A 288,358-nucleotide genomic window follows, 5' to 3' on the forward strand; every position below is an offset into this window, starting at 1 on the left:
AAAAGAAAGTTGAAGCTGGGAATAATTCATATCATTTCCTGATTTTGGGGAAGTTTATCTTCTGTCCTGTTCTTGCTCCACTTAGTTTCCTGTGTTCTTTCACCTGTTTTCCCTGGTTCTGATGCCTATCTCCTCCCATGCTGCTGTGTTCCTGGCTTTGCTCCTAATCTCCTTCAAGATTTGCTTCAGTGCTGGGTACAATGTAGAGGAAGGGGGAAAGTATGAGAGAGGATACTTGTCCTAATCTTATTCCTGCTTCCATGGTGGTCCCAGCTGAACATTTTGTTCAGCTCTGCAGCTGCAATGCTACCTGGCCCCTGTGCATCTGGTTTGCCTGTATTTTGAGGGATGGTGCTTGTTTTGGTGCAGGTGGAATGAATCTTCAAAGAAACTGAACTCTAGCAGCTGATTTGTCTCCTTGCACAGATGGCTTCCTGAATTAAAAATAGGCCAAATTTGCAAGTTTGTTGAGACTGCAGAAGGTGTAGGGCTGACACTGGAATAACCTCCTTAGCTTTGTGTTCTTTCTCCAAGTTACAGGAGGCTCTAGAGTGCTTCGGTAAAGCTTTTATAGGAATCTTGTCATGTGCAAGCAACTTCCCAGCCATGCCCTCAAAAAAGCTGACTTGGATTGAAATTAGAAGGTTGGCTGAAGACAGGTGCAGTAAGGAAAACTTGAAGGCAAATTGCAAAAGCATTGCAGATTTAAGTGGTTTTCAGAAACTTGTGTTAAAATTTGGCTGCAGGAAACGTACAAGTGTTAGTGCTGGAGGAGGTGCTGCTGTGTGGCACACCCAGCCTTGTGTTGCCACCATGTCACATAATTACTGTGGAGCCCGAGCATTCTGTAGGTAGAGGACACCAATGCTTGTGCTGTCTCATCTAAGCAAACAGTGCAATTGTATCAAAGTTTACTTGGAGGGCTGAGTGAACTCATCCCAAAACTAGTTTGATTTTTTTTGAATGCACTTATCCGGTGAGAAACCTCCTCAGTCCTGTACTGACACTATTTAGGGGACATACTACAAATAAGTCTTAATAATAACACATCCTTTGTCCCTGACAGATTTTTGTTACCACTGAAGACAGTAGTAAATACATACCTTTAAGAAAAAGTTACATTGTTATGCTGGCTGCTGATTTGCAACTGGTGTTGAGATATTTGGAGGGGGGGGGGTAGCTAGGAGTTCATTTTTAGTTTCTGTATTAGTTGTTTGACTTTTTTTTCTTTTTCATATTTGTTTGGGGATTTTTTGTTTGTTTTGGTTTTTTTGGTGTTTTTTTAGACTTTGCTGATGATTAAGTGTGCATGAGGTGACATCAAATCAAAAAGTATGCACAGGAGAAGATTGTTGTGTCAATTTTTGTCTGTGTGATGATGACTCTAATTTTTTTTAGGTTTTTCCTACTTTAATTCTGAATGTAGGAGAAGACTCTGTGGGTTTCTAAGGGAAAACTGGAAAGAGGCAACATGAAAGAAAGACTTCTTAAGGAAAGACTGGACTTGGCACTTAGTCTAGTTGACATGGTAGTGTTGGGTCATAGGTTGGACTGGATGATCTCAGAGGTCTTTACCAATCTAATGCATTCAGTGGTTCTATGAAGATATGGTGAAGGAGTGATTAGTAAACAAAGAGGTAAATAGAAATGAACAGTTTGGAAAGTGTAAGTAGTCAGACTGGCAAGGAATTGAATTTATGTGAGTGTAAAAAGCTAGAGGAATAAAAAGCAAACAATTAGACCTGAGGTTAGATGAGGGCAGTTTCAGTTGAGCACCAAGTAAGGAGAATTTGTGTTAGTGGAAAATAACATCTGGAATTTGAGTTAAGCAAAGAAGTATGTGCAGAAAGGATGTTCAAGGGTAGGACACCGTTACTGAAACAAGTGGAAGGGCTGAGGATCAGTAGCTGGATGCTACAGCTTCTGGCAAAGGATCTTGAAGAACAGAACTCGTGTGGTGAGGAAGTTGCACCACAAGTTGCTCCTTTAATTTTTAAGAAATCTTAGTTGCACACAGCAGTTTTAAAGAAGAAACAGACCCTGAAACAACAAACTCTGAAAGGGGCTTTACAGGGCTTGTGATGAGGCTGGTTTTCACTTTCATCCTGGTGTGAAGGCAAATATTTATTTTTGACCAGATGCACAACCTGTTACACAGCACAAACAGCGAGTACTCAAAGAGAGGACTTACTTAACTCTGGTCATTGGCTTGGTAAATGGATAGGAAGCTTTTCTTGGTGTTTGTATTTTCTTGTGGATCACTAATCATACACTTTTCAAGTCATGGTTTACGTGTGTTAAATGGATGTTCTTAGCCTGTTATAGCAGGTGTAGTAAACACACAGGATTGAGACTTCCTTGGAATTAACAGAAGTTGCTTTGCAAGCGAAGAATGAAAGTCTATAGTTTTGGCAGAATCTTTTGCCTGTTCTGACAGTGATCATGACTGTATGTTTTGTCTATATATTCATTATGTTGAGCTGTTAAGAATTTGGCAGATACCATACATCTCAAATTGCTCTGAACTGAAATAGCATGTTGACCTTTTTTTTTTTTTTCCATTCTAGTAGTTTTAAGCCTTAAGTTTTCAGTGCTTTGGCAGGAAGCCCTAGGAAATGAAGATGTCTTTCCCTCCCCCTCCTTGAGTTAGAGTAGTACTTAATTTATAATGGGATGACACCTCTTCCTGGACAACATACAGGGAGCCAGATTCTTAACAGACCTGTTTTATCAAATACGGATAACATCATAAACAAACACGGGCATTTGCATGTGCCCTGTTTGGATGAACAAATGTCTGAGAAGAGGCAGACCAATGAGAGATGTCAAAGGAATTGCTCACATGGATGGATCTTCAAGTGAAATACTAAATTGAATAAATCAATTTCTGAGGAAATTCATAAGCTTCTTGGTTGCTTGAAAGCTTGAGGAAGGGTGGTGGCTCTGAGAAGTTCTCCTGAACAAGCTGATATTGAAACACTGTGTGTGGTAAAATCTGTACATAGATAAAAATGTATCTAGTGGTTTGCTGACTTTGGCTGAAATTGGTTTGTTTAGCTGCTGAACATGTATCAGAAAGGAACACTTCACTGATGTTAGTGCAGGATTAACTACGGAGCTGAAGCACGTAAATCCCTGCTGCTGTGCAGAGGGACCTGACAGACGGAGGAAATGGGCTGACAGGAAGCTCGTGGAGTTCAACAAGTAGAAGTGCAAAGTTCAGCACCTGAGGAGGAACAATCCTTTGTACCAATATGTACCGTGTGTCACCCAGCTGGAAAGCAGTGTTGTAGAAAAGGACCTGGGGGTCCTGGTGACACTGAGTTGAACATGAACAGGCACTGTGCCCTTGGGCAAAGGTGGTGAACAGTCTGCTGTGCAGTCTCCTGGGCTGTGTTAGACACAGAATTGCCAGCAGGCTGAGGGATGATATGATCCCTCTCCTTTGCATTTTAGAATGCAGAACATGAATTTAGAGTTTATAAAAAACGAGCAAACAGAAAACAGACATGAGCTTCCTAAATTAACTCTTGCTCATGCACAAAGCTGCTAACTACATTAGAACTGGAAACCTTAAAATGAGGATACTATTAATATAGTGTATACAAATGTGATTGTTATATTCACATATATTGTGGTAGCAGTTTACAACTTTGTGTGGTATATCATGTAAGGGCAACAGTTCACTGTTTGACATGTCCAGTGTCCAGTGCAGTCTGTTGTAGTAAACATGTAACTGTTTTAGTTCAAGAAATGTTAAGCTTGTGTGGAATTTCCTGGCTTTTATTTAAGAAAAACCATCTATAACCCACAAATGGTCAGGATGCTTAAAGTGTAAAAATGCAAAGCCCTCAAACAGTAGGTTACTGTGATCAGAGGAATGCTTTTAATTTTTGAAACACTCCCACTCCTGCCCCCCCAAATCGTTTAAATTGGAAAGACCTGTAAGATCAAGTCCAACCATTAACCCAGCACTGCCAAGTCCACCCCTAAACCACATACCTAAGGATCACATCTACAAGTCTTTTAAATACTGCCAGGGACTCAAGCATTCCCCCGGACAGCCTGTTCCAATGCTTGACAGCCTTTTCAGTGAAGAAATTTTTCTCAATTTCCAACCTAAACCTCCCCTGGCACAACTTGAGGTCATTTTCTCTTTGTCCTATCACTTGTTACATTGAGACTGACACTCACCTCAACTACAGTGTTGTTTCAGGTAGATAAATAGTAAATGCCAATGAAATTTTATTATTTCTCTCTATACCATAAATTAAAGGTTCAATATCAGAAGCCTGAAAACAACATCATGTAACAAAATTAGGGTGAGTTGCTTGATAGTTGTTAGAAAGCCAGAACATATTAAAATATGACCAGGGAAGAACAGGGAATGGGAGACTGACTGGTACATGGAGATGTGCTATGTTAATGGTTTCTTTCTCTGTTGTGTATTGTTGAGGTTGTTGTTGTTTACTTTACTCTTTCTTCTTTACTTTACAGTTTAATTCCGCGTATATACTGTGTGTTTTATACATGTTGAATGCTTGTTCTTTGTTCTGTTGTCCCCCAGACTTTTTTTGCCCAGTTCTCAAGGTTGGTTTCCTTTGACCAGTAATTAGCAGCTGATGAGTTGTTTAGAGTCTTGAGGCCTCTCATACCTCTCTGTTTTCAAGGCCTCTGCTGTCATGCTATGCTTGGTCTCCTCTATGCAGCTTTTTGTTCTGGGGTCATAGGTAATTAATTCCCTACAGAATAACCACTTGTCATTGATATCTACTAGGTACTACATGCACAGACACAGACTCTTCTTTTTACATCCAGTCTGTGTTTGCACGTGCTTGTATTTATGTACAGCTTTTACTTAGCTTTGGACAATTGTGTGATATAATAACAAATGGGTTTACATATATATGTTATTTATGGAATATATATATAGTAAATATTTATTTATAAGCTATGTGTATTATATATAGAAATATTTATAAAAGTAGGTGCTAGCTCACACAGTTTTCTGAAGCTGAGTAAAAACCAGGCAAGTTGGGTGAGTCACCTGGTCTATACATAATTGGTGGTAGAGTTGGACAAGCTAAAACAAAGCTCTGGGCAGGCCAGGGCAAGTAACATGAGGCCCGTGGCCTGTTAAAAGCAGTGCCAAAACCTTGTGTATAGGGTTACACCATTCCCTTAAGAAAAGGCTATTATAGGTATCCCATGTTTGACTTGTAAAGCTACAGTTATCAAAAGGTTCACACATAAGGGAATACAGAGAATAATTCTGCTCAGCTTTATTTTACTGGATTAAAATTAATTATATTAATTTATATTACTATACTAAAATTAATATTCTTTTCTGTAGGAAAGGTGCATGTGGAAATCCTGGCTTGACAATAAGATTTTTAGAACATGCACTGATCTTAAATTATCCTGATTACAAGAGTACTCTCTGTTGGATATATAGCAGAAAGTAACAGACACTGCACATACCTGTACAAATGGCAAGCAGAGGCCTTATGTCTGATTTCTGAGGAGCAGGGAAGAAATCGATCTGAAGGAATGGTGTCATGTTGCTGGTTGGAATCCTTGTCCTCAGAGGCAGATTCTGAGACAGAATTGATGTAGTCTCTTGAAGTGCCCTCAAATATACCTTAGGAAATATAAGAATTTGTTTGTTTCTGTAGTTCTGATGTTCTTTTAATTACTGTGTTTTACTTTTTAATGAAGCTTTTACTCTCTTGTGAAGTTGATTTTGGTTTCAATTTGTATTCAGCAGATAACTCTTTCTTGTTTGCTTTAAGAGTGAGAAGTTTTAGTTTCTAGTGTATCATGTTACTGGTGAACAAGCCTGTTCAGAGAACAAAACTAAGATGAGGGAAGAATATAAGAAGGGGGTGAATGATATGCCAGCAAGCTGCTTTTAGACAGGAAAAAAACCCCAGTTTGTCACCACTGTTTAGCTTTTCACAGCACTAATAGGTTAAGAAATATAGTTTTCTTTTTCATAGGAGTCCTCCTTTGCAGGACTGGTGGTCTGTCACTTGCTTTGTATAGGTTTTTATTCCTGTTGTGATCAAACATATCTCCAATTTGGCTACTTCATGTGATTTTACTTGTAAGCAGACCTAATTCCAGAATGGTTTTTTGTGTTGCCTACCATTCATCACTTTTTGTCACTTTGGCTTCCTAAAACTCTTTGCTCCTATTTTTCAAGCGTCATTCAGTTGTTCCTTTAATGTGCCCCATCTAGTTTGTGTTTTCTTTTACTGTTGTGTGATCCCTTATTTGAATTAGTTTTCTGTAGCTTAGTTTTCTGTAACTTACTTTGAGATATAATCTGTCCTGGAATTAAGATGGGAGAAAAGAGCCAGAACATAAAAACAGCACATCTAGCTTGAAGAGGGAGTCTGACCATAAATACAGCTAAAAATTAGTATTTTACTGCCTGCATTTGTAAGATTTAGGAAAATGTTAGAACTTTTCATGTGATAATGCATCCACAGATTCACATGTCTTCAGTAGATATTCAAGTGTGTTGATGTGGTGAAATATTTTTGTGAGCTGATACATAGCAGTAGACCAGAAGAATCTTTTTAGGTTGAATTTACTATGGTCTGAGTCTCTGGCTTTAAAAAGTGTGAATGTCAGCATTCATTCCTTATGGACCTAATGCATTCAGGGTTCTTAGTTGGCTTGCCTATACTTGTACATACTTAATGTTTGCGTTCTGAGTAGTAAAAATGTTAACTTTTATTTTTTTTTTAGGAAGGTAGATATTATCATATAGATACCAGGTTCCTAGAAACTTTGTGGATTTGGAGCAGGTTCAGGATAAACAGAAACTAATCCCCTTATTAAATGGTGCACATATTTCTGACATCTTTCAATAGCAAGTCTATTTTGGTGCCCTTTATAGAGACATGGAGATGATGTATGGGAAATACTCTGCTTTTTGAAACCAGTCATTCTGCAGTATGAATAAGTGGCTACCTCGGCTGGCAGGGACTTAAAAGAAGAGTAGCAGAATTGAAAATCGGTGTCCTAGATTTCTGTTGCAAAACAGTTGCACAAATAACCCCTTCCCATAAATAATGTAGTGATCTTCCTGGCTTGGTTGCTGTGGATTGCAGCTATAGAATCAACTTAAACCACTGCCTATTTTAATATACAAAGTACTCTCTACCGGGGGGAAAAAAATCTTTACTCGATGTAGTTGATTGAGGTATTAATGTTAATGCAGCTACAAGACAAATTTGCAACTGAGGGAGCTAATGTGGAAGATAGATTTAAAGGCAATTTGTATCTCTTAGGCTGCTTTGCTCCTGTATATCTAGGTCACTTAACATCTTCTGCAACCCTCCCTGCCATTTCTTCCAATCAACAGCGCTAAGAGCAAGTATAACTTTAAAAATTAATGTCAGCAGTTGATAGGAATTTGACTCTTGCTCAGAGGAGAGAGTGGAATTTGAGAATTTCAGCTTTCTGAGCTGGTAGAGAGCAGAAGTGCATCGTCTATGAAAACACGGAAGACTGGAATACCAGCAACAGTAGTTGCAACTCTCAGTTGTGTGGTCTTTCTTTTGTGGGGCAGCTCTGTAAGGAGTTGGTTATTGTGTCTCTCTTACTGAATCTGAGCAGCTGCTGAAAAGCTACAAAATTCTGCAGATTAGACTCTTCCTTATTCACAGATGGGTCTTATTTCCTTCTTTGGCTTTACTTTTTGAAGTCGGTACAATTAAAAATCAAGAATTTGCAATTCCTGTTTAGCAGATTTTTACTTTGAATAAGAGACTAAAAGCCTTACAGGATAACTTCATTTGTCTGCCCCTCTCTTAGCCTATACCTTTTCAGATTTTTTTTTTTTTTAATGTGTGTATTTATGGATGTGAATACAGTTGTGGTAGCAAGTTTCATACACTTATACTTCACAGAAACACCTTTGGTGCTTCTTTAGATCGTGCTGTTTTTGTTGGTGCTTCATGTAGTGGATAAGATGTCAATAAAAAAACTAAGGCAGCCAAATTTTTGTTTCTCACAAGTTTCCAGCTGAGTCTTCAAAGTTATGGAAAAAGCTGTTTGCTAGTTCGTAAGTAGGACTTGTAATTTGTACTGTTAAGTTTCATTCTGTTTCTGTTACTTAGACTGAAAAAGCAGATGACGACCTATGCTAATCAATCTTCCCTTTCCTAACTTCTTACAACTTCTCTCTTGCTGATTTCATCAGTGTATTTCTATTTCTGTGGTCATTTAATTGAAACACATACCACAAAATAGACCTTCTAATATTGCCCTTGAAAAATAGATTTCACATAACCAAAGGCTACGTTAGTTGAAATGATGTATACCAGAACTTGAAACATAGACACCCATCCCTTTCATTATTCCATGACCATTATTCCATATGCTTCTGCCATTCCTGCTGCATGTGGTGCCACCAGGGTTGGTGGCAGAGGCCCAAAGTGAGTGGGGACATGGGGAGATGTGGGTGTAAGAGAGTGAGTTGTGTGTTCACTGGGGGAGGTTCATGTGATCTTGGTGATACCTATGAATTTACTGATGGCAGATGAAACTGTATCCAGTTTGTTTTTCATGAGGAAGATGTACTTTAAGTCAGAATATTATAGTAGTAACTATAAAACCTAACCTCAATTTTTTTCACATCTTTAGATATTCAAGAATTTTATGAAGTGACCTTATTGGACAATCCAAAATGCATTGATCACTCTCAGCCATCTGAACCAATACAGCCTGTGAATACCTGGGACTTCTCCAGCCTTCCAAGCACAACAGTGACATCAGAAACACTGCCAAGCAGCCTTAGCCCAAGTGTAGAGGTATGATATAGAAGTCTCTGTTTTATTTTTTCTTGTTGAGACTATTAGTTCAACATTGTTCTCTACATTTCCTTCATTTTGTAAAATATTAATTTTCAAAGAGAAAGTGCATTATTAAGTAGTCATAGGGGATTTAATTATTGAAGTGTTTAATAACAGGTATGCATTTTGCGTAGTCAAAAATTTATAAACTCAAATGTCAAATGTACCGTTAAGTGACCATTAAATTGGATTTATGCTTTGATTCTGGAACCTTGCTGCCAGGTTTAGTATGTTTATACTCATCCATACTCGTGACTCTCGAGTCATTACTTCATTAGTAATATGGGAAATCTGAGGCTGTATCTTTCTAACAGTAAATTTTTCAGTCTGTTGATAAGAAGCTCCCTGCTACTTCTATGTCTGTGTTCTGGAAGGACTTGTTTTTGAAAACTGTACGCAGCCAGTTGTCACTAGTGAGTGGTGAGAAAACTGAGCAGGGAAATGCATACTCATGTACATTTTTCACTAAGTCAAGATCTCCCTGCCCCAGTTCAAGTTACAATGTTGCTTGAATTTTTTTGCATCAGACCTCTTATTTGTCCCCAAAGAGATGAGTTTCGTTCTGAGTGTGCCCTGAACGCTGACAGTGCTGAGGAGGTGTGTGAGTGTCTCCATAACCGAAGGAAGGGCTGTGCTGCTCCGTTTCCATGAACTGACCATAGAGCTCAGGAGGAGCACTGGGAGAGACCAGCCAATGGACTGGTGCTACAGCCTGGAGGGAAGCTCAGGAGCTTGTGCCACTGAGCAAGATCAAGGGGTTAGGATGCCTTAGTGAGTGAAGCTTTGTCAGAGGCTGTTTGGACTGTGTAAGAGAGTCCACTTAGCTGCAGATCAGAAGCGTGTGATGTGCTAATGAATTTGTGTAATTAAGAAAAATAAGTGCTTGTGCTTATTGTACCTTTTCTCAAATTTGTTATATTGAATCTAGTATGAAATACATCAGGAATGCTTTAAAGAGAACTACAGAGGAAATACAAGACTTGTGTTCTTTTGGAAAGTAAAAAATGGCCAGTAGATGAAAGGTCAGCCAAGCCAGGGGCAAGAGTTACATGTTGCCAAGAACAACCATTAAAATCTCCTTACATGAAAAAAACTGATCAGCCTAGGTGTGCTGTGTTTTCCAGGTTTGTAGGTAATTGAACACTGAAGAATTAAAATTCTAGTTGAACTTGCAGTGTGGGAATAGATTTTCTTTGATTTTTGAGAATCTTGATGATACACTGGAAAACTTAAATTGTATGTCTCTGTGGAATCTTAGTTACCTGAAATAGCACAGAGAAGGCCGTTGTAGTCATAGTCACCTTAATGAAAACTTTCTAAGAATTGTAATGCTAGGGTATATGAGAAACAGTATGGAAAAGACCATATTTACTTGTATGCCATCATCTAAATCTTAGGCTTAGAGCTATGGAACTTCCCTTTCTGAAGATATGGTGGGAACGGCATCTCTGAGAAGCAGGAGCAAAATGAACAATAGACAATAGGATAGACAAGAAAAGGCAAAGTTTATTTTGTCTACTGAGGTGTTTTGAAATAAGCCGGTTCTAATGTGTTTTGTGTTTGCATGTGCAGAGAACTTATTGAGGCACTTTGAGAGTCATTGCAGTTGCCCTTAGTCATGGAGGATGGATGAAGTTCCAGAAAATTGCAGATGGACAAATGCTGTCTTTTAAAAAGGGAATATATAGGAGCAAGGCAGGAGAGGAGGATCCAGGTTTAACAGGTACAAGGAATGATTCTTCAGTCTTTTGGAAGTGATAAAGGAGCCAAATAATAGGTGTCATAGTTGTTGATGACAGTTTTGTCAAACAGTTTCTTTCTAACGTGGTAATAGTTCTTGTGCTGGGAAGAAACAGTAAATGTGATAAATTCTGATTTCCATAGAACTTTTGGCATGGTTTACCAGGCTATCTTTTGAGATAATGTATCAGTTAAAGTTTCTAAGAAAATATATCCAGATTACATCCTGATTAAAATAGAAATGAAACGATGGAAAGAGAATGGTGTGTTGTTGCTTCAGCAGCTGAGACTAGAACAAAGCCTTGGGCAGTTGGAGTAATTAATGGGCAGGCTCTGGTTCAGCAGAACCAAGTGCAGTGTCCTGCACTTTGGCTGAACTAGTGGAAGTTGAGTAGTTAAGAAGTGGTTTCTCAGAAAAGGTCTAGGTCAGTTTTGAATCTCAAGGTGAGTCAACCATGTCACGTTAATAGACGAAAAGAACACGTTATTGACATAAGTGTGTTGTAAAACTGTTCTGTTCTACTTGGTCTGCATAAGGCTTTGCTGGAGATACTGTCGAATTTGAGGTACCACGGTGCAAAAAAAAATGTATAACATCAGTGCTTAGGGATTGACGTGGAGGATCTAAAGCTTGAAAAGAAGTGAGGACTGCAAAGATTTGGTGCTGATTAAAAGAATTGGACACTTAATTGGGAAGCAGAATTTTCATATATTTGTAGACAAATGTGAAAAAGGAAGGTAATATCCTGTGCAGAGCTGTACATGGGCAGACTCCCTTACTGAAGGTCTTCTGAGGCAGCATGACCATCTTAAATGGCTTTTTCCTCCCCTATAATGCACTTGGGAACAGTCTAATGGACTTGAGGATTCAGGCCCCTACCAAAACATTTTGTTATTGCTAAATATGCTCCTAATTAGCAGCTGGGACTGGGAAGCACAGATGTGTTATGATGAGATTTGTGTTATGATGTTGCAAGTGTAGCACCTTTTGTGCTTCCCCTGTTGGAGAAACTTGCTGACATCTGAAGTACAGAATAGTGGTACTGATAAATCCAGGCTTTGTGATTGTTCACTTGCCAACCCCCTCCAGAAACTGTTTCCAGTTGTATACAAGTTTATTTATTTTGTGACCAAGATGTCCATAGTAACAAAGACTTATCAGCTCAAGGGTACTGTTGTTCCCTGTATCTTTCTATATTGTACATGAGGGTGTATATAATTACTAAGTTGCATCTTTAGTTTTTATTCTCATATGTTGTTAGGCTGCTAGTAATACAAGGACTTGTCCTTCACACTGCACCAGTGACAACAGGCACATTATTGTGGCAAGGTCATCACTGATATATTGAAAGGAAGAATGGCCTGATTTGGGAAGTCTCACCAGAGACATAAGTGTTTGTTCTCAGCTGCACTGTTTGCTTCTCCAGTACAGTCTGGTGGTCATGGTATGTAGTGTTACTTAACGGAACCTGTTCTGGTGTGGGTTACTTTATTTTTTTAAATGGCCCAGATCTGAACATTTATGACAAAGCTACCTGTCTTCCTTCAGATTTTTTTTTTTGTCCTGAGTATCATGTGAAAGCCACAGTTGTTTGACCTTCAGTATATGAAGGTCAGATTTTAGATTTACTGCCAGTGTTTAAAAGCATAGTTGCACATGTTAGTGTTGATCCTCATTCATGTGAAACTGAAAGCAAGTTTTTCTCCCAGTCTCGGTCACTTACAGTAAATGTTACCTTGTATTTCATTAGTTAGAATATTGTTTCCATGTTAAGTTGTGAAGGTGAACAATTTTCAAAAGTGATAGGTTAGTTTTGGTTTCATTTTCTCTTTCTAGTATATCTGAATGTCTTAGTTTAGCTCTCAAATAGATATGAAAATTGTTACATAAACATATAATCTTGTATGTTTTATTTGCCTTAATTCTTTCTTCTTCAGTGACTTTCTTTTCTTTACATACCTGTAAGGTGATACCTCCTCCTCAATATTTTGAAATTTAATAAAAATTATGAGGATATATTCCTATATATTGACAATTTATATTCCACATACTTGCTATGTGGAGTATGTGAAATTTTCTTTTTATGCTGTAGAACTTAATGTGTTTTGGTTTCAATAGTATGCTTTTTTAAGCTACTTAGGCTTTTTTTTTTTAAGTTATTTTATAATTGGTTTTAATCAGCCCAAGGGCATAACAATTCCAGTACAGCATGTGTTTAACCTAATGATTTGTTTTGCTTGCCAAAATTTATTAGAGACTAGGGGGGACTTCACTTTAATATTTAATCTGCTTTTGTTCATAGCCATTTTTTTTAACAGACTCTCACTTTTTAGGCTTTGAATGCTGCTGTCCAGTTCTGTGTTAGTTCATTAAGCAGGTACAAGCAGATTGGCATACCAGATGCACTTGGAGATTATTTTAGCTGTATCCTGTTGCTTGCCAGGCCCGCGAGTCTGTAGGTGATAAGAATGGGACATTTTTTTCTTGCTTGGAAATTGTTAGTCTTTGAAGTAATACATTTCAACCCCATTTCTTTTACCTTGAGGATACCTTTTTGCTGTGGTTACTGTGGGCCAAGTAAGTATTCTTCCAGCTGATGGTATATGTGAGAGCTGCTTGAGACTGGGAATATAATGCTCCCCTAAAGGGATTAAGGATTGTATTACAAGAACTTTCTACACAGCTGACTTTGGGAATGACTTTTTAGCAATGTGTTCTTGTGTATATACATAGAATAGTGGTATACAAGCTTAGGTTGCCTGAGGACTTCTAATGGGACATAGCCTAATTCTGTTTTTGTCTTTCTACTTCTGAATCAAAAGCCAGGAGTTCGTAATCCCCATAGGTTGTATATTAGAGAAAGTTAGAGCTACAGACTGCAAGTTTTCCTGTTCACAGCAATCTGTTTTCTTTTCCATGCTCTATATTTCCTGGAACCTTATTTAGCTGTTTTATTTGTTTGAATCTCCAGCACAAAATGATAATGGAAAAAAAAAAAGTAAAAGACAAAAAAAGGCAGAAGGGTGACTCAAGACAGCGATAAGCAGGCAAGGAATATTAATCCTTTCAGTGCTAGGAAATAGTAAAAAAAACCCTACATGTGCAATTTGAAAAGGACAAATGGTTCATACCTTTTCCTTGTGTGCATTAAATACTGGGCTGAGGTGTGCACTGGCAAAGGTAACAGATCTGAAGCAAGATCTCAGCGCTGGGAACGGTCTGAGAACTGTGTGTGTGCGGGAGGGAGCGGCCTTGGAAGCTGTTTGCTGTGATCTGTGGTGCCATCTGTAGGTGGGACAGTTTGTGTTTGACAAATACGCTGGGAAACTTGAATTAGTGATAGAAATCTCTGACCTAATTGAGTAGTGTATTGCTAAGAAATTGTTGTCTCGTGACATTCTTTTTTTTCCTCTTTAAATCTGTAGGATATGTTTTAATATTGTGATCATTTTAAATCTGAGAAGTTAAAAAGTGTTTGCTGTTTAGCTTGAGTTAAAAGTAGCCCCCCTAAATTAATTTTAGATGTTAAAACCCCCCTACTGAACACTGTCTCAAAGGAAATGTTTTGCCTTAGGGGAGGGAACTCAATCTGGATTCTCTTACAGCTGGGCAAACACATCTCTCTGTTTAGTGAGTAATGGTGGCTGAAGGACTTTGGTCTGATCTGTGGTTTCCACATCATCTGCACATGCCCATGTGTTCAGTGTCTGGCATGTAGAGAGACTGTCTGGCTCACTCTCTTCTAAAGCCCTTTGCCAAATTCTTTTTTCATGAAAAGAAAATAGAAGAGGAAGTAAGGAAACAGCTGATCTGTCTGTAATTTCAGCTAAAATTTGTCACCAAGGCAGAGTGGAAAGGAAATTATCTAAACATCTCGGAATTATAAAATAATTCAGGATCACCTGTGAGGTCCATCAGATTGCAAAGGATTTCAGCCAGCTAAGCCTTGAAAATCTCCAAGAATGGGAAATGCAAAACTTTTCTGGTCAGTCTGTTCCAATGCTTGACTTATCCTCATGGTGAAAAAGCTTTTCCTTATTTCTGACTGAAATCTCTTTCCATTTATTTGTAGTTTCTAATGTTTTTCCATCATACAACATGAATTTGGCTCTCTCTTTTGGATAACCTCACTGTAGGTACCTGGAGGCTGTTTTAGATTCTGCCAAACTTTTTCTCAAAGCTTAAACAAGCCCTGTGCCTTCATCCTCTCTTTAAGGGTCAGGTCTTCCAACCCCTTCAACATCTTCATGGCCCTCTGCAGAAGTTGTTCCACGTTATCAAAATCCTTGTCACATTGGGGGCCCAAAATGGAATGCAGTATTCCAGATGTCCTATTACAAGTGCCAAGCAAGGGGGAATAATAGAGTTTTTTGGTATTACTGACCGTGTTTCTGTTAATGCAGCTCCTGTTTGCCTCCTTAGCTATTAAGGCATATTGCAGCCTTATGTTAGGTTTGCTCAGTACCTGTCAAAAGACAAAGAGTAGTCAACATGAATATTTTGAGAAGGTATAAAGTTAAGCTAACCTTCTTTCCACCTACAATGTGGGAATTGGCTTTCTTTACAAAGCAAGCAGTAATGTCATCTTAACCTTTGTAAGATTTTGATAGTTTTGTGTAACTTCTTAATAAGGTAAGCTTATGTAGTCTGGAGGAAAGAATTTTGGATGTATGTTTTTTAGTGAAATGAAATAATTGTGTGTGATCGGTAGCAGTGTGTATTCAGAATGAAATGGTACATGGAACAGTTAATCAAGATCTCAGAGGAAGCCTTGGAAGGAGATACCTGCATATGTAGAGCACATTATTAAAACAGCAGGATACTCTAGTTCTGTTTTTCTGTTTCTGAATTTTAACTGCAATACCTTCACCTGGCCTTTACAAAGTCAGTCGTACCTGTTGTAATAACAAACTGTTCCTGGGAAAATCCCTGACCTATTGTGCTGTGTTCAAATACCTTCTTTGCCTTAATATTTACAGAGATTCAGTACTGGCTGGCTTGGTGATATGCTGTGTCTGATTGTTGTACTCCCTGTTACCTTGCTGGTCCTTTATGCTTGTGTCTGAATGTGCATATTGCCCGTCTTTTATCTCAACTCTTCTGCAAACATGACGTGCTTGTTTTATTTGAGCACCTAATGGTGTATAGTCCTGGGTTACTCAGGAGCCTCCTTGCTTTCACTGTGTTAACTTTACAGAGGGGAAATGGTATTTGGCTTGCTCTGTATTTTGCCTTCAGTTCTTGAGATCTGTTTGTACAAAGAAAAGAATGTAAGTCTTGAACTAAAGCTGAAAAAGTCTTCCAGGGACAGGCTTCTGGTTGTGCTCAGTTCAGGATGCATAGACAAGCAATAAAAATCTGCTATTTCTAAAAATACACCCTTCTTAATTCAGAAGTAAATACAGAACTTACAAACTCACATAATTTTATTTTTTTGGTATCTAATTATTTTTTTTATAAACTTAGAATAATGACATCTTGCAGCCAGATTCAAAGGTGCCTAGATAAACTAGACTGCAGCATCTCACAATTTCAGTGCTTGCAGTGATGGTAGTGCTTGATCTTTGCTGAGTCTTTGATATGTCTCCTCAAGTGTGCTGAGGTTGGGCAATTGCCATCCCCTTGTGAAGCTGAGCTGAGCCTGCTGCTCTGGTTACACCTGTGACAGCTGTGTGTTACCTGGGTGTTCTCATAGAATCTGAGGGCAAATTAGCATTTAAGTAACCATATGTGCTTTTAGATTTGTGAAGAGATGAAGAAATTATTTATCTGCAAAATCAGTATTTTCCAAGGCATTGTTTTAATTGGCATGATTTATTTCTATGCATGGTTTATCTGTGCATAAATTTTCCTTTATTTAGTTATCTGGTGACTTTGTAGATAGAATCTCCCACACTGGAGAAAGAATAAGCCTGTGAAGGTGTAAAAAGTGACTGTCAAACATAACCTGAAAGAATTCACAGGTAATTCAAGGCAAGAAAAAACCCATCCCTTGCCTTTGTGTTTCTTACATGAGAATCATGTTTGGTTTTTAATATTAATGCCATGAATATTGGTGGATGGAAATGCACTTTTTCCTTCTGGCCAAGCTGTATAGAATAGTTGTTACTGATTGTTACTGAGATCACTTGGAGCTGATGGGACAGAAAGGTTTGGTTTTAGTAGGTATGAATGACATTGAAGAGGTTGCAATGCTTCTTACAAATTCAGTAGAATAACAGCGGTTTTAATGGCTAACAGCACTATGTGGAAACGTCTTACTCTTCAGTGCACTAAACATGTGACTTTTCATACATTTCATGATTTTGATTCAATTTCTGGTGTGTTCTTTAATCTCTCTGTTGCTTCTCACAATAGAATTTCAAGGAAAGACGGTTATAAGTTATTATTTATTATTTACAGTAATTTTTGTTCTGGATTCCTTACCTAGTTCTCATTTTGAAAAAACTATTTCTTCTGAGCTGCAAAATTTAACACATACTTACTCATTCACAGAGTTCTGTAAGTCTTCTTCAAAAACCTGTATTACTTTTTCTTATGAGAATGCTAAACTACCTGAATGTTTGAGTCCTGGTCAGTCTTTTTGAATGTTTATTTCTTCTATGCGAGGTATTTCCAGTGAAAAGTGTGCACAAACTGCTTTTGGACTAGGAAATGCTTTTTTTATATGTAGTGCTCTCTTCTTTGAGTGCTTATCTATCTGTGCCCTATGTTTTTTACTCTACTGTATAGCATGTGTAATTGCCATCTCTTTTCCTGTTTGTGGACATGGGTAGCTGAAGATGGGTCCTGAGAGAACCACATGCACAGTTACCAAAAGGACTTTTAATCCAACATTGCCGTGCAGTGATTGGTAAAGGGCTCTAATGGACCTTGGCTGTACAAGCTGTTCTGCTCTGTAATGCAGCGGATGCATTACTACTTTTCAGGAACACTTGTTATGAGGTGACTTTGTCTGTGCCCTCTGTTTTGAAGTGTTTGGTGTGCCTGTTCTTGATGAGCAGCCTGATCCACAAATCCTCAGCAAAGAAATGCCTTTTCCTCACCTCTCTGGATAGGTCTTTTTTCTACATCTTGTAGTCTTCATTGGCAGCCCGAAGGGAGTTACATCCTTACTGTGGGAAGACTAATGAGCCTTGAGTCTTGTTGGAAGGATGGTAGTGAGTGGGAAGGGGAAAAAATGGCATGATAATGATACTTAGTTCTGAAAGAGTCCCAGAGAAGGCAAGAGAACATAAAAATGAGGGGAATAGAAGTGACTGATTCTGAACATACACTGGTTGTAGACAGGATTAGTCTGCAGAAAGCTTGATCTTGAACCAACAGGGAAATTTCAGTGCTGAGAAGGTGTCCTTAATCTTTGCCCTTTATAGACTGAACATGAGGGACAAGCCAAGTTTGGGTGTGCTGTTGGGATTCCTAGGGAGATTTGTGCCAGAAACGTACGTTTGGACTGACTTCGTGTCTTGTATGGTCATTGAAGATGTTTCTGGGCTGGACACTGGATGTGTGCCAAATCACCAAAAAATGTATTTGCTTACTGTCCCTTAACTTTTTGGATACTTGCACTTTGTTAATTTCTCTGAACCTTACAGTTTTCCCAAAACAAGACTTGGTAAATGCAATGATTTCTTTGTGGGATACCTTGTGTGCATTCAACTGTGAAAATAATCACCCCCACCTTTTCTGACAGAGGAATGTTCCATCCGCTTAACTGGTGCTTTTCTGCTTTTTGAAGTTAAAACTTTTAGCCTTCTGTCTGAGTTCAGCCTTATCAGTCTGAGAGACATGTATTTTTCCCACTGATGCTTTGTAGCAGTGAGAACTTCACCTTGGTGTTCACAGTAGAAATTCTTCACAGATTTTATAGACAGCGTAAAAATAAAAAATATCTCTGACTTGACTTGGTTGCACAAGTTAAAAATCCTCTTGGTGGCTGAATAGTAGAAGATTTATCTTAAAGTTCCATTCCAGTTTGTCCTATAAAGGTAACAACTGCCTGCAAAATAAAATGTGTAATTTTGGGAAGAACAGTTTCCTTACATACCAATCTGGCCCCCTCCCTCTCCCCTCCAGCATACACAGCAGAGCCAGGGAATCAAGTGGAGCAAAGTTGCAGAAAGCTTAAAGGGAATGCTCTTGATACACATTTAGTATGTTCTAGAGTTGTTTGCCGATGCAAAATACAGTCATTGTCACTAGTTGTACATCTTGGGCTAAAAGCAAAATAATGCAGATAAGATTTAATAGCTTGAATTTACTTACTGAATTTTTTCAATATACTTCACTGTGTTTGCAGCAAAGGTGGTAGCAGGAGACCTCATAGGACAAGAGAGTGGAAACTGAGTTGACCATTTGCTTTCAGTGCCTCTTGTGGGAAATAAATGTAATAAGGTTCTTACCAATGTATGAAACTGTCAGGTTGGTGTTTCAGAGTACGCAGATGTTGTGGTTTTTTTTGTGCCCAAGTGTTAGACTTTCCCCAGCCGTGCTAATTAGACTGAGGAGACAATGCCTGCATATACAAACTTTGCCTTGTCACTGCATTACAGCCTTACAAAAGGAAATGAAATTCTAGGTTAATTCAAGGCTCAAAATAGCGTTTCTCTTGCAATATGCATTACTCTTTCCTTGCCACTTTCTTGTCTCCCTGTTCTACATGGAATATTCCATTCATTACTGCTTAGGAAATCAGTTATTTTGCAGTCTGCAAATGCTGAAATGACGTTAGAGGAGAAATACTTGTTTGCAACCAAAACTATTTTTGAACAAACGCTTCATTTTAGAAATTGTAACCAGCTAAGAAAAGCTGAATTGAGATTTTCTGCTGTAAAATAATTTTGTATTGCATTTCATCAAATGATTCCCTGTGATGCTCATGTGTTAGGTAATCCTGAAAGAGGAGTATATGAAATAGAATACGAGGAGGTACTTAACAGGGATGGAACAGGATTTGACATCTTTTGTAGGATATTTTCAAGGATACATTTAAGTTTTTCAGACATAGATAATCAAAGTGGGTTAAGAATCTTCCACGAAACTTAGAGCATTTGTATTTTAGCCTGCTGCTTTTTCTCCACACTGTTTCTACCTCTGAATGAATCCGAAGGGAAACCTGGCACTCACTCCAGTGTTTTGACTATTAAATAAGTGTGCTCTTTTTCATTCTGCTGAGATGCTGTTTAGCTGTGATTAAAAATAAACCTTTTTAAATGTTTGGAAAGATACCTGCTATGCTGAAACGATGGATTGCTTATGCATTGTAACAACAAAGGTAAGATGATAAAGCTTTTGATTAATGCCTATAATCTTTGAAGTTCTTGTTGAATCTTTTGGGTTTTGTCGAATCTTTCAGGTTTTTTTTTTCTTTAGTGAAAATGTTTTGGTGGTTTTCTAGTGTTGATTTTTTAACTTTAAACCACAGATATTGTCTAAATAAATTCTGTAGTTGTTGCTAAGAACAAACATAGATGTTAATTCTTCAAAGAGCTAATTATGCATATATTGAAAAATTCAAGTGTAGTAGAATGATTTATTATCTCGTTCTGCAGTTAGACTCTCTTCTATAAAAATTCGCTCTCTTTAAACATGCTAAAATAGTACTTTGCTTTTTATTTCAGAATGAGGAACTCCAAATAATGTTTTATGTGACCTTATGTTTAAAATAATGATCAAAGAGAAGAAGATGAATGGCAAGTCCTGTTAGGGATGGATATATTTCAAGATGCTTTATTATCTTGATATTTTGCTGCTTTAAGATGAAAATACCCAGATCACTTAGTGTCATTACTTCTGTGCTAGGATAAAGTTTTATGTATGTTCATTTTTAATACACCCCACTTGTAACTGCTAAAGAGAAAATCTGATGCATGAACAGAATGTATTAGTAGTGTGCTTGTGAAATATTGACTTGATGAGCTTGTTTTTGTGGAGGCTTTTTATTTTTCTTCAAGTGGTAAACTTGTTCTGTATTGTTCCCTTTTCCTTGGATGTTTGAATAGTTTCTGGTTTAATTTTTTTTTATACTAATTACTTTGACTTCTTCTGGATAATTTGAAAGCATGAAACTTGTTTATGCAAACATCCTTCTCAAGAAATATAATAAAATTGAACATCTTTGAGAGTATTAGGTGGATTTAATGATAGCTTTTATAAAAGAAAAGTTCAAGATACTTCCAAGTTCTGTTTGACACAAGGAAGCAAAGGCTGATTGGAATGAGTGAAGTTACCTTGTCTCTCACCAGCAAAGGAGTCTTTCTCCTGTCTGAACTGCTGGGGTTTTTTTGGAAGTGAAACATATCTTTTTAAATCACGTTTGGGTGATAACATTAATTTGTGGCATTTCTGCTTTATTTGTTTTAGAATATTCTCTTTTGTGCAATGAGATTGGGATTGGATAATAATTGCTTGACTTCAGTTATATTGATATGTACTTTAATTTTATTGTACTCATTTTAAGAGAGGGCTAGATCTGTCATTTTTATAATTTTGTGCATTTGTTTACCTTCCCATATCTACTTGTCTAAGAGCAGAGAGACAATTTATATTGGCAGGTTAAACCAACAGAAAACATATTCTGAGGAAAAAAACCCGTTGTTTTTTAATATGATGAATTTAGCTCTATAGGTATTAAGGAAGTAAGACTGCTCACAGAAATGTTGCAGGGGAGAGGGAGAGATCATCTCTGCACAACAGTCTTACATGGGCTTAGACTGCTCATGCATTTCCACCTGGAGGTATCAGCACTTAATCCTTCCTGCCTGCTTCATGTGAAGTTTTGGCCTCATTTAACTAAATGCTGCTGTAGTACCTTGTAGCTTTAACTAAAGCTGTTTATTTAAAGTTGGGCTTATAAAAAGAACTGTTTGCTTTCCTTTGTAGTGTGGTATCTGATTACTTGGAAGTTGTAGTTTTATGAAAAGTATGTTCCTTGGTTTTGTGCATAAACTTGTTTTTCAAATGTTAAGGAAAATTGATGCATGTAAGGCAATTTTGAAATCAGCATTAAGCAATGTGTGATGAGATTAGTAATAATGTTTAAGTGCTTCCCCTTTCTCCACCGTAAGTTGAGGAGTATTTGAAACAATTCATTGTTACTCTTTATTTCTGACTATGGAAGAGAAGGATTTGGCCAGCAAGTGGAATTTCCTAATGAATTTGAGAAATTTTCATAATTTGATCTTTGATAATTCTGTTTTGCTTAATTCGGAATTAAGGTCTAGTCACAATGGGTGAACAGGTCCTTAAACTAATTTCTGTCCTGTCTTCAAAGGTCTAAATGGTTTACTTTGCCCAAATCTAGTACAAAGAGTACTGATTAATACAGTATTTTTTTTCTCTTTATGTGGGCACATTTGGTTTGATGTAGGTAGGCAAATTTGCATCACTGCAACCATGGATACTATTAAGAGCAGGCACGTGGGCTGAGCTTACAGTAATGAATTTTATTTAAGTCACAGTTTTAAATGAGTTCATGGCATTTAAAAATACAGAATATGAAAAACCATTGATTTTTCTAGAAAAAAGCTATTTTTGAGCAGTCATTCTTAGCTTGTTTGTTCCATAGTATACTTCCAGTAAAACAGTTGAATTTAAAATGAAAATGATGTAAAATTGCTTTAAATAATGTTTCCACTCTGACTAGTGTGAAAGAACGATTGTTTTGTACCATTTTTATTCCAAAACACTAAGAAGTATCCTGGGCTGCACCAGAGCAGTACTGGGTAGTCCAGTACTGGGTTTTGGCTACTGTCAGAAACAAGGTATCTCTGGAGGGGAAGCAGGTATGATGTATCAACCTATTACTAAGGGAGGAAGATGAAGGGTTTTTTCCCAAGTTGTTAAACTTAAGCTGTGAATACCTCATAAATTCTGGGTTACTTCTGTTCTGGGTGAGCACCATGTTGTGGCTGTGAGGTGCCTGAGCACAGGAGCTCAGCTACAGCCGGTGTGGCTGAACTGGGAAAGGTGACACTGAATTTGTGATTCCTGCAGATTTCCTCACTTGGTTGTGCATTGCTCTGTAGTTCAAGGTCCCACTGTAGTTATTGTCGGTTTTTGGAATTTCCTTCAATTTAAGTGAGTTGTGCATAATGAAACATGCACTAGCAGTGATCTCATCCAACCATCTGCTTAAAGCAGAGGCAGCATCAACTTAGACCAGGTCATTTAGGGCTTTGATTGGGTTTTGTAAACCCCCTTGCCCTGTCTCAGCTTAAAGTAGTCTCTCTTCCTGCTGTGCACATGGGCCAAGTTTTGTTTTCTTGGAAGTCTCCTCTTAGACATTAAAAGGCTCCTGCCAAGAACCTTTCTCTGTGTTGAAGAAGACCAGTTCCCTGAACCTTTCTTCCTTGTGCTTCTGCCAAGACCATCTTGGTGGCTTTCCAGTGTACGTGATCCTATATTCCAGATGTGATCTGACAAGTGCTTGAAAAAACATAAGATGTTGCAATGCAAGTTTTAACCTTCTAAAGCTACTGTGTGCATAAAACCTGAAAGCTCCAATGTTGGTAGGAAATAAAATATGAGAGGCAATTGTGTGAAAACAGAAACAGTTAAAATCTAAGCTTTTATGTATAAACTTGATGGAGAAATTACTTGGTGGGCCTAAAGGAGGATGCTTTCTTAAGGGGAGGAACAAAATACAGAATTATGAATTTAAAATTGTGGAAGAGATGTAAATGAATTATATGGGAAATTATTACACTCAAAGCTTAAGAAATACATTGAGGGCTTAATAGTCCACAACAGCCCTTCCAAGTTGGCAGTGTGAATGATGTATCATGATGGGTTTTGGCCAAGAACTTCATTTTGCCAACATTCCATGTCCTCACTAAAAAGCAAATTGCTTTCCAAACATATTTGATTGGATAAATCATAGTTATCTGGTGAGCCAGTTGAGTAGTGCTAATAATAGATCACTTGGCTTTGGTACGCCATCTGGTTGTAGTGTTGAAGAAATGGGTGCAGAATCAGTCATAAAAGCTTTGGGAAGTGAAAAAAATGGTGCCTCACCAATGTTGGCAGCACCAGCAGATGGTATGAAATTGCTCTTGCATGTAATCTTGAAGTATAATGCAATGCCAAAGAAACAGCTGCCTACCAGATAGTTGGTGTCAAAATCAAGGATGGTTGTCTGCAGTCTGAAGGATTGGCCAACTTTCATTTGGAATAGGAGACCAAACGTGGGGAATGTGTGCTGTAAATGGGTTTAAAGGGTATTTGACAAAAATGACGAGGAATGCAAGCAGAGAATACTGACCTTGTGGTCATGGCAGGAGAAACTGTCCCAGCTGCCTGCATTTGTAGTTGTGAACAAGTCTTTAAAAAGTTTGCAGTTTTAATGCAAAGAATGGACTTTGGCAGGGGTCATGCTTCTACTCTACGTGGCAAATAAAGAAGTCCTGTGCAACATCACATAGCATGAGATTGGTTAGATCTGGAGGTTGTAGTTAAGAACTTAAGAAATGCTGTATTTTGGATTCTATGGATGGAACTGAAGGTGGTTTCTCTTGAGTTTTGAAGATGAATAGATTTGAAGGTGATAAATGATGACAGCAATAGTGATGAAGATGGCACAGAGTGAGAGTGGAGGAAATGATAAAGGGACCTGATAAACAAAATCTGAAAAGCTGTGCTGAGAAAGTGTGAGAAAATAGACTGACTTGAGGCAAATCATTAGTAGATGTTCTTACTGTGTATCGAATACAAGAATATAATAAACTTTCTGCATTTAACTTCTTTGTCAGAGGATTCTCTGAATCTGAGTTCTTTTTCTGTTAACATGTTATTTGGTATTCTCCCAACCAGCAACAGTTTAAGACTCAAGAACTTCCTGGGCCAGAGGCAATTTCTCTGTAGTATTCTTTGGTTTTCTCTTACATGGATTGTCTGTCTCACCAAAATGCACAAAGAATACAAAACAAAGGTATAAATCTGTGGCATGTGCTTCTTATACAGAGCATCTCCAGAGATATAATCTCTGTTTGATTGCTACTTCTAAATGACTGCAAGTATACAGGGGCATTTAGTTGATAACCCAAAAGTTATTAGAATTGTGTAGTTATTCAGGCAGAGACATCAGTGAAGTTTGTTGGAGTTTGTGTGCTGGAAGAAACTGGATACCATGTACCTGAGGTGTTTACATGAATCTGATGAATCTCACATGAATCTCTTTAGTTGTTCTGTGTGTTTGTACTTATTTTTCCTTCTGTTTTAAAAATAAAAGCTGCTAATGAATACTAGATATAAGAGACAAATGAGTTGTATATGGTTACTGCATCAGTTCTGGGTATGTTTGGTTAGGAACTGATTGAAGAGTAGATAAAACAAATGCCTGTTAAAGATCAGTATTTCCAGCAGTTGAGTTACACAACTTGTGGACTGACTCTGAGAATATGGTGTGGAATATGTTTAGATTGGAGATGCTGAATGCAGCAGTAAAAACAGAGAATAACTTTCTGAAATCAATCCTAGAAGTAAGACCCCTTAATAGCATTTTCACAGCTCCATTTGCCTGTCTGGAACTGTGTGGGTTTATTCAGAGGAGCTGATGATCATAACCTGGATAATTTTCCAGGTAGGATTAATGGCAGCAGAGTGGTGAAGCATTAATTCCTGATCAGTTTTGCTTTGCTGTCCTGTTTACTATGGGAGAGAATTCAATCTGTGACTTCATAAGTGACAGTGAAATCTGATTGCTGCTGCTGGGAGTGCTTCTACCTCCTTTTATTCACTGCTCACCTGCCGGGAACCTGGTAGAACTTGGTATGGTTTTGTGCTGGCTACTGAGTGAAGGCAGCTCATGGAAAAGTCAAATAAGCACTAGACCTATGAAAAGGTAGCTGTGGGATGGAGAGTTGGAAAGTGTTGAGCAGTTAAAGTGACTCAGATGCCTGTGAAAAGGCAGGTACAGTGGTAAGACTTAACAGCTCAACACTTTTGGAAGGAGAAGGTGAGAAGAGCAGTGATTATCTCTGCAACAGAATCAAAATGTTTCATCTATTTGGCTCTTGCTTATGGAACTGGACCCTCAGAGTGAACAACTTTGGCAGAGTTTCCTGTTGTAATGAAAACAGTGGGTGAATAAACGGAGGGTTGTTCGTAGTTGGGCATATGGTCTCCAACACGATTCCTTCAGTAGGCAGAGGTATTTAAATTTCTTGGTGGCAAAAACCCCAAAAGATTTCCTCCCTTATTTGAAGTGAGATTTCAAGCTGGCTGAGCTCACCGGTTGATTTTCTGGTATGCTGCTAGTCAGATCTGTTTTACTAGCCAGCACTGTGCTTGATCACTTCTTTTGTGAATGCAGTGCCTTGCACCAGGGCTTTAGTGTGAGGGATATTTTTACACTTTATTTGAGGCTTTATCATAGTCTGATGTTTTGTCACTGGGTATTACTCATACTTTCATAAGTGGGAATAACATTTCTTGAATCTCATTCCTAGGACTGGTATTTATCAGACAAAAAAAAAATAAAACATGGAAGACATGATCAGGTGGAGACCATCCTTATTGAAGTGATATTCAGCCTTGTTAGGTTTGTGGTTTTTTTGTGGTGGTGTGGTTTTTGTTGTTTTGTGGCTTGGTTTTTTTTGAGATGTTTCTTTGAAGACCATAAGCTGCCACAACTTGGGTTTGGAGGAAGCAAGGACACACTTTAATGAAATTCTAATACATACTAAAAGTGTAACTGAGAGCTGCTGTGTTAAAGGTCAGTGTGGGCAGGAATCTGAATTCATTTTCTGAATTCATCTAAATGCCCAACAGAGAATGAACAGGCCTTGGAGGGTTTTAGTGACAAATCCATATTGCCTGGAAGAATGATTCCCTCCCATCTGCTGTTAAAACATTAGAACAATAATTACTTCCTTCTGTCAGTCTTTGTGCCCTAACAGTGGGTTTACTTGCACCCACAAATGCTAAATGTTGAGGACATTTTTACTCTGAGTTTGGGGCTGAGTGTGCCAGCCACCAGTTATGGTTCTCTCAAATGTGCCATTGAGAGGGAGCACCACTGCAGGGAATTCTCCCTCCTCTGTGGCCTGTTCTCTTTGACTATTGGAAAAATTGTGCCACAGTTGCATTTAGCCACCTGCATTTAGCGTAACTTTGTTGCCTGGTGAAGACACCCCCCTGAGGATGCTTTGTTTGCATGTTGTGTGTGACACAAGATGTGCCAGTGGTGTATCCCAAGCTCCAGAGCTTTTCTCTTAAGCAAACTACAAAGGCTCTTCTGACTTGGGCTTTCCAGCTGCAGGGGTGGTGGGCTGGCCAAGCATGGTAGCAATGAATCTGGAACTGAACAGCTGCTTCTTGCATTCTTGCATTTGTATTTTATTTATCAGTATAATAGCTCTGTTGAAGTCCTTGTAGTGTTGTAATGATGGACTTAGTCCATTTTTCTTCTGTAATTAAAAGATAGTCTTTCACTTTTGTACACTCATTATTTCTTTGAAAATACATAGTAATTCAAAATTGTGCATATTTGACTTGTGGTACGTTCCTGTATCTTTTTGTAAATGTTTTACCCAGAAGGAAACTTCTTTCTTCTGCTTGCTATTTTTCTATTGAGAAAAAAGAAAAACCTCAAGCCATTCACATGTGGTAAAATTAAACTATTTATCACAAGACTGAGCCTGAAAAATCTACTTTGGTTGCTTTAGCTTTAGTTTAGAAAAGCACAATAATAGTTAATTCAGGTACAGTTCTCCTCAACCAACCTCCAAACTCAAAGTGAAGAAGAGATGTCTGTCATAACTCAGCAGTCTGAAGTGATGATGCTGTTGCAGTTCATTTATAAAAGAACAACCCCCTCTCAGATCATCTTTCTGCTGCTATTTGTAATTAAGTTCAATAATAACTTAACAGTATTCCAGAAGGCAAAAGTAGGACTATTTTATTACATGAGATCTTTCTTACCTGCTGTGTTTCCTTTTCCTTCAGGCTAAGGAAATGGCGAGGGAATACTTTAACTAGTGACTTTTCTTTTTAATTGAAGTTTGACTCGTTATATGCTCTAAAAAATCCATTTGGGATGAGGAGGAGTAGTAAACTTAGTGATCTGTTATTAATAAATGCATCTTAAAAGCTGTGTGTAGAAAATTTCCTGGAAATAAACATCACTATTATGGTGAGAAATGGATCACTTTATTTCCTAACTTCCCAATAGGTTGTTTACAGGATCTGATGTACACAGCTGGTTTTAGGCAAGGAACTATAATTCAGGTGACTGGAGAGAAGTCTGTATTTGGGCTGGAAGCAGCATGATCTTTATAACTCTGTTCCTGGTCTTATTTTGATTGATTGAAATACTCCTTGGAGACTATCAAGGTATTTTGAGGAGGTGGAAAAGTTCTGCTTTACAGTGTTATGTAAGTGCCACTGCAAACTGTACGTTCCCAGCTGGAAGTACTATTAGAGCAGCGAGGGAAATACCATCTGGGAAGGAAGAAGCTGCAAGAGCTTGTCTTGATGACACAGGGAATATGTTTCCAAAAACGAAAGATGCCAGTGACTTTTCAAATACGATGATGTTGAAGTGGGAACAATAAGAATTAAGCTAAAATAAATAAAAGCTGGAAATCAAAAGGATCCTTGCTGCTAAAGTAATTAGTTAATAAAAGGCTTTTATAACAATAATGTAGATAGCACGAGCCCATTATGATGTAGCTGGATGATTTTAAAGGTCACATTAAGTTGTTTATTATGGGTTTAGGTTGTTTGAGAGGCTTAGCAGAAAAATCTGTCTCACTTTGCATGATTTTCAATGAAAAACAGCAGCTTGGGTTGGATCCAAAAATGAGGATTTTTAGTCATCTCAAATCCTGTCAGCACTATTTGTAACATATTCTAATGTAACTCTACTGTCACAAGGATCGGAGAAGTAAATATCTGATAACATTAAACAGGAAAATTAATTTCAAAATAGGATTATTTCAACTTCCTGCCTACTAAGTGGCAATCTAAAAACCTTTACGTTTCTTACCACTAATTAAAATGTTTCTTCACCTATTTATTCAGAGAATAAAGTCAAAATGAGATTTTGTGCATTGATTCACCAGTGCACTGCAATTTAAAAACATCACATTGAAACAACTTTGGTACCAGATTGTGACTGCAATGAAGGAAATGAAAAACTTTTTGGCAGAATCAATTTGCTTCTTCTCAGGTTTTATTTTTAGATCAAATCAGATGCTTGGAAATCACAGTGAATTTTTTTTTATTTTGGTTTGTCTTTTCAATTTGTAGTGTACTTTTGTAAAAGGAAGACTTTGGAAAAAGGAATGTAATTTAATCTAGACTTTAGGGGTTTGCATCCTTATCTTTAAATAAATGCTGCTGTTGCCAACAGGGAAATGCTTTCGAGTGGCAGTGGAGAACTGCTGCCCTCTACTGTGTACAACGTGCTTTTCTTAGATTAACAAATCGGGACAATGCGGTATCTACTGCCGAGAATTTGGCAAAGCTTCCTTATCCCTCTGAGATTTGAAGTATGTGAGGACGTTCTTTTGGAAGAGAGGATCAAAAAAAAGGAGTATTAACTTACAGGATACAGAGCTGGTATTAATTTGTTGACTTGCTGATCAAGAAGCTGTAAATCTTGTTAATATTATATATATATATATATATTTATATGTTATTTTGGGAATTTCTTTACACAGTTAAAATCCATCCAGATCCACTATAAAAATATATACATGTGGTAATTTTAGTTAAAATTGGATTATCGCAGCCCTTAGCCTAATTAATGACACAAGAACTGGCAACACCAAACTATTTTTATTTTGGTGATTTTTTTCTATGGGATGTCTTAAGGGCTTTTGCAAACTCTGGCAAGTATTGTTTGTATCCCATTCCTTTCTTGATTTAAGCTTTTGTGTCCTCAACAATCCATAAACATACAAGAAATGTGAAAACTTTCTGACCTGCATTCTGTGTTGTATGGCTTTTGTACACGCTACCTGGCAATGCACTGCATTAAACCTTCTGTAATTTTCATTCCCTTTCCCGTTTCCTTTTCTGTTGTTCCTGTTTGTCATTATATCAGTGTGTCTCTAACCAGTACTAAAGATGCCCAAGGGAAGCCTGGAGTTGATCTGCTGTTCTAGTAGTAGGCAATGCAAATTGAATCCTTCAGAGCACAGGACTGCCCTAAAAATGGCGTTGGATTTGTATGTGAACCCTGTGGGTTCCTTCCAACTCAGGATATTCTGTGACTGGCAATTCATCTTAAGGCTTAGGTTAAATGGTAATAAAAGTTCTTCACTGAAAGGATGGTCAGGCATTGGAATAGGCTGCCCAGGGGAGTGGTGGAATCACATCCCCAGAAGTGTTCAAAAGGCATGTGGATGTTGCACTTGGGGATATGGTTTAGGGGTGAACACAGTCGTGTCTGGTTAATGGTTGGACTTGATGATCTTTGAGGTCTTTTCCCACCCTAGTGATTCTATTCTATGATTGTAAGTGAAGGACAAGTGCTCACTTAGTTGCTGTCCCACTCCAGCAGGCAGCATGTGAAAGATTTCCTGAGATAGTGATTACACTTACACATTTTTAATAGACCTCAATTTGTTGATTTGCTATTTTGTAGTTCCTTTTTGAACGTTTGATATCCGTGGCAATGAGTTTTGCATTTGCTTTCAAACATCTGCAGGGTAATTTAATTATCTGCTAATGCCTGTATTGTCTTAAATAGTTAGTAGTTGCATTTTGTATGCCTCTCCTCTGCCATTCATCTTTTTAAAGATTGTGTGTCATGTTTCCAACTCAACTGCTTGCTTTATAAGGTGAAGAGATTTGGCAGTTAAATCTTCTCAAATGGAAGGCACTGAACACCTCTACCCTTCCTGTTATTCCCTATACTTTTCTAATTTTTGTATCTATTTTTATCAGATGAGATGATCAGAAATGTCTCCAATAGGCAAGATTTGTGAGTATCTCAAAATTATACAGAGAAGTAATACTTTTTGGGTTTCTGTAAGTTTCTTTTTTGGAAATTGGAACTCTAACTTTGAGCTAGCAGCTTTGCTCTACTTGGTGGTTTAAAAACCCCTCTATAATTTTAGTTAAGGTACTATTTTCTAGGTGTTTTAAAGGCAACACAGGGGACAGAGAAGGGGAGAATGACCTACATTAACATGCTGTCACATTCACTCAGGTATTTGGGTCCTAACTGAAGTCATTTCAAAGCTGAACTAGGGCACTATTTTCTGTAGCAAGCTATTGCATCTTGCTAAAACTTACTAAGAAGAAATACTCTGTTTTGAACAGTTGTGCAGTTAGTTTGCCAACAGCTGCTGGTGTTTTTTAAGGACTGGTGCCTGTGTTGCCCTAGATTCCTGCTGAAGCACTGTGGTTTAGAAACATGTATTAATATGTAGAAGCTCTGGGGTTGATAAGTAGGACTGAGTCCAGGATCAATATTTTGAAGGTTTGATTCATAAACTGTGGATACAAATCTAAATCAAAGTTAAATTTGATTTAAGCTGCTAACATTTCAAGCTTAAAAAACACATAATTTTTATGCTTTAGTAGTTGTGAGGTGAGAGGTAACAAATATTTGTTACCTGTTTCTGAAGTTTTCTTGGAGCATATTTATACCTCATTGCCAGTCAAAACACTACTGCTATGTTGTTCCTTGTACCTTCTCTCAAATTATGATGTTTCAGGGGAGTGGAGGAGCAGGTTGTGAAAGCATTTGTGACCAAGGTAGACTGGAATAAGCTTATGGTCAGGGTAATTGGTAATAATCAAGTGTGTAAAGCATCACTGCTTGAATTCTTAGCAAAGTTTGGCTCTGTTTTGACAGTGATTTTTACTGTAAGAATAAGGTTTTAATTTGTGCTCACTGACATTAAGATAATTTAACCTGCTCTGAGAAAATGTGATTTGAGCTTCCTTTGTGGAGTCTCTACATTTCTTGCTTAAGCTGTTCTGTCATGATGATTAAGTTGTAACTTGTGTTTTCAGGTTTTAAAAGCTATAAGACCACCCTCACCCCCCAACCCTTTTTTTCAGCTTGTTAATTAACTTATTTCCTCCTTATTTGCAAGCTCTGAATGTGTTACTGCACTGGCTAACATATTAATGAGCACTACACAGGAGAACGAATCCGCTAACAGCAGCAAAAATACTTTGAGAAATACTTTTTTCTTTCCAGAAAAACTGGAGAGAAGTGATACTTATCAGCAGAATCGTCTCCTACCCTGAACTGCTCATGACTTTCACCCAGGCTGCTGTCCCACATGACTATTAAATGCATCTCTGTACAGCTGTTATTCCCTGTATCAGTGCATGGATTTGTTCAGTCCTTGCTGCAGAACTCAGCACAGCTCCTTGCTGAGCTGCATGAACTGCCTCCTGACCCCGTGCTCCAGGTCAGAGGTCTCTGTTAAGGTCCTGCAGTTTCTTGTATTGGCCCCTTGAGCAGTGGAGTGTGGCCTGTTGGTCTCCTTGGGGTGTGCTCTGTGTCATCGTGGCAGCAATAAGTGACAGTGTTGAGCAATGTGGGCCCCAGTACCTGACCTCAGGTAAGCTAAGATAAGAAAGCTTCAAGGGGCCCTGTCAGAAGCCTTTCAAAGCCTTGGTCTCCATCTGTCTGTTCTATGCCTTCTTGCAACTCTCCCCTTTACCTTTTAGTTTCCTGAAGGTAATAACAGCCTTCCTTACCTGTTCTCAGTTAATAACAAAGGGTAAATCACCAGCACCTGTACCATTTGGATTGAGATGGTAGTCCTTTCTTGTAAGAGAATTTGCATTTTAGGATGGAGAAAGTGATAGAGTTGCAATGAATTGAAACCGTAGGGCAGCAAATTCTTTTATCCCTTGGAGTCAAAAAGTAGCATTATGAATCTTTTCCCATTTAGAGGAAGGTGTCATCTCTGTTTTTGAAATGTTCAGATTCATTAGAATGACATAAGACACACTATTGGCATTTCTCCTTTAAGCATGGTACCAACTTTGTATGAAAAAATCTTTTTGAAAACAATTGTTTCCTTTAGAACCTAGTGACACTCCTCTGGGTACTCAGAAATGTATGGCAGGTACTGGAGTACCCACAGAACAGCACTGCTGTCTAGGTTCTGTCCTGAGCTCAGTAGACTATTTTATAATTCAAATGTGATCGGTTTTCACTGTTTTTGAAACAGCAGGACTGGAAGACTGATTTGCTTGTCTCTGAGAAGAGCCTTCTCACTGTCTGCAGAAACAGTTATTATTGTTGGAGCACTTCATCTCCACTGGCTATGAGAGGTTATTAGCCTCTACTCTTTTCTGCTCTGCTGCTTTGATGTAGCACCAAATATGTCAAATTGCAGTCTTTTCTTCATGTTGTATTAAGCAACATGAACAGCTATTGAAATGAATCTGAAGTAGTGTGAGGCTTCGCCAGATAAGACATGTATTATTAATATATTTCCTCTCACTCATTTTCAGTTGTTTTTTATCAGTGTGCCCTTATTTTTCCAGCGGAGGCACAGATGCTTGATTAATGCTTTGAGAGTTATTCAGCAGCAGATCTACTTTCCTTGGCTACTTTGCATGGACCATTTAGAAGGTATTCCCTACTGAAAACTGCACTCCTAAAGAAGCTCTTTCAAAAAGATGGGATGACTCAGATTCTGAGCAATCCTGCAAGAGCTGAAGGATCTTCATATGTTGTCCATACTGGAATAAACCTCAAAGATGTCCCTCTTTCCTCCCATCACACTCCCCATCCAGTAGTTCCTGCATGACAGCCTGAATCAAACTAGCCTTGTGTTTCAGCCCAATAGGTGCTTAAGGAAAACCTTGTTTTGGAGATGTGCTTAGCCTAGTCAGCCTGGCTCCTACAGGGAGTAATCCAGAGTGATAAATTAGATCCTTGCTCCAGCCTGGTCTTGACACTGGGGAGAACAATTCCAACTAATCACACCCTGTTGGATTCAGTTTTTCCCACTGAGTATGACCTTGACAGTCTAACCTTGCTTGGCTGATAATCTTTATCACTTCAGATTAGAGTCCACCCATTTCAAATTCAGGCTGGGTGGAAGCTTCATTGAAGGTGTAAAGAAGGGATGAGACAAGGGTGTAAAGCTTTTGGCTCTTTCAGAAGGCCTGTTACTTATTGGACTTCTATAGTTTATCAGTTTAATCTTTGGGATATGGTGTCTGGTGTTCACTAGAAATCTTTCTGAGACTTGAATAGACCTTCTAGGGCTAAATACGAATACTTTTTTCTCCTGTGTGGACAGATGCAAGCAACACATCAAAGGCAACTTTAGATTAATCACATACTTTTACTCTAAGAGTGATTTCAGCTGTATTTTTTTGAATGCAAAGGACTTTTCAGGTCAGGCTGGTACTGGGTTTGTCTGGGACGGAGTTAATTTTCTTCACAGCAGCCCATATGGTGCTGTGTTTTAGACTGTTTTAGTTAGTGCTGAATAGTGCTCACACCATGTCAGGGCCTCTTCTGTTTCTCACTCTGCTGCCCCAGTGAGAAGGCTGGGGATGGGCAGGTGGTTGTGAGGGGATACAGCTGAAGCATCTGACCCAAAATGACCCAAAAGATACTTCATATACCTTAACATCTTGCTCAGCAATAACAGTGGAAGTAGCTGTTGCTGAGGTTGGTCATTAACCTGCTGGTACCTCACTTACATGTGGCTTGCCTCACTTACATGTGTGGCTGGTTGTTTTTTTGGGTTTTTTTGGTTTTTGTTTTTTTTTTTTTTTTAATGTCCCCTTTCACTTATTTATCTTGACCTATGAGGTTTCTCCTCTTCCTTTTGCCTTTTTGATTCTCTCCTTCATCCTTCTTGGGGGGAGTGAGCGAGCAATTGGGTAGGGGCATACCTGCCATCCAGGCTCAGCCTACCACAGGCTGTTTCTAGACGTGTTAAATATGCTTGAAGCAATGGAGTAGATTTTGATTTTAGGAATTTTCTAGTTGAGTTGTATTCTAATCACAGTACAGTCTATTCAGAATACAATAACTTTTTTTTCCTCACATAAATGTTGCCAATATAACAAAATTAATTTTTTGTAGTGAATGTAACACGAGGTCAGATAGATGCCAATCTACTGCATGTACAATGTCTTTAATGGATCAAACTTCGAGTATTGCAAAAGGAACAATTTATTTTCAGTAATTTCCTAGTCTGTTTTGAAGATATTCTCCTGACTTTTCTGGCTTCCAGCTAGGAAAAAATAACACTGAATTTTGGCTTTCATACTAGTCGTACTAGCCTCTCTAATTCTCAGGAACTTCTTGTGTGGCAACTAAAGATGTAAAACATGCTCCAGTAGTACTAAAATAATTCCAAAACATCAGAAAAGGGGGAAGAGATTCCACTCCAGGCCTTTTTAATTCTGAAACATGAAATGGCCTCATACCTGCCTTAGAAAGCATGACCTTTTTGTCAAGGTGTGCTACTATTTTAATATAAGCTACTATATACCATTTTACTAGACTTTCTCCCCTCTGATATTCTTGATCTCTTTCTCATTATGTAAATTCGGCTTGTTGTTGCTGAGGCAGCCTTATCCTCTTGCTGTTCCCCCTTCCTTTGGTGGGGATTTTTTGATATTTATTCTCTTGCCTGCTACCTACGTGCACATGATTGATGTCCTCAGAGACCTCTATCCTTCCAGTCAATTTGGCTGAAGTTAACCTATAGTGGTAGAATTACTAAGAGACAGCAACTGACAGATGAATGGTATGATTAAATATCTTTGAAATCACACTTGGAATACGCAGTGGTAACTGTCAGGAAAGTTTTGTGAAGTTTTGCTTCTGAATGCTCTTCAGTCTGTCAGCTCATATTTTGAAGCCTGATTATTTTTGCATATAGAGAACATCATTATGCAGACACGTCTGGGTTTTTTTCTCCAATATGACATTATATTTTCCATCTCTGTTTTGGACTGAAAGGAACTCTAGAAGCAAGCTTATACAGATGCCCATAGTGATGGTCACTCAGCTGGGAAGGGAAACATTCTTGACTGTTTTTTGGCTTGATTTATCAAGGCTTATGAAGGACCTCATCGGAGTGATGTCCCAGATCTGTCTTATACGTAACAATGTAAGGCTTGGAATAAACTGGGAGAAAAATCACAAACACCCACTGAAAAGTTTCTATTCATAGGACCTGTTCTGGGCTTAAATGCCATTGCGGGTCAAGTTTAAAAAAACAAAGAAGGCAACTATTAATCAGATTCTTCTTTCCCAAGTAACGTGTCACCTGCTTTCTGAAGTTAATGAGGCTGTGGTATTCTTCAAGGTTTTGGAAACTTAAGACATAGACAGCTGTATTTACCATATGCTAATTGTTCCAGAAAATATTTTTCTATTGTTGGGGTCAAAACAATAGAAAGGAGTCTCAATTTTTGAGAGAGTTCAGTGATGATTATTTTGGGCACATATGGGTCAGATTGAGCAGATATGGCACTGCAAATTTTGTATATGAGAGTATTAAGCTTCTTAAGAAGGGCAGATACACATTAGCATTCTGAACTGGAGGTGCAGCAATGGCCAAGCTCACAAAAAGGTGCTCCTAAGGTATGGAATATTGTTAAAGATACCTATTAGAAGGGGAATTTTCAGCTCACAGTGTTTTCAGTAAATAAACCTATTTGCCCGAAAGAACTGTGCAAATGATTTTTCTGGTAGTTTAGGAGCATGCAGAAACAAGCAGGACATTTCTTGGCTACTCTCAGAATTGGCTTGGATGGTCACCTGATACTTCAGGGAGCAAGAACTGCAGAGCCAAAGAGCTTCCTGGGTGCTGATGGATGCAGTTTGCATCAGACATCAGTTGTTCTCAAACTAGTGTTCAAATTTCATTTGCCTTATAGAAAACGCTTATAAAATTACTACTCCTTGGGTAAGAAATGATTACAGCCATTACATTAGAGCTCTCTGTTGGTGTAAGGTAATCTTAAACTAGTCTCCAAGGTTTTTTGCAGAGCTCTTTATGATTTTGGAATTCTGTGTACTCTTTGAAGACCTTACAGACTATGATTATGCAGAGCAGAGGTTAAATGAAGTTTATTGGATTTAAATAATTCTGATAAGCTTTTTTTGTTTTTTAATTTTATTGTATTAAGTATCCCAGAAATCTACCAGGTCAGGCTTCTGGGAAAGAGGGACCTAAACTTGAGTCCTGCCAGCTTGACAGGTGCCTGCAGTGATACTTAAGGGACGTGTTCTGTCTGAAGAAATATGAAGGCTAGTATAGCCTTTTCCCCTTGGGTTTGGCACTCTGAACAGTTGGTACATTTGTCAAGTTAGACCTTCACTACTCATTTCATTACAAGCTCCAGGTCTTACCTCTTATGAGATTGCTGTTTCCTAACCTGTGTTGTATTGAGGATACAGGTGGAACTCACGGATCAATGAAACTGGTACTATGTGTGTTCAATCACAAATAGTTGGCAAGTGCTGAACTGAAGCATTAAGTTTCTGTGAAAGTCTTACAGTGTGGGTTTTTTTGATACTGCAGAGCTCTTGTTTCTCTATATCCAATATTCATAGTGCTCAGGGAGACCTGGAAATAGGAGCTTCCTTATTTTATGATAACAAAATGAGTCTTGGTTACTAATTAAAGATCATAATGATGTGGATATTTTTATTGTGCACATGGGAGCTGTACATAAAGATGGATTATTGCCAAGTAAACATTCAAACAAAATCTGAAATAAAGGCAATTCATTTTTATGTAGTGTTTTTGTAAGAATGAAACCAGTCACTCTTACTGGGAACACTTTTGAGGAAACATGGAAACAGTGGTCTCTGACAGTAGGAGCCCAAGCTTTTATGTGATAATACAAAATACAGACTGATAAATGGGGAATGAGTAATGATAGGTAGCTAGGGGGTTAAGGGCATATTCTTCTTATTAACAGATTAGTCATTGTGTTAATAAATTTTTTTGTGTGTTTTGAAATGTTAATTCAACCTTCAGTTTGAATCAGAGCAGTAGTTAAGTGGGAATATATTTCCTTAGAGTTCAAAAGTAGACTTAGAAATACTCTCTTTCATATGTTTCTCTATATGATAATATATATTCATATTTCAGTGAAACCTTCATTACAGTTAAATCTCTGGCTTTAGTCAGAAAAATATATAAGAATATGTTTTAATTTTACAAGCTTAAATATTGTATTTTTAATCTTGTGGGCAGCCAGATGTAAAAGGTTTCATTTGTACTGAGGCCAAGACAATTTTGCAGTGTAACCAATTTATTTATCTACAGCTGCAAATATAAGGCTGAAAGATTCAGATGGTTTATGTGGTCTTCATCAACAATGTAGATGTAATTGCCTGAAGTTACTTAAGCTCTTTCTTCTTTATTGTATCTTACTGATGGAATCCTTTGTAGATGTGTAGACTCTATCTTCCTCTTATTGATTCTTCTATGCCCATGGCACATTAGAGCTTATATTTTCTGCATCACAAAAAGCTATTTCTGCAACATTCAAGAAATGCTTTTGGCACTTTGACTTTATTTGTTGTCATGAAATTGCCATGTGTTTGACTCTGTATTATTTCAGTGAGAAATTATCTTATTACAATGTGATTAGAAGTATGGAAGACGGATTGTTGATCCATGGTGCGTAGAAAAGGTTGTTTTGTGGGATAGGAACATTCTTGTGTTTGGCAAGAGACAGCTTTCTGTGACTGTGTTCCCCTGGTGCAGTGTTTCCTATTTCACATGTGTTGTTTGAGTATGTGCTCGGTTGTGCTCTGCTCTGCTGCTTCAGACAGAACACTGTTTACTGTGACCCCCAGCCTGCAGAAGGAACATAAAAGGGTTTTAGTTGTTCCATCATCCTTTTTTACTTAGGGCTACTCTTGGATTTGAATGTTCTTGCAAGAAAACATAATCTAATTTAGCTAGATAAAGAAGGTGGTGGGTTTTTTTTACAGCCTTTGTTTCTTTTTCTGTGACAATCAAGTTGAGTGTTAGTATTTTTCTTTGGCCCTGCCCCTACTGCTGCACTCACATGCAGAAGATGACCTTCTGTGGGAAATGATGTCTAAGGCTATTTGGTGAAAGATTGTAGGTCACTGGAAAGAAAACTGCTTATGAATATGGAAATGCTGTCATTGGTGATCCTTGGATACTCTACCAAGAAAGAGGTCCTCATGCAAATGGAGTTTATTTTGAGGTTTACTGTGGGCTGAGTTACACATTTTTCTCCAGACATGTTGTCTTAGTTTTGGTTTCATCAATCTGCACATTTATATAAAGATGACTGTCTCAGTATAATTCATGAAGTTACTCGTTTCTGAGCTGAAAGTGTGGATGCAATTTTACACTACACTAAACTTGCTACCTCAGGGGATGCTTATCAGGTAAACCAAATAAAGTAGAAGGGAGATGACTGAAGGCTGGAAAGGCTGGTACAGGTGTAAACTTAAGTGAACAGTCATGTCCTAAAGAGGGTTTTTTACAATACCACTTCTTAAAAAATAGAAATGATGGCTAATGTTATTTCATTGAAGTTTTTTGCAAAGGCTGGTTAGCTTATGATACAAGAGCAGAGTAATTGCAAAGGACATGTTTTTGATCAAGTTCTGTGGTGCAATTTATTAAAACATATAAATAGATTAAAATCCTGCGGGGACTACTGTACTTATAAAAAAGAAAATAAAGTTTGAATCCTATAGAGCTTGGTTTAAAAAAAGAAACCCCAAACAGAACATATTAAAAATAATTTTGCATCTTAGACTTGTTAGCACACAACAAACAACAACAAATCTTAAGGAGACTAGGACAGTATTTACTTCAGTTCTAAGGAAAAAAGCTTTGTTTTTTTTCCAACTCTTTTATTTAAGTGTTCACATGTACAGTTGTTTGAAATGCTTTACCAAGAGCTCTTCATAATCTAATTGATGCATAGTCCAGATTGTTCAGATTTCATAGTGGTAACTGAGGGGAAAATAGCAGCTTCTGATTTCATTGTGTGTTGAAGTTGGAGAATATTCACGTATTTCTGTAGCTGCTTCTTTATTGCTTTTGGTAGACCATTAGGAATTTTACTCAGCAGTTAAAAACCATTTTTTTGACGTGTCAAATAACCTTGAATTTTTAATGTTTGAAAATGAGGATTAAATATCCCAGAGCCATTCATTTTGTGGTCTGCTGACACTTCCTTGAAAAAGCTAGTGTAAACTGCAGATCAGCAAATTCCCTGCTGTCAGGCTTACGACGTCCCCGGTTTTATAATTACACACAGCTGATTTTCAAATGGGTTTTCACATGCTCATTGGTGCAGTGCGAAAGCACCTTGCAGGGAGCGTTGGGCTTATCTCTGTCGGGCCGTGTAACGAGTCCCTTGCTGCAACATCTCGCCCCTCCCCTAAGCAACCAGCACACACTGAGCAGTGGCTCTGCTGGAGTTGCTCCTGTTTTCATGGAGGAGATAGCAGTCCTTGCACTGCAGCAGGTGGAGCTGCCTTGGATCTAACCCGAGGTTCTGGCTGAGAGGATCCGAGTGTTACTTTGGGCCGTGAGACAGTTGTCACTTGGAGCTGGCGCTGACATAATTAAAGATAAAGCTGACTCAAAAATTTTGAAAATGGACACAGGATTTTTTCTTTGCATTTTTTATAAGGTCTGGTTCCTAACGTGAAGCAAAATTTTTCCTGAAGGATTCAACCTATTTAATATAAAGGCTTATATTTGAACACTATGGACCTAGAATAAATGTCAAAGACAGGCAGCAAGCAGCGCTTACAGAGGCATTTTTCTGGAATCTCAGTCACGGATCGATTGAAGTGCACAGGGTCTGAAAAAATGTCTCCTAGCATAAAAAACTTGGATTGTTTTTCTCCGATGCTATGCCACTGTAAAGTAGCATGTACGAACAACACAATATCTTTAATGTTTGGATGTAAGGTGGGTCTATAAAAGGACTTTCCTGGAAATGTAAGCTGCATTTAATGGATGATTGCTTTTGTGTCTAATGTAACTGTACCTTAAATTTCTGGTAAAATAGTGTGTATTTTGTTCCATGCCTTACTCAATTATCCGAGCTCTTAGTGATGGTGACAGTGGTGATGAATTATCATGCCTACTGTTTAGAGATCCCTTTGAACAACATTTTGAATTTACTGAATGCCGCATGTAAAATGTCGTCATTCTCCGTTAATCACCATTAATCATCATGTAATCAGTTTGTTGCACTTGGCTTTCATTTTCTTCAGCTGTAGAGAATTAAATACACAGGAGACTTGCACTGAGATGCAGGGCTGGAAATGCCTCCTAACATCATATTGATGGAAGCAATTGTTAGTGGCAGGTTTGGGTTTAACAGTGCCCTCGGGCATTTAGTCATTTTAGGACTACATCAACTGTTTAGGTTGCAGAGTAATAAAACATATATAATTTGGTAATCCTCAAAATGGTAAACAAATATATTCAGTGTCACATCAAAAATGCTTTTTTCAGTAAAATTAACATGCAATGTCAAGGATATGATGAGAATGTTAACTACTGGAAAGCCCCTTTAAAATTAAAGGGATATGTGTATGAAGTTACTTTTCAGACAGAAATTTGGAAATCTTTCTCTCCAAAACTTACTTTACGTATTCAGTGTTTCCAAGTCAGTGTAGGTTATTTTAAGGAAAAAAAAATTTTGACTGGATTTTATTTTGTGAAGTGGGATCAGTTGTGTGTACACATATACACAAATATATGCATGTGTGGTACATTTATATATATATATATGTATCACGAAATGTTGATGTTGAATAAATGTCACCTAGGTTGGGAGGGAGGAGTCAAAATTTTTATGGCTATTCTGATAGTGTAAATATTACAAAACTTAGTTAAATACTTTATTTCCAGGAGGCAGACTGTGTCTTATTTTGAATCTGCTTATCCTTCCTGTGTCCAGAGCATTTTTCAATTGAAAATATGTATTTATTGATGCAATTTCGAAACTAATTGATATAACATTAAGATTTCTTTCCTTCTTTTTTTGTGGAACTGCACCCCCCTTTCCTTATTTATAAGCTCACGTTTAAACAGTGAACTTGGGAGGAAAGCCATGGAATGAAAATACTCTCGGGTTGGATTTTGCCCGCTGAGCTGCAGAGCAAGCAGGGACGCTGTTCACTTTAAGAGCAAACTAAAAATATCCAGCCAACATCCAGCATCCACTTTGGGCATGTTGTGCTGGGGCTGAGCGATGGCGGCGGTTCCCCGCGGCGCGGCCCCTCCGCACCTTCCCCAGCCCCGCACCTTCCCCAGCCCCGCACCTTCCCCAGCCCCGCACCTTCCCCCGGCGCTGGCGGGCGGGGGGCGGCCGCCCGAGAGCGCTGCGGGTGAGAGGGGGTCACACCGCCTCCGAATCCCTGCCGGCACAGTTCCTCATCACTGCCTTCATTAGTGTCCTTCGCCTGCACAGCTCCTCAGTGCGCCTGGCAGAGCAGACCCCCAGCTTCCTGAGCGCCGTTAATTCAGCAAGGTTGTGCTTGAAAATGTCTTGGACTGTTTATGCACAGGCTTTAGTTATCTCCAGGATAAACGTGTATTGCTGTTAATCCAGAGTGGGTGCTCTCTGCTACCTACATACTACCTCTATATTACCTGCATCCCAAATAAACTGAAGGATTTCTCTTTAAATAGTGACTTTCTGGTAGCGCAGAGAGATTTTGCACCAGGCACTCCTCAATTTTTGGATAAAAGTTGTAGTGCTGCATAGTACTAAAAGTAAAATGCTCTTGTCCTCTGGGAAGATACAGCTTTTGAATATTGAAACAGTCAGTATTTAAATGACAGTGTGAAATAGTAGTGCAGGGTTACCTACACCAGTCCTTCACATAAAGAAACAATCTCACATAAGTAATCACATGAAATAGTCTTCAGTTTTCCTTTTTGAGCACATGAAAAGAACATTCACAATCTGACTGTTCCTTCTTTAGTTTCTTTTCCTTGACCTTCTGGGACAAGTGAACCTCACTGCAAATTTTCCTGGAATTTTTGTAAATGTATATACTTAACTTGTTTTATTGTTTGTGGATGTCCATGATATGAGTCATTACATAAATACTTACATTTAACACAGGCTGGGCATTTTGACATATGATGGAACACTGTGACCTAAATAAGCATGTTATAAGCAGTTTTATTCAAGATACAATGTCAAACTGAAACTGTCCAAAGAGGGTGAAATCTTTATGTCTTTGTCATAGCCGTAGTTATTAAAAGAAAACTTAGTGCTTTTATTTGAGAATGAAGTTAGTTACTCAGAGTACCAAACTTGTGTTTAAATAAGCAAACCCAAAGGTCAAAAAACCCCTTCCAGTATTTCAAGTCATTCTGTTTATTGTATGTTGAAACCTCAATTGAAAATAATACTGAATGTCCTATTTTATGATCAGTGAAGAAGTTCTAAAAAGACACAAACACTATCATCCTCTTTTCTTACATTACTGAAGTTTCTTTTGTTATTCACAGGCTTTCAACTTCTCAGTTTGAATTGCTGTTCACTTGCAAAGAGATTTTATTTGGCTTGCATAGTCTGTTTTTTACAAACAAAAAGTTTTCAAGGTGACTTTAGTTCTGCAGTAGTGGAACATACCTTTAGTTTTGTGTCCATTCTTTTTTTCCCTTCATGAGGAAGGCACTGTTACTTTCCTAAGCACTTCCACTAGGCTGCAGGAAAGATTGATTGTACAAAAGGTGTTAGCATCTTAATATATTATTAATTTTGGATTAGCTTTGTTTTAGCAAGATTATGCAAAAATTGTCTGTATGGTTACTTTTGTTATTAGAGTGGTTGGAAGTTATTTTCTGCTGAGTGGTATCTGGACCTCAGTTGGTTTTGGAGAGATGTGAGGAGAACTGGAGGTATTTAGATTTTTCTACCCATTTGCTTTTGACATTGCATCCTAGTTATCTTATGCAGAAGTGGAGATGATGTTGCATGTCAAAGTGTTTCACAGTAACTTCAGTTGCTGAAATGATCTTTTAAAGTGTCCTTTCAGATTTAGTTTTGACTTGTAAAGTGAAGCAGTGACTGAACAAGGGCAAGTATTTATTTAAACTTGGAGAATTGAGTGCAAACGGTCTAAAGTCACTCTGTTTGATCAGCTGCCTGTTCATACTGCAGCAGAGAAGGTCTGGCCCTGTAAGCTTCAGTATATTTAGTGAATTCAAATGATTAGATTTACTTATTGAAGTCCTCACTTATTCTTAATCCCTTTCAAAACATGGTTGGACTTGTACAGTGAAAATTAAAACTAACCCAGGGACAGACTGTGTAAGTCAGACTGTGTGTTTCCCCAGGGTTTGTTGGTTTTGTTGTTTGAAGTGTGCAGTAACTTGGAAGTCATATGGCTGGTGGGGGGGGAGGGTTACAGTCTGGAGAAGGCAAGTGAGTTTAAGAAGTTAACTCATGAACATTTATTTTTTTTTAGTTGTCCATTCACTCTTAGATTAAGTATGTTTTAGCACTGATTTTTTTCTTTGTGTGTAGAGAAGATACATTATTGTGCTTTCAAATTTGTTTTCACATAATGTAGTGGATTGATATGTACCTCTAGTATGAATTGGATTTTGGTGCACTTCCCATTTTGAAGAGAACTGTAGTTATTGCTGCTTCACATTCTGTCATTAGATCATCTTGTAGTTAAGGATGTTCTAGCATAATTAATTTTCTGTCCATGAATGTGACATTCTGTAAGGCTTGAATCTAGAATAACTGTGTTCCATGCTGCTATGAATATGGGTTGTGAGTTTAGGACATGGGATTGTTTAAGTTTTCCCTAAATCATTTCTTTTCACTTCTATCTCAGTAAGGTTTCTCATAAGAGGATCTTTAGAAAAAATATAAACCCACAACTTAATTGTCTCTAGGGGGTAGTTTATGTATCAATCTGTTTGAAATATCTTCTTTTTAAAATACAGATAAGAGATTAGGCAGACTCAAATGAACCTTTTTCAGAATGTTTCCTAAAACTTTTCCTTGCTTTTTCTGTGAAGAGGTGATCTTTATTCTGAAAAATGGTGCTATAAAATGTCCACAAAATCCTTGTTAGTCCTGGATATTGTTGCAGATACTTTATTCATTGTTATTTCTGTTTAATTTTGCGAGGCCTGGGACCTGAAGTAGGGAGGTTGTGGACCTGAACAGGGATTTTATTGTGGTCAGTTGGGACCATCTTCTCGTCTCATGCAAACCAGCACTGGTTTATTTAAAGGGATTTTTCAGTAGTTTACATCAGTAAGTAATTTAATCTGCAGAGTTTGGTGACAGTTCAAAACTCATTGAAGGTATAATCTAGCCTCAAGATATCCTGTTAACTGTCTTCCATCAGAAGAGAAATGTTTTAAATTAATTTTGACACACCTGTGTTTTGCAACAGAATCCTTTGGGGCAGTATCTCTGTCAGAAGTCCGTGTTAAATGTTTAGTACTTGGTTGCTTTGGACTTAAAATTATGGTTATAAATTATAGAGCAGTCCATAAAGCTTCTTAAAGAGTAGCTAAATTGCTTGGCCACTACCTAACTGGTTGCTGGGAAGCTTCCAAGGTGTGCAGCTGAGGCAGTCTGGCTGCAAGTTCAGAGCTGCTTTGCCACACCTTTTTGTTTCCTTTGATGTGTCCATTGCTCAGATGGCTCTTGTAAACCGGGGTCTCCTTGGGGTCTGGGTTTGGGTGCAGGACTGGATTCTCTTGCTTGTAAGCAGAGTCATGGTCTGCTCCTGGGTTGACCCTACTCTTTACCTGCTTTTCTCCCTGTCGTGCCAGCATTGCTGCTCGTCTCAGCTTGTCATGAGCCACTTCAGGGAACTACAGAAAAATCAGTATTGCTGGAAGAGGGAAGGAACATTCTGCTGGATTAGCTTGCTGAGCTCTCTCCCCATCTGCAGTTGGATGTGAGCTCCCAACCAGGGGCAGTGGGATGAAGTTGTACAGCTCGACCAAAGCGACTGAAGGGGTTCTGCTCCTTTGGGCAGTGGCTGCCCTTGAGTGAGCTGGGCTCTGCTGTGGAATCACATCTTTAGACTCCTATGGAGGGGAACTTGCACGGGGCTTTGCTTCATATTTAGCAGCAGAAATAACTTGGCATGACTGGAACAGCTGACTGAATTCTGAGAGCAGGGGAAGGGGCAGAGTTGAGTGGTGCCTGTTTGACCAGCCAGGTCACCTGAATGCACTGCCTCACACAAGGGGCAGTGTTGCAGAGGTGATGCTCCACAGTGAAGCAGCACTAAACACTTCCACTGTGATGGAGAATTAGCTGTTACAAGATGCAGTAGTTTGCTTCACTGGAAGCACTTTGCTGAAAAGCAGTTTCTGTAAAGGGCAAGGATAGTGTGGTACCTTTTAGAATAAGTAGTGATCTGGATATTATGATTTCATGCACTTCATGTCCTTGTCTTCTATTTGCGTTTTGAAACATTATCATGTAAGTATTTAATGTAGTGTATTTTAAACATTAATTCTGTTGTTTGTAGTAGTTTTAAGTTGGGAGATATTTTGCAAATAATGGTGAAGTCAGTCTTGAATACTGCATCAAAATCCAATTAGCAGTTCACTTCTAAAATGGTTTTTTTTTAGAAGCTTGTAGACCCTGTCAGTGGTTTTTAGGGGAGAGAATTCTTTACCACAACATTTTTTTCACTTTTAATCAAAATGATAACATACTGATCTAATAAAACTTCATATGTACTATGTTATTATAAGCACTGATCCACCTTATAATGTAAACATATATTTATTAGTGAAATCTAGAGCCTGTTTGCACTCAAGCATGTTCAGATACCTGTTTCTAATGTCTCTGGTTTCAGGAAAAAAGCAAGGTAATTCTGTGCTTTGTCTAAAAGTATTGGCTGTTCTATAAAGGAAATTAGTTTAGATTGACCAAATAGTTTAGACTCTTTGGCTAATTTGTGTGGGGTTTTTTTGTGTTGATGTTTTTGCGTGTGCCCCCCCTCCCCTTCCCAAATTCCCAGTAAAAAATGCTAGGGGAATATCTTCTATTGTAAATATTCTTCAGTAAGAGGAATAACTTTGTCCAACTTTAAAATGATTATGTGTTTAGAAGGTTTTTCTGTACCATTAGTGATGTGACATACCTTCCCTGTAAACTAGTAGTAACTCTGTACGTAGTCAGGATATAGTAGTAGTGTGTGAATGTCATTAGAAAATGTCGAGTTGCAACTTCTGGACACAGTAAACCCTACTGGGGTTTAGGTAACTTCATAGTAATTCCAGGTGAGACTAAAAGGGCTGGGACATTTTTGGACAGGATCAGTCTTTAAACTAAAAATACTAATTAAAACTTTTATTTATAGATTTTATTGCCTTCAAGTCAGCAAGGTCGGAAGAATAACTATTTCTGTTTGACTTAGGTTTTCTGGATAATCTGTTCCCATTTCTGTGGTGGACTGATCTTTTTGTGTACTTTTTTTTTTTTTCAGAAATACCGCTATCAGGATGAAGACACACCTCCACAGGAGCACAGCTCTCCACACATTGCCAATGAGGTGACGGGCCCAGAGCTGGTTCATGTATCGGAGAAGAATCTGTCACAGATTGAGAATGTCCATGGATTTGTTTCCCATTCTCATATTTCACCAGTAAAGGTAGGCATTTTTACGGTTAAAAGAAGAGTGAACTCTTTGATGTGCCCTCCAGGTATTTAATTTTGTGGGGCAAAAAAAATACTTGTGATACACCTGCTTCTGTTTGTTTTTGTGGAACTGCTCATTTGTAAAATTTACTTTGTAGACATTAAAGCATTGACTTAGTTCCACACATTCTGTCTAAATGTGCATGGTAGTAAAATGCCCAGAAAGCAAATACAGGTGACTGAAGGTTCTGGGTATGGTTCTGAGGGGTACTGTAGTTCCTGCTGTCACTTACATTTTGGGTTTTCTGTCAGGACCCCATAGAATTGATTCTGAGTTTGTTTCTAATAAGGATTTTAATTGATGCCTATGTGGAAAACATAATAAGCCAAGTGTGATGTATGTTTGGAGTTTTTCAGCAGGTAGCTGAAAAACTCCATTATTCTCAAAACATCTCCAGTAACCTCAGGACAGATTTAAAGATTAAGACAACAAACTAAGTATGAGGTTATGGAGGAGTTTATAAAACAGGCATTTTTATTCACTGGGTTAGTAGGTAGATGCAGCTTAATAATTTTCTGAATAGCACAGCATTTGGTGTACTAGACTGAGTGCTGTTTTCTGGAACACCTCTGAGTGATTTGATACTGGTGACTGGGCTTTAGAGTGATGAGATGGACTCACATTGTACTAGGCCTATAACTTGATGTATTTAGCATGAATTGTTGGTGTGTGATAGTGTCCTTTGTGACTGCAAAGAACAAATGCTGTTACACTGAGAGCAGCCCTGGGGAGAAGGACTTGGGGGTGCTGGTGGATGAGAGGCTGGACATGACCTGTCCATGTGCACTGGCAGCACAGAAAGCCAAGTGTGTCCTTGGCTGCATCCCAAGCAATGTGGGCAGCAGGGCAAGGGAGGGGATTCTGCTCCTCTGTTCTGCTCTTGTGAGACCCCAACTGCAGTGCTGCATCCAGCTCTGGGGAAGTGGAGCAGCTGAAGTAGGTCCAGAGGGGTGCCATGACGATGATCAAAGGACTGGAGCATCTCTGCTGTCAAGACAGGCTGGGGGAGTTGGGGATGTTCAGTTTGGAGAAGAGAAGGCTCCAGGGAGACCTTAGAAACCTGTCCAGTACCTAAAGGTACAAAGAGAGCTGGAGAGGGAATTTTTGCAAGGACATGTAGTAGGGGATGGTTTTAAATTGAACAAGGATAGATTTAGATTAGGTAAGAGGAAGAAATTCTTTATTGTGAGAGTGATGAGACTGGAACCGGTTGCCCAGAGGAGCTGTGGATGCCCCAGCATTGAAGGCCAGGTTGGATGGGGCTTTGAGCCACCTGGCCTAGTTGTGTCCAAGCCCATGGCAGGGAGTTTGGAACTATATCATCTTCAATGTCTCTTGCACCCCAGATCATTCTGTGACTTGTATGATTCTATGATATTTTAAGAAAAAAGTTGGTTTAAACCTAGTTATATTTTCTTTTTTTTTAAATTATGAAGAAAAATCTTATTGAATGTATGAGCTCTTTATAACTGACCTGTAAGGATTCTGTAGAAGAACCAGTTATAGTGAGTGTTTTTACTACTTGTTTTCCAGGTTTTCCAAGATTTTAAAACAGTATATGATGATATTGAACACAGTTCTTTTTCCTTGTAACTCCATAATGAACTCTGTATTTTTCCATAGTCTTCAGCTACACAATCTGAATTCTTTAGGCCTTATGAATAACCATTTTGAAGTGGTCTAGACTGACCTCTGAAGAGCCTTCTAAGAATGCTAATGTGGCAAAGCTTTCATTTTTGAGAATGGACAGGACTTCGATCTTTTCTTGCTTATGAAGGTAGACACAGAGTAACACACTTTCATGTGTGTAATTCCCTGAATTTATTGATATTCAGAAAGTAATACAACACATTCTGTGTGCAACCATTAGAAATAAAAAACCAATTATCTTCCTCTGAGGGTTTAAGGTTGACTTGCTTTATTTACAAGCTTTTCCTAATTCCTAGAGCAGTTAGTCCTGCCTTTCAGAAAGCATAAAGGGATCGAAAAGGCCAAGAGGTGAGCTGTAAAATGGTCTGGAAGAAAGAAAACTATTTTGGAGATAGTTAAGCAGTGTGTAAGTATATTTACAAAATATATATTTACAAAATACCTTCTCAAAGTACTGTGTATCTTCGGTCTCTGAGGAAGATTACTATTATCTTTCTCAAATTAATAAGTGCTGGGAAATAATCACTTGATAAGAAAGACTGTGTGTAAGGGAAATACTGTGCAGCTTGTGTTACCCTTTATAGCATATATCTGATTAGTTTCAGGTGACTGCTCTCTATTAATGTCATAGCAATGTATGGTAAACTGAAATTTTTCTGGTCTTTGTTCATCTGAAAACTGGGGTGAATGCTCTGGGTTTCAGTTGTTTACCAGCATTTTGTGGAATTACAGATTCTGATGCTAGTCGACTGCTGGCTTACTTTTCTCCTGAAGAAATTTACTTTGAATATATTGTTTATAATCAGTCTGAAATCTTATGATATTTGGAGTGAGGGGTGCATCTGTAGTTTCACAGACCCTGGAAGACTTTTTGGGACCTTTAAGAGCAAAATGCCTTTGAGATCACAAAGTTTCTTTTCAGACAGGAGATAGTTTGCTGAAGTTACTGGAAAAAATGATGTTAAAACTTGAGCATGTCAGAAAAAACCCAAGGTTGCTACTGCATTATTAGTATAGCTGGTCTGCTCTTCTTTTGGCCTGATGATCTGCAAGATGTTTGTAGTTTTGGCATAGCTTGTGCTGAAGATAATTTAGCAACAACAGCTCTGAGTTAGGAGCGCTGTGTGTGATTTGTTGGGTAGGTTGGCTTGATGAACTATGCAAGGACCAGCTCTAGGCTGATACACAAGGTTTTGATCAGCTTTGTTCAATAGTTCATTGCTTAAGGAAACTAAATGTAATAGAGGACATTTTGTTTCATTACAAGAATAAAATAATAAGAGGAGTTTGTTTTTTGTTTTAAATATAAATGTTAAATGCACTTGAAATTTCAAATACAGCATCAGTAGTTTGAAGAAGTCAGTGGTTTTATGATCATATGTTGCTTTTTAAGTAGTACTGCAGAGGGCAGTACAATCAGATTTTGAGGAATACCTTCTGTTATCGCAAGTCCTCTGCAGTCTGGAGCAATAACATAAAAGAATGGAAGGGAAGGGAGATTCCTGGTTCTGACTAGTTTGCATTTTGTTCTTGAGAGAAACTTTCAAATACTGTAGGACTTAAAGCAGCTTTTACAACTTGCTTGGACCGGTGGATGCTCTTTTCTAAAAGCAGCTTTCAATGACCAAATGTGTATCCCAAATTTTTAGAGGATGAGCATGTAAGTATTGTTTATCAAAGGTTCCACAGTAAGTGCCGTAGTAACACAAGGTGGTTTATCTTCTTGACAGAGGAATGGGTTGCCTCAGATTCAGATTGGGTTAAAATATTGCATGTTTGTAATTGGCATGAAATGAAGTGATACCTGCTGTACTGATTCAAAGTTTAAATAAGACTTACAGGTTTTGTCTTGTTGGAGTGGAGCTTTGTCAGTTTAAGAAGAAATGTTTACTTCTTGTGTCTCAAGTAACAAAGGAGTAAACATGACCCAGGAGATTTCATGTCCTCTGTTCCCTATTTAATACTGTGTCAAGTGGAAGCCTAATTAATGCTGTAAAACAGCCCTTTTTTTTTTTTTCATGTTTAATGGTAGAGAATCATGAAGAGATAGAGAAAATGGTCAAACTTCAGATCCTTCACAGATATTCTGTCCCAAACATTTTAAAAAATATTTTCAGGTAGGTAGGCAGCTGGTAGCATAATTTCTTTAGTATGAGGTTTCCAAATTCTTTGTAGGAACTCGTGGTTAGAATGCGAGGTTCCTTGAGTTCTGCAACGAAGTGGGATCCCGTTGGACTGACTGTCATGGACTTGAGGCAACACGTTGCTCTGCAGGTTGGCCACAAGATGGCGATGCTACAAAAGGGTTTATTTCAATGTAACACTGAATTTAGCTGCAGTATCACACCTTCAGAGTGAGGGGCTTGGATTTAACATCTCCTTTTATTAAAAAGCTCCAATCAAGTGAATTCTGCCACAGATATGATATAATACCAAGCAATTTTTTAAACTGTGGAGTGGAAGCTGGAGTTTTCTTTCGAGGAAAAAAAGCGTTGAATAACAGATTATTACAAGGCTATAAAATAATGGATCATGGTGTAATAAGACAAAAAAAAAATCAGTAATCTTCATTTAAAGCAATTTATGCATGAAAGGGAAAACATATTTATGATGCAACATGGCAATTCAGTATTTAAGTGTAGATCCTGGTTGGGGCTTCCATATATTTCAGTATTATGCTTGTGTATTGTATGTTGATATTTTGGGCTATTGTTTCACTGGTAATACAGAAACTCTGAAGGAAACATGTAATAATTTGTAAAAACAGGAAGCTTACCTTTCCTCTTTCTTAGAAGCAGAGGTTTGTGTTTCTGTGCCCCATATCCCGTCCTCAGTGTCGTGGACACATTGTTTCAAAAAAGCTTCTACACAGTGTGTCAGTGGTACCCAAACCTTCTCCAAACAGGCTTTGTAATCCCACTGCAGTAGTGCAGCTGGCCACATGCACTGTAGTTTTTTACTCAGTGAATAAATATCTTGTGCTTACTCAGTGTATCCTTGGTTTTTTCATGTTTAGTCATCTTTGCAAAAGTATTTCCAGGACTGATTGGTATTTAAGCTTAATGGTTTTAAATTAACCCTGATTTGAAACTGCTTATCTATTAGTGCCACAGTGCTGTATAACAGTCTACTTATCCTGACTGTGGTATCACAGGAATGAAATGTGGCAAGGTGGTACTTGTTCTTAAAATAGCTCCCAGAAGGGAGAGGAGAAATTGGAACTCACTCTCATTTCTGTACTGGCAAAACACAGTGAAACTGTTCTAAAGTGCAGAATCCATGAGTATGAGAAGAAATTAGAGAAGAGAAAGCAATGAATGCATTGTAAAGAGAATTTGTGCTGCATAAATCCCTTAAAGCATGTGCATAAAGATCATGTTGATGTAGGTTTCTAGTTTTCCTAGGTGCAAACAACAGGCTTCCTCAAAATTTTTACAGAGAATGTAAGCTCTCAAAAATAAGAAAAAAAAAATTTTGGGATTTAATCGATAAAAAAACCCCAAACCAACAAAAATGCCCCACCAAAACCAAACCACCAACAAAAGGAAAATAAAAGTAAAGAAAGAAGATTGGCAATCATGATGGGTGGAGGTTACCAGAAGGATCTTGGAAGAACTTGTGTTCTCATTGCATCATCTTGACAGAATGAGAGCTCAGGATTATAACAGATCAATGGAATAATGATCTCAGTATTCAATTTACAGTCAAAAAGGCAAATGGAATACAAAGATTATCTAGAGAAGTAAATGGGCATGAAACTACATTATCTTATCACTCCAGAAATCTGCACCCTTTGTTATCTTGATTAAGAAGGCAAATTTAGAAATGGCTTCTAGAAGACTGAGTGGTCACAGGCAAAGGGCAGCTACTGTACAATGAAAGATGAATTGGTCTGACCCCTCAACTTGGAACAGAGCTGAGTCAGGAGGTACCAATGAAACTACAACCAGTAACACTGAGTCTCTAAAATGGTAGAACTGACTAGGGAAATGGTTATTCCAGAAGTTAAAAGTTATATTCAGCAATATAAATTAGCAGATGATAGTCATCTTATAACCCATAAACACACGATCAACCTCTGACTTTTAGAATAATCTTTCACCTTCTGATAGTATTTTGGTTTTTGGCTACACCAATAAAGGTATTCCAGCATACATTGCTTGTCTATTCTACCCTGTTTCTTCAACTGCAAACAAGCACCTTTATTTAGTTCCCTCCCATTAATCTGTATGGAAATAGTTGTTATATAAATGTGCATATTCACACATGCTTCCTTCAAACCAGGACAATTTCCTCTTAAACCTGAATCTTGTGCTGGTGAGCTTTATAGGTTCCCTTCTTTTTATTTCCTGGGATGTCTTCCCTGCAATCCCCTTTATTCCCTCAAGAGCTTCCTCAGAAGTCTTTTAGAGCTTGTGGAGCTTCTGTTAAAATAGCCTTCTCTGTTCTTTAGGAGAGTTTTTCTGCTCTGAGAAAGACCAATGGTCTTTATGATTTGAACTGTGCAGGGTCAAGGTCAGCCAACAGTCAAAGTAATTTTAACTTCCTCTTTGCCCTGGTACATTTTCTTGTCCTGCTTCAGTCTGAGCAGGTAGGTGAGATTACCCTGGAGATGAAGATGCTGTTTCCATTTAGAAATTAAAGATCAGTTGACATGTAATTTGCAAGATGGGTTATGACTGTGAGAAGGTTGCAATCTGTTACTTTTTTCTAAATTGAGAACTTTGTAAAGCTTTGCCATCTTCAGCAGAAAGGCAATGCTTCTGGTGTCAGGAACATACCTCGAATACTGGGAATTATAGCAAAAAGCTCGAATGTACCCTCCGACATACCCATTTTTAGACTGGTATCGTATTTTAGTGGTCACACTTGAGAGGAGTTGTTTTGCAGTCCTTAATTAAAATGCATTGCCCGAGTTCTTGATAGGTTACTACTTTTAAACTTCCTGTAATTGAAGAATGTGCAAATATATGCAAAGGTGTCAGTTTGTGTCTTATAGTAAAAAGCAGTTGACCAAATCTGCCCCTTCCTCCATATGGATCTGTTCAACAAATTCTTGTCAACAGAGACAAGAAAGAAAAACTGTAACAGATGGACTGTGGATTAATCCAAACATTAGAACAACCTAAGATACAGTAATCAACGTCGTTGTCTTAATAACTGGTTATACTGTTTTCGCCTGAGATTTTCCCTGAGCTCTTGGTGCAGTTGGGTTCATTTTGATGACTGAAGCAAACCTGAGGGAACTTACATTAAACACAAGATGTTTTTATCAGTCTGGCGTGCTAAAAAGATGGGCAGGAGATTCATGAACAGGGTGCGGAAGACCAGGCAGTTTAATCTGCACAGATTGGTAGGTTGTCTGAGTATGAATAATAAGGTAATAATATTTTATATTAAATATTTATACAAAAATGTATTGTTATAGAATAATCATGCTGGTGTTTACTTATAAGTTAGTTTCAGCAGTAAAATATGTACTTTTTGTTGACTGTGTGAATCATACTTGATCAAGAACTATCCTTCAGTTCTGTCTCAACTAAAAGCTAAGATAGCGTGTCTAGAGTATCTTAGCAAAAAGGGTTAACAATTCTTTTCCACAGTATTTGAGTCCTGAACTCCTGGGCTTTGGCTTAGAATATTGCAAATGCTTGTTAATGAGACTGAAATTTGCTATGCCAGTGCAAGTTTATTAAACCTAGAATTCTGAAAAATGTAAGAAATAAACATGAGCTTGTATCTACATTTTCAGTGTTGGTTTTGCTCCCATGACTGGAAAGTTAAGTTTGCGTATGTAAATTGAGTTCTGTACATTGCTTTTGTCTCTACTTTTTTCGTCAAAACCTAAATGATACTGAAAATAAAATAAGTTGCCATTTTTAAGGTCATTCTTGAGTTTTCTCTGTAAAGTCTATCAGTTTATACCTTAGGGTCCATGCTTATTTTAGCTGATATTCTGTTTAGCTGGATGGTAATAAAACTAGTATAAGACACTTTTCAAGTGCTTCAAGGGGGTTGTTGTTTTTTGTTTAGAAAGGGAAATTGAGATATATAACTGCTGTTTCTGTTTACAAATAGTTTTTGTTACTGTGCCTTTTTAATTTGTAGGTATGTATTCTACTTAGAGATTAAAATATGGCATTATGTCATGTTTTAGCGTGTCCCAGCAAGCTGATTAATATGAATTCACCTAGATACAAAGCCAGAGGAATTCTGGTCCAAGTATTTGATGTTGATTTTTACATTTAGTAACTGCCGTAATTACTGTATCTTGTTAATTGACCAGAGAACAAATAATGTTACTCTGCAGCCACTAGAAATGCAGGTGAATTTTGCAGTAAATTTATCAAGTTGTACAAAGGTACATGTACTGATGTAGAAATCTTTACTATGTGATGTTTTGTTTTGGGGCGGGATTCTTCATGTGTTTGATCTTTTTTTTTTTTCCCTTCCAAATCTTCACATTCTCAGTTCCTGCCTTGCAGTAAATAGTTGGAGTTTTTTGTTTGTTTAGTTTTAGCATGTGGCATTTTTTTGTTTGCTTTGTGTTTAATTTTATCACCATCAGTTCAATATCCAGAATATGAAAAAGGGATAATGGAAGCTCTCTGCTCCTTTTAGGACTTCCTGAGGTTCCCTGATGAGCCTCCTTGTTGTACCTCTTAACTCTGAAGGTGGCCACTCAGAGATGCAATTCCAGCTGCTGCATCTGTGTTGATGATTCTCCTTTTTCTGGATATTCTCTTTTCTGTCCAAATAGAACTTTGTCCAGTTTTTCCCTGTAGGTGTTTGACCCTCTGTTGAAATACTCTTTGACTGAAATGAGCCCTTGTTTTTACTGCCTCCTTTTTTTCCAACTTTACAAGTGACCAGTCTTCCAATCTGGACTCCTTTGTGTTATCCTGATATTGTGCCATCTCTAGAGCTATGCCTTGCCTTTATCTTCAGGTTGCTCTGTGAATTGTAAAAATCAGGGTTTGTCTCATCCCTGCAGGATCCTTCTACAAATAACTGTAACCGTATCTGCTTAGGCGTCAGCAACTCTTGCTCGCTATCGTTCCCATCCATATGGAGTGTAGGTGACACAGATTGCTGTCTTGCATCACCAGCAGGATTGCATAACCTCTTCCCTAAGTACTTTTCTGGATTTCTATCTCCACTGAAATTAAAGCATCATTGCTTCGTTTTCAGGAAGTTTTTCGTGCATATGATGCTTTCCTGAAGTGCTGATTTCTAAAGTCTTTTGTCAGTGATGCTGTAGTTGATCAGTGGCTGGGTGGGAATCATCCTTGAAAGAAACTACCTTAAAACACAGCAAAACTCTCCTATCTTCAAACAGGCTGATAAAATAGCAAGAAAAATATGTACTTGGTACATTGCTTGTCCATGTATTGTGGTACTGCCTTTCAGAATTTTAAACAATATTCTTCCATGTGACTCTCTGTTTGGAGCCTATGGAGAAAGAGAGAAATGAGTTCTTGAAGTTTTTTTGAAAGTTACACTAATTCTTGTGATCTAAGTTATTTAATAAAATGTATAGCAGTGTTGACATTCAAGGCCATAGTAGAAAAAGATAAAGTATTTTCACCTTGGCTCTTTATAAAAAGACGTGGAACTGAAAGCATGTAATTTGTAGCTTGTTCCAAACATCTTCAGTCATAGCCAGGGATTAATCAATTCCTCCAGTAATAAATTCATGGCACTTTTCAGACTAGGTTTTTTCTTTGTGTCTGGAAGAAGGTAGGGCTCAAGTAGGGCTGCAGTCTTCCTGTGAAAAGAATTTTCATTATAAAAAGCTTGTCCCTTTGAAAGGATCATTGTACCTACTGTGTCTCAGGCATTTCTTTGTCTCCATTATCTATCTTATGTTCATAGCTTTGAGGACACTGCACGAGTCAGACTGAGTTTCATATGACTTGCACTGATAAGCCATTGTATTTTATAAATATTAATACAGTCTGTCTGAAAGGTGTACTCAGAATATTGGCATGTGGTTTGTTATTGAGCTGTACTAGTGACTAGAAGTAAATGGTGCATTGATCTTACTATGGCACATTTCAATTAATGTACTTATTATTTCTGCTTGTAATATAAGCTCTTAAGAAAAAACTGTTACACAGAATAGGGCAGCTGTCAGAAAGAATTTGTTAAGCAGAAGATTATATTGCACCCCAAAAAGTATGTTGAGGAATTTGGTAATCTGCACTAAAATGCACGTCAGACAGAATTAGAATTTTGAGGTTATAAGTTCTGGCAGCATTTTAAGGAATTTTTCTGCCTTTGTTCATCATGTGGAGAGTTTGCTGCTTTTTTAAAATGTTTGCCCTGATGCAGTGATTATGACGACAGAAATATGCCACAAATAGTTTTGATAATTTTATGTTGGCTTTCCAGAGGTGAGCTTGTGCTGAAAGCCTTGACACCTCACTGATTTCATTAGTCCTCTCTCTGATGTGAGCTGGAGGATTTTTTTTTTAAATAGTTGGCTATAAAAATTTGTATAGTGAGTTCTGTAAGGTAACTTGAATTCCATATAGTCGTTTAGATAATTATTCTGAATTCTCTTTTACTGTGAAGAGAGCAGAGAAAATGCACAGCTCTAGCAGTAATACTTGTCATGTGCTTGGGAAAGCAAAATAATCTTACTGAAAAGTCGTTACTGAATTTTTCATTTTTGAAGTACTCTTGTACTTTTGATAAATAATGTTGGGTCTCAATAAATATGTATATTTATTGTTTTCATAATAGTAGTCACAGAAATTTGGAAATAGGGGTTACAAACAAGACACATTATTTACAGAGTAAGAACAACAGAATGTGCACTTGCAGTGTTTTATCTCAGTTTCTCTAATCTTCATGCCGATTAAGAAAACCAAACTCACAGCTGAACAACCTCACTAGACATCCTTTGATACCCAACACAAAACGACTGTAATTCCCTCCCTCTATAGTTACTTTATGCACTAAAGAAGGAGGAAAACCAAGAAGAAACCAGTGAACAGTCCGTTCTTAAATACTTGCTTTGAACATGGTGTTAAAGTCTTTTGCTCTGTGGAATGTTTTCAGAAAGACAGAATCAGTGAACAAGTGCAGTTATGCTGTGTGCTCCCTGTTTTGTTTGCTTCAGGTTCATAATTTATGCAAGCAAGGAAGTGAAAAGATGCTATTGGATCTTTCTACAGGCAGTGATTGAAACTTGGTTATTTTTGATCCGTGCTTTCTCCACCCAGTAGCTGTTATCATCCACCACCATCCTCATAGCTGTGAATTTAGAACGTTGTACAGTACCTGCTACCCAGTTTCCCTTAAATATCTGTTGTCAGCTAGGAAGAGAAAGCAAGATTTTCATCCTGTGGGTTCCGAAAAGGAAAAACAAGGAAAACCTTTGCTTTCCTTTTTTTTTAATTTCTTTTTTTCCTCCAAATTGCTCAAGATTATTCTCATTATTGTAATCACAGGTAGAGAGGGAATGTAAAGGGTGGAAAGCCTTGGAAGAAAAATACCGTCAGCCAGCAAGAATTTTGTTTTCCTGGTTAGTAAATGATGCTGCTGTAATTCTATCTGCATTTTTTTTTTTTTTTTCCTGCTCATTCACCACTCAGCAGCTGGTAGGGAATTAAGACTGCCTGGCAACCACCTGCAGAGCTGCAGAGATGAATTACATTTTCGGAAATAACACACTCCTCTATTCTCGTGCCAGTCGAGGCAACACTGGCTCAAGCCACAGCTCTGTAGGCCCCAAACAGAAGCAGTGGGCAAAGAAAGGCTCAACAGATGAGTTACGGAATGAGCCTTCCCGGTGGCAGCAGATAGTGGCATTTTTCACTCGGAGACATGGATTCATTGACTGCATTTCTGTTGCTGCCAGCTCCACCCAGGTAATGTGCCACTTGTTAAAGTGATTGTGTCTGCATGTTTTCTGCTTACTTGCTAGTCAGAAATAGCAATTATTTATATATGCGTGATTTCACGTAATCTCTTATTTATGAATGGTGTTTTCTGTCTGCTTTCATTTTCGTGTTTTACAGGGCTCTGTATAATTTCTAGCATTAAAGCATGAAAATGGAAACACTAAATGAGATCTGGTTCTTGCTTAAGTTATTTTGCAAGCGATGAACCTCCGGCAACTTTAAATATGGGATATTTTAATGAAATATTGAAATATAAAAAAATGTACTTTGCATTCTCCTGCCTGGCTCTGGAGGGGAATAGCGTAGTTAAGGAATATCAATTTATAGCTCTAGTAAGTTGTCAAATGAAATAAGGAATATGTATTTTATGGTTAAGGAATTGTATCTAAAGGATTAAATAATTTAAAACCTTAACTCTAGGTAGCATATAAAATTCTAGTCTGTAACAGCTTTCTAGGTTTTTTGGCTGCTAATAATCCATAAATGAGATGAAGGAATGCCTTCCTTACATACAGAATGTGCATTTAATAGTGCAGTCTGTAAGAAAAATATGACATTTTTCAACTTCACTGTCTCTCTGCTCTAAGTGATGTTTGTATTAATCATTAAAAGCCAGGTAAAAACAAGCAAGCTAAGTCTTAAGTGTATGACTGAGTTCTTAAGGTTGATACTGAGAGGAGTTAAAACTTATTTGCATTTGTTTCTCTGGATAATATGACAAAGAAGGATCTGTGGAACAATGCTGAGATGTCAGTATTATTTAAAAACATGAGATTAGATTTGTTTGGCTTACCGTCAGGTGAAATTCATCATTAGTCAGAATGTCATTTGACCTGAAATACTACAGAAATTTATAAAAAAAGGCAAAATTAAAAAAAAAAAAAAAGAAAATTTGTTATCCTCAGACACTGTAATTTTGTTAGATTAATTTGTATCTGTTGCCAGCTGTTTCAAAGATGATAAACTGGCACTTCCTTTGAAGTCTGTTTATTTTTACCTGTTTTTTGCTTGTTAATTTGGAGTAAACAATGAATAGGAGAATGCAGACTGGGATTTTCACTTTCTTGTTGCAAATGTACATGACGTGGAAGACAGATCCTGTACTTTCTCTAATGAGTCATTATACAACTGGAAGGGATGCATTAGGTAGACATAATAGCTTTTAAGTACTGTTAATTGTTTTTAGTAAAAATATACAGGATTAACCTCTTGAATAAATATTATAGTTGCTCTTATTTGTTTAATGCTTGAAGAAGTAATGTTAGAATCCTTGAAACTTGCAATTGGACTGACTAGTCAGGCCTAGAAATTTGCTGATAAATAAAATATAGAGTAGTCTCTGCTTTGAATGAAGATTGGGCCAGATAAAGATCCTGAGATCTCTTCAAAGTGAAGCTGTGATTCCGTGAATATCCCAGTGTTTGTTCTATTTTCCTGCTATGAAAAAGATTGTTTACCTCTGTGAAAGCCTGCCAAATATTTTCATAACTCTGACAGTTCTCCTGTTAAAAAGAACTACTTATACATGTTCATGACCAGAAGGAGGGGAAAAAACATAAAATATTTTGAAGTGGTTGTTAAAAAAACTTTAATGAGCATATTCAGAAGTAATGCACTGAAAACATAAGAGCTTAAGCCACTTCCTCTGGAAAGATGCTGTACTGTGCTCATACCTTATCCTCCCATTGCAGCTGTTTTAGCCTCAGGGGGAGAAAAAGACATTTGGAGGTTGTTCATTGTGGTGCAGTTTTGGTTTTCAGTTCTTGTCAGTTTGTGTTCTGTGTTGTAATATTCTGAAAATTCTTGATGTCTTTTATTTGTTAGTGTAAGATACATCCCCAACATTTGAATGTAATCACTTTTGCAGAGTCCAAATAAATAATTAGATGTGAGGTACTTCTCTAACCTGGTCTATTGAAATTCTGCTTGTGATCGTGGGCTTTATTTACTCATTGTTGTGACATCATGGTTTTTAACTGATACAAAATCAATTTGATGGGGTTTAAAGTCCTGGTCTCCTGCTTCCCCTGTGACTCTGCTACAAAGCCCCCAGTTTTAGCTGTCCCTTCATTTTCTTGGCTTTCTTGGATGGCATGAAATGGTCATACTTGCTTAGTTCTCTCCATTACCAGTGAAAGGGAAACAGCTCCTGGGGATGGGGCTGCACTCGCCTGTCCTTCTCTGGGACCTGCATGGGTCACCCTTGCCCAGCAAGGGGGTGTCAAAGGACTTTGGATTTTGGAGTAGGGTATTTTTTGAGTGGAGGATTTTGTACCTTTAAAGAAGCAAGGATGAAGTTGATGGTGGATATATTAGCATTGCTTTTTGCTTGGTCTGTGCCCAGAAGAATGCATGTGTGCCCAAATGCATGGTGACACCAGTCTCCTTTAGCAGTCTGGGAAGCTGATTTAATGTGCTCAGGAGTTCGAGGCCTGTATTGTTTCTTCCTTCTTCCTCCTCATTCTCTGTGATGAGGAATTACTCACTCAAGTAGAAGAATTATGGAATTTGATTAGAAGTTGGTCTTTGAATTTTTATCAGCAAATTTATTAATTTCTATAGTGAAAGCCAACCCTGTGGTATAAAATGGAAGATAAGGATAAAACCAAACAGATGACAAATTTATATTCAAAAGGGTGAATAACTATGCCATGAGCTTAGTAAATATGTGGTTATGCAAATGAAAAATACAGGGTAATTTGAAGTGCTGCTCTAATGAGAGAGATGCATTTTGCATCAATGAAGATAGCTGTATCCAGGGCACTGCTTTCCCCCAAAGTCTTTCCAAAGCTCTCAGAAGCTCTTATTTCTCAGAGTGAATGCAGCTATCATGTCTCAGAAAGCATTTTAACTGTTGGCAGTATTTTGCTCATGTTGTGCCTGAAATCCAGAAGTTGATTTGTCTGAAGCTCAGGTCGTTAAACAGGTTCCAACAGCAAGGCATTGAGATTATTCTTGGCTTGTCACTGAGTGTGGTCTGCTTCCAGCATTGGATACTGAAAAATTGTTTAACTCTTTGAATATGCTTTGCTAATCTGTACTTCTGTTTTCTAGGACATCTTTTAGGAAAGAGAAGGAGTGAGACAGAAACCCCCTTGTAACTCCACTTACCCATTTCAAAAACTTGACTTTAAATTTCAGAGCCTATCAACTGCTTTTGTGAGCTTTTTGAACCCAGTCATTTCTTGAATTTGTGTATCTTCCCTTTAAAATCTTCATGAAAGTTTTACTGTATCATTAGTCCTAATCTGTTGCTTTCAAAGTCACTTAAAATAATGGACATAGTTCTAGCATGTACAAAATGCTATGTCTAATCAGACAACAACATAGAGGTATTATAGGATACATTAAAAAGATAATGGTTAAAAAAAGTCATGTGTCTACCTTAATCCCTCTTTTATTGTACTTCTTGCAAAAACTGATTTTTTGAGTGTTATTTATAATCCTTTCTATATTTTGGTATACTTAAGTATTTATATATTGCAGCTAATATTGTGATGAGCACATGAAAAAGCAACTTGAAATAGTATGTGCTTTGGATGATTTCTACTATAAGAAAGCACTTTCGGAAATGTAAACATGAGTTTTACTGTACTACGTTTCATTTTTCTTGATTTGTAAAAGCATGAATTTATTTTGCAAATCTTAGTTCTTCCAACTGGTTGCATTTCCATAAGATGGCATTGTAGCAGAGAGAAAAATGGTATGAATTTATTCTGTAAGAGAGATGCATTCATGTGTGTTCTAATCAATAGGCTAAAAAGTAGGAAATTCTTTATAATTTAAGCTTGAGCATTAAGGAACTGTCTCTGTATCCTTTGATTCATTTTGTAAAGATTTTCTGTGTACAACAGAAAAGACTGTGAAGTTTCCTTGACGTTTTAGAGACATGCAGTTTTAAAATCATATTAATACCACTATCAATAAATCTCAAGAATATCTGACATGACTTCTGTAATGTCCTGTAGGCTTTGTTAGGATCTTGCTGGTTCCCTGCTGTAGCCAATGGTCCTCTTCTCCTGAAGTCAGGCAGTCGTCCTGTACTGGACTGGGCTGTGCTGCTTCCTTCCCCAGCCCGTGTGTGTGACTGCAGTGTTGGCATGTGCAGTTTGTTACCTCAGTTAATCACCTGCCGTGGTGATGTGGTGATAAGCACTGCACGGGTGCTCCAGCTGCCTGCAGGCTCTGCTTCCTGCCACAGGGGGTTAGGGTTCCACTTTCTCTCACCTGTTCCTTCACAGCTCTGTCTCGCTCAGAGTTGGTAACAGAATTTCTTTGTATTTCTCTGTCGTTGTAAGGCAAGAAAATTGCTTTTTCTAGAATGAGTCAGAAACCTGGTAAGCAAAGAAGAAAGAGACATAGAATTTTTTGTTTTTGGAGTACTGCTGCTACTACAGGGGCTTTCTGTCTGCACTGTGCCCAAGACACTGAATCTTCAGGCAAGGCAGACACTGGCTCCCATCTTAATCCATTGTCTTCAACTAATAACCCCCTTGGACTAACAGGGTCTTGCTGTATGAAGCCAAGTGCATGGAAGCCTGTGAAAGAGGTAGGACTCTTTAGGGCTGTTATATAACTTTGCTAATTTATTTTATATTGTGATAGTTGCCCTCTCAGTTGAGGCTTGTATTGATTGACAAAGTGTTTTGAAAGGCCAGTCTGTCTTTCACCAGCTGTCAGCTCACTGACCAGCTCCAGCACTGCTCCTGTGGGATACTATTTCTGTTTTGCTGCCAAAGCTGCTGTACGTGTTTCAGTTAATACAATTATTAACTAAATTACTGTCTGACAGAACCACTGAACATAAAGTGAAAACTATCATCTTTCTGTTCTTATCTTTTGGTCTACAACATCAAGAGCAGTCTCAATTATGATTAAGAATGCACTGGATGTTTCTTTTACTTTGAAAAATTTAATTCAAATTCTTAGATGTTTTTAGACAGAAGTCTTTTAGATGTTTTATTTGTTTTGGAATGATCTGCATCCATGTTTGGGAGCTGATATGGTATCATGTGTTGTGCAACTTAAGTCTTCTAGTTTATACCCAGCTCCTAGTGTGGCCATATGATCACATGGTGGTTTTGTCCCCTATGAAACTGTCAAGAATCCCAAAACTGGTGCAGTTCTGTCACTTGCCTTTTGAAAGACTTAAAGTTGCCTTCCATATACCAAGTTTTTGTGCGCACACACACACACACAAGGCTCAGTATGAAAAAAGCACTCTGAGGGACTGCAGCCAACGCAGAGCAAGGATTCCCTTTTGTCTATCTTGTATAATTTTAAAAAACCTTTGCCACCAACCAGAGCGCTTCTGGACTTGTTTTCCAGTTTGGTATTCCTCAGGGTGTCTCTGTGCCGTTTATTGCTATTCCATGTGACTTGTTGTCAGTATTGAATTTCATCTCACTGCCTATAACCCTCTTCTCTGATACATCAGCCTTGCTCCACAGCTTGTTTCTGATGTGCATTTGCTGCTCTTTCCTTTTTGTTGGCATTTAACTGCACATTAGGATGTAGTTGAGCTGACGTGTTCTCCAGACAGATAACAGGCATTTATGACTCATTTTGTCTCTCTTGTAAGCTGATCTTGGCATTTATGAATTTTCAGTCTTTTGCTCCATTAAACTGTTTCCTCAGTATATTCTAGTCCCTTAAAACAGTCTCTTTTTTGAAATGATACATCTAAGCAATGATTTTCATAAAACCAGATCACCTTACACATACTTTTCATAGAAGAAAGAAAAAGTCAGGACAAAGTAGTTTAAATTTTACCAGGACACTAGTAAAATAGAAGTGCATATTAATTTTTTTTTTATATCCTTGTAGTCATCTTAAGTTTGTGGGTCTTTTGTGTTTCTTGGTTTTTTTTTAAGTTGCCAGTGGTTTCTAAACTGTATAGAAATTAGTAGCATTGTTGTTATTGGAGACTTGTATCTATATACTTGTCAGTCTTCTAATAGGACTTGAGATATTTTATGGGATGCAGGTATAGTACAGGACTTTTCTTTGATGGAATCTCCAGTTTCTTCCCACTGCTTTGTGTGGTATTTACTGGGAACTGCCATACCGTGGGAAATGTTTTGGATGAGTCTTCTAGCCTCCCCTCCTTTATTCTCTTTATCAGTGCTCCTCACAGTGTGTGTATTTGCTTATTAAAATTGTTTTTTATAGCCTGGTGCCTGTAGAAGTCAGTTGAGCAGCCTGTGTTAAGTTCCTCCCAGGTGATACTGTTTGGTTTTCATAAGAGTGTAGGGAGAGGAGCAAAGATTGCTTGTGCTTCTGAAGTACAGTTCTACCTCAAAGCAAATTTAATTTAGTAAGTAAATTGTAGTTGTTTTTCTTAGGTAACTAACTGTATCTGACCACCCAGTTAGATGTAGCAGGTGAGAAGGGACTCAGCTTTTCCAGTGGAGAGAAAGGAAGCTCTGGATTCTTGTCTGTAGCATGTATGGTAACCAGTCTGAAATCATGTCCTGAGAAAGGATCTGATAAATTTGGAGTGTTTAGAAAAGGGATGATAACTGTAGATGGTATCCAGGAAGACCTGCTTATAAGGAGAAATTTGAGAACCTCTGCTTAGTTGATTCTAAGGAAAGTCAGGAGATGATATGATCACAGACTATAAATATATAGGGATAGATTTCAGAAAGTAAAAAGATTGTTTACTTACTAGAAAATGGCACCTATATTCCAAGTCAGATAGAAAACTTAATTTTAAAGAATGATATTAACATAATAAGCATTTTAAAAGCTTAGTGGGACATGATGTAATTGCCAAATCAGGTAATAAATTAGTATTTCCTCTGTATAAAGCATAATGACAAATAAAGTTTCTACTTCAGGTGCTAAATCAAGGGCTATGCAAATTGCCTGTGAAATACTGTGCTGATCGAGATGGTGATAGTACAGACCTAAGATTATATTCCCAGATAGGTGTGGAATGCCAAAGCAGATGCATATCTCCAAGCAAAAAACTAGCTGGGGCTGTCCCACCTTTGAGCTCAGAGTAGTTCCTATTACTCATTTTACTGTATTAAAAATAGTAAGATTCAGGTGCCAATAGAATTTAGATGAGTGTGTTAAGAGGCACAGGTGATCAATAGGAGATGACATTTTTTTCAGGATTTCTTAAGAAACTTGTGTTTAACATGGCTGGACTGTTATGTTATGTGTGACCTTTTTGTTTAAACTGAGTATTCCCAGAATAGAAATTGAAAAATAAAAAGGTAAATGTGATGCCCTTTCTAAAAGGAGCTAAGCTGTAGTCTCTGAGCTGTGTATTCTCTGTACAGCTGAGCAGGTCTGACTTCCTTATTTTACAAACTTCGGGAAATTCTTTATTATTAACAACGAATTAACAGGTAGATGGATAAACAGATATTCTGAAGAGAACTCAACTGTTTTTCTAAAGGGAAAATAAGGACTTGCAGATCCTCCAGATTTCTCTGAAAACAGGGAACATGTAGATCAAAATCTACATGGGAACGTTTGGTCATCAGAAGGTCGTTATAATTACAGAAGTCTTTGAAAAAAATGGTTCTTGGATCAAAGTCTGTTTATAAAATAATGGTACCATGAGATGAAGGATGTTTTGTAGATTTTTCAAGTGATTAGAACAGGTCCCTTCAACTGTGACTGGATTCCCCAAGGTCATATTTGTGAATGATAAGGGGGAAGCTCTGAGGCAGAAGCGTGTGATCGGTATTTTTCATTTTTATTAGCTATTTTTATTTTCAGGTTAACTAAACTAACTGCAGAGAATAGCAGATAAAAGTGAAAGGGCACAAAAATAGCTGGTGTGCCCTACTGAATGAGGAGCAGAGTTAGAAGGATAATCCTGCATGTGTGCATATACTAAAAATGAAGTATTTTCTTTCCAGAAAGAGGCTTTGGAGTTGTCACATATTTCTGACATGTTCTCTGAAAATGTCACCTTAGTACTGTGCAGTAATGAAAAGGGTAAATGAAATGTTGGGTATTATTAAAGAAGAAGTAGAGAATAACAGAACATTATCTGACTACATTTATTGTCTATCTGGATTTTGAATTTTGTGTGGGTCCTGTTTCCCTTGTCTTAGAAAGGATTTAGCATAAGTAAAAAGGAAAAGGGTAGCAAAGTATGAAGAGGAATAATCTAGTTATCTATAGGGTCAATGAATTTAAAAATAAACCAGAAAAAAGCAAAGCTGAGGGAGAATATGATACAGACATATAAAATAAAAATGAAATTAAGAAGGTTCTCAAATAGAAATTCTATTATAGTTCTCTAATTCTAAATCTGTCACAATTGTCCTGTAAAATTTCTTCTAAAATTGTGAAAGTCGCTGACAAAACACTCTGGACAAAATGGTCTTTTTGAAGGTTCAAACAGAGAATGAATTAAGAGTGGAGTTAAATGGATTTGCAAAGAGCAGGTGGCATGTGGCTGTTACAGAGATTGGTTTAGGAAGACCTTAACTGTCAGGTTCTGAGATGATTTCCTGGGAAAATTAGTGGGCATATGTCTAATTCTTACTTGCCCATCTGTCAGTTTTTAATGCAGGTAAGATTCTTGACTATTTGGGCCTTTGCTCTCATCCACTATGGCAACTTCTACTGTTGGTGTGGAGTGCTGTTTCTTTTAGTGGAGAGGGACATGAACTATCAGAATAATTTCTTTCTCTGTAATGCATTGTGTTATTTGATGTTTCTGAATAAATAACGTTAGGTAAAAAACCCTGAATAAATGTCTACAGGATGTTTGGAAGCTTGGCAATAGTGTAAGTTAAATGTAGGGAGTGGAATCTCAGTTTCTGGCCTTTGTGTGTCACTCAGAGACCGTGACCACCTGACCTAGAAATCTCCAAGTCTCCTAAGGAAATGCCATCTGATAAATTCATCCCCTGAGTGATACATCAGTCATGAAATGATCAGAGTGGCAGGAATTAATCTTGAAATATATCTGGAAAAGACTCGTGGTTCGATTAATAGTTTCAGAGAATGTGGTTAACAATACAAGTAAGAGGTGAATTCCCAGCTGTTGCCCTAAGGCATGACTGAGTTAGAAACATTCTTGGTTTTTTCCTTGCTGTACTGTGTTTTAAGTACAGTAGATACAATGGTGTCCATCTTGGAAACATGGAATCTTCTCATATTCCAATCCAGTTGGGAAGTGGCAGGAGCACTGGCAGGTTGGGTTTTGTCTGGTGTTAATTTTTATACCATACATTGTTGCTGTCACTTAATTTCAAGTAATGCAGGACTTGAAAAACTTAATTGACAGTTTCTAATTTGGGTTCAAGCATCAGAAACCAGCATAAAAGATGCATTTTGTTTTCTGGCTCTTGAAATTCAAATAGCATAATTCAGTGTTAATTTTTCACTTGTTTCACCTTGTGTCTTTACTTGCTCATTTTTACCAATGTTGCAGCGCTCAAGTTTTATCAATTTTCGTCCTTCAACTTCAGCGGCCATAATCAGATGAGGTAGATGTACTGTAAGATGCAATTTTCTACTTAGTTTTTTGTTCATTGGAAAAAAAAACCTGCAGAAGAAAAATATTGGGTTGTCTGTCAAGCTGGTGCCCTACTTTCAGCAGCAGCTGGAGTGGAGGGTTGTGGAAGACTCCAAACCCAGGTCAAAGAGCTGTGATGCTTCCTCTGAGGGCTTTCAGAGATTTCTGCCTGTTCCAGTGAAGAGGATTGCAAGAGCTGGAGATGACTTGTGTGTCTGATAACAGAGTCCATGACTTTTCATGGACTTGGCGGGTGTTCTTATGGTGATAAGGATTCAATAGTGAAAGAACAGCTTCTGCTCGTTTGTAGCCTAATGAGGGGGGGAGACTCGGGGTTATGGGACCTGTTTTTCTGCATTTTGTTCAAAGGTTTTTAATGCAAACCAGTGCTGGAAATAGAATTCAGGGTATTTTTTAAGGAAATAGCCTTCCCTTGCTTTGAAGAGTCAGATTTGTATACCATATTTTATGGGAGTTCATTGCTCCAAAGATGCAGAGGGCGATCAGGCCAGGTCTGTTGGAGCAGTCTGGATGAGGATCAGCTTGGGCACTGGCCTGACAATGGAAGCTTTTGAACCTCACATGTCAAAGTGAGCCTGACCCCCAGAACTTCACCCAAAGCCTCACCACTGCTAGAACTGTGTGGCTAAGGATACATTAAACTTGGTATCCTGTTATTCTGAGGATGTGAAAATGGGGAAGGTGCTTTTTGAGTAATTATGGTAGCAAGGTAAATAAATTCAGGTCATAACCTCACTTCTTTTTTCCTTTAAACTGTTTTGGATCCAAAGATTTAATTGATACCTATTAGCTTCTTAATGCTTAAGGACTTGAATCATTAGTATAAATGTGTTGTGTAGTGTTCTTTGTGGTAGAAATGATATAAAATGATTCTTCAAATTTTTCTTTAAATGGTTTGCAGTCTTGAGGGTCTGATTAATCCTATTTTGCTTTTCCTGAATCGTAAATTCAGAAATCAAACCAGTTGTCTTAGTTCTTTCTATAATTTTTTTTATGAAGAAGTGTTTCAAATATTTGGTTTCTGAAGACTACAAACATCTTATTGTAGATTAGGCATTTTAATTATCTTAACTAAATGGAAGTTGGGAAAAATGATTGTGTAAACTAATATCCTGCCACAAGTAGACCAACATTTAACACACTTAAGTCATAACTTGACAGAAGTTCCCATTGTTTCATGTATTTTTAAGTAGTCTGAGAAACTTAGGCTACTTCTTGTAATATTTATTGTTACTGTTTTTTCATGTCAGTATCGTTAATATTCCTTTTATCAAGGAAGTGCCACACAAAATGGATGTTTTGGTCAGTTTGGTGTAAGAATGAATAAAATCAGATGAGAAACCATGCTGGTAATTGTGGATGGCAATATAAAGCCATCAGACCTGCACTGAAAGGTGAAGTTACATTTGGAAAGAATTCAGCATCTGTAAAGATAAAATGCTGCAACCACTTATGAGTATGAAGCCTTTTGTAAATGAAGTAAGGAGTGGCTTCAATATGAAACCACTTTATGTGTAAATCAAGTAATTAATTTTTCTTTTTTTTCTGACATTTATGTCCTAAAAGCCAATGGATTTTAATTAATGGGTTATTACAGATGACTTTTCTGGTGTGGTTTTTTGTTTGTGGTTCGTTAATGTGATGTAAATGATGTTCTGCTCATGCTTAGTGTTTTAGGGCAAATTTGTATATTTTATAAAAATATTTTTGGACAGATTGCTCACAGAATAATACGGTTGTCAATAATATAATAAATACTTATTTTAAAATGAGAGACTCTAGCTCTGATTCACTGAATTCCTTCAGATCACTTCATTACTCCTTGTTTTAGGACTGTACCCTTAAGTACTTCGAGGGCAGTGGGGTGCTCTAAGTGAACTTGAGTGTTTCTTATCTTAAAGAACAAAGAGATCATGCTTTAGACAAGATGAGGTTCACATGCATAATTTTTGTATGTTACGAATAAAGGCTCTTGTAGATTTACTCAATTTAAGAAAATCACTAAGAAAAACCTTCTGGAGAAGAATAGTGAGATAGTTTTGACATTTAACTGATGCATTTCTAGTATTGAGATCACAGTATCAGAGCTAGATAGGAATACAATGACTTTCATATTTGAATGAATTATAAATACAAAATAGGCATTCTGTCTAGGTTTAGTTATTTCCTGAATAATTTAGAGGTGATTGCAAATTATGTGTTCTGGGAACTTTTATAAGTGTCACATCTATTAAAGCATGTAAGCAGTACCCAAACTTTATCATTGTATTTTGATTTAATAGTGCTCTTAGGAGTAACATATCTCAGTTTCCTAGCACAGCATACCCTTTCTACTGTGAATTTCAAAAACTGAAATACTGACACCCAAGAGGTGACATTATTTTTCTATAATAAAGTCTTAGAACATGTTTTTTCTTTGTCTGGACTCTTTCTGATGCTAAACCCCTGCTTGGGCTTCTTTGTGGACGTGTTGACATTATAATGAAAACTGCTATTCTTAAGGCTGATGTTATTTAAAAGGAGCTTTCTAGGTCTTGCTTTAAGTTGCAAATTAAATGCATTAAATTCATTCTCAATAGCACTTATGAACTTAATGAGGAGCCTTGTAATTCTGTTTTGAGCTTAGAGTGCTGAGTTGCCTGATGAATACAGATGACTAACCTGCTGCATAGGGTTCAGTGCTAGAGACTCACTTAAAAAAGTCACAAATTAGCTTTATTAAAACCAAGATTAACTTTGTGTACATTTTTATGTTATGGATTTGGAATATGAATGAGATTCAACCCAGTCCCTGAGAGATATGGCAGGCCAAATTGAGCTGTCTTTCTGAATATCACAAAAGTGGACAGAAAGGCAAGTCTCAAGGGTCCAGTTTTAGATCTTAGAGAGAAGAGGTTGGTCGCTGAAACCTTTGTTCTGTTGAGACTGTTATTTGTATTTGCATGAGATGCTTAGCACCTGAAAATTTTACTTATCAACCAACCAGTAGATACTGCATGCGAGCATTGGGTGATAGTTTTGTAGGTCCAGGTTCCCCATTTCTGCTTTGTGGATGTCTATCTCATACACAAAACTCTACTTTTGCTACAGATTACCTCAGAGGTAAAAGTCTGTCACTGCTTTGCTGCTTTACTTTTGCTTGGGGAACCATGGTGCAAATTGTTTCTCACTGGGTTTTTTTTGTAGATGAAGCTTGCAATAAGGAATTGAAACAGTAAATAAATTGCTTATTTGTCTTCAGATCAACTCAGGTCATTGTCACCATCTGTGATTTTACTGATATTCTGCTGTCACTGTTTTTCCCCTTCAAAGCTATTTATTTATGCTTTAAGTTCTGAGTTTTAAGTTCATGTGAGTTCATTGTAAAATGCTGTGGGGTTTGAGGAGGAAACTAGGTTAGAGAATCAATTTGTTGGCTGAGTTTAAAAAAACAACACAAACCCAAGCAACTAAATAACCCTTACAGTTTAGACATATCTATCATGATTTTGTGTCTTTAAAATAGAGTGCTCACATAGATATGATTTTCAAGAGCCACGGTTCCCTCTGAAAACGTGAGATGTAACACAAAGCCACAGCCGTTCAGACTGGTCCTTTTAATCTACAAGGGCTGGCTGGGTACGTCTTTTTCTTTCTGAAAGAAAAACTTTCATATCTTTGTTATAGTACTCTCCTGAACTGTTGTTACAGCTGCAGCATGACTTTTCTGTCCTCAAAATCTCTTTGTTAAACTATTATGTGCTAACCTACCCATCGCCATGTAGGCAGACCCTGACAGGCTTCAGACTTGGGTCTTTTGTTATTCTGCTCTCTGTCCAAACTCTTTGAAGAGACCTGGATATCATCCAGCTGAAGATCTAGGGGTTTTTATTCCTTCATCCTTGGAAGACCATGGTAATCAGTCTTTACTCCATCATGGCAAGGAACAGGAAGAGCCCTCAAAGGAGTGGGAGGGTCAGAAACACAAATCAGAAACTGAAGGTTCTGTGTCCTTATATCAATGCAGAATGTTAGGCTGAATTAATTGTAACCACCCATGGGTTGAGGACATCCTGATTAAGCTTATTATTTACCTTGGTCTGACCCTCTTAAGGTTTTGTTTGTGGTAAATCAGTGTACTACAGTATGGGATGTGCTGGCTTAGATAGGGGAATCTGAACAACACCCCAACCCCCATGAAGTACCGATGATAAAAATCTGTGATACCATTTGTATGAGTGGTTTGAAAGCTGAAAAAGTGTATTTTAAGTAATTTGGCTTTTTAGCCACTGTGTATGAAATACTCAGATATGGTGTCCATATGAAAACTGGAGAGTTCCTGTATTAACACGCTGAGCAAGGGAACAGGTGAGTTTGAGTTCATTGAGTGGGAAGCACATTTTAAAATCAAACTATATGGTCTATTGATAACATAAAAGCTTTCTTGCATGAAGGAGATTAACAAACTTGTAGAGCAGGAAAAAAATTGAGTCATGCTTGTATTAATGGTATTCTCTTTTTTGGTGGTTCTGCTTCCCTTCTGGTGTATTCAGCATATCTAGACTGGCTTATCACCAATGGCAGGACTCCTGCCTGGTCTTTGCAGTTCTCAAAATTCAGATAGATGCAGCATATCAGCCTGTCTGATTGTGTTATGTGCAGTTTTGATGTATGAAAGTTGTTTGGAATTTCAAGTCAATATTTGCCTTGAAACAAGATTGCTTATGTTCAAGCAAGTCTATATGGTTTTAACTCTTGTGAAACTTGGATTTTTTTTTTTTTTTATTTGATTTCTTTGAAACTTTGTTTGGGCAGTAGGAAAACATTTGATTAGTTTTCAAATGCCCTTGATGCTACATTTTGTTTGAAGTCCTGGATAAATATACTCAGGAAAAATATGCATGTCTTTCAGATTTATGGGTTAACAACTCAAGTCATGGATGTTGTGGTACTAAGGACCTGCCAAGGCACTGACTTAGGAAGGAATGTGGTACAGATGATGCACCAGTGTTAGTGCTCAGAGTTAGATGCTCTGGGCAGCATACAGCTGACATGGATTAGGAATGAGGATGGATGGCAGTTGTGCTTTATTCTTACCACCACTGGACTCCACAAAACAGCCTATAAATCCCTGGAGGTATTTTTAGATGAGTATTGACTTCTGTGATTTTGAGGAAGATGGATGCAAAGTTCTTAAAATAGCACACTTGACTAGTCACATGTCCTGTAGCATTCTATGATGTAGTTCAGAGGAAAGATATGAAGCTACACTGCCAGACCTTAAATTATATATCTCTGGAAAGAATATATACCTTTTAAATTCAGCTTTGTCATTGGGTATTGAAGGAAAATTGTTTCTGCCGCTTTTCAGGTTTTGTTCATTTTGGAAGATATTTTATTTCCTACTCTCAGGAAGAGATGATGAATATGGGCTTTTTTTCATCAGTCAAGTTATATTAACAGAAGCTGCTGATTTTGTAGTATCTGCTTGAAGGCAATGGAAAGGGTGAAGTGCCGAATTATTTTTGGAGTATTCTTCTAACTGTTAGAATTGCTTTTTGAAGTAATGAAAGTTGGTCATTGAAGCTTTAAAAAATAACCTTTGCAGTGGATATTGCTGGTCAAATATTAGTACTATTTTCTCTTTCTACGAGTATTGCTGTTATCCAGCTACTGAGTGGGTGGTAGAGAATGTGTAAAGAAAATGATTCTTGAAGAAAAACTACTTATAAAAGATTACTGGCACTTTAGCAGATTGCTGCAAAATGTACACTGTGCATTTTATGTAGTAATTTAAAAGAATGAAATATTGATGATTCAGCATTGTGTTAGCAACAAATTGTTCAGAGTTGGTATTTAATATGAAAGCACAACCTGATCCTGAACCCCCCCTGGTTATGAAAAATCACTTAGCACTTGATATTAGAGTAGAGTAGTTCATGCCAGTAATTAATGCAGTCTGCAGAGAACACTTGCTTTCTGCAGTCAGAGGATGATCTGCCAAACCTGGGCAGCCTTAATTACATAACTGCATTCTCTAGCTTTGGGTTGTGCACATGTCCTGCTGCTTTGCCAGAGTTGTTTGGGGTTTTTTTTGGTTGTTTTTTTTTTTCTACCAGTGTGACTGCTAGACAGGCTCTGCCTTACCTCACATGTGAATGTAATTGGACAGACTGAGCCCCATGACTCAAATAACTGATTAATCTTTTATTAACATTTTTCTTGTCTTATCTTTTTTCCTTTTTTTTTTTTTGCTCTTGTCTGCTTTCATTGTTTACACCATGATTCTTTTATATAAGCCTTCCTATGCTTTGATTATGTGTTCCTTTCCTTCTCTTCCCCTGTTTTTTTGACCAAGATGCTGTATTCACTTTCCATACTTGCACAACACGAAATTTCAATGAAGCCAGAACTTTTTCACTGGAGATTGCCCTGTCACACTGTGCAGGCCTGGATGAGTTTGGTGTTCTGCCTTTACCTCTTGTTCTTGGGCTGTGTTTGGTGCTTGGGCTGTTACTCTTGGAACTACAATTGCCTTCAAATTTTTGTTCTCTTTTAATTATTGATACCTTATGGATATCAATAGTCCTCAAGGCATGAGGACTTCCAAAAAAAACCAAAACCAAACAACTTGTGCTGTTAGCAGTTTTCTACTGCATCATCTTCATTCTTTTGCCACTGAAGTCAACATGTGGGAAAGCACACTTGGAGAGATGTGAATTCCTTTGTCTTGTCTTTTGTATTGTGTCTTCCCTTTTCGTATTTGGTGGACAATATAGAAAGCCAGACAACTGAGTTTCTAAGAATACGGTGTCCAGCATCTCTTCCCCTTGTCCTCATTTTCTTACTTAACCCTCTTAAACGTTGATTTATTTTTGTTTTAATCAAACTACTACTTGGCCAGTGTGTTTTCAACAAAATTGGTGCCTCCAGGAAGAGAAAAACCGGAAACCTCTTTGCTTATTCTTTTCTACATTTTAGTAACTAGACAATGTCATGCTAGGTACTGATAGGTAAGTAGAATGGCTGGCATGAATGCAGCTGCTAAACCTCAAGCAATCTTGAACTTCTCTGGAAAAGAAATGTTTGTGGTCTACAAAACCTGCTATTTAGCACACTGTGGCCAAAGAGGATACTGATACAGAGGCTTCAACACAAGACAGCCTCCATCCAAGTAATCCCTGCAGGCTGGAGAATGTGCCTCAGTTGCTCAGTATTCATGTATCTGTGAAAATTTCTCACAGGAGAAAAAGTTGTGATGTGCTGGTTTTGAATTATTTACCTTCATGTATATTCACAATGTGCTTATCTTCTTCTCTGCCTTTACTCTTCAGTAAAAAAATCTAGAGGTTCTTGACCTGTCTAGAATAGAAGACGGGGGTGCATCTGCCCATGTATATTAGTGGGACACAGTCCTTCAGCTTCAAAGGTGGAATACATACCTACTATTCACATGCACAAGTCCTGGAATGTTTGTATGACCAACACATTTCCAGTTTCCTGTCACTGGCCAGAAACCTTCCTGTCTTTACATGTATGAACATTGCATTAATGGTATGTTATGCAGCTCTTGATTACATCCATTCTGGGTAGAAGATGAGACATGGCAGCTCTTGGTGATTAGAGGAACATCTGTCAGTACCTATTTATCTCTTAATATTCATGCTATAAATAACTGGAAATATTTTTACTTAGATCTGTGTGTTTGTTTCTTTATTCTGTGTGTAAAAATTATGCTGACTCATAATTTAAATATTTACATTTGCTATAGGGAGGTGTAAAGTGAGAGGGAGAATAACCATGTTTTAATGCTGTGAACTGATGTGAACTCTCCGTGTTATCCAATACAGTACAGCTGACCTAATCAAGCTGTGTTTCCTATGGACTGGTGTTCTTCATTCTCATCATACTCAGCACCAGATACTCAGATCCACAGCATATTCCTGGAACAGATCCATGGGGCAAGAGACAGGTGGTGTGTGCTTTGGGTGACCCAAAGCTCAGCAAATGCTGGTTGTGTGTCCACTGTTGAGAAGACTCTGTGACCGCTGATTTGAGTCCACTTCTTCCCTCTGTAAGGCTGGGCAAAGAGGTGTCTGTATTTAGCTGTCAGTTTTCATGTAGATGATGGGAAAATAACTTTTGACCATTGCCTTTTTAAAAGAATTTTAAATTGGCTGGTAAAGTTAAATATTCAACAGCCCAGTTAAATCAAGCTGGCTCTTCTCGGTGTGCTTTCTTAGAGAGAGGGGGAAGAAGTAATTTTAGAGCTTTTTTTGTTTTGAATATTGGAATAAAAATGTAATATAGAGATCATGCATTCCTGGCATTAAAAACTAAAAACTCAGGTTCATTTAACTGTCTTAAATTTAAAAAAAATATTTTATTTTAAACAGCATGCATTTTAGAGTTCTGGTTTAACAGTGCTGCTGTATTTCATGGAAATACAGCTCTTAAAATTATTAACACAAAGTAATTCTTGTTATTATGGTACAAAGAAATTTAATTTCTTTGAAAGTCTGCCCATTCACAACTTATGTAGTTTTCATCATAAACTTCTTATTCATTAGCTGTCAGCCCCCATGAAGCATTCAGAAAAGCAGAGGAGTTTTAAAACTTTCTAGATGTAAACCTTGGAGAAGCTTTGAGGTGGCAAAATACAAAAATGTAGAAACTTATGGGAGAAATAACCTTTCTTAGCTTCCTTATAATAGTCAGATGACTTTTACCCTCTATTCAGTAATTTGTGCACTGCATTGATTATTTTTGCCCAGCAAATTGACTGTCGTGTGGTGGTTCAATGGTGCTCTTTAAATAGAGTGAGAGAGCACACAACATGCAGTACAAGCTATAGCAGCATGTAGGCTTTCTTACTTTGACCATAATCTAGGAAAAAATCATATTTTTAGCTTCCTCAGGAAGCAATTGTTTTAATTTATTTTCCCTCCATAGTTTTTTTTTTTTTTATTTTGGGGGGGGGTTTTTTGTTGTTTTTTGTTTTTTTTTTGCGAGAAGGACTATTTGTGTTGCTACTTTATTAGCTGTCATGGTGGTGGGATGGGAACGCTCAAGCTCACTGATTTAACAAGGCACCCGAGAATGGAAATACATCAAAATCCTCACGTGCAACCAAGGCCTTTCCGGCACCCGCAGCGGGCACTGGGCACTCCTGGATCCTTCAGTTCCTCCACCCTGCCAGTGTCTGCCAAACACAGAGGGAAATTTGTAAACCTACGTGATAGTGTAAAAAAGAGTCCTACAAAAAGCACAGCGAAAGTAAAAGCTGCCAGTGGTTGGCTGTCTGACGGCTCGTGTTCTAATTGCTCCTTAGGAAAGGTGGGTGCTGCACTACGTGTTGCAGATGAAGCATCTTTGATGCAAACTGTGGAAAGTATGTTACGGTTTTTTTCTCTCTGTAGTTTTGTCCCTCCTGTTTCTAGTGACTTTGTTACTTACTTTTCTTTTGTATTTTATTGTTAGAAATCAAAGTAGCAATAATTGAAATCGTACTTGCAAAGAATACTTGCTCTCAGTGTTTTCCAGTGAAGGTTGTTGCACTGTATACAATGTTGGGTTTTACAGTAATTTCTTGCAAGTGAGGAAAGTTTCATTTGCTTGATTTTTGTTTTCCAAAGTATATATTTCAGTAGTTTACAAAGAGCAGCATTATAGAATTTTCTGGACCAATTTAGATTCTCCCTCACCCTCCTTTTTTAATCACTTCACACGTTGTGCTCTTGTCCATAAATGTAAGAATACTTAAATGACATTAGTGATTACCTCTCAACATACCAAATATATCTTGTTCTTACAGCTTTCAGTAATTACAATGTTTTTCACCAACTGTTCAATTTGGGTGGATTGACTTTGAGTTAAAAAACCCTGTAGGAATACCATATGTACATTTAATAAGTGCTGCATTTTTTGGGCTGTTTCAGGTTCCTTTATTATTTCCTTTTATTCTTTAATGTGGTGTCTGCTATTGGTAAATGTTGCTTTGTATTTTAAAATATCTCAAACTTTTAGGATATGTTTATGGGGTTTTGGTACATTTTCAGGATCATTATTTTCTTTTGTAATTATGCTTCATTATATTTAAATATATATATAATATTCATTATATTTAAAGATCACAAGAATGTCTTGGAGCAACTAAGTTGCAAGAGATTCAATCTGCTGTTCAGCTTGTAATTTTGATGCTAGTTGCCAGCAGTTTATATTTCTGACAGCTTGTTGACAACCAGTATGTGAACATCTCAAAATTTTTTGAGTCAATGTTTTGCTCAAAATGCTGTTTGTAGCCTTGTTCCCTTGCAGCTTAAATGTCACTAGGTTTCCTGATTATTAGTTTTATGAAAATTCCTAAGACCAAAATTCTGCTAGTCTGCAGTTGTGTGTAAAGAACTCTGAAAGGTAGACTGGATCTATTTTAGGCACTTCCACCCAGTTGACTAAAAGGTTTTCTTTGATTTTTTTTCTCAGTTTAGAAACCTTAATGTACCTCTGATTTTTCCCCTTTATCAAAGAGTTATATTATATTAACCTTGTTCAGTGCTATCAACTTCAGCCACCATTTCCCCACCTTTTGCTCTGCTGTGTGTTGGTGAAGGGATTCTGTTGGGAGAGCAGCCCACAAAAAGTCTGTCCATTGGCATGAGCAGGTTTTTTGTTGGACTCAAAGTGTCATTGCTCTGGTGCTGCAAGGTGAGTGAGGGCCTTGGTGTGAATGAGCCCTCTGGACACGTCCAACTGCTCGGGGTTCCTCGACATTAGCACAGTTCAGGGGACTGTTTGTCTTCCTTGGAGTTATAGACTCCAAATCCATGTGCTAGTTCAGAATTTGTTTAAACTGTTAAATGTGAATCTTGTTTGTTTTAAAATGTTTTTCTAGTTTTTCATTATTTTTGACTTTTTATTGGTGATTTTTAGCCCACAGAAGCTGTTCCTTCCTCTTCTCCCATTGTCCCTGTGATCCCTGTCCCACCAGTCCCTGCTGAGACCACTGTCATCCCATCCACCATACCACAGGTTTTTATTCCTGTTTGTTTGTTTTCTTTTTGTTTTGTTACATTTGTTCAACTTTTATTTATTTAAGTTATTTTGTTGCTTCTTTGAAATTCACCTTTTGGTGCTCTCACACACAGGTTTGAGATGAACTGTGAAATAGCTGAATTAGTAATACACTATAATTTCATCCTAATTTTTGTTTGTTTTAAGGCAGCTTTTAGTCCACTTAAAATATCTATATTTTCATATGGAAGTAATTAGTAAGTTGAGAAAGACCTAAAGAAAAAACCAGCCAAAAGAATGGAAAGAAGCAATAGGATATTTTGTGTTCACGTAATAATTTTAGAGCCATGTCTTCCTTGCTAAAGTGTTACTGCTTGATTTATTTATAAAAAAAGTTCTCTCATCTCATAAATACTTAATACATGTTTTTCCTTGTTTTCACTTGCATGATTTTTCTCATGTTCTCTGGCCATTTGTTGGTATCACTGTTTTTGGGGGCATTTACAATACAAAAGGGATATTTATTCCTCCATTCCTAACATACTTGACTCCTAAAATGTGCTTCCCTTCTGGGCCTTCATCCTTTAGGCCCCATAATATCCACACACCCCCCCAAAATAAAAACCAAACCTTGTCAAAACAAGTGAAGGCAGAAAACATGAGTTAATGTTAATATCTTGCATGTAACTTGGAACATATGACCACAGCATGGCAGTATTTTTTTTCTTAAGTTTTGCTTTCAAGCTACTTGGCTAAACAGTTGGTAATTAATTTTTGCATAATCTACAATTAGCTAAAGTTTTTGCAGTTGACTGTTTTATAGTGCAATTTCTAGTGGATGTGTGTTTACACAAATCTGCCAGCTCTAGTTCTCCTAACAGGAACACCAGGGATTTGATTAGTTTGAGAAATATTCACTTCTTGGGGAGGGATTCTGCCCACATCAGGATTTGAGGGGGACAGGCTGGTGCAACCATGTCCAAACAGTACCTTTGGAATGGCTGGCACAAAGCTTTTCTTGTTCATGTTGGGGAATGATGGGAAATGGCTGCTTTGTGATGGAAAATCCAGATAAATGCAGAAGGAATGTTAGGAACAATCATTTAGCTTGAACAAGGAGTTTTGCATTGGTTGGCTGGTTTATGTCTCAAACATACTGTTCACATGGAAACTTCACCTACTAACAACAATTTGCTTTTAGCTAGTTATCCTTTTTTTTTTTTTTTTTAAATAGACAAAAGAAAAACACCTGCCTGCCTCAAAAAAAAAAATTCATGTTAAACCAGCTTGGACTGGCACTGTGTTTTTTGAATATAATTGGATATTACAGAATTCTAATATTAAATAAAAATACATTCCAAAATGGAGTGAACAGAGTGTGACTGAACTAATCGATTCTTGTTTTGTTTACAGTGAAAATATAAGAACCATAAATGTAGTTTAACTATATTTATGGTAACCATAACAAATTATAGTGATGCATAATTGATTGGGGGTTTAGTATGGGATCTTATTTTTAATTTACTCTTCTTTTAATAGAACTTGCACTTGAGTAAGAAGCAGCAATGGGAATAATAACTTAATGGCAGAAAATGGTTGTGAGGCATAGAATTGTTTTGACAGATTTTTATCATGACAGTAGTAACTAGTGTTTAATTTCTGTACTGCATGAAGTGTACCCATGCTTCTACTGAGAGAATTGCTCGGTGAGAAAGGTGTTTAATGGCATTTTGACAGTCATAATTGTCATCCTTTTTGTTTCCTTTTACTTTTAATAGTCTACTCTGTTAACTTGTGTAGATACCACCTGATTTTATTACTTATTAAATGACAGGCTTAATTTCTGACACAACAACCTGACAGCAGATTGATGACTCCTGTCTAATGATGGTAGATTATTTTGAAAGGCACTTCTGAGTCATTACTTTGTAGCATTTGGGAGCTTTTAAAAATCATTAATTCCTCAGAATTATGTTGCTGTGGTAGTAATGAAACAAAAATGCAGTATATGAATAGGTTAATGTAGTTGTCATGTTTTTGTAGGTCTTAATTTCATCTTTGAGTGAGTTTAATACTAACTTCTGTTGCAGCCTTTTAAACTATCCCTAAATTTGTTTCCATGCACACATGCATATGTAGGAGATTAAAAAAATAATGTCTTAAATTCAAAGATAATGTATTTTTATACATATAAAAAAAATCTCAGCTTTATTAAAGCAATAAGAAGATTAACTTTGTTCTGTACCACTAAACTTCATATATCAACAGTATTTGGAGTCTAGAATATATCTGTACACTTTTTTTGTTTGTTTTGTTTATATTCCTTGAGCAGGCTAGATGCTGCCTATTTTAAAGGCAGATAATTGATGCATAAATAGGAAATCTGTTTATTTGGAAATAATTTCCAAATAATTTGGAAATTATTTCCAAGAAATGCCTTCAGTTTGTATGGATTTTCTTTCAGCTGAAACTGCATTTTTTGCAGAAAAACTCTCAGTAATATGAGAGTGTTAACTTACTCTACTAGTTCCTGGCTTGCAAAAATACTAATTCTCTTTCACATTTCAGTAGCAATAATCTTTGACTGCTTATGGCTTGTTAGTAATAATTCTCTGGTGGTAGATCAATGTCTGCTATGGATTTGCTTTTGCAAGTCAGTTTTGTAGGTTCTTTCTTGCCTAAGTTGCATTTCTGCAAGGTTCCATTTTGCAATTTGTGGGTTGGGGGAAGAAATCTTCCTGATAGGAAGAAAGAGGAATCAACTCCGCCAAAAATTGGTTTTAAGATACTAACTGGTAAAGCAACCTCTGCAAATCATACCACAGGTATTAGGGTTACTGACATCATGTCAAGTGGTAGCATGACTCAGGGGTTTTTTTGAAAACCAAGATAATAAGTGACAGAACTTGGATGTAGAGTATGATCTCAGACCTCTAAGATTGTGTTTCTACGTCAGGAAAGCAATTTGTTCAGGGTAGAAATAAGTGTTTCAGAAGGTTAATTTTGAGATTCTCAGGTTGAGGCTACCTTTTAACAGAACTTTGAGAAGCCAGCAAATTAAATTTTGTAGAGTTTTCATTGATACTGCATTTTCTTACACTGTACTTTGTTCTTTATCCTTTTATTAAAGGCAAATCCCCCTCCAGTGCTGGTGAATACAGATTCTTTGGAGACCTCCACATACGTAAGCCTGCACTTTCTATCAATTACAACTTTAGATCATGTTTTATGTATGTAGTTGTGTAGATCTGTTGTTACTGTATTATAAAACCTATTTTATCCATCTGGTGGTGCTTGATTTTGTCATCTGTCCTGATGATAATTTGAAGTCCTTAAATAACTATTTCATTAAAAAAATGTTGTAGATTGCAAGTGGAAGTTTTTCTGTGAGTACCACTGATGTGACAGTTCAAAACATAATTGTTTGAGGTTCTGGAGGTTCAGTGTTCAGAGAACAATCTGTTTCTTCAACTGTGCAGGCAAAGGCTTTAATATTTAATGTGCCATTTCCGTTGCACTTCTCATAAAAACATTTCTCCATGCAGTGGCTGTACTGAAGGTTTTAGTGCTCTAAATTTTCATAAAAATGGGTTGGTTCTGTTCAAAATAATAAAGTAATAAGTGTAGTTATGTGGAGCCTAAGATTTTTATTTGTCAGGCATAATTACAGCATTTGTATAGAACACCATTCACAAAAAGCCTCTGCAGATAAAGCTCAGCTTAGTGGATCTGAGGTCCCTTTAAAACATGGAAAAGGTAGACTAGTGCAGTGACTTGTATCATTTGATATATCCTTGCTCCTCTCTCTGCTAATGTTTGATTTGGTAGATAAATAAATTCAAAGTTAATTTAAAAAAAGAGGGCAACTATTGAGCTGAGCTAAAGTGGAAGATAAAAACAATGAAGGTTTTTGTTTGCTCCTGTTTATCTAGATGATAGTATAAAAATGGATTATGGGGTTTTTTACATGGAAATAAGAGACTGCTTAAATATATTAAAATTGGCTTTGTTTTGCCTTATGACAGTGAATAGGGAAATGATTAATTGTCCTTGTTATTTATTTAATAAAAAAGAAAAAAAAAAGCAGTGCATACTGCTCAGTCATCATGAACTATTGTCCTAGTACTGTAATGCTGGATGACAGGTTCAGTTAGCACGTGTTGTCATTCCTGTAGGTAGGAGCTCAAGGACTAAACTGGCATAAAAACTCCTTGATCACAGTGGCTTCTTTTGTGGTGGTGTAGTAATAGATACAGTTTCACGTATTCAGAAGGTCAAGACCTCTTCCCTTTTTAATGGAGAAATATCATGTGTTAAAACCACAGTATCTGTTCCACTGAGCAAACTATTAAGGACATAATCATTTTTGAGGTACTGTGCAAAGAAGAAGATACTCTGTTATGTCTGGAATGGATATGGGTTCTATTGTGTTGGGGGGAGATAAAATTAGAGGATGGAGGGATAAATGAGCCTCATATTAGACAGCCTGTAAAAGTTGTGGCATCACCAGCTTTTGGAGCTTATAAATATGTTGAATAAACATGGAAGGAATTAAGTAGCTTCATCTTAATTTTGTTTATGTTGAATTAAATTCCCTTTTTTAATTCTCTACTAGAAAATTGTCAGATTTTAAAATGTTTTTTTCTGTAGGTATGTTTTATATTTTTGTAAAACCTTGAATAGTGTGTTAAAGCACAGAAGACTATCAGATACAGAATGTCTTAGAGATATTGTAAAATAATAGTATAAATGTTGTTTCTTATCTTGTTAAATATTTCATCTGAGAAGGCTATAAATAGGGAATTGCCTGTAGCTGCATGGTGTATATGCTGCTGTAGGTAACTGGAGGAAAGAATTTGAGTTCCAAGATATCTTAGTAACTGGAAAAAAGAAACCTTACTCTTACATATTAAATATGGGTAAGAATTTGATATTTAATTGATTTTGCTTAGTTTTGATTTTTTGTTGCTTCTGGTATTTGATTCCATTCTAGTTCTCTAGGCAGTAAAGAGTGTGGGTATCCTTTCTAATTTGAGGATGATAAGGCTTCTTCCTAGGATTTGGGTTTTTCATCTAGCTTTATAAAATAGTCTTATAAACTCTTCTTCTCCTTCTGGCCCTGTTTTAATTTATTGATCTTTAGTTTATATGTAGCATGCAGTAATATAAACAATCGTTAAAAGTTGCTTTAGAAGGGTTTTATCCATTTCTCATAAGAAATGGTATAAAGCATCAGTTTTTGATTTTTCTCTGCTCTGTGTGGAACAGTTGGAAAATGCTGCTCTATTCTTCCTTACAATTTCTTCTCTACCCCATATCCTCTTCCTTTTTTTCTGAGTTTCAAGTTACTGTATAGCCTGAGGAACATCTGAGGATTTCAAGAGCATATTATTCTTTCTGGCAATCAGAAGCAGAGGACCTCTGCCCTACAGTATCTGTGTAGAGCAGTCTGCTCTCTGAAATAACAACTTTTAAACTTATACAAAAAGAGTGTCTGATTCACATATACAGAGTGGTATGAAAAATCACATGTCCCCTCTGTGCTCAGTGGTCACTGTGAATCAGCTGAGATTTGGTGGGAGTGAACTGCCAGCCAAGCAAACTGTGTCATGGAAAGTGTAAAATTCTCTGTAAGTCTCACTTTTCTTTCTTTCTAGGTCAATGGCACGGATGCAGATTATGAGTATGAAGAAATTACTCTTGAAAGGGTAACATGCTAAATATCTTCCTGTACTCTGTTTGAAGTGTGGTTTATGATACTTTAATATGAAAAATTAACCTCTTGATGCTGCTAACAGCAATCCAAACCAATTCTTACTCTCTTGTTTTAATTTAGATAGATTACTTAACCTAAAGAAAAACAAAGTAAATCTAGTTGCTAGAGCAGAAATAAAAGTTTTTATTAATATTTGTGACCATTAAGAGTAAAATAGGGGAATGATCTCCCTAAGACATACTGCCTTTAATGTTATTATTAGAGAGTAATTAACACAAATTCTGATTTCATCTCCTGTATTGCTATTTATGATAAGCTTTTGCTTATACTATTAAGTTTTATATTGAGATTACAAGGGACACCTTGTCACACTCATTTCTGTGTTAGGTTTTCTATGTTGAGATCTAGCTCAGTTCTCTCGAGCTGCACTGTTAATAAAAAGACAGAAAGAAATGGTTGTATCTAATTCCTGTGCAGTTCTGGCAGTTACTGAGAGGGTGGAGAGGTCTTGCAGTTGATAGTAAAGGCAGGCAACCTCTGAAGAGAAGAATGTCAGTCTGAATCTCTGCATCTGTGAGGATACATTAGAGGTGGGACACAAGTAATTTGAGGGCAATTTAATGAGGAGCAAATATTTGTATGAATAATCTCAGATATCTAGCAAATTGGGGAGGGAAGATTTTATGTAGTTTATCGAGTTCAGTGAGAAGGCTGTGGGGTTGGAACTATACTATACTATGACTTCTGTTCTCCTTACATGTATGTAAGACATAATTATATTATTTTCATAAAAATAAGTTATATATGTACTATACTCCTTAAACTGTCTTTTAATATTTTTGTTATCAGTAAAAATTATGTAGATTTGGTTCTATAGTGAATCAAATAGATACACTAGAATATCTTTTTCCCAAAAAAGAAGTAAATTTTTTTTCCCCCTCTATCTTTAGGGAAATTCAGGACTTGGCTTTAGCATTGCAGGTGGTACAGACAACCCACATATTGGGGATGATGCAAGTATTTTCATTACAAAAATTATCGCCGGGGGTGCAGCTGCACAGGATGGAAGATTACGGTATGATGACTTTCTGTGTTGGGTTGCTAAGTGTTATTATTGTATTTTAAACAGTGGATAGAACATTTTCTGTTACTTTTAATAGTTTTATCATGCTACACTAGATGTTAAATAAGTTTTCCTTATTCAGAAGTGTTTTGTAAATAATAAGAAAAATGTTTGACTGGACCAATTACTGCCCCCAAACCAGTAAAATCTGCAGTTAAGGGAAATGAACTTTTTCTGTTCTGTGGTATAAATGTATCATGCCATATGTTCCATAGTCTTTAATTCAAGGAAAAACTTAGACATGTAGGATGGGTAACTCTTGATTATCTATGTGCAGATTTTCTGATCTGTAAGGTAGTGAAGTTTAATAACAACCCTCTTTTATGCTTGGTAGTAATTCAGTGTCTGAATTTTTCAGAGATACCCACCCACATTGGTTGTAGGACCATCATTTTTTCTCTTGTGTTGTCAAGAAGTTGCCCCATCATTTTGGGTGCAAATGACTGATGTATTACAGGTTTTAGTTCTAATAAGCTTATTTTAAGGCTTCATTTGAGTTTGTTGGCCACTGTCAGAGGTACATCTGGCAGAACGTGGTGACAGGTGGGTCAGGCACTGCACTTAGTGTAATGAGAGCTCAGTGTTACTGCAGTGACATGTTAAATGGACTGGAAGGCCAGCACTTAAACTGCTTGTGAAAAGGAGGAATCAAGATTGACTTGTCATGTCATGGCTTAAAACTAGTGTGTGCTCACTGTGTGCCTCCTACATTCTGAATTTTTAAGTTCTTTCTTATAGCCCTAAACAAAAGATAGTTTGTTCAAAACACTGTTTAAATGAAACACATTTAAGATGTTGCCCTCTTCGGCTGGTAATTAAATATTCCCGTTAAATGCTTTCTAGTGATCCTTGATTTATTTTTAAGCACTAATAATTAATTTTAGAGCATTGTCTTGAATCAGTAGAATTCTAGAGATAAATCTGTGTATTTTATTGGGTTAACAAGTGTATTAGTGTTTTATAGATAAAGTAGTAGGCTCCTGCTCTGCTATAACCCAACAGCTGAACGTGCCTGTTGCTGTCTGTAGGGTCAATGATTGTATTCTGCGAGTGAACGAGGTGGATGTCCGGGATGTGACACACAGCAAAGCCGTGGAAGCGTTGAAAGAAGCGGGATCAATTGTGCGATTGTATGTCAAAAGGAGAAAACCAGTCACAGAAAAAATAGTGGAAATCAAACTTGTAAAAGGCCCCAAGGGTACGCTGGAAGTATAAAGTTTCTGTTTCACAAGAATTACAGAGTTGTAACTGTTCTTGTAGAATGCATAGTTTTCTTTCAAATGATAAAAGTGTGTTTCTGGTGGTGTCTAGTAATTTTTAAGTACATTATAAAGCAGAGTAAAATTCTTCACTGAATTACCTAGAAAGGATCCTTGAGAGATTAAAAATAAATTGAGGAAAGTATTTGTTTCTATATGGGTAATTGTTGGACAGTTTTCTATAAATAGTGGTGATGCTACACCTCTGCTGTTGTGCATCCTTCACAAGGCATGAATTAAAGAGTTAGCTTTTGGTTTTGAGAACTTGTGTAGGTGTTATGTCCTTTCTAGAACTTTCTAGAAATTTATGGAGTTCCCTTGAAAAGTCATCCAGTATTGCTCCAGCCAGACCCTAATATTATATATATTTACATGTAATACAAGCATTATTTATGTAATAATTTGAATTTAATGAATGCAAAAAAAGGTTTCTTGAGTAATGGCTTTGTCTTCAAGCAGGTCTTGGTTTCAGTATTGCTGGTGGTGTAGGAAATCAGCATATACCTGGGGACAACAGCATTTATGTAACCAAAATCATTGAAGGTGGGGCAGCACATAAAGATGGCAAACTTCAGATTGGAGACAAACTTTTAGCTGTAAGTAAGAACTTCTTTTTTTCTCTTTTTTTAATGGTCATTCAGTTTTAGGCTCAATTGGGGCATGATTCAGTTTGTGGTTCAGCTACCTACCAGTGAAGTGTAGTTTCATAGAAATGAGTAAAAAAATGTCTTTTTACCAGGAAATCAGTGGTAAAATGAAATCTGCATCATTTGACACCATCTCATCAGGAAATCTGAAATCTCTTCTTCAGCCCAGTGTTCTGTACAAAACCTGTATTAATCAGAATGTTTATTTCTGATGCCTGCTATTATTTTTCTGGGATCTGAGTGACAGAATTGTAAACAAACATCCAGTGGGATTGTTTCTCTTATCAAAGAAGAATGGAAAGGAACTCCATGTACTGGTAGCTGGACAACCTGTAGCCAGCCTATAGTGAAACCGCTGCTTATATTGCATTTCAGTGTTTGTGATGATTTTGAATGGCTTATTTTTTTAAGCTTCAGATACTTCAAAGTTGAATTTTGCTATGCATAAAGTATAAATAACTTTCATCTTTCTTAAATCCCATCCACAAATTTAGTTGTCCAGATAGAAAAATGAGAGCCAGGAACTCCATTTAGTAAGATTCTATATGAGATAGTAATTGTTAAATGTTTGGGGTTTTTTTAATGCAAGTGCTGGTGTTTCACCTTAATAGCAATGGCTCGAGAAGTTTATTGCTTGTAGTTAAACTAAGTTGTTGTTGTTTGGCATGTAATTCACTCACATCAGGACCTTCTCCAGGTTTGACCCCTGCTTTCGACCTCTTGCAAGAATATGTTGTCCCATTATAATGTCTAGAACTTAATTATTTCATGACAAGATGATGTAGGATTTATTCTCACTAGAACACACTTTCTTCTCTGTAATGCTTGCAGTAACACACTGTCAGTGCTGTGACTGTGCACACTTAGGACATTTTGAGTGTCCTGCTTGTCTCTTTAGCTCTCCAAAGTCACATGAGCCTTCTTGATGATGTTAGTCAATACGGTTTATTATTATCTTTTAAAAGAATACTTGTCAGTCTTATATTTCACAAAGCATGTGTTATATAATTTTATATAACCACTGTGGCACACGAATCCCAATAAAGACTCTCAATTCCAGGGTTCTCCAACAGCTTTCAGTGAGTGTCTTATGAAAGTGTTACATTTTTCTCTGTTGAGAATTTGTTTTTCTCTTTAGGTGAACAGTGTCTGTTTAGAAGAAGTTACTCATGAAGAAGCAGTGACTGCCTTAAAAAACACATCTGACTTTGTTTATCTGAAAGTTGCAAAACCCACCAGCATGTTCATGAATGACAGTTATGCCCCTCCTGACATCACAAACTGTAAGTTCAGCTTATCTTTGTGATTTAATTATTTCTCCCTTTAAGGCTTTAACATCCCATTTTTAGTATTTTAACAGTTTCAAGCTTTTAAAAACCATACAGGGCAAAAATCTGATATAAGAAAGTTGATTAATTAGGAAAATTATATGCTGAACAGAACAGCATCCCACAGATTCTATACTGAAAAACAGCAGCAGCTGGAGCTCCAGGTGTGCTTCCATGGCTGGCATGGGCCAGTCCTGGAGACTCAGTGTTGCTCAGCACTGGCTGGTGAGTATGAGCACAACATGTGCCTTGTGCTCTTGGAGGCTGTGGAGAGTAACAATGCACTGCAAGGATGTTCAGTGTCCTGAGCAAAAGACAATACTGTTTCTGCTAGAGGTTAATGATGTTCTGACTTGTTTTTTCCTGTTTTCCTGCTTTTTCATGAGCTTGCACATACTTGAATAAACTAAAATGGGAGGAGGAGGAATTCTTCACTTCAATGCTTGCCTGCGAACATGTTGAGAAATTTCATGTTAACTTGAAATCTTACTTCAGTTTTGACATAATTGTTGATAATTCAAATGGAAAACCAGTGAATGCTGTATTAAAAAATAGTTATAGGAATTTCTTGTTGATGTAAGAGTACTACTGACAAGAGTGTTTTCAAAGTCAAACATGGAAATCCAGAAAGTTCAGGATTGAACTACAATGTAAAGAAATATTTTGAGTTCAATATATTGTCTCTTCAAGAGGGATATTACCATTTAGTGGTTGGAAAAAGAAATGAAAATAATATAACTGTATCTTCCCAAGACTAAATAGATTGACTTTTCTAGATGACTGATTTTACTCATCTTGTCATATAAAATGGTTCTAGGGGAGAGTTATTTTAGGTATTTTTTGTTTCCTGCTGTTAGATTTGTGTAAGCAATGATATGTAACACTGATCTGTTTAGATACTATAAAATATGAAAAAAGGAGCACTTCTGGATGAAAAGGTGTAGTTGAAAACAATATGTAAAGAAGAACAAACAAAAGTGCAGCACAACAGAGGACTGAAGGACCTTTTAAGCCCATCATTTGTTGTCAATAGCTACAGTATCTTAAAATCCATTTGTAAGCTTATTGAATTACAATTTGGAGCTAATTAGGTTTTATATTCATTGTCTTATTGGAAGGATGCTCTCGAAGGCTCCATTCCTTGACGTACAACTATTTTCAGCCTTCCCTTATTCTTCCTCAGTTTTCTATTCATATACAGGGTTACAGAACAGCCATTTTCCCTCATGGTTTGTCCAATAACCTTTCCCACTGTTTCCTCGAAAAGCAGACTTACCTTTTCTCTCTCCATAGTAACTGGCCTCTTCATATGTTTCACTTCTAATTCAGATTTTCTGGGACAGAGGAAACCTGATTTGTACACAGTGTTCCTGGTAGTGTAGTGCTAATGGAGTGACACTGCTCTGGATTGTGGTGTGACCAACATCAAAGTATCTCATCTGTTACTACTGTATCTTGACTCAATCATTGGAATATTTACTGTATGAATCTTTTGTGGGGGCAAGGGCAAAAGGTGAAGGAAGTTTGAGGGAAGGAAGGTAGTGAATGAGCTGATTCCTGATAATTTACCCGATACTAATGAGTCAATGATATTGGCAAGACGTCCATGCTGTTGGAGCTCTGTCATTCAGAGAATTAATTTCTTTCAAATGGTGGATGAGCTGGAGACTCAGTTTATTGAAGTTAATTGCATCATAACATAAAACCATGAAAGAGGTTGTCATTTCTCAGTAAACATGACAGTCTCACATCCATTACCTGGAGATAAATGACCTGTCCACACACGTAGACCCCTTTTGCCTTATTACCATCCTCCTTTCTCAATTTCTCTCCATCTCTTTGCTCTCCCTGTGTGATTTGAGAGAGACATTGGCATTCTGTCCAGGTCAATGTCCTATCCTTTGTGGGAAGTGGCTCTTCTGTCCTTTTACTGAGAAGTGAAAAGCCAGTCTCCTGACCTTGTCATGGCTCTCAAGCTCCAGCCACTGCTTATGGGAATCTTTCTCCTCCTGCTCAAACATTCTGAAAAAAATCACAGAAGTTTTCTCAAGTTCCAGCTGTCTTATGTATCTGTCTTTTGTCCTTTAGTGACCCTTAACGAGGTTTTTGGGCTAAAATGCTGCTGGTGCTTTTGAGCAGATTTTCTGAGTTCCATTTCATTTAGCTTACAGTTTCAACCTTCAAGTTCTCTGAAGACACTCTTGTTTTTCACTCTGTTTCTGGTAGACTTTTGTCAACAGTTAACCAAAGAACATTCTTCTGCAAAGTGCTGGGTCCTTTAATGAAACTTCAGTCTGTTTTTTTTCCTTACGGCAGGAAAGACCTTTGTACCCAAGGCTCCAGAAACTTGTGTGTGTCTGTTGATCAAAGTGGAGCTGGCTGTTACTGCAGCTGGTGTAGAGACTGAACCTAGTGCTGGAATTTTGTACACAAAGGAGACCTAAAGGTCCTGCCCGAAGTGTTTAATGATTTAATTCAAGAAATCAGTTTAGTCTTTTCCTCAGTCTTTCACTTATAAGAAAAAACTGTGTATGACTAAGATGCTAGATGCTATTTTTCTAATACAGGGCACAACAAAAGCTTTTTCAGCTCAAAATCTGCACGTTTACAATGGAACTGTCAAAGGGAGACACCAAGCTCAAAGGCTGTTGCTTCTTTATAACTTTGCAACTAGAAAGCCTCTGCTTTCTACAAGAAGCAGTCAATTAAATAGAACTCTTACAAAAAATGGTGGGTTTTTTATGCAGTACTTGATGCTGCATTTAGCAGAGCAGTACAGGGCTCAGGAGCTTTAGGCTGGGGACTCTGAAGACCATTTACCAGATGGCAAATATTAAAGAGGTATTTTTTAGAATCACCTGGACTGTGAGATTTGAAACAGTTACCAGTTTTTTTTCGTCACCTACTCACCTACAGCTGTTTTGAGACATGTATTTGCAATCCTCCTTCCTACTTCTGTCCATCAGAATCCTTTTATCCAGGTTCTTACGAGTTCAGGTATCCAGGTTCTTAGGAGTTCAGGCCTACCATAAAGGAGAAGTAAGATGTGCACAGAAGCTACCTATGGACATGTCTATTACAAGTGATGTTAAGGTAGAAACTCTACTACTTGAGTTTGTGTGTAAACTGCTCATGTCCAGAACCCCCTTGGGAGGGTTTTTTGTTTGCTGATTTTATTTCTGTGGTTTTTTGGAATACTCATTTTATTGGAAACATCTGAAAGCACAGTGCACAGTACTTGGTATCTGTACTGTCTGCAGAACATGCAGTAGATTGCTCACTGTGCTAACTTGTGTGACCATGGTAGTTAACACAAAAATCCACGAAACACCAAATTCAGAATTTAATTGTCTTAAAGACTTTCTCTCTGGAACTGGTCTTGTTTAGTTATAGGGCTGCCTCACTTGCCCTGGTAATGGGGATTTAAAATGCAGAGCTAAAGATACTGGAGAACTGTTTCAGAACCATTTCAGTGTCTAGGTTTTGTGCAAAATCTGTTTTCTTTTGCGACTCCTGTAGTAAGTGTACCATACCAGCCACCTTGTCAGATGGTCTGATGGCTCAAAAAAAGGGACCAAGTAAGTTAGCATCCATATAGATAATTAAATCATTTGATATTTAATATTTCTTTGGGGTTAGTGTCTTTGAACCAAGGGACACTTGATCAAGAAGTTTCTGAGATTCTGATTTATGGCAGTACTTACTGGGAAAAGTTAGAGTCATTGTGCCAACACTGTGCACCTGGGGCTGAAAATTGCCCTCTGTCATTTGATATTTATCAGAGTGAGGCTGATATTTATCAGCCTCCGGCTGCCCGGGGGGAAAGTTAATGTTGCAAATCTTGTTAAAGAAGAGTTGGGGCTGTCTGAGACCAGAGATTCAGAAGGAAATCAATGTTGAAAAAATAGCTGATGGTTATGTGCTGTAGCTCTAGAGACTGGGATGTGTATAGGCGATGAAAGCTTGGCCAGAGTCCTTGAGGGCCTGAAATAGTTGATGGCTATTCCAGTTTCTATTGCTTCGGTGAGACTTTTCTTTTAACCCTTGAGGTGTGTGGATTGCTACTGTAAACAGTTACCTTACAGTGATCTACATTTGCTGACTCAAGAAGAATGCAGTTATGAAAGATTGTTCTTTCTGAGCACACTGCCGTTTGGGTGCTGTTCTCCAGTTTAGGAGAGACTGAAAGATGAGAACTGCCATTATGGAAAACATGGAAATGCAACAGCCCCCCTGCTATGTTCATTGTATGCAGAGGAACAACAGCAGTGTAGGTGGGATGGTCCTGTGGCCCAATGCCACACAGCTGGTTGACAGCTCAGCTGATGTGTGTGTGATAATCACAGCTATTAGCTTGCTGTAGTGAGTAGGAGTGTAAATTGCCTCAGTAATCTATATATAAATGTTGGTCATTAAATGACTTCTGGAACAAATGTCCAGTAATTTGTTCATATAAATGCTTTTAAAGTTATTTCAGTTCAAATATTACTAATAAAGTGGAGAACTTGCTATTTAAAGCACCTGCACTACCTGTGCAGTGCATATAGTAGAATATCAGAGTCAGAAAAATGGCTACACGGTTTTTGAGAGAGAGGACTTGCTTCCTATACAGGCCTCCTTTGAAGATATTATTCATGATGCATTTTTGACTTCCAGTCAGTTTTAAAGTTTGTTTCCTTTGTGTGTGTGTGCATTGGTACAGTATTTCTACCTTGCATTGAGAAATAAAATACTGCAAGGTAGGGAATAATTGTTTTCCTCACTAGTCATGAATGCCTTTATAATTTCTTAGATGGCATAAGTACAGGAAGAGAAGAATATGTAATAACAGTAAATGACAATAAAGTTTTAATTTTATTTCCCATTTTAGGGATTGTACTTGTGTTTGGCGACCTCAGTTTACACATAATAGGAAAATTAATAGGAAATCTTCCATTTTTTTCTTTTTGTCTAGAACTGTGTTATGTGAAGGAGAAGGGTGGATTTGGAAATGAAATTTCTTCTTAAGAATCTGACTTTTCCTGTCAAAACAAGTTCATTTTATGAATACAATTTTCTGTTCTTTCGAAAGACAGTTCCTTTATTGGTTATGTCAGTAATAATTACCTGGAAATAGAACTTTAGACCTCATTTAGGATTCAGAAAGTGATGGATTGCTTTTTATTTCTCTCACGTTCCTTCAGTTATAGTCTCCAGCTAAAACAGTTTTAGGAAAGGTGCAGGCATGGAGTTCTTTTTTTTCCACAGGAAGTCCATGGAAGCCCCTTTATGTGTTGTGGGTTTGCTTTCATAGCACTGAGAAGAAATGTAACATCCCTCCCTGTTCAGACCTGTCAGTCAGAATGGCCTAGACTATTCTGGAGATGCTGAGGTGCTGCACATCAAAGCATTAGATAGAAAGAGGGAGGCAACTTGACAGTTTGGAAGAAGTGTAACAATAAAATGTGGTATTTTTCACTTGTGCTCTGACATAGTGATTTTAAGAAACTGAAATTCTTAATTTACTTCAGTCAAGTTAAAGACAACTTTAAAACAGATAAATCTCCGGACTGTCCTCATGGGTTTCAACTATCCACAGTTACTGTTTCTAAAAAAGTTTTATTTAAGATGAAATCAAACTGAAAAATTTGCTTACTGACTAAGTGAGAAGACTGGGAAATGTATAGACCTGACACACTATTTTAGAAATAAGATATTCTTAGTGTATCATTTGAACTGCTATAGTTTGTTTTTAGAAGAGGTCACTGCTTTGTTTCAGTTCCTCCAACTCTTGTTCCGTATTGCCCTAATGCCTTTTTTTATTTTTCCCCCTCTCTTTGAAGCTTATTCTCAGCCAGTGGATAACCATATCACTCCATCTGCCTACTTGGGACAGTCCATGCCCCCAACATCACCAGGGCGGTATTCACCAGTTCCCAAGGGAATGCTTGGAGATGATGAGATTACCAGGTAATGAATAACCAAAGCTAAGTGTCAAACTGGTTAACAAGGGAAGCTCCTGTAAGATGTGTTTGTGGCCAAAATACTAGTGAATACTATACTTTGTTTCAAGAAATAGATGTTAGTTTCTTAACACGTTTAAACATTGTTCTAAAAAGAAAACTGGATATATTTATATGGAGATATATATATATATATATACACACACATACATGATTTATCAGTTCAGGAATAGTGTTAAAATCAGAAAGTCCTGCCAATGCTGCATTAGTTGACAGAGGTTTTTAGGATGGTAATATGAGCAGACCAGAGATTATTTCTTAATTTAAAGCCAGGGATGTTTGGGTCTTCCCTGCCCCCACAGGCAAGGGTTTGTTTTGATGGATTCTAAATCCAGAAAGGCTGGAGAGCTCTTAATCCTTTCCCTTTAACAGACCCTTCATTCCTTCACTGATTCAGTAGATTGCATTAATCTTTTGTTCATCATTGCTGATAAAGGGAAGCTCTTGTAATTTTGTTGCCCTTCTGTTCTGCAAGTATAGGGATGTTGTACTGCATTTTCAGTATGTTGTTGGTGAATTCTGTGCCACACCATCATCTCATGTGGATGTCACTCAGTTTCTGAGGCAGGGTCTACCCAGGATTGAAACCTAAGTGGCCTAATAAATTGGAGAATGGAGTTTAGTGTAGTGGAAGGTAGGACATGTCTTTGTACTTATTTTTAACTTAGGATTAGGTAGACACATAAGTCAAACTGATTCTGTCCTGCTGATAGCATTATGGTTTTATTACTTTCCTTTAAAATTACTGCAAAAGACTGGTTTTAGATTTCTTCTGAAATGCAAGGGCTATTCAGAGAATGTTTAGGTGATTTTCTTTAAATCACCTTCTCATCTTCTGCTCTCTCTCTTCCAAAAAGAAGTTTATAAATTTTGAGTGTTATTTTAAAAGACACTGTATCTTTATGTTCTCTAACTTTTTAATAAAGTATTGCTGTGATCCAGAGCAATATATATCTAGATATTCAAAATGTCATTTATTTGTAATATAATGGTACTCTGAAAAAATGAATATAATAGTTGATTGGGATGAAATTTAAGAATTTGACACTAAGTTGATTTAATAGCTAGTGCAAAAATTGAGTGATTTTTAAAGATCAGACTAGATGATATTTGTTTTGGAAAAATGTACCTTCTTTGTTTATCCTGTAAATTAATAATTAATGTCTCCAAATACTTAAGGTCCATTAATTGTTCTTTAGTGCTCTCTAGTGATTTTTCAAATGCAGCACATAGTTGCTCTGCTTTATTAGAAATGTCTGTTTGTGAGACCATTTATGGTTTTCTTGCGTTGGATCAAGTAGCAGATTAGTAGACTTTTGGAAGGAGCCTTTCTGCATTAGAAGTTGACTGACCTTCTCTTGATCAGTATTTCTTCTGTCCTCATTCAATTCAGGAGGGCATCCTATAAAAAGAGTGCAAGAACTTGGTTTAGGTTTAACTTTTTTAATTGCAGTTGCTTCAAATAAATTGAAAATGTATTTGAAAGTGCCACAAATTCTGATCTTTTTTTAAAAGGGTTTATGCATACTTCTTGAATTGTTTTTTCTATATTTACTGCTTGACAAAATGGAGTGAAAATAAAGCAGTAAGGACGTATTTTTCATTAAGTTGCTTTCATTAGAGTTTGTGATTTAGGTTTCAGAAAGGGAATATAGTATTTTGCTGAACAATATGGAAAAGTGTTAAATAACGACATTTAGTGCTGAATAGGATTGTAGCATAATAGGAATTTAGCATACATTCATACTTAGAGATTTGTTCAGTTTACCTAACAACAGGGAGGGGATTTTGTGTCGCATCTAGAAGTTTTTCTAATTGTTTATATTACTTTTACTCATGTCTAGTGACCAAGATTTCCTATTTCTTTCTTTCATTCAGGGAGCCTAGAAAAGTTGTGCTGCATCGAGGATCAACAGGCCTTGGTTTCAACATTGTTGGAGGAGAAGATGGAGAAGGAATTTTCATCTCTTTCATCCTTGCAGGAGGGCCAGCTGACCTGAGTGGAGAGCTTAGGAAAGGAGATCGGATAATTTCTGTAGGACTCCTTGCTTCTTTTATTTAAACGGCAACAAAAGTACTCCCGTCCCTGGATATTAATGCCAGTTAATGATATGGAAAGAATATTTTTGAATGAGCTAAATTTGAGACAATGGAACAGATGCCATTATACTTCCAAAGTATCTTTGAGGACTTTAGTCAGCCTCAGTTTCTCATGTATAACCTGATTAAAATAGCACTTCCCTGTGTCAGAGACATTCAGTGAACACATTAACTCACCTTAGTCTGGTAGCTGAGGAGTGTATGTGTCTAAATTGAAAGAATATAGGCTTCAGAAATAAGCTTTCTAATGAGATGGAGACACTCAGCAGCAGTGTCTAAAACTGTGCTTTACTTTCTGGAGTAATTGTTAACCTTCCTGTTAGCCTTAAAAAGATTCATTTCATACCTGTCTAAGAACTTTTTCTATATTAGTATTGAAGGTCATAAAGATTTGGTTTCTTTGTGAAATGACTTAATCTATTATTTCTTTGGGCATTTACATTGTAGTTTGGAAGTTACTAAAGAGGAATTTTGTCCTCTTAACTACTGTTACTAAAATGCTGATATTAAAACACAACTTTAGTTTAGTTTGAACTGTGAAAAATGCTTTTGGTCTAAAATGTGACACACACATTTCTGCTTCAGTTTTTTTCTGATGCTATTTTTAAATCTTAAATTTTTTTCCCCAGGTCTGTGTTCTGTGGTGATAAACACCAACACTGATTTTGATAAAGAGCTTTTTTGTATTACTTGTAGGTAAATGGAGTAGATCTCAAAGCAGCAACCCATGAACAGGCAGCAGCAGCCCTGAAGAACGCAGGCCAAGCAGTGACGATTGTAGCTCAGTACCGTCCAGAAGGTAAGGGTTACCTTGTACATTCAAGTTCCCTTGATCAATTTTGCAACTTGGAGAAAGACAATCTGCAGTGTCCTCCCACCTAATCCCTCTTCTGAGGAGAGAGGAAACAAATAGTGTGATAGATGTTGTCACATACGTGTTAGCATAATTGCAAGTGACCAGAATAGAATTATCTTCAAGTGTTGGTGCCGTGGCTTGATACACTTCTTGCTTTCATCATTTCAGAATTTCAGTTTCTTCAGTAAATGTTACCACTGTCATAACATGAAAATTAATCCAGTAAATCCAGAATTTAGTAAAAATACCACATTGTTCTTTTGTATTTCCAATTTTCTTTGCCCTTTATTATAGTGGTTTTATATACCTTAGTGGTAGGAGGATAGAAGACTAATTCCTTCTTTGTTAGGTTGATTCAGACGACATAAGGAGACTGTGAGGTTTTCATTCCTCTTTTTCATACTGAGCTCACGTTTCTGTTTATCCAGCAATTTCTTCTGGTCCAGATGAGAATACAGCTCATGCTGATTAGCCATCCTTGTGTGTTCTGCATAACAGCACTTCATCAATACACACATTTGTCATCTTATATTTCTGTAGCACAATTCAAATGCCTTTGTCTATTTGAGACTTTAAAACTTTAATAGTCTAAAATTATATGCTTACCTTGAGTCTGTAAACTCACATATAGAAGACATTTTTGTTGTCTTATGAACTGTGGTATCAACAGCTTTCTCCAGTTTTACCAAATTGGAGAATGCATCACTAATGTTCCTTGCAGTGACTTCTCTGCTTAAAACTTTCCTTTAACAGTACTGTCAAGGGATGAGTGTAGGTGTTCATCAGGACTGGATGTGGAGCAGGACTGCTGCCTTCATCTCTTAGGTGCTGATAGCAGCACATTTGAATTCATTCTTCATTTCTTCTTTTTTTGTCATGTTTCTTCTATCCTGACCTCCCCAAGTGTTTGAAACTTTAGCTTTCATGTTCCTCTCCCCCTCCACCTGCATCAACATCGTCTCTCTCTCCCCTGCCCCAAGGTCTCTGTCAGTAATAAGGCCAAATAATTGGTTTGTGTCTGCTTCATGGTCAAAGCTGTGCAGCCAGCCCACGTTGTCTGTATTGTCTCAGGATGGAGTGCATCCTGGTCACATGTTCAATCTGCAGCTTGCTGTGTTCCAGGATTCATTTTCTGAGAGTGCTCTGAGGCTTCCTTTTAAAAAGAAGAGTAAGGCCAGCATTGGTTCTGGAATATTTGCCTTGGCTTTGTGTCAGAATTGTCAGTGTTGCTATTGATACACAATTGGCCTGTCCTGTGCTTGGCTCTTCAGTGTTGTAACAGGTGGCTTAAATTGTTGCAGTTTCTTGCTCCTTGGGTAGGGATCCCTCAGCTTAGTGAGAGATAAAATGTTTTTGGAGGGGGGTTTCTTGGTGTGTTTTTTGTTTGGGTTTTTTTGTTTTGTTTTGTTTTGTTTAAAGAGGGCATTTATGGTCACTGTTTCTTCTGCCAGGCAGGCATGCTAAGCTGTGTGGCTCCTAGTAGCAGAACAAATGTTTCTCTGGTAGAATATGTGTTCCCAGGACACAAACACTTTTTTCCTTGCCAAAGAATGTATGCAGACTTCATACAAAAGCAGCAGTTTTTCAGTGCTCTCTTTCTAGGATTCAGGTTTTTAAGAAGGAAAGAATCTCTTCATACTCTGAAGTCAGAACTCTTTTCCTTTTAGAAGAAAAGAACTAAGTGTTTTGAATAGTTCCTGCTCTTTCTGCAATGGAAGTAACAGCTTTCCTCATTGCCACTTGTCCAAGTAGATAACTTATTTTCTGGCAGTGTGTATTGAGGTACTTGACTGACTGCTGAGATTTTAAGTCATTGCACAGAGATTGCCCAGAGCAACATACGCTGCTTCTTAGAAATTTCTCAACAACTGTCACTTGTAGATTTCAAAGCTGGAGCTGTGCTCATTCCCTCATGGTTACTGGAGCATTCAGAACAAGACTGTGTGTGGTTGAACTGTACTGAGAAGGCAATTCTGAAAGTCTTATATGGCCCATTTCAGAGGATGCATGTGGGAGATGGTACTTGAATTATCTGACACATTAATCAAAGAAAAGATTTATTTCCCACCCCCTCCCCCACCAAGATGCTTGGTCTGTGTGACCACCCTTTCTTTCTGAAATTGTGCTTCAAATCTCCATTTGGAGTGATGAAGTTGAAAGCGTGTTAGGGCTCACTACCCTTTTGACGTATGCCGTGAAAGAAAAGTGTAACTAGGAGATTGAGATCTGTTGTACTTTGGTGGCAAAGTACGAATTGGCACATGGCCAACCTGTCTCAGAAAGCTCTAGTTTCTACTGTCTTGATATCTCTGCCTTATTCTTAATCCTTGTAAAAAAAGTTTGAGTGGAAGTCCAGCTGTCGGCTTCTTTAGGTCTGGTGTGCGAGGTAAGTTGGATCAAATACTCATTGTTCATACCTTAGAGAAGAGAACATTTCCTTAAGGGTTACTATTTGTTTGTTACCATAAAAAAGCAGTCTCTTTGAGATTTGACTTTCCAAGTAGAAAATACCATGCATGTGATTGAGTGCTCTTGATAAAAGCGCATATGTTCTTTGGTCATCTTCATATTTCCTGAATTATGGTTGCCCACAGTTTTCTTTTCCCCTCACTTGGTTCATTTAAGTTGGCAAACTTTTTTACATATGTGTGTGTTTGCATAGAATTATCTCAGCTTTTAGTTTTTGCCATTCAGAAAAAGGTTAACAAGTATTAAAATGAAGCGTTCAGAAATTTCATCATTACTGTTTTTCAAATGTCTTCATAAAGATGGAGAGCATCAGTTATAACTGCTTGTATTGCAAATGTATTTTATTTGTATTTATAAATCCAGCAGGATTTTGTACAAATGCTGACAGCTAGGACAGATCAAGGGGATTCTAGACATCCATCAGGGTTCATTATAACTGAATAAAGAGATTCAGTATGATAGAAGCATTTGTAAGACACTTGGGACCGGCTGACTTCACTCCCTGTAATCGTATATGACAGCTTGTGTGTTCATAGATCTGGTGGGGAATGCTAACTTATGTTTTTACATCCTATTACATTTCCTATTTCCCGATCAGAAATTTCCCATTTGTCTTTCTCCTCAAGTCTTTGGGAAAAGTGGATTTCTGCAAGCAGTTCTCTCATTGGAATGCTTGAGTTAGGCTGTAGAAAAATTAATCACTGGAAAAGTCTCATGCAAAGAGTTGAATTTTCCATATCTGTCTCTTCATGTCTATGGTTTATCAAACACTAGTTACTGGACTTGGGGTAGGCTAACATGGCTGAATAAAATTGATTTTTTTTTTTAATCTGGTCTCAAATTATGTAACTACTGACTTATTTTCCCTTAAATCTCCAAAATGTTCCTTGATTATAGAATTGGGTGAAAACAGATGTAATCACATTCCTAAAAATATTCTTCTTGGCATTCATTTAGTTTCCAGCAGTGCTCAGTGGATTTGAGAGAAACCTTACAGAATTTTTCTACTGCACTGAATCAAATTTCAACAACTTACCAGCACTCTTCGGGATAACTAAAAACCAAACAGGGAATGCGAATGTTCTCCTGTTTACAGAAGTGGCTCATGCACCCCTTGTGTAACACCACAGCTGCACTCAACTGACTTACACTTTATCTTTGTAGATTCCAGGCTTTATCTTGCAACATACCCAGGAGCTACTGTTGTAATCTTGTTACCTACTGGGTTGTATTGGTACATCCTTCTGTGGCACATACGTGCATGTGGATGTGGATACAGAGTCTCCCTAATTGCAGAGATCAGTGGGTTTGGACCTGTTAGGGCTGGAATCTGCAGAGGAGGGGTCCATGGTAGGACAAGAGCAGGAGTTTGTGAAGTGCAAATTATCCTGCAGAAGTGTGGTCGGAAAGTCAGGATGCTGTTCTCATTTTCCTCTTGGTTTGGAAACTTTTCCTTAGTCTCCCCCCTTACTCTCCCTGCTTGTACTACAAATTTCTATCTCATTCAAGACATCATTCATGAATTAAAGACTTTACCTTTGGAAACTAAATTCCTCTGAAAACTAAAAACCTGCAGTAGTTTCAAAATAAGTGATGTTGCTTCAGTACGCAAAAGTGTTTTGATAACCCATTTTAACTTGTAGAGGTTTTCTATCCATTTCATTTTCCTTTTGTTCCCTGGCTCTGCAGAGACCTCAGTGCCACACTGCTGTGTCACTGGGTTTTCTGCAGAGGTAGGATGGCAAGGAAAAATTGTCATGTTAGTGTGAAAGAAGGAGAGGAAACACTAGGCAGTTTGTCTCCTGGGAGCGGAGATTCAGAGGTGGTCAGAATTATGATCATGTTACATAGCAGGGATACAGGGACATGAGAGTCTTGGTGCTTGAAGGGAATGTAGTGAGGAGAGGAGCAGCAAGGGGGAAGTATAGGACTGTGCAGAGGTGTACAGCTCTTGGAGGGCTCTCCATTTCACATTGGCATCCATTGTGATGTTCATTCAAATTAAAAGGTCATCTGAGGTATTCTTATGTGTTTTCAGTATGACATAACAATAATGTTACCTCAAAATTGAGAAGTTCTGGAAGGTTAGATTTTGCCATTCCAGAAAGATATGAGGTGCCAGTAGATTGCCTTAACTGTGTTATAACTTCAATGCATTTAAGGGTTTAAAATTAAGAAAATAGATAAGGAAATATATTAAAAATATAAAAAATATTCTACTTTAATAGAAATTTAATTGGACATAATTGAGTGATTTAAATTTTTTTAATGGTTATATTCTGCTATACCAGAACTGGGCTGTATTAAGTGTATGTATAATGTTTACTACAATTACATATGAATTAACTGCTCTTGGAGGGCCTTGAAAAAGCAAGCAGGCAAAGTCTATTGGCATCAGCAGTCACTCCTTGGTCACCTCACCTTTCCCCCGAAACAACAACATTCAGATAAGTCTGTCATGGCAGAAAAGGGTAGCAACCCTTTCTGTTTCCTGAGGATCCACCTGATATACAAAAAAAAAGAAAAATTGTAATTTTAAGTAGTACAGTTGTCTTTTGTTCTGTGAGTTATCAGTTGCCTGATTTAGAGTTTATATTCTACATTGGTCTTCTCTTTGTAATTCAGCTGAGCAAGTCCATCTCTATATATCCAATTCTTGTCTGAAAGGGTGGTAAGATGTTTAAGTGATTAGCTTTCTGTTCTTAGGTGATTGGGTAGATCAGTGTAAGATTAGGATAAGGTGGAGCCAAAACATCAAGACAAGATTTCAAGGTATTTTTTGTAAAATGTCTACTTCTGAACCTACAGTGTTGATATAGGTAGTTAACAGAAATTCTTGCAGTTTTATTGATGGAAATAAGGATTCTCCAGTGGAAAATTTATTCAAAAATATTCATAGATTATTAGTCACTGTTTTAGGTGGATTTTAATGAATTCTTTTTATTTTGAAGGATTGTATTTATCTACTGAAAATAAGATTTAATAATGACAACATTCTCTCTTTTCCTTAAAACAAATGAGTAAAAAAAAAAAAGGAGGGAACAAAAAAACCTTTTGTTAGAGCTCTCCAGTCAATGGCCAGCATGTGGCTAATTTTTCTGTTTGTGATGATGCAACTATGGACTGTTTTCTAGTGGAACTTCTGGGAAATGGTAGCATTTTCATATGTATAAGCTGAAATTGTTTTCTGAACATTTGTCTGTAAAAGCCCAGCTGGGGTAGCCCAAAGCCAATAATGTTTGCGCAAAACTTAGTTTTCAGTAATTGTTTTTTATCAAAGCCGAGCTTCCCTTGCTTTCTAGCTGAGAACATGGATTGTATTAAACAAAGGTGCTTCAAAAGATAAATGCATCCCGATTTCATAAAATAAAATTTAAAATAAACCCCAAAAAACTTAAAAATAAGTTTGCTCTGTTTTCAGGTACATGGCTCTGGTTTTCCAGATTTCTGTTCTAGCTTGTTTTGTACCTGGTTCTACTCATTTGCAAGTAATCTAGATTAGTCAATTAAAGTATCTTCAAAACTTGACCCATTAAGATTAGAAAAAGGGATCTGCTATATATAGCCGTGGTAGACACTATAAGGCGGCTTACACATTTTAATCCTTTAAAACCTCACTCCTGCTCTTTAATATACTGAATAAAATTGTTGGTGAATGCGTGGTAAGCCTTCAGCAACATTTCTAGTGTATTTACCTCAGCAGTGACAAGCTGGACCTAGTCTTCTTCTGAGTTTTGCAGAGTCTGTGAGAAGTGTTCTTAACTAAACACAAATGCAATTTTTCTAATCTGTTTTGAAATTCCTTGACCCAGTCTTTCAAGTGATTAATGAGGTACAATCTCATTACACATTAGAGTGCATGAAAGCCACCAATGCTTGTGGAATGCATTGTGGTCTGTTCCAGGTAATGTTACTATAAAATGACAAGCATTGAAACAAAATAATATCTCCTCAAACATGATTTATGGTGGTTTTATTGTGGTCCATGTATTTTAAAAGAAAAACAAATGGAAGGTAAATACAGGATCAGTGTGATGGTGGCCATCCTGACTACCAAACTCTATTTCTCTGATTGGAAGCACCATGAAAAAGAAAATTGAGTATTCTGAGAGTTGAGAAAAGACTGTAAATCAGTATTATATAAAATTGTTAGCAAAAGAGTCCTACTTTGACAGATCCAATGGGTCCTGCTAAAGGGGGGATTTCCATAGACAGATGGGAAGAAGGAAGCAAGGGGCATACTTTTTTAATTAAAGTGAACTTTTTCAGCTCTACGTGGGTTCAATATATGTAAGAATCTCTGCTTCTCAGTGCTGTGCTGCCATCTGTTCCCTATACTCACATTCATGCTTCCTTGAGTTGCTGTTCTTTCTGTGCTGTTTGCTGGATTTTCCATCCCTTGTGTAGCCTTCTGTTCCTTTGCCCCATTTGCTGGAATGTGTGTTCCAGACCAGATGCATTTTCACTGTGGCCTCGTTTTTCTTTTCTCTTGCCTGTACAGACAATTCACCAGTTTTCTGTGTGTTCTTGTTGCCCACTAGACAGGCAGTCCAGGACAGTTTCACTGCTCAGAACCTTTCTCTGAAGTTTTGATTTCTGTTCAAATAAATATTGACTTTGAAAATGTTACAGTTTTCTAGGTGAAATCACTTTAGCACTTTGGGAGCAGAGTAATTTTCCAGGACTTCCTAATCTTCCCCTCCTCGTTTTTGTTTCTTGCTGTGGAATATGTGCGGACACGAACTAGGCAGATTTAGTCTAGTTTTGCACCATCTGCTTATCCAGTGTAATTTTGAAATTTAAACTTGAGCTCAGATGTATTCATCCTATGTGCTTAACAACTGATTATGTGTAAACCTGTGTAGGCTTTGGGTTTTTCTTTGGTGATTGTGGGGTACTGTTGGACAAATGCTATGAATTGAAGCAGCAGGTGCTTGTTCTTCCCCAAGGTCTATGTTATGGTAGCAGGTACTATTCCCTCTCTGCCTCTAAACTTACTGGAGAAAATTCTAGACAAGAAAAGATGCTCTTATTCTAATGTTCATATTTTACTGTGTTTCATGTTAGTCTTGTTGCCTGTTACCCTTTATTTGATGTATATCATCAGCAGCTTTCCTAAAATTCAGAACATTACAAGAGATCCTGAGTTAAGTCCCATTCACTGATATTGTATATACATGGGATTTCAGATTCTGATCAAATTCTTACCTGGAAGGAAGTAGGCGTTAGATTGTGTGATTTTCTTTGGGTTTTTAATTTCTTTTTGGATGAGTGTCTGTGTTTCTTGTGCCACCATAGTTCTCATTAAAATACTGTTTCAGAATCTCAGTGTTTTGGTGTCTGTGGAAATTGGAAGCATATTTGTAGATTGAGTTCCTATGACCAACCTATTCCATTTGGGTTAAAATCAGTTTTACTTTTTCATTTAAATAGCTTATGTCCTTTCTGTTTGGTTACCCTGATCACACTACACCTGAAATCAATCATATTCTGTCTCAACCAAGCTCTTAATTTCCTGTTAACCAAGAAAGAAGAGTGTCCTTTTCTTCTTGTTCACTGCACCTGTTCTAGCTCCACATTTCTGGAACGTTTGAGTGGCAAAATAAAACTTTTTTAAAAAGTTGTATGTTTAAATGTGCATTTTATGACATTGTCACACTTAGCCATGTGGAAGTTTGTTGTGCTGTTCACTGTGATTTAGGGAAACAAATGTGATCAAATTTGTCACACGCTATATAGGATTATTATGCATGCACATAAGAGAGAATGGAATTGTAAAGAAAACAGTTCTCTAGCATTTGGGAGAATCTAGGATGATAAGCTGAAGGAAATAAGAGATTGAAGGTACAAAAGACAGCTGATATCCAACTCTTCTTAATAGTGGAGATAGAAATATAACCTCTCCTGCACAAATTAGCAGACCTCTCCCTTTGCTTTATAATGCCAAAGTTGAACCAACCCTGCTTACTCAACAGGGGACAGGTTCTAATCCCTTGGGTTAAACTGATTGTTCTTTTCTCATGCTCTCAAGAGTCCTGCTGCTGTCTTATTTTCTGTCTCCAGCATTAATTTCAGTACCATTGTATCTAATACTAAGGTTTCTCTTTAAGAAAAACAAAATCCTGTCTACTTTCCATCTCCAAACCCAATGACTTTGAGATTTCTATTAGTCCTGTTCCTCCCATCTTCTATAAGACAAATATAACTCAAATTTTAGCTCACCAGATTCTGTCTGCACAGTGTTTAAGCTTCTCCTAAGCAAGACATTTCTTGGCATTCCTTCTTTTTGAACATAAAACCTTCTCAGTCCCAGCCCATTAGTTTCCTTTTTTGCTTTATTCATATGGCAAGAGTGTCTATAGTGAAATTCTTCTCCTTACTCCTACAGATGTCCCTGTCACTCATTCAGCTCTTGCTTCCCAGGAGTTCTGATGAGAAAAATTAAATTATTACAGGAAATTGCAAGACCAGCAACCTGAGGATGATATATAGGATAAAGTAAAGTTTAGCAATAGTAGGGAATAACCTTTCTGTTAACTCTTATATCTATGTGCTGCATAGGAGGAAATCTGATTCTTCCAGCAGATGACACATGATGGTTTGTTAACAGAAATTTGCATTTTTTTGCACTAGCTATTGCGAAGAACTGCAGATATTTTCAGCACTGAACAGGCTGTAGCACAAGAAAATACTTGAATTATCTGGTCTTTTCCATGCTTACTTTCCTTTCACACAGGGGCAGAAAAAAATCTTTTGTGTTAGAAATCTCTGTTACCATTCTTGTACATTTGATGTTCAGAGCTTTAATCTTCCAAAACACCAAAGAAACGGGTGAGAAGCTTAAAAGATCATTTCTTGAGTATAAATGAGTAAAATGAGGTGACTTTAGCCAAGGCCATGCAATACAGCAGTAGCACAGCATGAGTGGACTGTTCTCTCACTGCAGCTGAGCCCTTCCCCTAAGGGGTGTTGCTTTCTAAAAAATGTCATTTTCTCACATTCCTCTTAGGTTACTGTCCTGTTATCTTACATTATTTTGTTATTAGTAATAGCATCAGTAGTGCTGGAAATAATGTTTTTGTTTTCTTGTCAAACAACCTCATCAGTCTAATTTAGTGCTGGGAAAGTATTTGATCTTTATTTGTAAAAAGGCACTTGGTGCTGTTTCAAAAACTAAGATGTTATCATAAAAACTACTAACTTTTTTTTTAAAGTACAAAAGTTAGGGTGATTTAAGAGACTGTTCATACTGTCATGATCTGGATAGGGTTAATTATAGATGCATCAGATTTGTAGTGACCTAATGAAGTGATACATCAGCAACTGGTTCACCCATTATTCTTCTGTAGCGAGTATTTTTTTTCTTCTGTGATTTGTTGTAAGCCCAGTGCTCACTGTGTGATGAGCCTGTGGGGAGAAAGGGCTGCAGAATGTAATGTGATAAAACATCCATAGTGTTTAGATGACTGTCGAAGGAACCACAGTTTTGAGATTTCTCAAGATTCTTTCCTTCAGAGCCCTTTGTGTCAGTGCTGCATTTGCTGCCTGCCCGTGGTGCCCGCAGGGGGTGAGGGTGCAGCTCGGGAGAGCAGCGCAGTGCCCGGTCCAGCAGCTGCTCACACACCCTGGCTCTCCCAGTGTTGACTTGTTATAATCTGGCATCACGTGTTCTCCCGGGGAAGGTGGTGGCTGCAGAACGTTTCCTTTGACTAGGAAGGTTTTACAAGTGGATCTGTTGATCCCGAAGTCCAAACTATTCCGCTGAAGGAAAAACTTACTTGCTCTGAGTTCATATTTTATGCTGACAGCATGTAAGTACCTCGCTTCAGGAAATGTTTGTCCTGAACAAGCTATTACTATTTTACTGCCTGCATTTGTAGCTAAAATCAAAATGCATTTAGCTTAGTTTTATTAGTACACAGTACTGCTTAAGAACACAATCCGTTTTTCCAGGATTAACATTGTACATAATTCTGTGGGGGCAGTTTGAATCTCTAATGCCGTTTACAAGTGGATTGAGATTCATGCCAGAATTCTGGAATTCTTTTTCTTTTCCTGAGCTCCCAGGGGAACATGATCTTATTTCAGAAGATGTTTTCCATATTTCCCACTTTGTAGTGTTAAATTCTTTATCTAATTCAAATTCAGTAATTTTAAATACAGACACTTTTCATTCCCATTTCTTAACATTTAAAATTTAAAATATATAGTTCTTGGTTATAAACATGTATTTCACATGTATATTCTAAAGTTTTTCTATTGTCATGGGTTAAAAATTATCTGTATCACTCTTTTTATTACTATGAAATTGGTAATTATTAGTAGAAATGTTTGCCTTACTTAGGAAAAAAATGGTTACTGTGAATTATAGATTTAACCCACAGAATTTAAAAGTATAATTTTCTTGTGTGTTTACTATGTCTAATCATAATTTTTTCAGGTGTGATTTCAGTTTAATTGCTAAAGTTCAGGGGGAAACTAATTGCCATGCCTCTCTTTCTTACAGAATACAGTCGTTTTGAAGCTAAAATACATGATTTGCGGGAACAGATGATGAACAGTAGCATTAGTTCAGGATCAGGATCTTTGCGAACCAGCCAGAAGAGATCCCTATATGTCAGGTAATCATCTTTTTCATGGTATTGCTGCTGTGTTTTTCTGCTTTTCTGTAGGCTTAGTATTTCTCTATTTTCATTTTCATACAATTACAAAGTATTGAATTTAACAAATGGACACTTACATGCATATATATTAAAGCATAATTTAGGTTGATAAATGTAATATAGCTGAAAAAGAAGTAATAGCCCTGAGAACACTATATGAAGAGTGCTGCTATTATTGCCTTTTTGTCCTGGCTCTGAGAGAGATGATAATCCTTCAGCAGAAACATGCACTTATTCTTTAGGTGAGTGTATGTGAAGCCTTAACAACTTGCTTAGTTCAGTTTGTGTTTTTGGGACAGTAGTCTTCATATTCTGGTTTGTTCAGTACTTGAGTTCAAATTTATAGTCTTCTCTTGCTTAAGGTTTGTCAGATTTCCATCTTATTTCCTTTAGCTTACTTTGGTTGTATTCTTGGCTTGTATAGGAATTGCATTTCTATATCCAATGGCATTTTGTTGTGGAATATTTTTCCGTGATAACCAAGAGAGAAAATGCATCAAAGCAAATGAACCAAGTATACCTTGTTAATTTATTCATATCAAGTTAAACATAAAGGAGGCTAAAAGGAGGCGGAAATATAAGAGCATGGAACACATGAGAAATATATATGCTTTTGTCTACCTTAAATGTTTTGGGAGTGAAAATTTAAATCTCTAAAGATAAATGCCTTAAATAGTAGGGGATAAGTGCTTGATATCACAGTTACCAATGTCTTTGAATTTCCATAGGTAGATGTATATATAGATATTGTGCTGAGATCTTCCTTTCCATAATCCCGAGCTTTATCGCTTTAGCCCTCATCATATAACTAAGCCTGAACAATTCTAAATGCTTTTATTTTGCTTGGTTAGCTATAGCCTGATTAGGTTCTAAACCGCTTATGCTCATGTTCACACATTGGTCTGGTATTTTAAGCCACTGTCAAGCATTTTGTGTTTATGTAGCTTTTATTCCACTGATGGAAGCTATTGAGCTTTTGACTTTGACAGCTGCTGCAGAACTTGCAACTCTCCAGGTTGTTGTTGGCAGAGGCTTCATGGAGACTGGTGATTCCTGATATCAGAAAGGTTTTTGAGACCCGATAATCAGCTTTGTTATAAGTCAGAACAAAAATCTAAAGTGCAAAAGTACTTTTCTACCCACATCTCTTAACAGAGGGTGCTGCTAGGGCTTCTGAGATCTGTTCTTGTCATCACAGCAAAGGTTGCCAAAGACTGGTAGGCAACTTGGTATGCACAGAATGGGTTCACATCTGTTCTGTCTGGTTTCTCGTGTAATTTTGACCACACCGAAGTAACTTTTATGAATCTTTTCACATATTGGTAGATACTGACAGAACATGTTAGTTATCCACCTTATTCCTTATTATAAGTCTCTCTGGTATAATCATACTGTACTTTTAATTGTACCAATTCAAAGCCAATTTTAGTAACTGGAGCTATCTTTTTTCAGTAATGCTGGGTTTTGGATATGCCTTAAAGGATGCCCATTAAGTAACAAAATGCTGAATTGAATAGTAAATCCAACAGTAAAATGTTTATAGGCATTCAATCACAATTGATGAAAACCTATTAAATAAAAATACTATGAAAATCATCTCTGGTGATGTCTCAAAATCATGGTAACAAATTAGCAAATAAAATCAGATGCTTCACTGTATCCCTGTAAACTTGGTATCTTTATTAATAGTCTGCCTGTAAACAGCATTTTTGGGGTGTTATGTAATATTAGGGAGAAGGCAACTGTGTTCTCCTGAAAATAAAATTTGAAGTAAAATGGCAGATTTTTCTTCTTAATTGTATGTATATCAAAAAATGATGAATAGCAATCTAGCAAGCAATTCTTGGAGGGCAAAGCAAATATAGCAATTTAGCAACAGCCAATTCTTCATTTTTACATCTAACTCTCCCCCCACACTCCCCCTCCCTCAACTAATTCAGGTGTACTGATGTAATTGTCTTCTCTTTTTTTGCTTTATATTTCTTTTGAGCTTTATTCAAAGAGGAGAGAGATTCTCTCGTATAGTGTTTCTGGTTTTGCATCTGAGCTATATCTCTATATATATATTCATCTGCAGATTCAAAAAGCACACGTGAGATGCCTTCATGGCAATTTAATTGGGCATCTCTATGTGATTCTGATATTTCATACTTGAAGAGACTTCACCAGAGGAAATGTATTTGATGAAACTGCCTTTCATTGTTCAAAATTCATTCTGTGTAACCATCTTATCTAGTTGGAAGAGCACATGTTGATAATAATGTTTTTATCCAAGTGTGCTTCCATTTCACTCCTGTGTATTTTTTCTCATGCAGTCAACACACATGTTAATGCTGTTAGGCCCTGCTCTCACTGCTTATGTAAGTTTATATTCAAATTAAAAAATAGAAGTTAAAAGTAGTGCTGGTAGAAATCATTGCCTGAATGCTAACAAGAAGTCTCAGGAAATGAATTTCATGATGCATGTAATTAATTCAGTGAAAATGTATACAGCTTGAATCTGCACTGAAAAGTACATAATGGATGATGTGCAATTTATTTTGAGATATGAAATAAGATTTGTCCAGAGTGTCTCTTGAACAAACATGTACAGAGTAAATGTGGAGGAATAACTATTGTGTGTATAATTTTCTTATCTGCAGTATTTTGGTGATTTCAAAGAAAAAAAGGGTTCTTATTTTTTTAAATAATCAGAATATCTCAACTACATTATGGAATTAAACGAAAAGATGTTAACATAAAGGTTACATTGCTGAAGGAAAGTGGTATTCCAATCTCCAAGCTATTTCAAAATTGAAAGCCTAAATTTTTTAATAAACTGAAATTAAAGGTATTGCATGTTGAAATATAGGGCTCTGTGTATCATTAGAGTAAATATTTTGAAGCCATTTTAAAATTTCTGTCTTGTGCTAGACAATTTAGAAAGTATTTATTAAAACCTTTAATCCTTTAGGAAAAGTTTTTGATACTTTTTATGGCCCAGGAAAGACCTGGTGTCTCAGCTCTGGTTTTGCAATAGATGCTGAAGATAAATTGATCTGACAGAAGATTTTTAATTTTTCCCCTGTAAACAATTTGTCATCAATTATGAACAAATACAGTTCAAACATAAAGAAATACACTCAGTGCTTTAGAAAGGCAAAATCCAAAAGAACATTTTTGGAGCAAACAGGTACTTACAGGGGTTAAAAAAATTCTTCAGTATTAAAAACCAAGCAGAAAAAGTTATGTAAGACCAGTGTTTGAGATAAAGAAACAAGCTGAATTTGGACAAGAAAAATGACACCATTTTAAGTTATCACATTGTAATCTATTGGTACTACTTTGTGATGGGCTTGGTATCAAGTAAGTTGAGATCAGGTATTGTTTAGAAAGTGCAGCACTGACAGACACGACCTGGAAGATGAAATAAAGTTGAGGATTTTTTTGACTGTGTCATATGAGCACACACTTTACATAGATTCGTGCATCTTTTTGAAATGAAAAAGAAGAGTCCTTTATAGGGCAGAATCTTAGGAGTAGTAGCCCTTGCAGTTTGCTAAGGGGCTTCTGTCATCATTCATTTCCACATCCTCTCTAAACCCTCAGTTGTGCTGGGGGAAGCATGCTGCAGATCTCTTCAGTTCCTCAGGGAACTGGTCCAGATATAAAATGATCCAACATGGAGAAAAGACATTACTTCTAAACCAGATCAGTTCCATAGTGTGGTGGATCGTGTGCCTTTCCAGACAATTGTGCTTTCATAAGCAAGGAGGGGAACAGGAGTCAGTACAAAGCAGGCGTGACTGTGGGTAGGGTAATAGTGGGCTTGCATAAACCAACCTTGCTGGCAAAGAGAATGTTAATAAAACTGTAGTCACGCAGCTGCTGCTCAGCTATTGCGAGTGCCTATTACTGAAAACAGTCTTACCTTAGGAAAAAGGATGAGACTCTCTTGAAATGGTTGAGAATTTTCCAAAAGAATTCACATAAGGTTCTTTGCCTTTGGGTATTGCAGTAGTAAAGTGGTGATCAGATCACATTTCTAAGTTATTTTTTCCCTGCAAGCAGGATATTGACTTTCATTTTAAAGACAGTACGTTTTATTTGCTAAAATAATTTCAGTTTATAACTTGATATAAAACAGTGTACATTACAGAACTTTTGACGGTGCTTTATGCTTCAAATACTTGCTTGTCTTTTTTATCCTAGGCTGACATGTAGCTTGTGTTTTGCAAAGTACTTATTGAATTGCAGGAGGTACCTTCTGTAGACCTTTTGCAAAGCACTAGAGCTTTGCTCTGGATGAAGTTTTTTCTCATTCATTGAAACTTAGAAGTGTGTGTGGGTACTGTACTGTACGATGTATTCTCTCTCTCTGTGTATGAGAGTGCATTCAGCCTTCTTATAAGTACCTGTCAGAAGGATGCAATCATTTATGAACAACACAGGCAACTTGCTTCATATTTTGTGCTATTCATACTCTCCTGTCTTTTGCTTTTTTCTATGTTAAATTTTTCTTTTCAATGTAGGGCTCTTTTTGATTATGACAAGACTAAAGATAGTGGCCTTCCTAGTCAAGGATTGAACTTCAAATTTGGTGATATTCTCCATGTCATTAATGCTTCTGATGATGAATGGTGGCAAGCACGGCAGGTAACTCCAGATGGAGAAAGTGATGAAATTGGAGTTATCCCAAGCAAACGGAGGTATGTCAGATTTTATTGACTTTGAGATGTCTGCTGTTAAACATCTGATATGATTAATAAGTATATTGCATGTGCTTTTCTCTTTGTTGTTAATCAGAATCATAGAATCAGATGGGTTAGAAGGGACCTCTGAGATCAAGTCCAACCCTTGATCCACTACCACCGTAGTTACTAGACCATGGCACTAAGTGCCACATCCAGTCTCATCTTAAAAACCTCCAGGGATGGAGAATCCACCATCCTGGGTGGTCCATTCCAATGCCTGATTACCCTCTCTGTAAAGAATTTCTTCCTGATATCCAACCTAAACCTCCCCTGGCAGAGCTTAAGATGATGCCCTCTTGTCTTACTGATAGCTGCCTGGGAGAAGAGACCAACCCCCACCTGGCTACAACCTCTTTTCAGGGAGTTGTAGAGAGTGATGAGGTCTCCCCTGAGCCTCCTCTTCTCCAGGCTGAACAACTCCAACTCCCTCAGCCTCTGCTCATAGCACTTGTGCTCCAGTCCCTTCACCAGCCTAGTTGCTCTTCTCTGGTCCTGCTCCAGCATCTCAATATCCTTCCTGAACTGAGGGGCCCAGAACTGGACACAGTACTCCAGGTGTGGCCTCACCAGTGCTGAGTACAGGGGAAGAATCACTTCCTTGGACCTGCTGGCCACACTTTTCCTGATACAGGCCAGGATGCCATTGGCCGCCTTGGCCACCTGGGCACACTGCTGGCTCGTGTTCAGCTTCCTGTCAGTCCAAACTCCCAGAGCCCTTTCTGCTTGGCTGCTCTCCAGCCACTCTGTCCCCACCCTGTAGTCCTGCATGGGGTTGTTGTGGCTAAAGTGGAGGACCCAGCACTTGGCCTTGTTGAACCTCATCTAGTTGGAATCAGCCCAACTCTTTGTTGTACCACATCAGCTGCTTGTTTGATTTTATTTTTTTTTAAAAAGTAATCTATAGTGGGATTCTGATTAACTCAACGGGAAATTTGTTAAAACCTTCTTTAGTCCTAGGAGTTGTGTGCTGTTCTCAGTGTAAACAAGTTGTGGGATTAATAACATTATATGTACTTTTAATAACAGTACACCATTTAAGTATGAAAAGGTGCAAAGCGAATTTTATTCAAGTTATGACACTATCATGAAGTCTTTCTACCCAGAACCTGGAAATCTGGAAGATCATTCTTTGGCAGCCAGAGTCAATGGAGATGGGGTGTTTGTTGGCTGCTAGAGACTCAGAGTTTAGGTGCTCTGAATCCTAGTATCTGCTGTTGACTGATAGCTGAGGCCAGTCGCTTACTATGTAGTGTTTTCTCTTTGCACCCTCCGGATTTATTGAACATATCTAGCCACAAAATACTCTCACAGCCTCATAATTTGAGAAATAATTCCCTGCTTTTATAATACAGTTTTCCATTAGCAGGCTTCCATTTTCTGAATGTGTCATAAGCAATAAAAATGTATATACAAAAGGTACACCAATACACTTATGTTGTAACAAGCAGTAACATGAAGTTCTGGAGTTTTGCTGATTCTACCACTTTTGTGTATTTTTTTGTGGTAGAGTTGAGAAAAAAGAACGAGCCCGTTTAAAGACAGTGAAATTCAATTCCAAAGCAAGAGGAGATAAAGGGGTGAGTTAATGAAGTGCTAATTACATTGTGAATGGTAACATTTTTCAGTGATTTATGTGTGGAGACTGTTTCAAATTTGAGTGAAAAGACTAAATTCTGTCAAATAGAAATAAAATCATTCTGAGCACCAAAGCAGACTTTTAATTGCCAAAACACTGCAAATTGTTTAAAGAATTGGCATAGAAATATATATTCCTATTAATATTGTAATGTAGTAGGAGATGTATATACTAATCAAGTATTGAATAGTACCATTTCTAATAGCTCTGCAAGTGCTGTTTATAGAGCCATGTAGTACTTGAGTATGGTTTGTACTCCTGGACTCCCTTTATTTGAGAAGGGACTTGCTACCAATTTTCAGAAAAAGTAAAATTCTTTTAATGCGTCTAGAAAACAAGGAAGTAAAGCTCAACAGGATCCCTCTGATGAATTGAGGCTTTACAAAGTACATGTTACCCAGACAGCATAAAGTCACTTCTTTGTTATGATTATGGATATAGAAGCTTTAAAGAATTTCATGGAAGGGCACAGGCCAACAAAACTCAAGGCCATACAGCTCACAGCTGGTTTTTCTCACTGCCACTCTCTGTTGGTGCAAATGCTGATCTAAATGTGCTTTAATCATATAAAATAGCCAGTGTAGATGAAAAATAACCCAATCTAAAAGAAATCCTAGTTTTAATTTTAGTCAGTGCAGTTCACTGCACAATACACTATTCCTGTCCCAGTACGTGTGATGGAAATGAGTGGTGAGAAAGCAATGAGGGTACTTAAGTAGTAATAGGAATGTTTGCAGATAAAATTATAGCAATTTCATAATGGCACAGCAGCCAAATATTTTTATTATTATGAGGGTGAGGCTTTTTTGCAATGTTTTGGTTGTTCTGAAGTTTGAGAAAGAATTTCACAACCTTACAGTTTCTACCGATAGTATATAACTAGTAATTTCAAGACTTAGCATATGCATTTTAGGTGTAAGAGCCTTCTAAAGTAATAATATATTCTAATTTTTAAAAATCTGAAACATGCTTTAAGCTCCTGAGGGAATATTAAAGCTTCAGTATTTTATCCTGATAGTGTGGGACTTTAAAGTAAAAGATTGTCAAGTCCATATGTACATCCTTCTGCTACATGGCAAAGGTTTCAGTTATTAAAGAATTTTTCCCTTATAAGAATTAATTTAAAAGGAAATTAATATCTCTTGCTACTTTCTGATGTACAATTATGTTACTGCCTTGGAGATTTAGTGGATTATTTGCAGTTTTTTTCTGGTTTGGTGCGATCATATTTTGGTATTGGAATAAAATGTTATCAACTGACACGGTAATTTGAGTTCGCTTTTTAGAAGTCACATAAAGAAAATGCTTAAATACTTCAGATTCTTTTCATTATATTAAGTAATTTTTCGAACGTTACCATGTTCTTTGAAAGGTAATTGCATGGTTTTGTAGTTTGTCTACAAATAAACTGCAAACAGTTAATTAATGACGTGTTTGAAGTAGCGTTTTGACAATAGTGGAGCCGGTGCACAGTCCCTGTGTACCAGCACAGCACCAAAGATATGCACGGAATACTGAGTGGAAAAGCAACTACGCTTGCCATTGATGTAGAACTGCAGTTCTTTTTCTTTAGTAACATTTCATTTTGCAAACGCGCTTACACTGTTCACAATCTTTTGCTTCAGCTGTAAATGTTTTAACATCGGAGTTTGTCCTTAAAGTATTCTTCCTGTATTTGTCACGGTGATAGTTTTCCCAGTAAGTTGTCTGCACCATACATGTCCTCGTGGACTGTGTCCCTCCCTGTGTCTGTATATGCTACTACGCCATGAACAGGATGAAATACCAATTTTGTACAGTTTTTGAAAATTTCTACATTAAGACCTTGAAGAATAACCCTAGTGATAGCTAACACTAAAATCCACATTCCTTTCATTTTAAGGAAAGCTAAAAAATCTGGAGCAGGAATGGCTACATTTTTTTCTTGTTTTTTCCTTTCATATACACATCTCATTTCCTGTGCTGCTTCTGGTTTAATATACTCTTGCTTATGATGCCTGCGTATGATTTGCAGTGGGCTTATGAAAAATGTAATGCAATTACTATGCATTTTCAACTAATAAGCAAATCCCTCTAACTTTTTGTAATCGTGGTATCTTTTAAAAACAATCTTTTGGCTAATCTTTTTTTTTTTCAAAATCAGCATAATACTTTTATTTTCTCTTTTTTGGGGGGGGTAATGGAACTGACTCTGACCATTATACGTGCAGTATATAAAATTTAATATTAACTCAGTAAGACTTAGTCTACAGAAAGTTAAAATAATTATTGTTACGAAATATGTTCAAAACTACAGTGAAGAACCTGATTGTGTTTTATGAAGTACAATAAATCAGCCACTCCTTTTATTCTAACTGTACAAATTGCAGAGTCTCACTACCTCAGCTAAACTGCACATTTTAGCTTTGTTACATTCATGTCTCTTTTTACCAAACTGAAGGACTTGCCCAAATGAAACAATTATATAGTTGTGAGACTTCCACTTCTTGAAATTCACATTACAGCATACTGAGCAAAGATCTCCTTTGGATATATTTCTTTGTTGCCCTTTTTCTGTAGATAACATTAAACTCTCTCATTGTGAGAAATCAATTGCAATGACTTGACTTCAGATGGAAAAGGTCAGGAGGACCATAACCTAAAACTTTGCCCATGCCAGCTATGGTTCCTGAAAGCATATGATTGGCTCAAAACTAGATATTTTGTTCGTGTGTCAGGTTGGTAATTTACCAGTTCTTACAGTGGAACAACTGTTTTAGTTGAACACAGATGCAAGCCAATTAAAGGTTTTATGGATTTCCTCCTTAGCACAGTATCACAGTATCAGTGTCACTGATCATGCTCCCATGGTAGCACGTATATCTTTAATACCTGGTAATTTTAAGTAATTTTTTTTAAAAAATTGGTAATGCAAACATCACTGGATGTTTCAGTATCTGCTGTTGCCAAGCAAGTCTCTATTAAAGCAGATGACCAGAAGGATTGTTAGTCCTGTAGCAGGATGCAACTTTTGTGTTGTACTATAGGCATTCTCTTTTCGAAGGTCGAGTGCTAATTTTGCAATTGTAGCAGAGAAGGTGGCCTACCACTGGAAAAAACTTTGTCCTGTTTGACCCCTAGTTGTGACTGTGTTTTATTCCATACTTAATGCTGGTTGGAAAGATGATATACCTTTTTGCAGCTGTATCGCATATAATAGAGGAAGATGAGCTCACACTGGCTGAAGAGATAGAAACAATCACTTGAAAGTTAACATGCTTCAAATTTTAGAAATAACTGTTAATAGAGTCTTAAATGTATGAATTTTTTTTATAGTAGCTTTTAAAAAATGTTTCTGTGGCACTTTTATTACTTTCTGCTGCACATGGACTCTGCTTAGCTTAGCTTAGAAATAAACAGTCCCCCTGCAGCACAGGGTCTCAAAACCAAGCTGAATGCTTTCCTCTTTTGCTGTCCTTCCCATGGCAGTTTCTGCAAACCAAATGACAAAAACATGACAAATTTCATATCTTGGCAAAACTGGTCAGATGATTCACGTATGCCTAAAGATGAAAAGAAATTTCAGCTGGCTTTAAGCTATCTGTGTTAGCTCTAGGTCTGGGCATAATCGCAATAAAAACATTACTGATTTATTTATACATTAAGTCTCTTTATTGACTTGGAAAAGCAAATTAAAGATGTTGTAGTCACATAATGTCTTCAGCAGAAAATATGGCAGATAATACTAAATTCTATGTTAATTACACCTGTAGACATACCTATAAATGAATGAAAACACATCAATGCTCTCCATCGCTTGGACCAGAGCACAGTAATAGTTTATATTCACATGGGTGTATATGTCTATGTAGATAACTCTAAAATTGTTTGCAGCCACTGAGATGCAGAAATTCTTCAGCAACATGAGCGATTAAATGTTGAAAGTTGCTGAATGTGATCCTTGATATACAGAGGTTTTCACATGGTGATTATAAAGTCACCCTTGAAAAACATAATTGCCACAATAAACAATTGAAATTAGTTTGTCTCTTTTGAAAGATATTGGAATGCAGAATAGAGTGAAGTAATTGCTTTCAGTGAACTTGCAATGGATTGCAATTATGAAACATTGAAACAAATAAAGGTTTGGGGTTTGTTTTTTTGATTATTTGGGTATTTTAGCTGGACACATTCCTTTTTTTTTTCCTATTTCACTGTTACTTAGTTTTATTGTAAGAGCAGTTGGGACAACACAGCTTTTAACTTCCATTTTACTTTATGAGCTGTTATTTAGCAGTTGTCAACAAAGTATTTACAGTTTTGCCTTTGCAAATGCATAACACTGGCAAACACTTCTGGCGTGCTGTTATAATATCAACTGTTTGCAAAAGAATGTGTGAAACCTCAGCTTTTTTTTTTTAATATTGTAACACCTATATGAGATAATATTAGTGATTTAATTGACTTTGAGTTATTATGGTTTGGCCATCTTACAGCAGCCTTGTTTTTTAGGTTTTTTTACACCCCCAGCAAGCCTAAATTTGTGAAATACAGGTCAGGCTGCGTAGAATGACCCAGCCTGAACCTCACCCTACAGTTATTTCAGTATTAAGCATGTGAAATACAGAGGGTATGAGCAAAGTCATGATCCTGATCTCTGTTTCTCGTGAGCTGAGGAGATAATGTTAAGCTGAAACATGCACTGCATAATGTGGTTGTAGGAGTCAGCTTCCGCAAAGCTGCTGGTCTGGGCCTTTGTTCACACAGACATTAGACATCCTTTGTTTTGCCCCTCCTTCTCTTCTTCAGCAGTCATTCAATGACAAGCGTAAAAAGAACCTCTTTTCCCGAAAATTTCCCTTCTACAAGAACAAGGACCAGAGTGAGCAGGAAACCAGTGATATTGACCGTAAGTATGTGGCATTCGATGGAGAGTGAAGCACAGTAGAAGGGCCTGCTAGATTGCAGTAGGGTGTTACCATGGAGACAGTTTCATGAGCTGCAACAGGCTAAGGAGCTTGCAGTGCCAATGGCAAACCAATCTACAAAATCAATGCAAATGTTTGTTTGCTGTTAAAATAAAATTTAACACCAGAGTATCCCAATTTAAAATAAATTGGGCAATACTGTTGAATAACTGGAGGGGTTAACTGCCTTCCAGTGCTGTCAGTGATGCATCCTTCTTTCTAACTTGGAGGAGAAGGCACAGCAATGATGAAAGTATGATGGAGCTTGCCAGCTTCTCAAATTTGTCCCTTTAGACTGGTTCTTCAAAGTCATTAATTCTAATTTGATTTTTCCTAATGATGAGAGGTTACTTTGATTTTCATTGTTGTTGCTATCACAAAAAAAAAGTGTCTTCTCAAGAAGCAGTTGGATAAATTTGCTAATTCAGACCAGGTTCAAAACAAACTGTTCTCTGCCATTTGCATTACTGATTACACTTCATGTGCCAGTCAGGTCAAATCCTATAGACTTATTTTTCCCTGTGATGTTCTGGGAACTGTCTCCTGTCGTAGCGCCAATTTTATATATTACTGACAATTATTTTCTTTGTGATTGTCTTTTTATTGCTTGCCCTCTGGGGACTACTCTGCAGGAGGTCCCTGACGACATGGGATCAAAAGGCCTGAGTAAGTGATCAAAATACTCCCAAGTTATTTTAACCTCCATCTGACAAGTTACTACTTTTTTTTGACAGATCTCTTTGAGACTGGTGCTCTACTGGCATAAGGAGGTTGACTCTAAAAATGGTTCATTAGCTTTTCCTAGTTAATCTTCTGGGGGTTTTTGCTTTCAGGAACATGTAAAAGTTCATGTGACTATCATGTTAGATTTTGCTTTTCAGAGGCTTATCAGTGCTTATGTGTTTGTCCTTAACAGTACTGTGGTTTTAAATTTGTTGATTGGTTTTTAATGTCACTTCTATCTTATCTTGGTATTTTTATTTATTTAAAAATAACCTTATGGCTTTTTACGGTAATAGTACAACCATTGCTGTCATACTTTAACTAGTTACAGTTTCACTCCTCTCTCCAGGTGACTGACATTTACAGCTACTTAAAGCAAGCAAAACCTTTCCTTAACAAATGCAGTGAGAGTTTTTCTGGCTGACTGGAACGTTTATGGTGCTTTTAGACCAGGTGGAGGGGTATCTAATAGAGGAGACACATAAGCATTTGTTGTATTTCTATTTGAATACAGTAAGATTCAAAAGTTGCTGAGTACTCTTAACAGATCCGTCTGTGTACACACACCCCACCACTAAATGCACTAAAATGACAAGTGAAAAAAGTCAAGGCCTTGCTTTCATCACAGATATTTACTGTTAGGTGTTTATGCAATAGGAAAACTAGTCCCTAAAGAGATGTGACTAGTGGTTTTCAAAGGTAACATTTCTTCCCAGGACACAACTCTTAGGCACCATGTTCGTGAAATTACATATAAGACTCAGTGTACTTCTGTACTTGGCCTCAGTCATGAAATAAAAATTCCAGTAGCCGTAACATTAATTTTTCATTTCTGAAATGGCTACTTTATGACCTTATGGCTAAGAGTAGAAGATCATAAGCAGCCTTTATGGCCTTATAATCATACCTAGTTTAAACTATGTAATATGGTCCAGAAATATCTCTAGGTGATTCTGTTATATAAACAACTGACCTCTAGTCTATTTTTCAGGACAAACTTTTTGTAACTGCCTTACCATGTTTAATGCAAGTTGTGTTACCTGGGCTCTGCAGGACTGCTGTTCTTGCTGGCATTTCAGGGTTTACATCTTTACCAGTTGAGCCCATAGAATATCACACCATTTATATTCTCAATTGGCAATGTCTCCCTCTCACATTCTACCAGGGGGCTTATAAACATCACAATTTGCCTCTTCCATGCCCATGTAGACATAGTTTTTCCAAGACTGGAAAGTGAAATGGGGTATATCCAAATTTCTGATACTTGCAAACATTAGGAAGCATTGGTCTGTTTTTCCTGCACAGAAGTGAAATGAGGGAGCTCAGTCTAGCCAGAGATTTGTGAATTTAAAATATTAGTTCACTTTATTAAAAAAAATTTGAAACAGTTAATTAGTTTACATATGGTTAAGTTTTTAATGTTCATTAATCAGTATTAATTATTAATTAATCATTGCTTCGTTAATGTGTTCTTACCTGTGGAGTCCCCTTGCTCTTCAATCTTCTAGAGGAGGAACTGCACTGAACTTAATGTATTACAAAGGCTGCTCATGACAATAAGTATTAGTGCATGCACAGAGTCAGGTACATAATTTCAAATTAATTGTATTTAATTTTTATAGTTCAAACACAAATTTTTTCATGCAGTGTTAAACTGTGAAAATTAGTGTTTTTCATTGCAAATAGACACATTCATTGGATGGCATGAAAATTGATTTTTTCAGTCAAGTTCAGCAATACTGAAGTTGATACTTGTTCACTACATTTGTAGAATTTTCAGGTAACAATAGATTGTATACCTGAAACTCTTCAATTGCATTAATTTTATCATAAACATATTTAACAGTTACATACACTAAAAAAGTAAATGTAAACACCCTATAGCAAAGTATGCAAAGGGTATGAAATGAATATAGATAGTCCATAATAAAAAGGCATGAAGTGAATATAGGTAGCCCTTCATCAAAGGGAAGAGCTTTGAAAGCTAAAGCATTACCGGGAAACAAAATCTTCACTTCAAGTAAACTATTTAATAGACCATAGGAAAGTGTCAATTACTGAATGTGCTACACCGTATTTCCTTTCACACAGTCCAGTATTTTTTGCTACAAGACTCTCAATATGATCAATAAATTACCTGGATAAAAGTTGAAATGCATAATCCCACAGTTTTTGCACAACAAAATTCATCCTGAAGTGAAAACCTTAAAATTGCAGGGTTACATGTGAACTGTGAATTAGTGTACTTTTCGTAATCTTATTTTGATGTGCTATTTAATGTTTTTCTTTTTATTAACATCACTTCCTTTCATATGAAATTACGCTTGATCCTGAGAGCTATGAGAAGTACCTTAAAACTTTTATATGCAGTATGTATTGATTTCAGCATTTTGATATCAGTATTGTCTTTCATCTGGATTATTTTGTGTCAATTTTCTTTCTGTTTGACTCATGCCATTAGTGTATGTTCCTTATTTTATTTCCATTGTGTTGCAATTTCAGAGCATGTAACCTCTAATGCCAGCGATAGTGAAAGTAGTTACCGTAAGTGTTTTTAAGTTCTTTGTTTATTTAGAACCTTTGTTTTGTAGCTCTTTCTTTGGTTTGGTTTGTCTGTCTCTTTTGGGTAATTACATGTTAAACAGAACTTCCCAGTCACCTTCAAGTGAAATCCATATTCGTGTGTTTGGTGGAGTACTGCAAATTGTACTATGTCTTTGTTTTTAAAAAATTGACTAGAATCACTGCAAACCTCCTTTATGGGTATTTTTATTTTGGTCAATGATTTTCTTAGTTCAGCTTAATTTGAATCTATTCCTGATTTTTTTTTAATTATACAAGTTAGCTAGACCTATTAAATCCCAAATGTAATTTTAATGCTGCCAAATATAATTACATGTAGTTAAACCTTAATACTGGAGGTGTAATTAAACCGTGTAATCTGTTAAATATTGCCATATTTACATTTTTTCATAACTGATACTCAGATTTAATATGTATATACTTTAATGAAAGTACAGATAAGCAAACATGTATTTACCCTTGCTTTCAACTCATTTATTTTGTCAAGTGTGGGTGCTTAGTATGAATTGTCTTCAAAGCATACGACACACATTCAGTGCTGAGTCAGTTATGACAAATCAACATGCTAGTTCTCTCTCTCTCTGAAGACATGATATCTTTTAAATAACACACTCAGTTAGCTTTTTCTGCTGGCATAAGCTACTGTTACTGTTACCCAGACTTCAGTAGTCTGAAGTGGGTAATGTGCTTTACTGTGCTTTAAAATGTCTTATACCAGAGCAAGAACTTCAATCCCACTGTTCATTTCCAGTGAACAACTCCTCAGTAAAGTTGAAGTGCAGACCAGGACCCCAAGATAGAGCAGAGCAGGAAGATAGCAAAGTTGAGGATTTGAAGAGGAACATGAGAAGAAGGAGCAGTAGAAGTCATGCAGTGTGACATTGAGTGGCTCACTGATCAGCTCCAGGCTACCTGCTCACTGTATAATGGGCACTTCAGAAACAGATACCATTTTTGTTAGGATAATAAGGATGGTGGTTCATTAACAGATATATTTGTTTGGAAGCTGTAGGTCTTTTCAGAGGTGATGATCCACATGTTTTCTTCCAGATGATTACACCAAAGCAGAGAATTTATATCCGTATACAAAATGCTCATGGTACTGTAGACTGTAATTGAAAAGAAACCAGTTGAGGGAGGCATCTGTGTTCCCTGAGAATAACACAGAAAATAACAAAATTGAGCATGTATGGGAGTTGCCTTAGACAAACTTAGAAATTTTAACCATTTTTAATGACACACCATTAAAACCATCTAACCATGACTGTTCATAAATTTGCTGCTTCCCCCACTTCCAAGGTTTTTCTGAGGGCTTGCTTTATTTATGTTTAAAACTCATTATTGGTACCACTAGTTAGTTTTTTACTCTGTTGTTACTTGAGAAGCCATGATTTTATTATGAATGTCATGGATTTGCTTATCTGAATGTGTAATTCTGAGCACTTTTTATTAAAATATTCTTTTAATTTCTTCTTACTGCTGTCTAATATGAAAGTTATCTTGATTACAGATGAGTACGGTTGTTCAAAAGGTTCATTCTATTAATATTCATTTTTCCAAAATATTGAAAAACAGTGACAATATATACTTTTTGCCCTCAATTAGGGGATACTTTTACTTGTTACTTTCTCTTTAGTACTTTGCTTAACTAATTTTTGACCTTATAGCAATGTGACTTCTCAAAAGAAGTATCTAATTATATGTGAGCTGGATCTTTTTATGGATGAGTTGATAGTTGATGATTCCCTATTCCTCTCCCTAGCCTAAATGGGGTTCTGAAAGTATATACTGTCCTTCTAAAATCCATTTGCATGAGTAACTTTTTGCAATATTGTAATTCACAGGTTGCATGTTTTTGTGTCTGTCTTAAGGTATTCCTCACTTGCAACAATTTAGGAAATGAAAATGTTTATTCCTGTATTGCTGTAGGACAGTTTGAATGCCAATCTATTAAAAAATAAGAGAAATATTTCTGTTAATGAAATTGTAAAATTTAGATGTAAAATATCAGTGGTATTTGCTATGAAACAGAGAATAGATATATAAAAGCAGTATATAAATTTATAAAAACCTTCATCTGCTATCTGTTTCTATACAATTGTGGTGTAGCATTGGTGTGTTCCTTTACCTGTTGTAAGTGACTTTTGAACACCAAAGAATGTTCCAAAATTACCCAGGGGAGTTAGTGAAGGACTTTATTTTCTTCAAAGTAATGTCATATAATTTGAGTTTGTGTCTTCAGAATTATAAATTCTCTACTGTCATGGAGTTAATTTTTAGTTAGAAATTTTACCCAGATATATAATGTTAGACTAGAAATAATCTTGTAGAGAGATGGCAATTGAGGTATATTTCAGATGCTTTCACTAACATTTAAAAAGCTGTCGAAGTTCAAGATTCAGTTATTTTAGTTTCATTCACTGCTATTGTGCTTCCTGGAGCTGAGAACAATCCAAAGCATTCTTTGTTTTCAACTTTGTCTTTAAATTGATAAAATAATAGTTATTTAGTATATACAGTCATATTTTTTTGGTAGAATTAGAGTGGTTGAAGATGTTTATATAAATGACAGTTCATGATAAAGTTAATGGCAGATCACACATAGGCATACATGTTTGTCAGCCCTGTATAAATATGGAAAAGTGTTTTTGTAAATGCTGGCTTCAGCGTATGGAGAAAGTCCATGATGTGGGTGGCATTGCCTCTAGCAGTGAATGACAGCATGCATGCATTGCATCCAGGGACACGTGGGTTAAGAGCATTTCAGGAATGCTTTAAAAGTCTTCTTGTACTCGATGTCAGTTTGACATGCTAATGCACACCAGGAAATTATTTATACTGTATGTGTCTTATGCTTTAAAGTTTGGTGTTTGGCTTCTCTTTGTGATTTTTATAATCCATCGCTCTTGAAAGATGTCCTTCATCAGCATCATTGTAATTGCTGAGGAATGTCTGCATCGTTATAGTCCATCAAATGGCTTAATCTAATTATGTTGGTTTACAAAAAAATACATGGATATGTCTTTGCATTTACATTTTAGGTGGCCAAGAGGAATATGTCTTGTCATATGAACCAGTCAATCAACAAGAAGGTTTGTAGATCTTACTCAGTATAAAATAAATATAATCTGAATGGTCAGAACGCTTCACGTGCCCATATGTACTAAGCACCAGGATAAACTTCTGAACTTGTTACCATTACTCAAATGAATAAATCATAAAGGCATAAATTATTAAATAAAATCGCTAAATTATTTAGTGCAAAATCCAAAGGTGTGCTACTTAAATAATTTCTTGTGTGGTTTACATTGAAGAAGGAAAATATGGTATGTTTAACAGTTTTGTCAGTGTGAACCTCAGAAATGATAGTTTTCTGTATCATATTGCTTTAGCATTCTCGCTGTTTCTGCCTCAGCAAAAAGTGTGTGAATAAATCATTTGTCTATTTCTTACAGTATGATTAGATATATTCTGTTTAAGCTTAATTTTCAACCAAAAGCCCTTTATAACTATATAAAACATTAGGCTATTTTTAAAAGATACTGCACTTAATTTTATATAAGGGTGTTAATAGTTACAGAAACTACATATAGTTGAGTTGTTTTATGTATGTGTGTTTAATTGTGGTCTCAGAGGAAAAGAAGCTTCTCCCAATACAGACACAGAATTGCATGAACTCTGCTGCTGCTTAGGTACCTCTTTGTATTGAAGAGATTTTCAAACTTCCCCATTTTGCTTTTTCCATTATAATGTACGATGTTACTTTGTGAAAAGTTTTTTTTTTCCCAAAGATTTCATAATTTAGGACTCATCTTCAGTCACCAAGGTTGGTGATTTGAGAGTGAAGGTCTAACACCTTACTGTGACTGTGGTATTAATTGATTTACATTCTTCAACATGTTTTTATTCTCTTTAAGAATACATGTTCTTTTAGGTATTAAAACCATTGCTATGTGATAAAGCTTATTTTGCTGAACTCTTCAAACTTAGCAATCATACTGAAATGTAACTGCTGTTATTCCTTTATGTTTAATAGTCAGTTACACTCGACCTGTGATTGTTTTGGGACCCATGAAAGACAGAATAAATGATGACCTGATCTCAGAATTTCCAGACAAATTTGGCTCATGTGTTCCACGTAAGTCTCAGCAAATACTAAAGCAATTTTAAATTATACTTTTCTATTAATATTTTTAATAGACATACTGTTATGTTGAGTTTAAAAAAAAGTTAAAATGTTGTCTAAACTTTATAGACCAGTCTTAATAGTCAGTCTCTTTTCTTGTGAAAATTTTGCAGTATAAATTGCAGACTATTTTTGGATATTGTAGGGAAGAAAGTCACTGTTTTTTTGTTTTGCTTTAAAAACTACTGGTTTATATTTAAAGATACTACTAGACCAAAACGAGATTATGAGGTGGATGGACGTGATTACCATTTTGTCACTTCTCGAGAGCAAATGGAGAAGGATATTCAGGATCACAAATTCATTGAAGCTGGCCAGTACAATAATCATCTTTATGGAACAAGTGTCCAATCAGTGCGAGAAGTAGCAGAAAAGGTAAATCAGTGCCAGTTACTTTCATTTACTGAGGTGATTATCTGCCTGTGCTGACAGGGAAAAAGAGAAGAATGGCAAGAAGCCATTAGGAACCCTCTGACTTTTAAAGGAATTTATGTAAAACCAGAAACAAAGCACATTGTCACAGATGCATTTAGAGAAATAATGAAGCTTTGGAATAATAAAAGCATCATGATTAAATTATGAGAAAAGAGCTCCCATAGTTTGTGCCCTCTTGTTTAAAGAGAATATAGAAGAAATAATTGGAATTATGGGCTAATTAGCTCATATACATAGATCATTAACTCATTAAGAATAGTGGTGGTAGTTAATTAATATGATGATCCATTTGATATAGACCCGTGTAGAAGAAAACTTGTAAAAATGTTATTCTTTGTGCCCTTCATGGATTTAACTGATAAAGGGAAAAGAGTAAATGTATTTAAACCCAATTTTAAAAAGACTTCTTCCATAACTACCACTACATTTTGGAGATCAGCCTTACTGTTTTTATACTGAGCAGAACCTGAGTTAACTATTTCTTGCAAAATCTAATTATTTCTAAATTCAAACTGAAGTTAACTTGATCTCTGAAAAAAAAGTGGGAAGAAGGAAGCATATTTCTGAGAGCAAGGTGCTAGTTTTAAAGTAAAATTTTTGGTGAAAATTTTTTGCAAATGTTCCCTGTTAAGTTGATGAGTGTTGTTCTACTGCTTACAAAATACAGTGCATTTACAGTAGACAATGTTGTCTGATCTCTGTGGGAGAAGAAACAGTTATTTTCTAGGTGGGAACTCACAAGCGTGAGCAGTGTCAGTGTGGACATGCAGAGGGTAAGTGTGGTTGTCCCGTGTGACACGGGGTGTAGTCAGTCCTCTGGAAAACTGTGTAGACCATTTTGACTAAATGGGTGAGTATTGTTGTTTCTGGCAATCGAATTTACTGGAAGCAAAACCGGGGTGAACACTGTGAGATTCTGTGGGTCGTGTGATGTTTTCTTCTGCTGCCTTTCTCACCCTATGGAGTGGAACCTGGCCCTGTGGTAAACAGCGAGAAAAGGAAAGGAGATAATACTAATTACAAAATTGTTCAAGTGAATGAACAGTACTTTGTAAGGGAGGCTGAATGAAGCTGTGAAACTATCCTATGTGGTTAAATGATGAAGCTATTTATTGAACAGTTTAAACATTATAAATCTGTTGGCAGTTTCTTTACCTGGCACAGATAGAAACCTTCAGTTCCATCCTAGACCTGAAACTGGCTGTGTTCTCTTGCCCATATGTTGGGGTATTAAGATACACAGTGATTGTGAATCTTCTATAAATGGACATGAAGAGCAAAGCACTACCAGATGTCTCCATCTATTGAATCTCTTACACAGGCTCCATGGGACTTTGGGTAGATGCAGCATTTTCTCAGTTGCAGCTAACATTATTTTTCTGAGAAACAATGGCCTGTCCTTTGGAACTGAACTTCAAAATTGTGACAGGGCTGCAAACTGGTCAATTTGGGGTAACTCCCCTCCTTGTTTTCTTCATCTCACGGTAGAGATGAGTCTTTTCAGTGGGTCTTATTACTTGGATACTAAAGATGATTTCCAAGTTCTCTATGATGAATTTAGGAGAAGTGACTGCTACTACCCCAAAAGTACCAGAAACACTATTCTTCCAATAGCTTTCAGTTGTGTTCATTTGCTCAAGCTTCCAGCTGATCCCTGTTTCTCTCATTTCCTTACCTACAATGGACACAGCTAAAGATGCATTTTGATGTCATTGTTCAGTTATTGTAAAAGGCACTGGGTGCTGTGCTTCTCAATCAGATGCAATGCAAGTAAGGAACTAAAAAATATGTAAAATACTGTTCTAAATGCACTCTGCAAAGAGCAGAATAACATCCTTGGATGAAAACATGATAATTGTATCATGAAGTACTTGCATTTCTTTTCCTTGTCTTTCAAATCTTTATTTGAAAGGAATTTTCGTATCCTCTTTTCTTTGGAATCACTAGCAACTTGCAAATCTCTGTGTTTTGAGGTCACTGTTAATGCACATTCATTATTGATTTGGAATAAACTGTCACAGTTATATTCCATAAGGTCCATCCCAGGTGCTGTGCTGGCTATCTAGCCCTCCACCCTTTGCTCAAAATCCTTTGGCACTTGGCAAAAGTTGTTGGACCAAACACAGCAAATAGTGTTTTATTCCAAAAATAACAAAGGACCAGGTAATGCTCTTAATTCTCAATTCCCAGAGCATGGGCCATATTTAAACATGTGGACAGATCAACATGTGTAGTAAAATACTCTGCTAGTACATACAAACACCTTTTATAAATGTTACCAGTCAGCATCCAGACCCATGGAGTGGATCTGGGAAACAGCTATCATCAGTTGAAAGCAAACAGACATAGGTATTGTTCATGTGGGCAGAACACTTCTCTTTAAGACTTCCTGAAATAAAATTCTAGTTTTGTTGTGCATGAGATCAAATGTAAATGATCATAGTGATCTCTTCTGCCAAGAAATCAGAAGTGTGTCAGTCATTTCAGGCTGCAGTCCTTGTTTTTCAATGTACCCTCCAGGAGTGATCTCACAGGAGTTCAGGATTGGTGTTGTATGATATGAGTCACCTTTGGTTATGTCCCGGCTCACAGAATTCTGCCATTCACATTAGTCTTCTGCTAAAGAAAAAACTTTTATTAATTCAGTCACCTGACAGTGTTTTTCTGTTCCTCTTCCTCTGTACCTTTCTAAAGTGGTGTTATGCCAAATTAATTCTGTGCTACTCAGAAAGGAAGGAAATAAAAATGTGCGAGGTAGAAATGAATGTATCCGAAATGAAAGGAGCTGAGGAATGGGAAGAGCCTTTGAGATGAGATATCCCAGAGAGCTGGAAAATTATAGTGGGAGCATAGTGGGCGAGAGGAAAGCAGCCTTAACACATTGTGTTCCAGCTGCCCAAGGAGCTGTATGAATCAGCCCAAATAAATGGCATTCACCATCTGTGATGTGGTATTCTGTATGTGGTACTTGGGGGAGGAGAGGGCTTGATTGCAGTTCCATCTAAGGTTCTATGGTGGCACATTTCCTCCCCATCAGGGATGGTTATTCCCTCAGGTATGCCAGTTAAGTCATCTGGCTCCTCTGAACTGCATCTGTGATATGGCCACCTCCCTAAAACATCCTCAAATTATTACCAAAAAAAAAGAAAACAAAGAACTTTTGTGCTGCCATTGAAGTCCAGCTGTTCCACTCTATGATTCTGCTTTGCTGATTGGGCGCAACCTTTGATGGAGAGAGGAAGGAAGAAAGAAGGGTCGGGAACATATCAAATGATGTGTGATCCCACAGAGGAGCATTGTGGGACCTTGTGCTAAAGTGGTGAAATCACAGTATCATTGATGCAAATGCTCTAATTTTGTTGCTTCAGTGGACACGTGTTTCCTCTTTTGAATTATTACGTTGTGCTGCCTGTGACTTAAACTTTGCTTAGTTCCATTTTCCTTTTTCTTTCACTTTTTAGGGTAAACATTGCATTCTCGATGTTTCTGGTAATGCGATCAAAAGGTTGCAGATTGCCCAGCTGTACCCAATCTCCATTTTTATTAAACCCAAAACAGTGGAAAATATCATGTGAGTAAAAGTAAAGTACCTCAGGCTAAATTGTTTGAGGCTGTATTTGAAAAGCCAACTGCAAGTTATGTGCTGATAACTGTAATATCTGCATTTTAAATGATATTCAATTTCCTGAGTTTTTCAATTTTTAGTGTCTTAAGGTAGGGTTTCTAATCCAAACTGAAGTGCTTGAGAACTAATGTCATTGTGTTAAATTTCATAGTGCCAGAACAGCTCATTTCCACTACAGTCTTCACTTACGTGTTAGAGTTAACCCTCTTATTAGGGTTAATACTCAGACAACGGTTTAAAACTTTATTTCTAAAGACTCCCAAGTATTTTATAGTAATTTTAGAATACACAATGTTTTCAATTTCAGGGAAATGAATAAACGCTTAATGGAAGAGCAAGCCAGGAAGACATTTGAGAGAGCCATGAAACTGGAGCAAGAATTTACTGAACACTTCACAGGTGTGTTTTGCTTGTGAATGTTCCCTTGCCAGAGTTGAAATTTTGTTGCTTGCTGTAAAAATAGTACTTGCCTAACCACTGAGATAAGGTGAACTTTGTTTTTCAGATGATCTGTGATTATTTTGAGGCATAGGGCCATCTTAGTACCTCTACACGGATTTCAGTTTGATTTATTAATTTAATATACATGAAAATTTACTGGGAGCTTAATATAGGCTTTAAAAACTGCATGACTTTCTACCATTTTCCTGGATGTTGTAATGCAGATGTTTGCTTTGTTGACATTTCATATGCTTGAAGCTTTTTATTTGCAGATCTGAGATTGCCCAGCAAAGCTGTCTTTAGGAAGTTGTTCATTACCTTTTTTTTTTTTTTTTAATTGGGAAGATGATCAAGCATGATAGTAGTGAATTAAGCCTCTGGAAATTGAACACTACAGCATTATGGTACTTAGGAAATCAAATTTGTTCATGCTGTGGAACTCGCTGTAACAGCAAGGGATGGGCTGCAATCACTCAAACTGTGCTCATTCTTTGCATTGTGGCTTGTAGGAGGAGGCTGGTCAAGTCGTGACCTTCAGGAGGCTGGAAATGGGCCTTCCCTATTCCTGATCTGATAGACAATTGCTCTTTTCCTTCCTCTTACATTCTCTTTTGCCATGTTTTAGTGTTCACTGCCCCCTTCACCTCCTTTCTGTGACATGACTCCTTTGCCCAGTTCCTTCTTCTACATCCTACCTGGGCAGAGCTGTGAATGCAGCAGTCTGCTCCAGCTTCACATAGGAGGAGGACAGAGCAAACAGCAGACTCCCTGCCTCAGTCTTTCTGCTGCCCTGTTCTCTACATTTTGTGCTACCCAGCTGTCAGTTTTTAGGAGATGGGAATGGAATGGTAGGAATAAAAAGGAAGTAATTTGCATGAAAGCAAAGCTTGGAAGGAGGAATAATCTATTGATGGACAGAAGAGTGAGTCTTGCCTACCTCAAAAACTATCTTTCATGCTAAACTTTATTCTTGGATTCTTGACACTGAGATTGCAATCCTAATTAAAAAGGAGTTGCTGTCACACAGCAATTGCTCTTCCAGGCTGAAATGTGGTAAGAATATCTGAAACTTCATCCTCATTTTCAGCAGACTGTACTTTATTCTGGTGTGTCAGAACACACCTGTATCGACTCACTCCTAATTTTCTAGCCTTGGCAAAAGAATATCTATCTTACACCATCTGAATATAAATTGCACTTTTAACTGTATAAGGAAGCCTATTGTCTATAAAACTTGAATCTGTTGGCTGGAAAACAAACTCCATGAGTTCCTCCTCTTTTTAGCCAAAAGCAAAGGTAGCGTTAGCAGGGAAACATCCCAAGGTCAGCCAGCCTTGCTATGAAGCTTCAGGATCCAGCTGAGGATTTCACCAAGCCTGATTGAGACTGGCTATATGAGGACACAGCCCTGTACTGTCTTGCTTTGTGTTGGAAATTCCAATGGAAGTTGGGTCAAAAAGAATACTGGAGGATGTGAATTGACTCAGGCAAATTGGAACATGTGGTTAGGAAAATTAAAAAAACCTCCTCAGTTGAGCGTATATATAGTACAGTGGAAACCACTTCCTGTCCCCAAGGATGTGCTCTGTGTGTCCTGCAGTACCATTCTGTGCTTCACTCCAGCACAGAAACCAGAAATCTCCATGGGTGTCTGTTCTTTCAGCAATCATAAATCCTCTTGCCACTCTGAGAGAAAAGAACAGCTTGTGTGAAGCAGCGTGGGGTCTGTACAGAGCTGGGAAGGATGATTGCTGATTGCCCCATTGTGTTTTGCAGCTATTGTCCAAGGAGACACACTGGAAGAAATCTACAACCAAGTGAAACAGATCATAGAGGAACAGTCTGGTCCTTACATCTGGGTTCCAGCAAAGGAAAAATTATGAAAACAGATTTTTATTTTTCATTTTCTAACTGACATCACCTACTACATCTGACGACTCTTAAGCCCTTCCAGTGGAGCCTGCCTCTAGTTCTCTCCAGCGTGGTTCATACCCTAACCATCACATTCTGCAGTTCCCATAATGCTTTACATTTGGTGTCTCTCTTAGTTTAAATAATTTGTATTATTGTGTGTTGTTGGTTTGCCATTTTTCAAACATGACAGTGGAATGGCCTGACCAGCTATTAGTTTAGGGTGGGGGTGGGAGGGAATTGCTTGGTAAAATTCCTTAATGTTTAAGGGAAAGTAACTTTCAAAGATTTTTCAAAAAAGCTTTATAGACATTCTTTTAAAATTTCATAACAATTGAAAGAAAAGTTGTATTCAAGGAAGTTGTAAATTATGAGTAACTTTGCACGCTTAACTTTAATAGCATGGTTTGGTCAGGGCAATCAATTTCAGGTTTTATTTTCTGAGTTCAGTTCTATTATCACAGTATCTTTTTTTCTCTTTCCAGGCAGTTAGAGAGAAACTTTCAAATTTTGAGTTCACATTTTCATTAAGTCCCATTAAGACTCCTCAAGGGATATTCATTTTCATAATTTCATATGGAATATTCTTATAATCTATTTTTTCATTTTTTGCCAGTGAAATTGCTAGGGACAAAGATGTGTAATGTTTTTAATCTTCCTCGTGAAACACTATTTATAGTGTATTACAGAAATTCTTTATAGATAATGGTCATCACACTTTTTGAGCCTAAAATACGTTTAGGTGCTACGAAACCTTGTATTTTTCAGAGGAATGCCAAATTTCCATTGGCAGTAATACAGAAAACAGCTGCAGAGATGGTCATTAGGGCAATGAGAGAATGATTCATAGCCTAAAAATGTGTGTGTTCTTAGGGGTCAGATTTTAATGAATATTTTACCCACAATAACTGCCTATTTTGTTATAATAAATATATATATATTAAACTTTCTTTAACTAAACTCTGTAACTATGGGAATTATTTTCTTTACATAGTTGCGCACACGTATAAATATATATATATAAAATATATATTTTTCTTTTACCACCTACTCCTAGCTTTTTGTTTTAAATAAAAAAAAAAGAACAAATTAGAATTTACCTTCCTTAATCACAAAAAAAAAAAAGAAATGGGCTATGATGGCTGGGCATGAAGTCCAGGGAATATTAGTACAAGAAAAAAATACATGCAAGTTCTCCTCTTTTCTACAGAATTTCGGGTGTTTGTCTTCCCCCGCCCCCTTTGTAATATGCATGTCTTAACCAAAGGGAGAATTCAGAGACAACAATACATTTTATTTTTCTGTACGTATTCAGCTCGGATTGCACAGGCACAAGATCTTCCATTTGCGATGCACAAAGTTCTGTGCTGAATGTTATAAATACCTTGTACCAAAACCTTCAGTAATGAAATTCTCTAATTCCCATATTATTTGATACCTGCCATTGCTTGTTTGCAACTGATTGTTTATAAGAGGGATGTACTTATGGCAGTCGTGGGGCAGCCCCACAACCAAATCAGCTTTGGTTTGTAAAGAATTATCAACACTATCCATTCCATTTGTTAGAAAGAGGAGAACAGCTAATAAACTTTATTGTACAATATATTTGTCAAGTGTGTTTTTAATTAAAAGAACTACAGGTGTTTTAGCATTTTAAATTAATTGACTCAGACCGTGAATGAAAATAATGTGTTAGAGGAACACCAGTGACCAGACTGGGGCTGGTGAAGTTACTGCATTGAAAGCAGGTTTAAACTTGTGATGCAATTATTGCTGGTGTTATATGGAATGGTAATGAGGCTTACGGGAAGTCTGAGCTGTGGGTGCACGGCCCAAAATAGTTTGTTTTGCAAGATTTGGGAAGTTAGGTGGGCTGTCTTTCTGAGACTTCCTGTCTATGAAAGTGCAGGGTGTACTGGATTGATGCAGCTTTTGATGAATAATGTCATACATTTTTAAGGGAGCTAAAGATGTACTGTAGTCTCCCTCTTCGAAAGGGACTATCTGAGATGTCTAGTGAGACATCTGAAAAGACCTACTCTAAAAAAAGTAGAAATATATAAATCTCTGGTATCAAATCTGCAAATGCATCTGACATCTCTATATTGTGTACACTTTTTTTTTTACCTCATTTTTTAACCCCTCAGAAGGAGTCCTGTTCAGCTGAATAGATCTGTGAGGAATTGCTCTTTCACATATTGGACTGTCTGAGTAACTTTCACAGAGCTTTACCCCAGGCACTTGTCATACACTGGCCAGGTATCACCAAATACTCCACTCAGACTGAAGTCCACAGTAATTTCCTTGCACAGTTGTCATGCTGGAGTGAAAACAAGTCTTTGATCAAGAAAATCTAAGTGACTCTGGTGTGTTTTCTTTGCATTTTTGATTTTGTTTGTTTCTGATCTTGTCCTTGAGCCCTGTCAGAAGAGTTGATTCTGACAGCCCTGATGCTCCTAGTTATCTTGTTTTATCTTGTAATTGTTGGGATTTTGCATTATTTAGTGTTTCCCTGGCTTTCATTTTTCCAGTATCAGGTGCTGATACATCTTTGATTCTTGGGTACACTTTCTGCATTTTAAAGATACATTTTACAATACCTACACTTCTCTTAAGCCTTCCACAACTAGAATAATTGGGAAATCCAAATGGCATCATACTGATGCATTACCACCCTTCTCCTGGCCCAGTGAAGGCACCATGAGTTTTCTTCCTGCCTGCTAACCCAGCTGGTTGTAATTGCTATACAGACAATTGCCTGATGAAGTATTTGTTATTCTCTATTAATATTGTAAATTATACTAATTATTTCCTCATGGGAATTTTTTTCTAAATTGTGGTGAAAATTAGGTTAAGAAATTTAATATCTCCTTAAAGCACAGATATTCATAGAGTTAAGAATAAAATAGGAAAATTACTGAAATTCTCATGAATTGTGCTTGTGTGATTGTTTAGAGGGGCCTACATTCAGAATAGGGCACTGGCCTTCTGAACCTTTCCTGTAGAGGATCAGAAGAACCACAGGAGATCCCTGCTACTAAATTCATGTCTTATTAATCCAGCCCTTGCAGTCTTAAGCAACTGGTGCTGGGACTGTGCATCAGTCTTGTCATCTGTATACAAATGTAAGCCCTACTGCAAGCATCACGGAGGGCTTCAGATGTTAATCTGTGGGAAGGGCACAGGAAGGATCCAAATAATGCATCCTTCAATGAAATTTGGAAGGACTCCAGTTTAGCATTTTAGACAACACAGGGACGATTAATTCCAGAGGCAGCCATAAGGTTTTATTTGGGAAGGAGATCTGGAGGGATCATTATAATTTTTTTTTTAAGTTCTTAACTTGAAATAGCAATTAATTGACTCAGCTGTTGTCTTACAGTTGCTAGTAAGCGTTAAAGCATTCTGGCCAAATTGCAGTCAGATAGCTGAGTAACTAACTGCTGGAAGCATCCATGCCACATTCCTGGTTGTACAGGCTGTGTGGGATGCACACAGCTCTCGGTGTGTGTGAGGAGTCATGGCAGGACACAGCCATTCTGTTGCTGAGTGCTGAGCTGAGTAGTGGCAGTCAGCAGAGCAAAGCAGCACTCAGTGGCTTTTATCTAAACCAAGTGTGTTACAGGCAGCTCCAGTTCATTGACTCATGAGACATGAAGAAAAGGGCAGCACAAACGAGTGTTGCTCTGTGGAAGCTATGCTAAAATTCACAGCAGCTTTTAGCAGAGCTATTGTCAGCAAAGTTTTTACTTTTTCTGGGCCTTCTCTAAAACCTTTAAAAAAAATCAGAATACTTCAGCTATTTTATAGGACTTGCTATTAAATGTCAGGAAATGTGCACTTAACATGTACTGTACCACCTGTAGAGTGTATGGGCTTTGCTGTTGTAAAAGCCTGGGTTTCTGGTTGTGGCTTTATGAAATGACAGTGCTGAGAACACGGCATAAAGTGACCATCCTCTCTGTCAGATAAAGTTGTTACCTTGAATCTCCTCCTGCTTCCTGAGCCCCATGAGTAGGGAATACAGAAAACTCAAAGTGAGGATTTGGTTCCACAGCCCTACCTCACCTCTGTGTGCAGGAGTGTGGCTGTTTATCAAAGTCTGTGGGTGGTGCCAAAGCAGTAACAACCTCATTGGTGCCTTTGATATTTTGCAATTTGCAGGACTGATTTTTTTTTTTTTACTAGTGTAGAGACAGTGTGAGGAGAGCATGCTTTCTTTTCCAGTAGTCATTACAAGGTGACGTGTACCAAGGTAAGCAGGATAAATTGTTGAACAAAGTGCATCTGCAATTGAACGCTGCTGCTTTTTACCTAAGACCAGGCTGGAGAGAGCACACTTGCAGAAGCCTTGATCTCTTGGTGTTCTGAAGGCTGGAAAAATCACAGATCCCAAAATTTTCACCATGAAGAGCTCCAGAAATGTCTTCTATCTTCTCTTCTTTCATGCTGGTAAGTGTCCTTCAAAAACTTTGACTGTAGCATGGTGTCTCTGGGATTCACCTCTGTGTGATGTGAGAGAGCAGAAGGAAACTAGAACCACTTCAGAACCAATCTCATATGGCCAGGAAAATAAATAGAGGGAAATAATAGAAAAGGAGTAGAAAAGATACCACTGACTCATTGGTATCAAATGTTGTATTCCCTAAGCACTGAATCTACTTCTGGTGCAGTAGTGTCTGTTTCTCACAACAGTAAGAAACTTACTTTGTAAAAATAGAAATAATTGCTTTATTTCACTTATGCTCTGTGCAACATGTTGGCTTTCTCCTGTCACTCCCAAATTCTATTGGTGAATGCTTTTAAATTCAGGGAGGCAAAATTGTGAATAAACTTGGCTTCAGAGACTGACCTGCTCTTTTATGATAGTAAGAGAGGCTAACTGCAGGCCTTGTCTGCACTCAAGCCCACTGCAGCTGGGTTAACTTGTAAATAAGGAGCCCGGACATTGCCCAGATCTGGCTTTCCTGTAACAACAAAGGTCAGCAGTTTGGAAAGGGACAAATAATTACCTGTTTTTGATGAGTGAGGAAAAAAATCAACAGATTAATACTGTTTCACTATTTTGGCTGAAACACAGAGCCAGATGAGCTTTATTTCATGTTTCAGGTGTGTATGGCTAATGATTTCTTCATCCTGTGTGTGTATATCTAAACCCAGAATGCTGAGGCTGAAGAATGGCACTTGGCAGATTTACATACTGAGATGCTGACACTCCAATTTAATTTCTGTTGGCTTGTGTTTATGAAAAGAAAACCCAAACCCCTTTATCAATGAAAACCGGGGTTCTTCTTTCAGCCCCTAGGAATTAATGGTGAAAATTTCACCCAGGCAGATGAGGTACAGATTAAGTTTCTGTGAGGTGTGTTTTTATGATGACCCTGTCGTGCCTTTCTTCTGACCATCTCTTGTTTCTCAGAACTCCTGCAACTCAGAGGTGGGTAATTGTTTCTCCCTCTACTAGCACATGCTGCCATGAAAACTTCCTGTAAGTTTTCCAAGTCTGACTTAATGTTTGTTGACAGCAGTAGAGTTGGCTCCCTGTTGCAGTGGAACAACAAGCCAAAACCACTGTTTCAGTGTCGGGTTTTTTGGCATCAACAATCTTGTTTAGTCTGCAGCCACCCAGTCAGAGAACGTGCGTGGGAGCACCATCGAGCACTAGTGGAGTAACTTTTAACTTGCAAAGTTGGATGTGCCATCTCAGCTGCGTGACACTGGTGGGAAGTAGAGGGCCGGTTAGAGGTCTTAGAAAACCACGTGCCAAACAGCTTGCAGCAGACTCCAGCTTAAAAATCGATATCGTAGAAAAGCAGTAGAATGTTGTGCCCCCACTTACAGAAGTGATCTGTGCCTGTTTGTCAGCGTAAGCCATCCTTGTGTTTGCAGCCACACCGTTGGTATTGGTGACATCTCCTTACAAGAGCAACCAAGTGTTTGTAGCTTTGGCACGTAGGAGGGTGGTGTTTGGGCCTGCTGAAAGGCACCTTTCTTCACTGATTAATGGAAATCTCCACTATTAAACTTGAGTCTTTTCATTCATGGCACCTCCCTCCCCTTTTTCATGGCTGTGGTTATGGTCTCTTATGAAAGAGTGTTTTGAAGGGACAAGTTTACTTTTTTAGTTTTCATAATAAGCCTAGTGGCAAGGCTCTTGAGCACTCAAGGTTGCTTTCCTAATTCAGACCAAAAAGGGCTGGGGCAGGACTCCAGGTACTAACCAGCAATAATTGAGACAAAGTTATCTTTAGACAGTCTCTTTGGTTTTGTAGTGTATCATTTTAAATACTTCTGACACGAGAAAAGATTATGTGTTCTGCAAGGTTTTAAGAACAGTCTAGACGCCCTGACCTATTCCATGGTATCTGTATTTCTTATGTCAGAAACAAATGCCATTGGGTTTCAGTATCTGAGTCTGACCCTGTCTTGTATTCAGTCAAAAAAACCCTTCAGTATTCATGGTAAGCTAAATGAAAGTGGGAATAATCTCTAAAGACCCATTGCTAAAAGAGCTCTGACTTTTTTCTGTTAGGGAGGAGAAGCAGAATGAAAGGATGGCTCTTTGGGAGGCATTAAATGGTAAGCTCTGTTTTGAAGGTGCTGATGTGTTTTATAATATTTTCTCTTGGTGTTGTGTTTGCAGCTCTTGGCCTGGAACGTATCCGGTGGTGCACTGTCTCTGAGCAAGAACTTTCCAAGTGTAATGACATGAGTAATGCCTTTGGTGAGGCTGGAATCCTTCCCACTCTGCAGTGCACAGCAGGGGGGTCAGCTGCCAACTGCACCCAGATGATCAAGGTGAGCTGTGGGGGACAGCAGTGTCATTGATTTAATTTCCCCATGTGCCTAATAATAATCCATTGGTGATGTACATGGCTCTGTGGTGAGTGTCTGACCATCCAGGCAGCCAACCATTGGCTTCCTGGCACTCATGTCTCTGAAAAATCAAAGCATATACTTTTTTAAAAAGTTGTAATACTATTCATATGAATGTGAATGTCAGAATGGCCCCATGTCATCTGTTTGGCTGCTCACGTCTGGCCAGTCATTAGAAACACAGCAAAGGTCTTAAACATTTCCTCCCAAATGCTAATCTTTGATTTGGGAATTGTCAGATTTATTTAGCAGATATTTAAGAAGGGATGGAGCTATAAGATGCAGACAGTAGTTAAAGCTGTGCTGCTGAGCTTATAAGTAGATTGTATTTTGATAAACTCTGGATCAAACTCCTATTTCAGGGTCCGGTCATGGAAATTGCTGTATATACAGATGAGATGAGTGTAAAACCAAATCAAATCTCCCAACACCAGAGTACAAGAGAGAGACAAAGCAGGAAGTGGGGTGAGCAAAGGGCACACAAACCCAGCTCTATTAATTCAACTGCCCAGAGTGTGCTCAGTTTCCAAAAGTAACATCGCTCTGGGGAAGGTTTGAAAGACTGAACATGTGGATTTGCAAAATGCTGTGTGCAAAATAATTCCCTCTTTAGGAGGTGGTAGGAGGCAAAACCTGGATATTGGAAGAAATGTGGAGGCAGGTAATCATGGCTGCCTTCACTGGCAGAGTGTGGGGAAAGAGAAGGATGACTGGCTGTGTTAATAAGTAATAATACTGTGTAGACATGCCTAAGAATCAGGGTTTTGTGGAGGAAATTAAGGCTGTCAAGGACAAGAGTTTCAGAGCAAGGAAAGGAGGTCTGGTAGAGTACTTTGAAGGGAGATGAGGCAGATGATTGTGGCCAGATAAAAGGAACAAATTTCAAAAATTGGTATCTTGTAATTTTTGTCAACAGAAACATAATGGCTGTCTGATTACTAAAACTACCTCATTGCCTCTTGATAAGTTCTGTTCTTGAGTGAGGAAGACTGTATTAAAGAATGTTAGGAGCAGATATTGATATATATGTGGATCTTTCCTTGGGATTAGACAAGAAATACATTCTAATGTCGGATCTTCTCAAAGCACTTGGCTGATTGCTGCATTGCACAAGGGCACCTGTTAGACTCTGCAAAGCAGATTATTGAAAGGACTGATGATTGTCTGCTTCTGACATACAGAGCTCCCAGAATTGCATTTTTAAGCCACTGCAAGCAGCAGGCACCTTTCTAAAAACCTTGGATTCCTATAAAACTTGTTTAGCTGAACTCAGAAACCTGCAGGCAGATAGCATGAGTAAGTAGCTTTCTGATAAAATGAATTTTCAGTGTAAGGCTTCCAAAAAGACTTTGTCCTTGAGACCTCTTTTTTTTTTTTTTTCTTGTGCTAATAGTAATCTACTAAATATTTAAGCTGGCCTGCTCTGGGTGGGACTGTGTGAAACCCCTGTGTCTGCATCCGCACTGAACTCTGATCTTTGAGGCCAAAAGGAGTGGGACACCACGGCTGAAGAGGCAGAGATATGTTGTTCTGTAACATTCCGTAACTTGGACTTAGTCCTGTGAATGTATTAGCACATGGATAAGGGAAACTCATTTTGATTGAAGGTGTTTAAAAATTGAGAAATGTCTAAATATTTAACTAGCGAACCTGACAATATTTAGTGTGACCAAAGCTGTTCTTCAACAGGTTTTCAAACACTTGTGTAGGTAATTCTCAAATGTTGTGACACACAGCAGTAAAGTTCCTCTGAAAGCAATTAATAAAGTGTTACCACCACACATATACTTATTAAAAAAGTCATATGTGGAATAGTCCCTGCAATAATTGTGTGTATTTAAAGGAGAGGCCTGTAGCTTGTAAACTAATTCATGTTTACAACATGAGGCATTTTTTGTCTTGTTCTGTTCTGCTATTTATACACAAGCTATTGATCAGAGGCTCTGCTGCTAAACAGAGCTCAAAGGCTCAGCTTTCCAATCAGAAAAGTGCTTTTTGACGTGGAAATATGGCCACATAACACAGTCTTTGGCTCTGTGGCCAGCTCTTTTCATTTCATCTGCTCTGTTTTCTGTCAACCACCAATTCTAGAGGCTCATTTTGTTTTCCTGAGGGTAAGATCCTTCTACCTCCCACCTCCTCTCCTTCTCACTGTTGGATGTCCCTTCTAAACAACAGGCCATATTTGATTCCTAAACTGTCTTGTGCTCTGCCCTTCACCAGTGGAATATCACATCTGATTATTCCACAAAGATCGTGTCTATTCTTTAAGATGCAAATATGTCTGAGCCCCAACTCCTCTTTAGGTTCCCTTGGATTCATTCAGCACTCATTTCACAAGAAGCAACTCTCAGGACATTGATTATTTTGGCTAATTAATGAATATAATCTTTTTTCTCCTTTGAACCAAACAAATAAAGGATTTCAAATCACATGGCAACTTCAAATCTGGTCTAGCTGTCCACATCAGCATATTACCTATGCTCTCACGTGATCCCTTAAAAAATTTTCAAGCTTTTTATGTGTCTCAGCCTGTTGGAAATTGCTGTGGTGTGCTGGGCAGCACAGTCCCAGCCCTGCTTTAACTAGTGCTTTGCAACGTCCCAAGGGATGGGTGAGCTAAATTACCCCCTCCAGTGCTGAGCCAGAGGTTAAGCAAACTGATAAGAAACTTAGAATCAGCTTAGAAATGCAAAATGTCACACTGCTGATTATTTTGTCAGCAATATTCTTGTCTCTGTGTGAAATGCCCTCTCCTGGCTCCCACTAGTTTCAGTCCACAGTGGGAGCTGGGTTCAGCTGGCCACAGGTGTGTGTACAGCAGTTCTCTCAGCCTTGCTGCTGAGGGAAGTGTCATCCTGTGCTATCCAGAGCAATCCTGCAGCAGGATTCCAGCCAGCTTGGTGTTGCAGTCAACAGAAAAATATGGTGGTGTTGGACGCCTTCCCAGCAGTGGATGCCTCAGATTTGTATTCCCCCAGTTCTGAACAGTCTTTTTAGATTCTTTCTTCCTTCTTGGAAGCGCACTGCCATCTGCTCCCTCCTCTGCCTGTGCGTGGAGGTATGAGCCAGTGTGCTTTAAGGTTGCTTTTGAGTACACTTTGGCATTCAGATTTTGCAGCCCCAGAAGATATTATTTTAAACTATATGCGTATGATGTCAAAACTATATTTACTTTATTTATATCTTCAAGCTTTGGGGCACTAGCTAAAGATATGAAACTCCAAATCGCTGGGCCTCAAGATTCATCACAGACCCGCAGGATCCATTTTTAAGGTTCCTTTGGACTATTAAGACTAGTGAAGCCATCATAGTTCAGGGCTGGTTTCTGCATTGTTTCTGAAGGAAGGCAGTTTTGAAGTGCCAAAATCCCTCTTGGTAATTATTGTTCAGATATTTGAGTGCCCTTAAAATAACTGTTTGGAGAGAAGAAAACACACAAATGCAGACTGAGGGGCCTCCTCTTCTAAATTCAGGTGTACTCTAGCTGTTGATAAATACTGATAATTGACTTTCAACATATATTCTGCCCTTGTGTCTGCACAGGATGATTTGGCAGATGCAGTGACACTGGACGGCCGCTTGATATACCAGGCTGGAAAGGAGAATGGTCTGAAACCAGTGGTTGGGGAAGTATATGATCAAGGTATATTCTGACTAAATAACTTTTAGATGACTTAAAATGCACAAGAATTTACTGTTTCCATTTTATTTGGGGTCCTCCCCTGTAAGACTCTAAACAGTAGGTAGTGGTCAGGTTCCTTCTTAGTTGCTCCTGCCTGTAACAGAGTGTGTGGGGAAAGAGGAGATACCAGGTTGGGGCCAAGTCTGTCCTGAAACAGTTGAGTCAGAGTAGCTGTTCCTGTAATAGGTTTGTTGGGTTGGGTTTTATTTATTTTTTACTGTCTCAGTGCTTACTGTCTTCTCTGTTCCATACTTTTCAGATTACTGAATTACAAAGCATAAATTGTTAAGGTTTATCTCTCAAACCCGTACAATTAGAATAATTAGATCTTGGTTTTATTAGTGTGTATGATTGCCTGCTGGAGGAAAGGAAGTGCTGTTTCTACTCCTTGTCTAGGTGACATTAAGCTTTGAGTTCCTTTCAAGGCAGAGACAGTAATTCAGTGGTGACTTGACATCTTGACTAAGGGCTCAGTATCAGCTTCGTTGTGTAGTTCAGAGCTGGATGATGTTGCACATCACTTTAAGAGACCTAAAGGAAGGAAGAACTCTGGAAGCAGTCTGCAGGCAGTTGTGTCCCACCACTCTATTGTGAGATGGAACTGGATTTGGTTTGTAGCTGGGTCTAAGTGTCATATGGTCAAAGGCATCCTCAGAAGTGCTTGTTGGGCACTTGGGGTCTTGGATCATCTACATCATGACTTGGGTGAGGGAACTGTACTTTGGCTTCTCAAAATCAAATGGGCCTCATTACCCAGAGGCTGTCTGTCTCCAATTCTCAGGTTATGAGCCTCAAATCAAAGAAAAGTGAATGAAATTTAATGATTAAGTCAGATTGAATGACCTTATGGTCACTTCAGACCCTCAACTCTTGACTCTTTGAGTTATATCAGACTATAAAACAAAAAGAATGAAATGAGCTCTGGTGCTCCAGGGATGTCAGCCTGCTCTGCTTTATCAAAATTAAGATCAACTGGGGAATAAATTATATTGGTTTCAATTCAATCAAAATATATTTAGAATCATGGAAAACTTCTTCCAGAAAAAAAAACCAGGGTGACCTTCAAAGTTAGAGCAGATCACCTGTGGACTTTAAGACAACACACACTGAAAAAATAATGGGGGCCATTGATTCACAGTCAGCAGGTTCTCACCAAGGATGTGAACAGTGTGACTTCCCTGTGGGCAGGGGATCCACAAGAGGCCACAAATCAATGTATCTCACTGTAATGCTGATGTGAGGCTACTTATCTTGCTTCTCTTTCTTCCTATACTGCAGAGATTGGAACTTCCTATTATGCTGTGGCTGTGGTAAAGAAGAGCTCCAACATAACCATCAACAGCCTGAAGGGTGTGCGTTCCTGTCACACAGGGATCAACAGAACTGCAGGCTGGGATGTGCCAGTGGGTTATCTGACTGACAGTGGGCGCCTGGCAGCAATGGGATGTGACCTTCCAAAAGGCAAGACTTACAGGGCAAAGATCTGTTCTTCAGCAATGCCTTTCTGAGTGGTCTTGGGCCCCTGTGTGTGGACAGAAACGTGTGGTTCAGCTGCTCTTTTGTTCCTTGGCTTTGATGCTCGTACCAGGGAATAGACCTAATGTAGGTCTGACAAAGACTGCAGGGTTTTTGTTTTTTAAACTTGGAAACCATCTTTTAAGAAAAAAAATTACTTATGCCTTCTAAATCTCTTCAGAGATGTGCTGTGTTAAAATGAGATTGTAGGATCTTGTTTTTTCATGGCTAACAAATGTGTCATTCTAATTTCACTTTTAGCTGTAAGTGAATATTTCAATGCAAACTGTGTTCCTGGAGCAAATGGTGTGAACTATCCCAAATCCCTTTGTGAGCTCTGCATAGGGAATTCGGCTGGAGAGCACAAATGCGAACGAAATTCCCAAGAGCAATACTATGACTACAGTGGGGCTTTCAGGTAAAAATTATGTCTCTGTCAATTTTTTTTATCACTGTGCTCTCTCTATAGACACCAGTCTAGGCTTCACTGACTGGAAATTGAAGCCATAGATCTTCCAGTTTATCTTGCTAGAAAATCTGCAGTTTTGTTAGGACAACCATGCTTTTAACCTAACTGAGCAAAAGTAATTCTTAACCCACTATTTCAAGTATTAATATCTGAGTATTAAAACCAAATGGATATTTAGCACATATACGGGGCAGGAAAAGCTCTATTTGCTGTTTGTTTTGTCCAGCAGCTGTTGACACAATCAGTGTTTGTTTCATCAGACTTTACTGACTTTATCTTTCCCAGTAAAACCTGATCGCCCTTGGAGTCTGAGAGCTGAACTGTTGCCCTACTTGGTTATCTCAGTCATCCCACCTCAGTGGCACTGAATTATCGACTTGCTCTGCCTCCATTTTTGCACACCAATCCCTTATTTTCCTCTTTTCTGTCTGTGTGCTGTGTTGGAGCTCCCAGTCCCTGAGTAATAGCATTAACTGAGCAAGGACAGAATTTGCTTACAAGAAACACTTGCTCCTTCCTGCACATTCCCCAAAGGATTGTGTGACTGCCTTAGACAGAGAAACTGTCCTGGACAAAAAAGGTCATGGTGTTTGTCCCAGGCAGCACTGAACATGTTGTCCATGTTCACCAAATGACAATGATAGTTTACTTCATGCTCTAACAGCCACTAGTCTCTGCCTTGAGCAAAACTCTCAGCACAAGGAAATAGGTCAGTGTCTGTGTCTGATGGAACGGAGCACAGAGCCCTCGGGCTGTCGGCAGTGGCCAGTGCACAGGAGCTGGGTTTTGTAATGCATCTTTGTGCTTGGATTTATATTTATTAGGTGTTTGGCTGAAGGTCCTGGAGAGGTTGCTTTTGTGAAGCACAGCACAGTGCCTGAAAATACAGATGGTGAGTAATCCTGAAGCTTGTTGAATAATGGCTGCAAGGTCTGAAATACAGTGTCTGTAATGACAGTATAATATCAAATGTTTGATGTATTTTGAATTGAGGAATCAGCAAATAAATGCTGTGATAGTGAAAACATGTACCCACAGAGGTGTGCACCAGGAGACAGAATCCATGGGATTTTTTTTTTTCTTGATAGTTTCAATAAAGGTTAGAGGTGGAATCTTAAGCTGCTTTTGGAAAGAGAATTTCAACAGCAGTAAATTATTTTTATATAGACCTGGGCTGTTACATTGCTCCAGCCTACCAAGGGATTTCAGCAGAGAGTAGCAGAGAGTAAACAAGAGGTTACCTGCCCTATCTGGCACTATGTGAAAACCACCTTGAGCATATCATTGCTTTAATATCATACACCTATCTGACCCAGGGGAAAGAAAAACAAAAAAATGTTGCCCATGATCCTAAACTTAGGGATGCTCTCGATACTGCTGCAGACCCCAGTACAGCTCAGTGCAGTCTCACAAGTGTTAAGCTGTCTGTTGTCTCATCAGACATAAAGAACTAAAGGACCCCAAAGGTGCACGGGGTGTGTTGTGCAGTCAGGAATAGCTCAGAGATACTCAGGAGGTGTGTGTCCTGCTCCACATGTGCCAGTGATGTTTAGAGAAGGCTTGGAACCAGGAGCATCAGCCCCACCTGAGGTCTGTTCCATAAGCATGTCCTCTCTGATTTCAGGAAGAAGTTCTTTCTTGTGGGCCCAGCGGCTTCGCTCCCGGAACTTCCAGCTCCTGTGTCGCGATGGCAGCAGAGCTGAAGTGTCAGAGTGGAGAACCTGCCACCTGGCCCGAGTCCCAGCTCGCGCCGTGGTTGTGCGGCCTGACACAGATGGAACAGTTGTCTTCCAGCTCCTAAACCAGGGACAAGTAGGACACCATTTTTTCATCACTATGTTGCATTTTAGAAGGGTTCTCCCACCCCTCTTGTAAGCTGAAGACAGGATATCTGGGCACCTTTGGCTCTGTGGGGTTTGAAGGGGTATGGGATGTCACAGATCCCAGGCAGAGGGATGTCTGACAGGTGCTTTTTTCTTCTTTAACATTACAGCAAAGATTTAATGGGGTGGGTGCCAAGTTTCAGATGTTTGACTCTGCAGCCTACGGTGCCCAAAATCTTCTGTTCCGAGACTCCACGACAGAGCTCGTTGCAATCACAGCTCAGAATTATCAGGCATGGCTGGGTGATGAGTATCTTCATGCCATGCAAGCTCTGAGCTGCGACCCCAACAGTAAGTTGTCTGTAGATTCCTATTTATAACCAAGAACAAAGATAGGTGATAGCAGAGATCATGTTCGTTCTGGTTTTTCTCCTCACTCTTCGAGGGTTATGGCAAGATGCCAGTCTGATCTTTGAGCTTGCAGAAAGGTCACCTTTTGATAGAAACAATATCACATTGCAGAATACTTTCCTGTGCAAATTGACACACTCTGTGTGTTATAAGACCAGGCATTTTTTATCCTTTCTGGTATATGGAGACATTAATCTGGTAAACTGCTACTGTTACTTGATACTTAATTTCTTACCTGCTGACAAGGGGAAATAATAATGCACTGCTGCACAAATCCTCAGGTAGTCTATAAAAATGTATGAATGGGTTCCTAGCAGAGGATTTCCTCCAGAAGCTGAAGGAAATCCTCAGTTGCTCTTTACTGAAGCATTATGGTCTTTCCTACTATCAGAAGAAAGTAGAAATTACTTGATATGCCTTCTGGGAAAGTCAGAAAGACAGGTTGTAAGAATCTCTGCCTTAAGAAGTTTAATAATCCTGCCAACTGAGCCTCCAGACACGCTCTGTGCTGTGGCAAAGCCCCTCACCTTGCAGACTTATGTCTTGTGGGTGCTGCTCCGTGACTGTCAGGTGTGAGGAAGTCTGTGTTCAGGGGGACTTTTTGATGCACTCAGCTAACCATTATGGCTGTGCTTAATGGTCAGCAATTGTAGAAGTTGTTGTTCCTTTGCTATGGATGGGTTTGCAGTGTGAACATAACTGCTAATCTGGAGTGCCCTGGTTCCTGATCAGGTGGAAGTCTGAGCTGGAGGGATGGGGAGCAACACAGAAGCAAACATTTTCCATAACATGTGTGAGATGTGTAACAGGGGGCAGCATGAATCCCTCCTTGTCTATTGAAAAGAAAGTTAATGTATTGTTTGCTTTTCAATTTTGTGCAGCCTTGCCAGAAAGCCTGAATTGGTGTGTTGTATCCACTGAGGAGATTTGGAAATGTGGTGAAATGGCCGTTGCCTTTAGGAAAAAGAATTTGAAACCAGAAATTCAGTGTATTTCAGCCAAGACAAAGGAAGAGTGCATGGAGATGATCCAGGTAGGCTGCTATAATCCTTGTGCAATAAACCAAATGAACAGAAACTGCTCCCTGCTGGGTTAGAGATACCTGTGTGACCAACAGGAACACTGGATTTCAAAGAGGTAGCTCAGGCGGTATGGATGAGCCTGAACCCTGATGATCTTCAGCTGTGATGGGAGCACTGTTGCCCGTCTAACTGTAGCCTGTATGTGTGAAATCTCCTGTCATTGTTTCACTGATGATGCTTCGTGCACATCTGGAAGTTTTCTTTAGCAGTGTATTGCTCTTTTGCTGTAAGCCTTGCCCTTCAAGGTCCAACAGGTGTGATGCTCAAGGTGTCGTTGTAGTGGGGAAAGTATCTGCTGTTTTTTCACAGAAATCCTACATTTTCTTATATTTTTCAGAAAAAGGAAAGTGATGCTGTAGTTCTGGGTGGAGCTGATATTTACACAGCTGGGAAGACATATGGCCTTGTACCAGCTGCTGGAGAAAGTTACTCTGGTAAGAAGGTCGGGAAACATAAATATAGACCTTATTTTTCCAGGTTGTTTGAAAACAGCTCTAAAAGTACAGCCCTTTGTCCCTAGCCCTGCTGGGAATGCTGTTTTCAAATACATGAGAATTATTACCCCCACATCATGGATAGATGAGGAAATAAGTATGAGATGAGACTTCTATAGTGAGCCAATCTTAACTGTCCTGCTGCAGGACCAGGTTGAGTCTTTGACAGTTTTGAATCTTGGAGTTCCTTATTTGTCTTTTCAATTCTGCAAAAAAATATTTACAATGGAAAAAAGTAGTATTCACAAAGTCAAAATATTTTTAACAGAAACAAAAATACAGAAATTACACAGTAGATTCTAGTTAAAAGCAAATTCTTCCTGACAATATGGCTGCTTCAGAGTCACCAATGAAAAGTGGCCTTGTGTCCATGATGTCACTCAAGGTAGAGTTTCAATATTATGCAAAACTCATTGATGTTTTAATACAGGTTTGAGGTTTTCACATAAAAATAACTTCTTAAAGCAGATTTGCTAAGTGACTAATGACCCAAATGTTGTTTTTCAGAGGGATGTATTTGTAAGAGCTAGCATTAACAGGAACACTTTCCTGTCTGTCTCTAGTTTATTCAGCTCAGGTGCAGCAGTGCCAGCTTACAGGCTATAGGTGAAGGCAGCACTGTGAGGTAGTAGAAGTGAAGAGTAATTCCATGTACATCCATACTTCCTCACTAGCTGAATGTTGGTGCAATTCAGTTGGCACCAGATAAGAGTAATGAATCTGTAGATGATCACTAAGCAGTGGAAATGCTGAAGGGAAGCTGTAATGTGTTGTGGTTTTTTTCTCCAAGCTAATGACAGCAGCAATGCATACTATGCTGTGGTGCTAGTGAAACGAAATCTGTCCAATGCATTCACCATCAGTGACCTGAAAGGGAAGAAGTCCTGCCACACAGGACTGGGGAGAAATGCTGGATGGAATATTCCCATTGGCATACTAATTAAGAGGGGGATTATTAAGCCCAGAGACTGTAATATTCCTCAAGGTAAGACAACAATACTACATATAAAAAATAGAGTAATAGTTTAATGATAAACTTTAATTAGGCAAGTAAGTTTGATATTTCATAGCTCTGTATTAACCATATTTGTTTGTGAAGGGGTATTGTGTTTTTAATATAACGATTTGAAATTTTAAGTTTGCCACCAGAGTGGACTAGTGGTGGAGTCTAACTGAGAATGTTACATCTAACACAAAAGTATTCCTTTCCTTTATCAAAAAATCAGTGGTTAATTCAGGTTGGATAGGACCTTTGGAGGTCATCTCTAGTCCAACCAACTGCTCAAAGTAGATCTGATAGTCCAGATTGCTCAGTGCTGTGCCTAGGGAGGTTCTGAGTAACTCCTAGGAGAGAGATTACATACATCATCTCTGGACACTGTCCCAGTATTTGACCATCTTTGGTATAAAGAGTTTTTTTCTTGTACCTAATCAGAATTTCCTTCCTGTCACTTTGGTTCTGTTACTTCTCATCCTTTTGCTCTGCATCCCTGAGAAGGATCTGTCTTTGTCTTCCTGAAAAACCTGCTATGTGAATGAAGACAGCAATACAGTGTTAGTTGTCTTATCTCCAGGCTGACCAAACCCACTTCTCAGCCTGGTAAGTGCGAGTTGTGCTCCAACCTCTGAGCATCCCACTCTCCTTCTACCGTATTTGCTCTGGAATATCCATGTCTTTCTAGCACTGGGAGCTCAGAACGTGGCTCAGATGTCAGAGGAGAACCATTGCTCCCTGACTGCTCCATTAACACACCCCAGAATGCCATGAGCTTTCATAGGCACAAAACCATGCTGATGACTCTTGATCAACCTGTTGTCCACCAGGATCCCCAGATCCCTTTTTTATACAGAGCTGTTCTTCAGCCTGCCAGCCTTCCATGTTCTTACCCCATCCTAAAAGCAGGATTCTGCATTTGCCTTTGTTGAACTTTGAGGTTCCTGTCAGCCTGTTTCTCCAGCATGACCAGACTCATCTCAATGGCAGTCCTGGCCTCAGTGTATCAAAATGCCGAAGTTTATTCCAGCTTTCAGAAATGCATTTGAAGAGTCCATTGCTTTTTGTATTCAATCAACTTATTATGTTCTCTTGATGTATCCCCTCTAGAAAGTAATTCCAGCTCTGGGATATCATTGCAGTAAATGATGTATCTCTTCATCTCTGTCTGGAATTTTATTATGTTATTTTCAAACTGCATTAGGTAGTGAAGCAATGTAGCTCAACAAGAAAGGAATCTGTTACCATAGAACTCCAGGTTCTAATTTTGCTTGCCTATTTCCTATCTATCTCCTGGGAAACTCTTTGGTTTCATTACCTAGTCAGCTAAACAGTGCTTTGAAAATATGTTAGAAGTTCTAGTTTGTGAATTCCAGTAAGGTAGCTTTAACTCCTATTTCTAGTGTTCTACTGAAACCTGCATTGTTTATAACTTCATGATGGTATAACTGCTTTTTTTTGTGAAGAGTCCACACTTTTCACTACTTGTGTTGGTTTGTCTTCCCCCAGCTGTGAGTGAGTTTTTCTCTGCCAGCTGTGTGCCTTCAGCTGAGCAGGACAATTACCCATCAAAACTCTGTCAACTCTGTATTGGGGATGAGAGTGGAAACAATAAATGCAGTGCAAGTAGCCAAGAATGTTATTACAGCTACAGTGGAGCCTTCAGGTAACTCATACATATGCTTGTTATTTGTCAGTTTGTCAAAATGCAAGGAGGACCTAGTTTCCATCCCAGTGAGCAAACAGTGGTTACAGCATGTGCTGTAAATGAGGTGGGACATGTGTCCCCAGATGTCTTCCCCAATACAGGTCACTAGATCATGTCCAAGCCTTTTGCCACCTTCCTGGTCTGCAGACAACCAGACCAACAGCCCAACCCATCTGTCTGTGTACACAGCACCCACCCAGTGAGAACCAAAGAGATTGTCATCAGTCTCCAGTTTTGCTTTAATCTAGTGCAGACAATCTGCAACTCTGAATGGGCAGGTCATCCACAGAGAATTCCAGCAGGGAAGCAGGCACACAGTAGCCAAGATCTGGCTGCTGTAAGTCCATGCAGAGAGTGACAGGCTAGTGGCAGTCTTCTACAAGGTAGAGGTGGGTTTGGCTCTGACACTTAGCTGATCCTCTCTGAAAGAAGACTGAGTTATGGAGGTAATTGAGATGAGCTTAGAATTCACCTCCAGATTTTCTTCAACTCTGGCTGTCTTCAGACTAACTAGACTAAAAGTATGAGAAGGCATTCAGTTTGTGTATATCCCATTGCCTGGGGCAAATTAAACTGTGCAGAGTAGTGAAAAATCTGTCAGGAACAGCTTTTTCTGATGGGGAAATGCACTGAACAGCACCTGCTGAGTCCTCATTCTCTGCATGACAGTGTCAGCCACAGGGCGATAAGACCTTCGATTATAACTGCTGATGTTAAACCAGGTACAATTGAAATATATGTATTTTTGGTAACTGTTAGCAGTGATAACTTTCCCTCACATTTTGTACTGCATAAGCCAAGCACAGTTACAGCTTTACGTTATTTGATTGGTGAGTTTAATTATCTTGTTTTAAAAAGTGCTTCTGGAAAACATTTGTAGAATAGACTGCAAGGTACCACAATTGAACTGTTACCCACAGATCATCTGCCAGCACACACTGCCCAAAATACCTGGGAAGACAGATCTTTCTTGCTAGTTCACCCAGCTCACCGTTTTGGATGTTATTTATGTATTTCTTCCTGAATGGAGCAATTACTGTGCATTTCTCCTGCCTGTTGACTTCATATTTCAGGCTTAACACAAAAATCTCTGAACAGCCTGTGGTGCCTGTTGCACTGTGCACTAGAGAACACCACAGGGTAACATCCTGGTAAAGGTGTGTGTTCTACACCTCTGCCCTGGCACTCTCTATAGTGGGATATCACACTCATAGGAGAGGAGGTGACTTTTAGGGTGCCCTTGCCATGTTGGGCTGCTCCTCCTTCAGAAAATTAGAGGAAACTGAACTTAGCTCTGGAACAGTGCCCTTAGCAACTGCAGTTAGATTAACTGGAGATCTCTAATGTAGAGGGCTGTAAATGCTGCACTATCACATAATAGGTCTTCTATTTCTTTGCTCATCTAATACTGGCCTTTTCTGTTGTATCTCACACTGTTTTTAATACCATTTTTGTACTGTATTCCTCTCTTAAAATTCTTGATTCAGAATATTTTTTTAATGCTTTGCAAAGATGTTCCTTTCCCCTCCTTTCAAGATGCCTAATTTCTCTGTTTTTTCTTATTACCTTTGGGTCCAGTACATTTTTTTGCAGGAATGTATGTAAGAAAAATTGTATTCCAAACCTATAAGTTATATAAAAAAATGTGATTCACATAAAGATGCTTTGAACTGAATTTATATCTTTGACTTCCTTTAGGTGCCTGGCAGAGGACTCTGGGGATGTGGCCTTTGTGAAGCACTCAACAGTGTTTGAGAACACAGATGGTACTTGCTTTTACACAGCTTTTTATTAGAATTCATTATTTTCTCTTGCTCTAAAGCATTCAATGAGTGACAATGACTGGTTTCTTTTTTTCAGGTAATAACACTGATAGTTGGGCCCAAAACTTGAAGTCCAGTGATTTCCAGTTACTGTGTCCAAATGGTGCCCGTGCTGAAGTCACCCAGTTTGCTCACTGTCACCTGGCTCAGGTGCCAGCTCAAGCCATTATGGTTCACCCAGATATCAACGTTTTTGCTCTGTATGGACTACTGGACAAAGCCCAGGTATTAATAATCCATTTATTTTAGGGGGGAGTTCTATATGGTCTAACACAGTTCAAGGATAAAGACAACAGGACCATTCTGCTATATCATAGGACTGTGCAGAGCCCTGTTGTTGGGAGTATAACAGAGAAGGTAAAATACAACCCATGTCATTTTCTCAGTAAAACCACTCTGGTGCACAAGGGATTTCAACTTTTTGCCCAGCCACTGGTTGCAGTAGTAATTTTCCTGGAGCTTAAGGTGTTTTCCCATGACTTTTCCATGTTTCTGTATGACTTTGAGGTCTACAGGGAGTAGAGTACATGCTAACGCTTTTTCATTCTGGAATTTTCCTAGGAGTGCAACAGAACACTGCTGGATATATTTATGCTGCAGCCTGTACAGGGTGAACCATCTGCCTGGCTGCTTCAGATAGGTTCCTCTCCGCACTGAAGTTAACTTGTTCGAAAGCAATACTGAGTATCTCCATGCTAGGATTCAGTCATTTCTGTAACTCCTGGGCAGACAAACCTTACATTACAGAACAACATTTAGGCAGAAGAATTTTTTTTAAAACTACAGCTCTTTCCAGTTAGTAACTAAAAAACCAGAATCACAAATGCTGTTCTTGTAATTGCCTGTGGCAGAATTCTGTTTCTAATCTACTGGAGCGTCTAAAAGCAAACGCGTAAGAGATTCTGCAATTGTGTATGAATTTTTCATCTACAAAACAGTTCCTACTGTCTTTCATGTTGAACAGGAAGAATGTGGCACTTAATCTTGCAAAATACTGAAACCTTTCCATTATTTTCAGGTCTACTTTGGAAATAGCAGCAATGGAAATGGATTCAAAATGTTTGATTCTTCAACTTTTCAAGGAAAAAACTTGATCTTTAAGGATTCAGCTGTTGAGATTGTGCCATTACAAGAGAAGAGAACATACACAGAATGGCTGGGGAGTGAATATGTCGAGTCCCTCGAAGGGATGCAAATACCACAGTGCTCTGGGGCAGGCAATAAGATAACACAGTACTCCTTCATGGCTGCAGTCATTCCCCTTCTTGTTTTGTGTCAGATACAAGGCTTGGACTAGGACGGTTCAAATGGCAACTTCCAGGCCACCTCTGCCCAACCACCTTCTCTTGAGAAAAGCTGTTTGGATAATGTGCTGGGCTAACATTTGAATGCCTCTTCCTGCCTCTTGCAGGGCAAGTGCCAATAGCACCTGCTCATCAGGAGAGTGGGATGGGGCCGGAAGCTGCCCCATCTGTGTGGATGGGGTGGAATTTGTGGCAGAAGCCAGCAATACAGTATCAACATGTTTTACAAGATCAGTCCAAACCTGGAGCATCTCTGCCATCGTTGCTGATGTTGAACCATTCAGGATTTCCAAGTATTGTTAGATGGATACTGGGTTTCTGACCTGTAGAAGAATTTCTGCATGTTGGAAGGCAGTATCAAAAACCTGTCTAGTGAATCCTCTCTGGCCTCCTGGCTCGTTAAGTTCAGACTCCACATCCCTGCTTAACCCATCCTACCCAGTTCCTCCCAAGCTCTGCTGCCATAGAAGTAAGTGCACAGAGGATAGACAGTGTGTGGACAGAAACCAGTCTAGAATACAGCTGAACAGCTGTGGAAAAAGTCTTCCACCCTTCAGTAGAAGGAGATAGGGGAAATTTCCAAAGACACTGGACAAAAAAGAAGCCCAGAGAGACTTGGAGGGGACTACCTGTTGACAGAGAAAAGGACAAAGCCATATGTGAGCATCCACTGAGCTTGTTGACTTTACCCCACCCAGTACTGACAAGATGTCCTGTGATCTTTAATCTGATGCAGTCTCCATTAAGAACCTTGTGGCTCTCCTCCTTCCACACAGGGCTATCCTGAGTGCCTGTGCATGAAACTTGTATTTGCTGTAGGTGAAACAAAAGTACTTCACTTCTGAGTAAACATTTCTGTTTCTACTGGCTGTAGAATGTGGATTTTATTTTCATCCATAGCTGCACTAACCATGAATGTTGCTGTGCTGCTGGCAGGCACTGTCTTCCTACCTGCCTCATGATCCTGGGATGAACAGACAGTCAGTGTAAAAACAGATAATAATCATGTAAATAAGTGAAAATAACAAATAAATATGAGAAGTAATTACACTTTAACCAGACTCCAGCCTGATAGCTGAACTACTGCTTTTCTGGGACATGAACATTTGTGTTTCCCCTTTGCTGTCCACCATTCTATTGCTCCCAGGTTACCAGAGCTGGAGGAGGAAAGACCCAGCCCAGTCCCCAGCTGTGCCAGATGGGATGAGCGTGTCTGGCAGGGATTTGTGACATGGTGCCCGCTGCCCAGACCCACAATTACTGGCCAGCTGCCTCCAGCTGCTGTCACTGCTGTGTTCCTTCTCTCTGGGCTTTTGGTCAGTTATGAAATAGCCGGCTGAACAGCAGCCAGCAGTGTGCCCAGGTGGGCAAGAATGCCAATGGCATCCTGGCCTGTATCAGGGATAATGTGGCCAGCAGGACCAGGGAAGTGATTATATTCCCTCTGTACTCTCTACTATGGCACTGATGAGGCCACAGTACTCAAGTACTGTGTCCAGTTCTGGGCCCCTCAATTTACAAAGGACACTGGGATGCTGGAGTGTGTCCAGAGAAGAGCAAGAGAGCTAGGGAAGGAGCTGGAGCACAAATCTGATGAGCAGTGGTTGGGGGAGTTTGGGATGTTCAGCCTGGAGAAAAAGAGGCTCGAGGTGACCTCGTCACTCTCTTGAATTGCCTGAAAGGAGGTTGTAGCCAGGTGAGGGTCAGCCTCTTCTCCGAGGTAACAAGCGATAGGACGAGGGGACATGGCCTCAAGCTGTGCCAGGGGACGTTTAGTTTGGACATGAGTCAGAATTTCTTCACTGAAAGGGTGATTAGACATTGGAATGGACTGCTTAGGGAGATGGTGAAGTCACCATCCCTGGAGGTGTTTAAGGAAAGACTGGATGAGGCACTTAGTGCCATGGTCTCGTTGACATGGTGGTGCTTGGTCACAGGTTGGATTCGAGGGGTCTCCAAGGTGGCCCCGAGATGGCTTAGTTGGCCACAGCGTGGCTGGGGCTTTGATCCCCATATGGGCTAGTCCTTTAAGAGTTCAACTCATTTAAGAGTTGGACTCGATGATCCTTGTGGGACCCTTTCAACTCAGAAATTCTGTGGGGGGTGTGATTCTTCCCCAGCCCAATCCACCCCGTGATTCCCTGGATTTCAGCCGCCGGGCCGGCTGATGGGGGGGATCTCTGCGCATGCGCGCGGGGCTCCCGCTGCAGCGGCTGTGCCGGCGGGCGGGCGCCCCCTGGCGGCGCGGGGGCGGCGCGGGGCCGCCATGGGCGCGCGGGCGCTGTGGGCGCTGCTGGCGGCGCTGAGGGCGGGCTGGTGCCTCCTGCCGCAGAGCGGGTACCTGCACCCCGACGAGTTCTTCCAGGCGCCCGAGGTCATGGCAGGTAAGGGGCGCGGATAAGGCGGGGGGACCCCGGGCGCGCTGCCTCGCACAGCCCCGCGGATGCGGGGGATGCGGAGCCCCGGGCACGGTCGGGTGTTCCCGAGGGATCCCCGGAGCCGCCGGCTCGTTCTCCCGCGCTGTCACACGGCGCTTCCCGCAAGCCGGGCAGGAGCGGGTCCGCAGGGCTGGGTGGGCGGTGGGTTCCTGCCTGTGCTGTCCACACCGAGTGGCGCCTGCAACCGCATCACCCCGACGGGCTGCTTTTCCTTGATTCTCTGTAAAAATGAACGGTACACTCCTAAAGCTGTCAAGGTTGACACCAAGGTCTCGAAAGTCTGGGAGCTGCTCTGCATTGTGATGTCTCTGACAGCAAATAGCATCCCTACTGCTGAATTACTGAATAAAATGTATTATGTATTATATGTATTTTTCTTTTTCTCTTCCTTTATAGGAGATATTTTAAATCTACAGGTCTTTTATCCTTGGGAGTTCCTTTCGAGCTTTCCTTGCAGAACAGTTGTTTTCCCATTAATGACATCAGGAGTTACCTACTGGGCAATCAAGTCTTTGCAGCAGCTGGACATATGTTCAAGTTGCATCAACAGCTACACTCTCCTTGTATCACCTCGCCTTCTCTTTACAATCTTTTCTTTCATACTTGACTATAGCGTTTATCGATTAGCCCCTTTCTGGGAAGCAGATCTGTGGAAAGCGCTGGTACTTCTTGCTGGATCATATGTCACTCTGGTGTTTTATACGAGAACATTTACCAACACGCTTGAAGGACTTCTCTTTGCTCTTCTCATGGTACTGGTTTCCTCAAGAAAGTCCAATGGCAGCTCAGTGGAGCCTACAAGCAGTCCTCTCATAGGTGTTATAACAACTGCTGGGTTTTTCAACAGGCCAACCTTTCTGGCATTTGCTCTGATGCCCCTGCTTTACTGGGCAGGTTTAATTGTTGATTCTCAGAGGAGCATTAAAAGTGTCATAAACCACTTTTTGAAGCTCATACTATGTGCATGTTTTACTGCCATTGTTTTCATAACAGCTGACACCTTTTATTTTACCTCTGTGAGCTTAGATAACCTTTTAAGCATTAACAAGGGCAGCCTATTTGATGTAATAGTTCAATTACATAAGAAAATGGTAGTAACCCCCTTCAATTTTCTCAGCTATAATCTTAATCCTCATAATCTTGCACTGCATGGAAGTCACCCACGAGTTACACATTTTACAGTCAATGGAATAATGCTCTTTGGGATCTTACATGTTCTGGCCATTGGTGCTGGTTTTAAAATGTTAAAGAAGTATGTCCAGCAATTCATACGGGTCAAATCGTGTTACCATGGGCTGCCTGGGCTATTGGTGCATTCTGAGGGCAATCCAACATTACTGCTGTTTTATTTTGTTCCTTTGGCATTTCTCTCCCTATTCAGTCACCAGGAGCCTCGGTTCCTCATTCCTCTCATCTTGCCATTGGTCCTGTTCAGCGCGTCACAGGACAGAGCTGTGAAGTGGAAACACCTCATTGTTATTTTCAATCTTCTTGGGGCATTCCTGTTCGGGTGCCTACACCAGGGAGGGCTGATACCCTGTTTGTTTCACTTGGAGCAGCTCATACATTCTCCAGTACCCTCAGACCATCCAAGGCACTATACTCTACTCTTTGCTCACACCTACATGCCTCCAAGGTTTCTGCTTAATATCAAGAAGACAGACGTGCACGTACAAGTCATTGATATGGCTGGGTCTGGAGAAGAAACCCTCTGCCAGACAATAGAGCAGCAAGCAAGCAATTTTACCTGCAGCGACTGTCACATTTTTGTCATAATCCCTGGTACAGTCAGAGCCACAACTGCAAAATGTGGTGTCTCATTCAAGAACGAAACTGTGATATTTCCACACTTATCAATGGAAGACCCACCACAAATGTCCATCCTATCCAGTGGAAATTGGAGAAGTCAGTTAGGACTATACATCCTTCAACTAGACAGAGATCAGCACAGCCTTTAGATTTTAGGAGAACGATGTTTTAGGTTTTCACATCATTTGGGCACAGTCTGAAGGTGCTGTGAGACCTTCCTCTTCACAGGCCCACCTTCCTCACAAGTAGTGGCACTGAGAGCTCTCCTGAGTCTCTTTATTTGTCATATTCTTACACTCACCGGTATAGCCAGTTCTGGATAGAATCTCCTTAGAATTTGAGTTATTCAGCCCTGTAGTGTTTCATATGAACTTCTATAATTTTCCTGATGAGAGAGGATGAAATCAGAGGCCACCAAAACTGTGATTCAAGCTTAGCAGTTTCCATGTGAGATTTATTTTTGGAAGTTTTTATAATCTCTGACAGGGTTTGTGGACTGTGAGGTGTTTACTGATTATAGGCATTAAATCAGCTGTTGGAGAGAGGTTACAGGGCTAGACAGAAACTGGTCTGATTAAATAAGATTTTATTTTATGTACTTAAAAATTCATTAGACCAGACTGCAGTCACAGTACAGGCACCAGCACTGTAACCCTGTCTTGGGTGGTTCTGCCTTGAAAAATCCCCAGCCCTGATCTGAGAGAATCTGATTTAGAACATGGAAGATGCTTCAGCCTAAGTACTCGTGCTAAATCCTAAAATCCAAGCTTTGCCTGTTTAACCTTCCTTGCCACAGTTCCATCCTCGTGGACGTGTTCCACACGCACTGCCCCCAGAGCTCGAGGAGGCTCTTCTGTGATGGCATCGAAGCCTCTCGGGGCGCTCCTGCCCTTGCACATTCCCGGCGCCGTTCTCGCAGCTGTCGCTGTTCTGTCGCGACTGTGACTCCGGCAGAGCGCACGGCGGACCCTGCGGGGAGCTGGATCGAGGAGCTGCGCAGACAGAAAGCGGGTAACTCGGAGGGATTTGATCCTTTGTGCCGTTTGAGCAGATGGATCTCTGAACAGGCTCACGGCAGGGTCGGAGATCCACCAGTTCTGCAGCCGGGGAGCGCGGGAGGACCCGAGGGAGGAGCCTCATCCCCTGCACCCCCCCCCCCTTGCTTAACTGCTCCCCATTAAATCAGCTTAGTGGGAATGACAGGTCACATCCTGGCTCTCCACTGGAGAGCAGTCTCATTTTCAACTGGGATACAAATAACTGGGCTTCAGCTGAGAATGATGTGTGCACATAATAGCACAGCACAACTAGCAATCTTTGGGTTTGCCTATGTGAGCTTCTGAATCCAAAACATCTTCACATGGAGGGAGACACTAATTTGGCACATGCATTGTAGGTCAAGCCGCTCTCTATGGAACGAATCTGACACTTGAATTATTTCTGCTCACAAGGGTGGTAATGCCTTTGGCAGTTCTGCACCCACACAGCTTTATATAAGGTCTTATGAGCCAGGTTTTCAATAGAGATGAGGATAATATAGGTTGATGCCAGGCTCTAAAGGGATGCTAGGAAAAATGCATGTGTGAAGGGTTTGCCTGTATTTTCCAGACTATAGGTATGACCTAGATTTTTAGGGAACATAGCTCTTGCTTTCTTATAAAGCATTGTGTGTTGTTTCCCCTGTATGTTCATCACATCCATCACTCTTCATTGCTGACATGCCTGTAATTAAAGGTGGGTGTCTGGGGGGAGGCAGGGGGAGAGGGAGTGCACGTATGTTTGTACTGCTGGCTCACAAAGTAGTGGAAGTGGTTGTGAAAGCATAGTGACACGAAATGTATTTTCCAAGGTATTTTCCTTTTTGCTCTCTGGGAGAACAGCCACGTGCCACAGCTGGTACTTGCTGTTTTCAGCTTTCTTAAACAGCTTAAATCTTGAAAATTACTTCCACAGAACTTATGAACTCTGGCAATCTGAGTGGTGTAGGTCTTGAAACTCTTCAGGGATGGAATGGAGCACCATTTCCATGGCACAATGACTGCTCTACAGCTGCACAGGTAACCTGTGACTGAGCCAGAAGAGAACCTGGACTACAAGTACTAACTCGGACTGACAATACACTGCTTTTGTCTCACCACCCAGGCCTTTGTAATTTACACCACAGATGCAATCTCTCCATCCACGCACACCTGAGTCTTTGTTGGTGGGAGGTTTGATTTTACCAGCAATACTGGAAACTGTATCTCAGGTAATGTACAAGGTCCTTGTCACCTGGGATGATACAAGGAATGGAAATGATTCTCCACAGTTAACTGAGCCTCAAGTCACCTGGACCATGCTCTGGAGGAAAGTTAACTGCTTCAGTCTCACAGATGTTGTCATATACAGCATCTGAAGCAAACTAGCCCAGTGCATCACATATGATAGGTGCATCCTTTTCCATATTTAGGATGGCTCTATTGGTCATTTTTTCCCTGTAAACCTTTCTTGCTACCACAGACTTGAGGTGTGCTTTTAGGGTAGCTTTTACCTTCCTGTAAGATGGGCATTATCCTATCCATCATCATCGACACTTAAAAGCTCTTTCTGTATCAAAATTGTAACACATGTAGAGTATTACTGCTGTATAGACAGACATTGTTACAGCCACTCCCATGAGAATCGTGGTTTTATTTCAAGTTTCTTATGAAGCACTTAAAGTGACAATCGTGACAGCGTTCTGGATGATGTTTAGTGAGTCTGCTTGTTCCTGAGAACTGTGGAACACGTAAAACGGCTTTGAAATGAAAATCCATCACACCAATGAGCAGCAATAGTTTCATATGTCCATGCGATGGAAGACGCACCGTAAGCTCCGCAGCTCGCCGTCCGCCGCCCGGGTGTCCGCGGGGGTCCGGAGTAGCCACGGGGCCCATCACCCGCCGGCTCCAGCGCGCTCCGACTCCTGGTGCTGTCGCTCCCGTCCCCTCGCCAGCGGTGCCGCCTCTCCCCACTCGGCGCGTTGCTCAGGGCGCTGCCCCGGGGGGGCGGCCCCCGCGGCCCGGCCCGCGCGGCCACGGCCACCCCCGCTGGCGGGCGCCGTCCTTGAGCTCCCCGAGGAAGGTGTCGCGCAGGCGGAACAGGCGCGGGCCCAGGTGCTGCTGGCCGCGGGTGATGGCGGCGGCGGCGGCGCGGGCGGCGGCGCGGATGGGCCGCGACTCCGAGAGCCGCTCCACGAGCCGCGGGCTCGACAGCAGCAGCAGCAGCGCGCGCCGCAACGACATGGCCACCGCTCTCGCGAGACTCGCCGCGCCGGCCGCTCCCTCAACGCGTGGGGTCCCCCGCCGTTCTCGCGAGAGCTGCCCCCGCCCTCGTGCCACGCCATTGGCTGCGCGCGGGGCGCTTGCGCTTGGGGCGGGAAGGCGCTGAGGGGCGGCCGGGACGGGCAGCGCCGGGAGGGTTCGGTGCGTCCTCGGTCCGTCCTGGGCCGGGACAGACCAGGCTGTGCCGAGCCGGGCAGGACTGTGCCGGGCTGGGCAGCACCGCCATGAGCTCCAGCGGGACGCTGAGCATCCTCCGCAGCGACTCGTACGCCGAGCTCAGCCAGTACCGCGACCAGCGCTTCCGGGTGAGCCTTGGCCGGGGGTGGGTGCCGAGCGGTCCGTCCCGCCCGGGCCGGGCTGTGCCGGGGGGTAACGCGGTGTCCTTGCGGCCCAGGGGACGCGCTACGACCAGGAGCGGCTGCTGAGGAAGAGTTGCACGCTGTACGTGGGAAATCTGTCCTTCTACACCACCGAGGAGCAGATCCACGAGCTCTTTGGCAAGAGCGGCGACATCAAGAAGGTCATCATGGGGCTGGACAAAGTGAAGAAAACCGCCTGCGGATTCTGCTTCGTGGAGTATCCTTGTGCGGGCCGGCAGGAGCGGTCAGGGCGCGGGTGAACTGCTCTGCACTGCAGGCTCTGAGTCACGGCAGAGTTCTCTCAGGATAAAAGTAATCGTTTGCTAAAGCGTCTGTGGGGGACGCAGGCGTGAGAGAGCTGTGCTGGGTTCACGGTTGGACTCAATGATCTGACGGGTCTTTTACATCCGTGATTCTGTGACTGGAACATAGACGGCATGTCGAGCAGGGGTAACAGATTGCTTTCACTGTGAGACTTTAACCCAGACCTTTTTTATGTAGTTGACCTCTGCATTAAGTTCATATTTTCCATGCCCGAGTAAAAAGGTGTTTCTTTACATACGAGCATAAATGTAAAGTTACTATTGGTATCTTACATCCCTGTTGTGTAGTCTGTGAAGATCATTTGAGTCTCTTACATGTGAGTCTCTGAAGATCATTCTGTAACTGGTTCTGGTGAACTCACTAGAATGGTGGAAGGTTGCAGCATGAATGGAGCCTCACTGGGGCTTCTCACTTTTTAGCAATAGTGCTTTGTGCTGTTAAGGGTGAGCGTGGTTGGCAGACTTAATCCAATATACGTGTTTTTAGTGCTTGAATTCCAGCACATTGCCCACTAACGGTTTTCTCAGCCCATGTAGCTTCTTAAAAGCTGTTGCTTCTGAAAGTAACTGAGCAGGAACCTGTTTCAAGCAAAGGCTTGGTTTTGTAGCCCATTTGATATTGGGTTTTTTGACACGTGTTGAAAACCAAAGTCCTTTTTTTTTTCCTTAACCTATTCCTAAGGTATTATGCAAGAGGAGATGCTGAAAATGCAATGCGATACATCAACGGAACCAGACTTGATGACAGGATCATAAGAACAGACTGGGATGCAGGATTTAAGGAGGGTAGGCAGTACGGCCGTGGAAGATCAGGAGGGCAGGTAGGTTGTTGTTCAGCCTGGGGTTTTAAGGTGGCTTTGTCAAATTTCTTGGTTTTGAATGAACACACTCGGAACAATTTCAGAAACAGCAACTTAGGAGTCATTGTTTAAGGTAACACTGTGCCTTGGTCTGTAAGACATCTGGTCAATGGCAGTGTTACCTACTAAGAACAGGTAACTTTTTCGTGAATTTCACTAAAAGTACTTGCAGAAACAGCTCTTGGCTGCCTGGGGAGATAATGCTTGTAAGTAAGCCCTGAAAATATAAGGCTGTCAAGAGCACACCGGACAGCAGTTGTTTTACCCCAAGTGGAGCAGGTGGCAGTGGCTTTTACTGCTGGAGCACGAGACCGGCCATATTGCTTGGGCTGCCTCGATTGAGGAGTCCCTGGGATGCTGTTGAAAAGGAAGTTGGTTCATGTTGTTCTGGGCTTCTGCGTGATGCACTTCGCCTTCAGTTTTGTCAGTCAGCTCTGAGTGGCCACTTAACATTTTGTGAGCTCAGTGTGACTATATTCTGATAATGTAAGAGTTTCTGAGAAATTGTTTTTCTCTGTCTTTCCTGGACTCCCCTTTTCCCCTCCTTCATAAGGTCCGAGATGAATATCGACAGGACTATGATGCTGGAAGAGGTGGCTATGGCAAAATTGTTCAGTGCCAGTGACTCGTCGGCCCCACAGGAGAACCAAATCTGCACTGTAAATGTCACCAGACACTAAGTAGGTCTGTTGCACACAAATTTATGTCACTAGAAATTCAGAGGAACTCCTATCCGTGTTTCTGTGAGCATATCCTGTGTTCAATACCTCTTCTGTTTTAATGCCAGGATCCAAAGTGTTGCAGAGGACCTGCAAACAAGGTTTTAAGCAATAGAATGTCTGAGGCTTCGGTCTCTAAATGCTGCTGTAACTTACTGAAAGGAACAAAGATTTAACATAATGGTGCTTTTTTTTGACTGGCAAACTTGATTATTCTGCCACTGGGTTTTGTTTACATTGGTATCACAGGGTGGGGAGCAGTGATAAAGATAATTGGTGGGTGTTTCAGAGATGAAAGAAAAAGGTGCAAAAGAGCCTGAAAAGGAAGTGGAATTTCTAGGGAAATTTTCCAAATTCTAGGGAAGACTTAAAGCTGCAGATTTTCTGGGGTTACTGGATTAGTATTCTTTTTCACTGATGCTGTTACTAGAATGCTTTCATGAACAGCCATAATAAAACAATGAGATTGCTGAACCCAGGAATCATGTGAAGAAGCAGCGTAGCAGGACACAGACCTCTGCAGTCTTCTATTATGTGTAATGTACCTATAAGGGTAGCATGAAGCCAAGTTGTACAGTTACCCCCAAAAATGGGATGTTGGAGGAGCTGTGTCTATAACAAGAAAATTTGTTCCCCAAATACATTTTGAGAAACTTGATTTCAGACAAAGGTGAAAACAGAAATGAGTTTTGGGAGAGCCTTGCTTTCTACTGAGCGTCTCCTTTCTACTGAGCCTTACTCTCTACTAAAAATGGTAAAAGGATTGCATAGATTGGTTTGGTTTGGATTTTTCTCTTTCCCCCCTGTTCATACTGCTGGTTTATATGATGGGATTTTGATGTACTGCAGACATAGGAATAAAAATTGTGATCCCAATGTCTGTGAAATTGACCCTCTTAAATGAAATAGTTTTAAAGGAACTGTTACAGACCTTTGTAATTTTTTATGGACTTCTGAGTTTCTTGTAAATGGCAATTCATAAAGTTAAATCCAAATACTTTGTTGTCCATAACTCCTTAGAAACCTTCAAAGTACCAGGTTATGTAAAAGTTCATATTTACTCACTGGGGATACTGTTGGAAATCTTAATGTGTTTCTTGTGTACAGTTAGTCACAGCTGTAAATTGGAAATAGAACAACTGCTTACTTAGGAAGTGCGGATTTGGCTGGGCTTTGAGGTTTTTTGGTAACCAGAGTAAAACTAGATTTTTTGGGATCACTTGGTGCTGGTTTGCAAACAAGAGTTGGAACAAGGTTGCCTTTTCCGATCTAGTACATTTGATTATGAGTTTACAGCCTGTAATCTGCTCCAGGAAGCTGCTGAAGTTTATTTTTCATTGTATCAATTTTGTATAAAAAATGTGTTACCAAAAACTCTAAAGTCACTTTCTTTCAAATAAAACTGTAACATTAAAATGGTTTGTTACTTTTTTATTTGTAACAGAATCACTGAGAGAACAGAGCTATATTCAGACTCGTGCCTTTATCCTTTGTTCTAATGTTTTTTAATAAGGAGAGAATGAATATTCCTTTCCTTCACTGGATTTTCAGTCTTGTTCAGTTCTTACGTGGATGCTGAAAGATGTTTGGTTAATGCTCTTCATTCTGCTTTGGATTTTTTTGGATTATAGAATAGAAATTAAATTATTTACTGATATTGAAGTGAATGTAAAAGTCTTTAGTGTGTAACAAGTAATTTTCAAGGTGTGCTTCCTTATAAAAATGATACTTAGAATTATTTTTTATTGAAAGTGCTGCAGGACAGTCATTCCCAAATGAAATGGAGGTGGTAGGAAGATTTTCCTTCACAATAGTCACTGTCCTTTGCTGCACCTGTGCAGTGTCTGTGGAAAGATTCTGTTTCAAAGTGAGATTTTCTGTTTTGAGAGATTTCAATCCAAATGGGATTTAAAAGCACATGATGTCTCATGTGAACTCTTAGACTCTCAAAAGCACATATAGAGGAAACTGACTGAACAGGGTTTGATTTTTGCCTTCCCTGACTGAAATCGGATCTGCCTCTCATAAAGTTGGAGCTTCACAAAAGAAACTGAATCAAGTCTTTAAAACTTCACTGGGGGCTTCTTCAGCTTCCTGACATGCTGGTGCATTGGGATTAGGTTCTCTTGGAGGGACAAGATCTCCCATGATTTTTTGACATGCTAGTTCATTATAATTATATACACTTTTATGAAAGTTCAAACTCTGTATTAGCTTTTTGAAGTACTTATTCATCATAATTAGCTACTTTTATGGAATTGTGTCCATAAAGAAAAACAGCAGCTAAGAATATGAGTGGAAGCTTAGATATGCCTTGATGGAAGGGAAGCTGTTAGAAATTAAGGCAGTGAGAGCTTCAGTCCCTCCCTCAGACTGGTGCAGGCTCGTGGCGGGGTGATTTATGTGCCTCTCTTAGGCAGCAATACCTGCAAATAAGATTTATATTCACAGCACTGGAGTTTTGGTATTACAGGGTAAAATCAGTAGTGTAAATTGGAGCACTAAAACCCTTTGTTTTCAATGACTGACAAAATAATCCCCGTTACCAGAGTATCACTGCAGGCTTGCTCCAAGGTGGTCTGCGTGTTAGTCAGGTTACTTACTGTCTTGTGCAGCAGGCAAGTTCCTGCTCAGGTTGGTGCCAGCACAACCACCGTTGGTGTTAATGGTCCTTCATCCACAGATAATTATGAAAAAAACTTTTAGCTAATATCCAGCACCTCATCTTCTGTATTTTCTCAGATTAGGGTTCTTGTGAAGGTAAAAATGATAAAAACTACTAATATCGACATGGTTTGTACATAGTTTCATCTCTAGATAAAAGACAATCCTACTCAAAGGAATGCAGTTCACAGCTCCTAAACTGTTGTCCATTTGAGCACAAGTTGTACCTTATGCTAGAGCATGGAAGTGAAGATGAATTAGGGTGGGCATTTTTTTGCGCAGTCTCTGGGATTTCTGCTCCTCACTGAGTGTATTTGGCACTTGCAGGTAAGTGCAGGGCCTAATGTCACTGCAGGGGGAGTACCAAAAAATCAGTGAAGACTGCAGAGAGAAGCGTCCTGGACTTCAAAACATTGTGTTTGGGAAGTAATGGCCTGATTAATTATTTGTCTGCTTTCATGTGTCTCCTGCCTGTTCCTGTCTAAACAGGTTCTTGCACAGGGACTTGGATATACTCAGAGCTGCTCTGTAATGCACATAACTCCTCTCTCTCCCTTTTGGGATAATTAGATGGTGTAAAAGTTTCTCATGATTTGTTGAAGGGGGTCTCTGTGCCCTTGTCTGTCTAAGAGCAGGTGTTATGTCCATCACTGCTTCATCTCTTTTCCTATCCCATGTAGGCAGAGGAAGGTTATTCCGGGTTGACTGTGTTTGTATCCCAAGGTTTCAGTGATGGTGTGAACTGAAAGCAGGCCTTGCTCCCTCCTCAAACACATGTGCTCTGTTCAGACTGGATGAGAAGCCATAGTAAAGGAAAGGGACAGTTTCTTTTTGGGGGTTATCTACTCAATGTTTTAAGAATTAATTTATGATTTGTATGCTGACATAGGAGGCTTCCAGCATAAAGCTCCTTCAAGGCTCATTTTCAGACCTTAAACTGATTGAACTATGGGACTGAAGAGAGCTTACCTTCTTCCATTTCCAGACACAGCCATCAGCACTGCACAGGGGACACTATGGAAGTTTCAGTTAAGCAAGTTAGTCATGATGGTGTCTATTCCGGAGGCTTGTACAGTCTTTAGGGAAGATGTATACACAGACCTAGGGCTGCACTGCAGGGAGCTGAAGTTCCCAATAGTGTCCCTTTATAGGTCTATAAATTAGACTGTCAATTTTGGAAAAGAGAATTTGAGTGAAAAACAGATCTCAAAAGTCTTTAATTATTGACTGTATACTTATAAATTACTCTTAAGCTTGGCCCAGAGGGGTCTTCTGCAGGTTCTGCTTTCATACCACTTCACAGTTACATTTGTTTTCTGTAGCGTGTGGATCAGGATTGAGCAGAGTCTTCTATGTTTCACTCCACTTTCTGGGCAAATGATCTGGGTCTGGAGAACCCACAAAATTACAGTATTTGTAAGTTAAGACTGTATAATTTCACCCAATGTCTGCACCACAAACGTAGGAAGTATATTATACCCCTGTCAGTAGAAGACAGAATTCCATGAGAAGAAAGTTTGCTGACCTTGAAAAACTGCTTTCTGAAATGAGGAGAGATGAGCTCTTGTGACAGGGTTCCACAGTTTTTGAGAATCACCTTCCTGCCACTCTGCCTCCCAACCTACTTTCTGAGACAAACATGTTCTTCACTTTACAGGGCTAATATTCTCCAAGATTATTTTACCTTCTACCTGAAGGCTATTTGAGTATCGATTTGTGTTCTTTACAAAAAAAAAAACTGAAAACCAAAACAACCACCAAACAAAAACCCCCAGATAAATAGGAAGCCAAACTCTTCTTTGCAGGACTGAGCACTTGATGAGTTTAGATGTGACAGAAATGTTTCCCTTCAGCCGAAGGATGAAGTTTGTGTGTCAGACGCCCGAGGGGCAGCGCCGGTGAGGTGCCCGGGGGTCCCTCTAGTGCCCACATCGGCAGCATGAGGTTACAGCCCGGCGGGGAGGGGGCTGCGGGGAGCGGTGCCCAGCTGCGGCTACCCTGCTGCTCTCGAGATTTTTGCTTTAATTTGTGTAGTAGAAATGGCCAAACACCTGATTTTCATCTGTAGCCTATTTCTCAGAATGGGGGCAACTAGAGATCAGGATTTGCAGATTTGCAGCCCGTCTGTTAAGCAACAGTTTAGCTGCCTTGTACACTGGATATTGCGATTTGCAATGTCTGTGGTGACTTCTCTCCCTGATTTCTTTTCCTAGGTGGGTTACTCTTTCTTCTGGGACTGATGTGTTCCAAGTAGAACAGTATTGAACCACAATTTGTGTTATTTCAGGTATAAATAATTAAAAGACATTTTTTCTCAAAACAGAATTTGAAAACTAATTGGAAATAAAGTTTGCTATTTTGCTATTTCTCCAGTTACGTGCAACATAAATATCAAGATAAGTTGGCCTAACTGAGTCAACTTATAATTACGTTTCTGGACAATGAAGCTTTTCCCTGCTGTCCCAGTCTCTCCCTGCAAGTTGCAATGTGGAAAGGAAATTCTGATTTTCTAGTTAGAATCGGTAAGAATATGTTAACTGTTAATAATACACACTTATATTATTATACTTGTACATCTGTAGCTTACATGCAGTTTGAATTGCTTCAAATTGAATTTGTTTCAGTTTTCTGACTTCATTACTTAAAAATAATGGTTTTATTATTTTATACTTGGTGTCTTTATGGGGAATTTTCCTGACTTTTAACAAGTGTTGCTGCTCTGTTCAGCTTCATTGATTGTAAGTTGGTGCTTTTTGTTGTGTGTTTGATTTTCTGTAATATCACTGGTTTGCAATATCTTAAATTACTTTCTGTGAAAACAAAAGCAGCTTGTCACGCTGCCACAAGGTGTCGTGAGAAGCCGCGTCTCTCCTCTCGATGAGGGTGCGCTGCCAGGATTCCCAGTCAGCCGAGTACTTGTGGAACGAACTGTTCCGAAAGCACCTCATTTCACCGTGCAGCCAAGGCAGCATCACCATTTCTCGAAGGTACTCTTTGATATTAGGATTCTACTTGAAACCAAAGTGACTGGGGACTGAAGAAACTGTCCTCTCACATGCCCCAAAGCAGCAGAGTTAGGAGGGCCTTAAGGTTGCTGATGTGTAGGATGCCTCATAACACCAAGCACTGTAGAGCTGTAAGGTTCTGTCTGTAGTAACCACGGCTGTGCAGGCTGGCAAAGGACAAGCCTGTGGTTTGGGTTTTGTTTGGGTTTTTTTTCTACCATGAATTTACTCCAGTAAGAGAGGGAATATGTTTCCAGGAACTGGAAAGAACTTCTTTCCATTAAATCTGCACTTCTGCTTTAAGTTCCCAGCTGAATTTGCTCTTTGGAATCTACATATAAATGAGAAAAAGCCTTTAAGCAGCAACCTTGCGATGTTCCATCCCACACAACTGTCAGAAGCAGGTGTGTGGTGTTGTCTAAGCCAGGGGGAAACTGAGCAGAGATTTTTTAAGTTTCTCAGATCTCTCACATGCATACCCTGAGTCATGGTAGATGTTGTGATAATTGTTTTATAGAATGCAGTCCTGTCAGGGACTTATTTTTGTCTCCCATGGAGTTCAGTGAGATCTGAGTGCATAGTGCTAAAGTACTGAATGTGCTTTAATGAACTTTATTTACTTATTTCTTCATAAACTAAACATGTGACACACTAACATGCAGGACAATTCTTGAAAGGTCTTGTGGGAGCAGCATTGACTCTTGATTTGTGTCTCAAGGTGAGTCAGGGAAGCTGAGTAAAACACCACCACAAAAAGTAAGCAGAGTTTTTTGAAAGGGATTCCAAAAAGATTCAAAATCCTTCAGCATTTTGTCCAAAATCACTTGCAGGACAGAATTTTTCTCAGAATCCAAGGCCATGATGGCCAGCAAATATTACTTGGTCTACAGAGTATGACAAAGAAAAATATTGCTTCAGAGGAGCACAGAAAGCTGGAAGGATGTGAAAAGTGAGGGAAGATTCTAGCTGATTTGTGCTAATCCAGTAATTCAGATTCTAGACACAAAATGGTCAGCAAGGCAAAGTTAATAAAACATTAAAAGAGGCCCTGCAACCTCAATAAGTACATGATGTTGATTCTGTGTTTGATCATAAATTTTCCCCTAAAAATATTTAATTGAACTAAAACAGGCATGGGAATGATTCAGTCCCTATAAGAAAACAGGTTCACTTTGATGTACATGAGCAAGTGGTGCTGCTCCTCGTGCCCTGTGAGTTGTCTGCCCTGCTGGGCTGAGTCCTTGACAGGCTGGAGTTCCCTGTGAGCGGTGCTTGCCTTGGCAGGCACGACACATGGAATTGAAAATAGGTTTAATCTCTTCCTAGGAGACAATGAGCCAAGGCTCAAACTTCAGACAAATCAAATTAACTATTCCCAGACCCAGAGTTGTCCTGAGAGGAGGAAAAACATATCATGGCCAGCTGTATGCTGGAAGTACCAACGCTTTAAGGTGCTCAGGGTTGTGATGGACTCTGACCGTGCAGTTGGATGGGCAGCACTGGAGAGGGCCTGTTTTCACTGGATGTTTGCAGGTGTCTAACCCACCCATTGAAGAACAATTGGTGTTCCAGCTGGTAGAGCCTTCAGAGCATAAAAGGGCTGTGCTGTGGCTGCTTTCTGTCTGGAAGGTCAGGGTGCTTCTCCCTGCATGTGTGGCACTATAACAAAGCTCCTGATTTTCCCTTTTTTAGTGGTTATGGCAAGTGTCTGCTCTGTTCAGGAAGAGAGCTTCTCTGCAACTGTTAAGTCTAGGAGAATTTGATATATTCTGTGGTTATACAGATACATCCACATAAACTTTAGCCTAGACTGAAGTTGATTTGAGGGTAGTGGAATCTATATTTCAGTTTTTGATATTTTATGTTTAATAAATTAGAAGTGAATATTTTAGTGCACATAAAATGCACATAAAAAGTAAAAATTACTTTTTCTAGTGCACATAAAAAGTAAAAATTACTTTTTCATTGCTAGCCAGAAGTTTATACTGGGCTATGCAATTTAACAAGGCAGTTCTCCTCTCTTAGCTACTTGTCATTACAATCCTAGAAAATTAGCTTCTTTGTGATTTCCAGATACAGAGATACCCGAACAAAGGCCAGTGTAAGTATAGTGTAATAGGGCTTTTTTAAAGGCAAGTCTTATTTTTTTTTTTTATTTTTAAAATACTAGGGTGTAATGGATTTTCTAATTTAGAAAGCATATAGTGCAAATTCATTTTATGTTAAGAACCTTTAAAAGTAATTCATTATTTCTAAACATTTTTTATTGCTGAGTATGTTGTTGCCAGGACTGTTCTCAGTGACAGTATAGCTTACAGTTGAGATGTGAAAGACTCAAACTGCAAAGGAAAGTGGTGACAAAAGCTAGAAATAAAATCATTTTTTATTCAGCCTTCCTTTTACATGGAGGAAAGGTGTTCCACATTTGTAAGGTTTATATTGTTGCTTTTCAGACATGACTCAAAGATAGGTATTGAAAGAGGGAAAGTATAAAACATCATTGTGCCTTTAGGAATTCTAGTACCATTCAAATAGAAAATGTTCTATTTCTGATCCTTAAAGAAAGCCGTCAGGTCATGAACAGCATTTCCATTTGTGGAGAAAAATGTCAGAATAATTTTCTGAAGGTCTGTATAAGATGAATGTTCCTTTTGAACCCTTTATTAATTTAGTTTCTGGGCACATTTAAAAAATCATTGAAGAATTAATAGAAGCTATGTGTAAAATTACATAAAAGCCCCTCGGTGAAATTCCAGTGTTTTTTACAGTATTCACAGCTTAGTTTTGGAGTGAAATAACTCTTGATTTCACTAGGCCTGAACTCGTTAGTTGAATATACCACAAGGAGGACCTATTTTCCTTTCCTGTTTTTCCGGGGTGGGTGAAGAGGGAATTCACAGCCCTTGGTGGCATTACTGTGCTTGGGCTTGGGAAGAGAATGGGAGACAAAGTGTCTGCTGTCATATGTGAGGAATAATTTTTTTAAGAGAAAAGGATCTCAGTTTCTAGATTTGAGTGACATTAGGATATTTCTGCGAAGTGTGCTGAGCACTTGAACTTCTGAAAATTCACCTATGTGAGGTTATTTTCTTCATGCACACACATCCTGTGAACAGGGACATGAAAATACAAGTGAAAAGCTTTTTTGCATCTACTAGTGTATTTACAGTGTCATAATCTGAGTGTTACATCTTTGCAATGGGGGAAAAGGGACCATGTCAATGAGTGACAATGATACAACTAATGTCTACAATGACATCATTGCTGTGCTGCATCACATCACTTTTGTCTTTTGAGTTCTGTTTGTCATTTATAAAATTCACTGGCATCTCTTGATTTTTGTGGCAGGCTGATGGGGTTATGGGCTAACTCTGGCAGGAACAGAGACGCTCTGAGCTGTGTCACTTCTGGACAGGAACTGGTGGATTGCTGTGACACTGAGCTGTACTCAGTGGCCTCACTCTCTGATGTCAGGAGCAGCAGCACAGGGCTCTGTGGGAGTGACAGCCATTACTCCTGAACTGGTTTCCTTTTTTCTTTTTATTACAGTCTTTATGCTAGTTCTTATGGCCTAATGTATCAATGTATTAAAGAGAAACCTGAGTATTTGATTTTTCCCCATGAAGCCAGGAAACTGGGAGTTGATTTTTTTTATTAAAGCAACGTGATTCATGCTTTCCTTGAAGAGCTCCAGTTAAGCATCTTAGGTCTTCTGCTAAATGCTACAAGAAAACACTTCAGTGTTTGCCAACTGTTAAAGAAGTTTTGAAGAAAAGGTTTTAGGTGTTTGGCAATATTTGCATATATTTGCTTACTGATCGCAAATTCTCTGTTTTCTGTGGTTGCAAAGTTTACCACAAGTAGCCTGGCATTCTTCCTCTCCCATTCTCAAAAGTGGCATTTGGCTGTTTCCTTTCCTCTTATAGAGCATTAAAACTAGATGGAGTAAAATCATGGATACGTTATTCCAGAATTAAAAAGGCTGAAGCCCCTCGGGTAATTGATCAGTTGTCTGAAAAAAAACCAAAATGCTTAAATCTTGTTTTGTTATCCTGACAATAGTAAATTCAATCTTGACTTGGGAGCAAAATTTATATCTAGTTTTATTACAAAATGTGGCCCAAGTGTTGCATAAAAATGATTGTTGGTTTTGCACTCATTTACCTAAAAACTCAATGAAGCCATTAACCATTTATGCATTTCCAATTCCAGGAGAAATAGATACTAGTTACTGGGTAAACACTTCCTTTCACCAAAAGGTAGACATACCAGTTAGTGTGCAAGTACCCAGTAATATTTCTTATGATCATACAATGTGTGGAAAGATGTAACTCCCTTAAAGAATCAGGAAAACTAGATTGTATTGATGGAAGTGTCATGTTTGTCAGAAATCACACAAATGTACTCAAACAATTAATGCTGGAGAAATGAATCATCTTTCACCAGTACCAAACTGGTTATGTGGAAATAAAGTCTGTAAAGTGTTTCCCCTGGACTGGGGAAACTTTAGAAGCCTTAGTCCCCAGCATAACAGTAATTGATAAAGGTCAAATACCCTCAGAATTATGGATAAGAAGCTCTTTGGGGTGCACAAAACGAACCTTAAATGCTATAATGGAGCAGCCAGCTGGATTTCATAGCTTTGTAAGATTAAGGAATTTAGTCTCAAGAAAAAAGGGGGATTTGATAGAAGAAATAGAAACTTTACTCACAGTATCCCAAAATGTCCAAATAAGGAGCAATATGATCTTAGAGAAGTCCTAGAGAATTCGATAGGGATGTACTCAAACAAAGAAGATGTAAACTAAGCTCTGTGTACCCAAACAAGATCAAATAAAGAACAAACGTAACGGTTTTTGGTGGTGGAACACAATGATGCTGTACCTGCTGTACCTGGTCAAGAACTGAGGTCAAGACAACAAAGAAGACCCAGAAAGACCAAAGAAGGACTTCCAATGGGGGTATGACTATGTAAACAAACTAATGAATATGTATTAAGTAAGCAAGACTATCTAATGAATAGTAAGTGTAAACAGTAGGTGTAATAAAAGGCCCTGTCTGTCTGTCATTTGGCACTTTCGATTAGAGGAGCTATCCTCCGAACATCCAGCATGCTGAATAAAGAAGAATGCCCTTTTTAGCATCTACAAATTGATGTTAAGAAGTTTGTTTCTGCTGCTTTTCAGTATCAGTAGTAGATGCTGTATGTAGTTGTAATGCAGCTGTTCTGAGTGCAGGGGGGAGCACAGAGGCAACCTGCTTCAGTGCACAGCCCACATCTGTCCTTGGAAAAATTCAAAGTGACTGGAAGCATGCTGAGGCCATATGTCAGCAAAGCAGAGTTCAGAGCAGGCTGAACTGTAAGCACAGGTTTATTTTCTAGCACAGTTTTTGAGGCAGTTGTGTCTGGATCATTAAGAACAGAAGTTTCCTTCTCTGAATTACCATTATATGTCAGCAGTTGCTTGAGAACTTTGAGCAAACTTGGAAACACCTTCCCCAGAAGCTCATGTTTAACTCTCTCACAACTGTCAGGACTTACTGCATTTCCCTCATTTCTGTGTGTGAGTTACCTGTTTTATATGTTAAAGAATCAAGAATTTGCAAGCAATGCCTCTTTCTGCTGTGGTCTATACTACAGGGACATTTCCAGTGGTCTGGTATTTCTGATATCACTCCCGTGAGACCTGGCACGTGGACAGTACATTGTCTTTAAAGCGCTTCATCAGGTCTTAATTCCTTTTGAGTTTTGGAGCACTGAAATTAACTGACTGTTTAAATGTACTTGACTAAACAATAGCTAAATGTGAAAAAGATGGCAACTTTTTGATGTGATTCTTAATCAAGAAAACAGAATGTTCCTTTTCTATTTATCTAATTAAAGAAACAGTATAAATCAAACAGGAAAAGCTGAAATTGTTCGTCTCAGTCCTTGGCTGACCTGCATCAGGCAGAGACTAACTTCACAGGATGACAGAACAGTTCAGGGTGGATGAGACCACTCAAGACCATCCAGTTCAACCTCCTGCTCAAAGAAGGGTCACCTAAAGCATAAAGCAGGTTGCCCAGGGCTGTGTCTAGTCAAGTTTTGAACAATGTCTCCAAGGATGGAGACTCCACAACACTTCTGGGCAACCTGTTCCAGGGTTTGAAGATCTGCAGTGAAAAGGTATTTTCTTGCATTCACGTGGCGTTTCATGTCCTTTAATTTGAAAATATGTTGTCTATCAGTTTTGCATGTGAAGTTTCCATGTTTTTTTGAAAGTGATGCTGAAATTTGAAGTGTTGTGCCTTTTGATGTTGATGAACATTTGCTTCCTCTCTGTGTGTTTTTTCAGTGTCTCTGCCCTGGCAGCTTACCTACTAGAATGTCCTTTCTGGCTTAAATTTCTCCCATATATTTTTTGGTTTATGTTCCAAGCTGCATAGATGATAATACCACATTTGATTGCTCTTTGCATCTGTGCAATTTGACCAGCAGTGCTAGTGGGCGTCTTCTGGTCTAAGGCATGGAAAAGCTGCATATCACTGCACTGCTGTGACTTGGCTTTGGGAATGTCAGGGCTACCAAATGTGTGCCACGTTCTGCCTTGGAGTCACACGTTGACATTAACTGGGGTAACTGTAACCCTGTTGGAGCTACTGGGTGCTGAGACCTATCTGTCAGCTGTATTTGTAGCTGTGTGTTTGGTTGCCTGCAGTCTTACAAAGAGCCTGCCTTGTATTAGAATCATAGAATCATTAAAGTTGGAAAAGACCTCCAGGATCATCAAGCCCAACCTTTGACCAAACATCACCTTGTCAACTAAACCATAGCACTAAGTGCTGACTATCAATGACTCATCTTGCAATTGGTGTAAAGCCTGTGAAGTCTTCCCAAATAATATAGTTACAGTCAGCGTAGTCTCTGGGTGGTCGTTAATACTTAGTTAAAAGTAGCCAAAATATTTTATATTCTGAAAAAATTATTTTCCTGCCCTTTGTGACATGTTTGGCTTTGGCCGGAATGTTCTGATGTGTCCTGTGCTATTTTTAGTAATGTTGATTATCCTTCCCCCCATTTCTATTGCGACACAGAATGACGTCTTTTTACTGGTACGTGCTACTTTCACACATGGGTTCAGTTTCACCAGTGATCAAAAACAGATGGATCAGTCGTGTGTGAGGACTAGTTTAATCTGAGTGCTGCTGGGCTAATTGGAGTGAACTAGCGAATATGTGACTTTCTTTTTCTTATACGTATAAATTAAAGTGTAATTTTAAATTGGACCTTGTCTTCCTGTTTCCTTCCACAGAGAAGGGGCAAAAAGGGAGAATGTAGTTCTTGCCAGGTCTTGAATTTGGTGGTTTTCTTGGGAGAACTATTTTCTCTGTAGGATGTGTTTCAGGACATATTTGGAGTGCATTAGGTAGAGACCTGCCAGAAATGGAGTTAATCCCAGGAGCATCAATGGACAGCGGAAATCTCTCCTCAGAGCTTCCAGCAGTGGCAGGGAGATCAGCCAGGTTCTATGTTGACATAAGGCTTTTCCCTGTCATTCTGCAGAGTGCGTCCCATATTAGCCAAGCTCTAAACAGCATTAATAGATGCCAAACACATTTTCTGCAGCTGTGTGAGAAAGATGTCGAGTGGCTATTTATCACTCTCACTCACTGACCCAATCAGACCCACATTACCTGTACAGAAAATTGATTGGGAGAGGATAATTCTTTACAGCTTTTCTTTTTTGAAAGAAACAGTTAATCATTTATGACCAGACTTAGTCTTTATGGCTGTTTATGGTTCTTCCGCTCATGACAGTAGGAACATGCGGGGCCCCAGGAAGTAGCATAACTCTGAGAATATTTTGAGAGATGCTACTGTAGTGAATGTGAGAACCTTAAATGCAGGGTAGTTTATTGAATGATTTATAGCAAGTCTTGGTCTTTAACTATAATTATAATCTTCACTGAGTTCAGATCAAACTAGTAGTGACCTCAGATCCAAACTGTTTTTCAGTAGTCGGACAGATCCAGGGTGGGTTTCGAGAAAATTCACGAGAGCACATCACAGCTAACATAATTTTGAAAGTATGTGATATGAACTTCTTGCTACTGTTGCCGTTAAGGCAATGAATGGTTGGGTCAAAGTGCATTTATATGGATCACCTGGCTGTTTTCATTCTGGTCAGCATTCAGGCTGTGTAAGCTCTAATGCTTGGCCCATCTCCTGTATATAAAGATAATTTTAATTAATAAAGTAACCTTTACCTTATGTTGATTAATCTTCTTGTGCTCTTTGTTTTACGACCCCCCTGACTATATCAGTTACCTTAATAAAAGGTTTATTTCTCCTGAATTTCTACAATTTCTCTTGAAAAACTTCTAGTTCTAGTGACCTATGATGGACTAAGAATATGACTAAGAGCATTAAGTAAAGAGAAATAAAAATGTTTTGTTAGGGAAGAATAAAAAGGAAGGCATATTTGAATAAAGCGTTCTTTAATAGTTTTTAGAACTCCATTCTAATACAAGTGCTCAAGGACATAATTGGCAATATATTTAACAGCAAGTAAAGTCTCTTCACAGGTTGGCTTTATCTGAGATTCAGGGAGAAGAAAACCATATCTGCCGGTGTCTCGGAGCTCAAAAGTGAAAGAGTACTTGACACCTTGATCGTAAGCCCAGTCGTCAGAGCCCCCTGCAGCAGGGTCTGTTGGTAAAGAAATGAGATAAGGATTAACTGTGAAAGAGTGGCTATGCATTGGAATGTGAAATCCTTTGTAGTCAGGTCATGTAACCAGAAATGCAGAAAGGACAGATAAAAAGATATATTTGGTGAATTGATTGATTTATCCTGCTCATGGAAAAGCTGTGATTTTAGGCCATTTAAGAGCTTCATTCCAGCTGATGTGTGGAAGCAAATGTAAACAAGCTAAACTGTTCCCTCCTTGTCAGTGTTGTGAGAAAACCACAGGAGAAATGTCTAAGGAACAGGAGAATGGTGTGGTTGCATGGGAGTGTTTAGAAAGGTTTGGTATCAGAAGCAAAAAACCTCTCACTGGGTGGCTTTTTGAGGTTCATACAGATGGTAAAGAGCTGCAGATCTGGGATATCAGCTCCATCTTCTTCTTCTGGACGAATAATACCCTCCCTTTCCAGTAGTTTGGTACAATAGACTATTTAGGAAGAGGAACAAGAATCACTAGAAAACTGCATTTTATAGTCTTAATAACACAATATAGATTGTTAGTATATTTAGGCCAGTACTTACAGATTGTTTCAGCTCCTGGACCGTATGTATATTTAGTATTGTACAAACTGGCCAGCTGTTTGGATGCAGCACTAGCAATGGAATTCTGTAGGAAAAGAAAAATGATAAATGCAGATTTTCAGAAGCTTTCTGAGTGTATTGTTAAATAAACTGAAAAGCCATGGTGAAGAAGTTTTTATTAGAAAACTGTTGTTCACCTCTCGGTGTGACTAGGTGTCAGTAGCTGACAAGGCACAGCTTGTCCTGTTGTTGTGGAAAGAACTTATCAGTAAAGAAATTGTTCTCCAAGCTTTAATGGAGTGTGTTCCAGGCTGTATGTTTATTGCTCTAGTGCTGTGCAGCTGCTGTACAGACCAGTTGAGTTTGTACAGGTAAGGGGACAATAGGTAACAGCATTTTCTAGACTTAGAAGAAACTTCTACAAGGTTAAAACTAAATAAGGAATCTTATTTAGAGATAAGAGAATCTTAGAGAATAGTCATAACTTGATACAGTAAATTGTGAACATACAATAGCCTTTCTTTTCCTTCTGTTCATGCCACAAGAAATTCAGAGTAGAGTTGGCTCAGTCAGAGAAGTTGAACAGTGACACAAGTGGAAGCAGATTAAAGTCTTATAAATATTAACAGCCAGAAAAGACATAAATTACCCTGGAACCATATGTAGTCTCATTAATTTCAATTAATTTCCTGTGCACAGAGGGGCTCATTCAACTCCCACTGATTTCAGTGAGGGTTGGATCAGGCCCATCGATAGTACTACGAAGCTTTGTACGTTTGCATTAAGAAAATTAGAGACTTTTCTTTTGAATGTGTGGCTTTTCCAATTCTTCATTATACAGCATGTTGGTAATAAAACATGAAAACTATTACTAACAGATGATAAATATGAATGATTTTTGAAAGCAGATGTTCAGTATAAGAATAAGCAATGGGTTGCCATATCTTTCTTTATAGCTTACAGCTGAATGGCTTACTATTCCAGGAATTTCCTCAAGCCCTTTCCTTCTCTGTAGGTTATACTCTGGCTTATTTCCCAGTGGAAGATATATTATAAAATATTCTCTGTTCATCCTTATGCTTCAAGTGTTCCTGTGAATTACTCAAAAAGTCATATTGGACAATGAGTTTAGAAAATCTGAGTTAACTGAAAGAACTTTCTCGGCTTCTACAAAACAGCATCAAAATGTGTTTTTGAAGAATTGCAAATGTTTTCCCATTCCCAGATGTTTGGTTTTGAAAATTCTAGAATTATGGGAGTTTGCTGTAGGAATTTGTGGTCATTTAGCACATGAAATATATTTAAACAAGGCAGACCAAAGTGTACTTGAAGCTTGTCCTTCCACCTATAACACTGGCTGTAGTTGAATGGGAGGTTTGGTTTCTGGCCTCTCAATTGCACAAACACAAACAGTTGTAGGAAAAATGTTGTTGCTTTGCATTTCATAATCTTCGATTCAGAGGAATTGGAGTAGCTGAGCTCTCTCCAGTGTTGGTTTTTTTTGTTGTTGTTTTTTTTTTTAATCCCTCCACAAGTTGAATTTTCTAAAATCCACAATAATTTTTAACACATGTTCAGGGAATTGTAGAGGTTGGAGACTACTATCTGCTAGTGATACCATGTTTTCTTCAGCCATCTGTTGTTTATAATATACACATTTAATCAGCAGCTGAGATTGAGTAAAATCTTCTCTCAAAAGCAAATGAATTTTTAAACATAAACTGATTCTTTCTCTTTTCAAATATATGGAAAGTGGAAATAAAATTTGGAAAGACAGTCTGATAGTACCTGCAGACCTGTTGGTAATTAGTATTTGTTCTCTCTGTAGTAAGCCACATGATAGGGACAATAGAACAGCAGGGCTGCTCTTTGGGGCTTTTACACCCAGGACATTCCTTTCACTCAGCAGCCAAATGATGGCCTTAAATCATATCAGAACAGATACCTGAAAAAGTATATCAGGAAATCTTTTTACCTGAGGGATTTTTTTATTATTGGCCAGGAAGTTGTAAAAAGAGAGATTTGTAAAAAGAGCAGTTGAGATCTCCAGCTGTTAAGAGCTTAGAATCCCAATAAACAACTTCCTCAAGCTCTTCAGGTTGGAGATGGAGATGGTATTTTAAGTTACCCTCTCTAAGTGAAAAACATGACTGAGCATTTATGACTTCAGCATGAAATGAAGCTTTATCCAAAGTTTTGATGTATTTTTTTTTCCTTTAAGTGACTCTCTACCATTTGCTTTACTAATAGACTTACAGTTCAAAACCTAAAGGTAGAAAAAAAATTTCAACTTTATAGGAAGAATGCCATCTCTTAATAATAATAATAATAATAATAATAATAAAAATTAAAAAACCAACAGCAGGAATAATAACTATTAAGTAAATACTTGTGAGTATAAATACAAAATATGAGGAAACTGTGTTTTTTTTTTTCAATATAGCTCAATTACTCAAAGCAATCCATAAAAAGGAAATAGCATGAAGATTTATGCAGGGGTATATAAATAAAGCCAACATTTTCCAAAAGGTTGAAAAGTGGTTTGGGTTTTCAAGCCTGTAAATTATTTAGAATACACCTGCAAGGAGAAACACTGTTTTCTTTTTTTACCTCTGAGGGTACTCTTTGCTGTTCAGTGATTTTCTACATCTCTTGGCACAATGGGTTTAACTGAATTGTTGTGGTTTGTTTGGGGTTTTATACCATTAAGAATCCCTCTCTTGCAAGGAACATTTTGCTGAGAATTATAGTAGCAGAGAAACAAGTGGCGCCCTGAAGTCCAAGATATAGCTCCAGAGTAATACCTTGTAGCTGGGAGCAAAAATGACTTTTCAGCTTCTGACTCACAGCTGAGCTCACAGAGCTGGTCATTTCAGCAGAAGGCGTTTTATTCCCTCATCACCCATCTGTGTTTACACAGCAATTACTAATATTTTGCTTGATCTTGTGTACAGAGTGCGTGGGCCAGCGAGACAGCAGAGTTGTGTTCTTAGTTGCCATTATCTTAGCTAATTAACAACCTTTAAACGTATTTTTACAGTTATTAGCTTTTAATGAAAGGTATGGTACTGGCCTCTCTTTCTCACCACATCTGGAGTTTTGAACTAACAAGATAAATTATCAGGCTAAGTATCTTCTGTGTGTTAATAGGTAATTTTTATGGGAGCATCTCCCTCATTTTACTCTCGTATCATCAGACTGGATTTGCCAGCAAACTGTGGCCATTTAGAAACACTCCAGGGATGCTGATTATGCAGCTGCTGTGTGGACAACTCCTTTTGCCTCACAATCTGATAATGGTCTGGAGAAGCCTTTTCACTGCTTGACTGGGCCTCCTGCTCTCCTCTCTCACTGGATTGCAAATTGATTTTCCTGAGGTGGAAAATTGTATTTCACTTCACCTTGGTCTTGTGTGCTTTACTTGTTAAGTAAAGTGACCCTCAACTTCCTTTGTAATGAAAGTCTGAAAATGTGGTATTTGCAAAGTGAGCTTTAGCCAAGTGAATCTAAACTTCTGAAGCTTCTTGTTTTGCCAATAAAAACAGACTCCCTCCTCAAGAGTCCACGATGATGTATAATTTAGTTCACTATTCTGTTGTTGCTCCTGGTTAAGCATGTGCTCCAAGAGCTCAGGAATCCAGCCAGTGGGATTATTCTGTTTAGTTTACAAGCCTATTTCTCTGTGACAGTTTCTCAGAGTGTTTAAGAAATCAGTCCCTGGTGAGAGGGTTTCCAATGTGACTGAGTTAAGGTGTATGTGCCCTACATGTGTTGGAGACTCTTGCCTGTCAGCCAGACTCACACATGAACTTCGTCTGGAAAAGGCTGCTACTAGAAACATCCTTTTCAAAATTGTAAGACTGCCAGTACAGAACAGTTCTATTGTGGCAAACTCGATAGAGGAGCTGTGTAGCCAATTTCAAATATTGCTTTGCTGCCCATTTTCCTGTTTATTTGCTTCTCAGTTGACTTTAACAATATTTAGATGTAACAATCACAGTAATACAATCTGTGCAATAGCACAGATGCAACAGCAGCAGAGGTTGCAAGTCCTCATTGGCATGTCTGAGTCTCTTAGGTAGTAGGATTTTTGCTGTTCAAAAATCCTTACCCACAGGTCTTCATATATCTTAAACATATTCAGGACTTCACAACCAGGCATTAGGTTAAAGTCTGACTGATATTTGCAATGTCATGCAGTATATTTGAAATTCACTCTTGCAGGCTGCACAGACCGGGCATATCTCCACTTTCTAATATATCCTATTTAAACATTCAAGAGGAAATTAGATGCTAGACCAACCCAATATGGAAGGTGAAATTTGGTGAGTTGAAAGAGCAACCAATGGGGTCAGTATGCATTCAGGTAATACAAACTGAAATCTTGGGTTGTAAGTGAAGGTACTATTCTGCTGCCCATGAAACAACACACATACATTAATCTGACAATGAGTATGAACTGGCTGCAGATATGTGTTTGGTGCTGAGTTTGTTAAACTGAGAGATGGAATTGAACCTGAAAAGGAAGGAAGAGCACGATGCACGTTCCTCTGCTCTCTCAAACCATAGTTCAGAGCCAATTCAAATACAAACAAATTGATAAAGCTAGATTTGTCTGAAAATGAGGAGAGCATAGGGTGACCTAATGGGAAGCTAAGGCCAGAATAGGAACTGATTAGAAAATATGGGCTAAACTGTTTATGAAACGTGTAATTAAATACAGAGTTCTTTAATGCAAGAGGACAAAAATGTGAATAGCAAAATAAAGATGAAAATAATCTTTTTGGAGTGTGGAGAGATACTGCTTTTGCCAAGCATGTTTTTTAATTGTGAAAAGCTAATGCTTCTCTTCTCTCTAGGAGAGGGATTCAAGTGTTCAGGGTAATACTCCAGGGTATAGTAAAGAATGAGCCAAGAGGATTATGAAGCAGACAAAATGTGATTTACCAAAAGGAGGACATACTTCTTTCAGGGTGTCACCACAAGAATATTGTGTAACTTCTAAGAAATTCCTGACCTAGATTTTTCCTGTCTTGGGTGTTTTTATTTTTGTTGTTTAAGTACTGTTTGGACAACAGTGAAAGTTTTGTGCAACACTGGGGTTGGGGGGATAAAAAAAACAACCCTGAATAAAAGGAGAAAAGTTTTGGGAAAATCCTTGTGAGCTGTGGGATTGAGAACCTCAGAGATCCTCCTGCATCTAAGGGGAAGAGTGGGAAGTCATGGGAAGGAAGTGGCATACATGACTTTCATCAGGTTTTAAGTCCCAGGGTCTGGCATGGTTGAGGGATAGTTCTAATGCCCAGCTCTCAGTAAGTCACAGTAACTCTGAGGTGCTGTGATTTGCTGTAGCAATGCAGAGAAGCAGAAAGGGGTTCTCCAAGTGCCCTGTTCTAACTGAGAAACCAAAACAGTTTTAAGCCTTCTAGTGATTTCTTGAGGCTGTGAACAGAAAAAGTCCTTTGAACCCCAAGGACATGTTGTTCAGTACCCCTACAGGAAAGGAAGGCACAGGCATTCTCTGGATCTTTCTCTTCTGCAGCCTTAGTGTATTCAATCTCAAAGTACTCAATTTTTGCACCCTTCTATATCTCAGGCACTGGAATGCAACATAAGCCCCATGGTTTTATGCTACCTTTAGTTAAATACAATGGAACAAAATGTTAACGATAAGCAGACATGCGAGGTTTTGTTTAAACACATGTCCAGTTGCTCACTGAAAGAGATAAGAAATTGCAATGATATTTCCTTTAATTTATTAGATCTGTCAGAGTAAAAATAACATCTGAGATAAGATAATGGCACTATAAATTTTACTTCTTCATTTACAAAATGATTTATGATTATTTTATTTGCCCAAACAATATCAATTAAAAGTTAAGATTCTCATTCTTCAGCATTTCTCTAAATTCTAAATCTAAACAGGACTTTTAGACATGAAACACAGCAATTTACATATAAAGTGATACCTCTTTTTGGAGCTGTCTCATCTCAAGCAAGTACAATTCTTGACTGAAAATTTTAAATATCTTTAGTCACAGCTTAAATGAACGTGTCTTAGTTATTTGAACTAACCTGAAAAGCTGCACTTTTGAACCTGACCCAGAGCCTGTGGAAGTCAGTTTTTCTGTTTAATTCACTGATATTGGAGTGCATAAGGCCCTTTCTGTTTAATTATCCCAACTACAGGCCATGTTGATTGGGTGATACTCTGATCTCATTCTCCAAAATGACTTTTGGCAAGAAGTCTTCCCTTGTTAAAATCGGATACTGCACAAGTTAAACACCTCTAGGATCCTGCTGTCTTTCTGTTGGGATCACCAGTAGGGGAAATAATTTCCCTTAATTAAGATGTGAAAAACACTCATAAGGTCACCTTGTCATGGTAGTGAGATTTGTGGTTGCTTTGTAGTGGAAAATAATGGAACTCCCTCTGGGATCAATGTGACCAATTTAAAATATAGGATAAAGGGATGTTGGAAAGACTAATATACAAAGCAAAATCAAATGGTTGAAGAGGAATATATGGCCTGCATTCCTGAGCTATTTATATTTTTTGCTCTATGGTAATAGCAGAATTGTCTTCTATGGCAGGAAAGGGGAGTTTTAAATGATGAAAATTGTAGCACTTCAGTATGGGTGATTCATTAAATTTTACTGTGTATTAGACTAGAACACTGACAATCTAAAACTTTAATTTAATAAAAGAATGTTAAACCTAGCAAAACACACAGGTTCTTTCTCATTGGTAAGGATTGTTTTAGTAATGAGCTGTCAGTGTAAACCCTTTCCCTTTAATACTGTGAGAAACACACTGTACTTTTAGTTGTGTTTCATCACATTTGCTCTTGATTCAACAAATGGGGGCAGAATGTCATGCAAATTTTTAATAAATGGGAACTTTGTGATCTTCACAACAAAGCAGCTTCAATGGTTTAGTGCTGTTTTATTACTTTAGACTAAACTGCAATGTGTGAAATACAAAGCTTTTGTAAAAACTGAAGACAAGAAATTACTATAGTTCCCTGGAATAATTCTGATTAAAAAATTCCTGGAATATAAATTAAGAGAACAAAATATTTATCTTTTCTTTTAGGCTGTAAAAAAATCTAACAAGAAACTTCACTCTTGGCCTCAGTTTGTATTTGTGCTTCAGAATCAAGACATCTATTTGGGAGTAGTCATAAATCTGTCAAACCTGCACAGCAAAGCAACACACAGTGTTGTTGCCTTGGACTTTTGGCATCATCCTGGAAAGAGGGGGAATCAAAATGTGTTTGTTTTGTCTTGCTGTGTTGTTTTCCCTGCCAACAGCTTCTAATTGCTAATATGCCAGAGAAGTGAAGTCATTTTATTATTCATGGTTGTTTATGCCTAGCCATGATAAAATGTTTACAGCTTTTATACATATTTAATAGTTCTAAGCCCTCTATCTGTTTTTAAGGATAAAGAAAATATATATTCCAGACTTTTGTTATCTTACTTAAGTGGAATTGGGGTGTGGCCTTTCTCTAGGATCAATATAAGAGGCATTGCCCTTTAAAAACCCCACATTCATCCTCTCCTCTTTCAAATAAAATATGTGTTTGAATCCAGGCCTCTTGAAAAAGGCCTCAGAACTGAAACGTTTTACCTATTTTGTATCTAACTGTTTTCAATTATATTTTTGACAAGAGCTGCCTCATTGTCCTGAACCAGTAGTTTACCATTTTACTTCAGTGAGAACTAAGGGTCAGTAGGAAGACAGAGAACCTTGCCTGCTGTTGATGGTACCAGTTGAACAATTTCATAGTTATTACAATCTATCAAGCTGCTACCTTGGCTTACAGGGCATAATATTTCTATGTCGTATATTAAAGCTACATACACAGCAACCCCTGGAGTCAGGAAGATGCAGAGCTGCACAGCAGAGTAGATTTCTGTACAGCATGACTGGAAGACAAAACTGACCTTGTGGAAAATTCATTGTGTATGTGGAAATTAAATAAGGCCCTTAATTTTATACTGTGCCATCATGGTTTCTCTTGTTCTTGCTGAGAAAGACTAAAATATTTTCAAAAACTGGCAGTACAGATTCTTTCCAGATGTTAAAGAAACTGCTCGAAGTTAAATGGACCTCAAATAGCAAGTGATGATTTTTACTTATTCTTTTCCTTAAGTCAAAATGACAAAGAGACTTACCAGTTCCTGGTAATCCGATGGCAGTGTGTAAGTATATGAATAAGGAAACAGTAGCAGCTGGGAATAGGAGTGAATCGTCAAGTATGCCTTGATTGTAGAAAGATGTGCCCGAATAAAATCAGCCAAAGCCTTGGTCTCCTTTTCAGACTCAGGTGCAGAGCCGCAGTAAGTTTCAGCACAAGGACTTTTTGAGGCCCCAGTAGCTGAGAAGAAAGGTGATTTTAGTGAGTATTTAATGAACAAGTTGCTTGTTAGGAGAGTCATGTGACACCACTTTAGTAGATAAGCCTTGGAAATCCATCTGACACACATGTTGTATCAGAGGAGGGAATATTTCATGGCCTAGTTAAGACACTGGGAAATGTGTCATAGCATTGAATAAATATGCCCTGTAGAGTGTGTATAGTTGGAAGAGCATGAGTATTGATGTAAAGCCCTATATTATGGAAGTGATTTGGGATATTGATTTGCTTCAGTACTTAGCAGTCCTCTCCTTGCATATCTCCTCCATTTCTAAGGTACTTTAAAGAAATGGATGAGTGGAAACCATTCAAAAGAGACCCCTTTCCATGAAAGAAAGCTCTTTTGGTTTCTGTTCTGAACTCATAGCAGTGTGTGTGTACATGTATGCATGTTTATACATGTGTGTAAGTACATATGTGTGTGCATATGCATATGTGTAAGTATGTTCATAGAAGTAGCCATACTGATGATGCTAGTAGCCAAAGTTTGGTTTTTTCTGCCCAAAACTGCTCCAAAAATTGAACACAAGCTACTGCACAATGCTACACTAGAGGTCTTCACCCAAGCTAGAGCTGGACCAACCATCAGGTAGGGGAAACCCATAATTAAGTATACTGGCTGTTGCACTTCTGTATAATCTCTTGCAGCTCTTGTTGGGAGATACTTACTGCACCAGCCAGCATTAAAATTCCTGTTGGGATCTGTACCATAGCAAAGGCTATTGGCATTTTTAGAGCGAGTCTTTCTCCACATGCGGTTCTGAAATAGAATAAAAGATGAAAACTAAGAGTAAGTTCTAACAGTTGATTTTCCAACAACACTGAAAAAAAAAGAACATACTTACATTCGTCCAAGTGTAAACGTAACCATCAATGTTAACAACAGGCAAAACATAGAAGTCCAACTTGTCCAGAAGTGTAGTCGTGACAGTATCTTTGCCATAGGTCTCAACAGCCTACTCGGAGAAAAGTAGAAAAAGCTGATGATGTCTTCATAAATCTGTATCTCCTGTTTATATATAAAGGCCTGGGTCTGCATCAGGAATTAATGAATGTGGTAGGCAAAGTTATCCAGGTCACTTCAGCGTGTGAGATGGCACCTCTGTGTTACTACATGTACTTAGAGGATTTACACCGACTCAAACCACACTGCTGTTAGAAACTCATCTCATACTGGTAGATAAATTATATGGTGAAGCAATTTTAAATTTGAACAGGATACTAAATCACTGGAAAGAGATTTCCATTTACTACCTTCTTGATTACAGACAGAGCAAAGTTCCTGTCCATATATTATCCCTACATCCTGTCACCTTAAATGTTTGAGTTGAATTTATGTGAGAAGGAAAAATCATTACTACCATTTTTTTATATCTGTTGTGCAGAGAAATTTCATCAACTATCAGAACTATAGAGAATATTTCCAGATAACATCCTAAGACATTTCCAGTCATAATACTGTGGATGCATATACTCATAGGGAGGCAGATTTTCCCCTGGACTTTTCCAGGCACATACATTGAATAACAAACACAAGAATTCCTGCTCTAAAACCTGTATATCCTGATTGTTCATGGCCTGGAACTCTGTATCCTTGTTCACAGATTCATTGATGGCCCATACAATGATCACAGAAATTTGTTCTAAGTGGGTTGCACCCATGTTCTGTTTACAAAGACATGAAGGACAACACAGGGAGCTATGCAGTGGAGAAAGGCATTTTTTGTCCTGTAACTAGCAAGTGGGAGGGTGGGATGTAGAATCTAGAAAAGCAGTTTCAGATCACTTGAAATTGCTTTTCCTGTGTTTTATTTTATGCTTTTCCTTTGTTTTGTTGTTTGGGTGGGTGTTTTTCGAGATACATATAACAATCCACCTTGCTCATGTTTCTCTCTATGGTTTTTTTTCACTTTTATGTCTAGAAGCAATCCCAGGTGAACCACTGATGATGCTCAGGGCTTTTGAAGCACTTCTGCCTATCCACACTTGGGCCCACTGAGCACAGCTGCTGCTGGTGTCAGGTACCCCCATGAATTAAGTGACCAGACAGTGAAAATGACAGCTGCAGTGACGTGAATTGCTGAGAGAGAAATGGTAGCACATACTGTCTGCAGCCTTATTAGGCTCTAATGAAATCACATTCCCATTGACTCCACTGAAATGTCACTTCCAATTTCCACTGCTCCCTACACAAACCGCATGCCTGTCTGATAACACTGAGATTATACTGGCCACCAATGCCTCTGCCAGCATGGCTCACTCACGTAGTTTGGCTTTCCTTCACTTGGATTTTGAATTCCAGCTGCTGCTTCTGGTTTGTGTTTGTATGTTTGCTTGTTTTAATCTTCAAGCAGAAATTCTTACAAAATTTCAGATTCAGTCAGTAAGTTGTTCTGCTAAATAGATTGATCTCCCCCAGCTGAGGTGTAATATAACTCTTCTCTGTGAAGACAAGTGTGTAGCATATAACTCCCACCTGCTTTATATTGGTGGTGAGGACAATGAACAGATAAAGGAGATAAAATTGTTTAATTCAAGGCCTGAAGTATCAAGTATTCCAGACTGAAGATAATTTTACCTGTGCAGCACTTTCCTGAATATGGTTTCATATTTTAGAAAACATTCTGCATAATTTGAAGTGGCAGCTCAAAGGGATATATATGCTATTCAATTTGAAGTGGCAGCTCAAAGGGATATATATGCTATTCCCTCTTCCTGGAGTTTAGGGAGCTTCATATATACTCTTCCTCCTCTCTTGAGTACATTTCGTCAGTGCACCTTGTGCTTACCTGAGGGTAGGTTTCCACCCTCTCTCCTTACTGAGTAAAGCTGGTTGTGAGGAATACAGTACCAGACACTGTAGGAAGTCAGCTGTTCTGAAGTGCATTCAGATGCCCTTTGATGTGCCCTTGAATTTCCTTATTTCTTTTATGACTGTGTACAGAACGTATTTTTATAGTGTTAGCAGACTTGTTTGCTTTTCTCTCACCTTTCTCTGGCTACAGATGCAAAAAAGAATTTACAAACTGTGTGAGTAACCCTTGTAGTTGTTAGTTCCTCTTACACGTTTCAGGTCGTCTTACACTGTTGAAAGATTACAGGTTCAAACACTAAGATCTGGTTTAAGTAGTTACACCTTAACCATCTGAGGTGAGAGAAGGGATATGCACGTAGGTATTTGGAGGTAAAAAGGCAATCTGCAGTGGCCTCAGCTCTTGCTGCTCACTTAAGATTTTCTTAAGCATAGTTGCATTTTGTAAAATATTTTTTCATCATTACGCTTACTGACCTCTTTCACAAACCACTGGCAGAAAGCAGGGCTGATCCACTCTCTTGCATGGAAACCACAATCTATAAAGATGGCTTTCTTATTTTGACCACTTTTTCCCACCTAGGAAAAAAAACAACAAAAAACCCCCCTGAGTCTTGACCAAAATAAATTGTATGCAGAACAAGTCAGTCGGCTTGCTGACCTAAAAAGTCAAACTTTATACAAATACAGAATTCCTTGTTTAAATGGAAATCTGTGAGGTTCTCCCAGCTGTAGCTGACTGTGATTTTCAAACTAGAGCAATACTCTTAATAATTTCATTCTTATTAGTGTAGATAACCTTCCCTCAGATTATTTGATTATTCTGCACTGTTGATTTATTTCCTTGGTGTTTCTAAAAGTTGATCTTGTCTGTTTGAATGATATGTTATTGTAAATGCTTATGAATTTTTGGGCAAGTACTCTTTATCCTTTCACCTTTATTTAAGTAATTGTCTTACTAATTCATGAATGTTATGAAAAAAATTGTTGTGATTTAACCCCAGCTGACAACTAAGTACCACTCAGCAGCTCACTCAGAGAAAACTTGTGGGCTGAGATATGAACAGCTTAATAATTGAAATAATAATAATAGTAATAATAGTAATAGTAGTAGTAGTAGTAGTAGTAATAATAATAATAATAATAAATAATGGAAGGAGGAAAATAACAAAGACAGAGAAATAAACCCCAAGAAAGAAAAGTGATGCAAATGAAAACAATTGGCCAGTCAGTCCTCATGCAGTGGCCCTGACCCACTTTCTCCCTAGTTTATTGCTGAGCATGACACCATATGATCTGGGATGTCTCTTGGGTCATTTGGAGTCACCTGTCCTGGCTCCCAGGACAGGTGTCCCCTCCCAGATTTTGTGCACCCCCAGCCCCTTCACTGGTGGGGCGGTGTGAGAAGCACAAAAGGCTTTGGCTCCGTGTAATCACTGCTCAGTCATAACTAAAACATCTCTGAACTATCAACGCTGTTTCCAAATCAGCACAAATCCAAAACAGCCCCATAACAGCTACTGAGAAGAAAGAGAACTCTACCCCAGTCAAAACCAGCTCAAAATTATATATGACAAAGATACAAACAAATATGTTTCCAGTTGCTAGAGGCTGACATTTCTAGATCCTTTTAGCCTAAGTGGGTTTACAAACAACAGATGGAGAGAACATAAAGGTAGATAATCATTCAAATTGCTCTCAGGAGTGTGATTGAATTTATAAGTCTGAACTTCTAATAATTCATTATGTGCCTTAAAAAAAAATCATAGTAGTAGTAAACAAAATATATTAGATTTTCTGCAAAATATCTAGTATTATGTTAGCACCACTGGTGTTTTAATAGACATCATAAACTCGCAGAGGTTAATAAGGGAAAAGTCTGGCATGAAGAAATCAAAGCACTTACTTTGAGAAGGTACATTGGCCGTCCTTCATATGTTTCCCCAATTACACTACGAGAGACGAGGTCTGGGTTCTGAGCAGCGATATCAGCAGTCCAAGCAGCTATCTGTGTAATAAAGAGGTTAGGTTTATTGAGTCTCTGTTTCTCAGGTCCAGACTAATTAATTTACAGACTTAAAGCCAGGACAGTCCTTCTGAGCATCTAATGTGGCCTAATACTTAACAGAATTTGTAGATTTCCAAGGAGCCACTGCAGAGATGTGAAAAGTGACATGGCCAAGATTATACGTCAGGAAAAATGAGCATGACTGTGAAAAAAGGAGGAAGCAGGGGAGAACTTATGCTGTGAGATGAAGGCCTAGAACTGGGGCAGGGAATGGAATCAAGTTATTTGGCAGAGGAGATGAGAGAAGTAGTGAAAAGGAAAGAGGAAATTAGTCGTGAAGCATCTCAGCCTGGTCATTGGATTTCTGCCAGAGGTCCTTTGCAACACTAGGAGCAGAAGCAGAGGAAATAAGTGTAGGAGGATGGGTTGCACAAACTAGCTCAGTAATGAGCAATAAAGGAGAAGAGGAAGGAGGGTTTGGAGGCATTATCATACCAACTGATGGAGCAGAAGAGGAAAAGGGAAGAAGGCAGGAAGCACACGAAAGCCACTTTGACTACAGAGGCCAAGGTACCAAGCTGACAGTTAAAATTCTAGACTGTACCGTGTTCCAGTCGTTGTATTTTTCATAGCTGTGGCCGGTGGCACGAGATTTGCTGTCAAACTGGGCATCCAGCGCAGCCTGCAGGTTGTCAATCAGAACTCTGCAATAAGGCACCATGAAAAGTGTAAAGAGAAACATACAACAATCTAGCAGGAAAGTAAGACATTTTAAGGTGTTCTTGGAATTAAGGCCGCATGGATTGTGAAGTGAAAGGTGGGCAGGTTGAAAATAAGATATATCAGGTTCAAGTTTCAACCTACTTCCTACCTCAGCCTTGCCACCAGAATGATCAGGGAGCAATGGGCTTCTCCCAGTTAACACCTGCCTGCTTACTCCCATACTAACAAACCTCTAGGGTGGCAACAATTTGGCTTAAAAATGGCAATGCTAAGATAGAGTTTGTTTATAAAATGAGCTCTGGGCTGATCTCATGTTGCCAGATGCCTCTGCCTCAATAGGAAAAGGGCCCTCTCTTGAACTTTTGGCATTGGAGGAGAGTTAGACTGCAGCAATGTTTCAATCCCATGCAGAAACCCATGTTTTGCGTGATGAAATTCTCTGTCAAACCAAGCTTCCTAAGTTTAGCTGTGGTTTGACAGCTCTGTTGCAGGTGGCATTGTCCATCCTCTAAGCTGCTTTATTGCGTGTGAGGTGGGCTATTAAATAGAACACGCAATAGCGAGAAAACCACAGCATCACAACAGGATTGGTTGGATCTCTCCTGTTCACCTTTCCCTAGGGCTGACACAAAGGCACAGCTATTCATTGTGCATACTCTTGAGAACCTTTTGCTTATATTTCAACCTTGGCCATCAAAAAATGAAGTCCTCTTGTTTTCCCAGTGCCAGTTTTAACACATTTACAAATCTCACTCGTCCAGGATATGTCCTTGATCATTTGTGACTTGGATAGAAGAACAGGAGGCCAGTTTGTGAGGCATCACCAGCCTTCAGAACAAACAGTGCAAATGACTACATTGACATGTCATGGCACTGCAACTGCACTTCAAAAGAATTATAACATCTTGGGTTGTCACAAGGACAACCCACTCAAGTTTGCCAGGGACGGCTTCCAGACCTTATGGCCTTTGTTGCAATCAAAAGATTTGTGCATGGACCTGAGGAAGTTCATTAATATTATAGCAAAGCTAATACATGAAGAGTTACTCCTCCATTGCTATAGAGGAAATTCCACTAAAATTGGATTCCTGTGCTGTATGTGCACTGTGGCACTATTGAAAATGGTTTATTCCGGAGTGGTTTTAGATTCTGTTTCCCACAGCAGCATCCAAATTAGCCATGAGTAACATGAGGCCAGTAAATTTAGGATGGGTTACCTTTGGATTTAGCAAATCATAATAGTTATGTTTCATGAGAACTGTGTGGTGTCCTGTGCAGGAGTTTGGTCTAGTAGCAACAACAATGGGGCTGAGAGACAAAAATTCTACACTCAACCAAATGAAATAATAAAAATTTGATCAAATAATACTGACTTTCACTGTTCGAGTATGTGATGTTGACAGATTATCCTTTAGACATCAAAAAAGCCTGATAATGAGGCTGGGCAGAGCCAATTTGCAATGCTCAGGTGGAGTGAAAGGAGAAACAAAGACAGAACAACCCCACTCCACTCCAGCTGAAAGTCAATTTCTCTCCCTCAGTTAATGCTTACATAGTGACTGGGAGATGAACTAAAGAGCAGGACCAGGCAACTGCTTATTCTCCTTATTCTTCCATTAGTGCTGCTCACTACAATGTTTCTGTTCTCAGTGATGTGTAATGTGCCATTTGCTCTGTTCCCTCCACTTATGCCGCAGTTGTATTTGGTCAGCTCAGAGCTTTTTACTTCTAAGCAAATATACAACTAAAAACTCTCTCTTTGGAGAGATCCTTGCTTTGGATCTTCTGTGTGACTTGAGAAAGCCCAAAACTGTCCCGGGAATTTGTTCTCCCTGCTTGCTTGGCCTTTCACCTGGCAACTGTCTTCTGTTTGTCACCTGTTGGGGTTTTCTGGCCTTCTGGCTGTTGTTCTGGAACTTAGAGAACTCAGTGGGGAGCTGCTTATGGTGAACCTTGGGGCTCACCATTTTCTGGCTTCAGTTCCCTGTTAGTGTCATGCAAACTTATCTGATGTGCTTTCTGGCTCTTTCTAGACCTCTGCCGAATTTTGTCTTTAGTGGGAAATCTTTCTTCTCCCCTCCACACTGTACTGCAATGAGCTTTCACCTCAGGGAAATTTCTGGTAGTGCATCTTTGCTTCCTGTATCTTGCCTCTGTCAACATTTCACCTCACCCCTTCAACAGAGAGTAGTTACAGTCCATTTGAACTGTCATAGGAAAGCTGAACCCAGTAGAGGCATCCACAGGAGGGACAAAGTTTGTGACAGGAAAATCAGTTGACCAATATAAAAAACTCAAACACATTCTCCCCATTAAAAGTACAGTAGTGAGAACAAACTTACTGATACTCCACTCCACTTTCCTTCAAAAGTTCTTCAACCTCAAAAGACTTCTCAGCTCCAACTCGGAAATCAACTTGCATTTTTGGCCTTACCAGAGTGACAGAGTCTGGCTGCCAAAAGTCAACCTGAAAGAAGGGCAAATGAGTACATAAGCAAATAAATATATACATCTGGCTGTGATTTTTAGGTTGGTTTATGTGTGATGGTGATGTTGATTGTGATTAATATACTGAATTTCATTCCTATCCTGTTACACTGATCAGTCCTTGCTTGCCAGAAGTATCAACCTAAATTTTAACTGGAAGCGTAAAAGAATTTGTGCTAGTTATTCATGAATTATGTGTCATCAAGTAAGGTGATTGTTCCAGAATTCAGGATTACATCATTCCTGACTGATTGGTTTGTATAACAATGGTATTTCAGGGATCTTTGCTTAAAAGGAAAAGAAAACAAACAATCCCTTTATTCTACACACTTAAAAGCAAGCATGGTATGTATTAATTTTCTTAATATTGGCAGTACCATTCCAATAGTTTGTTCTTCTTCAGAATACTGTTCCAGCATGCTATACTAGCCTGTTGCTGATAGTTCTCCACATCTGTACTTCATTAAAAATACCATCCTTTCATCCTACAGATAATGGTGTCTTTTTCACCAACAGCTATTTTACAACATCAAAGCTGAAGAGAAATATTGAAAACACATTTTCTGTCTTTATTGTTTTTCATCATGTCACTGTGTCATCATATATCTACATCAAGGTCAGTGAGAAACATGCAGCTTGGAGAGAAAGGAAGCTTTAAAGGAAAGCCAGAAGAGGAAAAACGACTTGAGAGACTAGAGGCCAAAGAAAAGTTCGATTTGTTGGGAGTATGAATTTCTATACTCTTTACATGAGCAAAATGTTTTGCTTGTAATGGTAAAAGTTCTGGAAGTTGGAATTTCCATGATTTATCTCATACGTTCTTGAAACCACCCCACACTCATTAAGAAATTTAAGATTTATTTATCTATTATTTGATATTCAGACTGGGTCAACCAGACTTTCTAGGAAGGTATTGAAATGTATTTGTATAGCTTTAGATTTATCACCTTGTCCTATTCCTTCTGAAGAAACACTCAGCTGACTTGAACTGAATCAAGATTAGGTCTTTAATTCAGTAACATGATTTTTTGAAAAAAGATAAATGTTAGTTGAGCAAAAGAAGAAATGTTTTTTTCAACTACGATATAACCACTTCCCCAGGTTCTTCACCTGCATGATGCTGGCAAGGGAATTGAGGATTTCCACCTGTTCATCATTCCGTGGAATCACACGAAACACCTTCTGTCTGGAAAGGGAGAAAAAGATTGGATTTGAAACAGGTAAGCCAATTGAAAGACTTTTGCTTGTGCAAAAACCCCCACGCAAACATAAAACTTGATGTCCATTCTTACCCATCAAAGGAAAGATCCTGCAGATGAGCAGAAACAGATGCAGCACCTATGAGGACCAAGAGCGCCCACATTTTCTTAAAGAAAATGTGAATGGGTTTTCAGTTCTTTCATGCTGCTTTTATATCCTGTTTTGTCCTGCCTTTTATCAATTATACACTAGAACAACGCACTGATCAACTGATAGATTATTCCCTTGGCCTTGTTTTATTTGCATACTATTTATAATGTGTGTTTTACTCTACACCTGTGAAAACAACTTGAAGTCTCATGGGGGCCTAGCTAAAGAACCTTGCTATTTGAACTGGATATACTCTTGATATGAGAAAGTGAATTTAATTTACTTTGTTATTTTCTGGTTTATGTGAAATTTTTTTAATTTTTTAAAATAATTTTGTTGCTGAATTAAAAACTTTATCATTTTTTTTGTTCCTTTATGTAATGGTAGATGTCCATCAGGTGCTGTTGGAGTGTGTCTGGTCTTAACCATAATGTCCCTCTTCCTGAATAATATGGGACTGACTTTGACAAAGGAAGAGGAAACACAGTTGGGATATACCAATTATCTTTTTTTTTCCCCAGCAGAGAAGGAAAGTACTGAACTGGTTCTTTGCCCAGTGATTTCACTGATACTTAGGTCAGATGTCTGCAGAACTGAAAGTGTAGAAATTTGTAACAGCTAGAGAAATTTCTAATAGTAGAGTTGTACATATTCTCCATATAATACAGTCACTGATTCTTGCACATTCTCTAATTTAATCATGTACAGATCAGCAGTAAATATCTTTTAAGTTAAGCAATACTGTGGGCATTACATGTGGGCTAAGAAGATCAAATGAAAGGTAGTCATACAAAAGCATTTTTAGCTTTACCTTTCATGTTTTGCCTACACTGAGAAACAATAGAGTGTTTGCATCACTGCATTTGCATCTGTTTAGTTTTCCTTAACGAGTACTTGGCATTAAATGTAACGTTAATTGTCTGTTGATGCTGTGTCCTGATGTGACTGATATTTTCGACAGGGAGCCTCTAAATGAATCAGTGTATAAATAAATAACAAATGGAATTGATGAGCTCAGTTCTGTCTTCTGTTATACCTAAGTGACCAGACGAATTAAAGTGATTCACACACAGATAATTTCTGCATGTATACTTATCATATAATATGTGGAAATTTATTAGAAAATTAATATATATTCATCTCAGATTAAAAGATGTAGTTACAGTTTCGAAGTGCAGAAATTTGAATTGTCAATGAGTATTTTAAGAGTGAATGTAGCATTAGACCTGGCACACCTAATATTTTATGAGATTCTCTAGGGTCAACTCAGTGAAGCAGCCTTAGATACAGAATGGCTACAAATATATCTTTTAAATCAGTATACCAAAAATGCAGCAGTTCATGCTGAACAATATGACCTATGATGAATCTCTTCTTATAAGGAGACTCAAAAACCGTACTGAGCCTACTTAGAGAGAACTGTCTTTGTCAAATCATAGGGGTTTGAACTTAGTTTGCAATTAATGACCTAATTTGTAGCATTGTAAACTCTTGCCCAGCAATAATCTTACTTAGAGTCAAGTCTCCTAAGAAGGATGACATCAAGAGCTAAGTGCCAAAACAATACTGCAAAGTCTTCAGAAGTTTCAATTTTATGATGAGAAGATCTACATTATCAGATGAAATGGTCTGATCCCGTGAAGACAAGTGCTAAGACCATCATGTGGAGATGATCAAGCCCAGATCTTGCAATGAATAAAAGATCACAAGAAGTAATTGAACAAATTGGAGATGTCATCATTCTGTGTTGAGAAGCATTTTGGAAATAGAAGATTGCCAGATTTCAGTGCTTGAGTTTACTTTTAAGAAATTATTTGCTTTTCATGCAGTTGGAGATGATGTTTGGTTTTTTTCAGTTTTATGTTTGTTTATTTTTCTCCACAGTCACTAATGTAGCATCAACTACTGAGCTGGCAAGCATTACTGAATACTAGAATTTGTAATGGTAGTCTTTGCTGTTTCCATACCAAACCAGGTCAGAAAAAAACAATGATCTGGATCCTACTTAAGTGATTTATTTTGCATCTCAGGATTGATGGTAGTTTGTCAGATTAGTTCATAAACTAGCTCTAAATTGTCTTGTCTTGTCTTTCTAACTGTATAATATAAATGTTTAATACTTATATGATAAAGGGGCAGCATAAGGATAAATAAAATAGCAAATTAAAGTTGTGTAAGCCATCTGTTCTTTTTAGCATCTGATTACAAGCCAACAGCACATCAGTTGGCCATGGCTGAGTAAATCTTGGCCTTACCACAGAGAGCAGAGCTTGCATTACCTATGTCTTTGAAAAGGTTCAGAGGGAAAAATCAATTTTTGTCTAATCAAGAAAGTAACAAAACCAGCTGAGTCCCAAAATGAGAATGCATAGTATTTTCCTTTAGGACATGTATTTTGTCTTAGGGTAAGCAAAACTGAAAACCAGTGTCAGCTATTGCAATTTTCTTGCAGTTGTTTGCTTTTTAGATGATTAAAAATACAGCCTCCTATGATGTTGTCACTCACAAAGAGCATTCCCTGTTAATAACTGGCTATATTCCAGCTGAAATTCATCTTTGTAGTAATTTCTTATTTCAGTTTTTTGAATAGAAATACTCTGGTACTCCACTTTGAAAAGCTTATGAAGGCTAACCACAGAGTGATAAAAGGAAAAAATACACATCAATGTTAGCATTTCAGAAGCATCCTTTATCCTATGAAGTCTTTCATCCCATTTGTTATCAAACTGAGTCCAAAAGTACGAGGATAAATAATGTCTATTTTTCTAGGAGTTTCAGTAAATACAGATTTCCTGAATCATATAGTTTGTCGATCTACATTTTAAAAAGTCCACAATTTTGTAGTCACAAAATATTGTCAGTTCTTATAATCCCTGATAAACAAATTTATATTCTTAATATTGTTTGATATTTATTATGTTCCAAAAGATCAGCAATGCCTAAATCCTACATGGGCCCCAGTCCAGGCACAGGTGTTTGATGTATGGGGACCCTCTTATGATCATTTATTTGTTAAGGTAATATATGCTAACCATAGTTTTGAAGAGTAATACTATTGAATATATTCTGAAGACCTTTGAGAGTACTTTGAAGAGGCCAGGATGAGCAGAATCTGCTATCCAGCATGTGCTCCAAGCTTTCTTAGTACTTTCTCTTGATTTATATATTATTAATATTGCATCTTTTAATTCATCAAAGGCTTTTTCAACTGTAGGGCCCTGGGACATGCTCATATCCTACTGTTTTGATAGCTATGTGTAGGTATCTTCTTTTTTTTTTTATTTTTTCACATTTTCAGATACTACTTAACATGTGAGCAAGTAATGAATAAGGAGAGAAAAGAATGGAAGTAATGAGATCTTGGGTATGGAGCAATAAAAAGGCAGCTCTCATGACTTTGGGATGAGTTTGTACCACTGCTATTGACTCATCAGGTGAGAAACAGCAAAACCTATAACTTTTCTTTTGTAGAGTCAGTGGATTCTTGCCAATGTATCTTCTGTGACATAGATACCATATTTTTACCATTGACCTCTAGTAGTCAGATTAAGACTGTATTATTGCAGCTTCATTATATGATCCATGCATAACTTGTTTAGGATTTAGAAAGTATTTTATTACCCTAGCTAGAAGCTGAATATATAATATACATTCAGATTCTTATTTGTTTGAAAAAAGTGTGATACATACTAATATAGAAGAAGTGAATAAAAGTATTTGCAGTTCCAGAATTCCCAGAAACTAAGAATCAAGAATCTGTTTAGTGCCAAACAGAAAAAAGATATTTAATGAAGCAGTGAGAAGGACTGACCTTACACTCATTGATTATGTACATCTTCTGCTTAATTAGCTTGTCCTTGGGCTGAGCTTTCTGTCATGTAAAAGACTGGCTGGTTCTCATACTCAGGCCTATTCTCTGGACTCTGTAAGGTTGGCAGGGTCATGGCAGGACTCAGCCATAGCTCAAAGATACACAAAAGCATAAGGTCCTTTCCCTTGCAGTTTTTAAGGTGCTGAGGTCAGCACGTGGTATACAGTGAGAGATTATGACTACAGCAAAAAAGTCATAATCTAAAAAAGTACATGAGTAACTGAACCCTCAGTGCTCTGATTAATAGAAACCAGTTGAAACTTTCAGCTCCCATATTTGTGCAGTATCTATCTGATGGGTCTAGGAGTTTCTCTTCTGGTGTGGATCAGCACATCGTTTACACCTATATAATGTCTCCAACAATGCCAGAACCAGATGCTGGTGAGGTGGTGCTAGAATCATTCTGTAACAAGATACAGGAGTATCTGCCCACTGCAGAGACCTCTCCAGGGTTTCTAATTTGGATGGTTAGCATGTTGTCTCTCTCAGTATTCCCCTAGTTCCCATTCTGGGCTCTGCAGGGGCTGAGGGTAAATCAGGCTGTCAGTGTGCTCTCATCCACCTCCAGTTTTAACAGAAGGATTTAGACTGACAGATGAATCTCCATTTCATCCCACTAAATATGATCCAGATAATGATGCTGTATTGGTGTTAACAGAGCACAGCAGGATCACCACTAGTGGGATTGAAGGCAGATGACAGATAATGGGAGAGTCCAAGATGCTTAAAAAAAAACATCAACAAGGAAGGTTCAAGGAAGAGAGTGGATTGAGCAGCTTGATTCCACCCCTAGGCCTAACTGAAATTTCTTTTTACAGATTGCTGGATAATTTACAGTTCTGTTTTGCTTTTTGTATGTGATGGCCTTCATGGCTAATATAAATCATGAACGTTCTCCTCCTGTATGGCTTGTTTTTTATCTGCAGACTTGATAAAATCTGAGCTTAGGGCTTGGACAGTTGCCTTCAACTCTGAACCATTTTGAAATCCAGTTCTCTTTGCTGAGAGACAGGTTATATCAACAGTTACACCTGGGCAAAGGTCAGGAAGTTCTACCATTTCAGAAAAACAAGACCATTTAGAAACTAGTAAAGTTTCTCTAATAAAGTTTGCATCTATCTAAGTAACCCAAATTCATAAGCTGTAGAAGAAAGTAGAACTCCACTGTAATCAAGTAAGACTTTGGCTATTTCTCTGACTTCTTCCCTAACAAAACAAATACATTAAAAGGTCGTTAAAATTAGTTATTTTCTTACTTTCTAAAGGAATTTGGAGTTAGATTTCCTATGTCATATTGCAAAAAAGAAAAAAATCCCCAAACAAACAACACAGCAAACCCAAAGAAGCATGTAAAAAAATACCAAACAAAAAAATTCAAATAGATTCTGCACATCAATTTGTTCATGTAAGAATATATTCCTTTTCAAAAGACTCATGGTTCTTAATTGATTAGAAGTATTCATAAAACCCTTCCCAAAGCAATTAATTGGGCTAATAATCTATACTTGGACAGCCTTATTAAAACATGCTAATTGCAAAAACTGTAGTGAGAGCTTGCTCATTACAAGAGTATGAGATAGCAAATTAAGCTGAATGAATTAATCTTGGCACTCTTTGTTCCTCTATGAACATGTAAGTAAACAAAGCTCAGACTGAGCAGGGAACCTGTCTGATTTAAGCACAAGTGTATTAGCTATGTGTGAGACATCACAAGGAAAACATTAACAATAAATCACATTCGTGCTACTGAGGTGTGTGGAACCAAATCTGACTGAGGTATGGATTTTTGCCCAGATGAAAAGTTCCTTTTATGCACAGGATTTCAACTACAAAAGATAAAATTGGACTTTTCTAGAAATTATTAATTTGCTATTCTCCAGTAAACAGTAAGCTTCATGAAACAAAGGAAAACATACTGAGTGCAAACAATTTCATCTTGTAGCCATAGTCAAATCTCAGTTTCATGAATTTATCTGAATATTAATTCAGTTGAAAAAATCTCTGTTAAACTTGTATGAAAAGGAGTTCAGTGAAGAAAAAACAAGCAAGCTGCAGAACATAAACAACACCATTCTTGGGAAATACTTTTGTCTGTACACATGGAAATGTTTAGGCATCACAGATAAGATAGCTGCTTTACATTCAGTGTCCAGATTCTTCCGTATTACACCCAGGCAAGTCTAGATATTTAAGTTAAATAATTTTGCTTTTTTTGCTTGGTAAAACATAATAAAAAAAAATATTCTTTTTACCAACTTGATTGGAAACAGTTTGTAAATCTGGGTTGTAATACAAAAACACTGGAAATGTGCAGGTCCAGTTTTAGACAGAGGCTTTTTGCTACTAATTTATCTCTGCTTCTTACTTACATTTCTCTGCACTTCTCAGCTTCCAACCCTGAAATCAGATCTGCTAGGAAGGAATGAAGAAGGAGTAGAGAGAGAGACCACACTTTGATCCACTGCCTCCTGAAACATCACAGCTACCTGAAATCCTTTCAATTTCTGTGAATTATTTAACTTTTTTTTTTTTAAAGTATATATTTTGATGTGGAAATGTTGCTGTAGTGTCTCATGGAAAAGGCATCCCAAAGCCCAGTGCTGTATTCTGCAGCCAGTATGTCACACCCATGATGTTCTGTGACTAAGCACTCCAGCCATGGAGCAGCTCAGCTGCTCATTTGATGCAAGTGCCATTAGGAGATCTGGTCCAGGAGCCTGGCCAGATTAAAAAAATAATTCAAGTATGTAAAAATATGGAAAAAATATATATGCTATTTTTCCCCTGTAAAACCCCATAATACTACTACCTTGAGAAATTTCAGAGTGAAAGATGATGTTCCTTCCCTGTTGTGCTTAGCTGGTTTTTACTACTATGCAGCAGACTGCTTGTAGAAGGGTTGGGGAATTTCTTCCTCTTGGTTTGCTGTCAAAGATTTTCCTACCTAAGCAAAGCTGACACTTGGTATGTTCAGGATGTTGCAGTATGTTGTATGTCAAACATTTGACTTTGTTTTCTCACTGAAAGGCTTGCAACAGAAGTTTGGGATTTTGCTTGTTTCTGATTCATACACAATTTTTAATTAAATATTTTGCTTCCTTTATGCTACCTTTGTATTTTCTGAATTAAGTTAATTGCTGGAACTTCTCTCATGTTTGAAGAAACTGGTAATGGTTATTCAATTAGGGAAATAAGAATAGGTCATGATGTTCAATACCTCCCCCTCACTGAATAACAAGCTTCTGAAAATTGAAATAAGAGATTTTGTCATGAAACAAAGGTGATTAGTTTGGCTTACTGCAGATAATTCTGGATTGAATTAAGAATTTATGCAGAAAGATGAGACAGTGCTCTCTTCATCAACTTTGTCCTTCATTATATTCAAAGATGGGACACTAACATCCAGAGTAGTTAGAATTGTAGTCTATCTGTCACATTTCATTAAATTCTGATATGAGTGGTGGGTGGGTGGAAGGCAGATTCATCACATTTTACAGGGAATTTGCTTGGAAGAAAAACCATTTATTTGAAACCATTTCATATCACCTCTCCTTTGAAGCTCATTCTTGTCTCTTCATGGCCACAAAAGAAAGGAAATACCTGCTTGCTCATTCTTCTCACACACGTACAAGGCAAGAAAATCCTGATTTAGTCATTGCACTCCTCTGTAGTTGCACAGGAATGTGTGGTGGAGCCATTCACTTAAATGGCTGTTTTACTGCTGCTTTTCCTCTGGGACCAAAGAACCACAGAAAATATTAGAAACATTGAAAGTCAGAGGCTTCCTAGACCTACTAACAAAGAGCAGCACAAGGAAAACTGGAGACCTTGAATGATAATAAAATAACTGAGTTGGTAAAAACTCAACTGATGGAGCTCTCATGTGGAACATATTGTGTCTACAATGTTACAGGTCATTTCCTTTGCCTTTCTCTATAAACATGTTTTTCAAATTGGTTTCAAGTTGGTCCAGCTGCACAGTATATTGAAAGCATATTCATATGACAGATAACTAGCAGCTGTTGTTGGAAAATTGACAAAGCCAAGGGTAATTGTTGCTTCGGAGGATGAACTTGTGCTTCTAGGCAAAACATCTTCCTCGGTATTTTGCTCCTCTATGAGTTTTTCATTGCAAAGGCTGGGCCAGTAACACTAAAAGGTCCCTTTCTTTCCAGCTACAGCTCTAGCAAATGTAGCCAGGCCATACAAAAAACATATATCCTGATGGACCCATTGGTCAAAGCACTGAATGACAGAGAAAAGGTGTTGTTAATCTCTCTGCGATTGTTCTCTCTGCTAAAGAAGGTACTGTCATTTGTTAATGCTGGCTCTGATTTATTCCTACCCATAGAAGTACTTCTGTATTTGGCGATAGTGTTTGTAGCAATACACACACTCCTGATGGAAGTCTGTGTTCCAGAGGTGATCTAATCCATTTAATCACGTCCTATGTCTTTCTCCTCTCTCTTCAATTCAGGGGTTTTTTAACTTTTTTCTCTCCCCCAAAATACAGTTTGGTTAAAATACAGGAAAGCTACACTTTTCATGACTAAAAGAAATACCATTTTTCTATTTTTTTTGTTTCTTGTCTAAAACATACAACACTTTTTCTGAGGAGAGAAAAACACCACAATCCATTGAACTGGCAACGTAACATTCATATTTTGTATTTAAATCTATCAAGACATATACTGCTTAAAGTTTATTGCTGTTTTGATCCTACAAGTTCCACACAATTCACATTGCCTGTAGCTGTCAAATACCCTACAGGTTCCTTAGTAAGAGAGAATAAACACAGATATACTTTGATCTACTTCACTGCTTCAAAGTTTCAAATGCACTCTGAGAGCTTTCCATGGGATTTCAAAAAACAATTATTGAAAAAAGTAATTATGAAAGCAGTAATTTTCTCACTGATGTTATTTTTCTATAATTGAGAGTTACGCAGTAAGAGCATTGTGTTTCTCTCTGTTTTTTCCCCCACAGTGTAATCTACAAGGAATTTTGATTTATAACATTTTTCTTTTATAATTCACTCTGCCCTGAGGAACTGCAGTCAGGCAGAAGGCTAAGAGACTGCAAGAATGGAAGCTTATATATGGAAGCATATATAAGCAACCTGACAAAAGTATTAAAAACTCCAGTAAAAATCTGCAATTTAAATAGGCTTGTACCAGGAGTTCTTAAGCTTGTGGCTGGGCCACATGGCTGGAGAAGGATTGCCTTGTTTATGTCTGTTTATGTCCACTAAGAAATTGTGCTGACCTTCATTCCCTTCATAATTTTCTAGCATTACAGAAGTGGTAATTTCCCAATTACTTGCATGGAAAAAGGGTTTAAATGTATGTTATTTCTTTTAAAGGAAGGAAAGTGTCTGCTTCCTAAGGACCCCCTTTTGAGAAGTGCTGACTGAGGCCACACTCCGATACAGTCACAAGGATGCAAGTGCATGGGGCTCTTTGCAGATCATTACAGGGGCTATGTAATGTTACCAGTTGATTTTTTTTTTTAAGTTGCATTAATACTATTTCAGGTACTTAATAATTTTTTTTCCATTTGTAAGAAATCACATATTAAAAAAAATAGCTGTTTAAGGGTTATGACCTTTTGTGAAAAAAAGCAATTATTTGATTATAAAGTAGCCCATTTCTCAGAAAAGAGAAAATTTTGTTTGTATAAAAAGAAAAATTGAAGTTCTCTAAATAACAGAAGTGAAACCTTGATGCCTTTTACTCACTTTTTAAATCTTTGCTCTTCTGAAGTCTCGTTCTAATATCATTCAGATGCAAACTCTCTCAGATTGTTGTTTTTAACTCTTGTACGGATCCTGAAGGGAGTAATTTCTCATTTGTTTGACAGTTAGACCAATTTTTTAAGGCTGGAGGAGAGAAGGGGGTTGTATTTTACATGTAGGGTCAAATAACTCATAGGTTTTCTAATATAAAACCATGTTTCCTTGCAAATCTGCAAGGTTTGAAGAATTTTTATGCTTTTTCGGGTCCTTAGTATTAAGGTTACCAAAGGTTTTACAAGCTCTGTAGGGAAAATGATGAACCTTGTAAAATACATGTGTTCACAATACAAATGATTTGTTGTAAATATAAGTCACTCATGCCTGTACATGAATGTACATGATGCACAAATAACAGCATAAAGCAGAGGCTCTCCTGCCATCTTTGAACTGTATATCCTGATATCAGCATTTGTAAGCTGTTTGATGGGAGAGACAGCAAGTTCTGAAAGAGTCAAAGATAGTTCAAGAGCATCAATCTTAAATGATTTCATGTGAAACAACACCTATTAGAGGAATACCATCCCAAGGGACAAGAAGTAAAAAACATTGTGCTGAATTTGTACTGAAGCTCTGCCAAGGCCTTCTCTAATTTTTTCAAGCTTATCACAGGCTGTATTTGTCTGCTATAAATTAATGTTGTCAGTATCATGAACTGCAACCTTAGCACAAGGCCAACACTATTTGTAGTGAACGGCAGGGGTTTTGCCTGCTGTTTTGAACTGCAGCAAGAACTGAGGAAGCTGATGTCTTAAAAAGTGAATTATTCCGTCAGTTCACCCTCTGCCTCAGAAGGAGTCTCTAAACCCACAGAAAGTTTCTGACAAGTTAGCTAGTCCATTGCTTTGTCCCAAAGCTGGATAGTCTGTGTCATTCCTGATAGCTGTCCAAACTACCTCCTCTTAAAATTTTCCAGTTCTACAGATGCCAAAATTTTTTCCTCATAGGTGTTGAAAAAAAAGAAATGGTGACATTTGGAAAAAGCTGTTTATGAATGGATAAAACTGGCTGAACTTTGAAACATGGAAGTCAGGTCTGGTTTCTCGCCTAATGAACCAAGAAGAAAATGGTAAAGTAGTGTAACTGCAAGTTCAGGCTTCCAATACATTATTTGACCTTCCTCCTCTAAGGGGTTTTATCACTAGTCCAAACCTCTCTGTGCTGCACATTTCTTCCCTACCTGTTTTTTAATGCTTGTCAGATGGACTGCCATAGTTTGGGAAAAGCTTTTGGTTTATCTTAGGTCTTTATCACCTTAAATCTTCATCACCTTAAATTTTCAACAAAACTCAGTCTTGCCCCCAGGTGAGACTGAGTCTTAAAAAGCAGCTAGATGTTGAAACAAGACTGAAATGATCTTGGCAATCCTAGCCTAGCGCTCTCTCACTATGAATTCTGAAGTGAGATTTATGGAGGATGCAATGCTAGTGTTGGGTAAGCTTGTGTGGAAAACTAACATCCCAGTCTCTGCTACAGCTGGCTTTCAGCCCCAGAGACCCTGCCAGAGTAATCTCTCCTTCTTTTGGGTTTGGGCTTGGTGAGGGGCACCAGTGTGGCATACAGCATAGGACAGCCAGGCAGGGCTGTGGAGATGGAGCCAGGCTGGGGACAGGCTGGGCTGGGACAGGACTGGAGGACAGTGTCCACCAGTGCCCCTGGGGCTGGGATGGACAGCCCAGGCTGGGCTGTAATGGGGTGCTGGGCCAGGGCAGGACAGGGAGGCTCCAGGTGCTGCTCATCAGGCTTGTTCAGGTACAGAAGTGCCCTCAGGAGCTTGGGGTGGCTCCCCAAGGAGCTTGATTGCAGACCATGTGTGCTCTGGTGCAGCGCCCTGTCGGGAGCTGGGTGGGAGGGGCAGCATCCAGAGCCCCTCTTCTGAGACAGGGCATCTCTTTTTGGGCTGGAGTCTTTGTGAACCCTGTGCTGGATGGACAACAATCTCTTCATGCTGGGGGAGTGAGATACTGGTGAAATGGCTTCCCGTTCAGCTGGGAGTTCATGCCAGCCTGCAGGACCAATGTCACAGCCTCACTGGCCACTGGACGCCTGACAGCAAGAGGATGGTGCTGTTTTCTGGGGTAAGTTGATGGTTTAGTGGGCTTTAAAGTGACAGAATTACAACAAGCTCCCTACCTTTTGTGGCAGCTGATAAATGAAGTGAGCAGACAATCTTCGTGTCCTGGTGAAAGGCAAACACCTTTTGCAGCTCATCCCTGTGAGCTGCACTCCACGCAGGGAACGTGAGCCCTGCCAGCAGGGAAGTTATGCTGTGGATGGGCTTGTCCATGCATCTGTAAGAATTTATATCTCAGGGATTACGCTTGTTGGGCCAGGAAAGCAAGTACGTGGCCAAATCCTGATCTCAGTTGCACGTGCACAGCTCCCAGGGCAGCAGGGCTGCACCCCAGCTCAGCACTTAGCCTCAGGAGGCCTTGCATGATTGCAAATAATGTGCATGGGCATGCTGGAGAGCAAGAGAACAACTGTTCCCTGTTTCGTTCTGCACTGCAGCATCTGTTTTGCTTCATTATTTTTTAAAAGAAAGCCACAAGTATTTTTCACTGGGGAGCTGATAAATAACAGTGTTTACATTTTTTTAAAAGTTTTAGTGGGGATAAAAGTAATTCTTCTAGTGTATAAAGTCCTTATGTTTGGATTTGAGCATTAATTCACAGATTGTCTCTTATTATGTTGTTCCTAGCTTAGTAAATCCTATGGGGTATTCTCCCTCAGGAAATCACATGGGGCAATGTCTTAGTTTGATTTATTTGTATGTCTAACTTTGCACAGAATTGTCTTTCACAGCAGCATTTTGTCATGGAGATTTGTATTTCTTGGAAAATTCGGCTAACTGGGGAGTGTTCAATAATTTATCAATGAAACTTTAAATGAAATTTGTTGAGACTGTGGATACACATGATACTGGGTTGATGAGTGTGATGTAGTAAACTAAGTAGCTATTTTAAGGGGATTTGTTCAAAAGATTCTGTTTCTTCTAGCTTTTTGAGAGGAAATGTGTTCTAGCAAATGGAAGACTGCATATAAACAGAAGCAGGGCTAGACTGAAGTCTAGTTTCAGTACTTCTCTAATACTTAGTTGTCTCCCTTGTGTGCATAACAATTAATTTTGAGATTAGACACAACGAGGAGGTTGACAACAAAGCAGGGGAAACAGGGTACACGTGTGAAATGGAATAGAACAGAGAAGTTTGAGCTTTCTGCTCTGGTGGGGCCCTCTCCCTATCAACTCTATACAACTCTGTGCTCTCACTTGGAAAAGCAGAACAGGAAACTCCTGCTTTGTCTGGAAGTGTGTAGCATAAGCACAGGAAGGTGGTCACCTCTTCTCCTGGACAGAGAAAGTGGCCTGCAATACTTACCTGTTTGACAGAAGTGTCTCCTTGGTTGGTTGGAATGAGGACTGCTGGATTTTTACCTTGGTTTAGGGTTGCATGCTGATGGTGAGCTCTGCAGCAGTGTTTGGAGCGAGCTGTTGTGTGTCTAAAGTTTTAAGCAATTTTTTGAAATGATAGGTTTAGGATTGGACCTTTCCAGGTTTACTGAAATAATGTGATTAAGTCAAAGACAAGATTCTAATAACATTAGAGAATATGAAGACAGGGAGCCATGTTTAGGAAACAAAACAAAACGGGTTATACCTAAATAAAGAGTATTTGAAGTGGAGAAGAAAAACAGACCATGACATCTGTGGTTTTTCTAAATGAGAAAACAATTGTAATAAATGCACCCCCTACATACAAAATCCCTGCCCCCAAACCAAACAAACATGCAAAAATCAACAGAACACACACAAACACACACCCCTCCCACCATTTCACTGACAATTTCTCAATGTTGCTGTTCTGCATTAAGCAGTTAAGGCAGCATTGCAATCTAGTTGCTGCAGAAATGTTTTCTGATTTTTTGATTGGAAAAGGATGTGATCCATATGATGATTGTTCTAAATGTGGTCCCTGCTATGAAAAATTGTAGAATTTCTCTGTTCTAGCTAAGCCTTGTTGTATGAACTTGAAAACGAAAAGCATTTTAAAGTCCATGACTGGGTAGAAGTAATTTTTGGCTACTAAGAGAAAGATGTATCATGGTACAAATACTGTTGAAGTGCCCGGACGACTTTGTGCAGACTTGACTTTATTGCAGTATTGATTTTTCTCTTATAACATACATCCCTCTGTCAATATTTTTGACTGAATTTATTAAAATTCTTTCACAGTAATTTTTCTCCAATAATTTCTTCACTATATTTGAATTGTATATTTTCCATTGTTGAGCACTGTAATGTAAGTACTAGGTACTGAAGTGCATATTACTACTTTAAAAACTCTGTTTGGGTGACAAGAATTAATTAAAATTATAAATTGTTACATCAGTCTCCTATTCTATACTGGGAGCTTCAGTGAAATGCTGGCACTGGACAGTTAGCTGGTGCTATGTGTTCAGTTTTGGATAGTCCAAAGAAGATTTGATGTTTCCTTTCCTGAAATTAAAAAAAAAAGTCACCTTCTGAACTGTCAGAAAATAACAGTAGTTCTTAAGGGCTAATTACAGGTCTTTATTGTGGGGTCGTAGTTGTTTCATGAATTCTGCTTCAATCAGGGAAAAATACTCTTAAGTGCCAATAAAAGTTTTTATGCTGCTATAATTTCCTTCTTCCTCAGCTTCCTCCTCTCAATTTATGACTTTATTCCACTGTTTCTGTTACTAAGCAACACTACATGGTTTTAATGCAAATTACTTTAAATACTGTGGTAGTGAGGCAGAATAACATCAGGTTAATTTCCTGATTAATATATACTACAAGAAGTGCTGGTCACTACACAAGCCAAAGAGGGTAGGAAGGTAGCTAGGAAGCTGCCTCATACCATAAGGAAATAAAGTGTTTAATTTTTTAGTATTTTCTAGATTGTCTTGACTGTATTTAAAGCAGTCTTTTCAAGCAGATGAATTAAATGTGTGGTTCCATCCTTTTGCCTTGATTTGTTCTGTAGTGACCCACCTGGCTGATGGCACAGAGCATGTGCCATGATGATGCCAGTTGATTTCTTCTGGTTACATGCTATTGTTCAATCTCTGTCCAAGAGGAGACAAAATGATTTTTCAGATGCTATTTTTGGTCCTTTTCTAAAATGAGTGGTAGCATGTGATATGTTTTAGAAACTGTTATCTTTTCTTTGAAGCCAAGAGTAAAATTCCAGCTGACATCACTGTGAGCAGGATTCAGCCAATGTTTGTGCTTGTTTGACAAATTTCTTTTGCACACCACAGTGCCACTCCCCATATGCTTAAAGCTGTTCGATATTGTGCACTACAGGAGACCGGATATTTTTTCTTTTTTCCATAATCTTAAAAATGCAAAGTCTCAGACTTGCAATTATAATCTTGTCCATACAGCAATATCATTTTAGATGGAAATAAAACAGATTTCAGCACTGCACAACAGAAATCTTAAGAGGGATGTTTAGACTGCAGTGTTTTCTCAGGAACAGCTGTGACAGGTTTATGGCCAATTTTTACAGACCTACTTTGACTTTACTTCTCTAAATCAATGTCAGTGTTTTACAAGGTGGAGTTTGGAGGTCAAAATGTAGAATATCAAGGGCTTTAAAGGATATTTAAATGCATGTTTGCAACTTTGATTCCTGTAATGCCTAAGACTTATACCTTTCAAAGAGCCTGAAGTAATATTGAGCCTTCAGACAGCTTCTGCCTTTTAGATAGGCTCTTAGTTTGAAATTGTCTTATTTTCAATGTAATGAAATTAATAGTGTGTAATGCAGCTCTAGGAGCCACAGCTGCATTGACCTGTCTTCAAATATTTATTGTTCAGTGTATTTTTTAATTTTTACCCTCTGTTTAAAAGAATATTTTATCTCCTGTTACTCAGAGGCCTTCTGAAGGAGAAATAAATACTGGAATGACTGCCAGCAAAATCCTGTCAAATGCACAGCCAGCAGTTTACATTTAAAATACTGTCTAAATCGTTATTCAAAACTTGTGCACAAGAATGTTTGTTTGTTTTCAAATTTGTTAGAGACCTCCTGAGAGAGTTGCACTGTGCTTTTGGGAATCAAACGTTCCCCAAATTTAAAACATATAGGGAAAGTCTTAGATTCCTTTGTTTTCAGTGAAAACACACATTTAAAAACAATGTGGGATTAACAAAATGTGTTTTGGAGCAAATTGTTTGTACTGCCCATGTGTTTTTCTTCACTGTTACAGTGAACTTAACCCCCTGAGAGTTTTTCATGCATAGCTGCTGGGAGGAGAATATGGAGTAGAAAAACCAAAAAGTAAAATGTTGGCTTAATAAATTAAATACAAGGCTTTGCCAAACAAAAACAAGCCATAGTGTATTCTAGTCCATACTTCCAGCATGCTGGAATGCAGCAGTGGCATAGTTATGGCATGTGCTGGATGGCAGTCAGTATTACATATTCCCAGTAAATGCGATCCTGTAGGCATTGCACTGTGAAATTTAGGGCTCTCTCCATCTACAGTAATTCTGTTGAGAGTGTCATTGCTTCCACGGCTGTATTGGGCCAGAGAAGCAACTTCTATTTGCAGTAAGTGAAACTGGATTTCATGACTGTGTGCTGAGCACACCAGTATTCTGTGTGAGTTTAAGTGCTGGGGGTGATGATGTGCTTGTAGCTGGAAGTTATGCAGCTTTGCAGTATCGATCAGCTTCTCCTGTGACATCAGCAGATCATCAATCAAATGCTATCTCAGGAGAGATAAAGGCATGTTCTGTCATGGAATAACCTTGTCAAAATAATTGAACTAACTTGGCAGAAAATTTAGCCTTTAAACAGCTCCAAGATAAGCAGTGAAGTGTAAGGAAAATTTTATCCTGCATGTAAAGTTTGCAGTCATATTTCGGGCTTGAGTTGAGGTCAAAATTGGAATATGCATTTAGATTTTATTTTTTTTTTAATGTACCTTATGCTTTTCTAATGTCTTGACAGTACTGTGATTCAGTTGCACTTTTAAATCAAATGCATACTTCTGGGTCACAGTAATGAATGTTGTCATTTTGGTACTGATCTGTCAAGCTCTTAAAACATATTTGATATGCACATTAGTGGTGAATCCCTCACAAAAAAAACTGTAGGAGCGTATGCCTTGGCAGAACATTATCTAGGCTTTAGCAGTGAGTACAGTGTATTTTTTCCAATAAATTTTTTAAAGTCTTCTTTAATTAACAGGAGATTGAATCACAAACCTTGCTGATCAAAATAAAACTTATGTGCAAGTTCAGAATTTCAGGGGTATAAGCTGTACAGATATTATACATTTTCTAGAATCAAGAGCTCTTGGCAGACTCTGTACATGGTTCTGCTGCCCGTGATGGGAGTTAAAGCTAAAAACACAGTTACTTGTAGGTTTGATGAGAAACAAAACTTGGTAGAAACAATCTAACCATATGGTGTGAAGATTAAGTTAAACTGACACTTATTTAAAATTATTTTGGATCGTTGAATATTTTCAGTATTTCAAAATACAGCCAGTCTGATGTAGATGTCTCTGTGAAAAATGCTCACTGTTTGCAGTTGTTAGAAACCTGTCTAAAATGTATTATTTTTTTCTGAAGCAGAGCGGTGCATAACTACTGTCTACTGTTATGTAAAAATTGCAGATGACAGTACAGAGAGCTATCACAGATAAGCAGAGAAATTAAAAAATACCAGAAATATAATTCTTCTGAATTTAACATGTAAACATGGCACTGTTTAGTACAGTCTAGTATATAGAGTACACCTTTCTATACACTTCTTTACATTTTTATCTAGAGTAATCATCACAAAACTCATGTTCAACATAATAATGCTCTAGTATGAGACATTACATCTCATGTGCATTTATTTATAACCTGTCTTTGAAAGGTATCCTGCAAATCATAACTGCCTCACTTTATAGGTGCTCCTACACAGAAAGAGGGCTTTGGGTCTGCAATTTTTTATCACACTTGGAGAGATTTTACAGTGCAAAACATAATGCTTACAAATGCTTATAAAAGTTATTTAAATGAATATAAATGTGTGAAAACAAGGATATTTTAGTATTTCATAGCTGTTTGCAAAATTAAATATACATTGCACTACTGTAATTCACATTTTTGAGAAATTATTTTATTTTTGTTTTATTACCTGGTTTAGTTGTTCAGGTTTCTTTTTTGGTGTAGTTGGGTGTCATATGATAAACTAAGCATGAGGAGGATTCAGACAAGTTATGCAAAGCTCATCTAAGCCCATACACATTTGTCTTCCTTTCCTAGGGATATAATTATCTGATGGATTTCTAATGCACAATTTTTTTTTTTTCTGAAAGAAAAGTCAATAGTGGCAAAGGGTTTGCTAATATCTTATACACATCTATTGACAAACATTTCTGGTTATTCATTCATTTTCACAGAAATGGCCAAATTTGCATTTGCTGAAAATATTAGTTGGAGATACTTGAAATTCTTATTATGTTTGTGCAGGATTTTTCCTCACTCATCACATAAAACCTTTCAGCATTTTCTTTTTTTTTTTTAAATTTACTATTTTCAATTATTTGGCTGTGGTTTAAAAAAAAATCACTTCTTTATTTCATTTAATGGCAGGGTGAAATATCTTCACAGTTTGGTATTTGTTCAGCAACAGTTTTTGCTTTTCACCCTATTCTAACAATTTCTCACCTCTGATTAGGCTGTAAAGCTCCAAGGCATTGTATATCTCAGTCTCTCCTCCTGCACCAGGGCCTGTGCTTGATTGTAGACTAACAGCACTGCCAGTACATAAAGCTGCCAATACACAAAGCTGAAGAATACTTAAAATACATGGAAAATAAGTTATTCAGTAGATAAGCTATAAGAATTTCACATGCCCACCTTTTAGCTGTTTTTTTTTTCCAGTGTGTGACACTATAAGACAGAGTATGAAGTGGGGTGGGTGCCAGTTCTGTCCCTGGAACCTGATCCTGTTCCCACTGAACCCACTGTATGATGTGGCACTGCTTATATTCAAAGTAAATGGATATATTTACATTGAATACAGAGCTACAGGCAAGCTGAGTCTGGCTTTTCAGGGCCATTATTTATAATGTAATGTGATCCTGTATTTAATAAAATATTCTAGCTAAATCTATCACTAAAATTCAATTTAGCTTCTAAAAGGTTACACCAAAATTTGGCTTTAAACTCTGACCTGTATATAAGAAAAATAGCAATTTGTTAAGTATCCACTCCAAGGAAACTTCATTAACTTAACCAGTTCTGGGAAACAGAAATGAATCACTGAACTGCTGTTCTACCTGTGATTTTGAAGCTAGCTGGGTATCCTTTCCACTACGAGTTGCAAACACAACCTGTTAATCTCAAAGATTTTAGGGAGAGCTGGGTTAGAATTTGGATTAAAAGGAATGAGGAATAATGGTATAAAATATTACAGCATTAAATAGAAATACTTTGGTGAGGATGATATTACCTGAGAGAGAGAGAGAGACAGAGAGATAGCTAAAGGTACACTGATAATAGTGCAGTACTTAACAACAATACAGAACCATTTCTCTTTGCTTTGAGTGGTCTAATACAGCAGTGGAGATGGTTTTCACAAACACATTTATTGATGACGTGTATGTTTTTAGTAATACTTCAGACAATAAAAGTTGTTTTATAGTTGTAGTAAACTTCTACAATGTAAAACTATCTCTATGGAAACAGAAAACGTTAACACCCATCACTTCACAAGTTACAACTGCACAAAAATATTGAAAAGAAAATAAAACCTAGTTTTGTTACTTAAATTACTGGAGTACAAAACTGCAGGCCATGGCATTGGTCCACTAAAAAGATCTCACAATGCTGTTCTCAGACATGGTCTGTGCCTGTCCCTGCAGTGGAGTCACATCTGCAGGGCTCTCTGGTGACAATGAGCTTGATGGCTTTGCTGTTAACTCCGAGGATTTGTTAGTTCAGCCTTGGTTGTGAGGTCGCTGTTGAGGTGGACTCAGTGACTGATAGAGCAGCCTTCACTTTGCACAAGCTGGTGGGATGATGGTCTGGCCAAGCCTGTATTGTGATGCAGAAGAGCAGAGCTGGATACCCTGACTTTGTGAGCAGTGTAAGAATGGTATAACATGTTCCAAACTGAGCAGGATGTTATTAGGAAACTTAAAAAGAACCTCTCAAAACTTTCTGGAAGATTTAACTAAGCTGAAAGTTTTGTTTTTTGGTTTTTTTTTTGTGCCCTCCCCCTGCCTCCAATCTGTTGCAAAAATAAAAATAAATACATTTAACACTTTATATTTCCAAAATCAGCAAATCCCTGCTTTAGGCTTCCTACCACCCTCTCCCAAGTATTTGTTTCTCCTTTCAGTGGCAAATATCTCCCTGGGAACACTTGCACCTTAGTATACCTAAAACTGGGGTCAGTAAGAGAAACCTTTGCTGAAGCTATTCAAGCAAAACTAAACCAAACCTGGGAATCCTACTGTATCCTCTGCTGCTGACACAATTTCAAGTAGATGATGGAAACTATCACCTAAATAGTAATGCTGGTAAAAGACTTTTGGCCTTGTGCTTACTCTGCAACCTGTTGGTTAACAATGTAAACATGAGGAAATTGTTACAGCAAGAAGCCAGATTAATTCCCACTGTATCTATAGTGGTTTTGTTGGAATTTGGGCTAACTAGTGTGGATTATATAGTTTGATTTAGGATGGGCATATAGTGGGCAAGCAGGTAGAGAGCTGAGCATGAAACATGAGTCATATAATGTACTACTGCACAATAAATAGAAATAAATGTTATGCATATGCATGTCAAATATGATTTAGTAATTATTCAGCAGAAAACAAAGTTCATTCAAATAAACCAACAGAATATCACTGTGACAGGATTTGTGATGCCTGTATTTAGGCCTATACGCTGTCCCCATTAGTACTGACTTGAGTTCCTCACACCAGGAGAGCACAGGGATAGACTAAGAGTTTGTCAACTATTTTACTTTAGTCATCCTGAGTGAAAGCACTGTGGATACTCCTTTTAAAAATAATAGCATACTATTACATCTTAACTAACTTTGTATTCTTTAAGATAGTGGGAGTTTGTTCTCAAATATCTACAGCTAGTTCTGTTTTGATATTAAGCGAGCTCAACCCAGAGTTCCCCAAAGATGTCATACAGAGCCAAATCTTACTCCCTTCTCTGTTGGTACCAGGTAGCTCCTTGAATCAAAGGATATTCTGGCCATCTCCTACTTGTGCTCAGTAGGGACCACACTGCCAAGGGTCCAGAGCAAAGGCCAGACCATTCCCTCTGTCTCCGTGTGCTCTCCAGTGCCCCGTGCACAGAGTCCAGCACAGCATTTTCAACTCGTAGGTGGGCAGGGGACTTTAGGGCTCAGCAACAACGTGTTTCTCTGCTCCTCCCTCGGTTGCAGCTGGATACATGATGGAGGTGGTGTGGGTGTCCTTAGGGAAATGGGAGCTCTTCTATTAGCTGTCAGTTTGGGGCGTTGTGGGGATGCCTGGAACTTCAGGAGGTGGTTGTACACAGTAACTCTGTGCTCCTAAAGTCTGCTTCCTGTCACTACCCAGTTAGAGTTCCTGAACAGTTTTACCTCTGGATACTTTGCAGTATTTGTTGATTTACGTTTTTCCTTTTATGGGAACACTAAACTAGAATCCACTATTCTTGGCAGCTGATTTCCTACTCTTTAGCAAAACAAAAATTTTGCGCCATTATTTAACAGCAGCTTTGCCCTCTGCTTTCTTTGCCTATTGATTCAAGGTCAGTCTTGCCCTCAAAGTAAACCAGCTGCAATCCCTTCCTACCTTTCCTGTAGCAACCCAGCCTTGTGCTTCTTCCCATGACACAAGTAGGCACAGGTGGCACCAGCAGCCTAGGATACACAGTCTTTTAAAAATACAGCATCTGGCATGAAATTAGCAAAATCAGTAACCAATGGCTTTGATTTTTATTTCTTCTTTGAGATGGCTCTTATACTAATGTAATCAACATTTTGCAAATGAGCTGCCTATAGCAGTCACTGGGGACATTGGGTTTCAGTGGCCAAAGAGATGAGCAGGTGATGAGGAAATGCTTGCTTAGACCCTGCCAAGGAAGTTAACTGTCTTCCAGATGGGCAAGTTTGTACTTAACTTCTACAGAATTTTTGCCACAGCTAAGGATCTCCAGGTTCATCAGGTGGCAGGGAAATGTTGCTGTCTCTTCCTATAACAACTTTTGAGATGAAAAACATATTTCTGGCTGCATCCAGCAGGTGGCAAGCACAGTACACTGAATTACAGCTGAACAGAGATGCTTCTGTCAGGGTAAGCTCCTGATGCTGCTTAGCACATGCATGTAGGTACATGAAAAAAATATCATACAGATAAATGGCAAGCTCTGTCAGTCCTTTGTCAGCTTACAGAGAGCTGGGGCACTGGTACTGCTCTGGATGCTGCTTATAATGCACAGGGTTATTGCCATATTCATTTTAAACTAATGGCTGGCTTGCACGTAAGGACAGACATAAGCTAACTATAAAGTATTCTGTATAATAATTTAACTATGTCTTTAAATGACATGTTCAGGCTTCAAATTTTGAGATACTAGCTTGCAATTAACTTAACTTAAACCTTTAATGAAAGATCATTTTTTTAATATACAGCTTTAGAAGTTTCAGTGACTCCTCACCATGTCTTGTGGCATATATCAATAGACACATACATTATTCCCATTTTGCAGCTAGAAGAAAAAAGTCAAAACTGAAAACAATTTTCTTTAAAGTAAGTGAATGAAAGAGCACTAAGATTCCTAGACCTGGCTGTAGTCCCACTTTTCCGTGAAAAGTTTTAAACTACAGAAATAACTTTTTTTTTTTTGCTGTGTTTTGATTTTGCTCATCAGAAAACATTGATACTCCAAGCACTTACTACTTGAGACAGACCCACATTAGATGTAAATTTCTGAAAATTATAAATACTGCTAATTCTCAAGGGTCATGTAATTGTCTGCATGATACATGGGAAGTTTTGGAATTTTTCTTAAGTTTTGTAATGTCAAAAAGTATTTATGAACTTTATCTCTGAAGACAGTAAATGCGTGTCAATCAAGAATAAATATTATCTGGAGCTCATTATTTGAGGTAAAAAGGACAAATGATGATATCATTAGTTGAAACCTTCGACAGTTATTATCACCTTCCCCCCTCATTTGTATTGAGAGCTTGAGCCAGACTTTAGTTCTGATTTATGCTAGTATAAATTTGAATTTGTTCCATACACATAAAAAAGTTTCTACAGGGAGCAAATACTCTAGGCATAGTTTTGTATAAATGGAGAGAAACTCCATAAAAGCCAAGAGTAAAGTTTGATCTTGGATGTTTTTTGACGGGACTAAAAGTGTTATTAGTTAAACTCATATATAAACACTGTCATGTTTTTGCTAATCAGAATGTGAGTTACTAAATGTGCAGGAATTTTATAGACTAAGTAGATTTGATTAGTTGGTCATTTCTCACACTGAACACCCTGGTTCTTATACAAAAATAGTTTGAAATTTTCTGATCAGCTCTTTCCCAGAACTCATGTTTTCAAATAGAGAATTTTACTTTTGGTCATACAGACTATGGAGTCAACTCCCTCTGTATGTAAAGTTCTTCAAAGACAGTGTGGCTTATCAGAAGGAAAGGTTGAGTGAACCTCATTTTTGTGCGCACATACATATAGTTATTTTTTAAACTACTATAAAAATACACACTGGGATATAAATGTACATTTCTGAAGCAATGTTTGAAATGTATGAGTAGGAATATAAATCTAAAAATATATTTCCTCTATATTTAATAAATAAATCTGCATTTTATTGCATATATTATTATGAAAAAATTACCATTAAAAAAAAAAAGAAAAACAGTAGCATAAATCAGAATGAGACCAATTTCAAAGACCTTCAATTTCCATTTGAGTTTAAAATTGGGCCTCTATATATAGAATATATTTGAAAATATATTATAAATATGATGATAGGACATTTATGTCATTAAAAAAACACCAAGAAGCAACATAGCTCCACTAACTTCCTGAACAAAATTGCTCACATATATGCAAAACAGCTTCTTTGTATTTCATATAATTTATACAAGCTTTTCCTTTTAAAACACCTCTGAACTTAAGATAGGAGTTTTCTGTACCCTTCTTTTGTAGTTCTGAGTAAACAGCAGGATGCTGGCAGGAACTCCGACACGCCTGTCCACCATTTATGTTGCTTTCAGTAAAGAAAAACAAAATGAAAACCAAGCAGTCCTCTTCACGGTGTAAGATTGAAGGCCACCGCTAAATCTTTACAGTATGATTTCTCTGAGATGATCTAATGTCTCTGTAATGAGCAGTAAGCTGTGATGTTCAGGACTGCAGATGAGTCTTGTCATTCTTGCTGCTTCATACTCAAGGTTGTTCAAAATGAGTGTATTGCAAAATGCATCAATTGGTGTCGAAAGGCCCAGGAGTTTTTTTAATGTGCAAACGTATATTCTCTGGTGGCCGATATGAGAGGGAGCTCATTTTTGTTGTTAGGCTTGGATGTGCACTGACATTCGGTGGAATGTATTTAATTAGCTGAAGGAAGTATTTTTTAAAGTTTTTTCCAAAAAAAACATAAAAAAAGGGATTCAGACAGTTGTTAAAGTAGGCAATACAAATGGTGAAGGGCATAGCTGTGTCCACGATATCGGTGATTTTGCAGTCTGTTATTACATGTAACTGAATTAACACATCCAGAAAAGTGAACACTTGATGAGGAACCCAGGAAAAGAAGAAGAAAAACACTATTGCCACAATCATCTTAAAAATATCATCATTTCTAGTCTTATTTTTTTGAATTTGATACGCCTTCTTCAAGGTCTTCCAAATTAAGGTGTAGCTCGTTAATATGATCAGAAAAGGAATTAAAAAGCCCAGCAAATTTTTGGACAAACCTAATCCGACCCGGAGTGTTGTGTTATTGTTGTCATACCGAAAACCACAGACCGTCATGTTCAAGTTCTCGGCAAAGAAGATGTTGCGGTGGATGATGACGGGCAGGCTGGCCACGCCGGCGAGGAGCCAGATGGCAATGCAGGTTATCCTGGCCACAAACATGGTACGGCGGATTCGGGACTTCACCGGGTGCACGATGGCCAGGTAGCGGTCGATGCTGAGGCAGGTGAGCAGGAACACGCTGGCATAGAGGTTGAAACTTATCCCGGCTGACGCCAACTTACACAAACAGTTGCCAAAAGGCCATTGGTACTCCATGGCCGTGTAGGCTGCCCAGAGGGGCAGAGTTATCAAAAAGCACAAGTCAGCCAGTGCTAGGTTTAGGAGAAAGATGCTGGCCACTGTTTTTAATTTCATGTAACAGTAGATGACAATAACGACCAGGCTGTTCCCAAATATGCCTATGATGAAGATGATGCTGTAAACGGTCGGAACCATAATGTAGACGTAACTGTGCCTCCCTGAAACGGGACAGTCGACGTGGATTCTTTTAACATTTTCTTCAGTGGAGTAATTTGGAATCATCTTGATCTCTTCAGCTGTAGCCTCGTTTCAGGGATAAAGTATGAAGCTCACACCTAGGAGGGGAAAAGAGGAAGAAAGTAGTATTTATGATAGGGATTAAATTTTTTAAAAGTTTCAATTAAATATCAAGTTTTTGTGTCTAACACAAAAAAAGTGTCTTGGAATTGAAAAATAAGCCATCTTCAAGTGTTTTCTCAACCAATTCTTAATTTAATACAGACTTTGCATAATAAAACAGGGGTAAGAATGTTGGGAGTTAGATGAAAAATGTTAGATTCTTTTTAATATAAATGAAATCTAACAAACTTCTTTCAATTAACAAAGTTTCAATTTAAAATAATACTGGTTAGTGAACATATATAAAAAATAACGAGAGACTGAAAATAGCAGATAACTATAAATTCAGAGAAGTCTTTAGGTTATTTTCTTTCCATAAATAGGTGACATATCTAATGAGCAAAGTTATTCAGATATCTCAGAAACTAAACTTAAGCACTCTGAATACTAATTAATTATGTAAATACAAAGTGTAATGCATTAAGAAAAGAAGTGAATTTTGATTACTCATTTGTATCTCTGAGATTAATAATTAGAAATTTTTTCTATACATTAAACTTAATTCTTTAAGATAATTTTTACATCACAGAGAAATACGAAAATACACACACAGAACCTAGTACTCTGTTGTACCATAGATACCTTAAATATTCAGAGGTTACCTAGCTCCCCATCTGGCTTGGAACTATGGTATTTAACTACTAGTGAGGGGAAAAAAAAAATCCACAAAAATCCAGACGTGCTGACCATTGCACATTAATAACTGTACAAAGAGTTTAAGAAGGGTGCAAGAGGGAACAACAATTCATATCACTTCTTCAGTTACTGGCATATTTATGTATCCAAGAACTGAAGCTGTATTTCTGGACCATATTAAGGGTACAGCAATGGTATGAAATCTCCTTTACAAGGCACCTTTTGGGTTTGCCAGGACTTGTGTGTTCTGCAAGAATCATTTCCTTATTAATGACTTATGACTTTAGAGAGCTGGTTATGCAGTATAACTGACTCTCATACTAAATATTTTCCAGAGTCTACAGACAGTCCTCCCTCAAAAATAATGGATATTTTAAAAAAAAAAAATTTAAAAATGATAGTTATCACAGAGTTTATTGCCGTTTGCAAGTTCCTGACAGCTGTCAGCCAAACCCAACTTGTGCTGCTTCAAGCAAAGATCAACTGAAATACTTTGGCTTTAAAAACAAAACAAATCCCAAACAGCAAACAAAACCCTTATGAGTGTAAGTTACTTTTACATAACTAAATAGACACACCCTAAGACCCCTGGCAGTACAGATGCTTTCAGAAAGAAGAGATGCCCATCGTTACATATACACCAGCTATGTTGTTACAGGGGCTGCTCATCATTTGAGTGGTTCAGCACTGACATTGCTGTTAAGTCCAGAATGCTACTGTGTTTAGTGTTTGACTTGCTCTTGTTGGAAGACAAACCTTAGTCCAGATAGACTGTGTTTTTAATAGAGAAGTGAGGCATAGATATGTTTCAGCAAAGCCCACAGAGGAAGTCTAAGGTGGAGCCAGGAATTGAACTCAGAATACAGGCTGCAGGCGGCATCTTGTGAATGAGGCCACCCTTTGGCTCTGTTAGCTTTTAAAAAGACTTGTTATTTCTTTGTCTTAGCTCATGTTCTATTATATGTTTACATTAATAAGATAGCAGGGTAATTTCAATATTTAGGTTCTTGATTAGTTCTGTCAGGTTTGGAATATCTAGTAAAATGCAGCTAATAAAGCCTTTGCCAGGATGTGCCATGCAACACTTCCCAGTCTCTCCAGTTCATTCTGTGAATCTGTGAGTCTTGTTTCCTCAGTTGGTGTAAGTGCCTCAAAATTACGTCCAGTATTTTTGCACTGTTTAAGAAATTAAAAAGTCAAGCAAATAGAGAAAACACATAAAAGGGGGGATCATTCTTATCACATGTGGCACTGTAGTACAGCCTGAGCAAAACCTGGCTTTCAAACTGTGCCAAATCTCGAATACATTGTGTTTGGCTCTGTGGAAGGTCAGGCTACCCTAGGACAGGGAAACCACAATAAAAAGATTTCAAGATAAATCCTCTTATCTCATCCCTTGGTTGTGAAAGAGTCCAAGAAATAAAAAACTATTTGACAATAACTGATATGTTATGCAACATCAAGGTCTGGCAATATTTGACCTGCCCTAGCTACCTGCTGGTGCTCTGTGGTCACTCACAGTCTTTGCTCACTTATATACCCACTAAAATTGCAGCCCAGAACTTTGCAGTATGAAACTGTAGTGCAGAAATCACCACTGCAAGTTCAACTTGCAATAAAGTAGATCAGGGTCTAATTAAGGCTAAGCAATACCTTTGTCTGTGACTGGATTAACAAGTCACTGATACTATTTGGCAAGAATATCCTGCTCTGTGTGTACTAAGTGACAGATTCAGTGTCTAAGACAAAAGTGAATATTCCCTGTTTGATGGGGTTGGTTCTGTGCAATGGTAGATGCCAAGGCAATTTTCTCATGGTTGCTTCAGACACTCCTTTAGTGTTGTATTGTTTTGCTTCCAAATTCCCTTTTCTACTGACATGGTGACCTGTACTGTTCCATGTCAGTAGTAGCTTTAGTTGATGCTAATTAATAGCATATGTTCTTTCAAGAAAGTGGAACAGAGATTATATTACATTTTCAGAAATGTGTTAAAATAAACAAAAAAATGACTGAGTTGGGAAACTTGTGTCTGGCACTCTGAGATACTGAATTCCCTGAGCTTATTCTGTAATTCTTGGAAAGTAAAAAAGGCAGAAAAATCCCTATGAAGAATCAGGAATTTGTCAAGAAATAGTATGATACCTCAATCTACCTGTATAAGACTGTGTAACCCTTCTGAAATTAAAGGTATAACACTGAAGTCAGTGAATTGTGCAAATGATGTGTTTGGTATGTTATCAGTTTTAAATTACACTAAGGAATAACAGTCAATAAATGAAATAAATCCATCACTATTTTCAGAAAATGAAAGGGAAGCAGAAAGGCATAACGTGGTTGGTTTTGGGTAAACACATGGATAGCCATATGTACATCTGAAAACAGTTTGAATGTTGCTGTGAGAATGAACCTCATAGGAGCCTTATATCTGGTGCACAGTAAGGAAGGTACTGCTAATCCCAAGCTGAATTTTAAATTTTTTGGAAATTCTAAAGTTTCAGAGCTATCCTCAAGTAGATCTGAGTCCTTGAGCACAACTGTAAGTTCAGAGAATTAGGAAAAGCTTCAATATAGGAGAAGGCAGTTTGTTTTGGAAGCAGTATCCCCACGGCAGTGCTGAGTGGTGAGAGAGGGCTGCAGTGGTAATGGGAATTCTTTATAGACAATGATTTCTTTTCCATACCACCATCAGTTTTGCTGTGTTTCTCACTTGCCACAGTTCACCCCCTTGTCCCAGGATTACAGTTGTATATATTTTATGCAAAGCAGATACTTTTACATGGAAGGAACAGCAGATTCTTTAAAATCATTACCGAAATAGATGGTTGGCACAGCTTTATGCTGCCAGAATTCACCAGAGCAGGTTAAACCACTGGCCAGTTAAATGCAAGTATTGAAATTGTGCACATTGACAAATCCATGTAAAGCATCTCAAATGACCTGTGTTAACATAATGATAATTGGATCATTTTAAGGCTGATACACAAGGAGCTTTTTCTAAGAGGATTGAATTGATGCAACTGTGAGTGGTGTGGTGACATCAATTTCAAACAAATTATCTGGTGAGCAGCAAACTCCTGTTGTATGTTACTGTCCTGTTTGACCTTTTATCTTTTCTAATTACAATGATTATAATAAGTCACTGATAATGAAATGCTTCAGACTGCTCTACCAACTATTATTTACCACTCCATTCATTGCTTCTGTTCTGAACATGTATCCTAATTAAACTGCCTGTGGAAGCAAGGAATGCTGGGTTTATGCAAGGTAAACAGCTCTTTGCCCACTGAAAGATAAGACAGTACTGACTGTGGCTTTCTATGAGAACTTCATCAGCTATAAATAGGTAAGCAGGTGCCCCAAGTCAGATTTTAAACAAAAACGTATTATTGATATTTGCTTTGACAAAGACTAAATAAACTCAGGCTGACCAACCCTGCCACAGTTTAGCCACCTTATCATTAGGTAATGTGAGCTTTTTTATTTCTGAAGGTAGGTGGGTTATTTGCTTTTCTTACAAATGAGAAGATAATTCCATGTTTAATAGGATGCTGTATTTTATTTTTATATAAAATTATTGCACAGGGAAAAGAGAGAATGAAAAATGTTTGGAATAATATGTTCAGTATATTAGTTATGTTTATTTCTTTCTGGTGGCATAAACTTTTTCCTTTATCTTGAGTGCTTAGTCCCCCCCCTTTTCTAATTTATTCTATCTCATTTTTCTAATTGCTGAGAAAGTAATGACACTTACACATCCTTTATTGCATAGTCTTTCTGAGTTTTTTCCCTATCCAGCAGAAAAAAACCCTTTATGCTCATGGCCTTGGTGAATATAGCTATTTCTAATTCACACACATATTCAGCATATTCTCTGCTTTCCTGGAGTTCCTGAGCATTACCATTGCAAAGTCATTCATTTACCTTTCTCTTATTTCTTTTGCTAGTACCAACAGTCTACATTCCCCACTCATGGCTTTCCTAAATATTTTTAATCCAGAGTTGACAGGTGAACTGTGAAGGGAAAAAGAAATGCAAACAAAGGTATGTAATTCAAACCATGTTGGCATTACAGTATGCTCTTGTCATCACTGCCACCATCTTCCACAGGGGTCAGCATCTGACTTCATGGTAAATGACAATAAATCAAAAGATTACTGAAAAGGAACTGCAACAGGTAGTACAGCACCAGACACTGTACATCAGTTCATCAACACCAAGAACAGAAAGCAAACCTCAGAAGACCTGTGTTAGTGGCTGCAAGCTGGCTGTTGCTTTTGCAATTTTGGATCAGGAGGTGTTCTGACATGAGAACAAACAGAACTTGCAGGACCTTGCACTGGCCTACGCATTTCCATTTAACAGCTTGGTCAGTTCCCGCAAGGCAGCTGCCAGTCTGTTGAAATTGCTGTTAATTTTGCGGTGTTTGCTTTTTAAATTTATTTAGAAGTATTTATCTTTTTAATTCTCTAACCTATATGTGGATTCTTTGTGCCATCCCCTTGCAAGAGCTGAAGCTGGCCTGCTTCACCTGTGCTAGCTCTATATAGCTGGAAAATAAACTCCCTGTGATCCTTCTAGGATCTGGTTCTTCTGTAACATCAAAACCTAAATTGCTTATTAGTTATTTTGTGCTAGCAGAGGACCAGTTACTGTTACCTTGTAAATGTGAATTGTTTATGTACTCTGACCTTCTCTGTAAGAACCTCTCTGTATTTCTTTATTTAATTTCTCCAGCACACTTCAAAGGAGTCTGTCCTTCTGCATGATGGCTTCAGAGTTTATTCTGAAAAGAATCAACATCTCTCTTCTGTTTGTTCTCATAGACTACTGTCATAAATTTTCCCTTGACTTCCCAAGTATCTTTCAACTACTCAATTTCAGTCATAAAATTTATGTGAAAAAAGGACAGATGAAGGGGCTTTTTTTCTCTGGGAAAAATCAGTCCTTGTGGAATGTCTGAACAGTGGAATTGGGTGTGAGAGTGATTTTGAATGATTGTGGGGGAGGAAACGCAAAGGAAAGTAACAGAGTGAAGCACAGTGGCATTTAAATTGCTTTGAAGTTTAACTCATATCATACAGGTTTCGACCACTAGAGGTCTGTATTTCCTACCTTAAAATAAAAGAATTGCTATATTTTATACTCGAGTGCCATCACTTTTCAAAATATCCCCTTTTTTGAAGACAATTTAAGATGCAAAACACAATGAAAAATACCTGTAATTGAACTACTGCATTTAGGTAAATATAATGTACCAGGGTGAATTACTTTCAGTTCATTTTACTATCTACTAGCTTATATCTAATTTTCTCTATTCTAGCACATTCCTGCTTTTGCTAACCTTCAGTCCAATTCTTGCACTGGTAAGTCACAGAATAAGATCCTGGTATCTTATTTTTTCAAAGACATATGCATCTTAAATTACCTAATCTTAATTTGAGACAAATTAAGAAGAATATTTTCAAAGAGACTAAAAGTATAGTTTACTTTAACAATGCAGATGGAAAAGCAGTGACACCTACTCATTCAACTAAACAATTATTTTAAAACTAACTAGGCATGATGTTAATCATACAACTCTTTTTTTAAATATCAGCCAGTTTTGAAGGAAGATATTTTATTGTTGAAATTGACACTTCAGAACTACTTTTTTTTTTAAAGCAATTTAAGGGATTTTTGGAAATTGAGAGGTAACATGAGCATGCACATTTTGTTATCCAAATGGTGTGTATATTTCACAAATTGCAAATAATTTAATAATTTGAAAATGAAAGCATATTTAACACTTTTTACACCACCCCTCACCCCCACTTTCACTAATATATCTGGGTTTGCCATTAGGCCTTTGGACAGTGTCAGTGCGTCATGGTGCTATTCTGTTTCAAACTATCTATTTAAGTAAATATTTCCCTAATGCTAGTAAGGGCAAAAAGCTTTTAATTCAGATAGAGAAGAAAGGTTGTCATTGTTATGATGACATTTATTTTATTGAAAATAGTAGATAAGCAAATTAAAACCAAAAAATGTGCTATATTGTTCTGTGCCAGATAAGTAAGACTGATATTTATGTCCAAGGGGTTATACAGTGTCAGTGTATCTCTACACACTTAAGAGATGTTTGGGTACAAGCATACAATGTTTATATCTTGAAGCTGCTAAAAATAGGAGCACTTAGAAAGAATAGAAGGGATATATAGAGGTAGAAAACTAGCAAGCAGTTGGTTAGATTTAAAACAAAGAATAAAGAAATCTAATCTTGCACACTTATGCACTTTGCATTACGAATTGATGAGGCAAAAATTGGCGTAAGTGAAAGGCCACTTCTAAATTGCTAATTTATGGGGGGGCTGTGGAGTATTGAATAAAATCTTCCAAGTACATTTTTGCAACACTGAATCCTAATATACTAAAGTGTAATATGTGACAATTTTTCTTTTTTTTTTTTTAACGGCCTGCAGTGTGATAACACACTGTTATAATGTCAGCAGTTGCAGCAGCAGGGAAAGTTTGGATTATTGTTTGCATATATTCTCATAGTGCTTAGAGAGTCCAGAAACATTGGAAATATTTCTTCCTACTACTTAGCTCTTTGAACAAAACTAACTATACCAATTCCCTCCTCGTGTATGGGGGTTTTTTTCCAAGAAGTTGGGAAATCCTGATCTACATATTTCTATAAAATTTTACTTGCAGATATTAATGCCAAGAAAGGATTGCTCAACTTCACTAGTGTTTCTCAATCTCACTAGAACTTAGCGGGTTAGCAAATGCTAGTATAGCAATGATTAAGGGGTTCTTTTGTACAAAATTCATTGACTGGCAGATCCACAGGGCACTCACTATAGTTAGCCAAAAGTCTTTTGGTTTAAAGTAAGTCTAATTATTTTAGTTTATAGATTTCATTTTAGAATTATCTAGCTTTAGGTTTCAAAGTAAACATTGATCTCCTCTGAACACACATAATTTTGTTTTCTCTGCTGTTAAGGGCAGGGAAAACATTCTTGGGTTTAGTACATGTAGAACTGTACTTTAGAACACTGTCAACATGTTTAATCTCTTATGGAAGATCAGTGATGTGGTGGTTTTAGACATTGCTGGCTCTGATCTGTTAGACTTTTCTATCTAATTTTCTAGTCTCTTTCTTTCACCTTTATCCATCAGAGCAATCTCTGTTTTCTTTCTTTGACCAAGGCTGCATGAATGTGTTGCAAACTCTCTGGTATTTAATATATTTTAGGTATTATATAACTTTAAGGCATGTGAATATGGAATTATCCAGAGAATAGTAACTTAAAACCGAAAAAATACTCAAAGTAAAATATATTTCTAGATTAATACTTCTATTTCAGTACTAAATTGAAATTAAACATCAAAATGCAAAGCTTCAGAAAAGATGTCTGAAAGATGAATCTCAGTGTGTCCTGTCACCTCGGTTGCTCTGTCTTGACAGGAATAAAGATCACTTTTCCTTATCTAGGTTACTAAACCTATAGCTGAACTACTTTTCAAATATGAAAATTAGTTGTTATAGCAGGAGGCAGCCCTGCCCTTGTTTATACCACAGGGTAAAGAACTGCCCTTTTTTCTAAAAGAGGCTTGAAGACACTTAGACATACTAAGACTTTGAAACAAGGGTATTAACTACCATCACCAATCCAGCATGGATCTCTGCATCTCTGTTCTAGCCATTAACTTTACCAAAAAGGAAGATTGACACCATTCTGGAAGATAAAAATGATCCATAATCAGGAGGCTAACCTAATGCCTGCTTCTCAGGGATGTGTCATCTCCTCATATCGGTAACAATGCACATCAGATGCTGAGAAAGAAAGAATAAAGCCATTTCAGATCAAGGTAAGACTAGAATTTCTAGGGTTTTCAGCATTAACATGAAAAGATTTTTGAATGACAACATAATGTAAGCTACTATTTTAGTATGAATATACATCTTACTGCATGTTCATAACTTCAGATTTGATGCCTGGTTATGAAATATCTTTAGGGTATTTGAAAGTACCTGAAAGAGTCAATAGTTAACAAGAATTAAGCCATCAAGTCCCAGAACGAATAAAAATGAGATTAGTTTGAGCTGTGAAAGGTTATGTGCTGCACGGTTACTTCTCTGAGTGATAGTAAACAAATGGATTAGCGCATTTCCTTTATTGCAGTTGGAATTGCCTATATAAAATATAGTGTGCCCCATGTGATCATTTTTAATAAAAGAGAGAAATCAAATTCAGATTGGTTAAGTGCGAGTGAAATAATTCGATGAATTTTTAAGTTTCCATTCTAATAGCTTAATTCCATTGAATAAGAAGTTTTAAAGTTGGGGGGGTTGTTTGGTTGGTTTGTTTGGTTTTTTGTTTGTTCTGTTTTTTTTTTTTTAATTACACAGCATTGCACATCCTACACAAATGTAGTTTCTGGACACCTAACCACACATCTAAAATTTCCATTGGCACCATTGTTTCCATATGGAATGAATCATAATCTTCTACTTTGAAATCCTCGAATGTGAGAATTAAGGGAATGTACATTAATTCTGGGTGTGACCCAGATCTATATTTCAGCTTTATATTAAAAACATTGTGGAAAGGCAAGAGAGAAAAAAAACCTTACTGCAATAAAAAGCACTGCTGAAAGCAAACCTTGTCATGCCTGCTTCTAACAACAGAGATCAGATGCAATGATTGAGGTATCTCACTTCCTTTCAGATCGTATATAAAATCACAATTTGACTTCCTGGACATTTCATGTATCCGTTAACCTGTCCTCTTCACTGAAGGTTGTGGGTGCTTCCTTCAGCATGCGAAAAACAGCAATAACAACAACTGCTCTTCCTTCCCAACTTGTAGGAGAACTTCTTTTATATTACCGTGATTTCAAGCATGCAAAGCTTAATAAGGGGTTCCAAGACATTATCTCTGCTGTTTGAGTATCACTGGACTCTGGTCATTCTTATTTCTTGCTGAAATGAATGTTTGTGCATCCAACACTGAAAGAATTTTTAAGTTTCACTGTCCAGATCTTCTTAGCCAATGGTTGCCCTGGTCCAGTGGAAGGCAGTTATCACCTAGAGAGTGGACTTTTGGGAGGAATAAAGGCTACTTCCACAAATTGCTACAAATGCAAGACAAAGCCTTTCTCTGCTATTGCTGTTTAAGGAAAAGATGATGTTCTGAGCAGTGCAGAGAGACGTCTAGGCAATTAGCTTGTTGTTTTGCTGGTTTTTAACAGTATCTGAGTTTATAAAGACAACAGCTGCAGATCTAGACATAACCTGGAGGTCCCAATGTGTCTCATGGGGATTCCTTGCCCATGACAAGGGTAAATGGTTATATCCTTTGGTTTATAATGGATAGCTGTACTGCCATGTAATGTGTGTGAAATGAAACATATTGGTCATGAAACCTGGGTTGCTTTTGCTTTTTGGTCCAGGAAGAAAAAAAATGTGGTTAAGGATAAAACATCTCCTAAATTCTGCTAAGAATGTAAAAATAATAAAATGGTCATATATCATTAATGGATGGAAAATAAGTATAATAATAGGGAGGTAGAAAAAAAGAATTCAAATCAGTATAGCCAGATAAGGACTGGCTGTAAGAAAGGTGTTACAATCTAGGCTGAGAAAAGATACCGGGTGAGGTCAGTAAGTATATGCTTACCAGCCTCTGGGTAAAAACAGGTAAAATTTATACAAGTTTAAACTCTTGGTTATAATAGTGGTTGTTAATAATTTAGCAGAAAAAGGGATTTCATGCATCTAAATTAGAAATTATAATGTTCTAAAATGGTTAATGCATGAGTGACATCCCCACAGCAATATGCAGTCACTGTCGGCACCTTCTCTGTTGCTGGCAGAGACCACAACAGAAAATGGAATGGAAAGGCCAAAGCTGCAATTGTTTCCTCATGAACCAAATCAGAATTTTTCTACATCTTTGGCCTTTTTCTGTTTTACAGCTTTACTGTGAAAGACTTAATCACTCGTGTTACTAGTATAAATCTACCAAAAGTGATGTTTTAATTAGGTTTCTGTTGCTTCCTCTAGGCAAAGACATTTCTAGGAAGAAGGGTAGGGGACAGAGCTAATAACATCATAGACAAAGCTGGGACATGATAGGACCTCTTTGTGGAACTTCCAGTTAGACCAAATAGAGGTTTCGTTGCTTTGTCCTGGTAGTTTACTTTATTTAGAGACCACAGTGTCATTTGCCACTCTCCTAGAGTCATTTAACTCTTCTGGTAAGCCAGAAGATGCAGAGGCAAAAATTAACGTTATGTTTTCAGTTTAGACTCCTCAACGACTTTCCTTAGTTAAAGGTGAGATAATAACCTGATGAGCAACAAACTCAGCAAAATAACATTACTTCTACTCTTCTGGTACAAGGTACTGCCTTTCTGTACTTTCTTGTAAAACAGTGAGAAAGCTGCCACATGAGAGCTTACATACATAGATTTGCTCAAAGTTGTAAAGCAAATCAGTAACATTTTGACAGACGTGGTAACATTCTGATGTGTGTGAAGCCTTACCTATATGCTAATCCTCAAAAAAACATTTTCCTGCCATTAAGCTAAATCACCAGGCTGGGGCCATGATGTACCCAAGAGTTTTACAGGTTTAATGTGCAGTCCCTTCTGCAGGATGTACTTTTTATTTTTACATAGTATTCTCCACCTTAACCCCCCCCAAATATAGAAGGCACATGTAAATTCATAACAAGCTCTAGAAATGCATTGTGCAGAGCAATATAGTTATCTTCATCTGCAATAATGGCTAATCTGTGAGAAAGTGGGAGAGAAACACTTAAAATTCTCCTCTTCTACTCCAGAAACGGAGAGACTTCTGTCAAACAGTAGTGTTCCACTTCCTAATCTAATGGAAGTTAGATCAGTTGGCTGAGAGTAGCTCCTGTTGCATATTGTTACTTCTACTCTCTAAAACTCTCTAATGAATTCCATTCCTGTTACTTTTCACCAATATGGTTAAAGTGAGTAACAGAATCTTTTGCTTTGAGTAATGAAAACATAAATTGAAGTATAAATATGCACCATGTCTGTGTGGACACAGACACAACAGTATCACTAAAGAGTCTGTCACATTAGCTGAATCAACTAATATGGAATATTTATCACTACATTTCCAATACCAGGGCTTTTGATTTCCATATAATTTCCCACTAGTCAGTGTTATGGCTCCGAGGAAAGCAAACCTTGCATTGAACACCTTTTTTCTTTTGACTTAATGCTGAAAAACAGTGTTTGTCTTACTGAAGAAGCAAAGGCAAATGTATTGTGGATTTCTGTGCAAGGAAATGGATGTTAGATTTCGACACCTTAGTTCAGAGGAAGCTTTGTCCTCCACATGTCAAAATTCACCGATCTGTAATAGGATTTGGTTCACTGTGTCTGACTGAGACACTTGATTACTTTTCTTATTATATAATTAATTTAGACATCCTTACAGTGGGAAAATATCACACAACAGCAGTACCCCTCAGAAAAGACTTTTCTTCCTTAAATGAGAATGTTAGGAACAGCCTGGAGGGAAAAGTTAAAAGATTAAAAGCAAAGGATCAGCATGGAGGCTTCTTAATGAATCGCTCATTAGGGTCAGAAAAAGGGAACCAAAGGTAGAAAGGAAAAAAAACCCAGTCTGAGTAACTGGCAAAGTACAAGAGTTTATTCAGACCAAAAAAAATCTTTTAAAATGTTAATGCAGCTAAGCCCAAGAGAAGTTAGTATCATTGTAACTGTTAGTAAGTATAACACAGAAAACATAGAGGCCCAATTGTGCTTTCACTTGCACAAAACTCCTGTTAAGGGCAGATCATTATGAGAACTAGAAGAAAATTTGAGAAAACAGATATAACGACAAGCAAAGTATCTGTGATTTTTGTATTAGTCAACTGGACTAGTGAGTTGCTAAGGGGTTAATCAAAGAGAAGGAAAGGTCAAACACACACCTTAATCCAGGTCAGTGTGAAAGTATCACCCATGGAAAAGCAGGTTACTATGGTCCTTAGTGCTTTGTCTGGAAGGTGGCATACTTGATAGAATGATACCAAAATAGATGTTCTGCCAAATTTGTACAGCTTGTTTCCTGTTTTCTTCCAAAGTAAAATTTATTGCTCTGTTTTGGAAGTAAAATTAATTGGTGAACTCTCTTTGCTGTCCTGAGATGTTCGTTGTGCGTAGTGAGGACCAGCTACAGAGGCAGCAAAACAAAGGCAGCTGCTACAGCTGGAGCGAGCTAAGCTATGATACTGTGAATCAGTATATCACACATATCACAGCCTCAAGGAAGTGCAGTCTTGGTTCTCAAGCAAAAGTAACTGCACAGAAGCCCAGAAAGAGTAGTAGTGTGCTCTCCCAAAGGTGCTACATGAGCTTTACTTTAGTGCTAGAAAAATTCCTGTGCAAGTCCTTGGATGTGTGGCTGTCCTGTACTGACATGACTTTTTTTGATGGTACGTTTAAGAACGTGGAGCAGCATCATAAAACGTTTTTGAAGGCAATATGTTTTTAAACCCTTTTTCTTTGAAGTACTTTTTAGGAAGCCCATAGATGAAGAAATATTTTTTACCTGGTTTGAGAAAAACTGTATTGTCTAATCATGGCAAGCTGCTAATAACAAAATCAGGAGGAAAACTATTGACAGAAATCTAACAGCAGAGCTTGAGTCCTGCTTTGAAAACACATATTGATTCTTGCCCCACACTTTCAATTTCTGACTGTTGTACATCAAGTAAAGAGCCTGAGGAGGGAGAAAACCCTGAGCAACTCCAGTGGTAGCAGACTAACTCCCCTCTGCAAGGGGAGAAAGTAAAATTGTATGAACTTTTAGACTTGGACAACAAGAATGAGAGAAGAAAGGAGAAGAGAGGAAAACGAATAAGAGTTTATAAAGAAAAAGATGCAAAGACAACATACATCCTATAAATTTAGATTGGGAGGGGCATGTATGATTTCTCAATAAACAAGCTCAGGCTACATCTTTGTACATCATGTGCTGCCTGCCTCTAGTGAAGGCTCTGGGCAGGCTGTGCTGATGCTACAGGAGGGTTAAATGGAGGATAACTGCCAACAGAACATTTTTTACAGAAGTTAACTAGTGCATTTTTCTCCCTGCGTAAGCCCCCTAAACATGAAAGTACAGCTGTTCAGTGGTTTTCTGGAATGTTTTACTATTTGCATGCGTTCTTCTGGGCTAGAAAAGCTGAGGTACTCTTGTTCAGCGTATCCTCTGTTTTCAGAAAACAGAGTGGATTCAGGAATACTGTTTTATTTTCTATTTCTGTTGCTGTAATTCATCTACTGATTATTAGTTTCCACTAGCCAAGGATCTATCAGTAGCTGACAAAACTGAATGACCTAGAAGTAAAGAAAGGAATAGGTGAATTAGCTGAAATTAGGAGTTTTGTTAATTCATTCTTTGTTCTGGCCATAGCTCCAATTATAGCTTTCACCTCAAGCAGTGAAATATTGTCTAAATATTGACCTTGCCCAAATTCAGTACTAGTTTCCTTAGATATTGCCAGTTACCTTTTGCTGCAGCCTGCTTTTTGTCTTGTCTTCAATCATGCCACTCACGGATGCATTGCCAATCTGATCTCACTTTCCTGCTGTGAGGTCGTCTTCAGTTATTACCCGTTTTCTGTGCCTATAAGAGAAATGCTACTCAACTACAATAAAAAGTGATAAACACCACAAATAGTAACCAAGCATTCTAGCTAGTGTTGTTATATAGTAAATATCTGGACAGCTTGCTATCAAACAAAACCCAAATGGAACAAAAATTGCAAAAGACACCTGACAGGCCAAAATCTGTAGTTTTTTCACATAAAAGTGCAACAGAGAATACTAACAGCATGCCATTTGGAGCATGACATTTTTCCATCCTTAGTTGCAATTCACTTGAAAGCTGAGAGTAATTTTAGTATAATCCATCATTTATCTGAAGATAAGGCCATAAATGATTAGACCAGCAATTCTATTTCATTTGTGCTTTGTCTCAAACAATCACAGCTGCTAGGACTTACAGTCAAGATAACCTTTTTTCATTTGTTTGTTACAACTGAGGTAAAAAAAATAAGTACAAGTATCATAACTCCCCTTGTTTGCCAGATTTGCTAAATTCCCCAAAATGTTCAAAACTGGCAAAGATTCTTCTATGGTACATTGGGCAATTTTTTTTTTTGTTGGTAAAGAATAAGTTTTAGGATGTGGTACAGAACATGGTATGACTGTTATCAGTAGAAGTACACTGTCTTATTGGTGAAACTGGTCTTAAAAGAAAAAGTTATTGATAGAAATGGAACTAAAAGAAATGCTGTCATTAGCAAAAGCTAACTGAGCTTGCTTTTCACTGCAGGGTGTTTAGGATCAGAAGAAGGAGACAGAAAATGATACTGTGATTAGTAACTTTCTTATATACAGCTGCAACGGCACTGAAAATTTTGCTGGAGGCTTTCTTGTTCTTCAGGCTGCAGTGACTTGGCCTCATGAGGTCTGTACATCTCTGAACTCTAAGCATACATGAGGCTGCTACCTACTCAAACTCTCCAACATATCTGAACTCACCTTGTGTTTACATGCAAGAATTTCAACTATGCATAACAGTTAATTCCAGGTAAGTAGCTGAGGTTCAGTTCTCAGCAACAGCAACCTCTTTATTCCTGTTGGTGTTGTGGAAACTAATCCTACAATAAGTGAAAAGAACAATGTAAGTCATCCCTCCACTTTTCCCTCTCTTAATAAGTGATCCACATTTTTCATTTTGTTTTCAGAATTCCATGAGATTTCTATAAATTTTTCTTTGTTCTGCCGTTTTACCTTACCTAGGTTCTCAAATCTGATCCTATCAATGCAGAGGCTGACTTCTCAAGAACACCGTAGTCATCCTTAGGACTAACTGTCCAAAAATCTGAACCGCTATCCAAGAATACCTCAAAATTCTTAATTAATATTTGAGAGGAACACATGGTAAAACACGTATCTGTGTCACTGCATTTCTGATGGAATTGTTGCACAGTTGTGAGCATAAGGCACAAACAACAGCAATAAGCTAGAGAAGGCTTAAAACTGAACCAAGATTAACCAAGGGCTAGAGATTTAGCTAAACATGTAAGAGAACCTAGAATACAAGCAGACCATTGTGGACCTGTAGTGTCCAGGCTATACCCTGACCCAGTCCTTCCAGCTGTAAGCTCTCAACCTTACTGTGCTTGCAATTCTGAAAAGATTCTGAGCTTACACTTCTCTTTCTGGAAAGAGATGATGGTTGCTGTGCTGCCAGCATTACTATCAGAAATAGAGGATGGGTATATTTTGCTTTGCTGTCCACCACCCTTGCCCTGACTTGGCCATTTGGCTGCTTTTCTTCATGTATCTAATATAGAGCCCAAGCAAATCTACTTGTAGGCTGATGAATCTTGATAACCCATTTCCCCAACTCAGCATTAGATTTAACATATACAAATTAAATTTTAGTTGATTTCTCCTCTTATTGAGGTGGTCTCCTGGAAGATAATGATTAAATTCAGCTGAAAAAAACCCCAACAGATTAACCCTGTAATGCAACTCGGACATAGTATTGGATTAAAGTAATGCATTAAAATCCATGTTCTCTATCCACGTCAAGACCAAACACGACCTTTTATGAACTCACCAGGTAGAAGAGGAGACTTGACGTGCAGAGGACAGATATGTGCCAACCACTCAAACAGCTAGATGCTTCTCATAGTGTGATTAGGAGCTCTAAAATTTGGGCAGTAATAGCCACAGGAGAGATTATGAATACTACTGGTGAGACCAGTAGCTTCTGGAACACAAGAAGGTCCAGAGGAAAAGGAGAGGTAGTGCGAAAGTAAGAGTAATTTATGACTGCTTAAAATATCTTCAACTAATATTATACCTTTGCATATGCAGGATTTTAACCAGGACAGTGTAATGAGAGTTTGTAATTTATGCAACTTTAAGTTACCATATTAATTACTGTGACTGTAGTAAGGAACAACAGGCAGTGCCAGAGAAAAGGACTATTTAAATACACTCCTTTAACAAACATGGAGGATAAAATTACCACAGTGCAGAAAACTTAGAAGTAGAAAAATGCAGTCAGTGCCCATTATCTGAAGTAATATTTTTAATGGGCATTAGCTCTGACATTTATTTCCATGTCAGTCCATACATTTCTAGAAAGTGTAAATAAATCACCACATTTACATTCTGCATCTGCCTCTGTTTTTATAGTACAAAAATTACAAACAGAAATGAGATACATTTTCCAATGTTTAATACAATTAAAGCTAATATTACTCCTTCAGCAGGTAACACAAATACAATCATGCATCTTCTTGTTCTAAGACTGTAAAAAGCAGGTTGTTGAGTTGTGATGTTTGAAACTAAAAGGCAGCACTCTCCTCACTTCTGCAGTGCTGTTACTGGCATTCCAGGCTGGTATTTGCTGCCTTTTAAACCAGTAACTTCTATCTGCAGTTTGCACATGCTGTCCAGTCCAAGTAAGGTACTGTGTTGAAGCAGGAAGGCAGGAACACCTTACACCATCGGAAATGGGTGGACTTCTGCTCTCCTCCAGTGTGAAAATTAACTCTGTTTCCATCTATTACTATGACAAAAGGGGAAAATGAATCCAGCTATATTCAACTTCAATGATAAACGTGACTTCTCATAACTGCACAGGACCACTCTGCTTTCTCAGTTTAGCAACATAAACTAGGAAGCACTCAATAATCATAACTGATTTTTCTCTGCTACCTAGTTCAAGTTGTAGAGAAGAAAAGTGTATAGAAATACATAGTGGAAATATAGAAATATACATGGAAAGGCATATATTTGAACTTCTTAATACATGAGCAAAAGCTTAATTTGTAGGCACCTCATATTTTTGAAAGATGCTGTAATTTAAAAGATTATGGTGGCAACAAGCAAAATGGACTGCCATAGTCAGGAGTATGAAACATTTGTCTGACACTAAAACAGACCTAAAAGAGCGTTTCTACATCATCATGGTAATTACCTGCTTCAGGCCATACTTAATCCTCCTATTCAGACAAAAATCTAATCATGTTAGCACTGTGTGTTCACACAAGTGAAAAGAGAAGATGCCTCCCCTAAACAAAAAATCTCTCTTGACCCTCACCTTGTGATTTCACTGAGCCCATTTATTAGCTTGTCCCATGCTATGCAGTACAACACAATCCAAACAAGTACTGCTACTTTTGGAAGTCATGGAAATTTACAGTTAACTGTCGCATGCTCTGGGCAGAATCCTGCTGTCGCTTATTGCCATACATCTCATTAATTCTAGGGTGTTTGCAGAAATATAGAAAGAGGTGTAACTGAATGCTGCAATTTTACTGCTTGTACATATTGTGATCTGATTGACTGACTTAGTTACTGATACACTACTTGACTTGGAAGAATACAGGGTTTGTGCCTATAAATAACTGGTAACATTGTGTTTTAAAGCATGGAGAGTGGAAGGACAGTAAATATGTTACAGGATCTCATCTGAACTTGCTGAAGAACTCTAGTCCAGTGTGAATCCAAGAAGTTTAGAAACTGGTTAATGCCAGGAAGAAAAAAAAAAGGAAAAAAAAATAGAGAAAATAAAGGTAGGGGGAGCAATTTAACTTTTACTAACTAAAATCTGATTTCTGGTTGTAGATTGCTCTTTTTTTTTTTTCTGCAGAAAAAGGATAAATCTGGTTACGGAAAGTGTATGCTACACAATTTTGATGAAACCAATACTTGCTGCTAACTGATTGCCTGTTGCACTAAGAAACTGAACTGTTTGCACAAGTCTCAAAAATCATGATTATCACTTTTGGTGACTTTTGATTAATTTCTATGATGAGCTTAGCACAGTGATAAAAATTTATTTGCTCATCTGAATCTGATCTTGACCAGAGATCAGAGGGCTGGTTTTTGTAGGCTGATGGGATGACCCATGATGGTGAGATGCTGTTACTGCACTGTGCCTTCTGCCAAAGGGTGCCTCTGCTTTCTCCTCAAAGTGTTGACAGGACACGAGCGCTCACACACAGCATGGCTGTGAGTCTGTGGGACGCTCAGTCATCTCCAAAACTATGTTGTGCGCGTTTAGCAAGCGGGCCTTGAAGGGCAAGCCGGGGCACGGGGCTTAAGTTACCTGCATCTTGTTTGGGGCTGATCCTTTCTCTGTCAACGCCATGTAAGCCAAGTGTAAATTCAGCAGGAGGTTGTGCCACAATCTCCCTCCCCCGGGGCGAAGGTGCGGGGCACAGCCCGCGGGGGCGCGCAGGGGCCGCTCCGCGCCCGCGGGAGGTTCGCGCTTACCTGGCTCCGCGCAGCGCCCGCAGAGGGGCGGCTCAGCCCCGGCAGCGCTCGTACCGCGCCGGGCTCGGCTCGGCTCGGCTCGGCTGGGTTGGGTTGGGCTCTGCTGGGCCGGGCTCAGCGGGGCTGGACTCAGCTGGGCTGGACTCACTCAGCTGGGCTGGACTCCGGCCACTCTCCCTCCCGGCCGCACCGCTCCTCCTGCTCCGAGCGCGGCCCCTCCGTTTTATAGCGAGGGGCGTTGCGGCACAGCCCAGCTCGCCCGCTGCCTCTCCCCACCCATCTCCCGAGACGGACCCTTCTGACCCGTCTCCCTCCCACTTCCCCCGCTTCCTACTGCCCTTCCCCGCCCGCTGGCACTCCCGCAGCCGGACCCTCCGCCCGGCGCGGGTGCGGAGGTGGTGGGCAGGGATGTGGTGCCCGGGGTTGACGGGCAGGATGGGGGTGTGATGGCCCTGGCTCCTGGCGCTGGACAGGGCAGAGCCAGAGCCGGGGACCTGGAATGCTGCGGAGGCTGCGGGAATAAGGCGAGGGGTGTGCGTGGGGTGCCCCTCCTTCCCTTTGCCTCCAACTTTCTGAAGAAGGGGTCCGAGTGGTTACAAACATTCTCAGTTTCTCCAGGAATCCCCCGGGCCGCCTGTGAGCACAACTGAAATGTTCTGATCACCACTAATGAAGTTGCAATAAATATATAATTGCCATTATAAATCTGGCAGACTTTGTTCTCTGGGAGTAGACGGGAGAGGAAACAGGTATGCTAAACCCCCTTGAAATACATGTCCTAGGAGGGCTCTTCAGATCAGTGCTGTCATTTAAAAAACTGATTTTGTGTATGAGGGATTTTGTTTGTTTCTCTCTTAATCTGGTAAACAAGACAGGGAGCAACTTCTCAGGCAGGATTTCTTCGACTGTCATGCTCATCAAGAACAGGATTTCAGAAGTTATGTTTCATTGTAGTGTCATCACACCTTAGTTATGGTCAGAGCTAAAGCTTCCAATGCAAACTGCACAACTGCAGATTGCTTCCTAACCTTTTTATACACCTAGTGTCTTTTTGAATGCTTACTTAGGAAAGGCATGACCTAGGATGGCAATATCCTTCAAGGGTTGGCAATATAACTTTACTTTGGCTGTGAGTAATTAGGATATACTTAGTGATAGTGGTAGGAGAGGCAAATCAAGAGGAAACATTTGGATTCTGTGGTAATAACAACTTGTTTTTCAGCATCTGCACATGTATAATCAGTAAGGTCTTGTCTGGCTATAATTTGTTGTTGAAAGTCTGTTAGCTAAACCAGAGGTTCAGACAGAAATCCAGAACTGTGGCACATTACATAAACTCATTTGTTCCAGGCTGTGTCTGATGGGCCATGGGTGTGTTACATGGAGGCACTAATTCACCTGTGACATAATCTTTTGCCCTGATCTTATTTATGTCGTGACAAGAAAAATCATCTGCATTTTCATCAGAACAGGAGTCAGGACTGAAGCAGTCTATATTGGCAGCACGCTGCCCTCCTGCCACTTGAGGAGTTTGTAATTGGCTTCCTCTCTGCAGAGGTCATGCTGAGAGATCTTCTAATGATGAAGTAAGTACATGTTCACAGATTTATCATGACAAGAACTAGAAGCCACTTGCTAGTGAGTACTGTTCAGGCCTCTGCAATGCCTGAAGCTGGCTACAGCAGTGTGCTCTGTTATTCCCATGTATGTTGTTGGTTATATTACATGGAGCTCTTGACATATGGGACACATTTATTCTATTCAAACAATTCTTTGTACATGTGTGACTGATTACCAAACTCCACTGAGTAACAATGAATTTGGCAGTTATTGCCCAATTCTGCCCAGGCTGTTCTATGGTAAAACCTGCTGGATGGAGCTGATGGAGAAGAGACCTCCATAAGGTGACACTTGGAGGTCTTTCAGTTCTTATAGAGCTGAAGGAACCAAAACCAAATTCCAATCCCAGCATCAAACACTGGCTATTTAGAGTCACAAAATGCCCCTGTAAATGTGAATCACTGCCTGGAATCAGTTGTTGCCTTTATTACATTCCATCGTCCCTTCTCTTCAGAAAAGGGAAGGAGAAAGTAAATGATAACTGTATTTTTAACCAGAATAAAATGAAAAAAAACCCCACAACAACTTCTCTTTCAATTGGATTCTTTTTTAAAAGATGCATGTAAAATTGAATTTGGGTCTGCATCTCTCTGCTGAGTTCAGTCCATCTCTGGTGGATGTACACAGGAGAGATGTAATTTAATGTAATTTTGGGAAAATCTCTTCACTACCAGCAGTTTTGTGTCTGGAATCCCAATAACAGAATTGTAACATGATGAGCACTGCAACATGCACTCACTGTAGAAATGTGATTTACAGGAACATCTAGTGAATAATAGACTTGATGACTAGAATTCTGTTTTCATTGAACTGCTGTAAATAAAGAGGCTTCTTCCCACCAGAATTGATTGAGGTGTCTATAATGTGGAAAGGGTTTCAGGGAGCAGGTTTCATTCTACAGCTTGTGTTAGAGCAAAGAGCTGTCATTAAGAAGGTGACTACACTGGGCAATTTGATTGCCATGAAATCAAAGAAATAGCTCTTCTAATAGCAATATTTATTAAAATCACTAGTACTATGGTGAGAAAAAATAGTTTAAAACAAATCTTCATTGGGAACTCAAAATCACATTGCCTTTAACACCCTCTTATTTCTTTTTAGTAATAGATTTGGAATGAATCACATCTGAACCTTTTGGCAGTGTTTCTTTTGACATTTTCAAGATTTTTTTTTACTTTCTGCAAGAACAAGAAGTACAAAATTATTTTTTTTTGTTGAAAGCTGATGTTCCTTACATAGATTCCCACGCCTCTGGACATCAAGAGGCAGGCTTGAGGAAAGCACCACAGGTTGTGAGATTTGTAGCATGCTGTTTCTGTTCATTGTATTCTTTTGTATGTATTTCCGATGCATTTTCCCACTGTTGATTCTTTCAGGAAATAGATTGGACTTTTGCACATAGAATATACTGTGCATTTGCTTAGAAGAAAATGAGTAATTCAGCTACTCTGCCCGTACTGCAAACTTGGACATGTCCTGGTGGCAACCTGATGTGAGTAAAGATGATTATTTGCCTGAAGATAAGAAAACTTACAAATGCCATATTTTTTTAGGAACACTTCTTGTCAAAAGACTCTCCTGCTGCCATAAGGAATATTTCAGTCCTATCCTGTTTATGTATAACTAAATATTTTCTGAGAAAAAGGACCAAGAATTGACCCCAAGTCAATGCATCTATTATTTAGAATTTTTTATCCACTTTTGTCAATGATGAACTGTGTTTTCAGAGTGTGTTCCTTTCTATCATGTCTACTACAAATGAAAGTTACTGGAAAATATTAAGAAAAAGAAATTTTGGAAAAAGATACATTGTAATTTTCACAGTCTCCCTCTTGATCCCAAACTTGTTCAGCTGTAGGAAAAATATTAGCTTGTGCTGTAAAAATAGGAATGTATATTACTGTTGTCATCCACTCTCTATGTAAGACCATAACACTTTGTTAAGGCTGGCAGAGCATTACATGTTTGTGTATGTGAGAGGAGAGAACAAGAGAGGGAGAAAGGTCTTTTCGGATAAGCAAGGGAGGTCATTTGCAGACTTTGAGCAGCAGTGGTGCTAATATCCACAAGCTCTGCCTCTCCAGAGCTATGGAAATTTACATTATTATTTTTTTTCTGATGAGGTCTTAACTATTAAGATAGTTAATCTCTTTCCAGGAAGCTATATGCTTTAACTTTTAGTCTTCCTCAGCTTGTATGCTTTAATTGTATCCATTATAATCATCATAGCATACAGCAGAAGGGGAGGCTAAAAATTAGAAGACTCTAAGGAAGCCAATGTTTCAAATCTCAGCATTTCCACAACACTTTAACTGGTTTTACTTTGATAGAGAAGTAGTAGATTTTTTGTTTGAATTGTGCTGTGTTCTAAGCTGAACTGAATGAGAAGTGTGTGACATCCTCGTTTTCTAAAGTTTATAAAATAGGGCAATTACGTGCTTATTTTTATATCTAAATTTGATTATGCTAGATCATTAGTTTAACAACAGCAGCAACTGCTTTAGGGATTTGGACTGTTAAATTCAGTGGCAGATATAAGGTGTGTAATGGGCTGGGAGTGCAGGGGCTGCTGTGAGGTGGCCAGCAAGGCCGGGCTGGCTGCCCTCTGGTGAGTGTCCTGTGTCCAGCTCTGCTTCTAGCCCTGTGTCCAGCCCTGCATGGGCAGCTGCCATTGCTAACGAGCAAGTAAAATCAGGTGGCACTATGGGCAGGGAAGGGATGAAGACAGACTCGCCTTTATTTGTAGAGTAAATCCATGTTTGATGAAACTGTCAGGTCATCAGATTAATGCAAAAGCCTGGCCCTTTTCCCAGAGCTCTTTCTGTGACAGAAGGAGGCCAGCTGCCTTGTCACCAACTTTGTGTCCCCCTGTAGACATTATTGGAGCACTTAGGGGACTGAGAGGACCTGTAGGGAACAGAGCTGACAGAACTATGTCATTTCCTCACTGTTCTAAGAAGTGGATGACAGAAACCAGCCTGGTTTTGAGGCAGGGATCTTCACAGCAAATGCTGTGTGTTGCACTGCTGGGAAGCAAGACCTGAGCCAGACTAGCCCAGGCACTGGCAAGACAGTACCCAGGGGCTGGGCTGTGCTCACACTGCTCTGCAGTCCACATCATCAGGGAACCATAGTCTGCTCTGGCAGGAAAGAATTGTAAAGAAATATAATTTGGGAGATATTTCCTTGTTTTCTGAAGACTTTCTAGTCTTTTTCAAGTAAATTAACTTAATATCATAAACTCTTAAGAAAGCTTTCAAAAGAAAAGGCTGGATTTGCTGCTCATGTGCTACTCTGTGTGCATAGTCACAAAAGCTGCTGCATGACTGGCAGTTCCAAAAAGCAGGTATCTGTTTTCCCGTGTGGGTAAAATCTGTGTTCAAACTGGATGCAAAGTAGACCCTGGTTTGCTGGACTCATTGCTCATTTTAATATTCAAGCAGATGGGAAAAAGGGTTTTTTTGACTGCATGGTGTGTTTCCTTCTTGTGTATCCTTCCTTTTCTTTAACTTCCTCATTTCTCTGTCATGTTCCTTTCAAAAATCTGCTGTTTGTTTAAATGACTGAAGAGCCTTCTTGATAAGGAACCTTTTATTCTGCTCATGCTGCCCTTCACCTGAGTTGGGCAGGGAGGGTCAAGAAGAGCCATTTTTTGAGTACCTTCAAGAAGTGTCAGGCTGGAGTAAAAGACTGCCACTTGTAAGGAGGCAGGTATTTTGGGTCCTGTATTTATGAAATGTGTTGCTATGCATTTGAAAATCAGCCCTTTTCCCTCAGACTTATAGGCTTTACTTTTTAATAGTCTTTTTATTCTAGTCACATATATCAATTAGCTTGAGTTTGCCATATAAATCTGGCCCGTGAATGTTTGCCAATTCTGCATGATTGTGGTCATGTTCTTTCTGGGAACTGGCAGCAAAATGTTATATTTTAAATGTGTTTTCTTAAAAGATGCCTGCCATTAAATATAATATTACACAGATCATGCCATTCAAAAGAATATTTTTACAAAATTCAGCACAGGACAGTAAACACTTAATGTGATCATGATCCAAAAGTCTGTGAAATTTGGTTCCCAGTTTTATCACTGACTGTCATGTCTGTTCAAGATTCAGCTCTGATCTCCAGTGCTAAACTGGTGTCATCATTTATGTTTGGGTGATACAAAGGCAGAATTTGAACCAATAGATTATTCCCGTGAAAGGAATCATGCTTAGATTCCTTAGAGCTGGAAGCAGTGATGATGGCAGTAAAGTATGTTTGGGCAGACTGTGTGATTTGTTCTCAATATGTGATGCTACGTGAGAACTGAATTGAGTACTGTTAGTGAGGAACACACTGTAGCCCTACATTTACCCTTCCTTTCAGTAAATTCATCTCCTTTGAAGCAAACCTTATGTAAAAACTATGTTCAGGGTAGCACTGAGTTAAAATTTGAAAGGGGTATTTTAAATACTGAAATAGAAAAAACTAAGTTGGAAATTTTGTGACTACTGTCTGTGATTCTTTTATTGAGCAGTAGAACAGGATGGTTTAGGCACTTTCTGTTGACACGTTAATGATGTAATGCTCTTGTAGGTCATAAGAAATATCCCATTTAATTTTTAACTGATCATAAAATTATCAGTTTCTGGAAAAGGCTGTGGTTATGGTAAAGGAAGATGTTGTTTGCATTGCTTAATTGTCTCAGAAAAATGGGTGCGAACTAATGTGTAATTAGTCATTTTTAAAATTACTTTTCTCGAAAAAACAAGTAAGACTTCCCATTGTGGTAAACGTAAATACAGTATGAATCCATAAATTTGAGCTGGCCTCTACTTCTTGTTGAATCTAATCATTGTGACTAAAATTTAATGGAGACTGTGCAGCAGTATCAGTAATAATTACTACGTGAAAAACTCTTTTCTCCAGCCTAACTGTGGAAAGAAGTAGAAGTCAGTTTTTACTTCTGGAATTTTGTAAATTTACCAAGAATTACAGCTATAAGACCCTCCTGACATTATTTACCATGTTCTTCAAGCTAAACAGAAGCACAAATAGATGAGTTTTCCTCTCTGAGCAAATTGTTTGGAGAAAACACTGTTTTCTAGTTGGCAAGGAGTTTTGCTGTTTCCGAAAAGAAATGTAACCAACAGGAGAGTAAAAGATGGTATTTTTAACACAGAGTTACTGATTAGTGTCTTGCTTCTCCACACAAAACCATAATTTTCCCCCCTTCTCTTCAGAGCAGTTAAGAGTGGGGATAATAATTATTGTAGTTGTGGTTGAATACCCAGTTGTTTCAGGCACATATTGCTCATCAACCTAATCCTGCCCAATTCCTGTGAGATGAAAAGAGACAGGGCAGAAGTACTATTATCATCATCACCTTACAGGGGAATTAGGCCATTTAATCATTCAGTAACTTGTTGGAAATTCTCAGGAAGCTATGGCAAAGTGAAAATTCAATCTCCTTATTGCCTCGTCCCCAGAGCAGCACCATCTGCAAAGCACTGTGGCCTGAGAATCAGCACTTTTAGTCAAGTTATTATAAATAAGAGCAGACATTTTATAAAGTAAGATAAAAAACAGCTAAATTCCAATACTCACCAGGTTGACAATGTTAGAAAGAGGTCTGAGTTTCCAAGTATGGAGTAGCACCTGATCTACTGGAGACATAACCCTTCCTTGAAAATCTGTCGCTTCAATCAAAATCTAATCAAAGTGCTCAGTAAGCTGCTGAAAAGGTGTGTATGAGCTACAGCACCACAGAGCTTGACTCTTCATTGCCTTATGTCACTACTTACACCTCTACATGGACTAAGTGTAAAGTCCTGGCAGAGCAAAATTTGGAGGCAATTAATACCCAATGCAAACACTTATAAATGGCTGGAAGATGGGAACTACTATTTTGTCAGGAATTCCCCAGATTTCAACATTTGTGTTTATCCTGAACAGGAGCAAATAGCTGGCCTCTCTTGTAAAGGGAATAGTTTGGAAACGACAGGCCTAGAATGACTGGATTGATTTAAATGGTGGTAGTTTAAATTTTATACATGTTGTGGTAAATATAATACATTGTAGTATGCTATGTTATTAGGACAATATGAAAACTAAGGAATATTTCTATTATTAAAAACACATCTTTGCACCATTGAAGAAACCTCCCTGATCAGAATGATTCTGTCATTTCATGAAGAGCACTAATGAGAATTTCTTTTTTCAGTCTTTCAGTGTATGTGAAATATTTGTTTAAATAATCACTTGGATTGATGACATCTTTTTTTGAAGGTGTTTTTTACTTTCCTAGCTCCTGTCAATAGCTTAACAAATATCCTTGCTGTATCACCACCTGCAATACAAAAGCCAAATTGTCAGTATGTTTGATTGGTGTTTACAAATTAATTTTTCCCAAACACATGAATCTATATCAGCTTGCAATTTTCAAACACTCCACCAGTTTGGAGTGTTTGCATTGGAACCAGAAGTTTGGTTTTCATCCAAATTTCACAGCAGAGTCACAGATTTACGCATTCCGCGTGCATTTGGAAGTCCCTCCATCATGCAACTGGCAGAGCAACTGAGTGAACAGGCTGTGGCAGGAGCTGCCAGCTCCTCTATCAGCCCATACAGGAGCTCCCCTCGTTTACCTGCCAGAGCTCCAGGTTGCAGGACTGTGATAGGGGGAAATGACACTGCTGCTGGGCTTTTTCCCTCCTCCCCTCTACTCAATACATGTCACAGAGGGTGGGGGTCCGAGAGAAACATTGTGGGACTGCATAAGAAACGTGGGGCAAAGGGTGGGGGAGACGAGACTAATTAAAGGGGCTAATTAACTCCTAGGTGTCATTGTCTTTCACAGTTAATGTCTTGAAGACTTGGTTATTTGTGCTATTTTGGTTTTTAATGGTGCAGAGAATCGGGATATATCTCTGTATGATTGCATATGATTTAACAGTCTGATTTAGGTGGCTGCTTTTTTTGTTTAAATTTTGGCCAGTCCACGCTGTCATCCCTACTTGTAGGCCATTATCTCAGTGTTCTCAGGCAGCCTGGCCAGGCCAGGGTGTGCCTTTGGCACTCTGGTTTCATGGCTTTCAGATGTTATCTGTTTTCACCGCACATTTTGGGGGCTGGATTGTTTATCCAGACGTTGACTGTTTTTCAAAAAAGTAAAAGTAGTTTCTAGGCAACCTTAATGAATGGTAAGAACATGTTAGTTTGTTCATAATTTAGATGACTAGCTTGTTTACTGTGATGTTTGGTTTATTGTGAGGGGCTGGCTTACCTTATTAGCAGTGAACTATATAAGTATGAGAATGAGAACAACAAACCACCAGAGGATCACAGAATGATTATCAGGCTTTTTTCAACTTTAGAATGTTTTTATGTAATAGGTTTATATTGTGAAGTTTTTAACACGAAAGAGTAGCTTTTAGAATGCTTTGCTCTTTAGGAAATATGAATTACATAAGGTGAATGACAGTTTCCTAAAGCCTTTCTTAATGCATCTCAAAGAAACATAAAAATATTTCATATAAATGTATTAAACTTACCCATGTTCTCTGTACACTTATGTGAACGTAACACATGCTGTGTGTTATAACTGCCATTCAATAATTTTTTTCTCTGAAGTACAGTTATGCATTTTTGTGGTTGTCCTTTATTAGTAGGAGCTTGGACCACTAGGCTTAGGAAGAAAACTCTGGTCATAAGGACTGATGTTCCTAATTTTCTTCTCTGAAAGAGTCATGATCACCCTGTTATGCAGTCGGCAATTGTTAGATATTGAAATTGTCTAATGGGTGTCAAAATGTTGCTAAAATCAAAATAACAGCAGAGACATATAAATCCCTTTAGAAAAATACTGGATGAAATATATGTGCTTCCTACAGGTAATCAGGGACTGAGGCTGTACTTATGAATGCATTTAATCATTAAAGTAAATTTTTGGAAGAGTCTGGAAAACAGAATGTGTTGCTGCTATTACCAGTTTATATTCATTCCATAGTATGTTTTCCTGACCAATCTGCAAGCATGTGGACACGATTTCTGACAGAAAAGCTGACACAGCCCAGCTGGAACAGTGTTGTACCACTGAAGGAATGCAGAGTGCTTTGAATAATTGAAGAACATGCTTATTACCTCCCTGTTGGTATGTTAACTCTAAAACATAAACACACAAATCTTAATAAATTAATACTACATTATAAACCTCTGTTTGAAAATGCCATGTCTTTGTATTTCAATAAACTCTTTATAGGCATCGAGATTCTGCATGCTTTTCAAGAAATGTTATTTCTTTTGCAATATTTGGGTTTTACCTTTGTGCACAGGATTATAACCACAAGAGATTTACTTCAACATTAGGGCAAGTTGACTGGAAACAATGTCTGTTCTGGTTTAATTACATTAAACAACAACAACAAAAAAAGAGAATCCGTACAGGAAAGTGTAACTATGTGATATAATAACCCTTTATCAATTCACAGAATCAGAAACATTCTTGGTAATTTGCCGTGTATCTGAGCAACATGAGATCTGCAGACTGTAATTTCTTCTGATTTTTTCAAAGCCATACCACAGCATCTTGTCTCTCACAGAATTTACTTTGTTTTCTGGTTTTCCTATTTATTTCTATAGGCCTGTTCAAGCAAAAATGTAGTCCTAATTTGGAATGAAATGGCGCTAGGAAGAAAACCTAAGCTTTTACTTACCTAGAAGTTATAGCTGTAGGGAGCTCTCCAGAACTGCATGTGGAGAAGCTGTCAAGAGCTATCTGACACATCTGGAAGGTCTCACTTTCCCTGCAAGCTTCGTAGAATGTAGAATATAAGAAAGTCACAGGGATGGGAGGAGAAACATTTGTTGCCTTACTGGGTAGTGTGTGTACAATGGGTTTCAAACTATTAAAATCTTGGTCCAAATGTGTTCTGTTTCTCTATACCAGCCTACCAGTAGCATCCCAGGAGAGACTTCATAGCTGGGAGAAGAATCTTGTCACATTGCTCCTTTGTTCATTATGCTGTGTCTGAAGCCGGGATGAAACAGGAATGGTCAGTGCTGGTTGTAGGTTACTCCAGAAGCTGGAGTCTCGTAATGCCTCTGGGCATTACAACAGTGTTGTCCCTGGGCAGGTGCTCCAGGGCAAAGCACAGCCTGGTTGTGCATTCCTCAAACTTTCATCCATAAGCATCTTGATTAGGAGGCCTTCTGCAACCTTTTAGCAGGGATCACATCCCACCTCTTTTGTTGCCTTACCTCTCCTCTTCTGTTGACTGCATTTGTCTGCTTTTTCTTCCTCATGATTTTGCTGCTTTATCACCTCTGACCCTTTCTTCACTGAGGGAAGTCTTATAGGATTTGTCTACTTTTTTTTCTGTTGTTTTGGTATCTCCTGTTTGTGTGCTCCATATAAAGTAAAAGCTCAGAGTTTGTTTTTAGGAGCTATTTGGAAAGAGCATTAGCATTGCTGAAAAGCCTACAATAATCAGGAAATGAACGAGAAGGAAAAACAGCAATTCACAAGCAGATATTTTGCCTGATTCTTTGCATTCTCAATTTAAAAAGCCTCTTGTTTTTCTTTTATTATTATAGTACCCCATTATCTTAAAGCAGCATTAAGGTCTGTGACTTTTATTTTACTTTTCAAAGTGCTCATAATTTCCTTCTATATTCTTGCTGAGTAAAGAGCACAGCTGAATCCCGAAGTCCAATATAGGGTGGTTCAGGTTGAAAATTGGCACCCAAATACCAGTGTCAAGTATCTTTGGATTGCCTCCAGATTTCTTAAATTAGGATAAATGAAAAGAAAATGGCTTGGATTGTTTTAGTTTGGTGGAAATGTCCCTTCTTGGAGAAACAGTGTTGGTTTTGGTTTTTTTATTATAACCTAAAATATGGCTTGGAATAAACAAATCTGCTTTGAGGGAAGCCCTTAATTCTGTTTAGTTAAGGGAAAGTGGTATTATGAGAGTTAATTGGCCTTACTTCCAAAAGCTGTAAGTCAGAATTGAAGTGCTGTTGCAGGCCAAACTGCATTTACTGGAACAAAATTAACAGAAACAAATAGCAACAGGATTTTATTTAAAATGTTATTTTATTAAAAAAGTGCTGAAATTGGTCAAGAATAAAATATAAATGGAAAAAGAAGTCATCATAAAACCACAAAATTTCTAGAAAGGATATCTTCCTGGTTAGACATCCAAATTCTATCAATGTGTAACTCTCATGTCTTTAAATGGAAAGGTCCATGTTCCTTTTTCTGACGGCATGACTCTATGGAAAAAGGTGTGAACCACTACATGCTGTTCTATATTATCTCTGGGATGCCTGTACTTACTGACCAGAGCTTACTGATGTTTTTGTTTGTTTTTCTTCATTTTTCACACTGCTTTATGGAGAATGTGGGAGGTTCCTGTAGTATTCTTCTTAACCTGTCTCAGTTTCCAGTTTGCTGACAACTACTTGGATTAGAGATACAGCATGCTGGAGCTTCATGTTAATTCAATGGGGTAAGCGTGAACAAGTGTGTAAGTGTGGCTCTATTGCCACATCCAAAAGGCAATTCACATTGCAGCTTTTGTTTGAAGCTGTTCACAAGCTTAAAAAACCATTACAAATCTAGAGTTTTGCTCAAATACCATGAGGGAACACAGAGATGGCAACTGGGAAACAAAAGTATTTGGCATGAAGGGTTACAGGAAGGGTTTGCAAGGTGTTACCTGGAGGGAATCAACACCCTGGAGAGAGCAGGCTCGCTCCTGCAACCGCTTGACTACAAAAGCAGATGAACAAAAGCCAACAGTTTTCAAGAGTCATGGGTAGGACTTCTCCAGCTTTTGAATCTGACTACTGAAAGTCTCACTGGGGGGAGATGAATACACAACTTCTGTCATTAGTTGACAGAGACTGGGGTGTACGTGAGGTTTGGTGACCCCTGTCACTCTGCATGAGGTGTCTCAGCTGGAATGTCTGGATGGATGAATTTCTTTTGAAAGGGATAAAAAAGTGTGTGTTCTGGATGCTTAAAATATAGCAGAGTGAATTGGTTCACATTATTTTGTTGAATTAGGAATGGAAATGATAGAACCCCAGTGAAGTAGCTGATGTAGCTGTAGAAAGATGGGAGAGGAGCTAAGTTGAACTAAGCTCACCAAGGCACCACATGCCTCACTTTAGGAGAGATTAGATGGAAAGGAAAACAGGAGAGGACCTTGCTGTGGGCCTATTCTGATACTGAAAGCAAGAGGAAGTAGAAATCAGTCATAACTAGGATTTATTAGAGAGAGTAACTCTTGTCAGCTGTGGAAAAATGGGAGGACCACTTCAGGGTTAAATTCTCCAGCTCATGAGAGGCTCGAATGGGCTAAACTCCAGCTGGTTGATTAGGAGGTACATCTGCAGAACTTGGGTGATAGAGAGAAGGAATGACGGGTCAGGCAACTGAAAAGAAACAGCCTTTGTAAGAGGTAAGGATATAAAATGTCAGTTCAAGAGTGGGGGAATAAATAAATTAAAAAGGTAGGTGGCTGGTGGAAATGTAAACGTGTATCTGACTTCAAAAAGAGTCACTACTGCTCCAGGACATGTGGAAAACCACTCCCTCAGTAAGGCATAGAGCTGTTGTGTTTTAGGGCTAACCTGCAGAAATGTAATGAAACTCTTTCTTTAAATCCAGTCAATAGAAGAAAAGCACTCAGATGGTGCACAAGCAGTTGGAGAAAAAATGGGTGTGGTGATCCAGATAAGAAATGTGGGAATTAATGAAAGATGGTGTGGTGACTACTGTGGTGTTTTTATAAGTAATTCTTTTAGAACCCTTATGTACCTGGAAACTTAAAATATGGCTAGTGATTAAAAATATAAATTGCAGTTGTGTTTCTTGAAGGTAGCATAAAAACAGTGGAAAAAGCAAATTTTCTAGGACAGGTGGCAAACCGATCTGCATTTCAAAGATAGTGATGTCAGGAAAAGGATTTGTAACTTGTAAGGAGCCCTGAGAATGCAGTAGGTAGGTGGTAGGAAAATGCATTTCTAACAGCCTTTTTAAGCATCTTGGGCTTTACCTGTGTTGTGTTAACCAAGTGACTGAGGCCTTGGGATGTGGAAGCATAGGAAGTACAACTTGCTATCAAGTCCAGCCCTGCTATTGGAGGCATCTATATTGATTATTTTTTTACACAAAGTAATTGTATTCATTTGTACAGGACTGGAGGAGTTGTTGTATTGATGATTTGTGTTGTAAAATGCTTTCATAGAATCATAGAATGGTTTGGAAAGGACCTTAAAGATAATCTAGTTTCAACCCCCCTGCCATGGGCAGAGAAACCTTCAACTAGACCAGGTTGCTCAGAGCTCCACCCAACCTGGCCTTGAACACTGCCAGGGCTAGAGTGGCCACAGCTTCTCTGGGCAACCTTCTTCTAGTACTTTAAAAAGTCGTATAAGGCATCCTTCTTCCCTACAGCAATACTACCTCTGTTTTGTATTTAGTTTAGAAGGGAGGCCTTGGTCAGTGTTTGTAAACTTGTAGTCTTTGAATTTAGGAGTTGTATAAAGTTACAGTGAATACTGTACTCACTGTGCACTGAAGTTGGTCACTGGCTTTTTGGAACAAAATATAAGCATTACTGCTATAGCAGGGTCACTGTTCCTTCAAATGCTGTCCCTTTCTGACTCCTAAAATTTAACAACAATTTGGACAGGGCCAGGAGTTGCCTCCTCCCATTTTTAAGCTTCTCACATGTTTTTGAATTTGCTTTTCCCTTTGTGGTAATGGTAGTCATCCGCATTCAAGTAGGTATGAGAGCATGGATTGCAACATTCAACTAGTCTTTGGTTTGTCTGGATCCCTTATGTACAAACAGATTGTAAAGTAAACCAAAGCTAGTACCTTACACTTTGCTTCTAAGCAAGCTTGCTCTGTAATGGTTACTGGAAAGTCCTGAATATAAGCCAGGGTTTGGTTAGCAGACATTTAGCTGAAGCATTTTTGATGAGGCTTGCCTTAAGCCAGACACTATTTTGTGTGAGGTCTTACCCAAAGTCTACTGACATTAACAAAAAAGGTTCCTTTAGCTTTGATCACATAAATCCTTGTGTCCTGAAAGGTAACATAAACAACTAAGATGGATACAGCAATAGCTCATAGAAATCATGTAAACTAACATGAAAAGAGATGTTAACAGTGTGATTAGTTAGTGTGATCTGTGTTATCAGACGTTATTTCAGCAATGGTAAGTGGCAGATTAAATTCTCAGTGGAATTTTCCTTTCTTCTTTCAGGCAGCACTTGCAGAGTATTTGTCCCCTCTCTAAAGGGTTTGTTTCAAAGAACATATGTCACAGTTCTTAGCAAAAAAATTGTGATTCTTTTTGTCAAATTTTATGCCATATAATATTTCTATTAAAAGGGAATAGTGGAAAGAAATTGGTAGAAGACTCCCCCTCCCATTCTTCACAACTGATAACAACTCTTTTCCTCCTATATACTTTTTCTATATCTAAGATATTGGAGTACTTTATTAGGAAAAAATCATTTTGCTTGCTTCAAAAACATGAGAAGTTCTGAGTGGAAAAACAATAGCTGTTTTAATGTTAATTGTGATGCTATGAAATAGTCTGAAGGAGAAAATCACACATATTGTGATGGTCAAAATTTTTGAGAAAATTAGGAAGGAAAACAGTAATTAATCGGAAAAAATTGCTTGGAGCCTGGAGCTAACAAACCTAAATTTCAGAGAAAGTACCATGAATTTAGTAATGATTATATGCAGAACTGCCCTTCAAAAATTTTCCTCTTACCAGCAACAATTTTGATATGTTAACAAATTGTTTTATAAATAGAGTCTGAGATGTAATTATAAATACGGTATCTGGCAACAGCAATCTAATCCTGCCTTGTAGCACTTTTGAAAGCAAACAACTGCCACATTCAAAAACAGGAGCAAGATTAATCTGTGCTGTTCCTACAAAGTCAAATGCTCTGTTTGCTTAAGGCAAAATCCTTCTTTTCTCTCATTGTGCAGTGTGCTGGTGACTGATTGGGAAGCACAGGAGCAGAGGGTGTTTGGTGAGGGTTAAATGTTATACATGGCACACTTTAATGCTAATCCTAAAAGAAGCAATCAATGCACCGTCTGCTTTCACCTCAGCATCTGTTCGTTCTCGTTGGGGCTGCAGATGAGGTGGTGAGAGTATGAAAAGGTGCAGCAGCTCACACCTCCCATGCAGCAGTAAATGTGCAGCACACACTGAACTACCCCAAGTGGGGCCCCAGTTCACTTATAGCCTGGTCTGTGCTCTGCCATTGATAGAGGCATTTATTTTAGTTTCTGTGAGCCGTGGGCCAGGACTCCAGTGTTCAAAAACAATATTAGCTGATTTTTTTTCCCTTTCATTTTTAACACATTGAGATAGATTAAAGTGTTATGATTATCTTCCCTGCAAATTACATTTTGTTTCCAAAAGGCCCTAATCCTTGCTGGAAGCTTTCTGGAATAACGGTATTGTTTGAATGTTAATGGTACTTAAAATTCATGCAATTAATATACTTAAGGACTTAGAATGATAGATATTGTCCATAAAGTCTGAAATTGTGGGAGGATTATATACATTTTAGTCAGTGTTTAACTGCATACATTTTAATAAGATTTTAAATTTCTGGTTTGTGTTTTTATTTCAAATAGCAATAACAAAACAATTATGTACAAAAGGGATTTATAAACTTTAAAAAGTCCAATCCACATAAATTTCATGATGTGCACTAATGCTTATTATCCTAATTACAGTGGTCCCTTTTGAGGCAAGCTTTGGTGTAAAATAATTAATTTTTATGCCTTCAGTTTAAGATGTGTAACTTGCTTCCGCCAGTTGTCTTATTATAGAGCCCACAAGGGTGGAAACTGGTACTTAAATATATTTTGTTATTCTAATCAATCTTTTCATAGCTTTACAAGCCTTATCTGCCTTAGAGAGATCATAGCATACAGTGTTATTCAAGGTTAATATGTTCCCAGGTAAAAAGAAAGGTAAGAGTTCCATAAAGCATATATGAACGTAGAGCCGGATTAATTTTGCATCAAGTTGGCTAGCAAATGTTTGCATTTTCAATTGCATAACTATCTTCTTTCCCCAGATTTGGGTTATCAGTGCTACATTTGGCTAGCTTTTGCAAATTTGCTCTAACTTAGGTTAGAAATTGATCTTGAAAAGGCATTATCAGTTTGAAAAGGGCTTTGAGGTACTCACGGTGATTGTGATTGATGGGGATAACAGATGATTCAAAAGCTGTTTCCAATATTCTAGTATTTTTAGTAATGACAGCCCACAGGAGTTAATGAGGTGCTGTGAGTGTTGTGAGCTTCTGCTGCCCCGCCTGTGGAAAATGCCAAGCGCTGGAGGTGGAAGTTTAAGTGGGAAGAAGTGAGACAACCCCGTTAGGTTGGTCTCTTTCCTAGTGTAGTGCTTCGTTTGGCTTTAGTGTCTTTTGGCTCCCTGTGACCTAAGAGGTCATAAATGGGCCTGGGTGCAAGTCCGGTGTTGAGCACCTCGCAGCTGGGGCTGTCTGGGTGTTGCAGGTGGAGCTGGATTACTTGGTACCTGATAATGTGCTGGGAACACTGAAATTAAAGCGTCTGTCAGAAGTGTCGGTATTGATCAACTACTATGTATTTGTCTTTGTTGAGATTGCTTCACAGTCCTTGCTACCTTTGGCCAGAAACCTCTCACTGACAACCTGTTGTTCACGACCTTTAAAACTGTGGAGGAGGGGCTCTGCCCTTCCTTGGTAAAGTGAAGTGGGCCCCTGGGATTAGCCTTGCTTTAGGGAGCTCACACTTAGCTCAGTGCTGGCAAGTAGGAGATAAAACATTGTCTACCACTGGCAGGAAGAGTAGGAAAATAAGAGACAGAAATAAAATGAAAGGTAGCATTTTAACCATTTATAAAAATGGATTTGAAGGAGATCATGTTGGGCACATACATATTCTTTTTAAATGCAGTTTCTACCAGAGAACTGTGTATTGTTTGTATGCTTTTTAGTGAGGAAATAGGCATTGTGTTTTTTTAATTTGTATTTTTATAATTTGATTTGGCTCATCTGTGAAGATGAGATGCCATTTTTAATTATTCTTTGTCTAAAAGTGGCTAGAGAACTTGGAAACTCTTTCTCAAAATACATACTTTCTGTTACACCTTTATAGATTGTGAAACTTGGACTATATAAGATCTGGATAGCTGAGCATTTATATGGGATCATAGATATTTCAGCCTTGTTTTTATTTATTGTCCTTTTTATTTTCTTTCCAAGCATTCTTAGAGTGTGCAATGTTACTAGAAAACCCTACTTTCCTTTACCTAGACTAGCAAAATTCTAAATCCATGTGAAATGAACGATGTGTAAAAATACATGTTATTACTAAAAGCCTCTTAGGAGGAAAAGCTACAAAAACTAAGTAAGACTTTAAAGGGAGCGAGGTTGTTTCTAACTTTGATGCTGGATTTGTGTAAGTCTTCTGGCTCTTTGGAGAGGTTTGGCTCTTTTGTGTGCTTTGGGGTTAGGAGCCATGTGGTAGCAAGCTGTAGAATATCTATTGTTCTGCTTGAGGACCTCACCTCACTGCTGCCTCCTGGAGTAGGCATTGTTGATTCTACAGAGAGAGTAGCTAACTTTGACATGAAATGAAGCAATTAATTTCTTATTGTTGCACACTTATTTGCACCCATGAAAAGATACAAAGTGAAATTTGAAGGTTTTAATCTAAAAATTCAAAGTAGTTAACAGTGCTGAGTCAGATATATGGATGACCACCAGCCCTTGAAGCCTTCATGTGGCTAATAGAGAGATGATGCTTTTTTCTCAACAGTGTTAAATATTAATAGAGAAATCCTATTGAAATGTAAGTTAAAGTTTTGAGGGTTTCTTTTTTCATTGTCTAGTGAAAAGTCTGTATTCCTGTAATGACTTTAGATAAACAGCCAGTTGTTGAAGTTACTGGTTTGAGCTGTTCCTCCCAAAATTAAAGTTTCAGATTAGATAACGCAAAAAGGCACCTTCCATTAATAGAAAGTGACATTTCTAATAGAAATGTCACTTGTCTAACACCTTGAAGTTCTTTCTCTGTTGCTGGCACACAATTAACTTTGGGTGAGCAGCTTTTTGTCTAATATTGCTCATCAGTGAGGATTGTAAAAATTGAAAACAGAACTGCAGATGCTTATATAGCTGTCTCTTCCAAAGCATGTTTGTAAATGGCCTGTGAACAAAATGAAGCACAAGGTCTGGTATTTCATATCACTTTTTGTTATAACTTTGAAATTATGTGAACAAGGTATGGTATCATGCAGGAGAGGGAGAGGTTATTTTACTGAATGGTGAAAGCACAGACCCAGTAACTGGTTCACCCTTTTGGTAAATTCTGAAGGGTTGCAAATGTGGGGTGTTTAATTAAAATCTTGTCCCAGGTTGCCCAGTGATCAGTTGCTGGTGTTTTGGTCAAAGTAAACTTCCTGTCCTAACTCAGTATCAACAAAATCTGTTTTACTCAGGACTCTGAAGAGATGCTTTTGGGACAGGTTGGAGTACAGCCTTGCTATGTCTTGTTTGTATGTGAAAAAAATTCTTATATGTGGAAATGTGCATTTGCTTATTTTACAGCAAGTGATAAGAAAACTCCCTGTCAATGTCTTTCTTGTTTCTGACCTCCTGTGTATTTCTTAGTTTGCCAATTAAAATGGGTAAAGGACACGCATATGTGTGGTTTTAATTATGGTGTTTATTGGGTAATATGTGGCAGATTCCTCTTATTCACAACTGTTTTGTCAAAACATATGTTGCATTATTCTCTTATCATGTTCTTTTACTGTGTTAACATAGTGCAGTGGTCATAGCCACACTATCAGCTGTGCTTGCCAAGGTGGTCAGTGGCAGCACCAGCAAGAGTCGAGGGCAAAATGAGAGATCCAGTGGGGTGGGATACACTTTTAGAAATACTGCCAAATTCAGAGGAAGTAATACTGATAAATGAGAACTAAAGATTAGAAATGCACAAACACCATTTCCTGTGTTCTGTTCTTCAGCCTCAGAAAATTAACACTCAACCTCAGCAACTGAACAAATGTGATTCTTTACAGTGAATATGTCTCCTGTGCAGAATATGGATTTGGATGCACTGTGAGACTCAAACACTTCTGTGTAAGGGAGCATGTCACAGCCTATTGCTAAATTTTCTGATCCTGAGTCCTAATGGAATGATGAAATCAGTTTTAGGCAATAGTAACCCTCCTGGAACAAATTTTTGGAAGAGGCACCTTTTACAGTGTTCTCCCAAAAATCTGTTCCATATGGAATTACTCAATATTCAGTTATTCTGCAGCCCCTTGCACAGAGAACATCTTGCAATTTGTGCATGTTATTTTGTGTTAGTTACCATGCATGGGTGTTAACTTTGGATACATACATCTGTATTTTTTTAATCCTGTCCCTTTTGTAGTTGCTGTGATGATCATTCTTATCTGATAGTTTATTGTTTTTGATAATAAGTTTTCTGTGAATTAAAGACAAAATATTTTTAAAATGTAGGGCTCAGTACATTGTGTTAGCAAACATCAGTGTTGCCTTGTAAACTGTAAAGCCTTCACTCCAGGTCACCTGAGTTCTTCTGAAATTTGCAGTTACTTTCAGTGTTTCATTGACGCTCTCTCCCTCTCTCTGGACTCCTTCCTGCTCTCCAGCTACAGTCTGTGTTGCATGACTCCTTTGGCTAATTCTCTCTCTGTCCTACCTTATCTCATAAGCATGTGTCTTCACACCTGACCATGGTCTTCCTCCTTCAGTAGCGATGCAATCTCATCCTGTACACCCTCCTGCCAGTGGGTCTTTAACTTGTCATGGTTCAAAAATAGACAAACAAAGCAAAACCTAACCATTGTGAGTCCTGACTTTGCCTGAGCTGACATGACCTAGGCAGCCATACACGCCTTGGAGTTCAAGGCAGAATTTGCCATTCAGTTTAGCATCAAGGTGGCTGCAGGAAAATGTTCAGGCTTGGTTTCTGACAGAGCTGCATAACACAGATGTTCCCATTTCAAATCTCTTTGACTTTGGCCTTTTAGTCAGTTTTACTCGGTGCATTAGATTTTCTTACATCCAGAAATCACAGAAATATACATTAAAGAGATTTTATCTAAATTTCATTCTTCCTCTGTGGTGCTTTGGTGCTTTTTGAATCTGCTTCTTACTGTTTCTGTTTGCATTGTGAAATACTGTTGTATCTCTAGGCTAGCACTGTGCAGTGTTTACTGTTCTACATGGAGAGGATCCTGACCTGAAAAAACCACTTGATTTCCTTTAGCCATACTTGCTGTTAGGAATTAGCTCTCAGAAAATCAGTGCGTTATGTCAGTTTCTAGAAGAATAACAAGTACCTCCCTGACTGAATCTTGCCACATCCTCTGTGCTCTGTAATATTTTGGTTTTTTATTAACCTATGCGCATTTGTCTGCATTGACTGAAGGATGGTTGCCCTGAAGAATAAATAATCCAAATATGACACAGTGCATATATAAGTAGTGTTGATAAATACTAGGTTTAGTAGGTATTAACTTTATAATGTTTAAAATATGGCAATTGGCTCCAAAGTGGATCAGGCTGTATTCTGGGCAAATTGTTTATAAGATTATATCTCCTTTAAAAAATATTTTAAAAAAACCCCTCATAAAACAATTATGACACTCTCTGGATCTTCGCTTCTTCCCATGCACACCTTCAAGAGCATGTACTGGAAAGAACTTACTTCCTTTGTCACTAATATCTGTTTCTTTCTTAAGAACCCATAATCCCCCTGCAATACAAGGACTGACTGGCAGTTTTTTATTATTTTTATTTAATAAAACAGAAAGTTCCTAGACACACTAAAGAATAGTGTGTCCAAAATTTTAAAGCATGATTCTTATCAACTATTCTGATGTTCATGAAAAGTCAGAAATGTCTGAATACTGTAAAGACTTATGATATCCCTAGGTGTCAAAAATCATCATGTTGTGTCCTGAAAACTGTTCTTGGAAAGTAGAGAAGGGAGCACAGCTTTAAGAAATATACCAATTACTTCTGTCTGCCACTTAGCATTGTCTGGGTAAAAGTACAGTTGTTTTTTCTGCAGAGTTTACTTGTGTTACTATTGAAGACTGCATGACATTTATACTAGTAGAATAATTCTAGGGTTTAATTGACTGCTGATATGAGTGAGGACTATGGGACTGTGTGTAATCTAATATTGACTTTGCATGAATTTCAGAAAATATATATGCCTAAAAACATTTTGGCAATGTTGACTCTTCAAAAACTTCCAGGTTGTTTGTCTGTTGATAAGTGTGCATAATTCTGTCTTTTTTTTTTTTTTTTTTTTTTTGCGTGCGTGCGTGTGTGTGTGCTTCCAACAGAAAGTAATCACTTGTGGGCTGACAAAAACCCTCCCTTGAGTTATGCAAACACCATTTTCTGTTTCAAACCCAAACCCTGTTATTATTGATGCTTTCCTTCAAGTAATGAAATACTTTAAATTAAAGAATAGGTGATGATACAGGGCTGTAACCAACTATTCTCTACTTGAGGAGTCACACAGCTCCCCAGTGATTTTGCCAGGCAATGTGAATCAGATGCATTTTGATGAGCCTTGCATCTTGTGCTGTACCTCTGGCACCTTGTGCATCATATCCCTTCTCACAGTAGAAAGGTGTTACCTGAGGTAAGGAGCCCTTCAGAAAGAGACACTACCCCTTCACTGAGCAGTCCCAGGGATGCTGCACACTGAGAGAAGGTCCATGTGAAGGCTCATACCCAAGCTGAGCAAGGCAGCAGATCCACTGTTGTGTACCAAGATGTGTCCTTGTGTGATGAACTGCGTAGCTGTGCCTGTCCTGTCGCCTGAGGTCTTGGTTGCCACACAGAGGGAATGAATGCAAAGTCTGTCTGGAGGAGAGCATGGTTCCTCCCAAAGGAGCTTGGTTACTTCTGTGGATAAGTATTTCTGTACAGTGTCTATAAATTTCTGTGACTTGGATTGTTTGCAGAAAAAGCTCATCAGAGAGAAGGGATAATAGAAAGTATGAAAAGCTTACTTGACATTTGCTTCCCTTCTATGTGGGATGTGTCTTCTGGGCTTTCTGGCAGTAGGTTTTATGTGTATGTCTTGTTTTCTCATGCTCCACTAGAAGTCTTGGTGGTTCCTGTGCTGTAGTCATCCCAGCTTTGTTGTGTTGCTCTATTCCCTTGTCAGCCATGACAGCAACTTCTAGCTGGTAAAAGAAAAACACTCTATTTTTAATTTTTTTTTCTTGCTGAAATAGAATCAAATATACTGTTGCTCTAAGGGAGACAAGAAAGGGCCTTAGACCTTCATTTCAGGACCTAAAAACAGCAAGGAATAATTTATTATTACATCAGCTCAAACAATTAACCATGTCACTCTGGTAGTGATACAACAAATCAATACTACTCCTCCACCTGGGTAGGGAAATCACTGTTTCTTGTAGGAATTGCCTGCTCCCTGGTTTCCTGTAACCCAAAGTGATGCATCTTGTGCAGCAAGATGTCTGTCCTGGGGCTCACTGGAACTATGACGCATCTCTTGTGCTCCTCTAGAAATGAGTCTCATTACCTCTGAGGACAGAGTGTTGTCATTGCCGTCACATACACACATTGTACGGCCAAACAGCTGTTAGGAATGTGAGATTCGTGTTCTGTTACATTTATATCACACTTCACACATTTGTTCTCACCTCCAAAGTATTACATGGTGCTGTGTCTAATCATATTTTCATTTACAGGGAAAAGAGATTTGCAGAGCAACTCACAGTGTGAATGATTTACATTAGTAATACAATAATCTGGTATATTTGAGAAGGCCGATAAAACTGGCTTTATGCTTGTAGTGGTTTGAACCTTGTTTTCCCCCCGAGGCTGAAAAAAGTGGTAACCCCCAGGGGTGGAGACCCCTGGAAGTTTTGAAGTTCTGCCCAATTAGCGCTCCTGCAGAAATGTAAACATATCACAAGCACCGGAAGAGAAGGGGTTGTAGTTTGGTTGGTAGAAGAAGTTGCCATGTTGTGAGACCACGAGGAAAGGGGCCCGGAGCCCCTTGGGGCCTCTGGCCCCCCCCCCCAGCCCCAGCTGGGGGCTACAGAGACAGAGCAGAAGCGGCGGCAGTGTCCAGAGACTCTGGATAAGAGCCAGGACAGATAAGAACTGAACCGGAGGAAGCAGCAGAAGAGAGAGCCCGCAGCAGAACTTCAGAGTTCTGGGGGTAGGAACTGTACCAAAACCCCAAACTCCTTGAGACCTCCTAGAAAGGAGGAAGATGATGGACTCTTACTTGAAAGAGCCTTGAAGTGCAGCATGCACTGCAGAGAGGAGCTGAGAAGCTCAAAGGCGTCCTGAAGCTGGACCGGGACGGAGAAGGAATGCGGGGGGGTTGACCTTGGCCCCCCTCGCTGCTGCTGCTAAGCTAGCAGCCTTGAGACAGAGCACGGAGCTCTGCAAAGGGGAATTTGAATCCCCTGAGGAAGGGACTTTCACGAAGATGCCCCTGCATTTCGTGATATACCTGTGGTGACGCGAGTCTGGTCCCTGCTGGCAGCCCACAGGTGAGGCCTTCGCTTGGACCGAAGGAGAGCCGAGGGGCTTGGAGACCCCCTTGTGTGTATTGAACAGAGATCCAGCTACAACAATCCAGTTACTGCTGCATGCATGAGATGAGGAGACCTGCTGCCTTAGAAGAGATTCCTGAGAGACTGGAAGGGATCTGTCCTTCTTTCCCTCCTGGACTTTTATTTGGAGGGGAGAAGAGATCTGATCCTTTGTAAATACTATATGTCATGGTAGAGATAGTTGTGATCGTGTGTATAATGTGTTATAGTATTTATTTGTACAGTCATTGTAATATATTCCCTTTCCCCCATTCTGAGTCTGGTTGTGTGTTGTCTGGAAAAAAACCCATCTCACATTAGGTTGAGATGTGGGAGGGGGGATGGAGCTAGGGAATTGGATTTTGGGGCTATCTCAAACCATGACAATGCTACACTAACAGACTTAATAATAAATTAATAAGGATTTATACTTCATGACAATCTGTTGAAAAAAGCTGCTAATGCAAATGTTTAAGTGTATTGTGTATATATTTATTTTTATACAGACCTATATAAAAAAATGTTCTTGTTATATCCACCTTTGACACATTGACTTCTAATGTGGCCTGACAGCTACTGTTTGTATAAACAGCTGCTAGATATATAAATGAAATTAAAAATAAAAGATCATAACCATAATTGTGAAAATCCCGTTTACTTTCAATTGCAAAGCATCATAAATACCAGTGAGTGTAGTCCATTCTACTACATGCTGTGCTAAAATCTGATTTGTCTGATTTATTTAATGAATTGCTGAATAATTCAATTCTGAAATAGAGGAGACACTGTACCAGTAATGCTTCAGACAGTGAAAGATGTGAAATATATTGAAGGTGAAAGATGTTAAATATATTGTAATACAACAGTATTAAACATTCTGCAAAATAGGTCCCAAACAGCAAAACCTTATTGGACATTATTTAGGGATATAACTGGACATTTTTATTGTGTAATCTGCCTTCATTTGTGTAAACAGCTCTATTGGTAAACAAGGACTTAACTTCATTTAACACCCATAAAATTGCTTATTGCTTTGAAGCTGAGCAAAATTAATTCATTTCCGGTATGGTAAAGGAGGAGATTGATTAATAGGAAGTTGCTCTTTGAGTCGTTTGTAATAAAAAAATGAACCAAAATACAGAGTTGGATAGCAAAAGGAAACTGCTGGAGAGAGACCAAGAGAGCTCCAAAATGCATCCAACTAACTTTCTTGTAAAATTCTATCGAGTGTCCTTTGTGGCTCTGCTGCTTTTCGGCATGGTGGGTGTGAGAGAGCAGGTTCACTGTCTTAAGAGAGCAGCAGATGAGAGGAATCCTTCCTTCATGACTAACCCCCCCCCTGCAGCTCTGCTGGCTGTTCCCACTGGCAGCGTGACTCTGCATTTCCTACTACCCAGCTGCTGCAGAAATGGAGCTATAAAAGGCTGCCAAATCTCATACACTGTGGGTCACCTTCTTTGTACTTTGCTTATTGTTTCTGGGGAGCTATATCGTGGGACCTGTATGTGACCCTGCTTGGGCTGTATTGTGCTGTGTGTGAACTGCTGCCTGAGTTAATTTCACTGGTGCAGCACAAGTGTAGCCAAAGTCAGTACTCAGTGTCAGCAACTCTGGAGCTGGTGCAGTGTTCTTTTTATTAGCAGAACCCCATGAGGTTTGCAAAAGGTTCCTGTACTTTTTCCAACACTAGCCAAACAGAGTATGATAATAGTAACAGATGGCTTATCTTGCCCTTTCTAGACTAGTACCACCATACCATTCCTGAAATTTCATAGGAGGAAAGAAATAAGTGATTTTTATGGTTTCGAAGTCTTCTAGACATAGCAAACCTAATTTATTCCTCCAGCTGCAAGTCCTAGTCACTTACTGTGTGAAGGGAATAACTGTTTAATCTAAATTGCTAATTTATCAATCCAATAAGAAAACAAAATTGCCTATGATCACTCTGAAAAAACCTCTGTTTTATCCAGATCAACCCTTTGGATTTTCCTTTATCCATTTTTACCATTCAGTTGCCAGATATTTCTTAACCTGTCTGTGTTGCGAGAACAGTGCCTTGACTGACTCTTAGAGCACGTAGGGAGGGAACTCTGCCTGACTGTGTGAGTGAACAAAAAGGCAGCAGATCAGCTTCAGTGTGAACAGTGCAGGTAATGCGTCATGGAGGGAACGACCTGCATGGTTTTTGGACTCGAAGCTGGCAGTTAAAACTCAGGAAAGGGGTCTTTGAGCCATCATTTACAGTTCCCTGAAATCAGTGTACCAGTGTGTGTTGGTCGGAAAAGCTAATGAGATGTTGGGCACCCTCAGGAAGTTTGAGAGGCAGGCAGAGGTCATTGCCTCTATCTGTTAGGATGCTAAAGGGAATAGATGGAGATGTGTCCTCTGACTTTCTTAACCAAGGTAAGTTGTGGATATTGGGCAAAGCAGGGGGACTGTAGGGAATGTGCTTATGTGCTCTTCCCAGTAGTTTCTCTCAGTGCTGCCATGTGGAGTCTGTTTGCACAGTGCAATGTGCGCACAGGGACCTGGTCCCATTCCCCACATAATCAGTTTAAATCTTGAGTAGACAAATTAGAGTAATCCCTCAGCTGTCAGGTAGAATACTTTTGGAGCTGTTTTGTCCATATATGAAGATAAAGTTCATACAAACAAACCAAGGTTAATATGTTCCCTCTTGGTGTATTTCCCACAGTAAGCCGGAAACATATCCTTAACTGGAGCTGCTTTTTATATTTAAGAAAAATGCTTAACCACTTTTCTGTATCATCACTAACATTCCCCTTGGACAAAATCCAGTGATGAACAACTTCCTGATGGAAGAGGTCGTGGCTTCTCCCTCTCCCAAAAGTATTAAATGTCAGTAATATGTTTAAGAGTAGTGATGCAGATAAAGATTGAGTCATAGGGCCAGTGGCATTAAAAGAATAGTGTAAATTCTCTGCTGAGACTGCTTTTAAAAGAGGTACAAAGCATGTTTATTATTAGTAACAGGGCAAGAAATTAAAATTCTTTGAATTTCTTGTTGTACCTACAGTACCATAAGCGTGGTAGAGTTTCTACCCATGCATGGGCACCAGTTAGTGGAGTTCTATTTGTGCTGTGTAATCGCACAGAACAGTGGCATAGGGGACACAAGATGTTAAGAGTGAAAGAAAACCTTCGGAAGTGCAATTTTCTTGTTATTTGGAAGTCACAGAGATTTAACCAATTTAAAGACCTCGTGAATGTCCCATACGAATGGGTGGAATCCCTGCTGTGGCTGGAGATGCCCTGCAGCTGGTGTGTCTGCACCAAGGGCTGCCTTGGGCACACAATGTGCTGATAGAATCGCACAATAGTTAATCTTCTCCAAACCCTACACCCTTGTTTCCAGTAGTATTATTTACTTGAGCTACAGTGTGGCTGAATATTTTAATTTGAGTAAGAAACTCATTTATTTTTGTGCTTGTATAGTAAAGCAAAGTACTTTTTCTGCATGTGTCCCATCCCACCCAAAAACCCCAGTGCATTTTCTGATCTTTTCTTGGTTGCTGTCAGGGTACTTTGATTCATCGAGAGGGAGCTGTTGATTTGTACACTGAAGACAGCCTGATGGGATTTTTTTTCTGGCATTATTAGTGGAAACAGTGTCGTTGTTTAATTAAGAGTTTTAATTTAATATGTTTATCTTATTTCTAAATGAAACTTATAACCTTTTTTAAAACCTTTGCAGTAAAGATTTTGGTCTCAGTAAACACTGTAAAGCTAAAGTAATGTTTTTTTCTTTGACAATCAGTCAGACTTGTGTGGTCATTTCCCCCTGGTATCAGAGCTAAACTATTATGATATTTAAGTTTAAATGTGTGAAAAATGAAGAAATGAATGGATGATTCAGGACTCTTGTTATGTCTGTCAGGGACAGAAGAAAAATAGCTTTCAAGAAAAGTATCTGGAACAATTACTAAATTCAGTAAGGGAGATGAGATTTTTATTTCAGAAAGTGTCCAAATTCAATTCAGAAGTTGTTTTAAGGCTGTCTTCTCTACCCCACAACACAATAAAGCTGGTGTTTCCAGGGAAAACCATTTAGCTCCTGAATGGATATATGGGGTAAATTATTCTTATTTTATGTGATTAATACCAGATGTGGCATTTAGGAAAAGTATGAATTTGTCCTACTGATGGATAGTAATAGGCACGTTTGAAACATTCAAACCTTTTGTAAACAAATGTCCCAAGCTTAACTGGGGAAAGAGAACTATGGAAGAACAGCAACTTGGGGGTTATGCCACTGACTTGAATAGGATTAAGAATTTGGTTGAGTTGATGATAATTACCAAATGAATTATTAGAGGGCTGGAGCTGTGGGCTGTTCTTGAGTGTTCTGCAGTACTGATCAGGACCTGGATGTTTGTTTCCTGCGACTCTTTTTTGGTGGTTGCAACATTGCCATATTTTGGTGTGCTCCTGTTCTCCATTCTGTTTGTCTGTCTGAAATTGAAAATATCTTGGAACATTTCAGTCAGAAATTTGTATTGAATTTTGAAAGAATGTGTTTTCATATTTATTTTTTTTTTTAAAAAAGCAAGATATATTTCAGTGAACTTTTATATTAGAGGCAGGCCCTATGCTTTTGGAGCAGGAACTTTCTGCATGAAACATAGTCACTTTTTGAACATGCTGTTTTGCAGAAAAAAGAAAAAGCCACTTCTGCTTTCCTAACTCCTCGTGCCTGACACCTTCCATTTGTGGCAGGCCTGAAGGCAGGGACCATGTAGTCTGATACTTTGTGAGGAGAGCAGGGAGGCTGGGAGTGTTGCAGTCATCAGTCAGCAGTGTGGGTGGTAGGGATTTCTGTGTAGATCTGCAAGTTTCTGTGTAGATCTGTGAATTTTGTGTTCCCTGGTCTGTGATGCATGAAATGATTTTTCTCCTACTTATGCATATGTCTGAAAGCTGCTGCTGCTGCTAAAATAATTTTGTTAGTTGATGGATTGTCTGTGAAACAAATATTGTGAAAAGCTGTTGCTAACAAAAATGTTAAAAAAGTGGGTCCAACCACTTTTATCTGTTCTTTGGCCTGGTTTTGTAAAACCAGACTAATAAATGTCTGGAACAGTTAGGTGTTTTAGCTTCCCTCCTGCTCTAGCATAAGGCATGGTTTGAAGTTTCCACCCTTTCTGGAAATATATGCAGAAATAAAACTTCTCAGATGCCTGGTTCTGTAAACATTACATTGGCCAAAATCCATGTAACAAAAGGAGAACCCTAATTGTGCTCTTATTTGGAAGGTGAAGTGGTTTACATATGTGAAAATTATATACCAGCCCTGGAAAGATGAGACCCATAAACAGCTCTGTTCTGCAGTTCTGTACTCAATAGTGTACAGCCAACATAATTTCCTGACAAGGAGACTTTTTAAAGGGTGTTTGCATGAGCTAAAGTAGTTTCTACAAAGTTTTAAACAGATCTTAAGTGTGGAGAGGCCTTTGAACATAGATGTCTGATTTTATCAGTACTGAATCATTAGAGCTACTTGCCACGATACATATCTTCATATAGTGATCTGCCTTTTTTACTAAACTGTTCTAGATTAAAGGTAATGTAGAAATGGTATCAAAGGATATATTTGGCCTTTTATGAAATGGTTTTTCTTATGTAGTCCTTGTTGCTGTGCAGTAAAATCAAGTAGTAAATTCTAAAATCCATAAAGTCAACTGAAACATTATAAAAATGAAATTGCATCTGGTTCTCTTAGGCTTTGTGCTTTACTGTCTTGTATTACCAACCTAAATCTATTTGTGTAAGTTTTGCTTTTAGTGACAGAACTATAAAATAACCTAAAAGGTATCCATGGAAGTGTCATAAAGAGTTTATGACATTCATGAAGAGAATGTCATAACCATCCCAGTCTTTCATTTAAGAACAGCCTGCTTTGCAGACTGATGGAGTAATGCACAGTAATCCTAAAAGGGTCTTCAAGATGGAACACTTATGAAGTCATGTTTTGTGGTTGTAATCTTGATGTGTCCAACCAGCTCCTCCACTGAGCCTGGAAGTAGGAGGAGGTTTGGTACTGAATTGCTTGGGCCTCTTCAAGTGCTTCTTCCAGAACTATGTCAAGTTATTTGGAACAGGAACCTTTAAATGTGAAGAACCATCTAATTTTTGGAACACTTGAAGGGAGGAAGGGATGTAAACTTTTTAAGAATAAAAAAAAAAAAGGTAGAAAGGCAGCCAATAGAAATGGCCCAGAAAATATCTGAACAGGGTTTTTTGTATGGCAAACTTGGCTTAACATAGTTAAATATAATGAAGTATAAAAAGGGGATGCAAAGATTTTATTATTCCTACACAGTTGATATTTTTCCAAACCTGTATTTCTTGACCTGGACAACTTTGAAATAATGTGTTTTTCTTCTTGGCCAAGAAGCCTCTTACTTTTAGTTATTTAGAAAAGGCATTCTTGGTGAGCTATGTTCTCTTAATAAGTGTAGCCAGTATTTCTCTTTTTATATGGAGTTAATGGTGGCTTTATGTTATCACTGGTATTTTTCTCAGATAAACTTTATTTTTCTTCTCTGGACAGTTTCTACAGGTTTTGTCATTTAGATCATCTGTTTTCATGGAAGAGGTCATGCCCACCCAGGAATATCCCCAAGCAGTAATTAGGACAGTCTTGAATCACAGGAAGAGAGACTTCAGCTTGAAGCTTGAGTTCAAAACAAGAGTGAGATACAAATCCTTTTTTGGCTGCATGGTTACAGATGATATAATACTTGCAAAGGCATTGTTGTCTTCTAAGACATCATTTGTAAACCCAAATGAATTTGTTAATGCATTGAAATGTTGGTCCATGAATTAATGAACTGTTTTGACATATGATATTTTAAAAAGTTATTGTTGGTTGCAATTTACCAAACTAGAATCAAAATAATGATTTAATTTCACTTCCTATGAAAAGGTATTGTTGTTTTTGTTTGGTTTTGTTTTGTTTGTTTGGGGGGTTTGTTTGGTTTTGTCTTTTATTTGTTTTTCTGTAGGCGTGTGTCTAATGTCTAATGTTGTAATTTGCCATCACTGAGTGGTTTCTATTGAGTGAATTTACTATAAACACAAGACATGTGTATTTGGAGATTTCAGTGCCCAGCCTTTACCCAAACTTTCTATGTGAGAGTTAAGTCTGGCTTCCTTTGAAATAATAGAAAGGTTCCCTTGATACTTCAAAAAACTGGAGGAACATAAAGAGTTAATAATTTTGTTCCTTACTTGAATTCAGTCAGAATGCTTTAGTGTTCCAGAACTTCTTTTTTTTTTTTTTTTTTTAACAATCTTTAGTGAAGTTAAGTAAACTTTGGTTCTTATGCTGGAAAGCTTCACCATCCTCACTAATAAGGGCGAGTGTGTGCTGGTTACTTTAGGAGTAAGAACATTAGAAGACTGTGATATCTATGCTGATGCTCTAAACTTTGGTCATTTAGCAAACATGTAGATTTCTTTTAAACTAAAATCCAGGAGTCATTCTATCTTTTTTTTTTTTTTTTTAGAGGTAATGTCCTAATTTTTAGCTTCTTTTAGAGAATATGTTGTCTCCTGATCAGCTCCATGGAGCTTTAAGTATGTTTTGCCAATCTTTATCTGGTTCAACCCTCACATTGGTTTAAATCAGGAAAATCAGGATGTATTTTGTAAGATGCAGTTATGTGAAAGGATAGCTGGACTCTCAGGTACATTACTGTAATATTAAGTAAAAAACCCCTTTTAGACCATGAAAGACAAAAGTGATATTTTGTTCCTATATATGTTTAGAATAATTCAGACTTTATACAGATCAGGTGCTGCTTCTCCTCTCCTAGCCCCCACCCCAAGGTTGGCTAAAATGAAATTGTTAGCATCAATTCACAAGAGAGAAAGTGTAATACAGAAAAAATATCAGCATTGCCAGTCTTCCTGGTTCCTGGCAACATGGAAATATGAAGGGTGGCAGATGCATGTGCCTACGTAGACATTGGGACACTTTCTAATGCAATGCCCATTTTCAATGTTGTAAGAATTGAGTAAATACTTTAAAGGAAAAGAAATTGTTTACCATCAGTCATCCTGCCCTTCAGCAATACAAACAATAAAAAAATTCTACAATGTCTGTCTCCTTTGTGGATTCTCTTCTGAATATAAGCACTTTCTGAGTAATAAAACTGATGAAGCTTGGCTTCCTGCCTTTATCCTGTATGGTACTAAATTTCTCCTGTCTACAGACAGGAGGACATACAAGAGCTGTGCTTGTGAAGACTGACCTGCCAATTTCTCTCAAGCTTGCTACTTCTCTTTATGGCTTACAAAGTCTGTGGGAAGCCCTGACTTGGCTGCTGCACATGAAATAAGTGGCTTTACAGGCAGCATGGGGCTGCACAATGCCTCTGGGCATTGCTGTAGAACATTCTTGTCTGAGGCTTATAATCCTCTGTCAAATTTGGTTGAAGTTGGGCAGTGTGTTCTAAAGTTAGTGTAATGTACTAACATGATCCTGTAAGAACTGCTTAATGGAAGACTGCTCAGAAGAGTTTTTTCCATCTTTGTCTGCCAAGTTCTTCTTCATGGAGGCCTTGACACTTTCTGGTCTGCCTGTCTTCATTATAGCATCCTTCTTACTTTCTGGTTTTCAACTTGTGCTTGTTTTAAGTGAAACTGCCGTGGAGAAATACACTTATGGTGTTAGTGCTGTCAGGCATGTGGAGGGTCAAGCAAGATGACCAAGTGCTCTTTGATGCTGCAGTGCACAGATGTTTTGAGAACAGTTTAACTGAGGCTTTTAGTGGTCTGATGTCTGATACTTCTAGTGGCTTGTTACATGAACATTCATTTTTTTTGCTCTTTGACTGCCATATCTGTAAACAGAACCTGGTTATAACTTGACTGGATTTGAAAACTTCTTTGAGTTCTGAAAGAAAGAAATATAAGTGTGAAAGGGTATCTGGTCACCCTCCTAGTGAGAGCAATTGCAAAGTGACAAAACACGTTTATTGTGAATTAAACGTAGTTTTGGGAGTTTTGTATTTTCAACTCTATACCTATGTATTTTTACACTTTCCTCACAATTTTACATTTACGTATTGTATTGTTTATCCTAGTTTTATTTATACAGAATTCTTGATCATCTACTAATTATGCTGTATGTTTTAGCACCCCTATGTGTTGTATGGAGATCTGATATACTCCATGAATGGAGCTAAGGGCTTTGTCTTACTAATTTGGCTTGTTCTGCTTTGAATAATTTGTATATTTGTGTTTTATTGTGAAACTTGAACAGACAAAATCTAGTATGTTGTTTCTTCTATAATGCCAATGAATTTTAGAGAAACTGGGATGGAGCAAAGACAGTGCCAGAAACAAAAGTAGAGCATGGATTTTCCAACTTCCAATCCTCTACCTTCTAAGCCTCTTTATACTCATACCATCAGTTGAAGTGTTAGAGCTGAAATAAAAACAGGTTGTAATATTCAATGGAACCTCATTCTTCAGTTACAATGCATTCTATAAAACCCAAGCAAAAATTTTCTCTGACAAACTCAATTTCTATTAAATAAAAGGATAAAAATCCAGAAAAAAATACTCCAAAACCAAACCTTAATGCTCAATTTGTAGACAAAAATCAGTAAGTTCTTAATCTGCTCCCTTCTTGCTATTTTAAAATATTTTTCTATTAATGTAACTCCTTTGTTTTGAAAGCACCTTTTTCCCCCTCCCAGGGGATTTCTTTTAATGTGGGAAAATTGAAAAAAATCCTTTAAATAAAATACATAGCAATTTCAAAGGAGTCTTGTCAAAACAGTAAAAATAAATGGGGAGTTACCATTTAGATTTATTATACGGTTGTGGAAGCCATCTGTGTTATCTGATTTAAACATAAACACATCAAGCATTTTAAATACAAGATAAATAAGCAGTTCTCAGTATGCTAAATACTGTTGTGGTTTAGTGTATATACTCAGCATAAAAGGCAACAGGCAATCCTATAGGAAAGTCAAAATATGTTGTAAAAATATAATCTGTAAGAAAGGGATTTCTCTCTTTTCCTTCATTGTTGATTGTTCATGAATGATCCCAGGCTCAAATTGGTTCTCTATTCATTTAGTTAGTGTTTCCTCTGTGTAATCAGGATAAAAATTATAACAAAAACAAACATGAAACTAACACATAGTATGGAGGAGTCAAATAGAAACATATGTCATTGTAAACTCCAAAGCCCTACTTAAACTTCAAACTGCGTTGGATCTGGTCTTAGTGAAATCCCTGAGGTTCCAAAGAAAAGTGGATCTTGTACAAAACAGATCTTCACATGGGAAAAGCATGACAATAAAGCTGTACAGAGAAGCTCCAATGTAGGTACTAAGCAATAAGGATTTACAGATGCAGTCTGTTGCTAGCTCATATGGAAACAGCTTCAGTACCAGCTTGTTTCAAAGTGGGTAAATAAAGCTTTATTTGGTAGCCACTTGTCAAAGACAAATATTTCAGCAGAATCAAATGGAAATTAAAATAGGGATCAGAGATTTGTAAGATTTAAGTGAAAAAAAAAATCCTAACTAGAGACAATATTAGTATTTCAATGGTTAAGAATAAATGACATTAAATATTGTACAGATATGTTCATGTTTTGATTCATGTTTGAATACTTTTTAAGGATGAATAACCACTGTTGTTCCTTTGTGTCTGGGGAGGCCATGTGACATCTGTATACTCGGTTGTCATGCATTTGGTATTTAAAGTCCATAGCCTGCTGAGTGCTCTGAAGAAAGTTCTTGTAAATAATAAAATTGTTCCAACAGCCTCACTTTTAATGTTGATACTTTTGAAGAAAAAGAAAACATTCTCTTTTGTGGCTTTTATTCTCTTGACATTTTTACTTACATGTGATATTTCCAACCTCTAATGCATGTAGGCAACTCATGTTCCTGCAGAGTGCTGGAAACCTGCATTAAATGTATTCACTTTCAGGGAGGAAATTGAATTTTTTTTTTTTTTTAATAAAGTTAGATTGAAGAATGGTATCAGAAGAATGGCATTGCCAATATTTCTAGATTTTCATCTGAGAGAGATTTGGAAGTGGGGAAGATGATGTCTAGGTATCCTATTGCTTTGCTTAAAGTAGTTACATGACATATGCTTTAGATACAGTCGAGTGAATAGAGTTTTGGAAAGGGGTTGGGATACTGCATTTTGTTTCTAGATCTGCTACTGACCTGCTGTGAAATGTGGTTATATATTTTAATATCTTCTTTTCTTGATTTCTCTACCTGCAGAAATAGTAATATGATGATTTTTGCATAAAAGGAACATTCTAGATCCGAAGATAGAATTCTTATTAGTTAGCAATAGAATATTATCTGTTCATCTTGTGTAATTTCTCTTTATAAAGATAAAAATATTGGATGGTGCCAGAACAATACAAGTTCTATTAGTCATAATGTGCCACTTGCCTGCATATTTGAATACTAAAATATAAAGGACGCAAATAGACATAACACAGACCAGTAACTCCTGTTCTGGCTGCTTATGGAGTGAATGGAGGCAAGAGGGGTGTGTTTGTTCTGCTCAGGACTGAATAAAGTAACAGGCAAATTACTTCAGAGTCAAGGGTTGACCACAGCAATCTGTAGTGTCCTGCCAAAATCCACTCCAAAGTGTTGTGAATGAAATCACAGTTTTTCGTTTCATTTGACTTGCTACAATTTGTACTCTTGAAAGTAGCTGAGAGCATCACAGTAGCCAAGTGGTAAACTCTGGATAAAGTAAGCAATCACACAGCTTCCCGTTGTTCCAATTTCTCTTTAGTAAGTACTAATGATATTAGGCTGCCTACAGCTGAGCTCTTAAAATATCTTGAATATCTTCTGCAGCACATTTTTTTTCTTTCACGTGCAGTTAACAGGAGAAATGTTCTTGTTTATTTCCCTCCAGTACAGTTCACTCAGTTCACTTTTAAATCCAGATGCAGAATTGTGGTCACTGCACTAATGAACTCCATATTTAAGCCACTTTACAAATTGAGGATATCTGTGAACTCTGACATTAAATATAGAAAGATATGCCTTTGTATAAATATGGTTTGGTAAAAGGCAATGCCTTTTCTTTTATGTGGGGAAAAATAATATTTTCCACTTTTGTATCTTGCATTCTATGGAAAGTGGCCACTAAAATTACTTCTATGAACCTGTATCTCCGTATCCTGTAGAAACGGTGTAAGAAATTAATATTTGGAATGTTACTTGTGCCATGAGGTGGTGCTTTCACGCTTCTCCAGTACGAAGAGGGAAGGAAGGGAGCCCTGAGCTTTGTGCAGGACGTGCTTTCGCAGGGCTGCAGAGGGTGCAGTAATGAGACCCAGCTGTGTTGGAAAGGGATACAGCCGAGGGGCTGTGGGAGAAGGGGATGGGTGAGGTTGAGATTTGGCTTGTGAAAAATTTGATGGAGGAAGTCACGTGCAGCCCGTGCGCTGTAAGTCTAGAAGATGGTTCTGAGCCAAAGAAGTTGATGACGTTAGTGCTGGTTTGTATTAGCTGAAGATCTGGCTGAGTCCATGCTGACTTTGGATGCATCTTAAAGTCTTCAGCTTTCTCACTTTTCTGTTGGTTGCCCTGGTCTGCTGCCATATTTGTTTAGGATGAGATAAAGGGCTTTTCCACAAGACACCCACACCTCTGGTTACAGGGAAGGATGTTTTTAAATGTGCACAGGTTTTTGGTGACCAATAGGAGTATTCTGGAGTTCAGTTTTACTGGGATTGGTCTTAATCAGGCCAACTTCCACCTCCAGGGAAGCTCTCTTCTCTCAAGGAAAGGAAATAAAAAGTTGAATCTGAGCCTGACAGTGCAATGGAATGGTTGATATTATTTACCCAGGTCACTTAACATTACTTGGACACTGACAAGAAGTGAAGATGGGTTGCATATGATGTACTTAAATCTTCATCATTGTATTAAAGGGTCAGCTGGCGACTGGGCAAGTGGTATTGTGGCTTGGGTGGTCCAGATATGAGTAGAAAGCTGTCTTTGTGATCCTGCTAAGGTGGTGTCCTTCTGCTCAGTCGGTACCTACTCAGGAACTATTTTCTTCTTTGCTGCAACTACGATACACAAACTATGAGTCGCCAGAGCAAACTACTGAGCCCTCTCAGACCCCTTCCTATATCACATAATGAAGTAGGGGGCCAAAGCCTCCTCTCATGGCTCTCTTACCTTTTGTGTTAACAATATGGATGGAGTTCATATTTCAGTCCAGTGCTGAAAATGTTCTTGAGGCACATCTTAGGTGGTGGTGAAAATATAGCCACTGGGATCTAAGTAAAAATACCTATGGGCAGAGTAATGTGTACTTGTAAATTCTGGTGATTATGACTGACTCTGGAGAACTGTTTGAAATCAGTGTCAGAGGGAGTATGTTTGTGTTGTTCTGTTACAGCTTTGGTCCAATATGGCAGGTCAAATTTTATGTAATAATGTTACCTTTCTGGTAGATATACTCATCCTTGCCAATCTATGATTTGAGTTACTGTACTGTAATTCTGTGGCTAAAATTTATCATTAATTGATTCCTTGTCCTGCTGTTCACCTTTACATATCTTTGTTTTCATCAAAGTGCCAACTTTCAATTTAGCTAATGGCCCTGTTAAGCACCTGCTCCTTGATTAATAGAAAAGTTATGGTGGCAAATTCCCACAATATTATAATGACAAATATCAACAAGTAACATCTGTTTTAATACACTGTCATAAATTTCTTTCCCTACAGAAACCTGTGCTTCTGCACCTTTTATTTTCTTTTTCAGTTTCCACGGAAAACTGATCACTGGTGTTTATCCTAATGGCTTTGTTTGCTACTGATGCTTTTTCTTTTCATGGTGAGATCTGACAAATCTGCTTAATACTACAGAATAAACCTATCTTATTCTTAAACCTAAGTTTAAATAAGATTGCTCTTCATTTTCCCTGAGTTATTTTTAATCTAATATCCAACTTTCTATTTCTGGTGTAATTTTTTGAACTGTTTTTCTGATATTTGTGGCTGGGTTCCCAGGGGATATACAAGAAATCATTTAACTTACAGTACTTTATTTATTAAGTGCTTAAACTTTTTTTTGGTTACATTTTTGCACCAGTATTTATATTAAAATAGTACTGAAATAATTTATCCAACATTGAAATCCTTTTCTGCAGGATACTGTAAATATATATTTGAAAAAAGATACTGTAGAGCTCCTCAGGAAAAACACCATATTGCAGGATTTGGGCCTGCAGAGAACAGGAGAAATAAGGTCTTGCTCCAGTGCTATAGATGAGGAAAGGAAACATAGAATAAGTCATGAGTGTGAGAATACACAAATGACCAAAGAATGTCTGTTATGTATTTTCATCATGCATTGATTAGATTTTCTTATTTAATGAGTGTGTTAAATTTTAATGAAATTTTATTTTTAGTGAAGGTCTACCATGTCTACATTGTTCTAGAAAGCTGGATAACAGAAGCTCAAGCAACAGCTTGCCAGTATTTTTTAAAGTCGTGAAACAGTGATGTTTGGAGTTGTGGAAAGTTTTATTAATAGCAAGAGAAATTATAAAAAGTAATTTTAGAAGGTCTTGAAAGAGAAGATGGGAGTCATAGGCTTTGGAAGTGTAACTGAATGTGTTTCCTGGTGATGGGAGAACTAAGGTAGTTTTGGAAGAAAGACGTGAGAAAGCAAACAATGAAGCCCTTTCATTCCTGAACAGGATTGGATTCCCAAGGAAAAGCTATAAGGAAGGACTTTTTCCTTAGGGAAGGGGATGATGTTCTTTGAAAGAAGCCTGAGATAAATATGTGCAGACTGCACATATGTTGATAAAAGTTCAAAAATATAACTGACAATTTCTGAATAGAACTGGCCATAGTAAGGATTCATTGAGAAACCTTTTCAGACACACTGACATCTAAAGGAGTTACTTTTAAGAAATCTGAAATATAAAATCGTTTTTGATTTAGAGAAGGCAATTCTCCTTGAGAAATCTTTACCTCCATGTTGTAGGAGCTCTTTGGGTTTCTGTTTAACTTGGTGGATATTTTGAATATTCTTGCAACTTCTATTTCCGTGGTTATGTCTGCTCTTTACCTACAAAGTCTCACTGAAACTGGGATCTACATCTATTTGTGCATGAGAGAAAAGACAAAATTCATCTCCCATGGGTTGAACAAGAGTGAATAATTTCAATATAGGAATTTACAGAGTAGTTTTAAATACTTTATTCTTTTCTCCTGAGTCTATGCAATTTAAATCTAATGCTGGGAAACTATTAGTTAGAGGCTGGGGGAAATAATGAAAAATTATTAGTTATGATGATAAGTGCTAGAAAATGTACATGGCACATAAGGAACTGTTTAAAATATGTCAGCAGTGAATCATTATGGAAAACACTGGATGGAGGTTACTTCTTATTTCCTCAAGGATTGACTTGGAGAGAATCACTTTTTTTTCCAGTGTTTTTTATTAATGGCATAAACAATGGGATTATGCTGATGAAATCTATTGATAACAAAAATTTAGGAGGAACTATAAAGATGGTTATTTTACATTATAAAAGAAAGAACTGGGCAAGCTTGGAGATGGAAGTAGTAAAAAATCAATAACACAAACCCTTGGGCTGAGCACTTGGGAATTAAAGCATCTCTTCCAGGGGCTAACAGCTGGAAGTGGTCACAGAGTAAGAGAATCTGGGAGCATTGATTGCATCTTCTTTCTATATTGGAAGAGTATTGAGCCATCAGTGTGATATGGCCATGGAAAAAATGAAATGTACATCCAGCAAGGTGCTCCCAAAGGGTGAGTAGTGATACTCATGTTCAGACACTTGAGGGACCTCTCTGAGTATGTTGTGAGCAATTCTCGTCACTCATGATCAAAACGTGTGGCTCCAAACTGGAAAGTCCAGCCAGGATTCATCAGAGAAACAGAGCACTCCCTGTACAAGAGGAGATGAAAATACATGACTCGTTCAATGTCACAAAAGAAAAGCTGAAGAGGATGTTGTGGCTGCTTATAATCAGGAAGAAGAGGTTTTTTGTACTTAACCTACAAATGGTACTAAATAGCGTTGCATAAACTTACAACTAGTTATAATTTAAAAAAAATTCAATTATGACAACATGAAGGTTTTGGAATTGCCTCCTTAGTTAATTTTTTTTTATTTTCTTTTTTTTTTTAAATCAGAAGGAGAAATTGAAATGTGTTTGTCAATGTTAAGTGTAATCCTTTTCCCTTCAGATGGAAAGTTGTACTTTTGAGACAACAAGAGAGTAACGATTTTCTAGGTTTATTCCCAAATTCCCAGTAGTTGGTGGACAGTGTGTCAGTGCTTTTGAAGTGGCAGTTACTTGAACACCTTTTGTAGGCTGAGGCTTCAGCTCCAGATTGATGGCCCAAGACAACTCATTTACCTGATCCTTAACAGTGCTGTACAAAATGTTTTGGGAAGGGAAAAGTAACTTGCTCAGCCATGCTGAAATAAATATTTAAAAGTATTCAAGCAAATATGTCATCCTGATAGATATAATTACAGCTTTTGATTTCTGAGAAGTTCCTCACCTCAGCTGTATCACTCCTTTTTATGTGAACACCAGACCAATTGCAGATTCTCTGATCCAGCTGCCTCTGTGGACTCAGTTGCTATTTTGAAACCCTGTATTGCTGTAGTTAAGACTTTATTTTTAGGTTTAAGTAGTATATGTGGAGAAACTAATGACTTAGTTCAGTACAATTTGACAAAAACAGTTCCCCTTTTCAGAACATGCCAGTTGTGGTCAACCTTCCTGATATTTTTGGCACATTACCATCCAGGTTTACAAGACTACTAGGACTAGGGTCTAGGAGAAAAAAGAAAATAAAATGTTAATTCAGACTTGAAAAGAGGGTATTTTCTGCCTTTTGCTTTCCATCAATTCACTGCTGAGCAACCTTCACTAGCTTGTGAAATTCAAAACACTTTCAAAATTGAGAGGGGTAAATGCACAGTGCTCTGTGCGTCACGTTACATGTATCATTAGCGGAGTCTTTATGCAACCTTCTCTATAGAAGGCTTTTCTTTAACAAAAGAATGTGACATGGAATGTACATGTAGAATTTTAAAATGAGATTTTAATCACAAAACTAATCAACAGCATGCAGAAAACATTTTGAAGGTTGTTTAATTTTTCCTTGACAGGTTAAGATCACTTTCTGTTTGTAAAAATATATAGAGAAAGTCCTAAAGCAATACAACTTGTATTGTAACGTTCAGTTTTACTGTCTGTGCTTTGGGTAGTAGCGCCTGACAATCAGAAAGGGCAATGCTAGGAACTGGCACAGCTGCAGCTGTCAAGGTGTTATTCTATTGCAGATCAGAAGTATCTTTGCCAATATAAAATAAATTTTATAACCATTAGAACCTAAACAGGAAGAACCAAAAATATTATGTTCTGTTTCTCGTACCACAGTGCTGATCTCTACCAGCAGTAATGCATTGCAAACTAACATGGAAATGTTCTTATATTCTGATTCTTAGATTTCAGATATGACCCTTGATAGGTTTTTCAGTTTCCTCTTCTTTGCCATTACTATGAGCCCAGATTTCTATGTAATTTGATCAGGATTAATCTTTAACATATGTGCCATTCTTCTTTTCCCATGGTTAATATAACAGATGTAATCCCCGTTTCTTTTCTATGCAGCATTATTTTACTGTATTGTTGGAAACTAAAAATATCATGAAGATTTAATATTTATGGTAATGCATGTGGGACTAGAAAAATTATGCCTTAATTACCATTTACAATTAGGTTGATCTTTTTGAAATTAGAAAACAATATATAGTTGTTTGCTGTGCATATCAACATTTGAATAGAGCGTGCTGTGTAGTCAACACATGTAACTTGTGTCTCCTACAGAAGACATGCAAAGCAGAAAAACAATCTCCTGCTATTTTGGTGTTGAAAAGAAATAGTTCTCTTTGCTGTACTATTATTTCCTCTTAGATGCATCCTCATCTTTGTTGAATGATACACTAATGGGACCACAGAGCTGACTCTGCCCATTTCATACCGTGTTCCATGCACATTTGAATGGTACAGACAGGAAAAGAAATTGTTAGACAAAATTTGATAGCTTGTATCTCCATGGGTGTTATTTTTCATAGGACTTCAATACTGCCAAATTAGTGCTATGTGGCTAAGAAGTGAGATAAATGACAACAGAAGGCAAATCTCCTCAAAGTAAAACAGTTGTAGGAAAAGTTCAGTCTGAAGTTTATTTAAAATTAAGGATGTTCTTGTTATCAAAGTACTTTTTGTGCTTGTTAAGACATACATTTGTCTCACAATTTAGTAGTATGTATGTTATTGACTCTTGAGGGTTAATCACTGTGAGCATAATAGACTTTTTTTGCTAAGACTTGAAAATAAGAATTAAATTACTTTATCTTCTTCTTTTGTAGATATAAAGTATAAGTTGCCATGTCAGTCTAAGTGAAGCATTTCTGGCTTGTATTTGCCATTTATCTCATTATAATGATGCCAGAGGTCCAATGTAAATACCCTTCTGTTCTGTCCAGCAACCCATACTTTAATTTAGTGTAATCAGAAAATAATAACCTCTGTAAAACAGCCTGTCAGAGAGAAATAATAGGGCTGTTAGACATTTGGCAAAACTCCATTGCATACTGCTGAGATACAATATCCCAGTTTTGCAGGATGTTTTTCAAGACACTTAGTTGCTGTAATGTGCTGGGATGATCTTCCTGTCATCAGATAGCACCTGACAGAAGACCATGAACAGACAACTCTTCACAATTCAGTGGGCAAACCTGGAGCAGTAATTCCATCAGGAAAGTCATGTAGTGTAGCTCTGATTGCCATATTTGCAACCAGTGCTGTACTTACAGTTTTCATACGGTCCCCCTCTTTTTTTTGATTCTTTTTAAACTACTGAGACATTATTTTTCATGGCATTAACTGTGAATCAAATAGACTCCGTGGAGAAATAACTTTAAGATGTATCTGGATCTTTCAGTTATTTTTTGTATTTAGACAGTATAATATTTTTCTGAGCTGGTTTTTACTTCTCTATTTGCAGTACTTGAAGAACCACCAAATAGACTTTAATGTGGTTGTTGGAAGAAGGTTCACACTTCTTTTATTCACTACTGCTGTAGTGACTGGCAGCAGTTCAGTTTTTTGCAGTTGGAGCACTTTTAGTACATCCAATATATGGACATGTGTAAATATCTTGCATATGGAACCCCACGTGTTGAGAAATGTGCTGCTGCCTTCTGTGCACTCCTGAACACAGTTCTGTAGGACTTGTAAATAAAAACTGGAGGGGAAGGAAAGTTTTCTATTTACAAAGTTGAAAAGAGAAAAACGTATGAATGCAAACAAAAGGCGCTCATTTAGTTACACTCAAGGGAGAAATTAATGGAAAAATAGGATAATATTTTTCAAAAGTAATTCAAGACCACTTCTGTAAACCTCTTTTTCGGTAAAAGCTGTTTGAGTTGTAAGCTTTCCCAAATGGAACAAGCGTTCACATTTGAGGATAAAGGAAAAAAGCACACGTTTTTAGACTTAGAAAGCAAATATTCTTCATAGAATGTACAATGTTAATAATGCTGTGAATGAAAAGATCTGTGCTATCAGACAAGTTTTGTTGCCTTTTTTTTTTCTTTGTAAAAGTACATCCCATAATAGATTCATAAGTGCTGTCATGAATCATGTGAACCTCCATGGAAGCAAAGTTGTTTTCTGCAGAGTCCAACCAGAGTAATTTGTGGAATGGTGGGAACCCTCTGGAGAGCAGATAGCTGGGAGGATGATGCTGGCTGACAGCTGCCTTTTTCACTGAGATTTTTGTTTTGCAAAAACAAAAGTGACTCTGTGTTGGATCATTACCTGGATTAAATCAGGATCATTACACTCTGTCATAAAAGTAATATTTTACATTAGTTGTTGAAGATTAGAGAAGTGATTTAAGGTTTGTTTTTTTTTTTTAACTTTATTTCTAGAGTAGTTAAGGTTTTCAGCTGATTTAAAATTGGAATAGTTTTTACCTCAGTTGTGTACTCTAATGCTGTTGAAGAGTCCCATGGAGTGGGCTCTCGGGAAGTGTTTTTCTTCTTGTGGCAGGAGAACAAGAAAAATCAACTCTATCCATCTTTTTCATCCTATGCTGAGAACTGCACAGCATGAGCTCCCTAACATTACAGCACTAAACTCAGTCCTTGTCTGCTTGCTTAAAGAACTCCAGTGTTGGTTGCAAAAATGTAAACTGTACTTGGTACAGTTATTTTGGATATTAGCTTT

General features: G+C 38.3%; 7 protein-coding genes and 1 long non-coding RNA gene across 37 annotated transcripts; 5 read left to right on the forward strand and 3 right to left on the reverse strand.

The window, feature by feature from the left end:
* Positions 1 to 19,315: 19,315 nt before the first annotated feature.
* Positions 19,316 to 136,291, forward strand: DLG1 (discs large MAGUK scaffold protein 1). 24 transcript variants are annotated; one of them, XM_027650725.1, is made up of 24 exons: positions 19,316 to 19,882; positions 47,030 to 47,194; positions 79,226 to 79,324; positions 82,437 to 82,490; positions 84,964 to 85,014; positions 85,973 to 86,097; positions 87,174 to 87,343; positions 87,864 to 88,000; positions 89,190 to 89,334; positions 95,202 to 95,328; positions 97,260 to 97,416; positions 98,178 to 98,280; positions 109,313 to 109,427; positions 113,981 to 114,157; positions 115,710 to 115,779; positions 120,627 to 120,726; positions 124,010 to 124,051; positions 125,586 to 125,621; positions 127,132 to 127,182; positions 128,127 to 128,228; positions 128,479 to 128,651; positions 132,173 to 132,282; positions 132,644 to 132,735; positions 134,554 to 136,291. In XM_027650725.1, the coding sequence occupies exons 1-24, from the start codon at positions 19,853 to 19,855 to the stop codon at positions 134,658 to 134,660; spliced, it is 2,538 nt and encodes an 845-aa protein (XP_027506526.1). In that variant the 5' UTR covers positions 19,316 to 19,852; the 3' UTR covers positions 134,661 to 136,291. The 24 variants fall into 24 exon arrangements, with proteins under 24 accessions (XP_027506526.1, XP_027506511.1, XP_027506508.1 ...); XM_027650710.1 differs by lacking the exons at positions 19,316 to 19,882; positions 115,710 to 115,779 and adding exons at positions 39,990 to 40,493; positions 121,417 to 121,450; XM_027650707.1 differs by lacking the exon at positions 19,316 to 19,882 and adding an exon at positions 39,991 to 40,493.
* A 2,627-nt stretch (positions 136,292 to 138,918) lies between these two features.
* MELTF (melanotransferrin) lies at positions 138,919 to 157,931 on the forward strand. The gene is made up of 15 exons (XM_027650732.1): positions 138,919 to 139,140; positions 141,332 to 141,486; positions 145,111 to 145,210; positions 146,528 to 146,710; positions 147,026 to 147,182; positions 148,058 to 148,125; positions 148,858 to 149,045; positions 149,227 to 149,407; positions 150,349 to 150,500; positions 150,887 to 150,983; positions 151,834 to 152,028; positions 153,547 to 153,703; positions 155,444 to 155,511; positions 155,606 to 155,793; positions 156,587 to 157,931. The coding sequence occupies exons 1-15, from the start codon at positions 139,095 to 139,097 to the stop codon at positions 156,863 to 156,865; spliced, it is 2,214 nt and encodes a 737-aa protein (XP_027506533.1). The 5' UTR covers positions 138,919 to 139,094; the 3' UTR covers positions 156,866 to 157,931.
* Positions 157,932 to 159,137: 1,206 nt separating this feature from the next.
* On the forward strand, positions 159,138 to 163,920 carry PIGZ (phosphatidylinositol glycan anchor biosynthesis class Z). 3 transcript variants are annotated; one of them, XM_027650466.1, is made up of 2 exons: positions 159,138 to 159,256; positions 159,707 to 163,920. In XM_027650466.1, exons 1-2 carry the CDS (start codon positions 159,139 to 159,141, stop codon positions 161,266 to 161,268), a joined length of 1,680 nt encoding a protein of 559 aa, XP_027506267.1. In that variant the 5' UTR covers position 159,138; the 3' UTR covers positions 161,269 to 163,920. The 3 variants fall into 3 exon arrangements, 2 of the variants coding, with proteins under 2 accessions (XP_027506267.1, XP_027506269.1); XM_027650468.1 differs by having other exon boundaries at positions 159,204 to 159,256; positions 159,727 to 163,920; XR_003528773.1 differs by lacking the exon at positions 159,138 to 159,256 and having other exon boundaries at positions 159,287 to 162,130; positions 163,073 to 163,920.
* On the reverse strand, positions 163,770 to 164,395 carry NCBP2-AS2 (NCBP2 antisense RNA 2 (head to head)). Its single transcript, XM_027650473.1, has one exon. It carries the CDS (start codon positions 164,380 to 164,382, stop codon positions 164,125 to 164,127), a length of 258 nt encoding a protein of 85 aa, XP_027506274.1. The 5' UTR covers positions 164,383 to 164,395; the 3' UTR covers positions 163,770 to 164,124.
* A 113-nt stretch (positions 164,396 to 164,508) lies between these two features.
* On the forward strand, positions 164,509 to 168,098 carry NCBP2 (nuclear cap binding protein subunit 2). Its single transcript, XM_027650472.1, has 4 exons — positions 164,509 to 164,726; positions 164,816 to 164,997; positions 165,786 to 165,924; positions 166,517 to 168,098. Exons 1-4 carry the CDS (start codon positions 164,646 to 164,648, stop codon positions 166,586 to 166,588), a joined length of 474 nt encoding a protein of 157 aa, XP_027506273.1. The 5' UTR covers positions 164,509 to 164,645; the 3' UTR covers positions 166,589 to 168,098.
* Positions 168,099 to 180,039: 11,941 nt separating this feature from the next.
* On the reverse strand, positions 180,040 to 199,680 carry CPB1 (carboxypeptidase B1). Its single transcript, XM_027650474.1, has 11 exons — positions 199,350 to 199,680; positions 199,168 to 199,243; positions 197,913 to 198,037; positions 195,452 to 195,551; positions 194,746 to 194,847; positions 193,317 to 193,418; positions 190,873 to 190,983; positions 190,697 to 190,787; positions 189,786 to 189,988; positions 181,605 to 181,689; positions 180,040 to 181,043 (listed from the first exon to the last, which is right to left on the reverse strand). Exons 1-11 carry the CDS (start codon positions 199,418 to 199,420, stop codon positions 180,856 to 180,858), a joined length of 1,254 nt encoding a protein of 417 aa, XP_027506275.1. The 5' UTR covers positions 199,421 to 199,680; the 3' UTR covers positions 180,040 to 180,855.
* On the forward strand, positions 189,916 to 206,767 carry LOC113950554. 3 transcript variants are annotated; one of them, XR_003528775.1, is made up of 5 exons: positions 189,916 to 190,404; positions 191,950 to 192,048; positions 199,159 to 199,277; positions 202,706 to 202,841; positions 205,667 to 206,767. It is a non-coding gene; the product is annotated as an uncharacterized LOC113950554 (long non-coding RNA). The 3 variants fall into 3 exon arrangements; XR_003528774.1 differs by having other exon boundaries at positions 189,916 to 190,398; XR_003528776.1 differs by having other exon boundaries at positions 189,916 to 190,398; positions 191,953 to 192,048.
* Positions 206,768 to 222,924: 16,157 nt separating this feature from the next.
* Positions 222,925 to 243,776, reverse strand: AGTR1 (angiotensin II receptor type 1). 3 transcript variants are annotated; one of them, XM_027650471.1, is made up of 4 exons: positions 243,736 to 243,766; positions 241,064 to 241,216; positions 238,939 to 239,056; positions 222,925 to 224,692 (listed from the first exon to the last, which is right to left on the reverse strand). In XM_027650471.1, exon 4 carries the CDS (start codon positions 224,637 to 224,639, stop codon positions 223,560 to 223,562), a length of 1,080 nt encoding a protein of 359 aa, XP_027506272.1. In that variant the 5' UTR covers positions 224,640 to 224,692; positions 238,939 to 239,056; positions 241,064 to 241,216; positions 243,736 to 243,766; the 3' UTR covers positions 222,925 to 223,559. The 3 variants fall into 3 exon arrangements, with proteins under 3 accessions (XP_027506272.1, XP_027506270.1, XP_027506271.1); XM_027650469.1 differs by lacking the exon at positions 241,064 to 241,216 and having other exon boundaries at positions 243,736 to 243,776; XM_027650470.1 differs by lacking the exon at positions 243,736 to 243,766 and having other exon boundaries at positions 241,064 to 241,293.
* Between the last annotated feature and the right edge of the window lie 44,582 nt (positions 243,777 to 288,358).

This window comes from Corapipo altera, unplaced genomic scaffold (assembly GCF_003945725.1).
Source record: "Corapipo altera isolate COAL_440 unplaced genomic scaffold, ASM394572v1 54, whole genome shotgun sequence".
Lineage (NCBI taxonomy): Eukaryota > Metazoa > Chordata > Aves > Passeriformes > Pipridae > Corapipo > Corapipo altera.

Excerpts from the sequence above, each read along its gene's own strand:
- DLG1 (XM_027650707.1), top strand. The coding sequence starts at position 40,302 with ATGTCAAAGACAGGCAGCAAGCAGCGCTTACAGAGGCATTTTTCTGGA. Across the intron at positions 128,229-128,478 it reads ATTTGGCTCATGTGTTCCAC|ATACTACTAGACCAAAACGA; the intron begins GTAAGTCTCAGC and ends TTATATTTAAAG. Across the intron at positions 132,283-132,643 it reads AAAACAGTGGAAAATATCAT|GGAAATGAATAAACGCTTAA; the intron begins GTGAGTAAAAGT and ends TTTCAATTTCAG.
- MELTF (XM_027650732.1), top strand. The coding sequence starts at position 139,095 with ATGAAGAGCTCCAGAAATGTCTTCTATCTTCTCTTCTTTCATGCTG. Across the intron at positions 141,487-145,110 it reads ACTGCACCCAGATGATCAAG|GATGATTTGGCAGATGCAGT; the intron begins GTGAGCTGTGGG and ends GTGTCTGCACAG. Across the intron at positions 152,029-153,546 it reads AGACTGTAATATTCCTCAAG|CTGTGAGTGAGTTTTTCTCT; the intron begins GTAAGACAACAA and ends GTCTTCCCCCAG.
- PIGZ (XM_027650466.1), top strand. The coding sequence starts at position 159,139 with ATGGGCGCGCGGGCGCTGTGGGCGCTGCTGGCGGCGCTGAGGGCGGGC. Across the intron at positions 159,257-159,706 it reads GGCGCCCGAGGTCATGGCAG|GAGATATTTTAAATCTACAG; the intron begins GTAAGGGGCGCG and ends CTTCCTTTATAG.
- NCBP2-AS2 (XM_027650473.1), bottom strand. The coding sequence starts at position 164,382 with ATGTCGTTGCGGCGCGCGCTGCTGCTGCTGCTGTCGAGCCCGCGGCTC.
- NCBP2 (XM_027650472.1), top strand. The coding sequence starts at position 164,646 with ATGAGCTCCAGCGGGACGCTGAGCATCCTCCGCAGCGACTCGTACGCC. Across the intron at positions 164,727-164,815 it reads ACCGCGACCAGCGCTTCCGG|GGGACGCGCTACGACCAGGA; the intron begins GTGAGCCTTGGC and ends CTTGCGGCCCAG. Across the intron at positions 165,925-166,516 it reads GTGGAAGATCAGGAGGGCAG|GTCCGAGATGAATATCGACA; the intron begins GTAGGTTGTTGT and ends CTCCTTCATAAG.
- CPB1 (XM_027650474.1), bottom strand. The coding sequence starts at position 199,420 with ATGTGGGCGCTCTTGGTCCTCATAGGTGCTGCATCTGTTTCTGCTCAT. Across the intron at positions 194,848-195,451 it reads AATACAACGACTGGAACACG|ATAGCTGCTTGGACTGCTGA; the intron begins GTACAGTCTAGA and ends TTTATTACACAG. Across the intron at positions 181,044-181,604 it reads TCCAGGAGCTGAAACAATCT|ACCCTGCTGCAGGGGGCTCT; the intron begins GTAAGTACTGGC and ends CTTTACCAACAG.
- AGTR1 (XM_027650469.1), bottom strand. The coding sequence starts at position 224,639 with ATGATTCCAAATTACTCCACTGAAGAAAATGTTAAAAGAATCCACGTC.